The sequence below is a fragment of the Vicugna pacos genome, chromosome 22 (assembly GCF_048564905.1).
Source record: "Vicugna pacos chromosome 22, VicPac4, whole genome shotgun sequence".
NCBI classification, from domain to species: Eukaryota; Metazoa; Chordata; class Mammalia; order Artiodactyla; family Camelidae; genus Vicugna; species Vicugna pacos.
In genome coordinates this window covers 19,684,094-19,944,297 of record NC_133008.1, presented here as the reverse complement: position 1 = coordinate 19,944,297, position 260,204 = coordinate 19,684,094, and the positions used below count along the sequence as shown (strand labels likewise).

Sequence of the window (260,204 nt, the reverse complement as noted above, 5' to 3'; positions counted from 1 at the left end):
GGATAAGTCCTCTTCCATTCTTTGGGTATAAAGATTCTCTATTAAGTGGTCCCTCCTCCAAGAACTAAGAATAAAATGAAAATAACATAATGTATATAAAGACAGCACCAGCAGGAAAGAAGGCACATAAACATCCTAGCTTACTTTTCCCTCCCTACCTCCCCAAGTGCACAAACGCCCCGTTTGTACCAGAAATGAAACCCTGCTTATTCAACACAGGAAACAACTTAACTAGGAGCAAATGGACTAGAACCAAGTCTTCTAAACTCTTAGTCTATGACTTTTTATGGAGGCCTCATTCCCTAAATGATATTCTCAAGTAGAATTTGAATCAACTTTTTTTTTTCTAACTGAAACACAGTCAACACCCAATTTCCTGCACTGATGGAGAGAATAATTTATAGTTGATGTTGGAATACACTGTATAATGGGTGTCAGTTTTCTAAAGATATACTTTCCTAATTACATCCAGCAGAAGGCAGCTTCGTGGGATGGAACGGGTCGGAGCTTAGGCATCAGGGTGTCTGAGTTCCTGTTTTCACACACCGTCTACAGCACCTACCATTTGACCCTGAGATGACAACTCGTCTCCAGAACCCTCAGCATTTTCCCCTTTGAGCGTACTCATGAATATTTAGGGAAACGTGCCATACTGAAAAGAGGTCACACTGCACATATTAATCCGAGTGTCCCCAGCATCTACCACAGAGACTGACACACAGATGCTCAGTGGATGATCACGGAATGCAAGTCTTTTGTCTCTGCCAGTGACCAGTTGTATCATTTGAGGCAAGGCACCTCCCCGCTGGATTTAAGTTTCTTCCTCTGCTCAATGGGGATTAGAAATCTTCTCTAATTAACAACAGTAAAAACAGCTAAAATTTCTGGTGCACATACTTTACGTCAGGCATAAGTCTATGAACTTTTTTGGTTTCATCTCCTTTGTTCCCTACAACAGGTTCCTGCACTGGGCATTATCTCTGCTTCATTTTACAGATGAGAAAACGGAAGCCCGAAGGATTTAAATCAGTTGCTCCCTCTGAAGAACCACTGTACCAAGGAGTTCTGATTGTGTCCTTAGATTTTCAGATTTCAGATCTACTAATGAGGCGTCTCATTCTCCGAGCTCATCACCACTGATGAGGGATGGAAGACGATCAGACGCCCGCTGAGTGTCACCCAGAAGCCCTTTGGAGGGAAAACACCAGCAGGACAAAGCTCAGATGTGAATAAGCTGCCCTGCTTCAGCCACTCAAGGAAGGCAGAGACCTTAAAAAAAAACAACAAAAAAACCAGAGTCACCTGAGATGAGTAAAGCACGTGCAAGCAATTAAGAGAAAGAGCTGATTCTAGACGAGGAGACAGAAAGCGTGGGGGCATGGTACTTAGCAGCACAGGCTGGGCTCGGATCCCCATTTTTCTACTATATTATTTGGGACCTTGAACAAGTTTCAGAATCTCTCTAAACCTTAATTTTCTTTTTTAAAATATGGATAACTGTAGCATTGTCCTTCCTCAGTGGCTGTAAGTGGGATGAGATGGTGCACGTAGCCTAAGGCTGGGTCCTTAGGAGTGCTCGGTACCTACTAGCTAATTATTAGACGGTGGAGTGACAGAGTTAAGACCATGTGGCCGTGCGTGAATAGTGACTGAACTCAGACAGGTAAAGTGAAGGTACATCTCCCCATATCCATCTCTGTGTGTCCTCTGTCCGAAAGTGACATGACTCTTTGGAGTGACGTTTTGAGTTAGTCCCCACTGGTTTGTGAATAATGATGCAGCCCAACATAAAGGTTCTCTCTCAGGATCACATCAGTGTCACGCGATAGTTGGTTACAGTGGATTAAACTAGATGGTGGTGATGGCTTGTCTTAACGCCAGAGATGCTGAGAAAATCAGTGCTGCCTGGCTGGCCTAAGCAGTACTCCAACCTACTACTTTCCTCCACCTCCCCACACTCCATCTCTCCCCACCTTTATTTTCCTTTACTTTCTTCCACTCCTCCTCCTCCTTTTCACCTTTGACCTTCTCCTTGAGGGACTCAAAGGACCGGATCTTGAATCCAAACATGTATTATGGGAACCCAGACAGAAACAGGTAAACATTCTGTTAGAGGTGAGACTGCGAAGAAAGGAAAGCAGAGATGCAGGATCATCAGGCGAGCCAAGGAGGAGGAGTAATGTATCTCCACCCACCAGGTCCCTGAGGGGAGACCAGCGGAATGGAATCCACCGCCTTACGAGTCAGACTGTGTGAGTACCACCTACAAGTCCTCATACCTCCAGCATCAAGTGCATTTTTAAAGAGGTGACTCAGTCCAAGCCGTCATTCTACTCAGCTGCAGAAAAATCTATCAGTTTCTTGCCATCATTCCTTGCAAGTAGCTCTACAAATCCACTGGGAGTGACAACATGTAGTTAAAATCCATTCTGTCTCTTGGTGGCCCCCTGAGGACAGCCTTTCTCTGCACTGTGGACCCCCCACCTCCGAGCCTGCTTCACTTCGCCCAAGAACCTGACATCGCTTCCCCATGAGCAAGGCTGAAACTAGGTTATGGTGATTATCTGAACTTTGATAAAGACTTAGGTATGACGTGTAGGAATTTACATGCAGAAATGGAAAACTTCAACCTTCCCAACTGGATCTCAGTTATCACTGTTCCTGGGGTCCAGTGACCAGCTATTCTCAGGGGGGCACAGCTGTACCTCCTTCTCTTCTCCCTTGACCTGCCCCCCTTTTTCTCTTGGCCCTGCCCACGGGGGCCTGGAGGCAGAGGGGATGAACCTAAAAACCAAAATAATTTATGTTCTACTCTGTCACCAGAGAAGACAAACTTTCAGCTCCTCATATCCCCAACCTCTTCATTCCAGGACAGGCTCTCCACTTGACTTTGAAAAAACAAGATGTTTTCAATGGCATGATTTTCCCCCCAAACAAAGAGAACTATGACCTTTAACATCAAGTTTAAGAGCCTACAGAGTCACACAAAGACTTAATAAAATTGGACATTTAATTTCTTTTTTTTTTTTTCTTAAGGCATCTGTGACTCATTTCCCAGCTTGGGCTACAGTCATTGTAACTGGTATTTCTTCCCAGTGCAAACTCAACCAGTTGGAAGCTTTTTTCAAGTCCATCATGTTGGTGAGAGGTGGCATTGCGAACAGAGCTGAACAGATCTTTCTATTCCTTCAATAACAAACTCTGGAAGTCTCAAATTTATTTTCCTCCCAAAGTACTATGACACGACAGCTCTACTTTTCTCTTCTTGGGAAGGGATAAGGTGGCCCTAATAAGAAATCAAGAGAACACATGACATAGAGGACCACAATGAGCTTTTCCTGATGTTCACCGGTTCCTTAATAAGGATTTGGGGAAATAAACAAGAGACCTGGAGCGACTGAGCGCTTTCCCACATACACACCCTTCCACGGAACAATGCTGTGCCCTTCATGGAGATGCCATTCAACTTATTTTTAGCTAATGTTTTTGCAAGAAGTATTTCAAATATTTTGCAGTGAGAGAAGAAATAAAACAAAGGTGGTTGACAAACTGGGGGTAGTTACTGCTGGGAAAACAGAACAAAAATGGCAAAGCAATTTACAGAGAGGAAGAGGAAAAAAAAGAGTGTAAATAGTGGGCAGGTTTGGAAAGCTCTCCTGGTCTAAGTTTGCTCATATAATATTTAGGGGATATAAAAGGGAAAACGTCTAAAGATATCAGACAAATACCTATGATACCTGTGTGGTCTGGGTGGGGTTGAAAGTGATCAGAATATGACTTCACAAAATAAAATAAAGAGTAGAAGGTGCTATGAGGAAGATAATAGTTGAGTAGGAATTAGAAATTCCTTGGTCCTTCTGGATAAAAATCTATCTGGGAGAGAGGGTCCGACCAAAGTCAGGTCATGTGCAACAAGCAGAAACTAGGAACTTCTCTCACGTACCAGCTAGGACTCAAGAAAAGGAGGATCTATGAAAAGAAACATGGCTAAGATAAGGTCTCAAAGGTGAGGCAAACAATTTCCGAGTTTGGGAGACATAAAACCCACTCACTAGGCAGAGCTGCAGCTCTTTCTGAAGAATGTTAAGCACTTACCTGCTCTCCTGGAAAATCTGCTACTTCAAGGCATTTAAGGGTTGAAGAGAAGGATGCACCTCCCCCTTGCTTCATTTACCAGGAAAAAACAGTTCTATGCTGTAATGGGAGTAAAACTTTTTGTGCTGGGTCCTTTTCACCAATCTCTCACCTTCACCGCCATCTTGCCTGCATTTCACAAATGAGGGCTGAAACAGAGAGGGAGCAAGTAAACACCGGAATCCGCATGGGCCAGTGATGGGTTCAGCTGCGAACAATTAGGATAACTGTAATTGGTGAACAGTTACAGCTGATAAGACACCAGGAACTCCTTTTGCCCAACTGGAGCTGAGTCATCGGATTTCTCTTTACCTGGAGATAATGTGCCATGGAAAGTGCGGGAGGGAGGAAGTCAGAAGACTTGGGTCTGGGTGTGTTTCTGCCACATGTGATTCGTGCAGTTCTGGAGAGCTTTATTCACCTTTCCGAGCTCCTTTTTTCTTATCTGCAAAATGTGTTTTGCTTATGTAGAGTGGCACGGAGGTTACATTTTGCAGCGTCAGTGAAAACCCTTTGGCTCTGATCACCAGTCCTGTGTGCTGTTGTTTTAAATGATAGGGCTTGATTTGGCCAGTAATACATCTCTGTTCTCCTTTTGTTCTAATGCATCTCTAGTTAATATAAAACGCGTCTCAACCAAGATGCAGAAGTAGGAAATGCTCAAGCTAACAACAGCAGGAACCAGAAGCTGACTCGAGCTAACTTAATACAGGGATTTATTTAAGAAATTAAAGGGAAACTAAAAGAATAAAGAGAATGAAAATGTGAACTTTCCAAACGATTAAAATAGAAAGGAAAACAGACCACGGTAAAAGACTATATATACTCTAACTTACTACAGTGAGGCATAGTGTCAGGGTCCTGGGTATCTCAGAACACTTAGTACGTAGAGCCATGCCTCATGAGGACAGCCACCAAGGACCCAGGAATTCTCTCTCCCTTTTTCCTTTTTCCCTCAATACTTGTATCTTCTAGGCATCTGCTTTAATTATTTTCTCTAAAAAAACAACTTTTCTGTCCAGTCATCGTTATCCACGTGCACATATCTGTCCTCTGAGGCACCTGAATCCCCTGACGTCTACGTGACTTTCTGTGTTGGCTGTCCTGGATGAAGGGCACCCGTCTCTGTGTTGCTATTTCCAACTCCCAAGAGCGAGCATGTGATGGACTCAAGTTAGTTCAGGTGTTCAGTCAGCTGTAGATAGAGGCTCTGAGTCAGAGGTGTCTGAAGGCTGGCTTTTCTAGGCTGCGATGAGACACTTTTTACCAGAAGGAAGTACAGGGTGAGGAACAGAGGACTTCCATCTCTACTCTGGGTGACTCAAGAGCATTTCTTGAAAGAAACTCAACATTTTTTCCATTTAGTACCTCTCTAGGGTCAAATGTCCTTTGAGAGTCAAGAATAAAGAGTAAGGAAAGGTTAGTGACTTTTCCCAATATTACTCAGGTATAATTGGATCTAATTAGTCCATTGGGAAGAGATCTAATGTCATTATGGGGCATAATAAGATATTTAGGATAACAAATATTACTGTACAGCATATGCTTCCTCCATGCCTCACATATCCCCCCCAGGTAATGTCCACGGCTGTGATCTTCTAGTATGCTGAAAATGTTCCCTTTGGGTTATTGGAACCAGTAAGCTCAGAAGGCAAAAATGTAGTTTCACTATTTCTTCTGACAATAGAGAAATCCCTGCCCTGGCTTTGATTTAATCAACCCAGAGCATTAAATCCTTAACATTTAAAATAGATAAGTGAATGATTCTTGAAGGGTCATAAAATTCCTTTGTCTTCATTGGCAAATCCATTATTTAAAATAAGACAATCCTTACAGTGTTCAAAAGTTGAGTTCTGCTCCAAGACATGGGCTTCTTGCCAGGACTGAGCAAAGTGCAGTAACTTAGGAAAGCCTCATAACTGTGAAATGGTATCACATTATTTGGACACTGCTCTGAGTGTGGCTTTTTTGTGAACTGCCAGGCTACAGGAGCGGATGGAACTGGATTTCTGTCCATCAGTTTAACTCCACGGGCTAGGAGACCTCTTTCAACTACCCTGTGCATGAACCTCATCACCATTCGAAGACTCTTGGAATGATCCCCCCACAAAGTTGCTGGGGGCTCCTTCCCATCCCACTGCTTTCTTTCGCAGAATCTCTGACTCCTTTTGTCCTTGCAGGGATTGGGACTGAGAGGGCTGAGTCTTTGAAATTGTTTAGAGAAAAAAAAGAAAGTTTGGGCTACCATTCTGAAAAAGAAAGGTAAGAAGGAGAAACCATCATGGGGCGTGAACTGCTGGGTGAACAACTTGACCCCATTCTCTCTGACAGCTGCTGACAGTGGTCCTCTGACCAAATCTGTCTGGGCCAGCGGAGGAAACCGGACCAAGCTGGGCTACCATTTTCTCTCCCTTGATGGCGTTTGGAGTTAGAATTCGAAGATACTAGTTAGATTCTTTTAGTATTTGAACTCAGAGGATATTTAGACTTGGCAGCTATGGGGAGCGGGCAGTCCTTTAAAATTACGTTCATGGAGCAGCAGATAGTGAGAGGAAAAGAGACAGAAGAATGAGGCAGAACCAGAGAAAGAGAAGCAGAAAAGTGAGTTTATAAAGGTCCAGAGAAGGAGACTGAGGGTGGCTGTGCTGCTTCCCGGCCGCTTCCCCCGTTCTAGCTCGTTATGAAGCATATCCTGCCTTTGGGTTCGGAGAGAGAACCCTGAACTCTTACAACAAGAACAAACCCTAAGCTATTTACTTGTGATTTAGTTTAAATGAGTTTCTCTTACTTGCCATCAAAGAAACTTGGGATAAGACAGTGGAGAGCGAGTTTATAAATCAGTGAGAATGGAGGGGAAAAAATGAAACAATTGGAGAACTGGTTGAAAAGACCTTTTACAAAGTTTCAAGATTTCAGTACTTACTGAAGTAAGTCAGACGGAGAAAGACAAATATCATAGGATAACACGTCTATGTGGAATCTTAAAAAAATGATACAAATTATATTTACAAACCCAAAACAGACTCATGGAGATAGAAAACGAACTATGGTTAGCAAAGGGGAAAGGGTGAGGAGGGAAAAATTAGGGGTCGAGGATTAACAGACACACATTACTATATATAAAATAGATAAACAACAAGGACCTACTGTACAACACAGGGAACTATATTCAATTTCTTGTAATAACATACAATGAAAAGGAATCTAAAAGAAAAAAAATGTACACGTGTAACTGAATTACTTTGCTGTACACCTGAAACTAACATTGTAAATCAACTACAATTCATATAGAAAATTTTTTTTAAAAAGTTTTCAGTACTTACATTTAGTTTGTCTGTTTCAAAAGACTAAGCTTAAAAATTCCTCTTTTAGGAAACAGAAAGTTGAATAAGACCATTCTTTGAGTTTCCCTTCACTAGCATGATCCTCGTCAAGATATTAATTTGGGGGGATAACATTCTTAAACTGACTTAAAAATTTCTTTTAAAATCAGTACTTGAGAAGAGCAGACGTCATCCTTGGCGCTGGCAACCACTGCAAGTCAGAACGTGAGAAACTACCTCAAAACAGAGCCTAAGCATTTAACTCCAGCAACCATGGCCCCAGGAAAGCATTCATTTCACACAGTGTGGCTGCCTTTGCTGGATTATGGCTCTAATGCTCATTTTCTTGAATCAGGATAAAGAGATAGAGTGTTAAAGCCACTGCTTACTAAGAGAATACACAGTCTCACCAGTGTGCACTGGAACAGACACATTCAGGTGGAGCCATAGTTCCTAAAACATAAAGAGAAGAAACATCAATGGTGGTTGTGGTTTCTCATGCAAAATCAGACAATTCTCAGATGGGGTGGTAAAGAGTCCAAAGATTCTCAGCACCAAAATGGAGGAATGGTATGAAGGGGGGAGGCTATTGTTTCTGGATTTTTTTTTTTTTAAGGAGGGAATTGATAAAAATGTTTTAAAATCAGATAGCGGCGATGGTTGTTGAACAACTCTGGGAATTTGCAAAAGTCTACTATACTGTATACTTCAAACGGGTGAATTTCATTGTATTAAATTATATCTCAAAAAAAGCTTTTTAAAAAAACATGCAACAGTTTCACAAAATAGCACAAACAGTTGAAAACATCACTGATGGTGACACAATTAAAATGGATTAAAATGTTAAAATGAGATCAAATTTTTCAGGCTTTTGACAAGAATTTTTATTGACAGCTTATCCTTAATCTGACCTGGAACTTGTCCCAGGCTTCTCTAGGCTTTTGAGACAGTTTTCTGAGGTCTGAGGGAGTGAACAGACCAGCCTGTTCCTTCATGAAATAACTTCATGACATCTGCAACCTTCCTGAAGTCAATGCCAATGTGCGATGAAGTTAACTGGGTACCACAGATGACCAGAGGAGCAATGCCTCATAGCTCAAGTAGCATGGGGAAAAGAAACTTGATTCCTCTATGCCCTCCTGTAAAAATATTTCTGAGGGACTGGAAGAAGACATTAGTATGGTGGTTTCATTTCCGCAGTGATTATGTCCATCCTAAACTGGAGAAGGATATGTTTTTACCAAAACAAACTTGAGAAAGAAGAACAAAACTGAAGGCATCACATGTCCTGATTTCAAACTATATTACAAAGTGCTAGTAATCAAAACAGTCATGAAAGGTAGGCATTTTACAATCCATATGACAGATGAGGAAACTGAGGCCAAGCAGGGGAAATGACTTGGCCCCAGCGAGAAGCTATTTAAGGTGTTTACTCATTAAACGTTCCTCTGTATTTCAAGAAAGCATAGACTTGTTTTTCATTCATCCCTGCATTTCTGGTATTTAATGCAGTGTCTGACGTGTAATGCATACTCCTTAAATGATGAAGGAAGGAAAAGAGAGATTGAAAGCCAGGTTTGTCTGATTTCAGATGTTGTTCTCTCTGTTGTCACCCTGTCTTGCAATCCAAGGCCCCCTGAAGATTACTGGCTAGATTCCAGTGACCTCGGAGGTCACTTCTGATCGGAAGAGAGTCAGGAATGAAGGAGGTGGAGCAGGAGGGAAGAAGGAATCTGGAAGCCCTCCTCTTGGCCTGGCGGCCAAGAAGATTGCACAGCCTGTTCAATGGAGGAGGTCCAACTACAGAGCAAATCGTCATCTGAGTTGAGAATAAGACAATTTCCATTCAAATTACAGAGGAGTTTTACAGCAAATCCCTGACTCCATCCCACTGGATGAATGGGTTGAGGCTTCTCTCTTGAGGATCTCATCCTAAAGGCAGTGGGGATACATGTTCAGGCTATGCCTTTGGGACCCCCATCATCCCAAACTGTTGCTTGTTTCTCCGTAATTTTTTTTTTTTTTTGGGTAGATTCTCACTGCTGCTGAGGCCAGCTGCTCACACAATATGCTTGTAGCAGCATTCCTGGCAGGCTCCTTCTCAGAAAGCCAGCCTTGTTGACGGCCCTTCCAGCTGACTGCATGCGCTAAAGCTCACCCAGGCTGCAGAGTCAGGAGGATACACACACCTGTAGGTATGCATCTTCCAGGGTCAGGTCGGAATTAGTGAGATAAAAAGCAGAGTTATGACATGCATTGTTTCATATCAACACAAGAACACTAACAATAGCAGCAGCAGAAACCACATCTTGGAGCATTTACTTAAACTGCTTAAAAACAGCAAACCACTGCTGAAGACCACTGAGTGAGCTGGCAGAATCAAGGGATGTGGATGGACACAGCGGACCGCTCAGCCGGGCCAGCCTGCCAGCCTGACCCTCTCAGATCAACGCATTTAGACGCCGAATGGACCAAGTCAAGTCAGCTCAAACCCAGGAGAGGAATTGATTGCCTCATGTAACTGAAAAGTCCTGGGCTTTTAACAGCTAGTTATGTACGCAGACACTAAACAATGTCACCAGGAATTTCTACCTCTTTCTCTCCCTCTCTCTCAGATCTCTCTTCAAATTACACAGAAGTCTTTCCAAAAGGACTCCACGTGGCCTGTGGGAGACATGCCAAACCCGGTACAAATCACCAAGTGTGGGAGGACTGGCTGATTGCTTCACAGAGCCCCCTCTGGGGGGTATGGGGACCTTGCCTGGTAGTCCCACCTGGACACATGGAATGGGGCTCCCGTTGGGCCCATTCAGGTGCTTCTTCTAAGGCACAAAGTCAAGGACTTGAGTTGGCTTCCATCCAGAACCAGGCCTCAATCTTCGGCGAGTATTTTCTTCCACTCCTGTCATGTACAGTGAGGTATTTCCCTGCCCTCTCCTGCACCTGTTACAGCAGAGACAGAGGCTTATCTCTTACTGGTTTATCCCCTCCTTGGGCCCATTCATTAGAAACAGTGGCTTCCTTTTTATTGGATTAACTGATTTATTTTCCCCGGGGAAAAGGAGTTTTAGTAACACACAAAATTAAAACGACTGGAGGCTAAAAGTTTGCATTTTCTGTTTCTTATCAGATTATCTGAGACGAGGAAAAAGAATTGAGGTCTATTCTTGTTTCTCAGTCTTTCAGGTCAATGAAACCATAAACAGACCATTCAGATAGTCCTATATTAAGTAAGTAAAAGCCATAAAAAAAAAAAAGCCATACCAGTTGTAAGACTCCACGTTCTGACACGCTCTTTGGCACTGGTCACAGTCTACATTTTTGATTAATCATCTCCTATCCTGGGTCTTACTGAGTATCTACTAAATGCTAGGAACTTTAAAAAATTCTTACAAATTTATAAAGATGAATAAGTATTAGCTTCAATTTGTAGATAATGAAACCGAATATGAGAACGTTTAAACTGTTCAAGCAAGTTCACAAGCTAATAAGGACAGGAGCTGGGGTTCATACCCAGACCTGTCTGGCTTCAAGCCCATCCATCCGTCTCTCTGGACACCGCATTGTTTATGCATGAGACACCGTGTTCTTTATCATTGGTTCAAAGCTGTCTTTCAGTTGACTAGCTCTTACCAAGTGAAGGCCCTCGTAAATAAGGAATGCTCTGGTTTTTTGGGTGAGACTGGGGAATACTTTTCATTCCAAACCTCCTGGATCATCAATAGTTAATTTGTGTCTGCATCCTGAGTCTCTCAGATCATTTTTCTCCTTTCTCTAACTCTCCTCAGACTAACAAACGAGTTTAAATGATCATTGCATTAATACCACAACAAAATCTATGAGACGCTGAAATCAAAGTATGAGTCCATCCTAATGCCCTCCCCGAAAAGGAAGAGAGTCAATAATTAAGCACGTTAGGGAACAGCGTGCAGCAGCATAGCTTCCGGGAGCTTGTTAACATTGGGGCTGCTTTGGGGCCCGATCACAGAAACCATGCTTTGGTAGATCTGGAGCGGGGCCATCCTCGTGATTTAGAGACCAGTGACCTCACCATCAGGCAAACAATTTGGAAAACCTTGGCCTAACAACCCAAGAATTAACTTGATTCTTGTTAGATATGGTCCCATCCCCCACGCCCACGGCTCGATGAAAGTTTGGTGATTATAACCTGTAACTGTTAGATTATATTGGAAAGGACACACTCTGATGACGGCAGACTGGATTAAGTGCCAGGGGAACTGGGTTCTGTGAGAGCATTTGCAAAAGTTCAAATACTCTACAAATGCAGAGGTTTTCTTGAGGGGTATCAGAGATACAGCTTCTAAAACAGTACTACTGACAAAGGAGATCTGAACCTAACTTTTATTCTATAGGGTGGCAACCTCTGTAAACCTTGCAACTTTTTTTCCCTCAAGGATCAAAAGAGTTCCTGGGCTTATATGAGTTTCTTCTGAAAGAATTCTCAGTAGCCTGAGTGTATTTCCCCAGCTTCCTCTATTATTCAGGAACCCTAGAGGGGAATTTCCATGTCCTAAATTTGTACGCCTATAATAGGTACATAATAATCATTGGTAGCAAAACAATAAAGGCTGCTTGCTTCTTAACAAAGACAGGCCTGCTGCATTCTGGTCATTTGCTAGTAAGAGAAGAAAAGCAAAAAAAAAAAAAAAATGTATCCAGCAGTAATTAGAAATAATACAAATTTTCTTACATCCTTCAGGAAAGATTATTTGTGAGCACTGGCTGCATTGTAAGCTGCTGGTCATTTCCATCTATCGGGGGCAGGTTTGAAGACTTGTTCACCTCCACATTTTCTAATACTATTTGGCGTTTGGTGGGTGGTAGAGCAGTTGGTTCAATTCATTGCATTTGAGGAAAAAATGGCTTAGTGGTTTCTCTGGTGCAGGATCTGCTATGCTCAGCTGCAGTCACAGAATTTTGCTCTCTGCCCTAATGTGCAGGAAACCATGCCCTTCTCTAGGAAAACAGGTGAAAGGGAGATGGCACTGAAATAAAGAGGTCCTATTTAGAATTCTAATAAATGATGCTGTTAGCTATGATTTTCTGCAGATATCTCTAATTGGAGTCGTGCCTTATTGAGAAGTGATTAAAGGTGTCATTTAGACAAAAGAAAAATCAAAGTTCTCTTTTAGATTACATCTGTAATTATAATGCATTAACATAATAACTGTAAATACAGAAGCTTCATGTGCTTTTGACATCAAAATGTAGTTGCAAAAGCAAAAAGAAAAAGACCCAGCTGCCATGGAAGCCAAAGTCATGTTAATTACCTTAGGTTTTTCCATAGCATCAATCCAGTGTCTTAATGCGTTACAGGAAGAGTGTTTTAGGTGGTTAATTTGTGTTTTGGCAGGTGCTTCAAAGTCCTTCTGGTTTCAAATCTGGAACCAGTTTCCAAAATTTCCATCACATACGAGGGCATATATCTGCGCCATGCCTAGAAACTCGTGGAGTTAGGAGAGTCTGAATCATCTAGCCATCATCTCCTGTGCTTTCCTCTTTCTCATTTTGTAGGTGGTCAACTGAGGCTCCTTCATTGCCTGGGTGACACCTCACGCTTTATAAACCAGCAGGGGACTTTCTGATTCTATAAAGTGCAGCTACAGGTGTCTCCACACGATCTAATGACACCATCTAGACATGATCTTGGTTGTCTCATTTCTTGTCTCTGCTTTCACTTGTGTTGGCTCAATTTCCAGGAAGACCCTTCTTGAGCTGGCAGAGTTAGCTGTCAGAAGTTGCCACACTTATGTCCTGTCCCATTCTCAAGTCTTGCAGAAATAAAGAGGTGTCCTACCCACCGCCCACGGAAGTCCCCGGGTTGTGTGCCATTGACTGGACTGACTTAGTCACTTATTTATCTTCCCGCAGATCACTGTGGCCAGGATGGACAGAATAGAATAACTGGTCAGGTCTGGGTCCTGCATCCACTCTGGAGTCGGCAGGGTCACGAATCCTAGTAGATCACAAGGATTATGTGTGGCAGAGGAGGGAGCCCAAGGTGGAGGTGGGGCCGTGGAAGGAGTCTGACCCGGCGGAGGCGGGGGCAGCATTTCATCTCTGACTTTTGTTTAGCTTTGTGGGCTTATGGAGATGATAAAAAACAGACTAAATTTCAGTCAGTTTTATCATTGTTTTAAAATTCTTTTCAGACAATGCATTCCCTTATTGCCTGCACCTACAGAGAACTATTCTTGTGTCTAATCCTCCCTGTATTGGGGAAGCCACCATCCCTAAGAAAATATGGACAGGAAAATATATCAAATGTCCATTATTAATGTGGATACAGAAACTGAAGAGGACTATCAATACTATTAATAGTACCTTAGCACACACAGTGCTTTATACCTAACAGAGTGCTTTCCCATTCATACCAAAAGAGTATTCCAGAGTACTACTTCTGTTCATGGATGAGGAAACTGAGCTTCAGAGAGCAGTTCCTGAGATCACATGGCAAATCAAGGGCTGTATCCACTTTCCTAAATTCTGGGCTTTTCTATTTATACCCTAGATCAGACATCACAGTCTCATTTTCATCATCAGCCCTTTTCTTCTAATAGGTCAAGAGAAGAGAAAATCATGAGTTAGAAATAAATGTGATGCATGGAAAGGTGAGGCATGGGGTCGATAAGTATCAGTATAAAAGGCCTCATAGTGGGAGAATCTCCAGTTTCAGAGAGAAGTTAGGAATGTCTCTATTCTAGCAAATGCACACTTATTTTTCTCATTAAGCTCTGCACATTTCCCAAGTATAGCTTTTATTGTTATTCTTCAGGAGGACAATGGGTCAAAAACCTTTCTTTCCCCTCTCTGCCCAGAATTCTCTTTGGATCAGCTGATGATTTATAGATAAAATAAAATCTTTAGCCAGAGCCCTATGGGGAAACTGGGAAACTTTAAAAGCACACTGACACTCTCAGGGTCAAATCATGACCCTCCGAATTTCTCAGCAGTGTTCAAAAACTCTGATAGCCGTGACAAGACCTAGATTGCTTATGAAAAGTATAGGTTTCTTGGTCCCGCCCTCAAACTCACTAAATTAGACTCTTTGGCTGTGGTCAAGGTAACTCTTCTTTTAATAGGCTCCCCAACACTGGGCTTCATGGCTTGGAAAGGTATTTGGTTGTTAAAGTTGTTCATTTATTCATTCAATAAATATTTACAAAAGACTATTATGTATACTCTTCTACACTGGGAGACACCAGTGGAAAAAAAAGGGGGCACCAGACTGTGTACTCTTAAAGCAGGAGAGACAGACAGCAAAGAGCATAATAAGTAAGTCAACAGTATGACTTTATGGATGGAGACGTAAACAGCAGAGCATGTGTGGGGCCAGGAGATTGCTCTCCACATTGTGGGTGGGTCTCACTCCATCAGCTGAAGGACTGAATAGGAAAAAAAAGACTGACTTCCCAGAGCAAGAGGAAATTCTGCCAGCAGATGGCCTTTGGGCTTGAACCACAACATCAGTTCTTTCCTAATGTCCAGCCTGAGGTCCTTTGCATTTGAATTGCAACTTCAGCTCTTCCCTGAGTCTCCAGCCTGCTGGCCTACCCTGCAAATTTTGGATGTGCCAGCCTTCTTAATTATAAGAGCAAATTTCTTAAAATAAATTTCTCTGTCTCTCTCCATACATCCTATTGGGGCGGTCTTTCTGGAAAACCCCGACGAACATCTCTGAGAAGGGGAGACTGAAGGAAGGAGGGCTCACCAGGCCCTGTGTATGCCGTGTGGGCCTGGGAAGCCCCCTGAGCATCTGCTTTTCCCGGCCCACTCCAAACCAGGGGTCTCGGGGAGGCTACCCCGAGTGCTCCAATACTGCTCCTGGAATGAGAGCCAGAGCCAGCAGCCAGCATCCTTATTACCTGCCAAAGCTGGAGCAGGAGATGCTCACTTCAAACTGGCAAGATCCTCTCCTGTAATTTAATTTTAGATAAAGATTCTAAAACATTTAAAAGTTTTTATTTATTAATCTTCTTTGTATTTTGTATGCATCAATAGTTCTGTCTTACAGAGATTCTTTAAATGTTCAAACGAATTCCTGGCAAGTGGAATGAGAAATAAGAGTGAATAAATACAGAGTTGGCAAGCCCCTCCTGAATCGTTGCCAACCTCAAATGGATCTTTGATCCATCCAAGGGTGTTTTTAAGCACGGAGAGAAAACTAGTGTCAAAACAACCCTTCCATTTTGGGTCAGGCTTGGTCCACTCAGAGAACGAGAAATGTCAACTCTACCCTTGGCCATTCTTACATCACTGTTCCAAGAACCCTGATATTTCCCTGCCAGGAATCTGACACAACTTCAGGGGCATTTATGAGCTGGCACGCTCAGAAATTCCCTTGATCTCTTGGGAAACTTCAGGCTACTTGCCAGGTTCCTGGTGTCCAGCTGCCCAGTTGGTAAGAGAGGTGTGCTTTCTCTCCCAATATTGTCTTAGCTAGAGTGAAAGGTCAACCTTTACTTCTGAGACTTAAAAAACAACATAATTTTCTACGTTGAGAAGTATGGCTTTTACAATTCACAATCATTTTAAATGAAGACCGAGAAAAGACAATGATATTTAAAGAGAAAGTAGATTTTCAAAATCCTTTGAAAGATGTGTTTCAGTTACTCATTTGATTTGTTTAAACAGCTCTCTGCTCTTATCCAGATAAATTCAGGGAAACATCGAAATATCTAGGACTTGGCAATTCTCGTCTTTTAAGAACAACATTTTAGGGGGAAGGTATAGCTCAGTGGTAGAGCACGTGCTTAGCATGCACAAGGGCCTGGGTTCAATCCCCAGTACCTCCTTAAAAATAAATACATAAACCTCATTACCCACTCCACGAAAAAAAATAAAATAAAATAAATAACATTAAAAAAATCTAAAACTATAAACATAAAATGGAAACTTAAGAGTTAACACTTCTAACACTTCTCTCTTTTTAATCCCCATGTTTCCAGTTTTACTCTTAAAGATGCTCTGTCTCCAAAAGCTAACCTGAGGCAGCAGCAAAGGAATGGGGTTGAGGGCACGGCATTTGGAGCTGGCCAGCTCTGGGTGCAACACCACTCTGCCATTTCATGACCTCTGCAACACGGCAAGAGTTCACACCCCACACAGTTTGTGTAGAGAATGAAATTCGTGTCACATTCTGGGAGGCGGGGGCGTGTCAGGTGCTGACAGCATTTCTAAAGTTCTTCTTCCCTTCTTCCCTTTGTTTGTCCTGTACCCTTCCTTCCCTTTCTTCCTCCTTCTCTCCTTTCCCAAGACACCAATGGTAGGACCAGTTTCCTCTGCTTAATACTATGGATTGGTGGTTTCTGAGCTTCTGTTCATCAACCATATACATTTTTATTATTGAGACTAGGAAAATCCACTTTCCTAATTCACTTACAGTTCCCCTCTCCTACCATTGCTGCTTCACCTCAGAAATTTCTTGATAAGGTTTAATTTTAATATTAATTAATTTATTTTTAAATAGAGGTACTGGGGATTGAACCCAGGACCTTGTGCATGCTAAACACATGCTCAACCACTGAGCTATACCGTCCCCTGCCCTCGGATAACTTTTTATTAGTTCTTCGCTTTCAGATTCATTCACTAAACTCCAGGCTGCATAGGGGCTTTGGGGAGGTGGGAATCTGTGGGTGGAAATCTGTGGGTCGCTTTCATCGCCCAGCCTACCTGTGCCCACGCTTCGTCTCTGGATACAGCTGAGAATCCTTGAGTCCATGACCCCCTCCCCTCCATCAGTGATACAGTGCCCTGGAGCTTCCGCCCCTGCCTTCCCTTTTCTTCTCTTCGTTGCTCTCTCAACAGTTTTTTACCCCTTCATAATTCTTTGCTTGTCTCCAAAATCCCTGCTCAGGTGACTTTTTCTTACTCTCCAGTCAGGTCCGCTTGCCTGCTGGGTGGGCCCAGGAAGTGTCGAGGCGGGGGGCAATGAGTGGCTTTGAGCCCAAGGGTAGGGGAGAGAGACAGAGGTCCTCCCAGGGAGTGATCTAAGAGTCCCCAGACGGTTCACATTGTGAAGACTTCTGCTGGCAATTTTCTGGGCCTGTTTATGCCAAAAGAGTTTCTCTACTTTCTGTTTTGAAAGAAGTACCATTTTCCTTTCTTATAATTTATCCAGTGTCAGCCTCCAGGAAAGGGAAGAACACTGATTTTGCCACAGTTCTGATGGCCTAGAAGCCTGTTCAGTCTACATGCAGCCTCATGTTGCTTATCCCATGCTCCTTCCTCAACCTCAGCTTGAGGCTGACAGCTATGGAACGTCAGGGTGGGCTTTTTGGCACAAGAAACATGGAAGTTTCTGTGTCTCTCTGCCCTACTGTACTTACCCAGAAAGCAAAAGGGGCAGTGCTTTGGGGGTTTCTTGAATTCTCAGATTCATCTGGCAACACTGCGCTTGCAATTCCTCAAGACAACAAGTGGATGGGGCTCAGTAGTGGCTGCCTCTTTAGATAGAGTTTGTCCTCCCCAGTTGCCCACAGTCCCCACCACTCCCTATTGTATTACACCAAGCCCATGTTACTTGTTACATGATTCCATTAAGCCCTGTGTACACATTTGAGTTTCCAAGATGTAAGATTTACCATATGTCAATTCTCTAACCAAATTTCATATCTCTTGTTAGCCTTCTAACTTTCAGAACTGGAGCCAACGATCACGCCCCCTGCCCTGCTCCCCACCCGCCCCCTTTCTGGATACCTATTACTAGAAACAGTGTATTACTGATCTAATACCAAATTCATTCTATTGCTTCTCACAGCACTTTCTGGGGTGGAGGGACCAAGGACCCACTGGGTCCCAGGTGGGAGCTCAGGGATGAATCTAATATCTTACATGCAGCTGTAGAGGAAAACCCACATTTCTTTTCCCCTGCAATGCGCCAGTCTGTTTGAGTCTTTCACTGTGATCAAAGACTCTGTCACTTCAGAGGCACGCATTGGGTAATGCCAAGGGCTGGCCCCCTAAGCTCCCGGGTGCCATCTGCTTTGAGGTCTGCCGCTTCCCCAGGTCACCGCTAAAGAGTATGCACGTCTCTCCTTCCATGGAACCTGCTGTTCTTCTCCCTCCCCGTCTAGGAGACAACATTCCCCGCCTCTCTGCTTACCCGGAAAGGCACCCACTCTCTTCAGTACTTGTGGGACACTAAGCATTATCTCTGAGCATCTTCCAGCAGCATTTCCTTTTTGGCCAATAAAAACCTCTGAAACGAAAAGATAAATATACAAATAAATACCAATGACCTAGCCAGCTACCTGAAACAGAAGAAGAGATCAGAACAGGCACCAATCAAGACACTGATCAGAAGATCCGCCAAAGGAGCCTAACTGTCTGGGGCTTGTCTGGAACTTGTCCTTCCACGATCATTCCTTGGTTCTAGTCCACATGGTGGGGGTGATGCTGTGCTGGGAAAGGCGGGAGAGGGCTGCACGTTGGCCGATGCTCAGACAGAGATTTTAGGAGACAAAGGTGTATTTATTTTGATGCTGTCTGCTTTAGGAAATCAAGGATTATGGACTGACTGTGCCTACTGTCATCCCTGAGAATTATTCTCATTCAACTGGTTTTATTCTGGGAGGTGGGTTAGAGAAATATTTAGAGAAATATTCTGTATGTATAATGTCATGTGATATATCGTAATTAGAGCACATTTCAGAAGAGAGTAAGGATCTCTAAAGGGTACACTTTAGGAAATTGTAGTAGTTGGAATATGACTGGGAGTGCTTTTCCATTACCAGTTGATCAGTTCTTTTGGGTGGAAGTATCGGAGAATGTTCTCTAGTAACAGACTATGAACGCCACCTACGGTAGCATTTCCTGTTGGGTCTCGCCATCCCTCCACCCACACATGCACGTGCACACACACAGACACCACCAGTTATGTGAACGTGTTCATGGGTCCGAGCATAGATGTGTTCTTTCTGCTGGACAGAAGTGTTGAAACTTACCATGAAGGATGTCAAGTGCAAACATAAGAGTTGTACGTTTCTAGATTATATGATTTCCCATTGGTAGTGCGTGCTGACAAGAGCTGAGTCTTTACCATAGGTGAGTCTTTTTCAGTGGTGTGACTCCTTGTAGCCATAGCTCCTTTTAATCATGATGTTATTGGACAATTTTGTCCCAACAGGCTGCCTTGCTGGGGTTGCCAGTCTGTGGAGTGCTGTTTGGACATTCTAAAGTCGTTAAGAGTGAAAGACACTAGGCTGATCACCAACTAACTCGCTGGCCTCAGGAGAGTTCCTGTGCGTGGGAGAGCTGCCCTATGATCCAAGAGGGCGGGGGTCTCGTGAGCCTAAACTCTGTTATCCCAGCACCAGCACAAGGACTGGCAGATGGCAGGCTCTCAGCAAATGTTTCTTAGGAAATGGCCAAAATGAATGAGAATTGAACACATCTGGTCATGTGCTTCTGATGATGATGTGGAAAGAACTTGCAAGGATTTTGGGGGCATGAGTCCAGCCTGGGTAAGAATCCAAGTTCTTCCACTCTGATGGATGAGGCACTTACTCTTTCTGATCTTGAGTTTCCTCTACTTTTAGGAATATGGTAAGGACTAAATAAGTATTCAATCTGTCAAGTACTTAGGGTAATGTCTTCAGCAGATACATGGTGAATGTTATATGACTGAGTACATTATGTTCATCGTGTTTTCCCGATTGAAGCCAAGTTCTTCATTAATTAGTCTTAATGTAAAATACCTAAGAACATTCAATAATTACTATGAACTTTTAGATTCACAATAGAATTTGTGTTACACTTCCTGACTAGTCTTGCAGTGCTTATAATTAACAACAGCAACAATAGTGCGTACTGTTGACATCACTTAATGTGTATCTTGGACCACGCTAAGGATTTCTTATGGATTATTTCATTTCATCTGTGTAACACCCTACGAAGGAGGTACAATGGTATCTTTACTTCAGATAAGAAAACCGAGAGTCAGATGTTTTAAGTAGATGCACAATCATACACCTGACAGGTGACAAGTCACGGCTCAAACTCAAGTTGGTCCCACCACAGATCCCGAGCTCCTAAATTTTTCATTGCTTGATGCAAAAGCTACATTCTACAAACTCATATTAATAGATCAAAAAATTTCTGAGCCCAATGAAATCACACATACACACATCTTTTAAAGTTTTATTTATACTTCTTAGTTCAAGAATTACACACTAGCCAACATTATTATATATTTACATGCTGAAACTGGTTGTAGTAAGTTTAAATTCAAGAAAATAATTCTTATGTGCTACTCATTGATAATCCTCATTTGATACTACCTCACGTATCCCAGAGATTTTTGTAGTCCTGTTTTTAGAAAGACATGAAGGTAGATGCAATGATACCCACTGGTGTTTTGCATTTTCTAGCCACTGGAAAATGTGCATTATGTGCATATTAACAAAGGCTACAAGGTAATTAGTAAGGCTGATAATCACTACATTGTGAAGAAACTAGAATGTCACTTTTATAAAAGGACAGTTCAGAACTGTGCAGGGACAGTCATGGTAACAGAACTATTTAAACACCCATGCAAATAAAAATTTTAAAAAAATATTATGGAATTTAAATTATTTTCAACTTTGTTTGAATTCATGTGTTTAAAATGACCATAGGTGAAGTCAGATTACTGAACTAAAGAGAGAAAGATACAAGCTGGTGGAACTGTCAACTTGCTTCAGAATGTGCCAGGACACACACGTGGGCGTCCGATTACTGGACATGTGACAGGAGAGAGCCATTTGGCTTTAAAGTTAAAAAACACAAAAGTTTCACTTTTCTTCACTTTTGGATCATATTTATCTTTATTGCAAAACAAATTTTTGAAGCAAGTTAAAATCTGATGTCAGCATTTTGTATCTATATCTATATATCTACAGAGATGTTTTACTTCAATTTCCAAATAGCTAATAGATATTGTAGAGTGCTTTTTTTTTTTCTTAAATGATTTCTTTAGGGCAGTATCTTAATTAGCATTCTGTTGGCTCCTTACCATTTTTTGTTTTTACAATGTTCCTAGTGTATTTGAAAAATGTTTTTTAAACCTTTGGTGTGAAGCAGTGTCTCCCCCCCACCCCCATTTCCCCTCCTTTTTCCTTTTTTTTTTTGTTTTTTAATTCTGGAGTCTTTGGTTGAAAGGAATAATACTATCTAAGGACAAAAAGGCTACTATTAAAAAGAAAGAGTTTTCCCTATGGATTGTGTGGAACACATTTCTGGAGTAGGTATGAATAATAAGCATTTTTAGTTCCTGTAGTGTCATCAGTATCAACTTCCATTCTTTGAACACTGAGATTTATGACCTTTGGTTTCTTGAATACTTACGCATAAAAAACTCTATCAAGCGAGCAATGCTCATTCCTGCTTTTCCCAGTTGCTATTTCTAAGGCTCTCTCTTGGGTGTCACTTTGACAACATGAACACTACAGTATTTCCCACGGAGGGGGCAAGAGTGGGAGACTGAGCAGCCAAGTGGAAGTCTCTGAGTGTGTGTCTGTGTGTCAGTGTGTGTGTGATAGCAAATAGAAACCCTTCTATCTGGGATCGCAAACCATGTATGCAAAAGGGTGTTTAAATGACTCTGCTGGGGCACGGCAGTAACCGTACTTAGTAAAAAATAAATACAAATCAAGGGAAAAAAAAAACTAAAATCATTATTTGTTATCTATGGACTATTCATTTACAGCATGTTTAGTTATTTACATAATAACACATCAACTTAAACCATAAACAGAATGAGCACGTTGCCTTACCATAAAATACAAATTAGGAGTTAAAAATATTTAAGAAATCTGTTTCAATATTTACACACGCCCAGTGAAAGTTACGGTTGCGCACATTACACGTACTCTGTACACTTAGCAAAATGGCATGATTGCTACAGCTGAGAGTATTTGCCCTAACCAACATGGTGGGGTTTCATAATTTTTTTTTTCCCTCCTCCGAGGAGGAATTTTTTTTTTTGTTATCATTTTTGTTTTCTTAAGACATTTCTGTTTTTCAATCACCAACAGACAATGCTATTTGTTTCCTTGAAAAAGAGAACAGGTAGACAAGCAATGAGAGAACTAGTTGGTTTCATGTTCTGAGGTACAGTACTATTAGTGTCCGACTGCGCAGTGGTTCCCAAGAATGGTAGGCATCGATTTACTGATAGAGAAGTGCTCAGTACCCTGTATCACTTGTTTCAGTATGTTGATCTGTTGGTTGCCAAATTAAAAATATTTATCTACTGGTTTAAGGAAGGAAAGGAAATAAAACATATTAGCTTATTCCTTTTGTTTCCCAACATATGAATGCATATATATGTATGTTTATACGGATCTATATATACACATATATACATGTAGATATGTTGTAAGACCTATTGTTTGTTGGCTGTTTTTGTGGTTGAGTAAGAATTTAATCATAAAACGGGAACGCAGTTACCTATTGAAAATGGAAATTGTCTTCATTGCCAATTTAATGCAGGTCTTGCTTAAAAGGAACATAATTCATCTCCCCATGCTGCATTCCGCTGAACTTTCTCTATGTGTTGTGCTTTTGTAAGCTGACAGGTTTGTGTGTGTGTGTGTTCCTAATGCTAGAATGTAAAGTCTTTTGGTTTCTACACCATTTTTATTATTATTGTTATTTTCACTTAGCACTGCTTTTGAAGAAATGAGAAAAGGTCTAGATGGCACTGCTTAAGTCTTTTCCCCTGTTATTAAATTGCAGTAGAAAGAATTGTAACATTCCTTATGCAAACACTTGAGTATGTTGCATGAGTTTTCGATTCTGCAAGTGCATTTCGTACCTACTAGCAGTCATGTACAATATATATATACAGATTGAGATCAAGGATTTCATTTAGACTGTGCATTTTAGAGTCAGAATTTGCCTATGAATTTCACAAAGATGAAAAAACACCTTAATTGCTGGCTATCTGGCTGTTTTATAATGAAAAGAAAAACTATACATCTGTGTATAAACTGATAGTTACACCATCTCAGAACGGCCAAGACACACTTTTGTGGTCCTTAAATGTAACCACTGGGTATCGAGCTGACTGGTCTTTTTGAAGACTTAAAAGATCTAGCACCCCTCCCTGGCCCGCCCCCAATTTGATGACTACAAGCCAATTCAACTACAATAAAAATAGAGTTTAAGAATAAGTTCTATGTCTACCATCATCTCTGGGCAGGATGAGTCAGTTTTTTCTACCTATGTGGTTATTGAATGCCAATATGTGGATTTCGCTCAAGGACATTTGTTCCAAGGTCCTATTTTTCTCCTTCTCCCTAGAATCTTCTTATCACTACGAGCAGAAATGAATCGCCGGTCATATGCTTTTGAGGCTCATGCTGCGAAGCTGCTCCTCTCCACTTTGATCTAGATTTCTCCGTTGCCTTCCTTGGACATCAACTTTGTGTGGTTAACCATAAATGACGACATCAAGTATTTGTATGGCTTTTATGATAATTGCAAATCAGAGCCCACTTCTAGACTTGAGCTCTGGGTTATCTCTAGAAAAACCTTTCCAGAATGGCATTTTGGAGTTGTGCACCTGAGTTATCCATTTGCTCCTTCCTGATATATGCTACTCAAACTTTAACCCCTGGCAACAAGGGGCAGGCACTTTTATAGTGTGATGTTCCAAAATGATTGCCCAAGGAAAAGTGTGTCCCTGGAGAAACTTGAGGAATCTCTGCTCTGAGCCCAGGGGCAGAATGTCAGTTGGATTCTGCCCAAAGATCATATTCAGAGGTGTTCAAGTGTATAATCAAAGAATAAGGGCCAGAGTTTCCTATGCTGGTGAAAAAAAAATATATTCCCATCCTGGGGGCAAATTCAGAAAGCTGGATGCTAAATCCTTTTTTTTTTTAACTCTGATAGTGGGAGTAGAAAGGCAGCAGGACTTTATCATATTCCAAACTGCTGAATCACCAGGGGAAGAAAACATACATTTTATCCACAGGCAGATACTGGCCTTGGCTACTATGCACAGTTAGGGGTGTTACTCTGAAAAGAAGCGTTTTTTTTTTGTTTGTTTTGTAAATAGAAATAGCAAAGTCACCCTCCAAGAAAAAGTGCAATCAAATCAAACTTCCAGGAAAAATGAGCAATTCACTATTTTCTCCAAGAAAGGCAAATATGAACCTCACATTGACAGAAATAAAATATACTAGCTTATTCTCTTTCCTGTCCAACATACGAATGCCTATGTCCAATCAGTATAGAAAGACGCACAATGACATAATTGAAAAGTTGAGTCAAAACACCACCTCGTGCCTGCCTGATCATCAGCTATGTATTTTTCTGCAGTATCAACTGAGGCTCAGAACATTCATCGCGCTAATGTGGCTTTGCTGTTATCCTATTTTCCGTGACTTTTCCTTTTTTTTTTTTTGATTAGGCAGATTGCAACACACACAATGAAAGCACTCTTAAAAAATCAGACCTGACAAACTCACAAACTAACTCCATTTGTGCACATAATCTCTGCAGTCCTGTTTGCTATGGAAGATAATATAGGTGAACGTCACTGCCTATGAGGAAAGATGGTTCTCTCAGTCTCTCCAAAGCCTTACTTTACCTGGCTCCTAAGAATATAATCAGAATTTCAGACGCATGAAAAACTGGAAAAGACCAGGAATCCTCTAAAGAAACGAACAAATCCTTCTGTAGAAATATCCTATTAAATTCGGAAATAAACTGTAGGAAAATGTTGCAGAGAGAGCTCAGACTGAGACGCCTCCTGCTTGCTAGCTTTGTCTGTGCTGTGTATTCACATATTTGAACGACTCCCAGTGTAACCTAAGATACTTCTAATTCCGCTAACTTTTCTATTTTAGGGCTGTCTTTTGATGAGATAAACTAGAAAAGCCTCTTTAGGTATGCTGTCAGAAGCTTGTGCATTTGGAGGAAAAAGCCCTCTCTCTCGCTCCCTTCTGCCACTGAACGCACTAGCGCAGACCACATGCTGCAAGGGGTTGGTAAGGGTCGTGTTGCTCCCTTGCTTTAATTTTGTCACAACAGTCGCGTCTGGAATTCCGCTCTGCACTGGGTTATTAACTCTCATTTTAACCGCCTAGGAAATAGCCTTTTAGAAAAATGTCTTTGGCTACCACGTGTGACAATGCTCAGGAGTCTCCCCGTCTCTAAATGTCAAAATGGAAGACGTTGTAGTTGAGTCTCATTCTCAAGCAAATAAGAGACTGGCCAAACAGGTTTCCTGAGTCTCTGTCTTGACTCTCCCTATCCTGTTTGAATTACACAAGAACCTTCTAGAGTCCGGTGGGAATTAACTTCCCATGGCACCATGGTCATCTTAGTAAGACAGACACAGACCATCTTCAGTAAGCATGTCTGCATGGCACCGCAGACCATGCTCCACACGCACAGAGCCATCTCAAGAGCATGCCAACCTTGGGGGATGAAGATGGGGAGTCCCTGGGTACGACCACTTCTCAGCAAAATGACTGAGGATGCTACTAAGCCTTCTAGAATATCTTCTCAGTGATTCCCCTCGGTACAGGCTGTGGACTAAGCAGATAAAGTGGAACACTCAGACTCAGTCTTGCCAGCACGTGTACAAATCGCTCGCATTTTTTAACTGGAAAACCACAAGGACCTTAGTGTCTCCATGACTTAGCAGAAGCAACCCAAATGGTATGAAATGGACCACAGGATAGGCCAGCAACTAAGGTATTTTAGCATCACTTTTGTCCTGGATTGATGTGTTTTCCACGTTCTACGTCAGGCTGGACAACTGGTTTAAGGAGGAGTCTAGTCCTTGCTTCCCACGGGAGGCCATGTTTTAGTTCACATAATAAAGCCAATAGACGATGTTGAAGAAGGAGAAAACCACTGGGAAGAAGATGCGGGACCACCGGTCTATGGCGTTCACATCAGTCAAGTCGGGGATGGTGATTTTCAGCTGGGAGGCGCGTCTCCGCAGGCGGCTCTTCTTCTGGGCCACGTGCCGCTCCAGGGCATTGCGGCCAAAACTATGCCTGGGCAACCCGGCTTTCCGATACTGAATGCTGGAGGCATCGTAGGCCAGCATGGTGCTCCTGGGGTCTCCGAGTCCTATCACGGCCTCGGAGGTGGCCATTTCATTCTTTATCTCGAGAGTGCTCAGTAAGATGTTCTCATGGGGGTCCATCTGCAGGGGAGAAGAATTGAACAAGACATTCAGAAACAAGCCTTTATTGGTGATGGTTACACAGGGCACTGTGACGGGTAGTTTAGATATTTATCGCGGTGGTTGAGAGAACTGGCTTTGAGATGACAGCATCTGAATTTGAATCTGCCTCTCGAAACAGTGTGAGTTTCACTTGCTTCCTCTTTTTAATGGTATGACAATCCAGTCCTAGAGGAAAGCTGTCATGATGTAACAGCTTAATATACTGTTGCTGGGACCATTTTCATGGTTTCTACTTAGGGCATGCAGAGAAATGGAAGGCACGACCCCCTCCAAAGCAGTTACAGTCTTGATGCAAATACATACAAAATTAAACTGTACTAGGTATGCAAGAGTGTTAGGAGATAAATTGCTGAATTGTGCATACAACAGTAGCCTAATTGTAGATGAATTCCCGATCAAACTTGAAGTAAAAACAGTAGGAAACATTTATTAAATAAGCACTTGATAAAAATGCCAGAAACAGCTTTTTTTTTTTATAACTTCACTCAGTTGATGCTTCATGCCCACAGTTACAAGATGTCACTTTGCGTTTGCAGTGTCAATATAAACAGGGTAAAGGAAGAGTTCTGGACAATAAAAATGCAGGCAACACGCAGCTTGCCAAAATGCAGCAGAATTTAGGACAAGGAACTTGAAAATAACAGGTGAACAGACTGTGGGTGGTGGAGGGAGAAACTGACTTGCAAAGGAGGGGAAGCAGGCGGGATTTAAGACTTAGCCCAGCATTGTCTGTGTTGAGTTGCATTCTGGGCCCAGGGAGTAGAATTAGGTGACCGTGCAGATAGAGTGACCCTTTTTTTCCTCCTGGATGATTTCTTCTCAGCAAAGTTAAAAGTAAAGAATGAATACTGACATTATGATCCCCCAAATGAACTGATTACAGAATGTTTTTTGTTTTGATTATGGATGAGAAGATCTGTGTGTCTTATTTTTTAAGAGGCCTCAAATGCTTCAATCAATGAAAACTAACTGCAACAAACTCTTACTAATAACAGAGTATATTTATTTTTGTGAAGACTCAGAATATATTGATTATCAATCCTTTTTAATAGCTTATCAATTTTTCTATCTTTTGATGGTTTCCAGTTTTACTGAGAAATAATTGACATATTATCACTTTACAATTTTAAGCCTCATGGCATGATGGTCTGATTTACATTTATCATGAAATGACTGCCACAAAAGGTTCAGCTAACACCCACTTTTTCATATAGATACAACAACAACAACAAAAAAAAGGGAAAAATTGTAATGAGAACTCCTAGGATTTACTCTGTTAACTTTCCTATTATATCCTTGAGCTCTGCTAGCTGCAGTCATCACGTTGTAGACTGCATTCCTAGTAATTATTTATCTTATAACTAAATGTTTGTACTTTTTGACAGCCTTCCTTCAGTTTCCCCTTCTTACACCCTCCAATTCTGATAACCACAAGTCTGATCTCTTTTGGTCTCTTTTTCTATGAGTTTTTCTTTTCTTTTTTTTTTTTTTTTAAAGATGCCACATGTAAGTAAGATCATACAGTATTTATCTTTCTCTATCTAATTTATTTCACTTAGCATCATGCCTTCAAGGTCCATCCATACTGTCACAAATGGCAGGATTTCCTCATTTTTTATGACTGAATAATATTCCATTGTATGTATGTATATGTGTGTGTATGTGTGTATATACACATATACATACATACATACCACGGCTTCTTTACCTATTCATCTGTAGGTGGATACTTAGGTAGTTTCCATGTCTTGGCTATTGTAAATAATACTGCTATGAACACAGGGGTGCAGATATCTCTGAGTTAGTATTTTGTTTCCTTTGGATATATTCTCAGAAGCGGGACTGCAGGATCAGATGGTAATTCTATTTTTAATTTTCTGAAGAGCTGCCATACTGTTTTCCACAGCGGCTGTACCATTTAACTGAAAATGGATGAAAGACCACAAGACTCGAAACCATGAAACTTCTAGAAGAAAACACAGGAATACAGCTCCCTGACGTGAGTCTTGGTCCCAGGCTGAGGTGGGAGAGCGGTGGGTGGGTGAGGAGTACTGAACGTCTGTATCAGTTTATGAATGGCCACTGCTCACTGGCACATTAGTATACTTCAGCCTCAAAACACGACTGCGTGTACAGTCTCAATTAAGGTTAATAATTAACTTGATCGAAAAAAAAATTTTTTTCCAGAAAATTCTTACCCATAATCATGAAGCTGTGGAGAAGGGTAAAGTATAACCATCTTCATTTCTAAATTCATTTCCCAGTTACCAAAGACATGGAGGAGTTCAGGCAGATAGGAGTTTCACTAGGCTGCACATTGGCATGAAGCCCTGAGATCCTGCTCCAAGGACCCCATCTAGTCCTTCCCTGAAGGACTGGTTTTCTGCACAAGGTTTGTCTTATTTTTGGATCCCCAAGCACTTGGCATGGTGCCTGGTACACAGCAGGTGCTCCAGAAATAAATGCCGATGGTATGAAATTAATTCTGTGACACTTAGCACCTCACTTAACCTTTTTGTGAGTCGTCAATGCGATACATTTGATTTGGCGACACCATTCTGCAAACTGGAACCGCGTGGGACTGCTTCTTGAGTCTCCTTCCCTGCTCCAAGGCTTCCACTTTTATTTACGCAGGTCTCTTGCTGGAGCAGCAGGCTCAGGTGCCTGAGATCCGGAAACTGCATTTTCCATGGTGCGCTGGACTACGCACATGACAGACGCCCTGCTTTTATCCCACAGACGGGATCTCAGTGAGTAGTAACTAGCAGCCAGGACTAAGCATTCTATGCATTGACCTTTCAGTTTCCCTGTAGTTCTTGGGATACCCAGTGATCGCACGCTCAGGAAATAAGGCACAGAAAGATGAAGAGACTTAGCGCAAGCCACACAGTGAAGAGGTGGCAGAGCAGGAACTGGAGTCAGGTCTCTCACTCGGCCGTGCTAAGGCGGAGCCGTGGCCCCGAGCCCCCACAGCACTCTACAGCTCACAAAGGAAGACCCTCTCCGCGGATGGTAGGCCTGCAAAATTCTCCTTAATGACGGGTAGAGGAGAGTGTCTGGACTTAAACACTAAAGATGAGAGCTAATGTAAAGTCCTGTTAATGCCAACGCTTCCAAGTAAACAGAGTGAACGTCGGTGGCTTCAATGTTCATCAGCCCCACTAGCAACAATTCTATTTAAGGAACCACCACTTCCCCACTCAGTTTCTGTGCTGCTGGTGTCGCCGAGAGCCAGTCAGAGCAATCCTGACATGGTGGTGGTTTCAGTGATGGGCACGTGACCAGTGAGCCTTCAGATGGGCACACCAGAGGAAAGACTCTCAAACTCTTCCACTGGATTTGTACTTAGAAGTATGTGGCCTGGAATCTACTGAATCGTTTTAAGATGCTTCAACTGCAAGAGCGGATTCTAACTGGAAAAAGAGCCACCCTTGGGAGAAATGGAGAATCCATGACCTGATGACGCCGTGTCTGTATCTAGACACAACTAACTTGCTGATGTTAAGCAAGAGAATACATCTCTCTCTCTCTCTCTCTTTATGCTTAAGCATGAGTTGAATTTTCTATTACTTGAGACTCCAAGAATCTGAACTGAGATATAATTCATCTCATTTACGTATCTCAACAACCCTATAACATAGGCAGGGCAGGAAAGAAATTGAGATGTTCCATCTGTAGTAAGAAGTTTTCGCAACTCAAATTGAAAGTAGGGAAATATGTTAAGAGATATATAATCTTCAGTATGCAGAACAGTGTTGGGTTTCAATCCTTCTGGCTGGGACCAAAAGCACCTAGCAGCTCCGAGGTTCATGGCTGGCTGGTCAACCGGCTGCACTTTCCTGTTTTCCCCTTGTCCTCTTTCCTACTCTTTTCCCATCAAAGGATGTGAACTGTGTTGGGAGCAAGGGTCAAAGGTAAAGGCTTTCTATATGTGTTTCAACAGGCTCTTTTACACATATTTCAAATGATAAAAAGGGAAAATCTCACTTTATTATGGTTAGCTTATAATAGTTAACTATCTGTAGAGTTTATTTTTAATCACTTTTATTGTTTAAATTAAAGAAAAATAACTTTTTAATTATGAATGTGGAATTGAACAGCAGTTATCTTTCCTTATTTTCTCCTTTGAATTTTTTTTTGGGGGGGACAATGATTTTGGATGCGAGTTTTTTTTTTGTTTTGTTTTTTTGAGGGATGTACCTACTGCATTATTGCAGAAGAGGCTATATTTCCATTTTTACAAGGACAGGAAACTGAAGTTCAGAAAAAATGACATGAGTTAATTAAATTCTTACTACTAATAAGTAATAAAATTGTACAGTCATTCCTGTCTGTTGATGATTATCTCAATGCAATAATATTCCACATGGCCTCCAGAATCTCCTAAAATCAGCCAAGGAAACTTGACTCAGATGGTGGTTTGGTGGGTAGAGTAACAGTAGGCAGGTATAATATATATATGGTAGGCATGATAATTTTTGTGGCTCCCAAACTTTAATATGCATCAGAATTCCCTGGAAGCCTTATTAAAACACAGACCTCTGTGCCCGACTTCCAGAATTCCTGAGTCAGGAGGTCTGGGACGAGGCTCGATAATCTGCGTTTCTAACGAGTTCCCAAGTGATGCTGGGCTGCTGGGCTGAGACCCACATTTGGAGAACGACTGGTCTGCTGGGCTAGGACTACATAAAACAGCAGCCGAGGCCTCGAGAAACACTGAGAAAGCTGAAGCTCTAATCACAGTCCGCACCACCCAGTTGAAAAGCAGCGATCACGGCCAGAGAACACCTGTGACGCCCATTCATTATGTACTGGAGGCAGGCACTGGGTAAAGCCCTTATACAATTGTAATGTTTAATCTTGACAATAATGTATAAGGAAGTCATTGTTACTATTAATACTCTCATTTTAACAATGAGAACATTGAGAATTAGGGATAGCAGTTAACAAGCAGTACTTCATCTTGCTCCTATGATGAAACCGCGCAATTGGCCATCAGGACACTTTCTCCAATTCTAAGTCCTGACTCGGAATGCCTTCTCCGTACCGGGCTGTCCCTAGCTGATGAGATTCCAGGAAGTGGAAGGAACAGACACTGTCACACGAATTTAGCTAAACTTTACAATTGTGTCTCCACCCCAAGCTTTCCAGACTTGCCCAGATGTCCTTCCTAATTGCCCTTCTCATCATCTGAGCCGTGGAGACACAGGAGAAACCACTAAACCGTGTCTTCTTTGGTTAGGACGTGAACGGGACACAGTTCCTCTTTAACTCATCTGAGAGACCACGTAGCAGTCTCTGCTGCTCTGGAAAGCATAACAATATTCCGATCAACCTTTTTGTCTTGGCATTTTCACCGATTTAAACAGCCACGAGAATGTTATTGATGGTCATTAAAACAAGAGAGAGAGGGAAACCAAAAATGAATGAAGGGAGATTGATGAAAGAGAGAGATTAATGAATAAATTGTCATTTGCTGGAGATGAATTGTGTTTGCTAGGAGCTTGCTATAGGCCTTGATTTAGTCCAAAGGTCTACACTACTTGCTTTCCAGAGTCGACTTTGAACTCACAAGTATCCATTTTTGATAACAAGGGTTTTTGGACAGGCCCTATTGGCTAATGCCAATAGAAATGTCTCCTATTCTCCATTCAACAATCTACTATTGAAATTATGCTTTGCCTAGAATTACTGTGATTATTATCAACCGAGAATGAAATGCTGAAATTTGGGGAGACAGACTGATTTATTTGCACCAGCACTTCGGAGCCTCCTATGAATGATCCTCTGTGAACAAGGGCAGTTTTCGCAACGCTGTTGCGGCTGTTCTGTTAGGCAGGGGGATGGACTTCTCTGGGACCTTCTTCCAGACCGTCCCATGCGCTGACTGTTCTCACAATGGCAAACTCGTGTCAAACATGTGGATTAAGAGGTCTTATTTTCTTTCTTCCCGTTCCCCACCCAAAATTTTTCCCCAAAGAAGAGAAACACATTTGGTTAACCCAGTTCCATTTTGTTTGAAAGATTAAACATGACACAATGAAGACTGGACCTTCTTTTTATAAGACAAATAACTAATTCCAGGACTGGTTTCAGGTTTGTGGCTTCCTGTCCTGGACCTTTTTCAGTGACAAGCGTATGTTCTAGAGAGATGTCCTTGTCTGATTGTCTTTTATAGAGAAACAAATTGCACCCCTCAGTGACCCGGCAGCATCACATGCTCATCTTGAAAAGGAGCAACGGGGCTATTTTAAATTCCGGTTCACCACTCATAACCATCAAAAGAGGAGCAAGAAATTGTAAAAAGTCCAAGAAGTCCTAACTCTGCAATTTTCAACTACTATGACTGGTGTGTGGGTAGGAGACCTTGTTTTGTCTTCCATGAATTGACACTGTGACCTGAGTACCTTTAAATGCTAAGGCAATGAACTGTTAACCACCCGGGACTATCCAGAGCGCTCTTTCCAAAGGGAAAAGCACTCTGAACTTACCTAGCATGCACTCAGCATTCTAAGAGGTGAAAGAAAGTTTACCCAACTAGAGTGTGTCACATGGGGGTTCTAGGAAGGCAAGAGAAGGTCAAAATCTTTGACTTTTGGAATCCCTCTGCTGAACTGAATGGAGAAATAGTAACCAGAGCGGAGTTTAGAACTGGAATATAAATAAGAAGAGAATCCTGCTGAAATACCAGGTAGTTGCAGAAGGATGGTCATCTTTAATAAAAGCCAGTAGAAAAATAAAAGGGCTGATACTGTTTTTACCCTGCCTGTTTTGCTTCTATGAAGCTATTGTAAGTGTCTGAAATCTCACCACCTTGTTATGAGGAGTGGGTACTATCAGCATGCTGTAAACAGCTCTTCCCACCCAAATCCAGAAGTTCACGGGCAGTTAAATGGCAAAACAATCATTTAAATTTCCGTTTGCAGACTCAAACCGTGTACACATCTACTAAATATTTTCACTCTGGGGTAAAACACTTATGAAGTGGCTTTAGGATATGAACAACTTAGTTGTCGTTTTGATTTTCAATTTTTCCATGCTCGTGAGGAGACCGTGTGAGCACACATCTCAAGGTTTCCCTAGTAAATGGACTCTGTGTTAAGGGATCATTTCGATGCATTTGTGCTTTATGGCTGGGTCCCCTGACTCTACGGTCATCACAAGATGCTGCCTCAGGCATCTACCAAAAAAATCCAATGTATCACATTTATTCCTAAGTATTTCATTTTATTTTTTGGATGCAACTTTAAAAGGGATTGTTTCTTTACTTTCCTTTTCTGATATTTCGTTGTTAGTGTAAAGAAATGCCACTGATATCTGTATGTTTATCCTGCACCTTGCTGAGTTTGTTTAATCGGCTCTAATAGCCTCTGTGTGGAGCCTTCAGGGTTTTCTATACATAGTATCATGTCAAGATTTGCAGATACTAATCTATATAAAAATAGATAAACAACAAGTTTATACTGGACAGCACAGGAAACTATACTCAACATTTCATAGTAACCTACGGTGAAAAAATATGAAAACAAATATATGTATGTTCGTGTATGACTGAAGCACTGTGCTATACACTAGAAACTGACACAGCATTGTAAACTGACTCTAATTCAATAAAAATATGTATTTAAAAAATCCACCTGGACGCATGGATAAATCAAGCGAGCTTGCAGAGGGTTTACGTTCTTGTTTCACGTGACAGTGAAGCTCGCAGAGGACGTAAGAGGCAGATCTCAGGAGCAGAAGGGGAAGGGTATGATTCCTTTCTCCAAAGGGCCCCGGAGGATATGGCTTTAATAACAGCGTTGACCAACACACGACCAGCTGGATGCAGACATTCAACAAGCGTGGGCTGTGCAGTGGTCTGATGCTCTGGCTCTTTTTGGTCCCTCACCTACGGGTCCCTGTCCCATCTGACACAAGCAGAGTAGAAAGAACGCTGACTTCAGAAATGAGAGCCAGATGTAGACCTGGCTCACTCTGGGCCTCGGTGTTTTTTTCCTAGAAAATCTAGGTGGATTTAGGGAAGTCTTTGCTAACTCCTTCCACCAGGGTCAACCCTCTTGCTACCATCCCACTCAACCTTCATCTCCCTCATGCTGGCAAACACGTGGGTGCGGCCTGTGTCCTGTTGTGCACACGTCCCTACTACCACGTCCGGCCCCTACTGTACACCACAGTTGGTACAGAATATTCAAAATAAAACTTGCTAAATTGAATTACCGAGAAGGTAAGACCAAGTCCAGGATCATACATTCAAGTCTGGCTCAGGAAATCATATGAAAGCATGAAGCAGGCGTCATGGAGACGAGGAAGCGGCTGGCCCTGTAGTGAATCAAACTAAAAAATACAGGCCTGGCAGGGAGGGTGTAGCTCAGTGGTAGAGCACATGTCTAGCATGCACGAGGTCCTGGGTTCAATCCCCAGTACCTACATATAAATAAACAAAACTAATTACCTCCCTGCTGCCAAGAAAAAAAAAAAAAAAGACAGATCTGCCTGAAGGACATTTACATTCAAAAATTTAAACAGCATTTTGGTGGTCTAAATCACATCTAAGGGTTCAGTCCACAGGCTGATGCATCCAATTCCTTTCAAATTTAATTTAAAAGTCTGACTTCCAGTTCTATTTAATCTATAATTACCAACTGATTTAACAGATTAAAAAAAAAATGTATGGCATAACATAGGAATAATGAATACGGAAAATGCACCGAGCCAGAAAGCCTGAGTGTGGGAGCTCCCTCGCAAACTGTGATCCTGATCTGGGGCTGGGATTTGTCCTTCTAACCGTGGGAGGCCTTGCTGCGCCAATTTCTGCAGGATTTCTGTGCTTGAATTTAAGGAGCTGTCCTAATTTTGGGGCCTTAATCTCTTCCCTGCCTCTTATTCTCACAGAATCAAATTCATTTCTCTTGAACAATTACTACTTTCTATTTTTGTGTTAATTTGTGTGCAATTTGTTGAGAATGATATGTAAATCACAGACAACCGACTTTTAAATAATATTTGGATTGAGATGGAAGGATGAATGCTAAATTTGGGGGAAAGAAGAGGACATTTGAACTGCTATATACTGAACCATAATAAAGCACAATTAATAAAATATATGATGAATTGAATACTTTCAGAAGGTTGGTAAAACTTTTTTTTGGTTCTGCTTCTTAATTGAGTCAAGTACAAGCCACTACTTTCAGCTAAAGTTGGGAAAAAAAATTAAGATCATATTGAAATCCCTGGAAGGAGGAAAGAATAAAGGGAACTACATTAATAATCAATAATTTTAATGGACATTTCTTTCCTCCGAAGGAAGGACTCACTTTAAATTATTACACATCCTCAGGATGTGTGGAACGGAGCCAGGTTTTACAAGGATCCTACCTAGGCCTAAAGACCAATTCTGACACATTTCAGAGGTAGATGTGAGAATCTGTGTACTGAATCCCGGTGACTCAAAAAGACGTTTAGCACCCGGGAGCTTATATCCCGAGAGGTAAAGGTTTGTTCTGGTTCAATTTTCATCTGAATTATTGACTCAAGTCTCAAGCTGGAGAGAGACGGCTGACCTAATCTTTTCATTAGCTGGTTCATCTCAACTCCAAGCATATGGGTGATGACTTGCTAGAGATTTTTATACACACCATGTAACTAGGAACTCACAATTCTCTAATCCATTTGAAAATAACACCATTGAGGACATTTGTTTTGGTTTCTTTCTGCACGGCTGGAGACATTCCAGTCAAATGGTGCCGGTGCACAGGGGTAGGGGTAGAGGGAGGGGAATTAAGGGTAAACTTCAGCAGAAGAGGAGCTACATTTTCCCCTGGGATTTACACAGAGTGCCAAGGGTGATGCCTGTGCACATCGCTAAGAGCAAAAAGGCATGGCTTTTCCCACCACACACCCCTCTTCTTCATAATCTTCCAAAACCCAGGGGAGTGAGTAATAAATGTAGTGGTTGATCAGGTCAAATTTCAGGACTTAACGGCAGGTCACGATTGACTTAAGGCTGTGATCCAATCATCCCAGGTCATCGGGAGACTCACAGCTTCCTCTTGGCTCTGGGTTTTGAAAACTGACCGCAGCCTTGTCCCATGAGCTAACTGAGGAGAGGTATGCACGTCCCAGACCTCCCGCCACCTTAGGTCTGGGTCAGAGGGAGCTTACAATCTGTTTTTAGCTTTCAGCTAGGAAGCAAAGAAGTCAAAGTTCGGTTTCGGTCCCCCTTAGACAAGGGACCAATGTTTTAATGCATCTGTAAGTTTTAATGCATCTCCTTCTGCAGAACCTTCCCACTGCCTCCTGTGGTTTTTTTTACTTAGTTTGGCTACGAACAGAGCTGACCTAATGCAGACCATGTGGGCAGGACTCCCGTGAACATGTAACAAAAGGTAGCAGAAAGAAGCACCACATTCAACTCCATAGAGATGCAGGGCACACAGCCAGGGACCCTTGCTTCTGCGGATTTAGAGTTTCATTTCATTCTTGGATGGCAGGGGGCGTGAGGGTGGCGCTAACTAAAACGAATCTCTTGAACAGAGGCAGGCTGATGGGGAGGGCACATGGCTCCACACTGATTACTCAGTCCTGCGAGTGGGAGTTTCGACATGTCTTTACTAGTAACTAGCTCTGGACCTAGCAGCTGTGCTTAAAAAAATGCACAGCAGTAATTTAAAAAGACATCATTATGATAAAGTGTGTACTGTATACAATAAGGGCAAAATAAATAATGCCAAGAGCAGTGTGATTACAGAACAAATGTCTATATGAACAGCAGACATCTAATTACAACAAAAGTATGTCTGAGCATCAATTTCTTAATTGAACATGACTGATACTGAATACTATACAGCTGTTTGAACAGGATCAAGGAATTTCTAACATTTGCTTCATCAGGTAATTGGGACTAGGAGGATCCCTATTTATCCTTCCTTACTCGTATGCATCTTGCCTCTTTCAGACCTCATTCAAACGTCCCTTCCTTCAGGAAGTCTTCCTTGATCTCACCTCAGTCCATCAGGTCCTCTGACGTATGCTCTCACAGCAATGCAGACACTTCCCTCATTGCCTTTAATGCATTGATAATTATATATTATTCCTACAGGTATTTGTTTAAGGTGCAATTTCCCTTTAAGATATGGTCTCTCTGAGGGTAAGGAGCATGTTTGGTAGGGACTCAAGAAGTACCTGTTGAATTAGCAGATAATACCATCAGTCAGCACTAGGTGGGCCTGTATGTTACACCTCGGGCACAGTTACAAGTGCGCCGCGTGGATTATGGCATCTTTCCCTCACCACAGTCTTTTGAGCTGGGTACTCTGATGAACTCCCACTTCATAGAGGAGCAAGCTGAGGCTCTGAAAAACCTATGTCGCTTGCTGAAATTGACACGATGAAAAAATAAGGGTTTGAGATATGAACGCGGACAGTCTGATTTCAGAGTCATCACACTTAAGACGGATGGAACACCAGCACCTATCACGTGTTCCCTTGAAAGAGTGCAATTCCCTATTGTTTTGAGAGGACATTTAGGAGATCTGAGCGTGCACCATAGGGGTGAAGGGGCAGTGGAAGATCGGGGGCAGGCGCAGGGACAGGTCAGAGGTCGGGGCTGAGCACAGAGAGGGAGAATGAGGGGAGCCCTGGCCTACATACGGGTGGGGCCAGAGGGAACACAGCCCTCTCGGGCCCGAGGAAAGGAAGTGGAAAGCAGAGGGAGCCGCTAGGTCTCCACAGCACCCTGGTCAGTAGGTACCAAGTCAAACAACTTGAAGTACCATATCTTCTCCCTCTGGACGGTTCCTTCTAACCTTGGCTTGACTGCATTTTAGGGAGAGCCACTTTGTGAAACGAGAGGTCAGACTTTAAAATTAGCTGCCACAAATATCTAAACTCTTCACCTTGAGGCTGCAGGAACTCCCAGGGTAAACCTGTAAGCATTCACCTTTATTTGGGCTGAGGGGTCAGCGGGTTCTGAAGCCTGGCTGCTTGGGTTCAAAGAGGGCTGGGGTGAAAGGTAAGGTCATGGAGCTTTGTCATCTTGGGCAACTTAACCTTTCTGAGCTTCAGTTTTTCTCAACTGTAAGAAAGGTGTAAGGGTATCTGCCTTATTGGGCAGTTGTGAGGATTAAATGAGATAATTCACATAAAGCACCTAAAACAGTGCCCTATTTGATTAACTCATGGAATAGTAACTTTAATTATTATAGAAGTAAGCAGGGGAAGGAACTGAACTTGAGCAATGTCACGATCGGGAGGAGTGTGGGAAGGTAAACCTTTCACAACTTAAACGGCCTTGGCAGTGGTGACGGAGGATGACACACAGCAAGCGTTTGATCACTTTTCACAAAAGGAATGAGTGAAGACGGGCTTCTCTTTGCTACGGGGTGTTGACAGGGAGCTGCCTGCATGAATCCTCCAGTTTCAGTCTCCCAGGAAACTAGGTAAAGGTGAGACCTCACTATTCAAAGGCCTGAGAAAAGAAACTGTGAATAACATTTCTTCCTAATGCATAATTTGGGGGCCCTTGTTTGGTTCTTTATCCTTATGGTGGGCAGAGGCGAGAGGTAACTCAAAATACTTCATTTGTTTTTTGCCAACAGGATTGGCAAAAACTGGTGAAGGAAGAGCTTGCACCTAACAGCAACAACTAAGTTTCCAGTTTTATTTCCAGCTTCATGTATTTATCGGGAGTAAGTCCCTCTTTCCCCAAATTAAATGCGTCTATAAAGAGAGCTTCATTATGATGATGGTGATAATAGGAATTTACACTGCGAAGATCATCTCTGTGCACAGCACTTTCAATTTCAGTGTAGATAAGAACATCTATATGCTTAATTAAGTCTTGAAAACAGGAGTTTTCCACTCAGCTTTGAATTCTAGCTTCTTTACTGCTTAGCTACGTGACCTGGGGCAAGTTCTGTGGCCCAGCTGAGCCTCAGTTCCCTGGTCTTTAAAATGAAGTTTCATCACCTCATCTTTAAAGTGAACCATCATAGAAAGGTTTCTACATCACAGAAAGGTTTGTTTAAAGATTGAGATAAGATATTTAAGGAGCCAGACACCATGTCTGGCCCACAATCAGGTGTGTAACACAACGTAACCACTGCTAGGACACTTACAACTTTAAAATTCCACAAGTGGGAGGGCAGATATAAATTCACCGATTTGTACAGGCAGGTAAAGCTGACGTTTATCTTTCCCCATTAGCTCCCTGCAGTGGGTGTGACAGCTGAATCCACTCCACCCCTTTGCAGCAAGAATGGAGACTGATCCCCGGTCCAGCTGCGGGCCTGACAGCTCTCAGCCAGTCTTGCTACTTCCTCTCCTCTGGCCAGGGTTTGGTTTAGGGATGGAAGGCCTAAATCAACTGAGCCCACTGAAAAAAAGGAAAGGTTTGTTGGGGGCTTTTGGAATAAACAAATACAATCCTCATCTCCCCTTCTGGATCTGAATGAGGAATTAGGGAGCCTTGCTGCTCCTGGCAGCCCAGAACAAGAAGGCATCACTGACAAGATTTTGGCTGGCTTGCTAGAGGGCATTCTCTCTCTCTCCCCACCTCCCCCCTCCTTGCCTCTATGCTTACTCTGCACAAGCCAGATATATAAAAGGTGGGCAGAAAATCAAAAAGGCCTCATTAATAAAATTCAAAGGACTAATCTTTAATCACTTCAAAGAACATTCAGCCTAGAACAATGGTAAATGCATGGAAATATATTTATTTTTCCAAAATTAATAAATCTACCGGAAAAGTTTAATATTATCCTACAGCAATTTTAATAAAAAAAATGCCCTCAATTTATTTAAGTCACTTATGTTTTGCCAAATGGCTTTTGTATCTTTTCTCTCATTGCTCTCCACAACATCAGAATAAATTTGAAAGACCAGGCAAGGACTTCTCCATCTCATGGATAACAAAACTAAGGCCCAGAGAAATTCTTTTCCCAAAGTTGCAAAACTTTTCAGACACTAAGCTAGGCTGAGTGTCCTGGCTTCTTGAATCCAAATTGGACTCTGTGGCTGGGTTTGCCAATGATGGAACTGGGGGAAAATATTTTAAAATAGCTTCACATGCAATCTGTGATTAAAAGGTGCAGCTCAGAGAGAGAAATTTAGGTTTACTTTCTGGCTTAAGTCAGTCCCGGCTCTACCATTAACTGTTTATATGACCCTGAGCAAGTCACTAACATTGCTGTGTTTCAGTTTCTGCATATAAAAATGAGACATTACAATAAAAAATGTAACTATGTGTGATGGATGTTAACCAGACCTATTGCAGTGATCATTTTGCAATACATATAAATATTGAGTCATTATGTTGCACACATGAAACTAATACAATGTTATGTCAATTACACCTTAATAAAGAATAAAAAACAAGCAAAACCTCAGGAACTAAACAATGTTGTAAAAATGCAACTAAAAGTAAAAGGGGTCAAGGCAACAGAGAAATTAAATACTACAATAGAAAAACTAGATTTGGTGGATATTTTCAGAGCATTACACCCCCCAAAAATAGAATATACATTCTTTTCAAGTGCACATGGAACATTTTCCAGGATCGATCATGTACTTGGACACAAAAGAAACCTCAACAAATTTAAGAAGATAGAAATTATCTCAAGCATCTTTACTGACCACAATGCCATGAAACTGGAAATCAGCAACAGAGAAACAAAGGAGAAAAAAAGAAAAGCATGGAGATTAAATAATATGTTATTGAAAAAACAATGGATCAATGAGGAAATCAAAGCTGAAATTAAAAAATACCTTGAGACAAATCATAATGAAAGCACAACCACTCAAAACCTATGGGACACAGCAAAGGCAGTGCTAAGAGGGAAGTTGATAGCGATACAGGCCTTCCTCAAAAAAGAAGAACAATCTCAAATAAACAAGTTAACCCACCACCTGAATCAATTAGAAAAAGAACAACAAAAAGCCCCAAAAAGCAGCAGAAGGAAGGAAATAATAAAGATCACAGAGGAATTAAATACAATAGAGATTAACAAGACCATAGAAAAAATCAACCAAACCAAAAGCTGGTTTTTTGAAAAAGTAAATAAAATCGACAAACATCTGGCCAAACTCACAAAGAAGAAAAAAGAGAGAGCACAAATTAGCAAAATAAGAAAGGAAAATGGAGAAATTACAACAAACAAAATAGAAATACAGAATATCATACGAGAATATTATGAAAAACTATATGGAACCAAACTGGATAACCTAGAGGAGATGGACAAGTTTCTGGAAACATACTGTCCACCAAAACTGAATCAAGAAGAAACTGAACACTTGAACAATCCGATCACTAGAAAGGAAATAGAAATAGCAATTAAAAACCTCCCTACAAATAAAAGTCCAGGACCGGACGGCTTCACCGGGGAATTCTACCAAACATACAAAGAAGAACTCATACCAGTCCTTCTCAAACTCTTCCAGACGATTGAAAAGGAGGGAATACTCCCAAACTCATTCTATGAAGCCACCATCACCCTGATACCAAAACCAGGTGAAGACACTACAAAAAAAGAGAATTATAGGCCAATATCACTGATGAACATAGACGCCAAAATCCTCACCAAAATTTTAGCAAATAGAATCCAACAACACATAAAAAAGATTATACATCATGACCAAGTGGGGTTCATCCCAGGGACACAAGGCTGGTTCAACATACGCAAATCAATCAATGTAATACATCACATCAACAAGAGAAAGGACAAAAACCACATGATCATCTCAATCGATGCAGAAAAAGCATTTGATAAAATTCAACACCCATTTATGATAAAAACTCTCGCCAAAGTGGGTATAGAGGGAACATATCTCAACATAATAAAAACTATATATGACAAACCTACAGCCAGCATAGTTCTCAACGGTGAAAAACTCAAAAGCTTCCCACTAAAATCTGGGACAAGACAAGGATGCCCACTATCACCACTCCTATTCAACATAGTCCTGGAAGTCCTAGCCACAGCAATCAGGCAAGAGAAAGAAATAAAAGGGATCCAAATTGGAAAAGAAGAGGTAAAAGTGTCATTATATGCTGATGACATGTTACTATATATAGAAAACCCTAAAAGGTCCACACAAAAGCTACTAGAGCTGATTGAAGAATTCAGCAAGGTAGCAGGTTACAAAATTAATGTTCAAAAATCAGTTGCCTTTCTTTACACTAACGATAAATCAACAGAAAAAGAAAGTAAAGAAACAATCCCCTTTAAAATAGCACCCAAAGTAATAAAATATCTGGGAATAAATCTAACCAAGGAGGTGAAAGAATTATACACAGGAAACTATAAACCATTGGTGAAGGAAATTAAAGAAGACTTTAAAAAATGGAAAGATATTCCATGCTCTTGGATTGGAAGAATCAATATTGTTAAAATGGTCACACTGCCCAAGGCAATCTACAGATTTAATGCAATCCCTATCCAATTACCCAGGACATATTTCACAGAACTAGAACAAATCATAATAAAATTTATATGGAACCATCAAAGACCTAGAATTGCTAAAGCATTACTGAAGAGAAAGAAAGAGGCTGGAGGAATAACTCTCCCAGACTTCAGACAATACTATAGAGCTACAGTCATCAAGACAGCATGGTATTGGTACCAAAACAGACATATGGACCAATGGAACAGAATAGAGAGCCCAGAAATGAACCCACAAACCTTTGGTCAACTCATCTTCGACAAAGGAGGCAAGAATATACAATGGAATAAAGACAGTCTCTTCAGCAAATGGTGTTGGGAAAACTGGACAGCAGCATGTAAAACAATGAAGCTAGAACACACCCTTACACCATATACAAAAATCAACTCAAAATGGAGTAAAGACTTAAACATAAGACAAGATACAATAAACCTCCTAGAGGAAAACATAGGCAAAACATTATCTGACATACATTTCAAAAATTTTCTCCTAGAAGAAATAAAAGCAAGAATAAACAAATGGGACCTAATGAAACTTACAAGCTTCTGCAGAGCAAAGGAAACCAGAAATAAAACAAGAAGAAAACCTACGGAATGGGAGAAAATTTTTGCAAGTGAAACCGACAAAAGCTTGATCTCCAGAATATATAAGCAGCTCATACGACTCAATAAGAAAAAAATAAACAACCCAATCCAAAAATGGGCAGAAGACCTAAACAAGCAATTCTCCAAGGAAGACATACAAATGATCAAAAAGCACATGAAAAAATGCTCCATATCACTAATTATCAGAGAAATGCAAATCAAAACTACGATGAGGTATCACCTCACACCAGTCAGAAATGGCCATCATTCCAAAGTCCACAAATGACAAATGCTGGAGAGGCTGTGGAGAAAGGGGAACCCTCCTACACTGCTGATGGGAATGCAGTTTGGTGCAGCCACTATGGAAAACAGCGTGGAGATTCCTCAAAAGACTAGGAATAGACTTACCATATGACCCAGGAATCCCACTCCTGGGCTTGTATCCAGAAGGAAATCTACTTCAGGATGACACCTGCACCCCAATGTTCATAGCAGCACTATTTACAATAGCCAAAACATGGAAACAACCTAAATGTCCATCAACAGGTGACTGGATAAAGAAGATGTGGTATATTTATACAATGGAATACTACTCAGCCATAAAAACCGACAACATAATGCCATTTGCAGCAACATGGATGATCCTAGAGAATGTCATTCTAAGTGAAGTAAGCCAGAAAGAGAAAGAAAAATACCATATGAGATCGCTCATATGTGGAATCTAAAAAACAAAAACAAACAAAAATAAAGCATAAATACAGGACAGAAATAGACTCATGGACAGAGAATACAGACTTGTGGTTACCGGGGGGGAGGATAGAGGGTGGGAAGGGATAGAATGGGATTTCAAAATTGTAGAATAGATAAACAAGATTACACTGTATAGCACAGGGAAATATACACAAAATGTTATGATAAATCACAGAGAAAAAAATGTGACAATGAGTGTGTATATGTCCATGAATGAGTGAAAAATTGTGCTGAACACTGGAATTTGACACAACACTGTAAAATGATTATGAATGAATAAAAAATGTAAAAAAAAAATAAAAATAAAAGGTGAATCTTTGCCTTAAAATTGAACACTAGTGCACTTTGCTCTTGAAAGACTGTAAATAACTCACTGCAAAGTGGGTTAGATTCCCAGTATTGACACAACAACATGTAACATACGTGAGTGGCGTAATATTTCACGTTCTAGAAGGGGATCCGAACCAGAGACAAAGTATTACGCATGCTTTGAAAAACCACAATGTATCACATAGGAACTTTTTATGCTGTTTGTTAAGTTTTATTTAGTGTACATAGTGACCTGTGTATACTGACAGAATAAGTATATTTTCAAAATTTAATTCCTTGCCTGTGATCCCCATTCTAGGCAAATGCCTAATTGAAGAGAAATGAGTCATAGTAAGTTTTCGCCTCCTTACAGGACAGGAGGTGACCAAGTTCACTGTTACCAGAAGAGCTTCCCAGAGAAACTGACCGGGCAGCAGAAAAGAACATGGTGGGAAGATTCAAGGGGCTTTAGTCCTGGGGAATTTTATCCCTGATGACTTCCTAGGTGTCTGCTACATTTTCTCATCTATAAAATGGGGATTACATCTGCCCGCTATACTTGTGGTGGTTTTTGAGATAATTAAATGAGGTCTCATAAGACTGAAAAAGTATAAATACTACAGCAGGGCACAATATTATTATAATCTAATGGACTGGCCTGCTTGGTTATTTACCACTTACTTTGCAGCTTATTTAATTTACATCCTCATTTATTTAATATAAGAAATAGATCTTTTCAGATGAGTCAGTTTTAGAATAAAAGTTGGATCTAAAGTACTTTTAGTTGTTCCTAAACCAGGAAATTATTTTACAGTATTTTTCTTTATAAACATTTTCCACAGTTTTTTCAAATGGGAAGTTGTTAAAGAAAATGGTTTTTAACCAGAGCATGATACATACTCTGTGCAAGTGTCTGTAAATTTTAAATTAGTAAGTCATTTTTGTAGAAATAAATGATAATAGGTTTAATTGAAAGTAGGCTATGGAACGCATGCATTTCAGGCCAGAATGCTCAGTAGACATTCTAGAACCAAATGATTTTTAAGGTAAGATTTTTATTTTACAAGGCAAGTTGACTTTTCTGATATTACAAATAGGGCTTAGCTATCAGCACTGAAACTTCAGAGAATTAAGTTTTTTTTTTTTTATGAGGAACCATATCTGTAGGAAATTGAGCAGTGTTGCTACAGGTACGTCCAAGGTTTGTAAAAATATTAGAGGTCTCTGTCTAACTGTCATTGGAATCTTGAATCGCTGGTGACAACATCTACAAGAAAGCTGGACAGCATGGGCTTGGCAGCAGTTACTGCTCACACCATTCTCTCCCTTTCTTTCTTCTTCCCTCCCTTTTTTCCTTTCCGACAGTAATTACTATTAGAATATAATAAAAGCAGTCATTATCAGAAATGAGCATGTGCTATTTACATGTAATTACTTTGGGTTATTCTGGTTAAGTAATACATGAAGCATTGGGAAAAGTAGGAATTGTGCCATGTGTGGTTTGTGTGTGTGGGTGTGGAAGGGATAGGGGGTGTGTGTATGGGTGTGTGTGTGTGTGTGTGTGAGAATGTAACAGAAGGATCATAGGATCACAGCGGCAAATCAGATGGGAGTATGTATACACACACACACATATGCGCGTTCTTAAATTCTAAAAGTAACATACACTCATTGTTAACAGTTCAAATACTACAGAAAGATATAAAGTGAAAAAAGAGAATTATTCCTACCATCCCATCCTCCAAATGTAACCAAGGGGAGAACAGATTAAAAAAACAAAATAATATAATAACACTTGCACTGTTGATTTTGTGCCTGGGAAAAATATAAAGCTGACCATTATCTTGTATTGCTATTAATATATTATTCAGGATGGATTAAAAGAAAAACATGAAACAAGGAATTAAGTATAAAAAGAAAAAAACTTTCAGAAAAATTCAGAAGACCATATGCCCAACCTAGAGATTCCACAGGAATTTTTATCCATTCTAGAAAACCCAGAAATCACAAAAGTACAAATAAGTAGATGATAGAAAAATAAAAACTTGGTATGGCATGCATGAGAGCTTAGGCTAAATATCTGAAATGCACACATACTAATAAATGGTAAAAATTATGTCTTATCCTTCGAGCTCTAGAAAAATGGGTAAGAATAACCACAATCAATTTGCAGGGAAGCCAATTCAAATAGCAAATAAACATAGGAAAAGTTACTCAGTTGTTTAAAAAATGTGAGGAATACAAGTTAAAATGAGATACACCCATAATAAATTACAAAGAGCAATCAATAATCAATATTGCTGAAGGGAGAGTGAGGAAAAGGATCTGTGCATATAGAAACACAAAGATGTAATAGATATATGAGAATTATAATATATTGTTGTGAGTTTCAGATGGTTTTCACTTTTTACTTCTTTAAACTTTTATGTAAGTGAAAATAATCATGTGCTTTACAAATGTAATTGGGAAGAATTTGTTTTTTTAAAGTTCACTTTTTTAAAAGGAAAGGTTTGCCTGGTAAGAATGGTAAGAGGGAAAGAAAAACATAAACAATGAACACTTTTACAAGGTCAAATATATTAACCTCCTTTTCTGGATTCTAGATTTTCTGCCTTGCTTTACCTTATCCATGTTTATTAAATGGTTATATATGAGTTTTCTGCCCTTTCATCTTAAAAGAAAAATTAGATTCTTGATGCCTCTAGAATTTAATCCGGAAGAAGAATTGGGTTAGATACATGGTACTACATGTAAATATTCCCAAATGGTCATCTGGTGGTCACTGCTGTTTTAAATAATTCACATGTTCCCCATGATATGGAATGATACTTCTATTAAGAACTTAATTTTATTGTATTTCTAAGTCAGCTTCTACTCTCTTTAGATTTAAAGAGCACTGACGCAGCGCTCTACAACATTAATCTCTGGGGTTTTATGATTTATTCAAACTTCCAGTAGAGCTATTCTTTTCTTATTATTTTTCATTTTTCTGATTCTCCCTACATATTTTTTTTCTTTCAAACAAACCGTAGAATTACTGCTTCAGATTTCTAAAATAAACCACTAAAAAACACCCCAACTCCAAATGAAGCCAGTTGGTCAACCAATGAGATTACACTAAACTCATAGAATATTTTATGAAGAACCAATTCCTTTAAAATGTGATCTTTCTTAAAAAAAAAGTTTTTCTTTTTTTAAAAAAAGTTTTCTTTCATTAAATGCTTATTATTGGTAAAAAGGGCGCTTTTCTTCCCTTTCGTTATATTTTTTATTGTTGTCTATACACTATTCACATAGAAAAGCTATGGAACGTCCCCAACTTCTATGATTTTTAAGTTTTGCCCAGTTAATTCTCTCAGATTTTGGATAAGACAATTTTTTTTTTTTTTTGCTAAGAGTGAAAATTTTTTCCCAGCATTTCTTACTTGCTCTCATGTAATTTCAAGGGCTAATAATGTTGAAGAAGTTAAATAATTGCAGTGACAGTGAGCATCGATTTCTTGTTCCTGCCTTTGCTGTCTCACGCTTGGACAAGAGGTACGAGACAGTCTTTGGTTAGAGAGAAAAATAGAGAAACCATAGCAGGGAAACAGCCATCGCTTCCCAATTTCCTAAGGGATTTTAAATTTTTAACTGAGAATGAACACTGAATTCAACAGATACCCCTGAAAACCTTTCGGTATCTATTAAAAGGATGTAAAACTTTTCACTTGGTCAACGTACTATAATATCACAATTTTATTTTGAAATGATACTCTGTGGTTATGTTGTATGCAATTGCTTGTACTATTCTCTGGATTCAATGTGACAAGGTAATTTAAGGATTATTCTTTCCTCCACTGATACTCATTAGTGACGTGAATCCAGTTTCCTTTATATGCTTTTTTTTTTTTTCCAGATACGGTTTTAGCACGTTATTTACGTTATACTACTTTCTAAATCATTTAGAAGTTTTCTCTTTTTCCTGCTGGGATTGCCTGAAGTTTAAATACCAATGGAAGGGACCTGCTTTTTACTGTTTGACAGCATTTATGGTTGTAACTTTCCAGACCAGCGGACCCTTTGGAGTGGGAGTTAATTTCTCTGTCAATTTTCTTAGTTTCATCTTTGGTAATTAATCTACTTTTGTCTTCTCAGTCTCCTAGGGGCAGGTTTGCTAACTTATATTTTCTAAGGATGGCATGTATTTTAACTACATTTTCTAACATAGTTGTGTAGTTTTCCTTTAATTTCATCTTTCTATGTAATTGTTATGATTTAAATACATTTCTATTTTGGTGTATCCGTACTGGCTCCCTCTTTGCTTCTTTAATAGTCTTTTCCTTGGTCAATTATTTCCCTATTTTACTCAATTTTTTTTTAAAAAAAGAACTGACTTTTTTTGTAAAATACTTTGTTTTGATGTTCTAATTTGCTAACTTATAATTTATCTTAATGACTTCCTTCTACTCCTTTTAGATATTTTGTCGCTCTTTTGTTAACTTCTTGAGCTGTACATTATATTTCCTTTTTAAAATTCCTTTCTAAAGATGTGTTTGAGACTAAAACTTTCTATTAACTATTTTAACCACATCCTTTAGAATTAATCCTGTAGTATTTTAAGTTGCTATTATTTTCCAAATGTTCTTCAAATTAATTTTTATCATATCTACATGATAAAAATTACATGAACTGTACATAAGTCATATAAAAATGAGTTTACACAATAAACTTTATTAAATATACTATTTAGGTAATGTTTCTGTCATTTTCTTTTTTTATTTCCAATCATTTAGATTTATTTGGATACTATTTCAATTTTAATTTGATGAATCATATATGAATTACTGACCAATGATTATATCTTTGTTCTGGATTGTAATAATAAAATACTTCTCAGTCAATATTTTTTTAACTTCAATTCATTCTTATATAGTAATAATATTCAATCTTCAGTTTTCCTTGGATTTGTGTTTACCTCGTTCGTTTTTGCCTGTGACTTTATGTAGAATATTTTCCCATACCTTTACTTTAGACGTATTTCTAATAAATAACATTTTATTGGGTTAGTTCTTGATTTAATCTGTGAATCTTACTCTTTTGATAGTGGACTGATACATGCTCTACTTACAACAGTTAAGACAAGCTTGGTCTTAATTCTGGCACCTTAATTTCTGCTCTACATGTCCTTATCCTTATTCTGACGTCTAGCTACACCTACATTATCCACACCTTTTTGTACTGAAATATAGTTGACATACAATATTATGTTAGTTTCAGGTGTGCTACATAATGATTTGACATCTGTATACATTTTGAAATAATCATAAGTCTACTAAACATCTGTCCCTGAACAAAGTTATACAGTATCACTGACTATGTTCCTTATGCTGTCTATATCCCCATGACTATAACTGGAAGTTTGTATCTCTTAATCCACTTCACCTTCACCTGTGTTGCCTACTCCCCCACCCCTCTTCTTCTGGCAACCACCAATTTGTTCTCTGCATCTATGGGTCTATTTTCATACTGTTTTCTTTGTTTGTTTTGTTTTTAGATTCCACAAGTGAGATCATGTGGTACTTGTGTTTCTCTGACTTATTTCACTTTGTATAATGCCCTCTAGGTCCATCCATGTTGTTGCTAATGGCAGTATTTCATTTTTATGGCTGAGTAATATTCCATTGTATACATATACCACATCTTCTTTACCCATTTGTCTACTGATGGGTGTTGAGGTTGCTTTCATATCTTAGCTATTGTAAATAATGCTGCTCTCATCTCTCTCTATTTCTATCTTATTACCTAAAGTTTTTATAAGATGAAGTGTCAGTTTTTGATTCTTCTATCATAATGGTCCTCAGACTTTCATGCTTTAGTGTAAAACCATAAAGATCTGTGAAATAAAAATGTCAGTTCCTCAGCTTTCCCACTAAAGATTTTGATTTATATCTCAGGTAGAATCTACTTTCTAACCAAGCATCCCAGGTGACCGTAAGGTAGGCAGTCTATGGTAGACCCTTTGAAAAACACAGTCATAGAAGTTATCTATGTTAATTTTAAACACATCCTTGATCTTCAAATTCTTGATTCATAAACTCTCAAAATAAAAGGTAAATACTGAGTCACTGCTATGAATTAGGAAACAAATACTTTCTCCCACATCAGCCATACCTATTCTGATTTATTCTTTTTACTTATCTTCAATATCTAGTTTTTGAAAATGTTTCAATTATCTTTTATTCTGTAACTTTAATTTCTAGGGTTGGATAATTTTAGTTCTACAAGCTACCTCTAGTTCTAAATGCTGCCATACTGGCTTTTCCTATTTTAACATCCCTTACTTTGACTACCTTTTGTTGGGAGCTGGATTTTATTTTTTCACCAAGCTATAATATATATATTTTTTGAATAAGGACTTATGGACGCTATGTTTCCTTAGATTCCACATACTGAGGATAGATTATCTTTCTTTTGCCTGTATATATCAATAATATTCCTAGGTTATATTTTCCCCCCTCAGAACCCTGTAACATTGACTTTCCATTTGACTTTTCCATTGACTTATAAAAATGTTTGAAATATATCTTTTTTTTCCTTCCTTGTCATTCATTCACTTTTTCTGGCTGGAAGTTTAGTCATTTGAGAAGAATAATAATAAGGTGGCAATGGTATTGCATACTTTTTATCTTGGAACCCAGTATATCTTCTGGCCTACTTATTACTTTCATTACAGATGTGTATACATAATGTACAGAGGAGTAGTTAAGAGAGCATCTTCCAGTCATATTTTCTCAGCTGTCGAATCTTAAGAAAATTAATTATACTCTCTGAGTCTCCATTCATCATCTGTAAAATTACAATGATTACAACATACGGTCATAATAAGGAATAGATCATGAAATCATGTGTATAGAGTGTCTAACCACATACAAGACATTCAAGAAGTATTGATTATTATCATTATTAGAATTACTGATATCAGATTTAAATATTTTTTCTACTCCATTTTTTTCCATTCTATACTTCACTAACATCAAGGTTTTGCATTTTTAATCTGCTGTACTTGTCCTGTATTATATTTTCTCTAAGTGGCTTTCATCTCGACATCTCTTTATTTGCCTTCAGTGAGATTTTCAACAGCCTGAACTTTGTGTTACTCTTTTAATTTTTTGCCATACTGGTTTTCTTCCTTACTATTTTAGATTCAGTTATTAGTGTCTATGAAAATTTCTTCCCCATCATATTTACCTTTTTATAGTCTCTTGCTTACCTTGATCTTTTGTTTCATATCTCTGTCAATTTTCTAGCAGGAAAAAAACTTGTTATGAAAAATTTTAATACATCCTGACTTTTTTTTTTTTTTGCAGTGAAGGGTCATTATCTGTCTTTTGCATGCTGAGTTCCTCTCTCTTTTCCTACCAAATGAGAGAGACAGAGATAGAATGTCATTTGGTAGTTTCTGTGTACAGCTGCCACACTGTTTGTTTAGATGCTTCATTTTGATGTAGACCTTTCTATAGGGTTCTTCTACTTGCTCAAATGTAGCTTGGGTAGATTCTCCTGGATTTTGCATGCACCAACATTGAACCTCCTCATGCCTTTCTGACCCTCTGCACAGCTTCAGTGTAAGTTGAGTGTTGACTGTTTGTCTTTTGTCTTTCTCTTGCCATTTTATTCTCTGTGGCTTTGGACAGAGAAGAGAAAAACTGCACATGGGTTTTTGGATTCTTCTGTCTCTATTTCTGTAAAACTTTTCACAATGGAAAACAGTTAGACATCAGTTTTCTGTTTCTTCATTATTTTAGGGGTGGGTGATGTGTGTGTGTGTGTGTGTGTGTAGGGTGTGTGTGTGTGTATGTGTGTGTGTACACAGCTACACTCTCATAGATATGGAAACTACAGTAGAACTTTTCCAGGGAACAATCTGGCAACATGTATCACCAATTTAAAGGCGCATGCTTTTGGACTTGCAAATTTTACTTTAAGAAATATATTAGGAATCAATGGTGTGCAAACATGTCAGCATGGGATGCTTATTTCAGACTTGTTTATAATTGAAACCCACCTAGATACCCTGCAAATATCTAAAAAGAGGTGCTCATTATATAAATTATAGTACACACATTCAACACAATGTTTTGTAGTTGTTAGAAATGATGCAGACTGATACTTAAAGATCAAAAAAGTTACGTCGAAAATAGCAGTATATACAATAGCAGAGCATAGTTATTTATATAAAAATATGTCACTAAGTGTAAATAAAGGGCAGTGTGAAGAATGACTATATCTGGGTGTAGAGTGCAGGTGGTTTTCACTGCCTTTTGCACATTTTCTTTAAAGAACAATTACAAATTAGCTTTATAATCAGAAAAATAGTAATAGAGCTAAAACAAGAAAACCTGAGAAAGATACACACTGCTCCCTTCTCCAGAATAATAGCAACTATGTATTGAGTGCTCTTTGTCTAGTCCTGGGTAATGTCCTTAACAAATTCTCTCATTTAATCCTCTCAGCACCTCCATGAGGCAAAAATCAGTGTTTCAGTTTTCATCTGAGGAACATGAAGGTTAAACACTTGTAATGTTACACAGCTAATAAATAACCACGCTTGAACGTGAACCCAGTTCAGTCTGACTCTAACAGCCACCATCTTCCCAGTGCACTCTACTGCCTCTGAGGGTTGTCAACATAATTTTGATGCTTTTACAGGTTACAGATTTAACAGCTCATCATTCAAACTTTTGAATACTAGTCCTTAATTCATACTCTGCTTATGAACTTAAAGGAGAATTCAAAAGACAGAATAAAGACATATCCAACAAAGAACAGTATAAAGGCAGAAGACATTAAGATTCATATTTCAATGTAAATCATTCTTTTTTTTTAGCATAATGTTTTATGAAATAGAGAGAAAGAGTTCTTGACAAATTAGAGTCCAAATCATGGCATCAGGAAGTGTCATGAACTCTTTCAAGCCAGCAGCTGAAAACAGCACCAAAGAGGCAAATTTTCTTTCAAGTAACATCTGAGGATTTTCCTGAATTTTCATGTAACTTTTACCCAGTCATAGACCAATCATGCAGTATACTTTCATTCTGGTTTTGAAAAACACAACATTGTTCAACCGTTTTCATCATGAACCCTAACTCCAACTGTCAGACATATCTTCTTCCACCCAGAACGCTGCCCAATCAGATCACCCACTTCAATTTCAACAACAGAGATTTCAGTTGAAAACAAGAAAAGCAGCAACCCCACAAATGAGACAGGCTGAGAAGACAGACTTAGTAGGGGCTGGGTGTTTCAGGGGATCAAGACTACAACAGTGAGTAACAGAGTTTCAAACATCTCTTCTCCTGGAATCTACCTAATACCATTTATCAGACTCTGCGGCTATGTATAACACAAGTAACAAAGTTAAAAAAGCAACTAAAATACCAAAACAAGCTAGCAGTTTAATAGGTTAACCACACCTATCTCTCAGCCCAAAGGCATTAACAATGAGGAATTGAAGAATCTGATACTTAAAGATACAATAACTGCAGCTCATCTGACATCAAGTCCTCATAGGAAAGATTCGCAAGCATTCAGCATCATTCATTCACTGCTTCACCAAGAAAGAGAACTACAGATAAACGAGAGACAAGTCGCGGATGATAACGTGGAATGGAGACAACCATCATCTTCATCACCACCGTCCTCATTCTCCACTTTGGAGGGCACTAAGAATGACAATTTGCCAATTACAAAATGCAAACACATGAAGATTCAGAAACTACACTGTTACGTTTTCGCCCCCAGTGGGCTTTCTTTGGCGTTCATTTAAGTCAAGAGTGTTGACAAGAACCAATCTCAATTATTGCCTCTTACCTATCGTTATAATAGCACTGGGCCAGCCAAGATAATACTTATTTGTAAAATATAAACCACAATAAAGGAACAAGGACTTGATGCAAACGTAACATTCTCAGACACGAATTAATAACCTTGGACAGAAAATACAGGTTTCTGAATTCTGAACCAGCTTACAGGAGGACTATATATGTCTCCACGTATTCGACTCACCAAAAGAAACACAACAATAAAACTAAGAAATACCAGAGTATTTAATGACACTCTATCCTCTCAATACAAATGAAAAGGAGTCTCAAAATATGATCCACTTGGTTTCTTTCTCTGGCACAATGACCGAGGGGAACACTGAAGCTTGTGCTCATCACATCCACATTAAAAAAAAAAAAAAAAAAAACCAACAGAAAAAAACCCCGTTAGGGTCTCATGAAAACATTTAACTTATCCCCACGGCTCTGTGGACACAAGTCTACAGGTTATCTGCAAAACAAACCATACATTATTTTAAAGGGAACAGCTAAACAAATTGGCTCCAACAGAAATAACAAATAAATGGATTAAAAACTGGCTATCTAACCGTATACAGAGAGAAATCGTAATTGGTAGTCCGTCTAGTTGGGGAGAGGTTTCCAGTTGGGTCCCACAAGGATCGATATTGGGTCCCATTTTGTTTAATATCTTTATAAAAAATCTGGAAGACAAAGTAGAGAACGTGCTAATTAAGTCGACTGCTGCCACTAGATTAGGATCAGTGGTTAAAGTAAACTGGAAATAGATAAATGCTACTGGCCTTTAGATAAAGACCGATGCTAACAGAGATAAGGATTTCTAAACTTACATCTTTTTTAATGTATCATTACAAAAATCTAATTCCAAGCACTAGAAATAATTAAATTTAAAAGAACTTACTCGCTTTGCATAACACACAAAAAAATTAAGCACAATGGATAAAGACAACACAGAGACTGGCAACACCCCTGGATGCAGGATAAAGAATGGCTCCCAACAGAGAGCTTTTTTTTTGGAAAACTGGTGATTGTGGGTTTCTCAATACAATAAGGATATTGGCGGCATTTCAGATATACAAGAATCAAAGCAGTGAAAAGACAGAAGTTAACTAAATTCTCAAATATATATATATGTGTATATAAGCCTAGTTATTGTTAGGAAAATAACAAAGCTTAAAAGAATAAAAGGAGAGCTGGCAACTTGAAGGTATGAGCTAGAAATGTGGGTGCAATTAATTAAGAGCAAATTCTATAAACACACACACATAAATAGAAGAATGCAAAAGATAACAGGAGGACTCTCCTAACCCTAGAATAGAGATCTTATTTTTTTTTTAACTACTCCTGAAGACACTTGGAGAAAATATTCAGTAAAACTCTTGCTGGTTTGAGGTTTATTTTTAAAAATTGTAGTATTTTATAATTTAATGTGTCACCATGGAGACAACTGTGAAAGTAACACTGCCTGTCAGCCATGCTCTTGTTTTTAGACAGAAGGGATTTTTAGGAGAAGTTAACTGAACTGAATACTATGGACTGAATATGTGGAATCAGCCTTTTAATTTTATATTCTTTTTTCAGTTGCTTGCACAGAGGATTGTCTCAGAAATTTTGTTTACCTTGCTATGCAACCTTGGATATTTCACTTTTCTTACGAGCCTTAGTTTTTGCATCAGTCAAATGACAGGTTAAGAACTGTTTTAAGAGCTGCAGATACTCTTGCTAAATACAGGAAGGTTAACACAGAGAAGAGATTAGAAAAAGGTGGAAGTATGCCTTTGAAGCAAGAGTGGGTTCCCACCTGGCTAGGCTTCCCATTTTCATCCCTCTCTGACCTGAGGACAGAGAGCAGTTTAAAAGCCACTTTAGATGATCTGACATGCTGCTTCTGTCTCTAGGAAACCATCAATGGAAACTGAAAAAGTCAACCTGTCTCCTAGTGACTGATTTCTCCAGATCATCCAACAATACTTAGTTGATTATATGTGCCTGATCTTTAAAAAGAAAAAAACCCAAAAAACCGTAGAACTCCAGTTGAAAAGAAGGGACATTCTTGATAAGAGATATGGGGGCATTATTCATGATGCTGACACAAAAGAAAGCGTTGTACAATCAGAGTCCTAAGTGGAGCTCCTGTAACTCTTCATGCTGGGTTTAAAAAAAAAAAAAGTGGGAGTCTGGAATGTCAGACGGTCACCTTTCAAAAATCTAATCAAGTATTCTAGCCTAAGAAATAACTAACAAAGTTTGAAGTTGGTGGACTACAGATTTTACAGTTAATGCCTGTTGAAAAATGATTTCCCTGCTTTGACTTTAAAACTTCCAACGTGAAACATGCCTCTGCAGACAAGGCTCTTTTTTAGGGATGGGATTACATCCCACATTTTACATTGCATGCACAACACACAAGCAAGTGTCGCCAATAGGTCTGAAGACTGTAAATTTAATTTTTAAAATGTAGTAATGCCTATTATTTATGATATGTTATCCATATTTATCACTTACTGAGTACTCATCATGTACTGGAGACTGAGTTATCCTCTCTACACACTAGCTTGTCTCCGTAATAGCCTACGAGAGAGGAATTAACCCCATTTTACAGATGAGGAAACTGAAGGGCCAGAGAGACTTTTTTTTCCTTTTTTCTTTTTTTTTTTGTGCCTATTGTCATACTATTAAATGGGGGGTAAATGCTAAACCTGACTCCAAAATATTTGTTGAGAACCATTGTACTAAATTAGAACTCCTGATACTTTGATGTTATGCGAGCCAATCAGAGAAAGTGGAGAAGCCACCTCTGGGTAAAGTTTCAAGAACAAGACAAGCCCCTTATATTTCTCTCGTGTTTGAAACCAGAGGATTGGACCAGAGAAGGGCTTTTTACCCTCAGCAATATTGACATCTGGGGCTGGATGACTGTCACGGGCTGGCTGCTGAGTACTCGACAGGGTATTAGCAGCACGCCTGGCTCTGCCCACTGGATACCAACCCTGGTGTTGACACTCCAAACCATCTACAGGCATTGTCAGTGGTCCTCTGGTGGGGAGGGGGGCAAAAATCACCTATGATTTGAGAAACCCACTGGACTAGAACTCTACTGTCTCTTTTGTTCTCTTATATTCTAAGCTCTGAATTGTGGCTCCAACTTCAGGCAAGAGGATGGGTTTTTCATCACTAAAGGGGCACCTGCCCAGTGAACCATTCCCCACCTCCATCTCAGTACGCTGAATCTAAAACTAGTTGAAACTCCCCGGGTTCAGTTTGCTGTAAAACTGCCACTCTCTGGTACTTAAATTTATCATTTAAATGCAAATTGGTATAAAAAAACAAGGTACATGAAAGTGGAAGGAGATCAGATGTTCTCTTAAGTCAGCTCTGCATTAGGCAATTGATTTAATCAATGCATTTCAAACTGCCGTCCTATGAGATAGTTTTATTTATTTATTCAATTTCTTTTCTTTACTAAAGCCTCTCTATCAGGAAAATCATAAAACAGGTTTAAAAAGCATTCTCTCATTTGACAGCCCGAGAAAGTCATAATGCTAGCTTGGAATCTATTAACAGATTCCAATAAGTGAAAACTGGAACACTGAAGAGAAGTCGACAACTTCCTAGGCCCCATGGTTCATTGGCTTTCAAGGGCTATATTTAAAATTTGCATGATAACAAATGTTATCTCCTGGCAAAGGGTGTCTTTGATTAGCAAATAGTCCAAAATCAAATATCAGACCTATGGATATGGGGAAAATATTAGTGACTCAGAGACATCCAGTGGGTTTGCTCCAAATAAAACCCAGTGGCAGAAATTATTTATGGTGTGCTGTCCTTGGAGTTAAATTGAAGTTAGAGATATTAAAATGCCAATTAAATAATTATTGGATGATTAATAATTCCAGATGGCTTAAAAGTATTACTGTTGTCCCAGTTCCCTCATTATGAACTATTTATCAAATCCAAAATTATGTACTACTTTATAAATGCTATTTATGGTAGATATTAAAATAAGACCTTGTTTTTCTTGTCTATTTTGAAGGTTCTAAGTTTCGACTGTGGGAAAATACGAATGTAGATATTCTGTTTAGTTTAGAAAGTTATGTAATGGGAAGCCAGGTAAAGTCACATTTTGGGAATAAAGAGCTGTCAAAATCTATTGGAAATGCTGTCAAAAGCCCTCAGAATTGAGATTCTAAATCTTGGCTGCAAATTAGAATAGTATTTGGAGAACTTTTTAGGATTATGATGGCCAGGCATTCCCCAGGACAATCAAATCAGAATTTCTGGGGAAGGAACCCAGGCTTCAGTTTGTTTAATGCGTTTCCAATTATTCAATTGGGCACCCCAGGTTGAGAACCAGTGGTTTGAAGAATAGCTGCGTGTACGACTGGGTGGGAACTGTTCTTTGACTATCTGACTTAGGCAAGACAGTGGCCTCTGGTACCAAATGCTCCAACGATTTTAAGTGGTACATGTGCAAGGCGTTAAGTAATTATCTGTCACTTAAAAAGAAAGTTACTCTTTTTTCCCCTTTCACTTCTTTTTTCTATCCATCTGATGACTTCAAGGAGAAAATCTCGGTTGGTTGTGGATGGGTCTTTAATACATGTCTGCACTTGTTTTATCTCCCTTTTAAATGAAAGAGAATGCAGAGATCAGGCCCAGAGCCTTAATTTAGCATATCCTAGAATTTAATCACATAGTTTCATTTTTATTTATTTATACTCAAAATTACCTTCCAGAAAGTAATGCTGATTTAAGTGATATGAAATTTCCTTTTGAAAGAAATTTAAATAAAGTGAGAAAATGTAAACAAACATAAAGTGAATCATAGCACACATTATACTCATACATGGAAAAGCTCGCAAAGGGGGTTCTCCGATGACTCTGGTTTGGACCATCCTAGTGTTAAGGTAAAGGGCGTCTAAATGTTGTGTCCTAAGTTTGGGCCCTAACTGTGCCTCCATCACTAATTATCTTTGTGATGTGGGGGAAATTACCCTTGTCTTCCCTGGGCCTTGGTTTTCTCCTTTGTTGAACAAGGCCATGAGCCTACATTGCTAGCATTCTTCTTTGAGTTTAAGAAGCAAGGAGGGCTTGCCCTCGGAACCTACCTTGTTGACATCCAGGCGCATCTTCTCATTGTTGGCACTAGCAGCCTTTTCAGCTGCTTTCTTTTGGCGTTGAGGCCCCCTCCCGAAGAAGATGTAGTTGACCAAAGCGTATTCCAGAAGGGCCATGAAGACAAAGACAAAGCACCCCATCAGGTACATGTCAATGGCCTTCACGTAGGGGATCTTGGGGAGTGTCTCCCGGAGGTGTGTATTGATCGTGGTCATTGTTAGCACAGTTGTAATTCCTGGAAAAAATGAGAGTCATAATGTTCCTATCTCCTTGCTGCTTTCATTACTCTTTTACTTATTCACATATGCTGCAAAATACGTACTGGGCACATGTTATACACAGTAGCCCTGTGTTAGAGCCTGGAGATATGCATAAATTAATTTATAGTAAATATTAATCATTTTGGGGCATTTCATTTAATTCTATTTTCAGATTTATAGTTATGTCTGTAGTGGGGGACTCAAGATATAAATTAAATGCTATGATAGACAGTTGAGAATATAGAGAAAATCCTGGCTTAGCCTGTGACATGGTGGGGAAGAGATCAGGCAACGGGCAACGTGGACTTTGGAGCTAAGTCCTGGAAAATGAGTAAGGGTTACCCAGCAACCAAGGACTGGAGGTCTAAAGTGACAGCAGGCCTAAGGGCCTTGGTGGTGGAGTTTTTTAAATGGGTGCTCTGTGGAGGTGGAAGTACACAGTCCATCAAAAGATAAACCTTTTGCAAGAAATCCAATGTGGGTAACTGACAGGATATGATAGGAAGCATGTTGAGGAAAGTGAGGATTAAGTAAGGGCTGCATGATAGAAAGCCACATACACAGAGCCTAACGCGGAGTTTGAAATGAAAACTGAAGGCCACATGGGGTCACTGCCCAGTCACGAGGAGGGAGGCGTCAGGGACAAATTAAGTGTTAAGGGGAAATAAATAACTGTAAAAGTACTGAAATCAACAAATGCATGATACAGATGATACGAACAAGGGATTCCAAAAAGATGGAAAGTAGAGGTGGAGAGTAACAGAGAAGCGGGTGTCTAGCCTCATGTTTTTGGGTTGGGCATATAGGCACGTAATGCACAGAGAAATAATACAGAAGAATGATGAGACTCTTTATGGGAAATGCCACGCTGGGTCAGGTAGTGACTGTCTGTGCAGCCGAGGGAGCATCCCCAACAGTGGGGAGCTTATTCTCTCAAAGCTGTAATGAGAGGGACAGACAGAGATACTCTGGCTAAAGCACTGGGAGCCCAGAGTCTCAAGTTTGATAAGGTCCAGATTTGTAGCAAAAAAGTGATGTGAAAATTGACCTCAAAGGTCAAGTTCGCAGAGATGGTCAATTGTAAAGTCAGCATTTGAACTGGGATCTCTCTGACTCAGAAACCTGTGTCCTTAAACACTATACAATTACATAGCCCAAAAGTTAAGTTTCTTTTCTATGATTTTTTTTGGGAACATAAATTTTCTGATTTAATTTTATCTCTCTAATAAGATCCTAATTTTTGCCTTGTTTTTCTATATGTTTATAAAGCAGATACAAAAAATTAAAAAATTTGATCATCTGATTCTCAGCATGTCAGGAAAACCCATGGTCATACTTCAGATGTAGGCGTGCTATAGTTCTCATATCTTTTCCGTATTAGTCATTTTGACACTTTTTCCAATTTCACTTTTCTCTTCATTATGTGAACGAGAGATTATCCTGTATGACGTGAGTATCACATGCATATTATAAAACTGACAATGCTGATTTTACTATTTATCTAAATCTCATTTTAAGGTCTTTCTGACCTAGTAATAAACTGCTCACATAAAAAGACATTTAAAAAATTTCTCTTAAAAAGTAAATAACTTATTATTCCTGTAGTAGACATAAAACTGATAATAGAGTTTCACTTTGGAGTAACAGGATATTTATAAATTCCTTTATTCAGCACATAGTTACTGAACACCACTCACTGTGTGAGAACTGCAGATGTAACAGAAGCAAAATTAGATATAGATGCTTCTCCAAGGTATCCTCAGTACCATGAGGAAAAAGGACACCACGAACCAAGTAAAGAGAAATAACAGCTGTTGGTCTCCAAGGGGTGTTCTACAGTATTTTAGGAGACTGTATCATAGGGGATGTGACTCAGTCCAGGGGTCCTAACTTCTTCCTTCCATGAACTACCATAATCTAATCTCAACACACAAAAAGTCTGTATTTGAAATCATGTCACTTCTTTGCTCAGTGACTCTATTTTCACTCTGAACAAAAGTAAAAGCCTTTGTTATGGCCCCTGGACCACTTCCTCATCTCTCAGTCCCCTCTCCTTGATGTTATCTATCCTCCTGAACTCACTCTGTGTCCACCGCTCTGGCCCCCCTGCTGAACTCCTTGGCACGTTTCTGCTCAGAGCCTTTTCCTTACACTGGAATATTCCCATCCAGGTATTCACCTGGCTCTTGGTCTTCTTCAGGTCTTTGTTCCACTGGCAATCGCTGAGTCTACCCTGATTATTCTAAACTGCATCCCCAGGAATACCCGTTCCCTTACCTTGCTTATTTCCCCTCTATGGACTTATTACATTATATAGTTTCCATGTTACATGCAAAATGAATTTATCGTTTATCTTTCATTGCTAGAACATAACTTCTCGAAGGGCACTGGCTTTAGCTCCAGTGCCTAGTATGTTTGACACATGGTAAGTGTTCAACAAACATTTGTTGAATGAATAAATGAGTGACTTCGCTAAGGAAGTAATGATTGAACTGAGATACATCGGTGGAGCAGTTAATAGCTCAAAATTTTACAGAGATTAGTCAGAACTCAAAATAATGAAGTTGTACAAAAGATCATAAGTTTACTATACCTGGCGTTAGTAACATAAAAATACCCATGAAGTATGATTTATTCTCTTCCTCTGGTGTAATAATGGAAAACATCAAGCAAAGTGATGCTATGAATGATTTCCCAATATTCTTACTTGGTTGAGTCCTTCCCTCTGCCATGCTACTCCAAAATCTTAATAAGACTTTAGAATTCTTTCTGCTCATTGATTAGTTACATATTGTGGTATTTCTTTGTTTCTTGCTCAGGCGGGAAAAAAAAAGATGGAAGAGAGCTCATCCCAGGTAAGGAACACAGATAAAAACGGAACAATTATCAAGCAATATTACACGAATTATGCTTCAATAAAAATATCAAGCTGATGGGACTAATTTCATTATCGACAGCTATACAGCTATCTAATTTTGACACGAAAGAGTTTTAACTCGTATTTAATTGATTTAACGCTGAATCAGATCACCCCAAGCCTCACAGCCCATCTCCCGTAATGAGTTCACTGTGGTCTCGACACGCAACACATATTCGAAGGTAAGGAATGGGCATGCAAGCGCATGCGCACACACAGGCAAACGCCGCCAAGCGGTCAGGTAACGCCTACCTAATGCCACTCTCGCAGCTGAAGCATCGTAATTAATCCAGAAGGAGACCCAGGAGAGGATAGTGATCAAGATAGACGGCATGTACGTTTGCAGGATGAAGTAACCAATGTTTCTCTTAAGCTTAAAGCTGAGCGATAACCTAGGATAGGAACCTAGAACGACAATTTTAAAACATCGTTATCAACCAACATTTATAGGATACTTTCATTTAAAGGCTTATAAACTTTGTATATCTTTCCTAAATTCCATTTTAGCTTCTGGTGAAGGGTACTTTCTTCTGCAAAAGTAGTCTGAGAAAGCAGGGCTTTTAATTAGCAGGATTTAGTGTTTGATATATCCCACACTCATCAGTTATTGAAAGAATTCCAGCTCTTCCCTGCTCAGTTTCCTACACGGAATGAAGGATTCTCATCCTCTCCAACTGTGATGACAAGACAATTGGTGACAGTCCCTTTGTTCCCCCTTTAACTGTTCCTCAGCAAGTCCAATCTATAAGGTTTTTTTCCCTAGTTATATAAGAATAAGGCTGCACACTCTGATTATAGTGAAAGAAATCTCTTCATAAGCCCGAGGATGCATTTTAAGTCGAGGATCAGCAGCATGGCTTCAGCCCGTGCAGCGACTCCTTGAAATTCTGTGAAGGTTTTCATGTGCATGCAGTATTTTTTTCTAATTTCCTTGCTTCCATCGAAGTTCTAAAGAGGTTCCTGGCCCACCAAAAGGTGGAGAGTCACTTTTCCTGAGCAATATTTGTGGGAGATATAACTACAGGATCAGATTCTTGAAGCTGGATCCTTTGAGGGCGGTGGATCTAGGGAATTACACTTTAAACGAGATACATAACAGAACACAGTCTGAGAACATGAAAGAGTCACAGTGAAAAACAGTGTGTGTGGGTGGGTGCATATTCTTACTAATTGAAAGAAATCCTTGTCTAGCCCTCTTGGGCTAAAGCAAGTGTATTAATACTGAAGTAAAAATATTTTAAGTAGGAACTCATTTCCATAATGTCTCAGGGGTTCAGAGGTCCGCAAACACAGGCAAAGTTGCTGTTGTTCTTTTCGTAAAGCTTGAGGCTACTTTGTATTCTTGCTTGAAATAGTTTTCAGGGACAGAAAGTGCCTGAGTCCTTAGCAGAAGGACAATTCAGTATCTATGGTTAAAAGTGGGGAGGGTATAGCTCAGTGGTAGAGCGCATGCATGCATGAGGTCCTGGGTTCAATCCGCAGTACCTCCATTAAAAAAAATTAATAAACCTAATTACTTCCCTCCCCTCAAAATCTATAGTTATAGTATTGGCTTTTTCTGTGCTTCAGGAATTAATTTCAATAATAAAAATATAAAGAGGGGCATTCCTATGGGCTTATTATTTTTTCTTTTAATAACTATGTAGCAAATTATCACATTCCTGGGCTTTTTTTGTTAAAAATTTGTGCTGATGAAACCAAATTTGAAGTCAATATTGGACTGTAAGGATGGTGAAGGCATCAGAATATCCTCTACATCTAGAAAAGTTTTTAGCTTCGAAACAGTAGGTAGGACTACATAATGAAATTCCACCCTTTGAGAAAAATGTGGAGTTCTCCTCCCCTGCTGTCTTTAGAGGATTTCACTGTGGTCAGACTTGAGTGAACTGTGACTTGGCTGTCCCCCGTATGTTTCAAAGAATTACGATCAATTCTGTGGGACACATGAAGCTATAGGAAAAACTCAGACCCACGTCTTCATTTCTCTTCATGCATTCCATCTCCAACAATCAGCCCCTTCTCTAGTAAGTGAGAGACATTCGCTTTGCTGGAGAGTGCCTCCTGGAAAATAACTGGACGGGTTCCAAACGGGCTTGATAGGGAACTGAGGGTTTGCATCTGGAGTCACTGTCCTTCCCTAGGACCCAATCCTGAAAGAGGTGAACACTTCTGACAAAAATATGATGACGCCTCTTTTCTCTTAACCATTTCCCACGATACAAACCTGTGGAAAAAACAACCTTCTTGGTGATGAGTTTGTAATCTACGATGGAGAACTGTGGAAGTTCAATCTTTGTCACTCCTGTCACTGCATTATCATCCCCACGCCAGTAAAACTCAATGTCATCAGTTGTATATCCATCTGTAAAAGGAAACATATACACACATATGCAGACACACGAAAGACAAACAAAACAGGAAAAAGAGACTGTTTAGAAGACAAACTGTGTCAATGGTTAACGGCTACCACTCAAGGCTATTATGTGCTAGATACCATGCCAAGCACCTTGAGTCGATTACCACCTTTAACCTTCCCAGCATCCCAGTGGGGAAGTGTAATCAGGCCCATACGAGGCAACAAAGGCTTAGAGAGAAATTAACAGCTTGTATTAAGCCTTGCAACTAGGAAATGATACGTTTGGGACTTGGAGCTAAGTTTATCTGATTATGAATCTCATTCTCTCAAACATTATCACATAACCTTGAATGATACTCTGAGACAACAGAAGAAAAAATCATTTGAAAGTTATCCGTACAGCATTAAATGGTACCAAACCCTTTCCTGCCAATACGAAATATTTGAATTACAAAATATTTGGATTTCAAGCCACAAGAGAAGGGATTATGAAGAAATGAGTCATTAATTTTCTAATACTCGTAGACATGAACTCCAAATTTGATTTTGCAGCATACGTAAATTAGAAAAGCGAAAAAACAAACTGCCCTACAAAACAAAACTCAAAACAACACCAGTTCTGAGAGTTTTAAGGTGTAAGCACAAGTGTATCGTGTACATCGTAAATGCACAGAGCATTTGAGGTGGGGGTGGTGCTTCCATTCATCCGACAACTCCTTGTTGGGCACCTACGATGCTCGTCAGTGCAGCGTTGCTGGGGCTCGGACTCCGGATCATAAAAACATGTCCTCTGTTAATGATCTTTTCAATCCATGGGGCAGAGTGGGGTAAACACACATATCCTAATGAGCAGGCACACATAACTGCAGTGAATAAACACATATTCCATTGCAAACAGTTCTGTACAGGGAAGCAGGCAATGGAATTCAGTGAATATCAGTATTTTTATAAACACATCTATCCCCCACAAATCGCCCACCAAAGCATACACTGTATTTGTATATCGCATTTATCTCTTCAGACAACATTTGCATCCAGATAGTTGAATTTTAACATGTCTAGGAGGTAGGCAGGACAGATACTGCTCTCCTAGTTTCAAAAGCAACAGACAAATGAAAGGCTGCTGAAGTTCTTTGCCTTTTGACACGTGACTAGTTAGTCTAACACTGAACATCAAGTCTTTGACTCTGAGCTCTTGGGATTTTTCAATAAACCACATTTTTTTCTGAAGAAAGAAAGTCAAATCTCCAAAAAAAGCAGAAACAAATTATTTTTCAAAGAATGACAATACTGTCAATTTGAGAAACTACATCAACCATAGCACAGCTCCAGCAATGTCTTCACTTTTCTAGAAATCTGAAGTCCTTTTTATCCAAAAGAGGAGCCATCTTTATCTGATATAGAAATACAGTTTTTTGGAAGAGTTATTAAGAACTTGAACTTGTAGTTCCATAGTGATAGGTTTTTGGATAATAACTAATGATTTTAAAAAGGGTTATTTACTTGCAAACATCGTAAATTGCATTGTAATAAAAAAAATTGTGGAGTTTAAATAGACTACATACCACCAATATTTTTATTAGCATGGTCTGATTTAGAGCCCTTCATTTTGTTAGAGAATGTCTTTGATGTAAAAGTAAATTATTCATGATTTTAAAGTCAAGTCCAGGTAGTAAGTGAACGGCACAGCAGGCTGATTCTCAGAAAAGAGCTCTCACTCCCCATTAACCTGCCCTATTACTACTCTCTACCTAAACCTAAGAACTCAGGTGTCTGTCCCAAAGGATGACCACTCTTGGCCTGACTGCGACTTTCCTAACGTGGCTGTGGGGACCCTCATGTTCCAGGACTTCGTCTCAACTTTAATCCTGTTTCTCATTGGTTATTGGCACACATCTCTCAGTTACGAAATCGTTTAGTGCTAAAGACAAGCCCACCTTTGATAAGCTAGATAGCTAGAAATGTCAAACTGAATTTGTGTATAAACATGAAAAACAGTAGTTAGGGAATGAGAAGGCAACAGTTTTCTAGAATGCTGCCATCTTTGTAAGAAGAGACCGAGAGAAAAGTCAACTCACAATTTCCAAACCAGTGAAGAGTGTGTTTGTGGTCAGTATTTAGTTTCTTTTGTTCATCATTACGAATCTTATAACAGATGCTCTCTGTAGGCAGAAGCATGGCAATACCAATGGCATTTCAATAAAGCTGGATAGGAGATGCCTAACGGTTGTTTTAAAGGTAGAATCATTATAATAAAATACAGACTTCTGTCAAAATGTCAGACATTTGACAAGGCTCTTGCTAGACAATACCCGGCAGAGAATAGGTACTTGGGATAACCTATTGAATTAATAAAATAACTATTTAATACACACGTGGATTTGGGGAATGGTTGTTTATCCGGATGCTTGGCATCGGAAAGGTACTCATCACATTTTTTTTCTCTTTCTCTTGCTCCGAGCACAGTACCTGGTACATAACTGGCATTAAATAAATATCTTTTAAGCGAATTTTAAAAAGTCATCCAATGATAATATAGCCCTTGAGAATAATCTAAAAATTCTTCATTACATATCTCTCCTTATGTAATAGTCGGTCAAGTTACCTAACCTCTCTCTGTCATCCATTTTCTCATCTGTAAGTTGGGATAATAATATTAATAATAATAGTTATTTCACAGAGTTGTGATTTAGGAAAAACAAGCTGTTTCTTGAAAATGCTTTGGAACAGTACCTGGTAGTGCTCTAAAAGGCTAGCTCATACTTTCTTTTTAGGTAAGAATTATTTAAAATAATAAAAACTTGTATTTCATTACATGCCACTTGGCTGCTATTTCACGGACACATATAAGCACTTGCACAGTGAGAAATTCAGCTGTTTAATACCACTTAAGGAACTCTCCAAAGTATCTGGGATTGAAAGTAAAACATCTGAAGGCTATTTTGATGGCTAAGATTTTGGAATCCGACACAGTGAAGCAGCTTATTCTATACGCTCCTTGGCTACTGCTGGGCTTAAAACCCCAACCTTCTTGACCTCATTTTGGGTTAACCAAGTATAGAAGGCTGCAGATGGAAAGCAAATAGATGCTCTTGCATCATCGATTTCTGGAGATGAGAGACCAACAATCCAGGACAGTGCCAGGGTGGCCAAGTTCAGAAACCAGCTCAATATACTGTGTAGGATTAGCTGAGAGCAGACCTAGTTTTCTTCTTTTCTTTGAATTTTCTCTGAAGGAATATTCAGCAGTCTCTCAGTATGATTAAAAAATAAAAGAAAACATATGCAAATACATGTGACCTGACTTTCACAGCTTTCATAACAATAATGAGTGAAAAAATAATTAGATATCTTTTAAAAGTTCTCAGAAGGATGAGATGTACTGAAGCTCCTCATTAATGTCTTGCAAATTAAATTCGCCTTTTATATTTTATTCATGGGATTCCAGAAATGGAGTGATTAAATTATATTGTATTGTTATCATTAAAAACGTAACCCACATAAATTCAGATGGCCTATGGGTAAACCAAAATACTAATTTATTGGAATTTACCTGGAGGAATTGAAACTGCATGAAATGTTACACATTTCTGATCAGGACGGATAAATATGTAAATTTATAAATCTATATAAGATGTAAATGAGACATATAGGTAAATACGTACACTATATGAGATCTAAGGAGCAAACATTTTAAAAATATATGTAATAACTGAACATGTTGCCACAATTGTCACATAGCTCATTACATAACCTTGCATTTAAAAAAGTTTTTTCTCACTTTACTGACAGTCTACATGTTTATTTTGTTATCTACTAAGTAAATACTACATTTTAGGAGGATTTTACTATGCAAAAAATATGAACTCGTACCAAGATATTAAACAGTGGAGGTCGATGAGAACATTCAGAAGAATTAACTGAATTATCAATGCTACCATCTTTTTTCCTACTGGAAAGTCACAGTGACTTACTATTCTCTTGTTATTTATTTAAACTTTGCTCCTCAACTGGATTGTTAAATGTTCTAGGGTAGTTATCTATTTCTTGTCTTGCATCGTATTCAATATAGCAATGGTAACATAGTACAGCTGGCCTTTCAAGAACATGGTTTGAACTGTGTGGGGCCACTTACACAAGGATTTTTTTTAATAGTAAATACTACAGTACTTCACGATCCACAGTTGCTTGAATCCAGGGATGTAAAACTGTGGCTGCAGAAGAACTGTGGGTGTGGAGACCCCACTATAACTTATATGGGGATTTTCAACTGCTCCAATGGTCATGCCCCTAACAGCCGCGTTGTTCACAGGTCAACTGGACTGCCATTTACAGTACTGACAAGAATGCAAGCACTCTCCTCATGACTAACTCAGTGACCACAATTAGAGGTCTATCAGTCCACAATCAGAATGGACTCCACTCCACGAAAAGGCCTGTAGGAAATACAGAGGTCAAGACTGAGCACAGTCAACGCCAATTAAAGTTACAGGGATTTTTTTTTCAAGAAGGAGAGAAAGACACACACTTGTCGGCCACATTTCTTCAAATTCAGCACTGAAAGTGTTCCAAAGACACTCTGACTGATTGCTCGGACTCCTTAATTGCATCTTATTCTTCACCCTGCTCTTTAGCTGAACTGCCAGACACACGTGCTCTGCTGTCAAATCATTCCTAGACCTCGAGCGGCCCAAAATAATTGGCCTGGGGTAGGTCAGACTTGATTACTTAGTGGAATCTTAGTAAGGACACCATCCACACGACCCAGCATTCATCCCACATCAAAGGTAACGTATTTTTTGTGTTACTATCGTTTTCAAATTCAAATCGTATGATGTAAGAGAACAGGAAACTGATCATAGTCAAGCAGAATGTCAGACAGTGATTTAAAGATCATTTCTGTCTTTGAATTTCAAGGCAAAACTCAGTATTTACCGTCTCTGTATGGGAGCAGGGTGATCTAGTGGCTGTTCCTGCCACTTTAGTTCCATGAAACGTTTCTTAAGCCTTCTTGTGATTGGAGAGCTGAAGCAATCAAACTATTGGTCCAGGTAAGAGAAATTAACTGAAAATAACAATCATGGGCAAAAAATAGCCACAACAACAATAAAAGCAGCTCTGATTTACAAAGCCCTTGCGTGCCTGGCGCTGCCTTACACTCTATATGGTTCGGGGTTGAAAGGAGAACTAGAAGGGGTTATGGTTACCAGCATTCCTCTCCGCCACCCAACCTCGCTTTTCCCACGTGCATGAGCCCTCGTGCCCAAAGAAATATAGAAAAGCACGAGAACTTCTACCTAAAAACAAATAGGCTGTTGCTTCTCAAATTTAATATGCACAGAAATCACCTGGAAATCTTGTTAAAACGCAAACACTGATTAAGCAGATGGAGCCTGGATTCTATGGCTCTCATAAACTCCCAGGCAGTGAGGATGCTGCTTGTCCGTGGACCATCCTGCGTACAGCGAGGGATTGGGAGTTTTTATGGAGTGAGAAAGTCTTCGCCTTGTCACGGGAGTCAGGAAAGGAATGTCTGATGTCTAGCCTGACCCAGAGAAGAAGAATGTTTCTTCTGAACCAAGGTGTCATAAGCTCCAAAATTAAAACCTCTTCTCCCAGTTCTGCTTCTCTTATAAGGGACCAGAGGGGATGCTTCTGATGGTGTCGCTTTCCAGGGGTCTGGTTTTCTTGAATAATCTGTGACCTACGCTCACCAATAAGGCGGTAATAGAAGAGAATAGGGAGACGGGGCCAGGTCTAAAGGTTTTCTGTAAATCTGTACTCATTCAAGTTTTATTTGAATATTTAGCCTCACGAGGACTAAGTATATTCCACTCTACCATCAGCGCTCTGCGTCTTCTATCTGTATTCCTCAATAGACAAGTCAACAACCTTTGAGATCTTCCCCCTTCCTCTAAAATCCAGGCTACACATGTGGCTATTATTATTTTGTTCTCAACAAATTGATGATGCTATTTCTCTACCTTAAAAAAACAAAACAAAATGAAAAAACAAAAATGCAGAGAACTTCTTGATGGCCTTCTCAGGAGGTTCAGGATTAAATGCAAATTCTTCAGTCAGGCATCCAAAACTCTACCTTGCAGCCCCATCTTCTGTTACACGTCTTCCTCTTCGAAAGCTTCCACCTTCTGCCCACATTCTTTGGTGATCCTTTGGCCTCTGGGCTTTGGTTCAAATTACTTCAGTTCCTTGAAATGGTTTTCCCTCTCACACCGAATTTCTGTACATTTCTGGGGCCCATCTCAAAGTCCACCCTTCCCAAGACTCTGTTTCTCCTCCCTCAGCGGGGATCGCTTCCCTGAGGTTTCTGTAGCTCTGTGCTTGAATCTCTGCTCACACAGATCTCACAGCCAGTTCTGCAACAGGGGACTTGTGGAGGTGTGGGTTTCAGCCACTAGACTATCCTGGGTGCTGAAGAACTGTGTCTGAAGAACTGTGGTGCTTCTCCTCCTTAACATGGGTCTTACTAAGGGTGGCGCTCACACAAGCTTGCTGAGCTGAATGGTCAACATGCTGCCTGTTAGATGTGATTCTCCAGGTCCCTGCCTTCATGAGAGTGCAGTGATGAGCAGATGCCGTGTACTGAGCTGCAAGGCGATAGGACTGCAAACCTGAGCATCATTCATGTCTTGGGATATGCGGTTCCTGTGCACCAGCCTCAGAATCATTAAAAAGAGGCAATGCTTATTTTCAATAGCCAAGACATGGAAACAACCAAAATGTCCATCAACACATGAGTGGATAAAGAAAATTTGGGGGGTGTGTGTGTGTGTGTACATATATGATATATATGATTATATATATATATAATGGAATACTATTCAGCCATGAAAAAGAATAAAACAATGCCATTTGCAGCAACATGGATGGACCTAGAGATCGTCATTCTAAGTGAAGTAAGCCAGAAAGAGAAAGAAAAATACCACAAGATATCACTTATATGTAGAATCTAAAAAAAGGACACAAATGAACTTATTTATAAAATAGAAACAGACTCACAGACACAGAGAACAAACTTACGGTTACTAGGAGGAAAGGGGTTGGGAAGGGATAAATTGGGAGTTTGAGATTGGCAGATACTAACTACTATATATAAAATAGATAAACAACAAGTTTATAACGTATAGCACAGGCAACACATTGAATATCTTGTAGTAACCTATAATGAAAAAGAATATGACAAGAACTATATGTACATATACATATGACCGAAACACCATGCTGTACACCAGAAAGTGATACAACATTGTCAACTGATTACACTTCAATTTGAAAAAATGCAAAAAAATTTTAAATTAAAAAAAGGCAGTGCTGCTGGTACCAGCCCATAAAAGGGAGCTACCAAGTTGAAGCAAAGGCTCTGTGTTGAAAGAAACTTCCTGATGTTGCTGACTTTAAATATATATGGTCATTCTTAGGTGAAAAAAAAAAGCATCCTTGGAGGGGCCATGATGCTCTGGTTATGACTTATTCTGTGCTGACAGATTTGGGAAACCAAGTTGCCACAAGAGCCTCCAGAAGCAGTGAGTACCTACAGCTCAGGAGGAATGATGCTCCCTGGTGACAAGGAGATGTGGCAACACTGACGAGTCTGTTAGCTCACGAGTGATAATGGAAGATGTTCAAATTAACAAGGCCAACTGAATGGCCTAGTAGGTGTGCACAGCTGTGTAATAAGATGCCATCCACTGCTACACCAGCCCATCTGCCTTCTAACAAGGGGTGGCAGAGGAAGTCAGGCCGATGCTGGAAGTGGTCCCCGCCTCTCCATCTTAACCCAGCCTTTTTCACGCATCTTGCCATTTGTGATAACACGGATGGACCTGAAGGGCATTATGCTTAGTAAGGTAAGTCAGAGAAAGACAAACACTGTATGTTATCACTTATATGTGGAATCTAAAAAATGAAACAAACAAATGAATATAACAAAATAGAAACAGATTCATAGATACGGAAAACAAACTTGTGGTTACCAGTGGGGAAAGGGTGGGAGGAGCGGCAAGATAGAGGAAAAGGGTTAAGTGGTACAAACTACTCGGTATAAAATAAATCACTTAAGAAGAATATTTTGTATGGCACAGGGAATATAGCCAGTATTTTGTAATAACTTTAGGAGTATAATTTATAAAAATATCAAATCACTATGATATACACCTAAAACAAATGTAACATTGTAAATCAGCTATACTTCAATTAAAAATAAAGCTAAGTTTTGTTTTTATATTTTAATTTTACATAATCAAAAAAGCAAGCTTCCAAATGTTACATGAAGGTTCAATTCAAGTTTGAAAACAGTTGTTCATTCCCCATGCAAAGCTACTAAATACTCACTCTGGAGGAGGCAGAAGTGGGCAAATCACCTAATGTCTATTTTCAATAAATAATAGGCACAACCTTTAATACATGATAGAGTAATATTTCTTCTCTTGGAGGGTCTGAACAGAGCAGCAAAGGAAGGAAACTGATTTAATGTTTTTTTTTTTGTCACATACTATCTGTACCTGGCTTAAAACATTTGGTAGTCAAGCAAGGACTGAGATTTTCAAATGCTTTAGGGGTCAAGCAAACTGGGTATGTATGCCCTGAGGACAATGCCGAACTGGAGAATGTGTTCCCATATCTGGAACAGTTCAAATTCAAGAACTAACACCAGGAATAATGACATTGTGATGGCTTAAAAAAAAAGTGTATTTTGGATGAATCTATCACCCAAATCCACGAATTTTTATCTTATAAATCACAGAGGCAGATTTCCATACTTGTAGAGTGATCTGATGGTCACTGGGGGTGCCATTACTTTGCTTTTCAATTTGGGTAAAGCCAATTTGGTTAGAAACTTGCAGAAGTCCCTTTTTTCCACTACTGCTTATTAACAGACACAGGAGCTTTGCATTCATCCTAACCTAATGGGAACTGGGCCAGTGATTTCAAACCAATAAAGGCCAAAAGCAAACATAATTTTTCAAGATGGTGCGGATATTTAGGTGATCTGTGCAAGCTATGGCCAGCCTCCCAAATTGCGGCTCTAGCATTCGCACTTGGAATATTTGCAATTCAGCTTGTCCCAGACAAGTTGCCTGAATGTCAAAAAAATAGCTAAGGCTATACCTTTGACTTGGCCATACTATTGATCTGATTTGGTTAGTACCTTGTACTAATCCTACCAGTCTAAATCACAACTTTTTTTTTGTATATATAGTTTTTTATTGAAGTATAGTCATTTTACAATATTGTGTCAATTTCTGGTGTACAGCATAATGCTTGAGTCATATGTGAACATACATATATTTGTTTCCATATTCTTTTTCACCATAAGCTACTACAAGATACTGAATATAGTTCCCTGTGCTATACAGCATGAACTTGTTGTTTATTGGGTTTTGTGAGAATCCTCCTGTATTTCAAAGTGAGAGACACTCTGCAGAGTTCAGCAGGTGTTCTGTGCGATTCAGTGGGTTTGTAGATGTAATTCTTGGTGTATTTGTGGGAGAGGGCGAGCTGTGAGTCTCTCTTCTCTGCCATCTCGGCACCTCCCCTAAATCAACTTTTTAATTACAGTTTTCCTACATAGAACTTAGATAGTCTTCAGTATCCAACACGGAGGCAAACTTTCCACAAAGATTTAAGAGAGCAAAACAAACAAAAAAACCCCAAATTACTAATACTTACTTAGTCCTCAAGGATTATGCGATTGTAGATAATAGGGCAATTTTCTGACTGGAGCAAAATGATTTTCAGATTCAAGGGGACGTTTTCTCCAAACCGTTACATATTATCTTTATAGCACTATGTTTTTTATAGTACAAATGGTTTCTATGATGAGAGGGAAAAATAAAGGACTATTATTACCAACAGAGCAAATACGTATTTAAAACAATAACTCTAGGACGTAAAGAGTGATTCACCTCAGCAGTGTCCTCAAATGTTAGCGAGCCAACTCATCCCCTCCAGGAACTGTTAAATACGCCTATTGTGGATCCTTCTTACAGAGAGCCTAACTGTGTAGGCACATTAGTAAATGCACCATCTGATTCTGATGCACGGACTACACTTTCACGCACAGAGGGAAACTCTGCTCTAGAGCTTGAAACATCCCATAAAAAATTGAAGAATGTCCTAGGACATACATATCTTTATACATTCTTAGATGTGGGAGAGCCTGGGGCCTATGGGACTTCATACTCTTGGGAGTTGATGGATATTTGAAATAATGGACCCCTCCTCTGGCTTAAGGCATCTGTATCTGCAAATATGTCACTTCCATATCTCTAAAATCAAACTCGAGCTTGTCCTGTGGGCCCTACCTTCAAAATGGACACATCTGATTCTTTCCATTTCTCACTACTAATATCATGGGCCATGCCGACGTCATTTCCTGCCTGCAGACCTGCTCTAGCTGCCCACCTGGTCTCCTAGCGTCCGCTGTCCCTCCCCTACCGTCTAGGGTGGGCAGTGAGCTTTAAGAGAGCAACTCTGGCCATGTCACTCTGCTCAAAATCTCCCAGTGGCTTCTCATTTTATCTTATACATAAAACCAACCAACCTCCTTATGTGATCAAACTCTGGTCCTGACCACCTCTCTGAAGTCATCTTCCAGTACTTCTCCCTTGCTCTTTTGGCCAGACTCCACTGGCCTTCTCTCTGCTCTGTGAACACCTCTGTGTCTTAGCAGTTGCCTTGCTCTGCCCCTGTGCGGGAGTCCCTTGGATGTCCTGTCCACATTCAGGTTTCAGCTTCCATGACCTCCTCACAAACCTGGCCTCCCCGTCTTCTGCCAAGCTGTCACCCTGCCTCCCCACAACACCGGCTCACCACATTTTGACCTTGTTTAACTTTCTTTGTAAACGATCGTTCACGAATGAGCTTCTCGATTTATTTATTCCATTGTCTGTCTCTACACTACAGTGTCCATTCCTATAGGGCAGGAATGTAGGAATGGGCCTGCTTTGTTCACTGTGACATATAAAGCACCCAGGATGCTGCGTGGTGCACAGGAGGTGCTAAATAAATGTTTTTGAATGGATCAGTAAACTCTGTTGATTAACATCTAAATAATAGATAACATTGGTGTCATCATCTGCTTGTGTTAAAAGATAAGCCAGAAACATCTTCAGTAGGTATGAAGTTTAAAATCTGTCAGATTAATAACTGGCTTTTAAAAAGTACTGGACTCAAACCACACCAAACATGTATAAAAACACAGATAGGAAGACATCCTGATGGGTTTTCATTTAGATAGGTTCTTTGCCATTTTGTAACATGCAAACAAAGTGTACAGAGGATAATTTATTTAGTATTCATACTACAGAGAAACGAGTCCTTTTGGTTCATGCTTTCCACAGTGGTCACACTTTTATAAAGTGTCTTATTTATCTCACAAAAAATGTTTTACTCAAAAACAGATTTCTGTTATTATTTTGTGGACATATGACTTTAGTTCTCCTTCCTTATTTTGTTGTCAACCCTGTTTCTTCGCCAACATAACAAGGCACGGTGGTAGATATATGGTTTTAACCATTAAAAAAAAAAAAAAGCAAGGACGAGGTGAATAAAATTTAATACCAGAGTTTAGAGCCACATACTCACAAATACACTCAGATGAAGGCAAAGGAAGACTTATGTTTTGCTTCATTTTTACAGTTTGCAAACCTACTCCTACTCAAACTTAAGGAAACAGATCACTGAATAGGCTAACTGGGCACCGTATTTTAAGATTTATTGTAACAAAAACCTACCAGAATAATTTAATTTTTTAAAGTAACAACATGATCTAGGAGACCCTATATGAGCTAAATCTGTCTTTTATCTCTCTCGACATCTTATGCTAGAGATACGGCGTATTAAAGAGGATGACTCTAGTGGATACATATAGGGTTCTCTGCCCACCCAAAAGCCTACCTCAGTGGGAACTGCTGCCCTCCGCAGCCCCCACTGAACATGAACTGTACCCCCGTCTCAGCCACGGCCAGCAATACTTGGATGGATGTCTTTGTTGGATCAATCATATTCCTTTGCTAAGAATCTGAAATCCAAATATTGAGTGGCTGAGTCAGTATATTTACCAGTGGGATATGAAAAGGTCATGCTTTGGAAAGGGATGGGAGAACAGAAACAAAGAGACCGTAACTGGCTATAAGAAAACAGAAGGAGTCAATATGCAGAGACAGAACAATGGTGTACAGATACTATGGGAGAAGGTACATGGGACACCTGAGAAAATGAAAGCAAGGCAGAGAGAGACGTGGACAGACAGGTACTTTGGTCCCAGTTCCCAAAGAATCCCGGCCATCCTTGGAATCCTGGATATTCTGAAATAATCTTAGACATCCTTCTTGGGGATGTCTCTGGGACTGCTTGTTGTGCCCTCATTCAATGTATATGTAGTGAATGCTTCCTCTGTGCAGGAATGGTTCTCAGCATTTATGGCACGTTGGTTTAAAAAAAAAAGATAAAAAAAATACACCTGCCCTCAATGAGAATAAATTCTAGCAGGGGAGATAGACAGTAAACAGTAGGCAAAACAAACGACGAATTCTGTACTTGGTTAGAAAGTAACACGATTTATATGTGCCGTGGACAAATAAAGAAAGCAGAGGAAGGTGAGAAGTACGTGGAGTCTTGGAAAGGCACTGAGGATGCAGTTTTAAATAGGGTGGTTAGTGTCGGCCTCACTGGAAAGCTGGCATATGAACAAAGACTCGGCTCTGATGCAGGGCTTAGCCATGAGCCGCTCTGTGGAAGCGCATTTCGAGTAGAGAGAGCAGATGGCACAAAGGCCCAACGCTGGGATGACGCCCGGCGCATTGGAAGGACAATGAGAAACCCAGCGTGGCTGGAACAGAATGAGGAAGGTGCGTGAAGAAAAGATGCGGTGAGAAAGGAGCCGGGGAAGGGGGGCCTATCATATGGAATCATGGAGGCTGTTGTTTAGAATTTGGTTTCTACTTTAAGTGAGGCTTTGAGCAAAGAAATGACAAGATCTGGCACGTGTATTAAGAGATTATTCGAACTTTTATGTTGAGAATGATCTATATGGGGGTTGGAAAGTTTAAAGAAGGGAAACCAGTTAGACAAGTCTTGGGCAAGCCAAGTAAGCGGTAACGTTACCTTACAGCACAGTGGACACAAAAGAGGTGGTGAGAAATGATGGAATTTTAGAAATATTTTGACATCTCAGCCATAAAAAGGATTCCATGTAGGATGTGAAAGAAAGAACGTTGACAATTACACCCAAGCTTCTACCCTAAGCAAATGGAAGGATGGCGTTGGCATTAAAAGGTGGGAAAGGCCGCACACAGTACAGATTTTGAAGAGAAGATAAGGAATTCACTTTTGGACATACAATTGTATGCATACAGTCTGATGTTTTGGAGAGAAGACGGGGTTGGAGATAAATATTTGGGAGCAATCAGCATATTGATGACATGTAAAGCCATGAAACTTTATGAGACAGCCTAGAGAGGTGAATGCAGATTGGGAAGAAACCCCAGAACTGAGCCCTCGTGTGTTCTTGCATGAAGAATTCAGGCTGAAGAGAAAGACGCTGCAAAGGAGCCTGAGAAAGAATTAGCAGTAAGGTAAGAAGGAAATCTAGGGGGAGTCAGTGAAGTCAAGGAGGGAGAATGTATTGAGAAGGGGGTAATCAGTCGTGTCAAGTGATCCTGCCGTATGTCACAGGCTGCGCCCAACGAGAAGTGAGAACAGCCCATTTGAGTTATCCGCGGTCACTGTCAACCATGGCAAATGCAGTTTGGGTGGCGTGGCGCAAGGAAAAGGCAGACTGGAATGGTTTTATGATACAGTGAGAGAACAGGTGACTAAAGGAATTTTGCCACAAAAGGGGAAAAAAAAGAAGTGGCATGGTAGACAGCAGGGTTCATTGATTGTGCAGAAAAAAGGTTTTTTTTTGTTGTTGTTGTTAGTTGGAAGAAATAATAATGGCATGCTTGTCACATTGACGGGAGTAATCAGCAGAGAACTCAAAATGGATGATGGAGGAGAGAGAGCACACATTGCTGGAGTCATCCCCTTGAGTGGGCAAGAAGAAGGGATTATATTTAGAGGGAAGCATGCTAACAGCAGGGGTGCGGCAGGTGTGTGGGTGGGGAGGCGGGTGGCTGGGGAGGTGTGCGGGTAGGCGTGCGTATTCTAAGTTCTCCCATGATGATTCAGCTGTCCTAGAGAAGTGGGATGTCAGGTCTTCAGATGAGAGTGGTAATGAGGGAGGAGGTGTTAAGAATGTAACAAGAGGTGGAGAAGGGAAGAAGGAGAAAGGGGAGATGAATGGACCAGGCAGATACAATCCAGGAGCATTAGTCTTATTTGAAGTTTATGGTCATGAATTTAAAGGTAGACCAGTCAGTATCCCTTATCTGAGACAGTTTAAGTGAGCTTTTTAAATTTGTAGCCAAAAAGCCTTGAACAGAATATAGAATTATACGGAAAGAGTTTGGCCTCCTGGGAAATCTGTGGGTGGCAATTTTTTATTTTGATGTTTTAATAATAAAAATCTAGGGCGCCATTGTGTTGCTGGCCTTTTTTTGCATTGGAAGGGGGGAAAACCCACTAATTCATCTTAGCCCATCTAAGAAGACAATCCAAGACTGCTAAGGATTCACCAGTTAGATGTACTAGAAAACCGCCTATGTATTCAAAGCTCAAAAAAGACGATTTTTGAAATATTTATTTTGCTTGACCTTTGTCATCTTCCCGGTCCTCCACTATTACGCAGTGCTGAAAATATAATGTACAGTTTTAGGACCTCTGCATAACAACACTGATAAACTTCTGTAAGCCTGAGATTTGCTTCATTATTTTTAAAAGCACTGTAGCTAAGTTTGAAATGAAATACCTTTTCAAGAGCACAAGGTGCATGGATGTTTGAGCCTCCCCAAATTCGTATGCCGAGACTCAGTCCCTAGTGTGACGGGATTGGGAGATGGGGCCTTTGGGAGCTGATCAGGTCATGAAGGTGAAGCCCTTATGAATGGATGAGTGCCTTTATAAGAGAACCCAGAGAGCTCTCTCACCCCTTCTACCATGGGGGACATAGCGAGAAGACGGCCATCTCTGAGCCAGGAAGTGGGTTCTCACCAGACACTGAAACTGAGGGCGCCCCCAACTTGGATGCCCAGTCTCCAGAACCACAAGAAATAAATGTGTGTTGTTTACAAGCCACACTGTGTATAGTACCCTGTTACAGCAGCTGAAAGGACTCAGGCACATCTTACACATACACACGCACACGCACACACATGCACACACAGTTTCTGAAGACACAGGGTTTCTCATAGGGCATGATGGTGGTAAGAAAATAGATCTTTACTAGAATATTAAAGATGATGATGATAATGATAAATGATAACAACAGTCTGTTTACAGAAACTTTGCTACATGTCAAATGCCATGAATGCTTTAAATTACTTCTTAATATTCAAAATAATCGTATGAATGAGTTATTTCTATCCCCAGTTTGGTTTATAAACTATTAGAAACATTGACAGCAGGGCTTTTCATTATGGCAGAAAGGAGCTACACAGCAAAGAACAACAGGATAAGTAAATTTGTAAGAATTCGTGACGTATTTTATTTTTAAAAATATTTTAAAAAGAATATGCATGTTCTGGATCTGGGCCCTGGAAAGGCCTCAGAGGTGACCCACCCTGTAGCAATGAGCACCTGTGTTGCCTAGATTGTAGTCTCTAATTATAATTCCCCATGAAAAACAACTACGGCTATTCAGGGAAATGGCTGATTCCCCGTCTGGAGAAGGAAATGTACAAGATGAACCTAGACTGTCTTATATTAGAAAGGAAGGAAGGAAGCCAGGGTATATCAAAAAGGCTCAGGTTTCAACTTCAACAGGTTCCTACTGGCAAAAATAAGGAGATGATCTGAACATCAGCAAAGACAGCTTCTGCAATGGATCGAAATACCTCTGATATGTCTAAATCCACGAGTTGTTAACATGCACACACATTCACACAGAGGCCGTTCAATGGGCATCACTGGAGGAAGCCGACTCACTATTTTGAAAACTGGTAAAAAAAGAGGAAGAATCAGGCATTTATTCTGCTTTTCCTATTCTCGAGATAATCAAATAGTTGATAGAAGAGGACTGTTTTTCTCTAGGAATACTCCAGCTACTTAATTAAGATAGAACAATGGAATAAAAATATGACCATTCTGCAAGTTTTAAAAATCTAGGTGGCTATCAAAAAAAGAGTCAATCAAATGTTATATATTTCCTGATGCAAAGGCAATTCTCACTATCAAGTATTCTGCCAAAACAAACAAACAAACAAACAAAACCAATCAATTGGATCTAATTAAGCCTTTAGATCTAATTTAAAAGACAACTACAGGAAACAGAAAGAATAAGAGATAAGAACATGTTAAAAGATAACACAATAATGAAATCAGAAATCTTTCAGATTGTGCAACGCTCTAAAGGAGGATGTGACTCAGTTTTTTCAACATAAAAATTATCAGAAAAAAGGGAGGCAATAAATTATAGATTAAAAATCAGTTAAGGGACAGAATTGATTACCATTGTATGGATAACATTTGGATCTTGGTTTGAACAAATTGTTGAAAAAAGAGATGAATATATTTGAACGCTGAATTTTTGATGATACTAAGAAATTACTGTAAACTGTTGAGTGTAATAATGATACTTATTTATGTTTAGAAAATAGTCCTTATCTTTTGGTGTTACAACAGGAACACTCATTGATACAATTATGCGATCTCTGAGATTTGGTCCAGGATAAGCATAGAGATTAAATAACACTGTTGAAAGCTGGGGAGTGAGTACATGAGAGTTCATTATACTACCATCTCTGGTTCTATATATGTTTGAAATTTTCCACTGTAAAAAATAAGAGAAAAGCAACACAAACAGAATTATTTTTCTTTTTCTTGGAAGGAAAGGAGGTAATTATGTCTACTTAGCTACTTATTTTTAGAGGAGGTACTGGGAACTGAACCCAGGACCTCATGCCTGCTAAGCATGTACTCTACCACCTAAGCTACACCCTCCCAGCCTAACATGAGCAGAATTTGGCTTTCTTATCCTTGGACATAGCACTAGTAGAGAACAAAGCTGGAATTTAAGCTCCAGTCCACGGCTTGTTTGCTGACTTGTTCGTTTTCATTTTATTTATTTTGTAGTTACCTCGTGGTGTTTCTGCAGCATATGAAGCATTTAAGTCATAATGGAACCCTTCTTTCTTTATATAGGAAGCATACAGATAAGACACAGTGGAATATTAGGAAATGTTAGGTTCCTAGAAACAGAGACAGCTGCTGGGTTTTCTGAATAACTGAAGAGGCTAGTTCTGCTACTGCCATTAGGCAATTCCAACCAAAGAAGATTCTAAAACAAGTGGAATCGAAGGATAACTTTCGATTACAACTTTATGACTTTGTTTATAACTTTAATAAGTCGAAGGAGGAAAATCTACTGCTTGAGTAAAACTCACTTTTCTCAGCTTCACAGTTTACTCAGATTACTCAAGCGATAAAAATAACGTTTAGAAATATATATAACGCGTTAAACATTTATTTTGTATGTGTGTAGTCTTGGAATAACATTTATCTTGTTATATTATTTGTTCTACCATCCATACTACCTTAATTTACATGTATGTATACTGAGTGGGAAATCTACAAAAACATGATTTTTAATGATTATATACATATATATAAATCTACATAGGAAAATACTGTGTGTATATACATAGTTGAATTATTTAGTAATTGTATTTTTAATTATCTGTAAGGCTTTCCTCAAAGTTTATGTGTTAAATAATCTAAACACAGGTAAATAAATAGGAAAACTAAGTTCACATAGATTTTGGTTTACCTCCCTCTCTGTTTTGTTCACCATATTATCCCAATTGCCTGGAAGAATGCGTGGTACCTAATAGGTACTTGATAAAACAGAATGTATGGTTCTGAATTCTCTTTGCTGAATTTCAAAATGGTGACAATCCAGAATGTGTACAACTAGAATGATCATATAAATATAACATTTGACTATAAGGGGATCTTAAAATGTATTCTATCTACCCATTTCACAATTTATACTTCACAATATGTATATGTATACATACCCCCCACACACACACTTGCAGAATGCCTTAAGAGAGAAATAGAAAAATAATTCTTAACACAGCTTTGCCTCAAATATGTAAGTTAGATCCCGCTAGCTGACTGATAATAAAGCCCTTATCTTCTTACCCTAAAGAAAAAAAATTCTAATAATTTAGTTTTTAAAGCATTTCTTCTTTTAATACAGTTCTCAAGATTGATAGTAAATGTGTAGTAAATCTATAAGAAGCACTATTGTAGTCACTAAAATTATTACATACAATAAGGCAGATTTCTTACCAATTCATTTGAAACTATTGTATCTATATTTATTTCTATAATTTATATTTACATTTATATTTATATTATACTACAGGATAAAGTGACTTGCTCCAAAGATCCATTCAGTAATTTTTTTTTTTAAATGCCTTGATCAAGAAAGCTTTTCTGGGCTTTATTAGAAGATGCTTTCACAATCTAATGGTACTCCCATAGATTTTTTTCAGGTCTGTAGTCATTCTCACAAATGTATACTTTTTCAGATGAAGAAGGGTTTAGACATATTAAACCACTGATACTAAGAGAGGCTCAGAGCAATAGCTGAAAGGAAACTCCCTGGTAAGCAGAGTCAGTAGGAAGTACAAACGTGTGCTCTGGAGCGCAGACGTAGCACCAGACAGCCTCGGTTCATGTCCTCGCTCTGCCTGGCTCTGAAATGTATTCCACTCATATGGAAAAAAGTGTCAGAGTCAACAAACGTTTGTTCTCGCATATCAAGTTTCTGAGGCTCAGATTACATACATTCGTACAGGAAGACTTGACGTCTCTAGCCCAAGCCTCCTCTCCTAAATAACTTGAAAATAAAATTTGGCATTTTTATAAAGTACTTCAATTGGTTCGATAATTACTTCATGCCCGTGTGCCTTATTTTCTGACGTACTTTTTAATACACTAGTGTTGTATGTCTGACTCACGCATAATACACATCATATGACCTCATTAGGTACACTCCACCTCTGCTACCACCACCACCACCACCACCATGTCTTAGTAACCTAGAGGCACTTTTAAATAATCAGGCATTTTTACATACATTAAATAACCTATTGGAAAAATAATATTATCACAGTTTTACAGATGAAGAATTAGAAGTACAGAGAGGTTAAGATATTTGCTCCAATCAACAGAGCCAGGATTCTATCCTTTGCCAGGCTATCTCTAAAGCATTTTTTGTTTGTTTGTTTGTTTGTTTGTTTTTAAATTCACCATGCTTTGGAGCTTTTCCTATGAACTGCCTGTTCAAGTCGGATGCACATGAGCCTCTGAGATCACAGTGTCATGAAGACATTGAGAATTAATGATGTCATTTCATCTTTATTCTTGTTGCAAAGTGGGATTTGTGAATGCCTCTTCTTTCTGTCTCTGGAATCTGACACTCGGGACATTTCTTAGGGCTGGAGTCAGGCTTCGGTGGGCTTTTTGCCCGCACCTGGCAAGTATGAGGCACATCAGGTGTCCAGTGGGCTGGCGTTAAAAGTTCTCAAGCCATCCAGGATGAGTTCTGTAAAGTTAGCTAAGTTGGCACTTTTATGTCAGCGAGCATTTTGTTCTGCCCAATTCCCCAGAGATTCAATGTTATAAAAAGTAACCTAGATTCTAAAGAATACAAAAAACCATTTCGAAAGGAAATGACAGTCATAGAAAGGGAATCTCTTTCAAAACTGCATCTAAAATGAAAAGCATGGCTGGCACCGCTAGCTCCAAGGCAGAACGCTGCTGATGAAGCAGTGACCAAAGAATATCTATTATCTCTCCATCATCTGAGGGTTTCTATGTTGCCACTGCTCCTAGCTATGAAAGAGGCAAGTGATTGTTCTCCACATTTAGATACTTGAATCTCATTCAAGTCAATGTGCACAAAGGACTATAAATTTAGAACCAATCATTTGACATTATCTGCACAGAATCAGCAGAGATCTAATTTAAGCAAAGAAAAAATCTCTCTCCAAATGCCAGTCATCTGGGTACCTTGAGAGCAGAATAACATTCACCATTGTCCCACTGAGCACACGTTAAGTGCTCAATTAGTCCTGAACTGAAAGGATGTATGCGTGCATACATGAATGAATGAACGGCGCTCCATTTTTAATAGAAAAATCAGGGCACGGTGACTAGGATGAACTGGTCGTTAACCACTCTGTTGTTGGTAAAGATTAGCAAAATACTGTTTGAAGAGAAATTACCCTTTTAGAAATTCAGATATTACTCTAAGACATATTCTACCCATAAGGAAAAAAAAATCTGTGAGAAATAAGAAACACATTTTCTACTTTATTAATCTTTCAAGTTCCTAAATAGGAAACTCTTGATATCAATATTCCATACTCGGTTCTCCATTCTTAGAATTTCTTTACCTCATAATTTAGCATTTTTATAAATTCTTTCATATTGTAAACATGAGAGAAATTTTCTGTATACAATTTTAGAAATACGTTAAAATGCTATTGAATTCAGACACATGGGATTGCTGGGAAGACCTAATGAGATAACCCATATGAAAATGCCGAGTATGAGGCCAGGCACAGATTAAAAGCTCAATCGTTGTTAGACATTATTATTTTTGTTGTTATTGAAAATCCAAATAAAATGGTAAAGATAACCAATCACATATTTTGTGATTGCCAAAATATTATGAGTTAGCAATTTTTTTCTCCAAAAGCAATGACTTCTTTCCCAGTCCACTCCAACTTGTGTCTTGCAATTTGTTTGTTACATTTAACTCAACCCCCCCACCAATTTCCTACTAACAGCACAATTAATATGCACATAGGCATTTATTATAGATTGTGTCTTTCTCAGTTGCATTATTTAAAGCCTAATTTTCCTTATCTTCAAAACATCCCAGGAAATGTCACTTTGAGTACCAGAAAATGTTACAACTTGTTTCAAAGTTCAGTGGGAACCACATATATATCCTAAGACCAAGTTTAGCTTCACAACATTAACACCAAGAAATAGGGAACAGAATGTCACAGCATTAAATGTCTCTTTCAAAGATAAGGAAGCATTTTAATGAGAAATTTTCGAGATTCATCTGGAATGAAACTTCATAGTCTGTCTTTAGTAAGGCCACTCAGCAGAGATGCAGTTCATGGTACACAGATACCTAACGTAGAAATCCCAAATCTATTGTCTGTTATGCACAAGTCTCAGTTCCCCCACCCTCAAAACTGTGCTTTAACTTTATGACCTCACTTCACACAAATATCCTGTTTATGATCCAATTCTCACACGCACAGCACTCCCCCCCAACTCATTTCCATCTCCTAAAATATATAAAAGATAAAGTACAGAGGAAAAAATATTTGGAAAGAGGAAAATTAGAGCTCTCTCAATTAAAGACAAATATTTACTACTCAGCCACAAAAAAAAGAATAAAATAATGCCATTTGCAGCAACATGGATGGACCTGGAGATTGGCATACTAAGTGAAGTACGCCAGAAAGAGAAAGAAAAATACCACATGATATCACTTACTGTGGAATCTAAAAAAAAAAAAAAAAAAAAAAGACACAAATGAACTTATTTACAAAACAGAAACAGACTCACAGAATAGAAAACAAATTTATGGTTACCACAGAGGGAAACTGGGTAGGAAGGGATAAATTGGGAGTTCAGAATTTGCAGATACGAACTACTATATATAAAATAGATAAACAACAAGGTCCTGTTGTATAGCACAGGGAATTGTATTCAATATCCTGTAATGGCCTATAATGAAAAAGAATATGAAAAGGAATATAGAAAACAGACAAAGAATGACAAATGTGGCAAATATGTACGGTGCCCATAGTATCTGCCTTTGCAGAACTGGTGAAGTAAAATTTTTACTAGACGAGGATTTGGGGAACAACTGTATTCCTTCAGATTCAAGTACTGCTCAAGCCTGTGGCTTTAGACAAGACACAGCCTCTCTTAGACACCCCTTTCCCACAGAGCTTGTCCCAACTCACAACGCTACTGCAAATACTCAATGAGAAAATGCACGTGAAGCAGAAAAGCATTGATGTCACAATGTCTTACACACAGGAAGTAAAATGAGCTGTCTTTTAAATGAATCCATCGCCAGATCGCAGAGGAAGCAGTTGGCGCCATCGTGTCCCAAGCCCTTTCCCATTACTGAGACTTCTGCCACCTGAACTGCTCTTGTTTCCTAAATTTCATTGATCCTTTTCTAATGATTACAGACTTCCTACTCATCCTGAACTTCCCAACCCATCAGTTCAGTTTTTTTCTTTCCTAAACTGGGACTAACTATAAAGTTAGTTCTCAATCCTGTATCATAACCTGTTTCCAAAAGCCAGCCCCGACAGCTCATACGTGAGTTACCTAAATGCAATAATGACCGTATCACCTTCCTGTCTGACAGCCTTCAATGAGTTCTCCGTCACTCATTGGAAACATTTTTTAAAATCAAAATTGTATACTTAGATCTTGAGTTCTGGAACAGCAGTTCTGATTTGATATCGGAAGCCATGAAATCCATCTTAAGTTCTTGAACAGCAAAGTATAATGGAAGGCATGATTGTAGAAAGATTTATATTGTCAAGTTTCAGAGATTACAATGGAAGATAGAAAAACCTCAAAGCAGGGAGCTGTGGGGTCACCAGATGCCAACCATGAACCTCAGGTCGGGCTTGCCTTGCAGACATTGCTTACTGCTAACACATAAATACTAAGAGACTTCTAACTTCTCTTGGGAAAAAATCTATCTGATAATAATCTGGAGTGGAGTTGAGGCTGCCTGTATGCCTGCTGTGTACTCTTCCAACATGGTCTGACTGACTTACTCAAATATCCTACCTGGTTTGTGGTGGGCAGGAGGTGGTGGGCACTTCATTTTTCAGTGCCAGGGTAAGAAGCTACTGTGGTCCAAAGAAGACATGACAAAGGCATTAGACTGGAGAAGTATCTGTGGGGTTGAACAAGAGAAGAAGCTAAGAGATATCCTGATGGAGGACTTGCAGAACCTATTAGGGATCAAGTGGAAAGAGTGAGGTTTATTTTAATTCATTCTGCCCTTCAATTTTCCACGTCAATAGGCTACTGTTTGTCTCATCTCTGCCTGAGGTACACTTTTCACATTTAGAAATGTGTTTGTAAGTATAATGTAGTATTGTGTATACCAATTTTTATATTTATGACAGAATCAGGGTCCACAGACCTTGTTTTTCTTAAAAAAGAGAAGCTAGAGATCGACCCGATTAAAAGGGTTGTAAATTAAGCAATGCCCATAGGTCCCAACAGACCTGCAGGTCTACATTTGGCAACGTCTAACTATGGGGATGCCTGCCTTCACAGTTCTTTAGGTTTTATTGTTCGAACGACTTGCCTCAGACATTCTGATAAAGTTCCCGGTTTCTCTTATGTGACTGGAACAGATCCGCATGCCCAAAGCTATGCTGCAAAATAGGTTTCCCGCAGAGGAAATGGCAGGTCCTGCTGACATACCACTGGATTGTTCTCAATTAAGGAGTTTTAAGAGCAATGCTTTTCTCTAAAAATAATATTTAAATAGATTTCTAGTTTTAGACCACATAGCTAAGAATATACATTAAAGTATGCATATATACTGCAGATTTCTCATACACGCATTTTGTAAAGATAAAATTTATACAAGACAGAATTGAACTTTTCCTTTAAACTGGAAAGAACGAATGACTTAGTCTGATCATTTAAATATCATATCATATAATAAAAACAGAATTTATGACGGGGGAAAATGAGATTCTCTTTGTCTCTTTCTCTGTCTGTCTCTGAAAGACAGAAATAGAGAGAGAAGAGGAGAGTGGAAGCTGCAGTCTTTGACATTCAGGAATTAAATTTATCTAGAAGTCATTAGAAATTAGATAGCAAAAAAAAATAAATAAATAGGTGGGATAACATCCAACTATAAAGAAAAAAACACTCTGTGTAGCAAAGGAAACCATCAACAAAATGAAAAGACAATCACGGAGTGGGAGAAAATATTTGCAAATCATGTATCTGGTAAGAAGTTAATATCCAACATACATAAAGAACTCACACAACTCAATAACAAAGAAACAACGTGATTAAATATGACAGAGAATACAGACTTGTGGTTACCGGGGTGGGGGGCGGGGTAGAGGGTGGGAAGGGATAGACTGGGGTTTCAAAATTGTAGAATAGATAAACGAGATTACACTGTATAGCACAGGGAAATATACACAAAATGTTATAAATCACAGAGAAAAAAATGTGACAATGAGTGTGTATATGTCCATGAATGACTGAAAAATTGTGCTGAACACTGGAATTTGACACAACACTGTAAAATGATTATGAATCAATAAAAAATGTTAAAAAAAATGACAGAGGACCTGAATAGACATTTTTCCAAAGAAGACATGCAAATGGCCAGGAGGTACATGGAAAGACACCCAACATCACTGATTATGAGGAAAATACAAATCAAAACCGTGAGTTAGAATGGCTGTCATCAAAAAGGCAAGAGATAGTAAGTGTTGGTAAGGACGTGGTGAAAACGGAACCTTTGTGCACTGTTTGTAGGAATGTAAATGACTGCAGCCACAATGGAAAACAGCATGGAGGGCCCTCAAAAAATTAAAGATAGAACTACCATATGACCCAGAAATTCCACTTCTGGATGGAGATACCTATATATCTATATCTATATCCAGGAAATGACATTATTATTTTGAAGAGATAGCCACACCCCTATGTATATAGCAGCATTATTTACAATAGACAAGATAGGAAAGTTGCCTACATGCTCACTGATTAATGAATGGATACAGAAAATGTAGTATATATACACAATGGAATATTATTCAGCCATAAAAAGGAAACCATGCCATTTGTGACACCATAGATGGACCTTGAGGACATTATACTAAATGAAATGAGTCAGATAGAAAAAGACCAACACTGCATTATCTCACATATATGAAGAATCTAAAAAAAACTGAACTCACAGAAACAGAGAACAGACTGGTTGTTGCTAGAAATGAGAAGTAGGTGGTGGGGGAAAATGGGTTAAGGGGACCAAAAGGCACAAACTTCCAGTTATAAGATGAGTAAGTTCTGGCGAGGTACCGTACAGCATGGTGACTACAGTTAACAATATTGTATTGTATACTTGATAGTTGCTAAGAGAGTAGATCTTAAAAGTTCTCATTACACAAAATATTTGTAACTATGAGGGGTGATGGATGTTAATTAAATTTATTACGGAACTTGTTTTGTAACATATCCATATACCAAATCATTGTTTTATACCTTAAACTAATACAATGCTATATGTCAGTTAGATCTCTACAAAGCTGCAGAAAAAGAAACTGGGCAGCGATATACTTGGGAGGGGGGAATGTTTCTTTTTGCCCTTGGAAATGGATTTGGCAAGATACATACAGCATTTTCATTACAAGATTGCTGTCTTCTCCAATAATTAACATTTAACCATGTTAGTATTGATCTGAAAACTCAAAAACAATATTCTTTAGTACATTTGCTTATCTTCCCATTTGTCTTTCTTCAGAGTTTAATATTAAGTGGTGGCTTTCTTACAGTGCGTTTAATTTGGGAAGGTAATTAGTGATGTCAAAGAAGTTTCTTTGGTCTCTTCAGATCTTTTCCTTTGCAATCAATGAAGCTGTTTCTGCTTGCCAGTCTCCTCCTTCCAATCTGCTGCAGACCAGCTTATGTCTAGAATCTTCTGGTAAGTTTTTATCTACCACCTCAGTGATAGCTAAGCTCACTGTAATGAAGTCCCCAGGAGGGCTAACAATCATAAGGCTAGTTACAAAGAAAAAACAAAAATGAAACTTAGTTCAGTAGCACATGATAACTGGAATATATTATTTTCAAGAAGATGTTTCTTTTTCAAAAAGGAAAAGGGAGGGAAAAAAGCCAGATTGCAATCAGGAAAACAACGGAATGATTTTACAAAGGAGAAATACAGTGAGTTAGACCAAGCATCATCTGGTCTCTCATCCTTTTCTGAAAGGTAGGCTTAGCTCAATTTGTCAATCACCACGCTGATAAATCTGAACTTACCACTAGTTTTGAGAAATCTGCCTTGTGTGGAAGCAGAGTTGAAAATAGTTTTAGGAGAATATGTGACTTGGGATGGCCTATCTAGAAAGAGAAATGTGAACAGATCTACCACCTCCATTTGTCAAAATGTGCCAGGGACTTTGCAGCCAACCTCTGTAAATCTGTCACTGTGCCTAGAGGAAACTGTGTTCTACAACTTCCCATCAGCTGTGGATCATCCCAGAAAACCTGCGCTCCTTTCTTCCCCAGCATTCAATTTGGCATTTTGGCAAGACTGGGCACTGAGTATCTTGTAGCCAGGGAATTAAATCTTCTGCTACTTGTAAATAAAGTAGTAATTTAGCAGTCCACACACTTTAAGAATCCTCCTCCCAGGGAGGTGGCAATGAGACTGAAGTCACTAGGCAGCAGCCTCCTTTACTACTCACTGGAGAATCTAACTTGGAAGAGCTTGCCATGCGGCCATTAAAGATGCCCCCTTGATGGCCAGGTTGCTGGAAGAGCCACTGATGGGAACAAGAAACACCAGCCTTCAGTTGTAAGAAATGCTTTGCTATGGATTTCCTTGAAGGCATGGGATAATATTCCTAGGCTGTGCTCAGAAAAATCATGCAGCAGTATGTTATTATTTAAGAGTTCTGAGGTTGTTTTTCCTACACTTTTCTCACCTCTTCCTTTTTTAAGCTCTGACAGCTGGTCAGACTGGGGACCCAGGGTGTGTTAAGCTATATTCTTGTCTCCATCCTTCTCTCTGACAAAAAATCAATTTCCAGAATATGAAAGAGTGGATATTGTTATTATTAGACAGTTTCTTTGCTTCTTAGCCACAATCTGGGCAGAAACCTTCTTGGCAGTACACTTGTAGAATGAACTTAATGTTAAAAGACAAGGTGAAAATAATGATCATTTATTTAAATGTACATTTAAATCACAGACAACTGTCTTGTAATAACAGTATCTCTACAACTATAACTATCCATCCATTTATCATATCTATGTATCTAGCCTTGTATCTATGTATCTAATTATCATCTATCTTTTCTATTTTGGGCTATTTCTAAGTTTCTAAACTATGTATCTAAAGAGAAGACAAGGCAAATCTTATCTCTTTTAATAGCCACTAATGCATCCTGGGCACTAGAATTTTTTAAAACCCACTGGTTTGAATTTCTTTGAAAAGAAAGCATTGATGAGATGAAGCAAAACAGAACCATAATCAGCCTACCCAGCAGAACCTTATTCCAGAGCTGGTTGTCAGAGACAAGAGTAAGAAGAGGAGTTTTTAAATAGGATATTGAGTGAGAGAGCTTTATGTGTCAGGGCTAAGAGTTAAGGAGGGGAGCAGGTTCCCCAAGCCGTCCTGTTTGACTTAAAGGAGAGCCATACAAATGTTTTCTACTGAGATGAATTTAACGATTAGCTCTCTAATCCAATTCTTTCCTGTCTGGTGAATTTTTGTTATTACTATTTTACCCAGAGGTGACAGAGAGATCAAATTAGACCTGGAGTATGTTGTTTGGAACCACCCTCACTACTTAAAAAAAAAGTTTTTTTTTAAATTTTGTATCTTAATTTCACATTTTGAGTCTTAATTTCACATAACTGAATTTGCAAGTTCTCTTTGGAAAATTAGAGAATGTGGCCCCAGTGGCATTACATTCCTGCACAGGATGGCGCTACATGGCCACAGCCATCTGTAGCTGATGTTGCCTGCCCCCTTTTGGAGGGAGGAAATGCACTCTCCCCAGTTCTCCACAGTCCCCATCCCCCTCCTCCACCCTTCTGCTGTATGCATGGTCAGCTTTATTTATTTTCTTTACCTCTCTAAATTCCACAGGTATTTGAAATTGTGGCCCTTATTTTGGGTCATTTCTAAAATACGTTCTTAAGTCTAGGAAACACATTCACAGAATAACTTAACATCCACTAAGGTATGGTGATCTTCATGGCTCCCTCTTTCCATATATTTCTCTTCATTGTAAGGAAAGCATTCACGCACCTGGCCTTCCTTCTACTGACATCATTTAGATAAAATTCATCATAGTGAAAGTATTTAATATTTATAGAATGCTTACTCAGTTCCAGATACCGAAGCTTTTGTAAGATTCATTCATTCATTTAAAGTTCACAGCAGTTCTAGTTGGGTGTCATAGTCTCTGTTTTACAGATGAGGCAATTAAAGGACCAGTTCCGGAAGCAGTGATGGGGGCCAGGTTGGTACCCGGGCAGCGTGACCCGAGCCTGGTCCCCCCTACCACTCTGCCGCGTGCACCAAGCTCTCCTGCACTAACGGCATCGGAACAGGGCTCCTCCACTAGGGAAATGAGCAGTTCCAGGCATGGTTAGGAAGAGAGCGCTAACGCAGAACCCTTGTTTATGGGGAAAGTCAAGGCCATGAAGTGCTGGGGCATCTGTATTCCAGACTCACGCACCTGCTGTTGTATAGGTGGCTGCCTGTGTTCTTCCTCCTTCTCGGAAATTCCAATACAAACCGGAATTCCATATGTAAATGTGTGTTAACAGAAGGACACGGGCATCCAAGTGCAATAACTATGGGTAAATAATCTTAAAAAAAAGACCCAAGGAATGGTCCCTTCTCAACCCATACACAAGAGAGGTGTCAGTCCCAGACACACATGGTCTGCCTTTCTGGGCTAAATGTCCCCCACAGATTCCCACCGAGTCTGTGACTTATGGAAGCATCTCAAACAGACCACACATTTCGGCACACTCATAAAACTAAGAAAAAAAAATAAAACAACAAATAATACACTTGACAGCACTGGTACCTGCATTAACTCTGGAACTGTGCTCCTCTGGGGTTCGTGCCCAAGGACACCCTCATTTGAAAAATCCACCTTTCAACCACTGTTCCACTGAGAGAACACATTTTATCAGCATTGTTTATTAACTCTTTCTACTTTCATGCTGCAGCATTCCTCTGTCTCTCTCCATCTCTCTTGAAGGAAAACCATCTTTGGAATTGATTCCTGTGAGTTAGAAATATCCAGCTGTGTCCTGAACAATGGGAGACTCCAGTCTTCTGATTCTTTCTCACCTATTTATTCTCACCTGCATCTTCCATGCCCATCAGGGCATGGCTGCCTCCAACTGTGTTTTTTCGACAGTTCCTCCTCCAAATTTCTCAGACCCTCAGCATGCCTTCATTCTCTGAACACCCATGGTTCATGTTGCCATCTCTAGCTAAGTCTTCTCCTCTGAGCTCTAACCTCATTTCCAACTACCTCCTTGATATTTCACCCAGACTTGAATGTCTAGAGGCACCTCCAATGTAACGTCTTCAAAATGGAAATCCTGACTTCTACAGCAAACCTGCTCCTCACAGAGTAGTCCCCAACTCAATCAATTAGACCTCCATTCTTTCAATCGCTAAGTCATCCCTGACTCCTCATTTCTCTGAAGCTACCCATCAAACCCAGCAGCATATGCTACTGATAACTTCTTTCTAAATATACTTACGATCCAATCATTTTCCACAAACTCCACTCTGTCCAAGCTGTCAAATCTCTTCTCATCACCACCAACAGCCTTCAAACTGGTTTCCCCAGGGCCTTTGCATGCACTTTACTTTCTTTCTGGAGACGGTATTTTCTCAGTATATACATGGTTCAATCTCTAACTTCCTTCAGGTCTCTGTTCAAGTATCACTTTATTGGAATGGCCTTCCATGATAACCATACATACATTAGCAACCTTTTCTCTATTCTATTCCCCTACCTTGTGTTAAGATCTTCATGGTGTGTGTTACCACCTCCCATGTCATATGTTTATCTCCAGTAGAACTTAATCTCTTTAAGGGCAAGACTTCTTTTGTAACTGTTTCTCTCCAGTGCTGAGGATAGTGCTTGGCACATAGTAAACACTTAAAGATTTGTTAATTTAATAAATGAATGAATACTCCCGGTAGACCAGAAAAATCATGTTTTATATGTTTTATTATTCCTTATGGTATCTAGCTCCATCTGAAACACAAAAAGGAGATTTAGAAACTGCTTTTATTTGCTTCTCACATCCTTCATTATGCAGGAAGCTATCTGAGTGCAGGAGCTGAGCTAGTTCTCAGACACGAGCATAAATCATAGCCCACAGTAAGTATTCAATAGCTATTTATCAAACAAATGACTTCAAAACACAAAGCAGGAAGAGATCATGTTTAAATCTTTAGGGGAGAGGTTACAAATTGTTGGCGAGGGGACTAAATATTGTTTTAGACAAATGTTGCTCTAAAATAATCTCATATAAATTTTTAGGTATCCTCATCTCCAGCAACATGGATAGACCAAGAGATGATCATACTAAGTGAAGTAAGTCAGACAGACAGAGACAACTAGTTAATGTCACTTATATGTGGAATCTTAAAAAATGATGCGAATGAACATATTTACAAAACAGAAACAGACTCACAGGCAGAGAACAAACTTATGGTTACCAAACGGGAGAAGATGAGGAGGGATAAATTAGGAGTTTGAGATTAACATATACACACTACTATATATAAAACAGATAAACAACAAAGTCCTATTATATAGCACAGAGAACTATATTCAATTATCTTGCAATGACCTATAATGAAAAAGAATACATACATATACATGTGTGTGTATATATGTGTAACAACATTGCTATGCTATATACCAGAAACTAACACAACATTATAAATCAACTATATTTCAATTTAAAAAAGCAGCTGTCTAGTTTCCCTTGAAAAGTCAGAAGATCTAGCAATAGAGGCTTGGTGTCTCCTCCTGGAAGCCATCACCTGGAGCTGAAGAGTCGCTCCCTCCTTTAGAAAGAGAATGCGATTGAGTCCTCACACTTCCTGCTTCCTTCGATGATGTTTTCTATCTGCTCCCCACAGCAATTTGTCTTTGTGATTCTGCCTTTGCACAAATAAAAATCCCCATTATACCATTCTTTGACTCAAAAAAAAAAGGGCTTCTTATATTCTAGCAAAGGTCAAAGTGAAGGTTTTTGAGTCCAACAAACTTGGTTTCCAGTTATCAGCCCCATCACGTCTGTGGGGCTGGGGAAACTTTGAACTGAATTCTCTAGATCTCAGGTTCCTAATATGGAAAACAGGGGCAATGCAAGTCCATTGTATGGTTTAAATAAGATAGTGCCCTTAAATATCCTGGCATTTAAAAATACTCAATGAATGTTAGCTATCATATCAACGATAATGTTTAGAAGAATGATTCTTAACCAACCAGAAAAAAAATCCTACTATTTTTTTTTGTCTTATAATTAGAAAACACTGTCATTGTTTCAGGTTGTATCATTGACCATATCATTGGGTACCTTACCTTCTGTTGCTGCTTTTACTTAAAAAATAATTGAGATGATCTATCACCTTGGATAAAAGATAGAAGTATGCATCTTGATTTTTTTTTTCTATTTTCTCCACCAAAACCACAGGATTTAATCATTTAGGCAGGTCTACATTCATCATTAAAAATTAAACACATTTAAAAAATGTGAAATCATTTATCAAGTATCCCAAAGACACAGCTTCAAACACCTTAAAAGCAGAAATGAAAAATAAAAGTGAGGGGGAAGCCGCTGGGATACAAGTGATGATTTGGTAGATAGAGCATTAATTAACTTTAGTTTAGGCTAATAATAGAGATGATGGTAGTGGATCCAACGTTCCATATATGCAAATGATTGAACTAGGATCAGTCATGGTGGCAAGAGAACTCTAGGAGAGAGATGGATTTAAACGTCAGAAGTACCTGACATGGCTAATAAGGTCCAACATAGGTAAATGTGGGAAATCAAGCGCAAATGTGAAAAGATGAGAAAGAACGCCTCTTTCCTAAGTTGTAAGTCGTTTGAAATCAGAATAAAAGAAGATATTCAGGTTACTCAGGGGGGAGAAGTTGCAGAAATCCCTAAATTTTTGGTCTCATCTGCTACTTATGTAATGATATTTACAGTACTGTTGGACTTAACAAAGAATCAGCCAATAGGTTAACTGGATATAAATTTATAACTAAATGTAACTTCTCTGTGGTAAAAACAATACTTCCTGCCTTAACATTAACCAATATCAAAGATATTATCAACATTATGAATGTTCATAAAAAGCAATATAAACTCCCACACTCCCCATTTCCCACAATGCATTTTAATTACTGCTATAATCACGGTCAATTCCACTGCAGGGTCATGTGATAAAAGTGGAGGGGATACATTTTATTTACTGACACATTAAAATGTTTTAAAAAGTAGGCTTGTAATACATAGCAAGGAATTTTTATATAACATAAGGAAACTGTAAATAAAGAGGCAAGGAAAGAAGAAAAAAATAGAGAAAAAGGAATAAAAAGTAGGAGCAGAATCTAGGGCAGCTAAGTCAAGTTTTTAAAATATAACTTGTCCCAGTGATAATACTGAAAGCTTTACCTAAAATAAGGGACATTTTAATTATTCTGCCCCACATCTGAAATACAGCATTTTTTTTCATTGTAAATCATAACTGTCCAGCTTTGAAGTTTAGGTAAATAATCTTTAAAAAAATGAATATGGACAAAGGGGTATAATTGATAAAAATTTTGAATCACCATGTTGTATACCTGAAATTAATATAATTGTAAATCAACCATACCTCAACCAGAAGAAGAAAAAAATTGAATATGGACATGACTACCCTTTTTTGAGTTTTGAGGGTCTAAACAGTGTGCATGCAGGTTGATACTTAAATGCAATAAGTATTAGTAGCCCGCCAGCATTACAGAAAACCCCAGCAGAGGAACAGGGACTCTGTATCTCAGATTTGCTCTCTAAGGGTATTAATCACGGCTCATCTTCAGGAATTAGTCCTAAGTCTCTGAAGTAAGCTTTGCACTTTTACAGAGAATGTTTATTGTGGGAGAAATGGAACATACGATACCATTCCTAAGAGATTAAAATCCACATCACTGAGAAAAGTGTACTTTCAGCAATAAATGCAGCTGAAATCATCCTACCTGAGAAGAATTTTTCTGCTATTTAGCTATTTGAAGCCTTTACAAAAAACACAAAGCAAAGTTGCCCTTGCCTCCTATAGAGAAAGGAACAAGAATTGTTTCAGGCTGCAAGTTCTTTGATGTCAAGGGCTACTTTAAGCTGGAAAGCAATTTGCACAAAGTATCAAGATACAAACGCTTAAGGTGTTATTAAACGATTAATTTTGGCTGTTACATGTGGTCTAGAAGCCCAGAGAGCACAATACTTATTTTTCTTATTACAGAAAGAAAGCTCTTAATACATTTATAAACCAGTTATTTGGCAGGTAAAACTTACTTTGTTATAACAAATACAGAGAATGGCTACATTTGCAGGTCAGCTCACAAAATCCTTTTTGACTCATAATTTGTCTGAATATAGTATTAAACTTACTGCTAAGTCTTTAACCACCATGTATAATGTTATTTATACTGGAAATCCAGTTTGAATTTTCCTCTTGGGATTCTGGTTTCAAACTTTCTACTCTCTATTTCTTTGAGATTAAGAACTTTGGGACCTTTGAAGCTAAATATTGAAGAGAACAGGCTCACTAGTTTTATGCCTTTGCAAAATTTATTTAACCTTTCAGAAGCTGTGTTTCATCATGTGTGTATTGGACAAATAATCATATCTAATAGGTGGTCATTGTGTGGCTTAAGTAAAGCTAAATTATGTAACTGGGTAGCACACAGTAAATACTCAGTGACAGTTGTTAGTATTAATCATGAAAGCAAAAATATTCAGTCTTAAGCATCCTGAATTATGAACTTCCTGAGGGAAGAAGCCATTATTTCCGCATCAACCTTTATTTCCTACAATACCTATTAATTAAACCAATTCCCAATGAACCTACTCTAGTCCTTAAAACAAGCTAATAGCGAGACGTATTTGGATTAAGGCCACACAATTTTTTTAAATATAATTCTGAGGGCAAACATATGTTTTCACCAACTGTACCATTTACGGCTTTATGTTAACAGCAATCAAGTGATGTTTTTCACCATGCTGCACAAGTGCAAAAGCAGTCATGAGAATTTCTGAGACTGCGTAAAAGGCATTTCCCTAAACTGGTCCTATTTTGCTAAAAATAAAACTTGATATAAGTAGATTACAATTGCCCTGGTTTGAAAAGTATAGCCGTTAGAGGTAAAATACCACAAGCCCCTCAGTCTTAATGACAAAACACGCAGGACATTTGAAAAGCACCGAGTCAAAATTTTGAAGCAAAATCGGGAGCTATTACAACAGAATCAGTTGTAGCTTAATTGAAGTCAGAGTACCTGATGGAGTTTTGAACATGAGACCCCCCTCTGCAGGGGTCCACCCACACAGCTCACAGGAGAGCAAGCTAAACGTCTCTTTTTAAAGATAACGTCCTCTAGAGAAGTGACCTTCGAATCATGCAACTAGACTAGAAATTTGACCTCATTCTTACCACTCTTCACTAAATCACCCTCTCTTACGTTCTGATTTAAAGCACTTAGAAATGACATTAATTATTATTTTAAAGGACACAGACACATATAAAATACACTTTCAGCCTTTCACGTAACGGTTACCCGGCCCTCTATGCGCAGACGCTGGGCACGTCGAGAACCACTAAAACGGCAAGGCGAGGACGGCATCTAAGTAAGATAAACACATGTGGAGGCTAAACACCCACAAAACCCAAACGGCCAGCCACAAAAGTCTCGATCCTCATTTTCACACTGTGGAAGTTATAAGGAGTTTCAAACACACCTCCTAAATATTTTGAGAATAATCACTACTGCAGGGTTGTGTATGTGTGTTTGGATTTCCTGAGTTTTAAGGGTTTTGCTTTTTCTTTTCTCCAAGATGTGTGATCCTATTTGTAGACATTTCAAGTCTTTAAAAACAATCACATGGCCATCACAAAGAAATATACCTACAAGATGATCCCTCTTGAAATGTTTTAAATAACATTTTCATATTTCATTCCACTCCATCACAATGGTTCTACCCTTCCAGGTGCTGAAGTTTTTTTGGATGATGAATCAATACTCTCTAGAGAAGGCTTCCATACATTATTCCTAGTATCCATTGGAATAAGATTTCACTGCCCACAACCTCCAATTATTTCCTCTCCCTGACTTAAATTGTACCATTAGTGCTTCATTCCTTTGGCTGAAATGAAGATTAGGGTTTAACACATGTTAAATTGTAAGTGCAGCTCCTGGGAGGGGTAACCTGTGAAACCACTGTGTGTGTGTGTATGTATGTGTGTGTGTGTGCCAAAGTGTGAAAGTGTTGAATGCATTCTTTCTACAGAGCAAATGTGAAACAATACTGAGAAAAAAGCCTGAAGGAGGAAAGTGGCAGAATACAAAAAGAGAGGCAAAGGACACAATTTCAGTAATGCATAAGAAATACTGAGAGCTCAATCCTTGCCAATTTTATACAGTTCACCTCATTTAATTACCTTGTAAGTGATTTTTCTGTCTTTTTCTTTTCTTTTTTTTTTTTTGGCTTGAGGTCTGATTCATTAAGTTTGAGTCCAGAAGTCTACATTTTAAGCAAATATCCTAGGTCAGTTTGATACAAGTGGTCCAAGGACCACACAAAACACATCCTCTGAAACACAGTCTAATATTAATGGAATCAGGTCTGCATTATTCTACTGCTCTATTATGTAAAAACATCCTTCTGCAAAAGTTTACCTCTTCAGGAACTTAATTTACTATTGAGAGTATGAACTATCACCCGGGCAATGGAAAGCAACTTTTATCATTTCATGAAAAACCAGATAACCTTCGCTGTAGCTTATCAAAATTCTAGACCGTATACATTCCTTTCTCTTTCGTTTTCTTAATGACATGCTCCAATGTTCTATATCCCTCTGTTTAGAACCCAAGTGTACCAGCTTTTTACCAACTGCATTCACAAGTACCAGCTTCTAATCTGGGGAGTTAGAACTGAGCTGCATTGCGACTGCTGGGGGGAAATTTCAGGAGCAATGCTGAGTCACTAACCTTTCTGTTCAGGACATGCAATGCTCTTGACAAAAAGGAACCTGACTTTTGAAAATTAGGAAATAAAGAGTGTCTAGAGGTGAGTTCAATCAAGCTGTAAGTAACGCGGAAACTTTTGACAACATGGTGCTATATAAGCGTGAGGGTGAACACACACTTATCACACGGGACCAGAACGCGAGACTGGGTAATGTGGCGGAAATAAACTGGCTGTGTGGGTGTAACACGATGTGACAAGAGATCAACTGTTCTCAAGATTGTACAAGGGGAAAAAGAAATGGGCTTTATTGAATGTGAGGGTGAATTACGACGGGGTTCAAAGGAAAGATATGAAAATGTCATTGGCTCAGAAATAAATAGATCTTTACCCGACTTCACAAACCCTCAGAACAAGAGAAGATGCTGAAAGACACATGCTTGTACCCAAACGGCAGATTGAGGGGGACTCTCAACCTCTCCTGTATATAGTCTTAGTCTTTTCCAGTAGAAGAAACGTGACCTTTGATACGAGGCAGGGCTGGGTTCAAATCCCAGGATTAGCATTTGCCAGGCTGAGTGACCTTAGGCAAATCATTTCATTTTTCAGATCTTCTGTTTCTACAACTGCAAAATGGAGACCACAATGTCTGCTGTGAGGATGACTGTCACTGTGTCAAGCACTGAGTGTAGTGCTTTGGATGCATGAGGTACCCAATAAGTGGGAGCCATCACTACCCGCCGTACCATCACAACAGGACAGGCATCGTAAGGACTCAGGATGAAGCAAAGAATATGCAGGGAACTTGTGCCCTCCTACACAGATAAGGCAAGAGAGGCACCCAGGTCAGGGGGCTAGGGGTGAGCGGGACAGTCTACAGGTGGCTTGGCTGCACAGTGCATTTACTTTGCACAGAGATGTATTTCAACATGGTTGACCGGTTGTGTTCTTAGGATGAGGCCATGTCTCTGTGGGAGGGGATGGACTTTATTTTTAAAGGGAGCGAGTCAACATTCAGCGTACTCTTTACAAAAGGAAAAATGTCCTTTGACACTTGGTGACAGGTCAGGGGGCAGGTAGAGTGATACCCTCTAGGAGTCTCTAAGCTAAAGATGAAATAAAAAAGCATACCGAAGTGCTTCAGGGCGTGAGCTTTGGAGAAGCCGAATATTCAAGCTCAGTCTGTCTTATTATATTTAGGTTTGTACTTTAGATCAAAACCTCTTTTTTCTCTTCCATTAAATTAGAATAGTTTTTATTTCATAAATCTGGCATGCAGATCAACTAAGACAATATATATACAAACACACAGTAGAGTATGTGCATTTTCAAGGCACATTAATCCATTAATATTATTAACGAGATATATTATCTGGCTGCATGAGGTTTCCATTTCATTTCCTTTTTCATATTGTCACACCTACAGTGAAGAGCTGTTCAGTCAATCTAATCTCAGCCTTCCTGAGCAAATTTTAAAAAATACTTCATTTGTATATACTTGATCTAAGACACTGAAGAGAAAGAAAGGGACAAAGAAGGAGAGAAGGAGGAGGGAGTGGAGCCTGCAAGTGACCGACGAGGACAAATATCAGGGCCACGTGGCTCAGCTCCCCTTCCCTGCCAGGAAGAGCTCTAGCCTCTAGGGCCAACCTGAAAAGCTTGGCCAGTACGTTGTTATGGCACAAGGACATATTTCATCAGAGACTTTCTCAAAGTTATTTACACACGCATCAGATCCGAGGGGGTGCAAAATCAAAGCCCCTCCATCTCCTAGTCCAGCACACACCCATTTATCCTCCATTGATTCTACTGGCTATAGCCTGAGCTTTTACAATCCTCTATTTGGGTCACAGTCGTTAATCCTGTAAGTGAACGATTCCATATCAATAATACTTCTGCTTATTCTGAACCATGCTCTTTCCTCGCCGGGTAAATAACCACTTAATATCACTCTGATTCCACGTGTCCTCCATCACCTTTCAGCCCAGGTCGTGCTCCTTCCCAGCCCTGTTCACTGTCACGTGACTTGTAAGGATCTAATCCTATTCATGGCTTTTACAGCGTTATGTTTCTGTCTCTTCTACAAAGTAGGAGTGGCAACCCCAGGGCTCGGTTCTAAATCCCAGTTCCACACTCACTCTGCACACTGGTCACACAGGCCTTCTCTGCACTTTGACAGACCAAGCTTCCATTTTCCACTCAAGCAACTCCGTGGAGACCCCGAGCCAACCAGCCCTGCCGTGCACCCCTTTGCTTCAGTCTCCTGGCAACCTCTTCTGAGGACAGGCCGCCAAGAATCCAACCAACCTCTCCTCATCCTTCAGAGGGAGCTCTGTGTGTGTGAACATCAAAAGAAATCAGGTTTAAAGACTTAATTTTTTCCCTCTCCTTTTGTCTATTCAAGGGGGATTACCCTCAATATTCTTAGTAGTTTTTCAATTTTAGAAAACTATTATTATTTTTATTGTTGTAAGAACATTTAATACGAGATATACCCTTTTAATATATTTTTAAGTGTACAATACAGTTTTGTTAACTATAGGCCCAATGTTGTAGAGCACAGTTTTAGAATTTACTCATCTTGTATAACTGAAACTTTTTAAACTGTTAAATGTGAATTCCCCATTTCCCCAACCCTCAGCCCCTGGCAACTACCATCCAACTTTGTTTCTACGACTTTGACTATCTTAGAGACCTCGTCCATGTAAAATCTTAACAGTGTTTGTCCTTCTGTTACTGGCTTATTGTGGACTATTCCAAACCCATCATCAAGACAACAGTTTAAGTGACAGTCATATTCCCATCACCCAGCTTTAAGCATCATCACTGCGTGGCCAGCTGCATTTATCTGCTTCTGTGCTGTTCAGTGTAGCAGCTACTTGCCACTTGTTAATTGATTAAAGTTAAATAACATCACAAAGTTCCGTTCCTCAGGTACACTAGTCACATTTCAAGGGCTCAACAGCTGCATGTGGCTGGTGAGGACCATACAGGACAGTGCGGCTCTGCAAAACAGCTGAACATTTCTACCATTGAAACTTTTTATTGAGCAGTGCTAACCTTCATCCAGCCTTCTTCCTCACCTCAGAATATTTTGAGGCAACCATCATGTCATCTAAACAAAACACCAATAAATTAGCCTCACGTTATGATATTATGATATATAAAAAATAATTATATATAATAACATCAAATACGCAGTGTTAAAATTTTCTCATCTATAATAAAGCTCCTTAACATTGGGGGAGTCTTCAAGGGCTCAGCAAAAGCTCTGAGGTTTTCTGCAAAAATTTGTTACAGAATATAGATGTATTATGGTGGTTCTCAAATTCTGATAAAGTTCAGTTTCTCCAAATTCAAGAATCATTTCCTTAGAAAGATGTGCAGTCAACTAGATAATTAAAGAGATGGAACGGTTTAATTGCAGAGGCAACTGTAAAATTAACCTCTTATAAGAGTGGAATAAAGAATGCATTCTTAAAGGGATCTTCTTCCTACACATCTTAGTATCTTTAACTTATTAGAATGTAGCTGGGTGTCTGGAGTTTTCATCTGTTATGTGATGGTGTTAATTGGTAGAGGGTATGGAGTGGACTGGAACATACTTCTCAGTTTGTCTTTCATATAATTAAGTTAAGATCTCATAGGAAAGTGAAGAGTTTGTCCAGGGCTCCTTGAGTGGTAAGTATAAGTGATCAATTTCACTTATTTATCCATTGATTCATCCATCGCCTTTTTACTGACAGCACGGGCCATGTGCCAGGAATGTAAGTCCACGTATTGCTACGGATAGGAGACGATCTCAGCTCTTAATGAGCTCTCTCTTGGAAGGCAACTCTGGCTCTTGAGACAGTTTGCATTATGGAGGGTAACTGTGCCAAAGCCCAGGGACAAAGTGAGAGAAGAGTTTTCTTAAGCCAACAACGAATATGTATCCAATGATTCCTCCAAGGCAGGCCCTGTACTAGGGGAGCCACACAGATGCGGTCTTTCCTCACGGAGTTTATGTTTTCCCTCCCATCCCGCCCAACATCCCAATCCTGAGAGCTGGGAAGAGAACCGTCTCTTGTACAGCACTGAGGGTGCAGGAAAGAGAAGGTGGGCTTCGTTTGACTTTGGCTAGGATTTTTTTTTCTTTCATCCTCCAGGCTGTTCCCTTGATCTTCTACTCTCAAAATGGTAGTACACCTGCTGCCCCTTCACATACCGCAGCCCAGACACCCGTGAAGTCAACTGGAGAATGAGCAAAACCCAACTGGAGCTGCTAGGCATTTCTAACCTTTTCCAGAAAGCTACAGGTCTCTTATTTCCTCTTTTTTTTTTTTTAAATATAAGCTAAGAGCCCCCATCACAAAAGCTGGGATGGGTATTTCCAAATATCTGCCAGGTGTATCTGTATCTCTACACACTCTGCACATACTTCTAACTGAATTCTAGCACATCGATCATTTTTGAAATCTTTACTGCAAAGTCTCTTATGAACAGTTCTCTGTGAACACTTTTCTCCAGAAAACTTTTCTCTCCTCATTTATTTCTCAGTAGGGGCGATACACAGAAAGAGGTCTTCTCATTTGAAAAATTCTTTACGAAGCAAACAAACAGTCTTAGTTACTGATGTTTGAAATAGTCACTTTACATTTTCCTTAGTGTTTGAGGGTTGGTTATTTTATTTTATTTTTTTAGAGGTGGGAGAAAAGGTTCTGAGTGGCAACATGGAAAACAGAAACATTGATCTTAGCTTGTCAGCAGCATTCAGTAGTTTAGGAACCCCCACACTCACAAAATCTGAAAGCAAAGTTCTTTTACTAAGTCAACAAGTATTAACTGAATGTTTATACTGTGCCGTGCTGAAATGGGAAGAAGTCTGCGAAATTTAACTCAGACAAACCTGAAGTGCTACGCAAATGCTCCCTGTCAGTTTTTCAGATTGGAGTTGTTCGGAGGGGGCTGGTGGTCTGCGCTGTGGCTGTGCACCTGGGCTCTGGAATCAAAGTGCCAGTGTCCAAACCGCCTCCCTCACTCCACCTGTGCCAGCCTAGGTGAGTGAAGTACCTTGTTAAACTTCCACCTCCTTACCCACAAAATGAGAAAAATAGCAGTCTTGTTGATTCGCTTATCATGAGGATCAAGTAAGATTAAGTCAAGTAAAGCGTATACAGCAGTGCTTGTCGTATCATTAGCTTTTAATAATGGTTACCTATTGCACCTGTGTGTGTGTGTGTGTGTGTGTGTGTGTGTGTGTGCGCGCGTGCGCGCGCGCGCGCGCGCGCGCGTCTGTCTGTCTGTGTGGTGGGATGTAACTTACACATTCAAAAGCTGCATAAATCCCTGGATTTCATTGGATATTTCTTGAACATTCCCAACTGAAACTGCTTCCTTTCTGCTGCTCTCCCTTCATGATCAAATTATTCTGCCAAAATAGACCACCAGACAGCTTCTACCAACCTGTGGTTTGATGCAGTGGGGCCCCAAACAATCATTTTCACCATCTGAAATTTGCACTTAACCTAAGCGGCCCTTATGGATTTATTTAACTCTGGAATTTCTGCCAACATTTTAAACAGTGACGTGGTCTTCCACACAGACTCTCCCAGCCTGAAGGAGCTTACTGTGATGTAGTGCCACATCAACAGCTTAAAGACATTTTTAATATTATTCAGCTGTCTCTAGATTAAAGACGGTCCAGAAAGTAAATATTAGTTCGGCACCCCAAAACACTATACGTACTTGCTAACATTAGACTGTCAACTCCCTCTGCTCCTGTGATTGGACTATTTCTGATACATCCTGGGAGGCTGACCTCCATTTAAAATTCTGCCAAAAGACATAAAAAACTGAACTTGTTACGGAAATACTGGGTTATACCAACATTTTAGAAAATATGTGATCATACAGAAAATATTTTTATTACCTTGGGGTAGCAAAATACCATGAGAAAAACACAACACTTAAAAGTAAGGAAGCCAAAGACTAGCTCAATAGACCACATAAAAAAGGCAGCTTCTCTGTAATGAAATTCACCATAAGCCAAATGAAAAGACAAATGACGAACTTAAGAGAGTCTTTGTGAATATGGGACAAAAGGTTATGAACCTTCCCTGAATAAAAAGAAGGAAGCATTTTAAAAAGACGAAACACTAGCATGATATTGGTCAAAACTTGACAGAAGAATAAATGTCAATATCTGATCAGCACTTGAAGAGATATTTAAATTCACTAGTGGTCAGGGCAAAATGCAAGTTAATTAGAGAAAACAGTCTCTACCCATCAGACTGGCAAAAAACACTTAATACTGATCAAATATGCTGTAAGTTTACGATCTACACAGTTCTTTAGAGAGCAATATGGTGGTCTCTATGAATATCTTAAGTGGAGATATACCATTCAGCCAGAAAATTCAGTTCCATTCATCTAATATCCTAAAGACTGCAAAAGAGTAACAAGACAGGTGGACAGTGCTTTTCGTTGATGCCACTGCATACAACAGTAAACACTTGGAGGGAACCTAAAGGTTCATCAGCAGGATAAAGACTGAACAGTTTATGCACGTCCATATCACGCAATATTAGGTAAGTATTGAAAAAACTGAGTGAGATCTATTAGTAATGACACTGAAGGATTCCATGACATATATAACACCAAAAGCGTGGTTAACGGAGCAGTGTGCACAGAAAAAAGTTGTATAGTTGTCTATTAACTCTGGTTATCTCTGGAGGGCAGGAGAAAAGGCTGAAAATTTTTATATTTTACTTTTTATCTTTATATATGACAGACAAATACAAATGTGATCTTTTGTAATTAAAATAAAATAAAAGGTCCATTTTCTAATCCTGTGGCAGGCAGTGGCTGCTAGGCTCCCTCTGTCCTTGGCCTTGTGAATTTCTCACTGTGAATATTTGCAGAGTGTCTTCCTGACAATGTACATTGTGTTGAGGTTGCTGGTATAAGAGGTTTGTTCACCCCCACTTGGTGTCTCCTGTGTCCTGGCAGTTTCTCAACCAAGACAGGCAAAGGACCAACAGTATCAGATCTCTCCTGGGGAACCAAGAGGCCGGACTCACTCAAGCCTCTCCCAGCCTGATGTTTCCTAGTTCATTCTGTTGAGAATGTATTTTTTGAGGCTGTCAAAGCAACCTAAAACTTTTCTAAGATTTACGTTGTCAAAATTTTATTTTTTTGTCAAACGCAGTCCTATGATGGATTTTACAGACTCATAAAGCATGCATATTAAAACCACTGGTGTATATTAGCTGTGTGGAGGGTACAGAGTATCTATAGCACACAGAATCCATCTTCCTAATGCTCCCTCTTTCATGTCAACCGTTTTCCTTTAGGAAAGAACTGTACAGCTTAAACTTAACACTGGAACCTAGGAAGTCCGAAGTCAAATGTAATATTACATAAGAAATGCTTAGTTTAAATAAATAAACTACTAAAATGTAGCATATCTAGAGATTTTTAAATGTCACACTTTTAAAAAATGAACCAGATGTGATTAAACTGACATATCAATAGACAAATCCTACAGCTTTAAGGATTTAATCTAAATAAAATCTTATAAAACTGGTACATAAAGCCAATAGCATATCTGGAAAGACAAAGTCCAAAATGTAGTTTGGTTAGCACAAAGACAATAGAGCTATGATTTAAGCTCTCAAACTAAAACACGTATCTTTCCATTTAAAGTCGGTCTTGGTCCACTAGGAGCAAACTTGTTGGCCATAATTCTAAGAAACCATGGGAGGATTTGAGATAGTGGGAAACTGTGTTTCAACACATATTCTTCTAAAGTCATTTTATTACGTGCACAGCGTATCTATATATGACACATAGATTAGTTGCCTTCCCTTGGTTTCAACTTGTAAAAAGTATTTCAGGAAGATTCAGCAGAAAAGATTTTCAAAACAACATTCATCAGTATGTCAACAGTAAAGGACTTTAAAAATTAGTCTGCTAACATGTTAAAAATAACCATTCAAAGATGAATTTCCCCACAAGTTTATTATTTATAGCCTATCCATATTTTTCAAACTGAGATACATAATTTGCTTGTGATTCTGACTTTGTATTATACAAATCACATTTTTGTTGGCCCAAAGCTGTCTTATAGAAATAAGCAATATTCTTGATTATTTTAACTCTAGAAGACAGATAACATGAGACACATTGGCCATTATGCACTTAATCAGTCTTATGCCATGTAACATCCTCCACAAAATCAGATGATGTCTTAGATTTTCAAAAATATTTTCAGTGCCAATCAAAAACCATAAATTTCAATGTATCACCAAATCTTTGGCCATCCTTAAATTCTTATTTGTCTTCAATGGCGATGTGTTTATTAACTATGCTAATAAAAATATACTAATTTTGCTGTACTTTTGGTAAAAATGGAAATAAAATAATATATAATACCTATGTGGTGTACTATTGGCCTTGGATAATTCCTCCCTTAAAATCACATGTGCAGAATAAATAGAAAGTTTTTTTTTTTTACCAATATCTAACTTTTTTTTCAGAATCATACAATATCAAGGAGGGGATTTATAACACAATGTTCCAGCCCTGATTCTGTCATTAACCAGCTCAATGACTCTGAAAATATTAATTACTTATCTGTAAAACTGAATTCTTGAACTAGACAATATGGAGCTCTCAATTCAGTGCACTGGTTCTAACAATAGACCAAGGGAACAGCACGAGATTTGATGCATCCAAGTTAATGCTTAAAACTATTAGAGGTTACAGTTTTACTAATGCGTTGTCATCCAGATCATCCAATTTAGTAGGATGCACCATGTCAACACTGTAGATAAATAAACTTCTAAGGTATTAAGTCCTTTCTTCTACTGACTCATATTAAAAGTGTGCAAAAAATCTGGACTTCAATATCGTCTTGGTGCTGATGCAAGGAAATTTCACTAATTAATGAGATTTGTTTTGAAAACATGATTCTTCATAGATCTCATATTCAGTATTATATTCTTAGGTAACTATGTAGATAGTAGATAGATTATAGGTAGATGGATATAAATACACACATGATGCATATGTGTGCGTACAGAGAGAGAGGAAGAGATGGGAGGGGGAGGGAGGGGAGGAAGGCAGAAGGAGGAGGAGAATAAGAAGGAGACAAAGGAGGAGAAGGGAAACTGGAGGAGGAAGAAGAGGATGACTAGGGCTGGGAGATAAAGGAAGTGTTTTAGAGTATGTTTTTTCAATATTGATGAAAGGAAGCTTTCCATAGAAGTTTTCAACAATACAATATCAGTATTTGGGATAACTCAATTAAAAATCTCTGGAATTGATCTTGATTACAATATTTTATATGGGCTCCTCTCAGAGAAGGAGGAACAAATTACAGAGGATCTCAATTTTTATGGCTAAATGAATAAATAGCATGGATTTTAGAGTCAAAAAGACATAGGTTTAAGGATGCATTTCACAGGCGTTACAAGTCGTGCCACTGGGAACTTCTTGAAAGTTTTCTTGGGCTTAAATTTCCTCTACTCCAAGATAAGGAAGGCAATAATAATAATAATAATAATAATAATAATAATAATAATAATGCCTAATTCATAGAGTCACTTTGATAATAAAATTAGACAACATACATAAAGCATGGTGCCTGGCACATATTACTCGGTATTATTCTCCTTTGAAGAAAGTTTGCTGTGAAATAAAATTTCCATATAATAAACAGAAACCAATGTGCAAACTAATAGACGATTAGTCCTGTTACATCATATTGGCCTTTACCTGTTCAAATGGAAATACCTCAGTACAGCCTGGCTCTTCCCCTCCTTGGAGTCCACTTTACTGGATTTTGTGTACTTTCTTAAGGAAGTAAATTAAATGTTTCAGTGGACCAGTCTAATCATGAGAAAATATGAGACAAACCCAAGTTGAAGGACTTTCTAAATACGCTTGACCAGTACTCTTCCCAAGTGCCAAGGTCATGAAACCAAAAGAAAGACAGAGAAACTGTCATGTTGAAAGAGAACAAGGTGTGATGGCCAAATGCAACGTGTGGATTGAAGCCTCAGAGAAAAAGCCATTTGTGGAAAGACCGGTGGAATCTGAATAAAAACTAGTTTAGCCAATCGGATTTTAACCATGCTAATTTCTTAGTTTTGATAAATGCATCGTGGTTTTGAAAAAATGTTAACATTAGGGGGAGCTGGGTAAAAAACCTGAGGGAACTCTATGTGCTATCTCTGTAGATTTTCTGTGAATCTAAAGTTACTTCAAAAAAAAAATCCAAAAATAATTTGGGGTGGAATCTGAGAGCTAATACATTAATCTCTATTTCTTTTCTCCAACCCTTTACATACAGGCTTCTCCCATGTGTAACAGAAGGCTCTCAGCACTGTCCTGAACTTACTGATGTCCCTGCATCCACACCAGGCCTCCGAGGAAAATGTTTTAAGAATATTATACCCACACTTAACCACGTGCATCTTCTCAGGTTTCAAACAGGTGTCAAAAACAGAAAATTTGTGGTTCAGGGCCCATCAGTCTTGTTAGCCAGAATTCATTCCAGCTAAGTTCTAAGAGCACAACATATTTTTATTACTCTAATAAATTAACCAGCAATGACAGTTTTGTGGCAATTAGGTTATGTAAACTTCTTACCATAAAGACACATCATTAGGTTATATTTTTAAACTTCCATATGTCACCTCAAGTTAAGCAGAAAGAAACATGCAATGCAATCTTTAGGACAGATTTTCTTAAATTCACCAGTTTCCCCATCTCTCCTGACATTTTGTTGAAATTTAATACCCTCCACTTTGGCATTTGACAGGTTTGATTCAACTAACTTTGTTAAGCAGGAGCATATGCTATAAAATGGCAAACCATGCCCTCTTTTTTTTTTTGGTAAGAAGAGTGGGTCAATTTAACAAGACAGGTTTTTAAAACTCTGTGATTTCAGAGATGCATTAGCAGGGTAGACTTTTTGCAAAGCAGCTTTCACTTAGTTTCTTTAATCACTGATACACATTCCTGGGGTGGAGCGGTGGGAGTAAGGGTAGGTAGAATGTGGAATATTTTCACAGGATAGAAAAAGACCTTGTTCTAATTAAAATGTAAATTCTGAATTCTTACATGGCAAAGAGAACTTAAGCTCATAGCCAATAAAGACTATGTAATATTAGCATTAGGAATCATGCCCAGAGGGAAAACTGGGACACCACATCAAGAAGAGTCCCCTTCTCTCCTTTTATATAGGCAAGATCTAAGTAAACATGTCTGGATTATTTCTCCAATTAGAAGGAAAACGGGTACTGACCCACAGAACTTGGCTGCAGACATCAATAAGATGTAACGGAAAATCCTGCTCTTCCAGGGTTAAAAGGTAAGAAAGAAGAGAGATCAGACCACCGAACCAAGAGACTCGGCATTCACGGATGGTTCATTAGTCGTCTCAAAGAGCGGGCTGAGTCCCAGGTCATGTTCCCATGCTAGGAAGCATCTCCTGGCCCCAACTCCAGTGCCCAGCCTTCTGCTATCAGTGCAGCATGTCTACTGCAGAGGGATTGAGAGCAGAACTGGGGACTTAATTTGTGGGATGCAAAATTAGAATGAGGGGCCCCTTGCTCACAAATTATTAAGAACTTCAGGACAGTGAGTCCCTTATGATTGGATTACTGCATTCTGTTGATTTTTATTTTGTGGTTGGCTTTATTCCTTCGATAACTACGTAAGCTTAAAAAGCTAAAGCTCTAAACTGTTCTTACAAACAATGAACAGTGCATATATGTACATTTTAAAACAGAAAAAAAAAAGAATTTCAGGACAGTGACAGCAGATCAAATATAGGGTTCCGATATGGGGCAGGCAAAGAAAATAACAAATGTCCACTGAGAGCACATCAACTAGTAGGTAGGATTTATTAAGGATAGAATTACTGCAAATAAATTATTTATAATACGAAGAGAAACACACTCACTTTGTTACGGTTATAAACAAGGAAATGATACGTGGAACGGTTAGAGACATGGGCTGCTCTGCCCAGTCCTGGAGACTGACTTAACTGCATTGCCCAGTATCACGTCTGTCTACAGCTCTGTGTGTCATCCAGGTTCTGCCAATCAGATGCACCGGCTGGAGACCTGAATTCAGAACCGAACTGAGTGGAGAGAGAGGGACGAAACATCTCTGTTATCAGCACAGCCTACCTGAGAGGCAGCGTGGTTTCGGTCTAGCAGCTAGAACATGAACCCGTTTATTCAGCAGGCAGTCACAATACTCCTCTGGGAGCAGTACACACCTTGCCAGTGCAGGGCTGGGCTGTGATTCTGGCAAGCATATCTAAAAGCTCAGCCTACGGTCTGTTCTTCAGTCCTCCCAAGAATTCTGCAAGCCAAATAAGTCTCTTTCTCTTTAAACTAGCTACACTGGATTTTATTTTTTTCTTTAGACATTGGCCAGCTAACCTGTGGGGCCTTTGTAAGTTACACAACTTCTCCAAGGCACAGTGCCCTCATTTGTCAAGAGGAAATAATATTGGTGGCTGCAAGGTGAATAGATTCAGGTGAGCACGTCTGCAGATACACAACACCATGTCTGGAACAAAGTAAGCATTTAATAAATAAATGGCAGTGACTATCATGGATGACGGTGGTGATGATCTTGGCAACAATAAATACAAAATCACGGCACCAGCTGCAGTCAGGTGGGAGCAGGGAGAGATGGGAGGCTCTGGAGGCTATCCTAAAGACAGAGGTATTGGATTTGCAGGACTGAAAGGAACTTATCTTCAAGTGGTACTACAGGGAGCCAGGTTCAGGATCTGAGCTGTAATACATTGGGCTGCAACAATCAAACAAGAACAGGAGTCTTCTGGAAATGCTCAGGAAGGTCTGTGGGTGGATTTCTGCCCCTGGCTTCTGATGTTCACATCAGGTTTCACGAAGTGCTCTCCAGCCTTCAATAAAAATGCTAAGAAGGCCACAAACGTGGCATTTTCACTTAATGAGGATCGAGCACAAAGTGAAGTCCAGCCGAGAAGAGAGTTTTTGTGGGATGGCAGCATTGTTGGCACCTTTCTTGAGCCTAAAGGAAAACCAAGTAAACAAGCTTGTACCCCAACTACCCTCCCTCCAGGAGATTTGCCACCGAAAAATTTGTAACACACAGCTGGCACTGAAACTGCATTCTTAGCTCTAATGGGCAATTTCCAAGCAGGAAATAAATGAGCATTGGAAACCTCAAAGAAGGCGGCTGTGACCCTAGGAAGGGAAATGTTATTCGATGTGAGTTTTTGAGCAGAGCCTCAACCAACACACGGGGTCCTGAGGGACTTAGGCGCTCACTTAGTTCTTAAGAAAATGCTTCATCTTTAGGAACCCACCAAGAGAATCAGTTTTCTGGTAACTGCTCCTTGCTGTTACTTTGAGTTGCAAGCTGAGTGTGGGCCAACCTCTTCCCAAACTTCACAGCTGTGCCTGCCTGCCTCGTGGTCAAAGGGGTGAGCGGCTTCTGGGCTCTGGGCTCATTTAATTACCAAGTCAGCTCAATACAGGTGAGGGATGGAAGCCAGTGTGTTCAATTTACCAGGCTCTTGCGTATTATTTCTTCCGACGTCCTTTCAATGCTACAGAGCAAAAATCTAATTAGGGGTCGCATTTACTGCTAAAATATTTCCCCCCAAATTCTCTGTATCTAAAACTCTAGATTCCAAAGGTACCTGTTGATTCACATGGAAATCTTGGTCACGGCCAGGATAATGCAGATACGTGTTCCCACTCTCTACCTTTTGGGCCAGAGGTTATGCATACACACACATACACACACACTTCACAAACAGCTTCACTGTGTACACCACGTCAGAAACACCCTAACGGCTGGGTTCAGGAAGATGAACCAAGCAGGTAGGTCTTCACCTGTAAGACTGGGGGCTACTAATCTGATAACGCTGAATTTTGCTTCTTTTTGATTTGCTCACTTAGGAACAATAAAATCATGGATGCCTTTGTAATTAAGAAAATAACTAAAAAAAAAAAAAACCCAAAACTGTATTTCTTCCATTCTAACGCACTTGGTGTTCCTTTCATGTTTTTAGCATTTCTGAAATCAGGATCTATCTACCAAGAGGTGACTACATTCCTTGTAGAATTTTACTATTCTTATTAATGCAATGGTGAATCTCACAAGGGATGGTATTTAAGAGAAGAAAAATAGTCACATCTTATAAAAGAGCCATCCTGCATCGCTGTCTTATTGGCTCAAAGGCTGGCCTATAGTGAATACAATGATTCTAATGCTCTTTACATAGTAAGTTCTTTTTGCTTTTAATCCATTCATTTTACATTAGAAAAAAAATGTCCAAAGGTCCATATAACCTCTGAATTGCACAGGATGTCACCACGATTGTAAGCCAAGTGTGAAGAGAACCCTCATCCTGCAAGTTTAAATAGGCACCTCTCCTATAAAACCATTTCAAAAGGTTTAATATTTCTACTTTGTAGCTACTCACAACTTCTGTGGGTTTTTTAATGGATTCATGGTATCAGACTTTTCTGAGATGATGAAAATGTGCTGTATACTTGCAGTGTCTAGTGTGGCAGAAACCCACGGCTCCTGAGCACATGGTACATGCCTGGAGCAACCGAGAGACTGAAAATTAAACTTTTCAGTTTCACTTAATTTTAATTAATTGGCACTTAACATTATATATTATACTGGACAGAAGAGCCATATATCTATTTCCACACATACATAATCATACCTGCATTAAACGATGCAGCTTTGATCATATACAAATTATAACATTATTAAGAAGAGCAACTAGTAGAATTAACTTATGTTCCACAATGGAGAACTGGTGTAATAAATTATAGTTCAGCCACATGCACAATACTAGATACTACAAATTATAAGAAAGAATTTCAGAAAACAAGGTATTCATGATGTGCTTTTAAATTTTAAAGATGAGGTTGAAAATCATATAGGCAGTTAAAAACTGAGGATCTGTAAACGAAGAGCTCCAGTTTAAGGTGGCACATTTACCCTTCCTGCCTTACTTGACTCTCATATAAGTAACTATAAAAGGAAGGAACAGTCAAAATCTCTAATGGCACTGCAAATAGGAAAGCATGCTGCCAGTGTGCCAGGAATTTTGGAAAATGTACAGAAGTTAGGAGGTAGGTGAGGGTCTGCACATCCAGAAAACCAAATGGAGAAACAAGTTTTCCATGTGGGCGTGCAGAGGAGAGAGCCCATCTCCTCACGTATGTCCTGGAGCTGTGACGTCACGGGGTGGTCCTCACCCCTGCAGCATCAGCGTGACCAAGGTACCTGTGAGAACTGCAAATCCTCAGGACCCACTAAGAAACTCCAGGGATGGGACCCAATGATCTGTTTTAACAAGCCCTCCAGAAGGCGCTCATGCCCAGTCAGGCCAGGCCCTGGAGTACTCTCTCTCAGCTTTGGCTGTTCACTGCCATCACATTGAGGAGCTTTCAAGATGACTGACTCAGTAGGTCTGTGGTGTGGCCCCTTTATTTGGACGTTTAGAAACTCTCAGGTAATCTAATGTGCGGCGAGGCTGAGGACCTACACACTGGAGAATCTGCAGGCTCAGTCGGGAAGCTGACTGGTCTGCTGGTCCCAGGAGGGTCCTACTGGGACCAGCAGACCAGCCTTCACCCGTCTACCACGGGTCTGGTGACTGCATGCAAGACAGTGCTGGACGAAGGCTCCCTGGACACCTCGGGGCTGCCTGGATGCCGAGTTTAGACACTGGGCTGAAGAAAAAACCAGAACAGAACCCCAGACAGCCATAGGCACCTCTGCAAATGGAGGAAAAAAGGAAAAAAGCTAAGTCGTGGTTCTATCATCTCCTTCCAGGAGTGAAATAATCTAAAGTGCTTATGCCTCAGATGAGCCTTGGCGACCTGTGAAAGGTCACAGCCCACTGTCCTAAAGAGCGGGGCTGTCTGATCAGCACGTCCAGTTGTCTGCCCACCTCGCGCTATTCAGGGAGGAAGCGGGCTGTGGAGACAATCTCAGAGCAGTGCTGGGGAAACCCACAACAGGTCAGACTCCTCGATCAATGACTTGACCTGATCAAACCAGCCATTTATTTATAAATACAAATTGACTACAAAGATCAGCAGGTGTATAAAGTAAACCATCCACGAGAAGAAGACCAAGGCAGACATACCTCCTCGTAAAAGGAAACAGATGAGAACAGAAGAGGACTTGTGAAATAAACTGACATACTTTCAACGGAAAAGGACGTTCCAAAAGAGGACACATGACTAAGGAAAACGAGGAGTCGAAGCATCAGGAAGAGCTCCTAGAAACTGAAAATACGATTGCCAAAATATAATGCTAATAAAACTTTCTTTAGAGTAAAAGAAATACTACTAATTTGAAAGAAAAAAAATCTGTGAGTTTTAATTCAGAGTCATGCATGGCAGGTAGATGTGGGCGATCCGAGATCTACCTACTGGGAATCTCAGAAGGAGAAAACAGAGACTACAGAAAGAGAAAATGAAAAATGTAAAAAAAAAAAAAAAGTATTTCTCTTTACTATGGGGGAAAAAACTGTAGAGTTCACTATTTTCATTTCTCTTACTCAATATCAAGATGCACCCTTCATATCTAAGTCACTACTTTCTAAGGATGGAAGTCTTAAGGTCCAGATATATATGTGAAGGTCACGAATAATATTTGCACGAAGTCCCAGGGGTTCTACACACACTTGCTGGTGCTTGTCTGTGGTCACGTGGGACTAACGAATGTTAAATGAAGATCATATCCAACAGTGTATTTCCACACTGGAAGACCAACCCCCGCTTCCACAGCACTAGGTGAAACTCAAGAAAATACCAAAAAAGGACGGTGGTTTGAATTAAATTTGTATACAGTGACACCACGGTGCCTTTGTAATGCTCTTTGCTTTTCCCTCGATAAACAGTAATGACTAAACCTTACTAGAATGTCACAAGAATATTTTCCTAATTTGAAACCCTGTGAGAATCACCTAAAATATTTCAGAGCTTCACCATTTACCGCCACCACCACCCACAGGCACAGACACATGCACACATATGTTTTCTTCTGTTGTGATGCTTCTGAAAGCATTAAGGAGGCTCCAGAAGCCTCTGGGAGGTTCCAGATTCTTTAGATAGATGAGAAGATGTGGCAGACACAACTGTAAACTGTATTTCTGGGAGGAAAATCTGAGACAAGAAAGATGGCTACCAGCAGGGCAACAGGCTATCAGCAAAACACACACATCATTCTACTTAAAATCTTAGCAGGGATGTGATTTCCACCTTTTCTTAAACAGCATTGTTCTCAGAGGTATATGCATATGGGATCTTCGTCCTCATATAAACCAGTGAATTCCTAACTGTCCTTTAACTAAGGTCCTACATATTTTCTGCCGGTGCTGAGTAACCATCAACCCAGAGCTCCTTAGAAATTGTAACATCCCACCCCAGCCCAGTGCAGGAATTCCTTCTTTCCTGGAAAATGTTTTACAGCATACAGCAACCGACCGGCCTTGTTACCAGCTGTAATTGCTATGAACTTTTCTTTTCCTTTTTTTTTTTTTTTTAAATTTCAGTCCAAAATTGCCTTTTGGCATCTTTGACCTTTAGTCTAGTTTTGCCCCTAGGGCAGCACAGTCTGCTCTCTCAAGAGGAAATTCGGTAGTGATGTGAAAATAGCTACCCTGTTCAACACATATCACCACCCCACCTCTCCGAGCCTCCCTTCCTCAGGGAGGTGTGCCCCTCCTCCCTCCATGTCTTCCTTCCACTGGTCCTTCACACTCCATGGTGCACGTGTCACTCACGTTTTGGTTGTCTGGCGGCTAAATGTCCGTCTTAAAAAAGGGTGTGCCTCTAACTGACCACAATATTCCAGGTGTACTTTGCAAATGATGATAACGGTGCTATGACGAGAACAGCTGCTAGGGGGATGCCAGTACAAGCCCTGCACGGAGATCTCTGTCCTCACTCATCAGGTGTCCCAGCATGGTACAGATGAGAAACCACAGCGTGACGCAGCTATGTGGCCTGTTCCGTGAGCTTGAGGAACCTGCGCCAGACATCCCCACTATCCACCACGAGCTCAGACCCCCATCTCATCACCACATCCTCTGTGAACGGCATTTTTAACCTACCAACGTACTCTGAAGTGTCATCAATTTTCACTTTAGGAGCGGAGAAAACACAATGCTTTTTCCTTCTAAGCTCTTAAAAACACCATATGGACACCTACTGAAATACTGGCCAGCACACAGCATAACCTGGATCTGTGACACGGTACATTTTGATTCAACATCTCAGGCTGCTGAAATGCATCAATCTATACTGACCTCTTTAATAAGACTCAAGAATGAAATTGTTGGCAAGGAAGTAGAGGTTTTATTCCATCAGCATCCTAACAGGAAGATGTTTTTATTTGATCTTCAATTGGAATTCAATAAGATGACAACAATCACACGTACATTTTCTCCTTCCTAAAGCATGCTGACCACGTCTAAGAAGAGATGCCGGCTCCCACACACCCACAGGGACCTTTCTCCTACGCTGACCACAGAGGCCTTAGATGGTCAGCAGGTGACGGCTGTCCTGTCTGGACCTGCATAAATGTTAACAAGACCATAAATGGATTACATTTTAAAATGAATTATCCCTTTACTTCATTCAAGCACAGTTGCCCAAAAACTTTTAAATCTCCCTCTTCGGATTTCGAAGCTCGCTATTCATTCTTTTCCTGTTTGGCAGAAGTAAAAGAAATTAATTTGTACTTTATATCTGTACAAGCACAGCTGGCTCAGACATTCTATGAGGAAGGAGACACCCCTACAGATAACAAAACTTACTTGGAAAATAAAAGCAAGGGTCAGAGTAAGATGTGCCAAGGTTGACAAGGGCAGTGCTGTGCTTTTGGGCTCTCCTTGGCTGCATTTACTCGAACTCAAGATGAGTGTGGAACTTGTTATATACAATAATCAGAGTCAGTATGATCATAATAATTATGAATTACTGAAGGGACTGTTTATGCAGATGTCCACCATGTACCAAGCAAAGTGCTGGATTCTTTATCTACGTGAGTTTTGTAATCCTCACAAGAGCTTCACGATGGTAGGTATTAACATCTCCATGTGACCTACGTGGAAACTGAAGCTTAGCTAAGTAGGGTGACTTGCTCAGTGTCACACAGGTGGTCGGGGACTGTGAGAGGCCAGCAAGAACTGGTTTCTGATGCTGCCACAAAGAGCAGTAGTAGGGTTTTTTTTTTTTTCTCCAAGATCCTGAAAAGGAGATGCCTGGTGGCTGCCTCAGTCAACACTTGGCATAGCCCTGTGAAGCTGTCTGTGACAGAGAACGTCACACAGCCTCTAATCCACTGTAGGTGGCACTGAGGCTGAGACTGACTGCAAAACCAACACCACTGAGAATGAGACACGGAGGCTGTTCAGTCCAAATCACCCAGAGACAGGCTGAAATAAAAACACACAAATACATGAGGGGGAAAAAAGGAAACTTTGGGGTTTTGGTAAAGTGAGTGGCCTGTCAATGGATTTCAGTTGAGAGAATTCCATAGTTCCTTTCAGGTAAGGAGCTCCCATGTCCCAAGTGGACACCTGGAGATGGGGATGAAGACTATACATGACAGCCTGACCCTGCTGAGCAGGGGAGAGGGACCACGTAGGTGACGTTGGTACTGAGAAGCTGAACTGGCTTAGCACACAGTGTAGCCCCCTAACCGTTCCCATTTCAAAGACACACAATAACACCGCCACCCGCTTTGCACTACTTTTCATTTCTGAATGGACCACACTAAGTGGCCTTGCAGTATAATAGAAAGTTGTGTCCTTGTACCGTGACATGAACCGCATACATTTTTAAAAAAAAGAGATAAATCTCTGTCTTCTCCTAATACTCTTCAATTATACTTGGCAGCATCATGTATTTCAAAGCATCAGTACACCTGTTTCTTTATGAGAATTCATCTTAGTCCCAAACAGCAAAGTTCCAAAGAGCTTTGTTTAAACGGGCTAGCTTGTAACTTCGTTGTCATCTGGTGCTTTCAGGGTGACATTTCCCTAGAAATACAGGTGAGTATTCCATTATCCCTCTTCCAGTCTGAATGAGAGACTCAGAAACATAACAGACATGTACATACATTATGTGGACAGGTATGATGTAGCTGACAACACAGATAAAAGAAGCATGTAGGAAAAGAATATGAAAACGAATATATGCATGTGTATGTATGACTGAAGCACTGTGCTGTAGGGAAACTGACACAACACCATAACCTGACTAGACTTCAATAAAAACACATATATAACAACAACAACAAAAAAGAAACGTGCAGGTATAAAGTAAGGAAGGCTGGCTCTACTTGAAAAGACTGGAAACATCTGGGAATGGAGTTCTCCTTTTTATACTGGCAGTTAAGTTTCATTGCCTGCTTAGTGATAAATATTGTCAGGGCCCATTTAGTTCAGCAAATCCCATTAATCCACAACAGGACTTCTCCACCCTTCCACCTGGAAGAGAGAAGAGGAGTCCATGCTGACTTTCTAGATTCCCCAGCACTTGATTTCAAGATTTCCTCTAATCTGTAAGATCTTACAGAATTAAATGTTTTATTTTGAGAGTGCTTTTCACTAATCCGATTTTACACTCATACATATATTTATTAAAATAATTTTTATCTTCCTTATCGTAATAAAGGAGGGCAGAAACACTGTCTTCTTTTGTCCACCATTATGTCTCTAGAGCTTACTGCAATACCTGGTAAATAATTAGTGCCCAACAAATATTTAGTGAACGAATAAATTCTTGAATGAATGCAATCATGAATGAATAGCAATAAACTCAATCCTAATATTCTCCTACTCCAAGCTTCCCAGAATCAAGTTTATTACCCTATCTGGATACCAATATAGTCACTGTTGATACGGAGATAAGGTGATAATGATTTAGTAATGCCATTATTTGGCGCATTTGCACTTGAGAGAGGGAGGAAGAGAAGTAAGGAGGGGAAGTAGGAAGGGGAAGAAGGGAGAGAAGGGAAGCGGGGACAAATGGGGAGGAGAGAGGGGGCAGAAGAGAGAAATGAAAGAATGCCTAGAGTCTGCTAAACAGAAAGAAGTGATAAATAAGGTAAAATGTCAGGCACAATCTTCAGAGCTTAAGGGATAGGATCCTAAACTTATTTCAACATGATGAGTTAACTACCGACTGATAGTAATAAGCCTAGATATCATGCACGTTATTAATATAACACCATACTTTATTCTCTATAACAATGATTCCTTGTCTGGCTAAATATGAATATGTCCCAATTATTCATAAGGATAGGCTATTTGCTCAATTTTTAGAACGTGGATCTTCCTGTTCATCTGGTCCCTACAAAATCAGGGGCTTTACTAAAGTAAGTCACTTAATCAATGACCACATCAGTGCAGAGCCATTGTGCCAATCAGCAGCCGCATAATCTTGGGCAAACCACTTCACCTTCTTGAGTTTGTTTCTCTAGTCGTAAAAACAAATATTAAAATCTACCTTGTAGACTTTAAACTTAAATGCTCACAAGAGACAAAGCAGGTCATTTTATGGCGATAAAGAGGTCAATTTATCAAGAAGATAAAACAATTGTAAATATTCATGCAACATCAGAGCACCTTAATATATAAAGCAAATACGTAACAGAACTAACAGGAGAAATAAACAGGAATACACTAATAGGTGAAGACTTTAATATCTGACTCTTAACAACGGATAGATCATCCAGACCAAGAATCAATTAGGGAACAGTCGATTTGAACGATACTATAGACGAAATGAGCCCCACGGACGTACAACATTTCACCCAACAGTAATGGAATACACGCTCCTCTCATGTGTACACAGAACATTTTCTAGTATAGATTATATGTTAGGTCACAAAACAAGTTTCAAAAAAATTCAAGAAGACCGAAATTATATCAAGTATCTTTTCTGACCAGCATGGTATGAAACTGGAAATCAACAATGAGAGGAAATCTGGAAAATTCACATGTACATGAAAATAAGACAATACAATCCTGAACAGCCAGTGGGTCAGAGAACAAATCACAAGAGAAATTTTAAAAGATATCTTGAGATACATGAAGTAGAAACACAGCATATCAAATCTTATGAGATGCAGCAAAAACAGTTCCAAGAGGAAAGCTTACAGCTATAAACACATACATCAGCAAAAAAAGGAAGTTCTCTAAACAGCCTAATATTATACCTCAAGGAACCAGGGAAAGAAGAAAAACGTAAGCCCAAAGTTGACATAAAGAGGAAATTATAAAGATTAAATCAGAAATAAATAAAATAGAGAACAGGAAAACAATGAGAAGAAAAAGATTATAAAAGAAGAGATTAACAAAATTAAGAGTTGGTTATTTGAAAAGATAAAAAATTGATCAATCTTTAGCTAGACAAAGAAAAAAAGAGAAAGGGCTCAAATAAATAAAATTATTAATGAAAGAGCAGACATTTCAGCTGCTGCCACAGAAATGCAAAGGGTCATGAGACTACTATGAACAATTATATGCCAATAAATAAAACAACCGAGAAGAAATGGATAAATTACTAGAAACATACAATCGACTAAGACTGAATCACGAAGAAATAGAAAACCTGAACAAACCAATTACTATAACGTAGACTGAATCCGTGATGAGAAACTTTCCAACCAAGAAAAGCCCAGAACCAGATGTTTTCACTGGTGAATTTTACCAACCATTTAAAGAAGAATCAATGCCAATGATTTTCAAACTCTGCCAGAAAGTTAGAGAGAAAGGGCTGCTCCCATCCCACTGTTCACGGCCAGAACTACCCTGACCCCAAAGCCAGATACGGATACCTCAAGAAAAGAAAACTGCAGGCTAATATCATTGATACCCAGAGATCAGAAATCCTCAACAAAATACCAGCAAATCAAATTCAACAAAAAAAATCACACACCACGAGCTAGTGGGGCTGATCTCGGGGGCGCAAGGGATAGTTCAGCACATGCAAATCATCAAGTGGGATGCATCACATTAACAGGGTGAAAGATTAAAGTCATACGATTAACTCAACAGATGCAGGAAAATGCATTTGAAAAAATTCAGCGTGTTTTCTTGATAAAAACTCTTAACAAATTGGTTCGGAGGAATGTACTTCAACGTCACAAAGGCCATTAAATAACAAGCCTACAGCTAACGTCATACTCAATAATGAAAGGTGGGAAGTGTTTCCTTCAAGATCAGAAGACAAGGGGGCCCACTCTCCTTTTCAACATAGTACTAAAAGTCCTAGCCAGAACAATCAGGCAAGAGAAAAAAAAAAAAGACATCCAAATTAGAAAGAAAAAAGTAAAACTGTCTCTGCAGGTGGCACGATCTTATATATAGAAAACCCTAAATACTCTAACACAAAAAAATGCTGTTACCACAAAACTTCATTAGTAGCAGAGCAACACACTTTTTTCAAAATGTCCTTACATCAACAATTTGAAACCACCAAAGAATTTGAGCTCTGAAGAACATTATGCTCTAAATTGTATCGTAAGTTAGGAAAAGGCAGAGTTATCCGAAGATATCTACATAAAAATAACAACCAAATCCCAAAGACCAATTTGATTAAATAGTTTTTTTTTTAACTGAAGTATAGTCAGATTAAAATGTTGTGTCAGTTTCCGGTGTGCAGCATAACGTTTCAGTCATACATACACATACATATGTTCGTTTTCATATTCTTTTCCATTGTAGGTTACTACAAGATATCGAATATAGTTCCCTGTGCTATACAGAAGAAATCTGTGGTTTATCTATTTTATATATAGTTGTTAGTATCTGCAAATCTCGGACTCGCAACTTTCCCTTCCCCACCCCCTTAAACAGTTCATTATGGCAGAGATTTAATGTGAAAATAATGATAGCTTAGAAATACAAGCATGAAATCAGGTTCTTCAAAAAGAGCATGTACATGTAATTATTCCTCAAAGCTAATTTTTGAAATGAGCCAAAGTACCAGCCATGTGTCAGAAATGCTGTATTTCTGCTCTGAGCAGTGACTTAGAATTGCACAGCTTGCCACGGCTAGAGTTCCTCCCAAAGGCTGAGGATATCCACACAGCAGTCAAGCTACTCACTATCTAGGATGTTGCACAGAAAGTCACCAGCTTCCAGTTGCTTGGTGGTGGGTTGAGGTATGAAAACATCGCAAAGAAATGACAGAGAAAAAAAAGATTCAAAATCCTTCCCCACCTCAAACAACCTCCCTGTGCGACTTCTGAAATGGAGATGGGTTACGAAATCAACGCTTTAGCCCACCCAGCAGGGTAGGCGACTGAATCATCAAAAAAAGCATGTGGAAACCGTGACCTAGAAAAGCACGAAGGCTGCAAAACAGGTCAGCACAGGAAAAGAGAATAAACACACATGCACCGGTCACATGCTCATCATATGGCCTTTCGCAAGAATATAAAATAAATCTGAGACACTGAAAATAGTCCCTCGGGGGGAAAAAAAACCAAAGACTCCACCAATCCACACCCTGTGAATGTGTTAGCTAATCCAGAGGACATGGTTATTTTGCGATTACAGCGATAACGTTTGTGAGAGACGAGATCAGCGAGGACATCTCATGTCATCCTGCCGTCTCCACCTATTTTCCCAAGCCTGTGGCAGCTGCTGACACCAATTCTATATAATAAATGCCCAAAATAGCCCTCGGTCTCTTTCCAGACTCTTAGCATCTTCTTTTCATGGCGAGATTACTGCTTCTCTACACATCTCTCCCAGGGATTTAAAGATGAGACTGAGAGAGTGGAAGCATCACAGAGGGAAGACACTGTGTGTGCCCCCCTCCACCAAACTGAGCGTGCCAGCACAACCTTTGCAGGACCTGTGGTCCAGACATGAACCTAGGACGGAGGCCCACGCCGAAGGAGAACCTTAAAGCCGAGTGCATCAAGCTGGATTCTCCGAAAAACTTACAGCTTTCAATTTCCAAGGTGCAGTTTTGTTCATCCAGTGGGTACCGCCTTAAGTCCATCATGCAGGCAGCTGTGGTTGTGATTCTAGAAGAGAAATATCAAGGGTACGTGCTGTTAGCTTGTCTGTGACTGGAGTCGGAAAAATTAAATCTAAGTATCAAAGAAGACAGAACTGGACCTCTAGGAGACTGATTTAGTCTAAGCTCTAACCGAAAAAAAAAAAAAAGTGCTACAACTTTGGATAACCATTTTCCTTTAGGAGCCTCATAATGATTTGTAAATTAAAGAGAGTGGATTAAATCAGTATTTTCCCATGATGGGGTCCATTACCTACTTGGTACCAAAATCACCCGGGAATGTTTGTTAAAAAGGCAGCTCCCATTCTCCAGAATGTCCTGGGGATACGGCAGGGGCGTCCCGGGACTCTGTTTTACAGCCATCACAGGTCACTGAGAACACCAACATGGATGTTACTCTTACACCCACTTTGTTTTCCTTTCCCTTTCTCAAGACCCTAAAATCTATCTAATTGTCGATCACTCTTGGCTTTGATCTATCATTTTTGACCTTTCTATACATAAGGTAGTATTCTGCAAGTGCGTTAGCAGAACACACGATATTCGCCATTCATCTGTCACCTGACTGGCTCTGTCCTGAATAATCTGATATTCTCATGGCCTATTAGAGAGCTTCCTCCTGTTGGTTGGCAGAGTTGTTCATCTAGAACACAAGGTACCTTTATTAATTTTTCAGGGAGAAATGAATGTGTCTCTTTAATGTCTTTATATTTCTCTGTCATCATTTTTCACTAATCTCACTTTTCACTAATTAAAGAAGGCCTACAAGAAAGAGCCAAAAAACACACAGCCCTAAATGATTTATCACTATGTTTTCTGATCAACAAGGCAGCACAATGTTATGAAAAAGCACAACTTTTAAAACACAACAGACATAGGTATGAATTCTAATCCTGCCTCGCTAACTGATACACATCAAGATGGCTAATATCTCCTAACCAAGCTTAGTTTCTTCATCTATGAAAGGAGACATTATCAACAATAATTACCTAATACAGCTTCTGTATGAATTAATATAATATTTTATGTAAAGAATATAAAAGAAAACCTACACATAATAGACCCTTTATGTCTGTTGGAAAAAAAAAAACTAAGAGTAGAAATTAGTGTTAAATTTGACCAACTGTGGCTTAACTCAAATCTAAGAGACACTGTATTACATGTTGGAAACAGAAATAAGATGCAGCCCCAGCTTGGGAGAAAGAGCTCACAGCTCAGCCTTCCTCGTTAAAGGGTCTTAGACAGAGCTCAGGCGAGCAGTCCAGGTAGACTGACTCTAGGAAATTCCTTAGGTGTGAGAGTCCCACTCCCCCATGGTAGGATGGAGACAAACAATTGACTTACTGTACAGAGTTCATGCCTCTCTACCTGTAGTTTGATGACTGCTTTATTAAGTTCTGGGCTCTGTTAATTTTTGTTCTTTTTAGTGATGAGCAAGTATCCTAGGGCTAGTGTTCATCCTAGGTTTCTTCCTCTCCTTTACCAGGAGTCAGCTACTCTGCCCTGGCCCTTTTTCATCTTCACTGCCTCCTTCTGAATCTATGGGGCCATTGCTTCGTCTCCATGTTACTACAGTATCTTGGTCTCCCAGCCTCCCCACCTGCCTCCCTGCTACCCATGATCCACACAGCAGTCAGATGTTTGAAAAGCACAGATCAGATCTTATCTCTTCTCTTTAAAAATGTTAGCGGCTCTTCCAAAAAAATCCCAGTCTTGGCTACTGCCTACTGTGCCCTGAATCCACTGACCCTTCCTTCCCTTCTGACGCTCAAGTCCTCACTCACTATTTCCAGCCTTCACCTTTGTTCTCTCTGCCTAGAACATGTGTTCTCTGACCTCACAGCTGGTCCTCCAGCTCAAAACTCACCTCCTTCGAAAGACCTTTTCTAAGCAGCCCACCCGAAGCAGCTGCCTTTACTAATGCTCCGTCTAAGCTGTTCATTTCCCCCCAGCAGTGATTACAATATGAAATTATCTTGCTCATTTCTCTTTTGTAAAAACTATTTCTCCCAGTAAAATTTAAGCCATTGAAAGACACAGGCTTTTTCTACTTAGCATAAGGGAATCAGCAAATATCTACTAAATGGATAACATATGAATTAACAAGAGTCAAGCCGTTGGTTTTGCTTTCATTTGGAGGGTGACTTTATTGCATCATTTCTCTTCTCTTTAAACTAAAATGTGGCTTAGGTTTTAGGGATTCTTTTCATATTTTCAACAGTAAGTAAACTATAATCCATTTAATTAGCATTATATTAACTAGTACCAGAATTTTTCTTGTTATCAACCTGATTGTTTCTGCTTTCAATGGGACTGATCAATTACCTATATATTATAAATTCTAAAAATTATACAAAAATTAACAGTCACATTCTTTACTCAGAGTTTTAAAAAGGACAATTTATTTTGGCTATGTGATACTTGGCTAAATTTTTGATGAGTCCACTGATTTTTTTTTACCATGTAGATACAATCTGAATTGCCACTAACATACAGGAATCTGTATGGTGTAAAACAGAAATGTTCAAAGGAAATAAAATTAGGCACATGGTGGGCATATGGAATTCTCATGCTATTTACGTAAGACAGCAGATACAATCTCCATCTTGAGACTCTAGAGAAAATTCACTTCATTTGATGGAATGAACCCAAAAGACATGAAAGGTACAAGGGAACACATAAGATAAAAGAGGAGAGCCATAAATAGATGCCCGACTGTGTAAGTGAGGTGGAATTTGCAATTGCCCCTAAGGTTGTGGTTCCCACATTCTGCTGATGCATATTCATGGCAACTAACATCTGTGAACTAGTGTTGTGAACCAGAAAATAAATTGACTAATGCTAACGCAGAAGCAATGGGTTTCTACTCATGTTTTAAAGATGAAGTATGAAGAAAGTGTTTTTCTCACATCAACAACATTCACAATTACACTGATGTTTCACTTTTTTTAATGCTATAATATACTTCGCAAAACTAAAAAAAAATTATAAATGTGTGCTAGTTGATGTTTATAAGCATTTGTGTCTCCTGTTGGATTAAAGCAGAAACTCTGTAGCCAAAACAATACATTTGGATCCTGATTGTATAGACCAGGATGAATGACATGGGATAAGACATTACATTCTCCAAGACTCAGTTGCCCCTGAAAAGTTGAATTAAAAACTTGCCTTCCTGCTTGGTTGTGAGATGATAAAAAGTAGGAAGAAAGCTGTAACTCAAAATATTCTGCATCTTCTGTTATTGCTCATTGCTAACTAGGAAATACAGTGATAACTCAGTTAACCAGTGGTTACTTGGTAGTACTCACATGTATGTTTGTACACATGGAGAAACATAGACTATTTACACACTTCTAAGCAAAGCAGAGCCATAAAATATTATGTAAATCGTGTGCCAGCGCGATTGCACATAGATGTGCAAAGAGAATCATTATGCCATGTGTTTATGAAACTGTTTTCAACAAATTTTAAGACAATGTACCAACATGTGTAATAAACCTGCATGTTTTCTAGGTGCTCAGTGAGATCAGGAACCACATCTATTTTCGTCTTATTTGTATCTCAAGCATTTTGCCAGGTGCTGGCATGTGTCACTAACCCAAGATAAAAAAAAATATTAATAACAACAATAACACAGAACAAAGACAACCACGGTCCTAAGTAGTCGCAAACTGAGGATTCTGAAGCAATTCTCAGTATTAAGTGCCTAATTTATGTACAAAAATTCTCAAATAAATTTAGAAGTCAAAATCATCCTTATAGAAGAAGCTACCCTGGAATGAATCTTTTTCAGAAAAGGTCAATGATCAGCATCAAAATCTATCCTCTGGGACATTCTCATTTATAACAGGGCTAAGCTTCTCTAGGAATAAGTCAATACAACAAATATACTTAACGGGCTTTTCATGAACATGCCTTTCTGAATCCTGATAAGTGTCCTTAATGGGCCTTAAATTACTCAAAACCACTACCAGGAGTCTTTGAAGGGAAGCCAGCGACTCATTAGGCAGGGATCCTGATTCAGTTTCAAGACCATTGTGACATATATGAAGACAGCTCCGTTTTTCAATCTGAGGAAACAGTCAATGATGCCTCCAGAATGTACCTGAGAGCAAGTCCTCTGTAGTTAAAAGAAGACATGTGTCTTCTTCAGGGCTGAATACCATTGCACCTTTGGGGAATGCTAACATCCCCACTGGGATAAGAGATCTCTAGATAAATTTTTAATCCTTAGCCATTGGGCACTGTCATCCAAAAAATGATGTATGTCATAAAATACTGACACAGTGCAAGAAAACTAAGTAGGTAACATGGCTCTAAGAGTCGCTAAAGGCGTCTACAAAATCAAGACATACAATAGTTATGCCAGTATTTTGCATTAAAGCCATAACTGATATGTTCTACTGTCATTACCTAAGATTTCATGATGCTACTGTATCAGCCTAAGTTTGAATACGACCAAAGATAGTTATTAAGCAGTAATAGAGGTCTTTGCCCCTCCCCCACCCCCAGCAAATCGGAAGTAAGTCTGAATCATCAACGGGACACACTGGGGTCTTCCAGCAGACCCTGCAAGGGCGCCTTCAGGAGCTAGGGCGCCTTCAGGAGCTAGTTAACATGGTCAAACATGGGCCTGAACACATGACATACTGACCAGGATTTCAACCAAGGATCATAAAGATGTGACTTTGGACTTTTACTCTCTTTGATTTCTTTATCTTGACAACCACCCAGTTATCCCAGACCCCTATCCCCATACTGTTTTTTCAACATCTTTGTATATTTCTTAAGAAAATCAGATGCCTTATCCCCAACTGTATTTAAAACATATTGTGCTAATTCACAGCATGCTTTTACTTTGTTCAAAATGTACATTTCCTTAAACACACAACTTCCTCTAATCACAGAGAACAAAGGAAATCTTTAGTATCAGTAGGCATCACTAACAGAGAAAAATTAGGATGTTAAAAAAAGGTCTATTATCAAAAAATGTATTGATACACATTTTGCTAGCTGTAAGACAAACAGTAAAGACTTCAGCTAGGGGGGAACTTCCAATGGCTAGATTTTAAGCATGAGAGTATTAACAGAAATTTTGAAAAGTGCTCATATGTCCATCTGCATCACTTCCTCCAAAAGTACTTAAATTTTTTTTGTTTTAATATCTCCAAGAAGACTTGACATTTTCCTCCAAAAGTACTTAAATTTTTTTTGTTTTAATATCTCCAAGAAGACTTGACATTATTTTGTATCTTACAACTATTTTAGTTGGGAAACTGATTTCTCACACATACCCCTCTTGGGATATGTTCTTGTTTTTTTGTGGAGTAGACAGAACATTGCTGTAGGAGTTAGGTGACCCCAGCTCTGGTATTCTTGATAATAAAAAAACACACCACCAGTTAACTGACTGCTCACTATGTTCCAGACACCTAGTATTACTGAAATGTATCATCTCATTTAACACGAGGGGTGTCCCATTTTACAGGTAAGACAACTGAGGCTCAGAATGGTAGGAGTAATTTTCTCCAAAAGTCGCAGAGTGAGTGGTGGAGTTGAGACTTAAATCTAGGCTGTCTCCACACACTTAACGACCAGGCGGTAACTAACTAGCTAGTTGACCTTGATAAAGTCACTGGCATCTCTGGAGGACGGGCCGATTTCTTAGATCCCAAATGAGCCTGAAAATTCTATAATGCTATGAAAATACATCTCACGTTCTGTGACCCTGTATATTTTGTAATTTTGTTTTACCCACACATTCAAACTCTGTATTTCACAGCTGCTCAGTCTTTTTTAGCCAATTATGTAGATCGGCCCACCCTAGACAAGCAAACACAGGCCTCTCCCCTAGAGGCCCCATGTAACAGTCTCTCCTGATTGAAGGTTTCCCCCAGCCCTTTCCTTCCAGCCTGTGCTCTTGATTTACCTCCACAGAGGCCTTCAGCTTAAATGAAAATCCCCGACACTCAGGCATAATTGTTTTTAAAAGCCCTTCACAAGTCCTCATATAGCGTCACACGTGCCCCTCTGCTCAACTTTGTAATCACCAAAAAAAAAAAAAGTAAGATTGTTAGCAATCATGTTCCCATTTGATAAACCGTGCCTCTCAGATGAGAGCCATTTCTACTCTGCTGCAGCTGCGTGGCTTTCTGTGACTCTCTGCTTTTCTGGAATTTTATTCTCTGCAAAGATACCCCTGCCCATTAAAGGCGACGCTTCTCTGCTACAAATTCAGGTATTATTATAAAAGGCATTTCCTTAAATAACATGCCGATGGAATCCAAACAGCAGCATCGAACAAGATCTCATTCTGTGAGCATGTACATCCTACTCAATCAGAGTATTAGTAGACAGGGACACACCGATCCACAGTCAGTCCTTTGTTTACCGTCAGTCTCCATATTACTGATGGTCTCATCCACAAACCCCGTGCTTATCTCAGCAATGAGACTGCCCTCTCGTCTTTCTAGGTTATTTCTTAAAGGGAGCCTGGGTCCCTGAGAAAAAGCGATTTTTTTTTTTTGACTCACAACCTAACAACTGCAATCTGGCTTCAGATCACTTTAAGAGATTTCATTGAACCAGGACCACTCACCAACTGGAAAGACACAGAGCTGGGACTCTAATGATTTCAACAGTGATTTTTTTGTTTTGTTTTGTTTTCACAATTTAAAACCACGTTTAGCTAGGCCAGATACTTTTCGCTGCATTCATTAAAACATTTAAAATATTTTATTTTGATTTGCAACAGACACATCAGAGATATACACTTCAGAATAAGTTCTCCAATTTTATTTCAGCCTTCTAACTTTTTTTTTTTTTAATTTATAGCTAGTCGGGGACAGACTGAGGTTGGAACCTCAGCTGGGTCTGCGGTCACTTCTTCCACATCCACTCCAGTGTTAGGTTAAAACCTCAACTACACGTCCATGCTGGGTGTCTTCCTTAGCCTCTCCAGATCCACCCTCCACCCTTAACCGCCAAGCTTTGTGGCCTTGGACACTAGATGGTGTCTTCAAACCTGCCTCCCTGGTTCTCTGGCCTCAGGCTGGATTTGGCCAACAGGGAGCAGACCAGGAGTCTGGGGGAGGGGAGACAGTGAGACCAGGGGAACGAGGTCCCAGGTCCCTGACTATTCCCTCCTCTTTCCCTCCAAGCCTGGGATGCTGGGGAGTGAACGGCTATGGCTATGGCTGGTCCTAACTCTGTGAGGGAGGGGGTGCTGTTCCTTCTCTTTGTACATTACCCTTTTATTCCATTCTTCTCAAATTAGCCCATTTTCACTATGCCATCTGTTTCCTGTTGGGCCCCTGACTGATAGAATATATTACAGAAATGTATTTAAAATCGCAAGTGTCTCTAGGGAGGCTGTCAAAAAAAATTGAAAGCATTCCGTTCCTGGGTCCTTTGTCTTGGGATTTTAGGGATGAGGGAGAGGATGAATGAACTTAAATGAACTGCTGCCTTCCGATGACTCCAGTCTCCGTTCATCACAGCCCATCTAAAAAGGTTCCTCCCCCCACCTGGCCAAAGCAGTCCTTCCTCCCTGACCGCTGCTGACTGTCCCACCTCCTTCTATTCCCTTCATAACACTGGTCACTATTGGAAATTAGTCTGTGTATGTATTTGCTTATTCATTATTTTCTGCCTCCCTAGGAGACTCAGGGCATCTATGCGAAATTGGGTTTTCCAGAAGCAGACCCTGAAGGATGCTCATCAGGGATCACCACCTGCAGAAGAAAGGGAGAGGAAGCAGGACTGGACAAGGGAAGAGGCTGGTGCTGGATGCTGGCCCAACAACACGGAAGTTCTGGCGGGAGTATGGCCATCAGAGAAACCCACGTGGGACTGAAATGACCTTTAAACCACCTCCCTCCTCTACCATCACCCCCTCCACACACACACACCTTCCTTGAGCAGCTGACATATGATGTCTAAGAAAAAGATACACTCTATTAAAAGGTCAGCGGGGAAACATGTTCTGTGGTGGATTCAGCCTCCAACATGCCCTCAGACGCATTTCCCCTGCAGTACATGGTTGCAATTGTCATAACCTCAACCAGTAAAGCAAAATGGGTTTTACTGTTTGTTACTGCCGCTGTTATTTTTTCAAACACGAAAAATAAATTACTCAGAGCTGCCTCCTGTCACATACTGGCAACTCAGCTTGTGCTTCAGACTCCAATAAAAGCCACCGACACTGCCATCTCAGACCTTTCAGTCACTCCGATCTCGACAGCCAGATTCTCATCTCAGTGGCATTTTTACTACTTAAGAATTAAGTCTTTCACCTACCATAGGTACCAAATTTGTGGGAAAGATGTTTCATACCATGAGAAACCACAAGTTTATATTAAAAACTTCTACGGTGCTGCGTGTCAATCATATATCTCAATAAAACCGGAAGAACCAAATTTAAAAATAAAAACCATCATGTAAGAAAAAAAGATAAAAAAAAGTTACACCATGAGGATTATTGCCTATCTGATCAGCGAAAACTGAAAGTCATGATAATATTCAGTACTACAGATTCTGCAGGGAAACAGCCCCTCTCAGGCACGCACGCTGCCAGGAGAATTATGAATCCGTACAGACTTTCTGGATGGTGATGTGACAGCGAGGAGGGGTGAGCGCAGTGCTTGCTTGTCTCACAGAAGACTCGCAGACGTAGGGGTACAGAGGGCAAGGACAGACACCTGGGAGTGGTCCTGAGCGCACGTCTGTCTTGATTTTGCCTCTTGCTGTGTGACCTTGAGCCAACACACGAAGAGGAGCTGCTGTAATACAAAAAGGTCCTTTTGACCTCTGAACAATTACTTACTCAAAATACTATGGAAGCATGACCCTGAGAGTCTCATCCAAACGCAGTAAGACTAACTTCCCTCTGCCTTGTGAAAATCACTTCATTTCTTCAGAAGCGTTTAACGGAAATTCAGAGAACCCCTTACAGCTGAAGACTGATTAACACAAACAATTTAGAAGCTACGTTGGAAAAAAAAAAAAAGCACTTAAAAAGCTCTCCCCAAAACACATCTCTCATGCTGGGCAGTTTGAAAAACAGAAGGAAAGAAAACAAAAATTCCCATGCACCCAAATGATGGCATACTGAGTAAGAAGTTGAATTGACTAAATAAAGAATTAAAGCAAAATAAAGTGAACCGTTAAAAAAAAAGAAACCTGGGGCTCATTTTAAAGAAAGATTTCAGAGAAACAGAAAAGGCCCACAAGAAAAGAACATAAACACTTCTGCTGGAAATGATAGACAATTTACAATACAGGTCACTGACATATTATTACAGCACATCGCAAAAAGATAAGGCTGAAGACAAGCACATCCAACTCCTGGGTGAAAAATGAAAATCGATAATAGAAGGTATCAGGAGGAAAAGCTGTGTAATGCCTTTTTTCATATGGATAATTTCATTTCCTCCAAGCTGGGAGATGGGAACAGGATTGGAAGAATGAGAAGACGGACAGCCAGGTTACAGAGTGGCCATGCTTGGAATATTTTCCCCAGCCCACCATCCTGCTTTCTCTGTCTCTCTGTTTGTTTCTCTCTCTAAAAAAATACGGCAAAATGGCTTCATAATTCAGTAAAATGTTACAGAGTATTAAACCCTGGAAAATTAATTGTTTAACAAATGGCTGAATAAGCTCGGCTGTTCTGGCTGGAGAACAGAACTGACTGATGGATGAAAGAGCAGCCTCTATGTACATGGAGGGCTCCCGGGAGTGATGGTCCACTGTTCCCGTGGTCCAAGCAGGAGGCTGTGGCCATGAATTATAACACGAAGGACACAGAGGATTTAGGTTAAAGAGAAAGATGACGTGGCTGATAGTGAAGGCTATAAAATAATCAAACAGCTCCCCAGGGTGGATGGTAGACTTCCGTTTCGGGAAATGATGTGTAAAGAAGAGGCTCGTCTGTCAGGGTGATGGGGAGGAGACCCCTGAGCACGGCCCCAGGACGGTCCCAGTGACGGTCTGTACTTTCTGGTGCACTAAAGCAGCCTCTGTCTTTAATTTCCAGCAACTGAAGCCACTGCCTAAATCCCCTTGCAGCCTGAGCACACCTTTGCTAATTTGGCTTGAAATGGATGTTAGCTTAATAAAACAGGCAACTTGAGGAGTTGCTAAAGGTAATTAAACAACTGAAGAGGTGTCATACAGCCTATAAACATTAAAGTATTTCCGCGCAGGCTTAATGACAACCAGGGCTAGGTAAAGATATACTTCTGTCGGGTAATTACTAACAGGATTGTTGAGGACCGTTCTCAGAGCACTGGGATGCAACATCCAATGTTGTCACGCTCAGCGTTCACATTACTTAAGGCATCTGCAGTGGTGTAACACCATAATGCCGCTAATGAGTAATTATTTCTAGAGCAATTATTTTTAAGTGATTAAGACACACTGTATCGCGGTGACACAACCGACCGTATTTGTTCTCTCAATAGCGTCCTGGTCTTCCCTAACACCCACCCCACCCTCCAAAGCATATGAGACTGTCTTTTCCTCGCAGGAAAAGAAGAGACTAATAATTGCCAAATACATACCATTCCTGAGAGGAATGCAATGTCTCACGTCTCCCACCGATAGGGAGTGGGAGAGAACATAAGGATTTTGAGTTGGATAATCTATACATTTAAAAACCTAGAGTTTGCAAGTTTATCATCACTTGGTCAATGAGTGTGAGAAAGGTATTCAGCCTCTGAATTGTAATGCACCTGAATGACAATAAAGGAATTGATTAATATTAATTTGTCCATAGAGAGCTTATATTCTGCATGGTGCTTCCTAAGACTTGAAGAAGGTATTTAATACAATTACTAAGATGTAGTCTTTGGCATGGTAAACAATCTTATGGTTACCAGGGGAATGCGAGTAGGAAGGTAAATTTGGGAGTTTGAGATTTGTAAATGTTAGCCACTGTTTATAAAAATAGATTTAAAAAAAGTTTCTTCTGTAGAGCACAGGGAACTATATTCAATATCTGATAATAACCTTTAATGAAAAAGAATATAAAAACAAATATATGTATATATATATATGCATGACTGGGACCTTGTGCTGTACACTAGAAATGGACACATTGTAACTGACTGTACTTCAATAAAAAAAAATAAGAAAAAAGATGTAGTCTTTGGCCTTGAGAGCCTTCAGATCAAAGCACAGATATGAGATGCACTGATGTGGGAAGATATTAGCTATGTCACCTTGGATCAAAACTCCAGCAACTAAAGCAAAGCCCTAACTCTCTGAGCCCCCATAAGACTAACAGCACAACCACCACTACCACTTAGCATGGATGCGAGGACTTGAAACAACGCACAGACATCGCTTAGCATGGAGCAAGCATTCTTACAAACTTTACCTCTATTATCATTACAGTTCTATGTGTTGAGTATGAATAACTTGGGTTATAAGAGCTCCACTAAGGGAGATAATTGGAAGGTGAAGTAGTTATTGCGGGGAAGATGAGCTATCATTTCCTCCAAGCTGGGAGATGGGAACAAGGCTGGAATATCAAGATGAGCCATCACTATCAGGTGATGAAGGATGTGCAAGATTCTGCGAGACAGACTGTGGCTCGGAGGGCTTTCCACTCAGCAGAGAACAGTGTGAGCATGTGCTCAGAGCCAGGACACTTGGGTAAAGTGGCTCCAGCAACACGAGTGCTAAGAAAACTTGTTGAGACTCATCCCTGGCGAAAGGCTGGGTGAAGGCCAACAGCAGTGGACCTTCAGTTCCAGGCCAGCTAGTTGACTTTTTATCCACTGGAAACTGCAGAGCACAGTATGACATGTGAAACAAAGCACTAATATCACATGACACTTAAATCTGATGGATGTGTCACAAAGCCAGATCCCAGAGAGAGGGTCAGGCTTAAGGGTTCTGCAGCAGGAGGAGTCAGCTCTACGTAAGGCAACAGGGAATGGTGGGAACTGTGCGGAAATGAGCAAAACACACCCTGTTGGAACAGGGTATCCCCGTCTCGGCTTCAGCTGACAGTTGTCATGTGGGAAGTCAGGCCCAGTGTTTCTAACATTTAGATTTTTCTAAATGGTAACTAGGAAATATACATTTAAAAATAAAACATCCTTAATTTAGAAAACTACTATATTAGTCCAAGAAAATTCTTCTACGGATGGGGCGTGTCCTCAGGGCTGACGGTAGGCAGCCCCTGTGATTGTATAAATGAGGAAAGCACGTGTCCGAGACGTGAAGTGATTCACTCCAACTGACACAGAGAGTGAGTGACAGGCCCCACCCGGGTCTGAACCAATGGTAACTTTGTCCAAGGTTCAACTAAAACTCTCTGGAGGTTAGGGCTTTATTCCGCTCAGTCTGGAACAGTGAGCACACGTGCCCGGTGCCAGGACAGCTGCGGGGGTTTCAGTGCAACCTTCATCTCACTAATGCATGTCTTCACATTTTAGATTATTTTTCATTACAGCCTCAAGGGAAACAATGTGGCTAATGAACACAGGTCAAAATAAAATTTAAAAATTAAAAAAAAAAACAAAAAAAACCAAGTGTGAACATGAGTTCTCTTGGTTTCAGGGCAGCAGAGAGGAAAGAACATGTCCGGGGAGTCACTCAGCCATTCGGACGTGGGTGCAAACCCCAGCGCTCACCGTTTGCTAATTATGCCCCTTGAGAAGGCCGGTCTGCTGGTCTTTGAAATGGGAATAACTGCATCTAGCATAGAGAGTTGCTGAAGGATAATATGGAACTGGATAGCTGGATAACATGCCATCACACACAAGCATGAGTGATGATGTCAGGAAACTTGGTTTTAAACATTGATTCAAGAAAGTCACAAAAGAATGGTTTAACGATTAGAAACAGATGTTCTGATGTGCGCATGTGAGGCCAATTTCCCTTGGAAGCATAATTTAAAACTCAGCAATGGTAACAGCCAATTAAATGACTAATACACCCCTCTACCATTCCTATAATATAGGTCAGTGAAACGTTCAGACTATGGTAAAGCTTAGACGTGGTGTTGTCATTAAGATTGACTGCCTTTAAAATGCAGTCAATTACAGGATAGTAGAATTGTGAGTTAAAGTCAGTTCGCAGTTAGAGGAAACGCTCTGAGATACTGTAAATTTTCAAGAAGATTAATGAGTTGGGGAAATAAGAAAGATTTGTAACAGAACAGGAGCGGTCTCCTGGATTTACAACTGCGACTCTGAAAGACACAAAAGTAACATTTTTAGAAAAGAGGTGGGATAATATTTGGAAGCAGTCTTGGATTTACATCGAGACCTGGCATTTCTAGCTCTCCGACACTGTGGACGTTATTCAGCCCTCTCTCAGTCTCCTTTTCTGTAACAGGTAGATGAAAATGTCTATTTTATAGCAGTGCCAATAAGAAATCAAACTAAATGATGTCTGTGAAGCAATTAGAGCAATGGCTTGCAATCCTGAGTGTTAAATACATGGTAAGTGCACTTACCATCACTCTTACGATCTATTTTAAGACTGAATGAGGTCAAGAGGAAAATGGTGAAGTATTTTGTAATGAGAAAAAAGGGAGCAATTAAAAATACTATTGCAAAAAATACTGCAAGTCATGCTTTGGATATACAAATAGTAGGAGGGCTTTTTATTTAAAAGTAATACAAATTTATGTCAAGTCTAGAACAGCAAATTCATGTAACACCTTTGTTTTACACAACTGGCAGGGATGTTCCATCAAACAGCAAACTCCATGACAACAGGGAACACGTTAAGTATACCTCTTGTGTTTCTTGTAATAATTAGTAAAATATCCTACAAAAACTATGTAGGCAAACCACTTAACAACAAAGAGCACTTTCTAGATTCCCTCTGTACAATCTTTATACTGCTTTCTCTAATAATGGGCTTTTCAAAGAAGAGACGCCAAGTCATGAGAAATGTAGAATGTCCATCTCAGACTCATTTGAAAATAAATACCTAAGATTAGTCATTTCCTAAGGCGAATTTTCTCAATTCTGGAAAACACTATTGGATATTTAAAGAATGATTAGTGTAATATTTGATATATGTTGCTACTGAACTCATACCATTTTTAAGACTGGTGTTCATTAATTATGAAATGTTTAATAAAATTTTGGGGTGTTTTACCTGTCTGAAGAGCTGGTCCGTGCTACATACAGAGCAAGTTATACACAGACTAATATTTTTAGGGGCCAAACTATCGGACCAGAGGCTGAATTTGAACGACCACTCCTTTCAGTTGGTCAGCACATGGCTTGAAAAATATGAGTCTGAATGTCTCTAAGGAGAATGCGCGTTTTCCAGATTTTCTAAGTGCCCACTCTTCCCTATGGCACGTTTGCAGATTGTCTTTATCCAGTAATCCACCAGCCCCAGGGGAGATCCGAGTTTGTGACCCTGGCTCAGATACATGATCTGCCCCAAAGCAGATACCAGTAGGCTAAAAGAATCATCATAGGCTTCAAAATATATTGGTCCAATCATCATTCTTTCTCATATGAACGTAAGACTGCACGGGCACTAGATAAACACAATTTATACCGAAGGACTTATTCCATCTTTGAGAGAAATGACTCTTTTGAAAGCCAAATTGATAGGCTGATGAGTGATTGGTGCAATGAACCAATCAAATAAGGTAAACAGCAGTGCCTTCAAGAGATCTCACAAAGACGGTATACAGACACTCCTCCATTCTGAGAGTCCTACACCTACTCTCCAGAGGCCCATTTGGACATATGTCAGCAAATCTATAAAAGGGTGCCAACTTTTTAATTCTTAATGGAAACAGAACCTTTTAAAATGTTTTATTGAAATATTTGTCCAGAGGAGTGCTCTGTTTATAAGTGTATAGCTTGATGAATTTCGGGAGGGGCGGTGATGGCCATCCTTGAGTAACGTACCCAGAAGGTGTGGATTATTTCCGGTGTCCAGAAGCTGTCCTCACGTCCTTTCCAGTAACTACCCTTCCCCACGGTAACCACCTTCCTTCCTTCTCTCACCTTAGGTTAGTTTTCTTGCCACTGAACTTGATATAAAAGGAGTACTCCTAGTGTGCTCCATTTCGTGTTTGGCTTTTGGGGTTCAACACTACTTCTGGGATTTATGCTTACACTTTAGGGGGATGACGTTATGTGTGGAGGGCTCTGGCAAGATGTGCTCACAGGGACTCCCTGCACGCTTTTCTATGCCCGTGGGGCGATCTAAAAGGAAAACACACAGCAGAAGCTGGAAAGTAAGAAATACACACACATATGCTATAGCAGGTACCACATGTTAAGAGCTTGTTCAGGGAAAAACTATCAAATGTTTCTCCATCCATGGGTATGTAAGCATGTAAAAGAGAAACGTATAGCACCCAAGGTGTTGAAGCAAAAATCACTTCTACTAATTTATATGGAGTTTCTAGTAATTCTCTGACAAATGTCACCTCTGGTCACAAAGAAACAGTAATAATTTTTCTCATTATTATTTTTCCTAATTGCCCACTTCACATCAATTTCTGATTATTTATCAACTAAACGTTTCTTGACTTTGTTAAAATTGTTCCTAGAAATACTTCATGGGTATATTTATAGATTATTGAAAAAATGTTTATAAAGCAGTATTTATCTTCCTATATGCTTAAATAAAATTATCATTAATCTATCCGTGAGTCCGTTATGAAAAAAGGAGAAAAAGTTATAGATTTCCTTAAAATACACATCAAATCTTTTCAAATGCTTGATATTTATTTTGATGAAAATAGTACTGAACTGTTTCAATCAACTCTTCCTGTACGACATGTGAAATTTCACAGGAAAGAGCCCCATTGCAAGAATTTACTAAATATTAGGGAAAAGTATTACGGACTTAAGCAGGAAGTACACCCAGATTTCCTTTTGAACTGAGAAAAATTTAATATTATACTGTAAAATATTTATGTACATTATTTTATCTACTGCTGCTTTGTAATAAATATTTCAGATTTTCAGTGCCATGATAAAGGCTCTTTACAGTCAACTTCTAAAAATTCAAAGATTTTAAATTGTTCCTTGAGTCATAAAAAGGAGTTAATGTACATTTGATCTGCACTCCCCTGATTAAAATTCTGAGTTACTTCCTTTGCTCTAAAGATAAAGTCCAAATTCCCAAATGTTACCAACAAAAGACCCTTCTTCCCTCTCCAGCTTATAGTTCACTTTTGACAGCTCACTACCTCACCATCCCTGCTCTACCTATTCAGAAATTCTTGTCTTTCTTCCTTTACCTTTTCCTTGCACATGCTGTTCCCTCTACCTGGAATCCCCTTCCCTGTTCTTCTCCCTAATCTTCACCTGGTGAACTCTAAGTTTTCCCTCAGGTCTCAATTTACATATGACTGCTCCCCTCTCCCCCACATCCAACACACACACACACACACACACACACACACACACAAACACACCTCGATCTAATTACTTGGAAAGCATTTTTTTTTTACACTTCTTCATCTGATAAGAACTAGGGGCCCCAGGCAACTATGCATCCTGAAGGTAGATAAAATATTACAACCACTTGACAAAGAAGGCAACAGTGCCCCAGTGAAATCAGATGACTTCGGAGAAGTGAAGGCGTCAGAGTTCTCTCCATGTTGCCTTTCCAGTTGATCATCAACCGTGTCCCCCACTCCCTACCTGGGTCAGAGTCAATTTACTATTACTATTAACATGCACAGCTGCAGAGATACTGTGCATTAAGGGCCTCAAAATGTTCATACGCTTTAACCCACTATAGCAAGTCTAGTGACTCTTAACAGAATTTTTCTCTCTTCTTGAAAATAGCACTTTACTTTCCTTATGAAAATTATACAAAATTATTTTGGAAAATCTACAAATCAGGAGAGAATTTTAATTAGGGGAGTGCATGATCAAATCTAAATACAGAAAATTATAATTCAAAGATGGAAAATCAACATAAAAGATGTTAATGAGAGCATTAAAATAGTAAAAAGTTGAAACCCACCTAAAATATCCCAAAGTAGAGGTTGGCAACATACAGCCTTACCCATAAATATGACAGATTATGTAGCCTTAAAAATCATACTGCAGAAAATTGAAAGAATATTCATCCCATAATAATAAGTGAATAAAGCAAGTTATAAAATGGACATATACTCACAATTTTCTCTGAAAAAAAATTCAAATAATACAGAAGGGAACTCTACCTAATCTATTAATGAGGGATGTCTATGCAAGTATTTTTTCTTCTAATATTTGATGCTTCTTTAATTCTTTATTTCCCAAGTTTTCTGTGACTAACATGTATGATTTAGGCATCCAGAAAACAAACTCTTACTCTTATTAAAAGAAAGGAAGGGAGGGAGGGAAGAGAAAGTCAAAAATGACATTTCTTGAATAAGTCCATGGAAGATGGTGGGCAGAATGACTCACCAGCTAAAAGAATTAGAAAAAGAAGATCAAAAACACCCAAAAGTCAGCAGACTCCAACATTTTTTAAACCTCCAGTGTCTCATCATTTTACAAAAACACGACTTCGCAACAGTAATAATCATGTTGTCAAACCTGGCAGCCTGTGTGGCTTATAGATCCAGCAGATATGGGACAGTGATGTTCTAAATAGAATAATTAAGAGCACAATTTCTTATTTATGAGATATGTGGATTAAATGGAAACTTATGGGATTTTATTTTTCTGTAATGTAGGAACTATAGGTAAGAAGTCATTCACACTTACGTAGCATCAAATATGAGGACAGATATTCTGTCAATTAAAATGTCATGTGTCTATAGAAAAGTTAAAAAAAGGACAATACAGAGTAATTTCAGGAGTCAAGTAGACTTGGATCAATATTCAGCCTTGCAATTACCAGCTGTTTGATTTTAGGGACATTACTCAACTTTTCTGAGGTCCACTTTTCTCTTGTGTAAAAATACATACTTCTTGGAGTTAAAGCATGAAAAGCATTTAGAATAGTGTGCCTGGCACTGCTAGACTTACTTAATAAATATATTTTATACTACTATAACTAAATAATATAAAAATATATTTTATAGTTATAGTCATGCTACTTTACTATAAATGTGAATTAAAACGAATGATTGAGCGAGGAAATGGGTGAAAGGAAAAAATAAAGAAATGTGCAAATAAATAAAATACCATGAGCAAAAGTATGTGCTGTGCATTTACAATGACGCATCCAGTCTTGTGTAGAATCTTCTACTACAAGAACACATGATGCAGCCATATTTGGCAGTCAACGACCACATGGAAAGCTGAATGGAAAGGAAACCATGCTATCCCCCACGGGGAATTTTAACTAATCCCAGAAGTCTCTCCCTATCAGAACAGACAGAGAGAAGGAGGTGTGTGCCCACTCCCAGGGCTGAGCAATCTGCCCACACCACACGCAGGGCATCACTGTTCTGGGCATCTCTGGATTCCACCACAGGTGGCAGCCACTCAGTGACCACTACCTGAGTCAGATCACGAAGAATCCCCAGCCACTGACACGCATCTTTTCTACCCTGCCGTTGCCTTCCCTTTTCATCTCTCTCTCTCTCTCATTTTTCTCTTGGATCTTGGAGTCCCCCTCTAGCCCCGTGACATGTTTCACCATCTGTTCACGCAGATGGTGCCATCCAGAGAAGTCAGAAAGTTTGGTGTCCCCAAATCCCTCCTGATTCAGTCAGCTCTCTTGATCACAGGGCAGTGGGGAAAATAAACGAGAAATTGGAAACCACATTTCAAAGCACGGAAAGGTCACGGCTCATATCAGGAATAGGTTCATGTTCGGTATCTGGTCTGCTGTGAATGCTATCTATGTGGGTAAGCCCTTACCCTGACATTCTCCTGAACAAAACTGTGTCTGCAGCAGCTGACGGCACCTGGAATAGAGAATCAAACCCTCCCCTGCCCTTCCTCCCACGGTCCACCCAAACCTAGGGGTCAGCAGCCACAGTCATGACCTATTGTAGACGAGGCTCAACAGATTGCTTTCCTCTCTCCTGTCCATGCCTACAGATGCTGAACACTTGCAAGGACAAAACAGCTCTTTGAAATTAAAGAAGAGTGTCCCTGAATGATAGTAATTTGGTTTTACACAACTTAAAAATACTACAAAAGATGAAATGGAGCCAAGCATTCCACTCATGATAGAAAACAACAACAAAAACCCCAGAGGATCAATAGAAAAGAACAAAAATCACAAAAAAAGGAAAAGTTACACAGGAATACAGACTCTTCCTTCTCTAAGATGTCTGAGATTTTTTTTTTGCAATCAAACAAACACTAAAGCTAAAACCTATCCAGTGACACAGAGTAAACTCAGCCTCTTAGGTGATTTCAGAATCTTAAGTTTCTCCAAATTGGAACGTCTGATAATCCATATGACTTGGAACTAGGTCTCTGAGAGGAGAACACTGTTTATATAATGCCTGGGGTTTAGGAGAGGTTCATTTTCACTCCTGTGTTGATTTCCCCCTCTGTTCTTTCTTTCTTTCTCTTTTTTAACATTTTTTATTGATTTATAATCATTTCACAATGTTGTGTCAAATTCCAGTGTAGAGCACAATTTTTCAGTTATATATGAACATATATATATTCATTGTCACATTCCTTTCTCTGTGAGCTACCATAAGATCTTGTATATATTTCCCTGTGCTATGCAGTATAATCTTGTTTATCTGTTCTGCATATGCCTGTCAGAATCTACAAATTTTGAAATCTCAGTCTGTCCCTTCCCTCTCCCCCTTGGCAACCACAAGTTTGTATTCTATGTCTGTGAGTCTATTTCTGTTCTGTATTTATGCTTTGTTTGTTTGTTTGTTTGTTTAGATTCCACATATGAGCGATCTCATATGGTATTTTTCTTTCTCTTTTTGGCTTACTTCACTTAGAATGACATTCTCCAGGAGCATCCATGTTGCTGCAAATGCTGTTATGTTGTCAGTTTTTATGGCTGAGTAGTATTCCATTGTATAAATATACCACATGTTCTTTATCCAGTCACCTGTTGATGAACATTTAGGCTGTTTCCATGTCTTGGCTATTGTAAACAGTGCTGCTATGAACATTGGGGTACAGGTGTCATCCTGAAGTAGGGTTCCTTCTGGATATAAGCCCAGGAGCCGGATTCCTGGATCATATGGTAAGTCTATGCCTAGTCTTTTGAGGAATTTCCATACTGTTTTCCACAGTGGCTGTACCAAACTGCATTCCCACCAGCAGTGGAGGAGGGTTCCCCTTTCTCCCACTCTGTTCTTTCAATGCATATCCCTGCCGGGCCCCTGGCCACCCAAGCAGTGAACACAGATGTTTCCTCCTTGAGAGTAACTCCACTAACCATCAGACAAGGACCAGATCTATGGTTTGTCTCATCTCCTTATCAGGGGGTGATGATGGACTGTGTAGAGTTTGAGTAACTTAACAAAGCTTCATGAATTAATCCTTATTGAGTAACATTAGTGTAGCAGTGAAATACACAATTCAAATGAATACTAAATGAGCTAAGCAAGAGCCAGTGGGGGGGCGGGGCAGTGTTCCTCACTATCACTCTATGAGCATACTTTACACGGATGTAAGATTCATCACTGTGTTTCTCATATCTCACTTCCCAAAAGAAAAATCAACCCATGACTCCAGGCAAATGGGCTAGAATATTTATGATTCGGGATAAAAATATTGTTTTGAGCAAACGTAAGTGCTTCTTTTCCCCATGCAGTAATCAAACTTCCCACTGCTGGCCCTGCCTTCTATCACACAAACACAGAAAACACATGTGCACGCCTATGTGCATACACGCACACACTCACACACACACATTTTGAAGGACAGATGAGACAGTCCAAATAACATAGAGACATTCTCTCTGCTAAGCAAAGAATATGATTATCTCTGCTCTACAATCAATGAGAATCTATAAACATTTCTAGTCGTACGGTATTTGGTTACCATGGATAGAACGCCCCTCTTGAACTCAACGGTAATGAATTTTCTGAGCCGTGTGTCTAAAAAGAGCTAGCTCTCATTAGTAAGTGTTTTCTCATTGATTCATCCTGTGATAGAAGGTTAATATGGGTCACCTAAATTCCACCTTGATACAATTCTCTCTACCGTCCCATCTCCGTGTATCTTTTAAAATACTACACTGATTGAAAATGGCGAGGGAACAGAAGAAAACACCATGTGCCAATGGAAACGTCTACACTGCCAACTCATAGTTGTATGTAAGTCACAACCTGGGAAACTGAATTCATGACAATTGTTGATTCTGTTTTTGTTTTCAAAACGCCTTCTTCTTATCAGCTGTTGAGACTGGCACCAGCCCACGCGGGTCTCACTGCTGAGGTAGGTCCCCTCACTAAAACAGAACTGCACACAGTATGTAGGTAGGACAATCAGATTTTTTTCTCACCTCATCAACACATAATCATCTTTGATAGCTGGGCTTAAATGCTACTGATTTGATCTTGTGCTTCTCTTTCAAACTTTTAATGTCCCTCCACATGCAAATTCAATGTCTAATAACGTGAGATATGATTTTGCATGAGAGCCTGCATTGAGACGGAGTGTTAAGTCAGTCTGAGGGGATAAACCCTGACGAGACCTGAGATCCCATTCAGCTGATAAAAGTCAGGCAGTTGGACTGATCAAATAGGAGATACTGCGGAGAAAGCACAGTTACTAATTCATTTACACACACATTCTATTCAACAAATATTTTCTTCATTCATCCTTTAGACGAGCACATCGAGATGCCGGGATACAGCGAGGAATTAAACAGAGGCCGCTTCGTGCAGCTGATCCATGAGTGGAGTGAGGCCGACAAGAATGGTAAACAAGTGAAAAATGCATTTAGTTTTAAAGAACATGAAGTGTAGTAACGTAAAACAGGGGAAACAGAAAGTTTTGGATAAAGCGGTGTAAAGTTTCTTCCTGTGAGTACGTGAGTTTGTTCTGCCCTTAGGACCATTTTGCGTCTGTACTTTCCAACTGGAATGCTCAGCTGCTATCAGCCGTCACAAATAGCATCTCAGCTCAGATGTCACCGCCTAAAACAGGACCCCATCTCTCTCTCTTCTAGCTCCTTGTCATCAGACCCTTCCTTCTGCTTAATTTTCTTCATAGAATTCATCACAATTTGCAGCCCTCATATTGATCCTTAAATATCTTTTTTGATGGTAGCTCTACTTTTAACAATGTTAGTCTGAAGTCAGGCATGATGGAGTATTCACACTATGGAAATCATCAAAGTGTTTCCTTCACTAAGCACAAGCTGGTCTGGCTTACTCCCTCCTGCACCTCCACCCTCCACCTGGAGCAAACAGAGGTGCCCGCTCAGTAGTGGGCTGGATGGAGAGAAGGAGTAAATGAAACAAATGTTTCAGCAGTTCACTTCACTACAATGGCTTTGTTTCATTAAACATAAGTTAGAGCTACTCATGTTTTCCCAAGCTTCCTTTTGGAACATGACACAGACATTCTAACATCAGGGAGTCAAAATGAATAACCGCATTCAGCTATTAGTCCAATGAAGACTGAGTGTGTCCACGTCTGCTCTGCCACCTCCCAGCCCAAGCACTGGGTCATTTCACTGCATTAAACCCATTAAAACACTAAGGGCGTGGGCTTTGGAGTTCAACGTCTGAATTCCATTCCCAGCTTTGACACTTAACAGCTGTTTCACTTTGAATAGGTTACTAAATTTGTCCAAGCCTCAGGTTCCTCTTCTTAAAAAACGGAAGGATATCAGTATCTACCAGATTGTATAATTTGAGGATTAAAAGAAACCACGTGTGCACAGTGCACAGCACGTACCCAGTTAATTCTGACTATTATGAGTATCTCGGTAACTACGGTAGTGACTGCAACAAGAATTATTGGGCACTTACTGTGTGCCAGCTACTTTACAAGCACTATATTATTTAATTTTGACCATATTCCTGTAAGCTAAATGATATTTGTATTATCAGTTTAGAGGTATTGGATAACTTTTGGGGGGAGGTAATTAGGTTTATTTATTTATTTGTAGAGGAGTCACTGGGAATTGCACCCAGGACCTTGTGCACACTAAGCATGCACTCTACCACTTGAGCTATACCCTCCTCCCTTAGTTAACTTTTTAAAAAGCCACAAAACCTATAAAAACAAACTCCAGAACTTGGCTCTTACCCACCATCCTATCCTACATCTTTCATCTACTATATATCTTCTTCTCCCACAAACCCCGAAGTTTTGAGTCTCAAGTTTTGAATGTCTCATTTGTCTTTGTGTATCCCCAGCACCTGGCACAGTGTCAGTTCGTAATGAGGATTGACTACCAATATTTCCTCTTGCCAAGTATCACCTCACACTGATTACGATGGGGAACAGCAGAAGAGGCGGAAGTGAGATACATGTATCAATGTTAATAACAGCAGCTCATCCTTGCAAACAATGCAACATGTACCAAGCACTTTACGAAATGCTTGACAAGTGTTTGTCCACTTAATCCCCCCAGTTAATTCTGTAAGGTGGGCACTATAAAGCCCTATCCTCCTGATGAGGGAATCGAAGCTCAGAAAGACAGAGTAAAGAGAGTTAGCAACAGAGGAAGGCCTTGCAACAAGGCAGTCAGGTCCCAAACCCAGGCTCCAAACAAGCCAGAAGAAGCTGAGGTCTTTATTCTGGTCTTTTCAGTGGCTTCCCTTAGCCTGCTACAGCTGTTAAAATATAAAGTCCTAATTACTTCCTCTATCACGGCTAGGGGAGACAATGCAACACAGAATTAGAACCTTCCTCCAAGGATTTATGTCCATTCGGCATTTTGTTGCCTTTTATTCCACCCATAAGAGCGCAGATAATGAGCTACTTCTCAGAAGTAAAATAGCTTGAGCATTTCATAATGTGGTGACTGTGATTTGGCTCATTAACCTATGACAGTGGTTTGGCTTGCTTTATTTGTGACCTCCAGGATAGAGAGGTAAGAATGAGCTAGAAATCCTACCTTACCAGCCATTTAGCAAATCAAGGAATTAAACTTTGACAAAAGTCTTTCACCAAACATAACTTGGAGGTGATTTCCAGAGGCTGTGTAATTTTTTTTTTGCTTTTTTTTTTCTGCCCATGGAAAATAAGACTGAGATAAATCCCTATGAAATAAATATTTTTCTCTTGTTCCAGAATATAAATACAGATTTTCTTCAGTGTACTCTGGGATCTTCTGTGATAGTCTGGCAGACAAAGGTACTTTCCCAGTGGTCTGAGAGTCAGGCGTGGCCAACGGCTCAGTGTGCTCTCTGTTTCCCCTTCCAGGGTGAGCATATTGATGCTAGAGTTAGAGTCAAAAAGCTCAATGAGAAAATATTTATAAATCCTGGACATCAAACTGAACAGGTTACTTGGGGAACCACTCCCTGGATTATCAAGGAGGAACTGACCTTCTTCGATGCCGCAGGATAGCCTGCGGGCAGAGAGACTTAGCACGTGACCTTCAGAGTCTCTGGGCGCCTCAGTGGCCTCCCTCACTCAGGTCTTACATCTCTGCCTAACTAAATCGAGACTTCATCTAATCCTACAGTGGTTGCTTTCCCCTAGTCTGTAACCCTTGTGAAACTCCACAATATGCTACGTACAACTGTGAGACAGAAGAGAATTCCAAAGTCCCCTTACTGCAAATCACACACTTTGTGCATACTGCTTTTCCTTGAACGCCGGTGTTCAGAAAAGCGGAACAAAAAATAACTTTCTGCATCTAAACAGCTGCAAAGCAGAAACCCATTCAAGAATAAAAGACGGAAGGAGGAGGGACGATGGTAAATCAGATCTGAGGAACACACGCTCGGTCCTGTACGCATGGGAACAGCTACTAGCTGGCCGAGAACAGCGCCCGGCTCCCTTCTGCGGAGTCCTGCTCAGGACCGAGAGAGAGCAGTTCTCGTCTGTTTAGGAGTGATGCCTCTGAGAATCTCTCCAGGAGGGAGATGAATGACTCTTGGAGGTTTCTCTCAAGAGCCTTGGAAATTCAGACTCTCCGTTCTCCTCCTTCCATCAATATTTTCAGGGTCTTTTGAGTCCATCTACCTGGACAAAGACTGAGTTCTCTTAATCTCTGGGAAGGTGACCGAGATCTTGGGGCTTTGAATTCAATACCGAGCCTGGAAACTCATTTGAAAGTTACCTACTTTCCCAGAGCCTGAGTTTCCTCATAAAATGCAGTAATAATGGCCTGCTTCACAGGACTGCTTAATATAAATAATTCAGGGCTTGACATACAGAAAGTACCCAATAAATTTTACTCCTGTTACTAAGACCACTAGTACAACAGTCTCAATTAAACAAGTGTTCATTTATATTTGCTTTGAACACATCTCATTGTAAATAAAACTCTACCACAAGTGAACTCATTACAAAGACTATCTGGTCTAGCTCTCTATTTCGCTTATTTGCTAATAAACAAGTTGCCAGCAAAAGCTGCCAAGAAAATTCACTAATTCCATGAAATCAGGGTGGTGCAAACGACACACCAAATGCGATTAGAGAAAACTTTATCTTTAAACTCATGCTGAGGACAACTGGTATTGTTTCAAGTTTGATTTAATGGGGTCCCTTCTGCTTTCTTCATTTTTTAATATTCAACAAACAGAAAAAATATTGCCTCTATTCATATATAAAACATGTATCCACATATAAATACATATCTATAAATGGATATATGTGCATATTTATACCTATGAATGGGACTATATACCCAGACACAGAAGCAAATATATGATACCATCAGTTTTCATCATCCACTAGGAAAAATTTTTCTTAAAAATAAAACAAAATAAAAGATCTGCCTCTTTCCACGCTGCCAGTATTCTTACGACCCTGAGAGTTCACTGCTAGTGAAATCAGGAGTGTGCAACTGTTACTTCTGAACATGCTGTGCACAGAGACACTGACAAACCAACGAACAGTGTGTCCTCAGCGGGTTTCAACGCTACTTCTCTTGGCAGACAAGACCCACTTCGATGGCACCACTGTACTCATTCTTCGAGCCTGCAATACAAAATCTGCATCTTGAATGGGAGTGTGGGTGGTGTCCTCTCTGCCCGGAAGCCCTGCAGTCTCTGACCACTCATCTTTTCCACCGCAGCCCCTTCACATCCTCGGTTTCAGTTCTGCCACCTTGAGCTCTCATTAGACTGAAATCAACGGACGTGGGGACAACTAGGGATCTATCAAACTGGTAGCAAAGGAGACCCACTGATTACAGGAATGTGATGAGTCAGAGATACTGAAGAAAAAGAAGTCGAGCGGATTTTCTTTTCCTCTTTAGATTATTTTTCCCCCTAAAAATCCAGCAAAAATGTGGCAACAAAAAGAGCCCTGGATTATTTCTCAGGACCACTAAATACACACTGCCTCCATTTCTAAGGTCTGAAGAATCGTGTAATTCTAATTCTGTTACTTTCGATTTTTATTTGGATTTGACTTATTGGCTGAGGTCAGTCAGACGACAATGACTCCAGGACACCAAAGAACTCCGGCAGCAGCAGGAACGGTAACAAGCCCCAGGTCAGGCGACAGGAGTTTGAGATTCTGCTCTGTGCTTTGCCATCAATTGTCTGTGTGATGTTAGGCACAGTCACTTCCCTCTCTGAGGCTCTCTCTTCTTTCTATAATAATCAAGAAGGTGAACTTGAAGATGACTTAAATTATTTCTAAATAAAGTTAACTTTAATCTAAATTATTTTAATTTTATAGGGAAAAATGATGGCCAAGAAATTCCTTTTAAAAATTAATTACAGCTCTTTAAGGAGGACGAATGTGTCTTTTCCCACAGAGATGGAGGTAGAGGAAAGTGCTTTTTCCTGCTTGGAAGCCCGAGAAACCTAGAGCCCAGGGGCTCACAGTCCAGCCAGGAATGACATTCTTAATACAATCTCTGTCGTTCTGCTTGACAAAGTGCATTCACTCAGTCTCTCTATGAAAATGAATTACACCAATTAGGAAATCCAAGTAAAAAAATGATATATGAATGTTTAATAGACTTCATTTCAGTGTGAGATGGCTACTCAGTTACTCGCTTGCCTGATATCCTGTGGTCAAGCTTTAGGAGCAGAGGAAGAAGATAAAATTTAATAAACCCTGCCTGTCTAAATTCATTACAGGCTAACATTATCCTTTGCCATTTTCCCAATGACAGAACATACATAGCAGGAGGTGGCTGAATTGCCTTCTGCTTCCTGTGGAATCTTTCTTTAAGAATGTGAACCTTTAATCAGAAGTGACATGTTTCTCACCTAATGTTACACATGGGAGGTGTACAGACATATCAAGGCAGAGGCTCCCCCAACCCCAACAACGAAAGACAAACAGCTATTTTTAGATGGGGCAGCTATTATTGAAAGGATAAGAAAGTCACTCCCTTCCATAAGAACTGTCCTAATGAAATCAGCATCAGAATATTTCCTGAGCCACTGATCTAACCAATGACACCACAAATTAACAACCGCAAATATAAGGTTATAAATGGTGTCACCAACAGATTTGGCTGTTTGTCACTAAAATATTAAGAACATTTTTAAAGAGTAGTTCTGCATTTTATAATGACAACTACATACTTCACCTTCTATCAAAACCATAAACCATACCCTATATTGGATAAGGGAATATATCTCAAATATGACCTATAACGGTTAAAGAATGACAAAGAGAGTTTTTATTGACATGGAAAACATGATTATGGTACATTCATTGTTAAAGAAAAAAATAAGATCACAAAATAGTATATAATGTGAATTTGTTTTTATGACAAACCACCTATAGCCTTTTTTACTAGAAAAATATCTGGAATCGTATAAAGCAAGGTGCAGGAAAGATTAAATCCGGGTGGTAGGATTAAGGGTAATTTTATTTCCATAACTTAACGGCATTTTCTGAATGTTCAGTAGTTAATTAACATCTCATAACAGGAAATGCGTTTTAAGTGTGTTCGTTGAAGAGTTTTCATAACGCGATAAAATGCATTTATGATATAATGTTAACGACTTAGCATAAATAATGTGCTGTCCATTTGGATTCAGACTCTAAATCTTAATAAAAATATGCGTCTTTATATTCACAAGAAGATGCCATTAGTTGAGAATTCAGGTTTTCTTGTATACTTGAAGGCAATGATTTTGTTTTTGCTTTCTTAATCAGAAGATTTTTTTTTTCCAAGAGAATAACTACAATTGCTAAAGCACTGAAACACCATGTTAGATACTGCTGCACACATACCGAGAGGGCAGTCCTACAGGTCTACATGCCATATGCTAGCAAAATCAAAGGAGTATCCAATTTTTGGAGCTAGAAGAAAATTTGTAAATCATTTAAATGAATGATTATAAGAATCAATTATAAGAATCTAATGCAATATTAGAAGGTGCATCTCTTGATCCTCTGATCAGTGTAATTATTCATTTGCTTTCTGAAATCTAATAAATATCTCCTATCTCAAGTAAATAACAGTCTAAGTTATACCTATATTAACACACATTATGACGTCGTATCAACACCAGATTAAACCTGACTTTAACCTGCTGGCGCTTGAGTTGAATTCATCAGCAAAAATCTTATATTTGCTATGTCACTCTTCCTTTAAGTGCTTTTCTGAAAATAATTTGATTGGGCCAATTTTACTTTGGAATAAAATACAGTTAATCTGTTCAAAATGTTTCCCTTATAAATTACTAAGAATTCTTCCGCCAAGTTAATGAAAAGTCCATGGTCACCACTTCTACAGCTGGGTTACTCCCTAGAAAATGTCCTTCTCCACTTCCAGCCATACCTCCTACAGAAGTATCTAAGTAAGACTGTAAAAAAAAAAAAGGTATTTGATTTTATGATCAAATTGGTATAACTGAGCTATCGATTAGCCAAGAGTGAAGGTGAGAATCTGTATTTAAGAATTTTTTATTCTTTAGCCACAAACTACATATTTAAACTTGAAAAAGAGCATTATTCATCACCTTTTTAATTATTCCTATAGATCTTGTTAAAGATTTTTTTTATTGAAGAATAGTCAGTTTACAATATTGTGTCAATTTCTGGTGTACTGCATAATAGTTCAGCCATGCATATACATATGTATGTTTGTTTTCATATTCTCTTTCATTATAGGTTACTATAAGATATTGAATGTAGTTCCCTGTGCTAGACAGTATAAACTTGTTGTTTATTTTATACATAGTAATTAGTATCTGCAAAACTCGAACTCCCAATTTATCCCTTGCCCTCTGGTAACCATAAGTTTGTTTTCTATGTAGAATATTCTATGTCTGTGAGTCGGTTTCTGTTTTGTAAAAAAGTTCACTTGTCTTTTTCTTTTTTAGATTCCACCTATAAGTGAAATCATATGGTATTTTTCTCTTTCTGGCTTACTTCACTGAGAATGACAAACTCCAGGTCCATTCATTTGGCTGCAAATGGCATTATTTTATTCTTTTTCATGGCTGAGTGGTGTTCCACTGCATAAATATTCCACAACTTCTTCATCCACTCATTTCTCAACAGATATAGATCTTTAAACAAAGTTGAGAAAACAGATGTATGATGAGACATGATGAGAACAGAAGGAAAAGTCCTGGCTTAAGAGAAACCATACAGCTCTCGAGGAAATGAGAGTTACTAAGGGCATGCTACAAATGAGGCACTGGGCTTGGGGCTGCCTGGAAGCTTTTAAAGGCTGCCGTGGCCACTGGGGTCTCAAGGCAGGCATCCAGTTTCCTTACTCTTCATCTCATGCTGCCAGATGCAACGGCTGGAGATAACCGGTTCCATGATAAGTCTGTGTCCTCAAAACTGCTTGACAATCCTCTTAGGTTTTTAGTCATTTCCCTCCTTGTTTTAGGCATGCTTGACCTAGACTTTCCCCATTCTCTTCAACCAAACAGGCTCACTCCTGCTCTTTTTCTTTTTGTTGTAGATAAAGAAGTGTCTTCACAGAATCCCGAAAAGATACACAGAGTAAAATTCTACAGTGTAAAACTTCTGCCTTGATATCTAAAGCCTTCCGTGCCCCAGCCTTCTGCTCATGTATCAAATATCCCCAGTATTCATTTATTTATTAAATAGTAAAACAGAGCACTTAACTATCTACCAATGACTGCTACTCCAAATACATATTTCATTTTCCAGTCTGATTTCGATTATAATTTTTTTTTACATTCATTGATCTCAATAATTGATTCAGAGGAGAACTGGGTTGTTAAAAATGACATTATCCAATTCATCCCCCCTTTTATATGTCTGAGGAAATTAAAACCTGAAGAAGATATTTAACATTCAACAAGAAGTCAGTGACAAAAGTCCAAACTAAAACACTAGTCCCATTATCATAATGCTTTGTTAAGGAAGTTGGCTGCATTGCCCAATTGTGTCCATTGATCTCTTCGCACAGCATCAGAACTCTGCTTTTAAAATGACTATCAACCTGAAGAGCAATGGAGTAACTGCGAGCAAGCTGCCAACCCATATTCTGTTTTAACAGTGGGGAAACAGAAATCCAATCAGAATGAAAACCGTTAAAGCCTAGCCTACAGCAATAATGCCTAAAATATTTTCCACATTTCTAAACATCAATCTCCATCTTCTGAACTTCCCAAAGCCACCATACCTTAATGCAAGCTTCTTGATTAGCTGGGTACCGTCCTTAAAGCTCATGCTATCTAAACACACTATTTCAACATGAGTAGACCCAGAGTTCCTACTGCACACAGTCAGAAGCAACGGGCACACCTGTGCAGAAGGATGATTTCACATGGAGGTCACTGAAGCTTTGAGTGCAGAGCTGTGACCACTCCTCCCTGGGTGATGGCTTAGCCTGCTCGTCTGGGTCGTGGATCCCACCCACTGAGTCATGCACCCTCTGAGATGAGATGACCTCCTTTTCAGACACAACGACTAAAAATAGATGTCACTTACAGAGAATTCTCTACCTCCAAGAGATCAGAAATATCATTCTTTGGCTGTAGACTTTTAAATCTTGAGTTTTCTTTCCTAGATAATTAGAACCAGAGATTCCTAGGCCATTTTTTTTTCCTTTTCCAAATTTTATCATGGAAATTTTCAAACACACAGACAAGTTGAAAGAATAGCATGACAAACAGCTATCTTCTGACCATGGAATTCAACAAGGATTAATATTTTGCATACTATTCTATTTTGTAATATGCTTTAATACCTGAAAATTTCACTAGGGAAACTCTACAAAAGAGGCTTATTCAGATCCTCTGAATTACCTGCCCTACTCCTCTGTCAATCTTTGTGCATCTCAGTGGGACAGGCACTTAAGTCCTTTGCTTTTGCCTTGAACATGCATGACACTTAGCCCAGAGGTCACTGCCTTGGTGTTTAAAGCCTTCCCTGTCCCAGCTTTCCATGCCAAGGGCTTCATGGGTGCCCTCCAATTCCCCGTACTCTAACTGATGAACCTTGCCACTGCCAGCTTCTTTGCAGTGATTTTGTCTGTGTCCCAGGACTGGACAGAGCAAAAGTCACTCCTCGGTAAATGGGGACTGGAGGGAACCTCAGAACCTGAAGATGCACCGTCCGTAGAAGACGCAGGCCTGCCGTTCTCCGGGGACTTTCTCTAGAACAAAGCCTGTATCCGTGGATTTAGTGAAAGTTGCTTCCATCTAACTTTTCTTTATCATTTTTTTCCCCCTGCTTGCTCTCAGGTGCTTTCTACCATTCTTTATTCCCACTTGCCAGCACCTAAGGAGCTGAGCAGAATGGCAACAAAGAGCAACATCTTTGCATTCAAACTACTATGCTCCACTGTGCAGCAGAGCTGTGTAACTTTGTACATGAGTTCTATTGTTTCCGCATGTAAGATGGGGGAAAAAAAACATTAGGGCCCACGTTGTAGGAATGAAGTCAGTATTCAGTGAGATACTATAAGCAACGTTCTGGTACAGTGACAACTGCAGGCTGAGTCCTTTAATGAGTTCTACCTACTAGTATTAACACTATTACAATTTTAAATGCAGCCACTACTCAACATAGACACAAGATAAATGTCTTACTAGACTGTCAGCAGTAGGGAATGACTGAGGTTGGGGCTGGGTAAGTAGGAGGAGGAACTAAGTAGAACGGAATCAACCCAGCAGTAGTCACTGTAATTGAATTCCTTTTACTTATGTATTGCCAATGGAATTGCTGTTGTAGAGAAGGGATCTCTGGCCTGTGTTAAATTTCAGCCACGAAATAAATTGTTTTATTTATTCATTAAAAAATTGGAATGGAGCATTTATAAATTTCCCAAAAGACCTCTTTATCAATTTCAAATTCCAGGATTAACTATCCAACTGCTAGAACAATCACAATCCATGAGCCTTCTCAGTCCAGAGTGTTGATTTTATGCATGGCAGATGCGTGCAGCAACCTGCGTGTTTTGTCAAGCCCCTGTTGGAAGTGGGGCTGAGAGGGATGACCTACAGCAATGGTGTCCAGTTGGCTTTAATGATAAGAAGGAAAAGCTATCACCTTTTTTTTTTTTGGTCTAATTATTGGCTTAATGATCTAAAGAAGCCACATTTATCATCAGTATTGGTCCTCTCTTCTCCCTCTCAATTTCAAAAACATTCTGACGGTTGTTGATTTTTCCCAGCTCTCCAACTTTGCATACATTCAATCAGAATTCATTGACAGTCTTTACTCAGTTCATTCACAGTGTAGGTGGTTTGTCAGTGCTGGGTATAACAAAGAGAACTCAGCTGGTTCTCTGCTCTAAATGTGGGTGTCCTCAAAAGAAAGGAAGGGCACAAGGTAATTTCTGCATGACTGCTGTGAAGATCTGATGGGCAAAACGCATCCAACACTGGGTCTGACGCTTACCCCAAACTTGCCACTTTCCAGTCCTCTCCTCCCACATCCCCTGCTGAATGGGTAGCATTACTTCTATGCCTCTCTCTGCCTTCTTCAGGGTTCTGATCTCTCTCTGTGCTTAAGTCTTTAAACACGTGAACTACAATCTCCCTGAACCCTTCCACTGCCCATGTGGTCACCACCTCATCAAGGTCTTTGTGATACCATGTTTTGTGGTCGATTCTAAGCAAGAAGTTTAGCACAAGGTATCTGCTAAGACAATCCTTCCTATTAGTACTTTCAAATTCCGCCACTTTGGTGGAGTCTTTGTAGACACTGCCCGGTAACTTATTTTATCTTTCCACTGCTTCTCTATTTCCTAAGGCCGGGATGTGAGCCGTGCCTGTAGCCAATCCATCTCTTTACCTCCAGCAGCTGACACCGAGCACAAACGTGCTCTCTCTGTGCCTCCCTCCCTCCCTTGATAACCAAATTCCATTTTCTCTACAAATTCGATAAACAAAGAAAGAAGCTGGTTCACAGGGAGCTAAGACAATGCACCAGTCAGGAAGGCTGAATACAGCAGATAATAAAAATGTGATATAATAGATAAGAAAAAATACGGGAGGGAGACCCATCCCAGTGCAATGGCTAGGCGCTCTGGCTCTGAACTTGGAACAGGATTCACATCCCACCTTCACCGCTTACTTTCTCTGTGATCGTGGACCAGCTGCACCGGCCTCAGGTTCTTCATTTGAGATCAAGATCCTAACAGTTTTAACTTAGGATACTGTTGTAAGGATTAACTATCATAATGCATGGAATGAACTCGCTTGATGTCAGATCGCTATGAGTGCTCAGTGAATGAGTAACACTACTATCATTCTCATCATTATTATGATAAAGTCACCAGATGTTGATGTAAAACAGAATAAATGAGAGGCAACTGCACATTTCAGAAGACAGTTTCTTCCCCAATAACGTACAGGATTTCTTTACATGGCAGTGTTTTCAGAGTAAGACAGACATCTTTTTTCTTCATTTTTTCCCCAGGGAACCATCTATTGTTTCTTTCTTTTTCATTTTTTCTCTTTTTTCTTTTTTTTTTTTTCTTTTTTTGCGCAGGGGGAGGTAACTATGTCCATTTATTTATTCATTTAAAGTGGTGGTACTGGAGATTGAACCCAGGACCTTGTCCATACTTAGCATGCACTCTACCACTGAGCCATACTCTCCCCCCCCATCTATTGCTTCTAATACAAAACAAACTTTAGAAGCAGAAACTGTCATATCTTACAATCCATCTTCACCCAAAGAGCAGAACATCACAATTCTTTGCTGATATAAAGGTACATTTAAGAGTGTAAATTCATTTCTAATAAACATGAGATGATGGCTTTATTTATTTGCAAGTCTAATTGCTCCTCGGAGGGTGAGAAGGCACAAAAAGCCTTCCTGTCCTCAGAGGACCAGACCCAGTTCACAGGGCTCAGGAACAATTTATGAAACAGAGCATCTGCCGCCTTCAAACACGTATTTGGCATTCGTATTTTTTTCCACTTTAAAGGAACCCCATCTAAGCTATTTTGATATTATCCCTATTCCTTAAAGAAAGCAGCTTTAGGATCAGCAGCTGATATTGGAAGATAATTCAGAAAAACTTAGGCTTAGCTGGGGATAAGTCCCTTTGTAAACATGCTAGCCTAAGCTCTCAGATGTGTATTGAATAGGAGGTTTAACTGCTTATCGGAAGAATTAAAGGAGCAGTAAGGAAAACAGCACAATAGATTTCCCTCCAATAAAAAGCAGTGACTATTTTGTTCAGGGAAAGTTCAATTTTGAAACGGATGCTACAGACCTGAGGCCATAAAGGACCGTCCCATCTGGATGCAGGCGGATCATGCGGTTCTTGACGGTCACCCCGTGCACAAACGACTTCTTATCATTCAGGAAGTACGTATCGGGCACCCAGAGCTGGTCTGCCACTCTATTGTCCAGAGTCAAGTTTAAAGGTATTACATTATAGGACAGCCTCTTATCTCTCCAAGCTTGCTGGAAGTACATTGTCAAGGTATAATCCTGTGAAAGTAAGAAGAAAAAAAATTGTTATTTTGTACCTAAATGGACTTGGGACAGACACACACTTTAGCAGTCACAAGAAAAGAAAATACACAAACCCAACACTATGAATATATACTATTCACATACAGGCAAATAGCAATTTACTAAACCCATTTTTACTGAGCATGTACTATGTGTCAGGTACCACGGTAAATTCACAAGTGAAAAGACCATATCCTTATGATATTTATTAAATACTACCCAGGAAGAAAGATGGCAAGGAATAATGACTTAATAATTAATTTGCCTTTCTCAAAGTGGGGTGTACAAGATTGTTTTGAGGGGAGGATATAAATATAACTGTAAGAGACTCACAGACATAGAATACAAACTTGTGGTTGCCAAGGGGGCGGGGGGTGGGAAGGAACAGACTGGGATTTCAAAATGTAGAACAGATAAACAAGATTATACTGTATAGCACAGGGAAATATATACAAGATCTTATGGTAGCTCACAGAGAAAAAAATGTGACAATGAATATATATATGTTCATGTATAATTGAAAAATTGTGCTCTACACTGGAATTTGACACAACATTGTAAAATGATTATAAATCAATAAAAAATGTTAAAAAATATAACTGTAAAAAGTAGTCAGTGAATTACAACAGTAATTTGTCAGAGTTTATAAATGAGAATCTTAATCTGTCTAGTCAAGTGTGTTTCCTAGAGGAGGTGACAATTACACTGAGACTGACGCAGCTTCTCAGCCATCTGAAGAGTGTTAGCTCAGTTAGTACTGCATGAGAATTTTAGCACCAGGATCAGCAGGCGAGGCTCTTCCCTGGTGAAAAATAGTGGGTTGTCATAAAGTGAGCACTGGTCTTGCGGTCCCAGGCTCCAGCTTTCCCCAGCTATTTCTAGGATGCGAATTTCCATAACTTCTTTTTGCTTAGGTTCCATGAACTATAAATGGAGCTTTTAAAACATCCCTAATCCAACCAGAGGGTTACTGTGACAATTAAATGTATAACTCACATGGAATTTACAAACTACAAAAAGCTATATATTATGAGTAAAGCATTTGCATATATAGTGTGACATGTTTTATCCATTTTTATCCATTATCCAGAGGCCTATGGGTACAAAGTAACTGCTCTCTCACCCTCATCTGAATGACTAAATGAAGAACCAAATATTCATCTGAAAAGGATAATTACCATTCTGTTTCAAAATCAGTTCACAATGCTCCACTTGAGGGCTTTAAAAAATAAAACTAGCATCATGTATTAATCATGTCTGCAACCTAAAAGCTAGCAAAGTCCTAGGGCACAAATAATGAATGAATGAATGGGCAATAAGGTATGCTACTGGATTTTGGCACATACCTGCATACTTCTGTGGACAAAACACATAGTTCAATTTCCATGAAGTCCCTGAGTTTTTCCAACCCTTGCTGAGATTTAAACATCTTAATTTGGTTATACAGTTTTACAATATAACTTGCAAGATACTACCTGCTAAACACATCAAACAGCTTCACAGGAAAAGTATCATCCTCTTGCAAAAAAATTTCAATATTTTCCCTGGTTTCACGAATAGACAAATTTTGATCTCATTCAAAAGTCAGTGTAGAGATGATTTCTGAATGAGAAGTACAGAATCAAACTGCTAATGAAATAATATTAATATCCTGAAGGTACATCAGATAATTGTCGGGGAAATTTACTTCAGTGGATCCCTTTAGTCCGTGCTCTGGAACGGCTCTGCCTCACTCTGCTTTAGTTCAGTATTAGTCTGAGGTTCTCTAGCATAACATTTTGATTTATAATGAAAGCAAACTTGAGGGCTTATGAATTATAGAATTTTTCTATAACTAGAAGAAAGAAATTGGACCAGATACATTTTTCACTGTCTTTTTATCACAGGTAGCCTAAAAAGTGGACCATAAGTAAAACAGGCAATTTACCTTGTGCTTGAGAGAACACACTTACTTAGTGATTTCTAATTCTTGGAGAGAAAATGGAAACTTTGATTATTAACTCTATTAGCAGATAAAGCTTCTTAAGACCTCTTAATAAAGCCCTATTAAGATTTAGGAGAAATAATACAGTTTGGAAGGTGCTGGAGCCTATCAGTCAGTTGACGCTGAGATGTGTCTGGACACAGGAGACTGTTGGGCTAAATAAATGGCAATATTGTGAGATCCTGGATCGTATGCTAACTCCTGTTATTTGTCAGCAAGGCAGTGCCTGGTAAGAAATGCTCCCAGACAGACCCTGGTGACTCTGCTAACTGTCACATCAATTTACATTCCTTTTATTTCTAAATGACACATCATGACACTGTCAAGAAAGGAAGGAGTACCTGAATTGAAATAAATGTTACCAGACATAAAAGGAAAGAATGGTTCTGTGTTCCACCCTCTCTCCTAGGCCCTCATGCCCCCAAGATAAATCCTTTGAACTTCCACATGGAAAACATATCCTTGACATCCGTCTAACAACCCTACCTCCAGGAAGATGTCTCACAGCTGGTTTATTCAAACTTAAAAAAACCCCAAAACAACAAGTAAATCACTTTGGGGTGCTCTGTATTCCATGGCATCACCACGCAAGACGGACTTAGATAATCACAACTAAAACCAACTGACCTCCAGTGTCAAAGAAGATGGAGTAAACCTAACATAGGCTCTCTTTCTCACTAATTACAACTAACCATCCTGGAAAGAATAAAAAGGCCACTACCTAAGCACCACGCAAAGTAAAAACTAATAAGCAGATAAGTCAGATAATCAAAATATGAAGAAAACCATTACAATAGTGAGTTACTTGTTTTTTTAAATCTCTCTTTTATCTTCTTAAGGTAACACACACATACACACACACACACACACACCCAAAAGTGTAAACAAATGGAAAGATATACCATGTTCATGGATTTGAAAAGTGAGTATTGTTAAGATGTCAATTCTCCCCAAACTGACCTACAGATAAAATTCAATCCCAATCAGTATCTCAGCAAGATTTTTGTAGATATGAACAAGCTGACTCTAAAATTCATATGGCTAGAGAGGGAATGAGAATAAACGAAATGATTTTGAAAGGTAAGAACAAAGTTGGAGGATTCTGAAATCACACTGATTTCAAGACTGACTAGGAAGCTACACTAAGAGAGTATGATCGTACAGTGTTGATAGAAACATTGATCAATGAAACAGTAGAACCTAAAAATCAACTCTTACAAATGTGCTCAAAGATTTCTGACAAAGGTGTAAAGGCAGTAGATTGGAGAAACCATAACAGTTTCAACAAATAGACAGGATCAAAAAAACAAAACAAAACAAAACAGGATCACCTGGAACATGCAAATGTAAATAAATAATAAATAAATAGATAAACAAGCAAGCAAGTTAGATCCCTAAGTTAGATCTCTCTTCTGAGTGTGAGACCCACATATTCATTACTATATATGTGACATTTGGAGCTAGGACATTCCCACATCCCATAGGTAAGTGGTCTCCAAACTTTTAAGTTTTATGTAAGTAAATATGTTGAGTGCAGCCCTCAAAATAAAACAAAACCAAACCAAAAACCCAGCTGACGATTTCAAGTGCCACTGATGGTGCAGAGCAACTAAAACTCATACCTGCAGGTGGGAGGAAAAGCATCAGCCACTTGGAAAACAGCTGGACAGTTTCTTATATAGTTTACACATATTTGACATAACAACCTAGTGATCCCATACCTGTGAGCAAATGTTTAGGGCATTTCTTGATATATTCAACACCATCACTGGTTTCCAAATAAAACAATGTTCAGTCGAAGAAGCCAGATTCAAAAGAACACATACTACATGACCATTTATATGACATTTTTGAAACACATAAAACTATAGGGACAAAGAACCGATTACTGCTTCTCTGGAGTTTGAGGTGGAGGGGAGGTGGACCACGACGGGTCAGCACGAAGAGATGATTCTGGGTAATAGGAGTGCTCTGCAGTTTAACCATAGTGGTGGTGAACAACTTCAGGAAATTTGTTAAAACGCACAGGACAATACACCAAAATGAGTGCATTTATTTCTGCATGTAAATTTTTAAAAAGTTTTAAAACTGCTTAAACAAAAAAACCCCATGGTCGTTAGGATCAAACACACCCAGGTCCTCACTCTAATACTTCCCTGTCCCTCTGCTATAACCTTGGTTGAGATGAACGAAGAGAAAGAGAAATTTCTCTCTCTGGTCTCTGTTTCCAACTCAAAAGAACTAAAGCTAATTAACTTAGGAACTGGGGTAAATGAGAGGTGCTTGGACACTCGTGGGGGGTGCAGTAGAGCGAAGCACAAAATAAGCCACCTCCATGCAAATCAAGGAGACACATGGGCCCATCAGTTTGGGCTGAGAGGACAACAATTGAAGGTTACAGGTTCACAATTCCCCTTTTGTCCAAAGAAGCAACTGGACTAGGAAGTTTCCAAGGCCACCCCTAGGGATAAAATAATTCCATTCTAAGAAATGCCTTGTTGCCTTTGTCTGCAAACGCATCTTGCCATTTCAAAATCTTCTAAATGTCTAAAATACTTTTTGTGATTGTTTCTTGCTGTCTTTGAATTCATTGTCTAATAGCAAGATTCACACTCTTCCTGTTTCTTTGGCTTAGTGTTCCACAAAGTACATGGTACGAAATAATTTGTGTTACGTGTTTCTTACCTTCTCTACCTTTAACGTTTGGTGAACTGCCTATTCTCGCTCTATAAACATTTTTCTGCTGAAAATGTTACCTCCTGCTACTGGATATTTCATAGATATCTATCCATATAAAACATTTTCTTATTTTGCTGCTTTCTTTTAAATTTCTTTCTACAATTAGTTTAACTTTAAAACAAACAAAAAGTAAGTACAGAGGGTTTCTGTATAGTTTTCACACAGCTTCCTCTAAGATTAACATTTTACATAACCATAGAACAATATCAAACCAGGAATGTTGACATTAACATAATACTATTTACTAAACTGCAGACCTTATTAGAATATCATCCATTTATTCACTAATGTCCTTTTTCTGTTCCAGGATCCAGTCCAAGACCCCACCTCGTACTCAGTTCTTCTGTTTCTCAGCCTCCTTCCGTCTCTGAGAGCTCCTCCATCTTTCCCTGTCTTTGATGATACTCAGACACTGGAAGGTGCTGGTCAGCTGTCTTGTTGAATGTCTCTTGCTTTGTGGTTGTCTGATGTGTGCTCATGGTTAAACTGAGCTTATACGGTTTGGCCAGAATATCACCACAGAAACATTGTACCCATCATATAAGGAGTACATAATGTCAACATGTCTTCTCACTGGGGATGATATTAATCTCGGAACAGTTGGTTTAGGTTGTATCTGCCACGTTTCTCCACCGTCAAGTTCCTACTCTCCTTTGTAATCAACAGATATCTTGGGGTAGATACTTTAGGACTATGAAAGCAATACAATTACTAGGTTGACTTTTAATAACCATTGGGTTTTTATTTTTTGCATTCTTTCCAAATTTCTGTTTCTTTTCATTCACCTCAACATGAATTGACATATTCAGTCACTTGACAATGCTTAACCGTTAATAAGATAAACCAAAAGAAGAAAATACCAGCATAAGCCATTTAAGGTATTTTATCACTAAATAATGAGAAACAACTTCCTGAGGCTCAGTCTGTCTACCTACTCCTTTCACAGTCTAGTGACACTGGTCTGGCCACAGGCAGGTCCCTGCTTCTGGTAGAGACTTCCACTCTGGACAGCTCAGCATCTTACCTGGTCTCCAGCCTGCCTGGTGCACTGGGGTGGCCTGTACTTGATGGCTGCTCCACTACAAAGCTTCAGCACTCTCCCTACCTTCATTTATCGCCACGGTTGTCCATGTGCTTTTTCTTGCCTGGAGATCTCACCACTTCGAATCTACAGAGACTCCCCTTTCTTTTTTCAAAGCATGTTTATGTATATGGGGAAACTTACAAGTGTAATTATGTCATTTTCCCCTATCTTTGTGCTTTCTCCCTATTTCTGTTTGGGGAGAAGATGGTGGTGTACGTACGGGTCAGTTCACAAGTGTTTGGTCTGCCATCTGAGGACATAACACCACCTAACAGTTACCTTCTGTTACTGATCAGGGCTTAAGATTTATTTCCATCCCTGATAGTATGTGAGTCGTTTAATTTGCTTTACCTGTTTGATGCAACTACCTTCTCCAAGCTTTGAAAATTGCTGCAATTGTGCTAAAATCTTGAGCTTTGGTGATTAATCTTGTTTCTTGGCCTTCCTGTAAAGCCTAGTTCTTTAAAATGCTGTCTTCTACAGCTGAGCCCACAAATTGCTGATCCAATTATAGGTCATGGTAATATTTCCACGTTCTCAACCTCCTAAACTAGAACGTTAATGGAGTAAAACTCAGCTTCCACTTAGCAGAAGCCATCACACCAGATGTTCAATTGCAACGTTTTGGAAGAAGCACATGGTAGCAGCTTTGACTAATTGCTAGAGACACATTCGGGACATGAGAGCTGCACCTCAGATCACCCATAAGGGAAATCCAAGTTCAGAAGTGACAATTTTCTTGTACGTGAAACTAAAATGCATGTGGTCAAGGCAATGAGCTTCCTGACTATTTTCGCTTAGTTCATTTTGCTATGGATTTACCTTCTCAGTGATAACAGGACTCAATCTAAGGATGGCTAAAAAAAAAAAATCAAGTCAGTATAACTGGTCATCTCTGTCCCTTACCTTAATACACAATACCCTCACCAGGGGATTCAGTTCACCCTGAGATAATCCACATTAAAAATACACTTCGTATGTATGATTTGCTCCCTCTTATTTTGTGCTTTTTAATTATTTTACAAGTTTATTTCAACTTATCTAATTAGTCTGTCCCTTATATATGCCTACGGCCCTAGTCTAACCCTTTTTACTATCTCATTTATCATCACAACAGCCCTATAAATTTATGCACTAGATGTACCAGGTACTAGCTGCTGTTCTCACATGCTACTCCACCTCCCTGAGACATCCTACTCTGTAAAACAAAGGAAATAATAGTTCCTGGTAGTAAATAAGTTCACCCAAGGAAATTGATTGAGTAGAATGTCTGGCTCAGATTAAGTCTTCTGCAAACATTTGCTATTATCATGATCCTTATTCTTATTACTGCCATTTTCCAGGTGACACATATGAAACACAGAGAGGTGATCGACGTCCCTGATCTCATTTAGTCAATGATTTTCTAAGTTTTCATTTGGCCCAGGGGCTTTCTGGTGATGGAGCCCATGTTCTTAGTACTATACTGAGCTGCCTCTGCAACCCTCATCTCACTGCCAGTTTTGATTTTGACTCATCATTTCCCAACATTGTTTCTGTCCTCCTCTCTCTCCACCCTCTCCAAAAAGTGAGGTAGAAGCGATGTTGGAAAAAAGTGGAGATCCACATGCAAAAGAATGAAATTGGACCTTACCTTACCAATGTACAGAAAGCAACTCAAAATGTATTTAAGAGAAAATGTGAGATCTAAAGTTGAAGAAAACATAGAGGAAAAGCTTCAGGACATGAGTTTGCAAATGGCTTCTTAGACACGACATCAAAAGCATTAGCAACAAATGGGACTACAGAAAATCTAAAATATTCTGTGGATCAAAGGACACAGCTCAAGAGAGTGAAAAGACAACCTATGGAATGGGAGAAAACATTTGCAAATCACATATCTGACAAGGGATTAATATCCAGAATGTATAAAGAATTCCTACACCTCAATAATAAATAAATAAGGCTGACTGAAAAATGAGCAAAGGGACTTGAATAGCCATTTCTCCAAAGTGACATATAAATGGCCAATAAGTAAATAAAAAGACGCTAAACATTACAAGTCATTTGAGAATGCTAATCAAAACCACAATGAGATATCACCTCATATCTATTGAATGGCTATTATAACTGGGGAAGGAAGGAAGAAAGGAAAGAAAGAAAGAAAGGAAAGAAAGAAAAGAAAAGAAAAGAAAAGAAAAGAAAAGAAAAGAAAAGAAAAGAAAAGAAAAGGAAAGGAAAGGAAAGGAAAGGAAAGGAAAGGAAAGGAAAGGAAAGGAAGAAAATAATAGGTGTTGATGAAGATGTAGAGAAATTAGAACTCTTGTACACTGTTGGTGAGAATGCAAAATAATGCAACTGCTATGGAAAACAGTATGGTAGTTCTTTAAAAAATTACAGATAGAACTACTATATGATCCAGAAATCCCACTTCTCAGTATATATCCGAAAGAATGGAAAGCAGGATCTTGAAGAGATATATGCACACCCGTGTTTACAACAACATTGTTCACAATAGTCAAGGGGTGGGAGCAACCCAAATGCCCATTAGCAAGGGAATGGTTAAGACAAATGTGGCACATACAATGGATTCTCTGTCAGTCTTAAAAAGGAAGGAAATTCTGGCACGTGCTACAACATGGATAATCCTTGAGAACATTACGCTTGGTGAAATAAGCTAGTCACAAAGAGATTTTGCTCATATAAAGTAGCTGAAGTTGTCAAATCCACAGAGACAGAAAATAAGACGGCATTTTCTAGGCACTGGGAGGAGAAGGAAAGGTGGAGTTGTTTACGGGTACAGAGTTTCAGTTCTGCAAGATGCAAAGTGTTCTGGAGATTGGAAGCACAATCATGTGAATAGACTTAATGCTACTGAAATGTACAATAAAAAAAACTATCTTAGGGACACTTAATTAGCTAAGGTATTGTGTGTGGGAAAATGAAGAATCATTTGCAAAGAAAACAATCACTTGCTTTATAATTTTGGATTTCTACACAGTTATTTAGCAAACCTTCCAATTTATTTTTCATGAGATGCTGTAAAACTGTAAGAAAGCTAGAACTATTCTTTTTCTCTCCTTGTGCACAAAGGCACTAAGTAAAAAACTCACTATCACAAAGTCTCTGCTGCTGTCAGGTAATGAGAGATTGGTTTGATCAAGTTAATCAGGAAAACTACATATACACATAAAATCACCGAGGAAAATCACATAAATGCCTCATTAGCATGACACCAATAAGTTATTTTTTTAAGTCTCCTTAAATATCAGAAGTTGCTTACATATCACCATTGTGTTTTCAAACCAAGTTCACTGAGTGATCATTGATGTAAATTTTTACTTTTGCCCGATGTGGGACATCTGACGGCCATCTTGAAAATGATCTTTGAAATCTATGCCATCCAAGTTTTAAGAATCCATTTTCTGCCTAGGGCACCTTGGCCAGTGGTGCACATTGTTATTAAGCACATCAAAATGAAATTGTTTACAAGAAGCTTCTTGTGTTTTTTGATCCCCCAGGAAGTTTCCACCTATGGTTCATTAATCAGCTGCTTACAAAAGAACAACTTTGCAACAGACACTGGGGAGCTGGGAATAGACAGACAAACATCTCACAAAGGTTCCCACAAGCATCTGTCAGGGCTGACTATAATGCAGACTCCATCACATTCTTCTTCCAACCAAATTTATCTGACTTACGCCTACTTGCAAGGGGTAGAGCCCATCCTAACTTATTTGACTTTTTTTTTTTTTACTTTCCATCTAAGCAGAGATTTTTATAGGAAAAGTGAAAAGTATAAGACAGAGAGACACACGAGGTGTTAAGCAGACCCTTTTCAATATTTTAGATGCTTATTTTTGTTCTGCTCAGCATGGGACAGGCTCAATCTCTCTGAAGCAGCAGCCTCTGGAAGAGATCTGATGGTATTAACAAGAAAGGACATTTTAAAATAAGTACATATCACTGCTTTCATACTTTTGACAAGCTTGCAGAAAGCTGAGAAGGAGGCCAATTTGCAGACCCAGGCAGAGCAAAGAGAATGTGCTTGGTCAAGGCTTCCAAGAGAATATCTGATGTGCTGAGATGAAACAGAAATGCATATGATCACTTTTGGAGGCAAAGCCAATTTTTTTTTTCATTTGAGATGAAAGTGACATTGGGTACAGAGCTTTACCACTGCCTCTCTCTGCATCACATCTTCTTAACATCCACTGAATGCACCAACAGTCCAGCCCCGTTTTGTGAGCATAATCACCCACCGCATCGCTGCCTTCTGCAAGTGTAGAGTCAGGACTTGACAACCCTTCTCCAGTTGCAGACCCTGACACCCCACGCTAGTCCTGGCCCTGCACAGTTATGTAAGAATGCCCTCAGTCACCTTGAAAATGTGCTCACTGGGTTTTATTATCATAAAACTGATTATAGAAAATTTGGACACTATGTAAAGATATGAAGAAATTTTAAATAGCTCAAAACATCACTGTCCAAAGTAACCAGGAACACACTAGACCTCTCCTTTAGGTGTATTTTTCAATGCCGTGTTCTCAGCATTATAAATGAGGACCCCATCCTACCTGGGACACATGTGCACACACACATCCACATACACATAATCCTTGTGTTTTATAAAGCCACGCTTGGGACTGTTCTTCGCAGCCCTCCCCACCCCCTTGCTCATTATCTTTTTGAGCCCATCAAATGCAAGCCTGTACAATGTGTCACTCTCAGACCACGGAGGCCCTCTCTCTTCTCTTTCACAACCCTGGGGAATGACAGAGCTCTGGAAGGAAAGAACCCAAGTCCCTGCATCACAGCAGAAAGGAAAGCAGCCTGTTCAAACAGGAAGGTCTTCACTGGTCTGCTCAATCAACGAGTGAGAAATAAACTTCTATTGTGTCGTCATTGAAACCTGGGGGTTGATCACAGAAGCTGGCCTTAGCCTAACGCTGCAGACATTATTAAATTCATGGATCATGACAGAACTGGAGATGCAGAGGCCAGATTACTAACTCCCTGGGCAGCCTCCAGCCAGAGGGGTCCGGCAATCTCCTCTGCAAGTTGGAAAAATGATGCCTGTCTTGCAAGATGCTTCCAAGAATGAAAGTGTGCATGTGACAGCTTCTACATCTGGTACAGTAAGTGTTCAGTGTGGGCAGTCACTATTTAAACAAGCAAATAAAACAAACGGTAAAAAGATAGCTATTTTTCTCTTGTATCAAACTAAAAATATATATATTTTCTCATTTTCTGACTACTTAGTACATTGTGCTGCACCTACTTCTCAAGAGGATTTGAGCTGACCGAGCCAAAAACACGCTGGCCAGGAACCAGTGCTGAAGCAAACGAGATGCTCTCACAGGGGAAACTCGGTCAACTCCGGGCCATCAGTACACTTCGTAAAACTTATAAAGTGCTACTTGTATCCATTAAGAAGGGCATAAAGGTTTATAGTCTGATGGTGAATATAATAACGCTTCTCATTTTAGCACACTCAAAACGATGACAAAACAGCCCCACTAGCAGCGAGCTAAAAGGCTATCCATTCGGGTTTTTAAACCAACAGTAAATTTACATTTCCACTCCATGTACATCTGTAACGACATAAATACGCATCTGCTTAGGCAACAAACGCACGTAACCCAACATGTGGTTACCTATCCTGTACTTAGTGCCATGCCAAGTATAACGTGCAGGCCCAGGTTTCAAGTATAGTATTTCATGTGCTAAATCGAGTCCTCCCTGAAAACAGAGATCAAAGGTAATGAGGTGAACAGAATCACCTATTAAATACGGCCAGACAAGTGAAAAAGCCTCCTGGCAGACCCACAGTGAGGGTTAGAGTTCATATTTATATTTATATGTATATATATACATACATATACACTCACACACATGCACATATACATATATGTATACAGGCTTTGGCACAGAACAGGGACTCAGTGCATGAAAATTACTGTCATTTTCAGCACCTTCTCTTCTATAAGTCTCCTTCTAATGATCACACATGCTTATTTTGGAAGAGGAAAGAAACTGCCAGAGATATACCAGGGCCTGATGATAACCTAACTGACCTGTTCTGCCGCAAAATGAATGTCTGACTTCCCCAAAGTCAACATATAAATGGCAATTAAAAATACATTATGCACTTCTATGCGTGGCACTGGTACCAGTTAGAATAGGACTGGTTTTGGAATCATTCCTTCTGTGAAAAGAAATGTTCCTTACTTCACCGAAAGCAGAAACCTGCTAGTGATGAACAGTTCATTCCATCCCCACATCTGGTACTGACCATGGTTAGCTTTAATAACAATGTGGTAAGAGTCTTGTACGCACATTCTGATCCCAGGGCCTTTGAAGGCAGAGCTGTCCATGTGCTTTTAATGCTTAACATCAAACTGAAAAGTCACAGTCGGAAATTGGAATGACACAGCCATTCATCTTCCTCAGACTCCAAGGTGAATGATCTAAGAGGCAGCAGTGGTCCTGAATCCCCAAGTCATTACGGACAGGCTAATTCTTGGAGCTGGGAGGCTCTTAACTCGGAGTCGAGTCCTCTAAACTTATAGAAGACGGAACTGAAACCCTGAAACCGGTCCTTCCTCCCACGACTGTGCAGCCACTTAAGGACTGGGAGGAGACAGACCCCTGGGTGTCACCCCCACATCCTCTTGCACTCTCTCCCCCTTCTCAGCTTCATCATGAACAGTAAGCTTTGCCGCTTCCAAACCTTCTCATTCAGCATTAAAAATGCCTTCCCAAAAACGTGGGTGGGAAGGTGGCAAGGGAAACGTGCCCTTCACAATGTGTGCACGTGTGCCTGGGCTTCGGAGATTTAGAAAATCGAACTATAAGCTTTCTGAAAAAAGGAGATCTGCCAAAACTATTCTGCTGCGTCTATCCAGCTAGCGTTCTTGTCGTCTTCTGGTTCCATGCGGGAGGACTGGTTCCTGACCGAAAGACAGAATTTGCATGAATTTGTAGCAAGACAGTCACTGCGACAAGCCTTCAAAGCCAACATCATTCCTTCTCACTTTAATTCTTCTTTCTCAAGCTGTCTCAGAGGCATAAAGAAGCATCTTTAACATACATTAATCCTGAAGCTGCCTTCTCTGTACAAGTTAAGTCGATCTTTGGGCCCCTGTCAAATCTCTTTAGAGCGTAGTAACCTTCCCCTACATATGGTTGAACCTAACATTCTAGCCTTAAAAAGGGTGGTGCCTCAGAGACATAGGTATGATCATATTAATTCTTTAATTTAAAGAATTTTTTTCTGTCCATTCTAAAATTTTTATTTATTTATTTATCTATTTATTTATTATTGAAGTATTGTCGGTTACAATGTGTCAATTTCTGGTGCACAGCACCATGTCCCAGTCATGCATATACATAATATTCATTTTCACATTCTTTTTCATTAAATGTTATTACAAGATATTGAATACAGTTCCCTGTGCTTTAAGAAGAAATTTGGGGGGGGGGTTTGGGTCTATTTTTATATATAGCGGCTAACATATGCAAATCTCAAACTCCCAAATTTATCCCTTCCCACCCCCTTTCAAAACACATACCTTGAAGTATGTAGGTGATGCACGTTCAGAGGTACTCCCTGTGGCCACATTCCCATACTTCACACAAGTGATGAACTATGCCCTACTGAACTTAGAAACTTGAGAAGACTATTTTGAGTTGGGGTTTTGTTCCATGTTTAACTGCCATTTGCAAAGGCTGAAAAAGTAGACAGCAAGCATTCTGCTGAAATTCAGAATCTCCCGACTTCTGTACAGTATTTCCTCCTTGACTGTGCTAGGAATTTGCACAGACATCACCAGCCCAGACCCAATGAGCTCCACTAAGATGTTTCTCAAGAGAAGTGTGCCACGGTCAGACGTATTAGGGAAACACTACCGATATTCTTTGTTTTCTTTTTTCCTTAGAGATTTACTACCCATATTAGTTTATTACTAGCTCTGAGAAATCCAACAGTGAAGAAATTGACTAATCTTGTTAACCCAGAATTTCTCAAACTCACTGGCCACTTAATACATAGGAACAAACTCACTGAGAAATGCTCGCCCATTACAGTAAGCACCATTCCCAACTCTCTCCCCATTTACATGTACCGTTCTTGTGGTATTTAGAAAAGACCTCTTGATTTTTTTATTTCCTTCTTAGACAAGACTTCTCTGTCTTGCTTACTGCTGTATTCCCAGGGCTGAGCAGATGACCTAATACATGATTATGTCTCAAAAATAATTCTGAATGAAAAAAATGGGAAGGATTTCATGATTAAAAATTAAGATACAGCCAAGAAAACAAAAATTTTAAAAACACAACAGTAGGTTAAATATTCTACAAAAATCCTGTCTCATCTCTTTATTGAGTCAGTATTTAAAAAAAAAATGGGGGGGGATTGGGGTGGATTAAAATAGATTTAAGATGAGTAACTCTCAGATGCATGGTGTAATCCTGGATTCAGAACTCAGCTTTAGAAAAGCCCATTGTTCAAAAAACTTGGGGAAATTTTTAATATGGTATGTTATAGGAGCTAACACATTGAAATAGAAAGGTGGCAATTGTTGCTAGTTTAAATGTGGCATAACACACATACATGTATGAGTTAGCCTAAAAATATCTGGATGAGAATACAATAAGTTGTTAAAAGTGGTAGGATTATTATGATTTTATTTTCTTATTCCAACCTTCTTTTTTAATGAAAGGATCCTTTCTCCCAAATCCCTGACAGATGGTAACCCAAATTTTGCTTGGATATGTCCAGTAACAAAAATCTCTACCTGGCAAGGCTGGTACTGCACTTTTGGATGGTGACAATTATAAAAGACATGCTTTCCTATTATTTTCACACACAGAGACACTAAAAACTGATTTCACCTTTAAAAATGTAGCTGATACGTGCTTGAGAAATTTGTCACCAACTATGACTTAATAACAAAGGGAAAGATTAAAAACAGGCAGAGCTTTATTTCACTGAAGCATGCTCCACGCCCACTTGGTGATCACTATGTCCATCTTATTTGATCCAATCCTCAAATTTTTACCCAGATAGTTTCCTTACAACTGTTCCTGGATTAAAAAAAATTAACCCAAAATATATCTAGAGAGAGAGAGATTTATTTCCTGAAGACATCTACATGTATTTACCATTTGTTCTTGAATTTAAAAGGAGTCATCAACTATGTTTATTTCCTCTCTCTTAGGAAATCTCTTACTAAATCTCCCTCCTCTGGCCTGCATTAGATCCCCCATCATGTGGCTAACTGTGTGTAAGTGGACACTTCTCCACGAAGGAATGGTCCACCTTTTCAAAGTACAAGAGAGAAGCAGAGACGGGTCACCGAGGAAAAGGTATCTGCCTGGGAGAAGGAAAAAAAATCAGCTCCTGGTCCATGAAATCCTTCCACTTCTTTTCTACAAGGAAACTTTTCAAAAATAATGCTCATTGTTTTCACCATTCATTTTATAGAAACACTAGGCTATGCAAAAAATGAAATATCTAAAAGAACATGCAAATTTCATGGTAAGAAGTTTCCTTTATGTAAATACCATGCACATGATGCATTTGCTTATCTCTGTCCCACGACTCCAGACTGAACACAGGTCACCACTGTGTCTCCCCTGTATTATTAAAACTGGTCTCTCTGCCATCAGTCTTGTTCCCTCTCTCTTATTTTCCACATTTGGCCAGGGACCACGTCTCAAGATGCAATTCTGATCACGCCGCTACCCCGTTTATAATGCTTGCCATAGTGATCTATGCTCCTCAGTCTAGCATCAAACTGCTTAGTGTGCGTGTCAGGATCTGCATATTTTTCCAGTTCCATCTGCAGAAATGTCCAAGCTCAGGGGTTATTCTTCAAACACTGGATTTAGTTAATGTCCGTGATCTGCTAGGTTTCCCAACAGCTGCACCTCTGCACAAGCTGTTTCTCCTGCCTGTATGACTCTTCCCTTCCCCTCCTACCTAGTTGTCTCCCCGTCGTTTGCGCACCTCCTACGAGCTCTTGAGGCCCTGAAGTGTACACCACGTCTTCAATAAAGCCTTTTCTAACGATTGATTCTCCTCCTCTACTACAATCGTCTCCCCTTGCCTGCGCAGAACCCTGACCTTGTCCCTGTCCTGGTCATTGGACCTGCTGTAATAAATATCCTTGGCAGCACTGATGACTAGCAGGAAGCAGTAATCCAAAAATATCGACTGAACGCACGGATGGATGGATGGATGGATAAAGCACTTTTGAATACAACAGCAAAAGGAAATACAACCCCAAGTCCTGCAATGGGAGGAGCAGTTCCAGGAGATTGTGTGAACACATCCAGGGGAAGAGGAGTAATGCTCATGCAGGTTCACTTGGCCATATATTGACAAAGCCATTACCTGGAAGAGGAAAAGATTACCATCTCTGTGTAACTCCGAAGTGAGAAACCAAGGCTAATAGGTAGAAATTTAAGGGGCAACATTTGACTTATAGAAGACATAATTATCTAAATATTTTCTCTGTCAAAATATAGATGTCTGCTTTAAAATAAAAGGAATAGCCTGCCATGCAGTATAATGCAGACGTAGGATTAAAAAAAAAAAAGAAATCCCTTGTCAGAGAGTCAATGTAGATGTCAATGATGTAGAGAAGACACAAATACCCGATGAAGATTTTAAGCAGATCCTCACTGTAATGAGAGCTGAAGTGAGAAATAAGTGCCACGAGGATCACCACCATGACCGCTGCTCCTGCCACCATCACCCGATACTAAGCGTCTAATGCGTGCAAAACACAGCATTTCATGTTTCATATAAATCACTTATAACCTCCATGATAACTTCAAAGTGTAACAGTATCCTTATGGCTTGAAAATTAGGAAATTGAGAATTTAGTTACTCATTCAAGGGGTGCAGTTAAATGACAGAGCAGGGTTCAAGCTCAGGGCTGTCTGTTTCCAAAGCCACCATAACGTGTGCAAAGGTCCGGCAACACACAATTGTTGTCCGGAACGCACAATCCTAGAGCTCAGAAGACACAGGAGCTGTCACTGTCGCCTCTGCCTGTCCAGATTCCACCTCTTCAGTTTCTGGTTATAGCAACTTCAACCCCTCCTTTGAGGAACAAACTCTCTTTTTCACTGTGACCGCATCGTTCACATGGCATTGAAGAGGACAGCGCACACCCGCCCCCATTTAAATGCATATGTATGTTTTCCACTTACCTTCATGCACAAGAATAAATGACCAGTTTTGTAAAAAATGAACAAATGAGTCACTGTCCCTCCTCCAGGGCTTTTTCTGTTCACGGAACTAATGCTGCAAGGGTCAGGATGGTCTGGATGCAAAGTGGAGAACCCGAGAGCGAGTGGGACAGAAGAGCCAGCCTGGCACAGCAGTTTGGGATTTTTCTTTCCAGTTTTAGTTTCTCACTTTCTTCTAAGGACCTTAAGACACCAGTAGCTTCAGGAGCCTCTTCAAGGCAGGCGCCGAGGCAGGCACTGAGGTCCTGTCCCCGGACAAGGTTTGAGACCCAGGAAGCTCCCCTCCCCAGCCCCTCTCCTGCTTCTCTCATTGTGGTCTTCTTTCTTTTTCACCTATAGCTCATCATCTCACTTCAGCTGTGCAGTTTTGGTGAGAAATGAAGGTATAAATATAGTTTTATGGCTGAAGAGATACCGGTAAAACCCTTAGAGTGGGAAAAAAGTTATTGCCTCTTAACTATTTTATGATTATTGGCTTTTGATTACAGACTGTTTTAAGGTAATCTCTCAGTTGTTAAAACGGCTGATTTTTTTCCCCCACATTACAGTTATCTTTTTTATTATCCTCAAGCGATAAAATTAATTTCTCTTCTCATTTCTTGTCTAATCCATTCAGTAGGCACAGCACCAAAAAAAGCTCTTTTCCAGCCTAAAGCGAAACGTGTTTATCTGTTGCTTTGTTACTAATTTTGTGTAGTATCTCCTCAGAACAAAATGTTTACAAAAGGTATAAACTGATGTCATGGCTGTAGAGTGAGCAACAGACATTACTCCCAGCCAGGAAACGGCACTTAGCAAACTCATGGATCAGAAACCTGAATCTAGTTTCTTGTGGTGGTGCAAAGGATAACTGTTTTTTACATTATGTTAAGCGCCTATCCTTCGATAATGCGTCAAGAGGCCAATATATTACTAGAGACCAGAAATGCCTTCTAAAGAGATGTAAGACACACTGTAATTCAAGTGGATCATCATCTGATGGTTGGAACCGTGGACGCTAATGAAGAGCCAACACCCGTCAAAAGAACAGAAGATCTGTTGGCTGAGTAACAAAGTTGTAAGCAATAGGCTTTCTAATCACAATTTCTCCCCTGCAGAGATGATCAGCCTGGTTTTGCAGGCAATTATTTATCTTGCAATAATCCTAATACACATGAGGACAGAATAATCCTTAACATTACGTATTAAGATTTTTTTACAACCTGTGAAAAAGAACATAAATGAGGAAGATAATAATAAGGAATATTTATGCAGCACATATTCTGGGCCAGGCAACTTCCATAGTTATCTCAACTAATTTAATCATCACAACAACCTTACGAGGTCAGTATTATTATCACCGCCTTCCATTCTTACGTATGATGAAACCAAAGGACAGACAGGGAAAATAAATGGGTCAAGGTCACATAGGTAGGAAATGAGGGAACCTGAACTCAAATCCAGGCAATTTGTCTAAAACATCTGATATTCTCACTGGTACAGCATCCAAGTGAAATTACTGACTCAGGCTATACTGAGAAAACAACGTGTCAGGTCACAGGCTTGGGCAATGCTTGAAGTTGTCTTACAAGTTTTTTTTCTCCAAACCAAGTTAAACAAACTGCATTGAAGGATTTATGTCGTCAAGGAATGACCCTTTGAGATGCAAAACAAACAAAAAGCCACCCCCAAATGCTTAGCGGTGAGCTTATTGAAAAGCTCTCCATTTGATGACTAAAAGATTACAAGCTTCTCTTTGTGAGACGTAACTGTTTTCATAGACGTGAGTTCTAAGATCAGTCAAATGTTGCCCCTAAAGTGTACCAGGGGTCTGACATTATGGATTACAGGGCAAGAGATAGGAAAATGCTTTTTGCAGTAGGTCAGAAAACCCAATGTCTGTGCTTTAAGCATGGAAGGTGATTCCTAGACTTTAGAAAAAATGAAATTTGCCCCACAGATCAATACTTTCAGTAGTTTGGGGGTGTACAATGATCTCCGCTGCAAATGTGTTCAGTTGTGTAGCCATTTAAGTCATCTACCTGCACTCCCTCTGGCTAAAAGTCTTCATCAATTTCGCAAATAAATTATCTAAGATTGTCTTGGATTCTACATGCCATGTTCAAAGGCAGCTTTTAAAAACATAAACTGTATGTATGTCCAGCACTAGGCTAGGCATTTTGGGAGATAGAACAAACACAGATCTTCAAATTAAAACATTGAAAGAAATCTTCTCTGGAAACACTTATAGAGAGTTCAGGTAGAGAGCTCATGTTTAGAGCCCGAGAAACTTGGTTCACAAAGATGGTTTACAGTTCATTATCAGTGTGAGCTTGGGTAAGTTACATAGGTATCTCCTAAACCCTTCCAAAGAATTATAAAATGAGGATGAGCAATTCTACTTGGCAGAACCAGCGTGAGGCTCTCCTGACATACTATTCATTAAGCATTCAGGATACCGCACAGCACAGGGTAAGTGCTAGGTAAGTTTGCAGAATTACTACGATCCGCCCAAACTCCATACTTGAGGCTGTAAAAAAAGTATCTCAATTTTATTAAAGAGGCAACATGAATCTAAAATTAATGAGTAACCTAACAGAGTTCCCATGGCCTTATATTAAGTTTCTCACATACCAGGTTCACACTAAATTTTGATAAAGAGATGACAGAACATAAAACATATATTTGCCTCCTGGTGAATTACTTTTTCTCTAAAATATTCTCAAGGCAAGAGGTTTCTTGCTTTCTCACATGTATATTGATCCTAAGTTACTTCTAATAAGTTACTTCTTCTAGGTCTATCTCCAAATAGCAGTCAGAGTAACACCTATTTATAACTTCTCCTCAAACTAAAATTTCATTGCGGTTCTTAATGGTATCACACGACATCAAACCATCCCCCATTTGTAAACCTTTTTTTGTTTCATTAAAGGGAAATGCTTTCTGAGGGTAGATAAAGCCAGCACTGCAAAATAAAAGCAATATTTACCAAATTTACCCATGACAAGAAAATAGGTTTTTAAAAAGATGTAACTGTTGGCCCCATAATTTAAAGAAAGAAGTCAAGAAAAGAAGTGGGGAAGGAGGCGTGGGGGAGAAAGCAGGGAAAGAAGAGGGGGAGGTCAAGAAGGAGGGACGTTCCTTCATTGCTACCCAAATGAGCACATGTAAATTCACCTTACTTTTTTTTATTTCTACCTAATCTTTTCTTGTGTTGGTTTACAGAAATTTATACATTCATTCCCCCACTGAGTACTTTTACACTGGTTTTAATATTGTTTGTATTAAAAATAATGTTGAAAAATATGTCATTGCAAACATGTATTTTTGCATCAATGCTAATATTCCTAAATTGTAGATTCCTAAATCAAAGACAGCTGCATCACGTAATATATATATTCCCAGTAAATGCTGCATCAAGTTGCAGATTTAATTTTGATAGATACAGTCAAATAGCCAGCAGCAACAGTGTTTTGAATTGTTTAGAGTACTAATGATTTTTTAATACCTCCCCAAAATAAGGTGGTATCTCTTTATTACTTTAATTTATCATTCCTTTAAATATCGCTGAGACTGAGACACTTTTCACATATTAATTTGTCATTAATGTCTCTCCTTCTCATTTTAATATTCTGTCCTAATTGTTACAAATGAGGTGCTACAGATCATAGATAATAACATTGTGTGCTAAGTGGATTTCCCTCCCCTGATTCTAGAAGAGTAAGAAAAAAAATCTTCTACTTTACCAATTTCATGTTTTATCATATTGCCATTAATCATTTTAGATATTTCATCCTTTTCCCATTGATCCAAAATGCCATCTTTTCATAGACTAAGCTTCATTGATCTACTTAATTCAGAAATTTACTATTTGAGAAGAACGCCTCACTCTCACCCCACTGAGATTTTGATGTAAATTCTATTGTATTTTCAGATCAATGTGTCTTTATAACATTGGTTCCAACAACAAGAAAATGTGTGTTTATAAAATTATTCAGATCCAGTTTTGTTTTTCTTTTCATAAATAGCTATGCATATTTCAAGGCATATTTCTATCACATTTTAATGGATGATGTTAAAATAAAGGAAAACTGCCAATTTTTGTATAACTCTGTTATGTATATGGGTAGAGAAAATTTAGAAAACTAGTTTATACAAAGTCCTTTGCATTGATTCTAGCTTCCTCACTCTCTTCTCTATAGTTTGGCATTTAACATTTTAATAGGCTTACAAAATATTCGAAGTTTAAAGTGTTTGCTGTTGTTACTGTTGCTTTTTTAGCTGAAGCGCCAAATCACATGATATTAAACCACAAATTAACATCCAGCTACTTCTAAAATTATAATCCTCATTTTCTGAATACTTTGAGATTCACTTTCCAAGTATTACTCTATTATGTGTGATTAAATAAATGTTAGATCAACTGACACATTATAGGGACACTTTCTGAAATAAGCCCTACTTTACAGGCTGATGAGAAGTTCCTATTATTTACAGTATTCGCAGTTGTTTGAATCCTATGAGTTTGATCAAAAATAAAAATAATACGAAAAGAAATATCAAGTATTATTCCATAATAAAAGACTATAGAAGAAAGGGCAAGTTGATTTATAAAGAATACTATGAAAACAAATGAATGGTTTAATGCCATTAGAGCTTTTTTTTAAGTTTCTTTCCCACTCATTTTAAAGACTGTTTCTACTGTTTATTCTTCTACAGACAAATGTAAAGATGGTTGTCCTGAATCACCCTGAATCGCCCTGAATTTCTGCTCTATCAGAGTCCCCTTGAGAAATTAAATGTCAACATCACAAAATAGTGGTCCCTCATACTCCAGAGGCTGAACAGTATTCAAAGCTCAATGATTAAAGCTGTGGCCACAAATGGAAGACTCCTCTGCTTGTGTTAGTTCAACCACATTATTAGCTGAACCAGAAATAAAGTCAGGGGCACACTCTACAAGGAAACATGCCATTCTAAAACAGAGTGAGACCCCCTCATGAGCTGGCAGCACACAGCCAAGGCATTTCACAGTTTCCTGCCCTTATGCCGTCCTTCCCTAGTGCACTGGGAAGATTCAAGTACGCTGAAGCAAATAAGCTGCATATGCTTCCTCCGCTCCACTGCTGTAAACCTTCACGTTGCACTTCCTGTAATCAAGGAAGACTTCACATTTCCATCCCTAACGAGACGTCTAGAACGATGCTACCTATGGCCCATGCAGGAAAGCAGAGCTAACAGTTAGGGCTGTTATCCGTGATGACAACCACCCACCACTCTCCCATTTCCAAGGCTGATAGGCCACTGACAAGAGGACACAAAATTGCCTTCAGGGAGGCAATGTGGGCACAGCTGAATGATTCAGAGAAAACAGTAGTAACCCCTGATTCTGCTCCTTCCCAGCTACGTGATTTGACTTTGGACAAGTTATATAAACCTCTCTGATTCTTTTTTTTTCCCCTACTAATAAAATAGTGAGCATAGTACCTACCTGAAAGGATTTATGGGAGAGTCAAATAAGTTAACCATTCAAAATACCCAACAAGCATAAGGTACAAAGTAGCTGTTCATATATATACATTAATATTTCAATTTATTTTGTCTCTAGATAAGATTATTTTTCTCAAAATGAAAACAGATTTGTTTTTCTATTAAAAATAATCCACAGTAATTACAGAAAAACTAGAGACCACAGAAAATAATAATGGAGAAAATAATAAACCATAACACACCACCTAGAAATAGCCACTGTTGAAAAACGGACACATAACCTTCCAAGAAACAAATGCAGGCATTTAAATAACCATGTTATTTAAAAATGCAATAGCACTGGTGCTACTCTAAGTCTGACTAGAAGAAATAAAATATAGTATATAAAATATTTTATATAATTTATAAAAAGTATTTGTTTTTCCATTATGTTATGGAAACCTAAATGTAACTTCCACTACGGTTGATGGAGAAATCATGAGCCAAATCAAAATATAAAATAAGGTGAAAAATAAAGTTGTCTTTTTGGTACAATGAACTTCACTATGGTAATGATTTACATATATCCCAGTGCAAATGACGATAAACAAGTGTATACAGATTGTTTAAGGTATCAGTACTTTCATTATTTAATAAATAGTCACCAAAAAAAAGAGACAAGTTGTTTATCACAATACATATGGAAGGCATACATGTATGTGCAAATGAATGAACTGAATGATCTACAAGCTGAAAGTTACCTTGAACATGAGCAACATGAGATTAAAATCGATTCTAACTTCTGCTTCTGGCTAAGGATGAATGGGGATTAGACTTAAGTTGCCATACCTCGTGTTCCTCTTCCCTTTACCACCTGCTCTAAACAACTATAAAACCAGATAAAGCATGAGGCAACTCTGTCCATGTACTGCACACCAGACAGCACAGGGCTGCCTTCCTTGGAAGAAAGGAAACACAGGAAGTGAGGTTCATCAGCACCAAGACAGCCTGCCTGGAAGCACTGTTCAAAGCACGCAGCAGATGGGAGCACATGTGAAGCAGGGAGCGACTGTCGGGGAAGAAGGAGAAAGCGCCCAGGGTCTGTGAGCTAAGCGGGAATCCCCCAGGGCAGGATTTACAGACATTGGGTTTTCGATGAGCCAGAGAATAAAGACTTCCAGAGGAAAACTCTAGCTATTCAGCTGAGAGTCAAAGAAGTAATTTTCTTAGGAGTCAGGCTACTCCAGCACCCCCACCAAAAAACAAAACAGCTAAAAACCTGCCAACATCAAACTGACCCGCTAGTGAAGTAACTACCTATCTGAACACAACAAATTTTAAATGAAGAAAACAAAATCTAAACTATTGGTAATGTAGCATTTTAAAAAAGTTTAATATGCATTAAAAATTACTAGACTGGGGGGGAATAGGAAAATGACTGATAAACAGGAGAGAAAATATTCAGTAAATGAAGATCAAGCATTCTTTTTTGAGATGGCATGAAGTATGGTGGCATTTAGTATTCTTCAATGAGGACGTTAAAACAGCTTTTATAATTATTATCATTGATTCAAAAGAAAAGATGGATATAATAATAAAAAAAAACCTCAGGAGAGATATAGAAATTATTATTTAACAAAAAAATCAATTAGATGTCCTGGAATTGAAAAAGAGAAGAAAGGATGTAACTGAAAAAAAACCTTCCATAAATTTAAAATGTGGCCGGAAGAATTTTTTAAAAAGGAACAAAAAAGCAAATGGGATAAATGGAACTGAAATAGCAAAATGGTTGATTTATGCCCCCAAATAGTTCAATAATTATATTGAATGTAGATGTAAATAGACCAGACACTCCATTTATACAGAGATTGTTCAACTAGATAAGAAAGAAGGACTCAATTATATGCTGTCCATACATATTTTTGAATATAAAGAGACATATTTTGAATATAAAGCTATAGAGAGATGTAAAATAATGAGAAAAAATATACATATACACATACAATTCTAATACTACCAAAAGGAAAACTAGAGTGGCTAATTAAAAACTGACAAATTAGACTTATAGACAAGGAATGTAACTAAATGTAAAGAGAGAATGTCACACTGGTAAAAGCATCAATTCATCAAAAAGACAGCATGAGCTGTGTATGCATTTGATTGCAGAACTCTGAAATATATGAAGCAAAACTGACAGGTTTCTCCCTTTAGGGAGAGAGAGACTAATCCATAACTATGGTTGGAAATTTTAACAGCCCTCTCTCAGCAGCTGATAGATAAAGGAGAACAAAAAATCAAGAAGGATGCTGAAGATGTGAATGAATAAACAAGACAACCTAATTAATATTTATAGAACACTATATCCAGAGAGAATATATACTTTTGTGGTGCACATGGTATATTCACCAAGATAAACTATGTCAGGGCATTCAAAAATATACATATATGTACATATATATAATATATTACATTCTCTGACAACAGAATCAAATTAGATTTCAATAAGAGCAACCATTTAAAGAAAACCTTGAAAAATAACAAAATATTAAGAAATTAAAATACTTTTAAATAACTCATGGACTACATAAGCAAACACAATAGATACTAAAATAGTTTGAATTGAATGATAACCAAAACCAGAACATTTCAAAATCTGTAGGATGCATACCAAGTGGTTTTTATAGGGAAATTCATAGCTTTTATATGCTTATATTTGGAAAAAAAAGATTTAAAGTGAATGATCTAAGATTTACCTTAAGGGATTATCAAAAGAAGAGTAAATCAAGCACAAACTGTAAAGAACAAAATAATAAGTGTAAGAGAAGAAATCCATAAGATGGAAAATAGTTAAAAATTCATTAGATGGATTCTTTGAAAATGTTAAGGAAATTGATAAACTCTTAGCCATACTGATGAGGGGGAAGAAGAGAGAAAAAAAGAAAGAGAATGCAAACTACCAATTTCTGGAATGCAAAAGGAAATATTACTATAAAGCCTCAAGGCATTAAAAGAAAAATAAGGAACTATTAAGGACAACTTGATGTAAATACATTCCCCAAATTAGTTGAAGGGAAGCAAATTCACTTACAAGGACAACTCACAAAAATGACACAATATAAATCACTCAGTAACTATAAAAGAAAAATAATTCATAGTGAAAATTTTTACACATAACGAGGCCCTACAACACTTGATGGTTTCACTAGTGATTTCTATCAGATTTAAAGAAGTGTCATTAATTTCAAGCAAACAACTTCAGAAAAGTAGGTGAAGACTCAATACTCACAAGTCTTATCTGGAAGCTAGCATAACTCTGATACCAAGATACCAGTAAAGGATATTACAAGAAAATAAAAGTATATACCTATAGTCCACATGAACATAGACACAAAAATCTTTACCAAAATATTAGCAAATAAATTCTAGTAGTATATTAAAAGGGTAATACAGCATGATCGAATGGAGTTTATCCTGAGCATGTCAACATTCTTTAATATTTTAAAATTAATCCATATATTTCTTCCATTCATTAACAAAATAGACAAGAAAAATGATTATATCAATAGGTTTAGAAAAAGCATGCTGCAAAACTCAGTACCAATTTATGATTAAAAAAACCCCACAGCAATTAAAAACAGAAGGGGACTTTCTTCCTCCAATAAAAGATGTCTCTGAAAAATCTGCAGATAATATCATATTTAATATTCAAAAACCTACTTATTTTTTCCTAAGATCAGAAAATAAAGCTAGGGTCTCTGCTATCATCACATCTACTCATATCAAATATTATATTGGAAATGGAAGCCACTGTAATGACTAAGTTAAATGTATATAAAATCATAAAGATTAAAAAGGAAGGCATAAAACTGTCCTTATTCACAGATGACATGATTATGTGCATAGGAAATCCTAAAGAACCCACAAAAAAAGTACTAAGTTTGATAAGGGAATTTAGGAAACTCACAGAAGGCAAAGTTAGCAATGGTATAACTGGCAGAAGACCCAAATAGACATTTCTCCAAAGAAGACATACAGATGGCCAACAGGCACATGAAAAGATGGTCAACATCGTTAATTATTAGAGAACTGCAAATCAAAACCACAATGAGGCATCATCTTACACCAGTCAGAATGGCTGTCATCAAAAAGTCTACAAATAATAAATGCTGGAGAGGCTGTGGAGAAAAGGGAGCCCTCCTACATTGTTGGTGAGGGGTGTAAATTGATGCAGCCACTATGAAGGACAGTATGGAGGTTCCTTAAAAAACTAAAAATAGATTTACCATATAATCTGGCAATCCCACTTCTGGGCATATATCCAGAGAAAACTCGAACTCAAAAAGATAATGCACCCCAATGTTTGTAGTAGCACTGCTTACAATAGCCAGACATGGAAGCAACCTAAATGTCCATCAACAGATGAATGGGTAAAGAAAATGGAATATTACTCAGCTATACAAAAGAATGAAATACCATTTGCAGCAACATGGATGAACCTAGAGATTATCATACTAAGTGAAGTAAGTCAGACAGAAAAAGACAAATTATCACATGATATCACTCTATGTGGAATCTAAAAAGTGATACAAATGAACTTATTTACAAAACAGAAAGAGACTCATAGACATAGAAAACAAACTTTTGATATGAAGGGGGAAGGGAGGGAAAAGACAAATTTGGAATTTGGAATTAACAGATACACACTACTATATATAAACTAGATAAACAAGAAGTACCTACTGTATAGCACAGGGAACTATATTCAATATCTTGTAAAATCTATAATGGAAAAGAATCTGAAAAATTATATATATATATATATATATATATATATACACACACACACGTATATACACACATACATACACGTGTATAACTGAAACACTTTGCCATATACCTGAAACATTATAAATCAACCATACTTCAATTAAAAAATTAAAACTGAAAAAACAACGACACAACTGGAAAATAGTTATATCATCTATAAAAATATCAGAAACACAAAATGTTTAGTGACCATTTTAACAAACCACGTGTAATACCTCTACACAACCCTTCATGAGATAAATCAGAGAAGACCAAAATAAATGAAGAATTAAGTCATGCTCATGGATTGGAAAACAATATTATCAATTTTCCCCAAATTGATATATAAATTCAATGCAATCAAAATAAATCTTTCAGCAGGTTTTTTTTTTCCAGAAGTTAGTAACCTTATTCCACAATTTATATGAACTTGCAGAGGACCTAGAAAAAACCAAAACAATTAAGAAAAAGAAGAACCAAGTCAGAGGACTTGCATGATCTGATTTCAAGCCCTACTCTAAAGCAAGGATGGAAAAAACTATTGCCCACAGGCTGGCTGCTTGTTTTTGTAAATAAAGTTTCAGTGGAACTCAGCAACAGCCTCGCACTTAAATATTTATCCATGGCTACCGTCCCTCTACAACAGACGTAAATAATTTTAAGAAAGACCTGGACTGCAAACCCAAAATACTATTTGCCTCATTTAGAAAAAGTTGATCAACCCCTGATCTAAAGCCACAACAATCACAGTGGTGATACCCACATGAGACAAACAGAGCAATGGAACAAACCGGAATCCAGGAAGAGACCCACATTTATGTATTTTAGTTTTTGACAAAGGCACCAAAGCAATACAATGGAAAAGGGTCAATTCAATTTTTTTCAACAAATAATGTTGGAAAACTTGTTATCCATTAAAAAAGAACCTTGATTTCCTGCTTCAATTCATAGAGAAAAATTAACTCAACATAAAAGCAACAACTATAAAGCTCCTTGTAGAAAACTAAGGAGAATATTTTTGCAACCACTGGATACTCAAAGACCGTTTCAACAGGACACAGGAAGCATTGATTGGACAAGAAAACGTCAATAAGGTGAACTCCAAAAATTTACAATTTCTGCTCATCGAAAAGTTGTTAAGTCCAAGCTGAGGCGTATTCATAAAAATAAATAACCAGACTTTAAAAAACTTCCGAGGTCCTGAAAGACAAAGAAAGCCCCGGAAACGATCACAGATTGTAGAAAACTAAGTAGACATGAAAATGAAATGTAACGGGGTGCCCTGAACTGCATTCTGGACCAGAAAAAAAGACATTAGTGGAAAAATTGGGGAAATCTGAATAAAGTCTGCAGATTATTTAACAGTACTGTACCAATGTTAATTTCTTAGTTTTGAGAAATGTTATGTAAGATGTTAACATTACAGGAAGCTAGAGGAAGAGTATTTGGGAACTCTCCGTACTATCTTTGAAACTCCTCTGTAAATCTAAAATTATTTTGAAATAAAACTACTGAGAGGAAAAATAAAAGGTTGCTATGAAAATGAACAGGCAAGTCACAGACTAGGAGAAAAAAAAATACATACACATTCACATATGGATGTATGTGTAACTTGGTAGAGGCTGTAACCAGAATGTGTACGTAACTGCCGCAACTCAATAAAATGACAAACAACCCAATTAACAATGAACAAAAGACTAAAACAGACACTTCACAAAGGAAGATATGCAAACTAGTCAATAAGCATATGAAAAAAATTGCTCCACAGCATTAGTCACCAGAGAAAATGCAAATTCAAACCACAGTGAGATACCACAACACCCCCACCAGAGTGGCTAAATTTATAAAGAATGACACCAGCGGTTGGCAAGGATGTAGAGCAAACCAAGTCTTCATCCGCTGCTGGTGGGAGTGTAAAATGAAATGACCACTTTGGAGCATAGTTTGGCAGGTTCTTGTAAAGTTAACCACGCAGCCACACCAAGACCCACTTAACCCCACTTAGGAATGCACATTTATCCAAGAGCAATGGAAACATACCTGCACAAAAAGGCTTGAACAAAAATATTCAAAGGCTGTTTTAAGATTAAAAATTGTTTTAATACTGGCTATTAAATAAAAACAGATTCTTTTTTTCCTATTACTAAATGCCTACTCCGTCAGAGGCACTGTGCTGAGAGCTTTAGAGATATATAAACCTATTTAACCCTCACAAAACACTACACGGCTATGTAGGTTGCCTATTAATTCATTTATTCCACAAATAGTTAAGAACCTGTAGTGTGCCAAGCAAAGCTGTAGGCATGTAACAAACATTGCCAATGTCCCTGTTCTCCTAAAGCTTGCACTGTGGATGGGGAGAGGGGTGATAAGTAAATTAAGTTAACATTGACGTGGGTAGCAATGTTGTCCCCATTTTATAGATGAGGCTTGAGAGATGGAGGCTGGGCTTTGGATCCAGTTTCTCTGACCCAAAACGTAGAATCCTTGACGACTGCACTATTGTGCCCCAAAGAATACCAGACTTCCTACCTCCCAAGGCAACATCTCTCCCTTCAAGTTGTCACTTTAGCCAGTAGACAGGCATTAAAACAAATTTAAATAAGTAGTTTTTAATTAACTTTACAGCAGGGGAGATAAATTGTCCAGGTTTCTAAATAAAAAATAGGACCAAGTTTGTGGTTTCCGTGCAGAACACAGAGACCTGAAGGATGCAGTTAGTAGAGAAAGAGCTAAGCACCCTTTATCTGGCCCTGACACCAATTCAGAATAAATAGCATGAGCCAAATTATCCCCCTCTCCATTCTTCATTGGTTTCACATATCATATTTTTGGTCATCTTCGTACGTGGCCCTGGAATCATCAAGCTTTCTAATAATATAATCAACAGAAGGCATGCAAATCTGTACACTACCATTGTATAAGTAAGGTAGAGTTAATTTGTCAGAGCAACCTAATTTTCTCTAGGCTATTCTCTCTTTGGAGAGGTTCTGTGGCTCCTTTTTAACCCAGCAATGCTTAACTCCATTACAGAAAGCTATATAAAGAAATGAGGCAACACTCCATAAATGGAGTGCCAGATCGCTCTTGTTTCATTCACTTTGCATTAAGCCTCAAAATAACAGACACGAAACATGCCATGGACAATTCACTCTTTGTGAAAGCAGCTCAGCAACCAGTACATATCAGACACAAAATGCATTAAATATAATTAGCAGAGTGAGCGTCAATGACTTTCATCTACCCCAATGTTGCACAAGATAAAACAGCTCTCCAGTGACATCTCTACCATGCCTTCTTCTTGAGTACAGTACGGTTTAGCAGAGCCCACAGACGTGCACGTCTCTGAGTATCACACTCAGTCTTGTTACTCTGCAGAGAGGGTACCTGCTGTTTCTTTTCCCTGAAGAGCCTTCATCTCATTTTTCACATAAGGAAAACGGGCTCAGACACCACACTCTCTGGAAAGTCTTCTTTGTAACACCCTCAGAAAGAGTTAATGACTCTTTCCTTAGGATCAGCTGTGCCTTGCACATACCCAGGTTGGTGACTGCGCTTATAGCATCATCATTTGGCTCTTCCTCCTAAATATTTCTCCATCCTCTCTTCACATCACCTCCTCCCAAGAATCATGCTAAAGTTGTTATACTCAGTATGATATGCAAACTGGCCAATTAGAACAAGCACTGGCCTTCAACAGCTAGTGCCCACTGGATAAATACCCCATTGCCACTGTCCTAGGAAAGGCCACCACCATCTCTACTTAGCCATTTGCATTACTTCCTAAAGCCTCCCTGTCTCTAATATTTAATTCCCTCTTCGTGTTGTGCCTGGCATCGTCTTTCTATGGCGCTAATTTATGATTACTCTTCTGAGATTTGGCTTGGCTTTTACTTTCTCAGAAAATCATTTTATTTTTTACTACGAATCAAAAATATAAGGTTCTTCCAGTAAACTCTTTAAAAACTTTTCCTACACAGTATTTGTGAATTTTAATTATTTAAAGCCTAGATTTCCACTATCGCCTCCAGGATATTAGTTGGGGTTTTTTTTAATTTGCAACTTTATACTATACCTGGCACTTCAGCTTTGCCAAAAAATAATCATTATGGAAAGAAGTCAAGAAGGAAGAAAAGTTTATTTTTTATGATGACCTGAATATGCCCAAATGTTTGCATCTTCTAACGTGTTTCTTTGATCTTTTAAGGGTATAGTAACAATTACTAGAGGCTCAGAAACACATCCCTTACACCGCACAATTGTTAAGATAATGATTAGAAGGTTATGGTAACAACCATCCTGCTATTGGGACTTTGTGTGTACTCATACCACGCCATAGCTAGTTTCACGGTAAAACAAAAGGGCTTGTCCACAATGACTGAGAAAGTAGCAACCTCACACATGCACTAAACACATCATGATAGGGGTATTTCTCACGAGTAGATTTCGTCTGATGGCAGAGGTTCCTGCACTACTATATATCAAAACCAAAGAAATAGGAAGGTTAAAAAGACAGATCAACACATCTGAATAATCTTGCTCTTATATAGATTGTATGACTTTTATTTTGCATTCAAAAGTATATCTTTTTCAGGCTGTAAAATACAAAGTCTTTGGGAAAAAATTTCAAAAGTATAGAGAAGTGCACAAAGTTTAAACACTGATAATTCCCACCATCCAGTTATGTAATACATAAGCTATTCTTACTAAGCTATGAATCAAAAAATGTCATCACTTAAATTGAAAAGGAAAGCATTAGATTCAAACAAAGCCAACAAATGCAAAATAATACTCCAGAATAGGAAGTACTCCCAAACACTATTCTTAGCATACGTTCATTACATATTTCTTATTTTCAAAAATTAATGATTAGTATCACCAAACCAAACACATTAAATTTCCAACAGGATTTTATAGCAACCTACTAGGGTTTAGATAGATCTCCATCACTCTCATCTTTAACAGGTAGCCGTAGATCTCAACAAAAACCAACCATCAATGGAAAGAAATTGCAACCAAAAAAGCACACCTACTGGAAATGCCTACTATGCTGAGGCTCAAGATGACCTATAACATTACTGAAATTTGGGTTTCTCGTCGTTTGTTTTTCCAAAGACAAATTCAGTTCAAAGTCAGGCATTCTGAGCTATATTTCACTTAAAATAAAAAGGCAAATGTTTTTCATATAATTATATTCCTTCAACGCCAAAAATGTTAGCCAAGTGTGGTTTTGTTCCAGAACGTCATGATGGCAGCTCCAGAGAACACAATGATGTGCTCATCACCTGACACTGCTGCTTACACAGTTGCAGATGTGTTTGCTAATTATTTGACCACAGTTTTGGACACTCTTCCTTCAACTCTTCCCAGTGGTGGCATCCTCCCAACCCTGCATCACAAGCTTAAACGTAACCTCTTGGAAAGGCTCACCCTCCTTATTCCAAAACAGTCCCTCCACCCTAAATTACTCTCTCATCATCCACCTGTTTATTTCCTGCACAGAATAATGTATAACATTCTTATTTGCATGTTGACTTGATTATTGCTTGTCTCCTGTACTAGAAGAAATATCATAATATAGACAATCTGGTCTGTTGTGTTCATCTTTTCACCTCCTAAATATAAAACACATGTAGAAGAGTTTCTGCCCTAGAGCAAATGCTTAAGAGTATTTGTTGAAAAAATAAATAAAAATAAAAATGAGAAAGTAAATTTCCTTTCCTTATTTCTATCATTAAATTATATAAATATACACACTTAAATGGAGTCATTCTTACAAAATGACTGTCTGAAAATAGTCCTCAGTGTGCATGCAAGATACTGTGCACTAATTATGAAACTTACGTACAGAGGAGTCACGGTTGAATTTTGACCTTTTAGACAACTCTATAGTGCTCTGACGTCTCCCAGGTTCCTCACCCAAAGTTAACATCCACCCACCATTCCATACTCCATTCATCTCAAACTTTGGCTTAGATTTTGAGCCAAACTGGCCCCCTCTATTTACGTGATGTGTGAGCGTAGGAGATGGCTTACTCTTTCTGGCTTCTAGTTTCTTCACATTAAAAACACCTTAGTCTCAGAATTATTAATGATTTTTAAATAAGGCAATGTATGTTAACCCAAGGCCTTAGCAGAGCAAATGTTCATTAAGGGGTAGATGTTATACTTGCGTTAGTTAGGATCAAGGTGACACATGAAATTAACCATCACAATATCGTTAATCCATATTTGTTGATGCTGCCATATGCAATAATACTGTATCCATTTAGACCAGTTAATTTCCACTGCTACTGAGTTCACTTGAAATATGGCTTGGAAAGATAACTCAGTCTCTTAAGTCAACCTCTTCTTTAAGTGACATTTTTTAAGAACTAAAAGTACCCTCCTAATCACTTCTACATTAAAATCTTCAAGACTTCCCTAAGCCATATTTAAACTTCTACTAACTGTGAGCGCAAAAACAAAAATTAAAATGCAAAAAGAAAATCAAAGTTAAAATAAAACTTTTGTTTTCAGCAATATGAGTCTATCATTGAAAGATATGTTCCATTCTACCCAGGAGACAATTTGCAAAACAGAGCTTTGTACTTTGGGAAATAAATAAGTATATGATTACATACAAGTGTAGCTGTGAGGAACTCAATTTTACTACAGATTTCTCTGTTCTTATTTTTCCTAAGCACTTTAATTAGCTAAACAAAATATTTAAGTTCTGGCATGCTTCACATAGCCTATTAATTCCACACTGGATTTAAGTTTCTTTAAACGTCACTGATTTTTAATTACCATGCAAATGTATTAACTAAGCTTCTTAGAGCTAAAGGTTAGAAGCACATGCAGAAGAGCTGATAAAGGAATTTGCCTCTTCTCTGTTAATAACAAAAATAATTTATGAATTCCTACTCTGTGGCTGGAACTCTTAAAGATTATTTTCAATATACTAAACGTGTAATTCTCAAATAGCTTCAGGAGAAACCCATTAACATATTTGCTTTATAGGTAAGAAAACACGTTTATGAAATAATCAACAGGTATCCAAAACAGACGTCGTAATTTCAGAAGAATGAAAGAGCAAACAGCACACTGGAAAGGAAGGTGAGGAAGTCAGGGCAGGGCTAACCCGGTGTGCAAATGTTGGCCTGATTCCTGGGTAACTCGTCTGCCTGCTACTTCACGGAGTTTGTCAAGTGGCAGCTGCTTTAGTAAATGAGCACGGAGTATTGCTTGCAAGACTGAGTCTTGAACCTAGCACTTCCTAGTGGAGTGGCTATATGCATTGCACGTTATCTCTGTCTCACTTTCCTCATCTGCAAAATAATACTCACCAGCATAACCTGCATATAAAAGTACTTAAGTTGAAGAACTTTTACTTTTGATGACTAATCCTACCTGCTCTGCCATATATTTTGCTTGATATTTTAGCTAATGTGTACTGAATGTTTAATAGTTACTAAGTGTAAAGTACTCAGGGCTTTATATAGATTCTTTTATTTAATCGTCACAACCATCCCATGAGGTAGATATTATCATTACCCCAGCTTTGCAGCTGAGGAAACTATGTGAATCAGCTGTGGCTTCACAGCTGGTAAGGGACTGCCGGACTTCCAAACTCCTCTTGCGTGGAAACATACTGTGGTTTCTGCAGAAGACACGTACAATTTCATCACAGTGACCAAAGGTAATCACTTCTGTGCCCAAATTATGGAGTAGAAAAGTGGAGATAAGAAAGGCAATGAAAACTCCCCAAACATACATAAACATACGTAATTAATAGAAGACTGAACTTGAACTTGAGCTCAGCTATTTTATGACTTCAAGAGCAATGCTGTTTCTAATACATCACACTCTTCTGATATAAGTGCTGTGGAGCTTACAAAGAAAGAGAAGACCTAGTTCTTGTCTTTGAGGAAGATTTCAACACAACGGATTTTATTTTTGCAAGCATCACTGTCCAGCACACTCCACCAAATACTCTTACTAAGGAATTGCAATTGACTTTGTCCTATAACATGTTTTGCTTCATCCATGTTCAAATAATCCAAACAAAAAGGCACAACAGACTGCTATCGATAGCCCAGGACACAGAGACAAAGACAGAAATGAAGCTCTGACTCAAGGGACTGAAAAGCACCATCACTCACATCCATTAGTTCCTAGTCCTTGAGATGTCTCTACTTTCGTCCCCAGCCACAATCCATACCTAGGAGAACATCTCACCTCCTCTCACTTAGTCAATAGCTCACCTTTTCTATGTCTGTAAGGTAGAATCAGTTTTTCAGATAACTTGCTAGACCCTATTCTGCCCTAGGAGTGAATGTTGATGGGTCAGGCAGTTACTATGGGATGACATATGAATTGACAGAGCAGAAACTGGCAAGATGAGGAGCATTCTATGAAGCATGCATTAGATGCCTGTGCCCAAATTTTTCACAAAGACAGCTGTGATGGAGGAAGAACTGGGACAAGATGAATAATATCGGGTAGATGTGGTCACCATGATAGTGCCTATAAGGTATATGTGGTCACCATGACAGTGTCCTTGAGAGGAAGAAAAACTTCCCTCTTATATCTCTCAAGGAGTTAGGTCAGTGACCCTGAGAAAAAAGTCTTCCCACATCATTCTGCAAGAATTAATAAGGTCATGTCTGCCAAAGGCAACATAAAAGACTCTAGATCTCATAAGATATATAACACTGGGTCCTTAGGGCTGGGATTCACTCAAATTTGAGTTTCTCTCTGACAATAAATTTGTGTAGCAAAGGATGAGGTCACAACAAAAAAATATGAGTTATATTTCAAAGAGTTAATTTACTTTGATCCTGACTTACAAGTATGGAGGGTAACTACAGCTCTCCCCTGTGACTTTGGTTGAACTCACGTAGGGTAATAGAAGGTAGCACACATGCATTTTTATGTCTGTGCCGCTCATCCTCCTTGTAGCCTGGAAGAAAACCTGGAGGGGAAACAGATGTAAAATCCCTCTCCAGATGCTCAGTGTAATCTGGCTGAGCATTGCTGCACTTAAAGGGACCCACCGACCGCATCGCTCTTTACACCCAGGCTGCCAAATGGGTCAGATTAAGTCACAGAATCGTGCCTTAACGCCACAGGGGTCTGTTTAAAGGGCCGAGTCTAGAACATAACCTATCCAAACTTTGGCGAGAAGGAAGGGTGACTGAAATAACTCAGAGATGACAAAATAAAACTGCAAATGTGTGATCTGTTCATGAGAGAACACTGAGGTAGATCTGAAGAGAAGAGCTGTCGCCAAGCTTTCTGGACCGCATGGGGAAAGCTTATCATTGTCTCAATATTTTACACAAAATATAAAACATGCATGAAAAGAATCCCTTTGCGAATGGGAGTTCCTGATCTAGAAAAATTCCAGTGATCTCAACAATAAATTATAAGGAAAATAAAGACCAAGGTGTAGTCTGTCTAAAAAGGAGGCCTCACCCAGATCTGCAGCTGGGGACATCACCACCCCTGGGGACTATAACTTAACTGAAAAACAGGTAGTCGAGATTAATGTTTTTAATGATGAATTAAAACCCTCTGTGTTTCCCTGCCTTTCGTAATACAGTAAAGAGTACATTTGTTTGTGAAAGTTGGAAATGTATCTATTATATTTACGAGCCCAACATAAAGCAATCTTTTACAGGTGATGTTACTTGACCGTAAAGTTATTGTTGATTATTGATAGCAGACCATTCATAAACACTGCATCCTGCAGAAGCCAAAGATTTCTGGAAGTTGCTATAAATATACCCACATAACAGAGACATGTTCTGATTCATGCAGGGTAATAAAAAAACGGGGAGACACTGATAAAGTCCCTGGGTATTTTGAGAAGGTATGTAATAAAAGACATATTACAAACTACTACTTATAAACTAAACCAGAATTCTTTGTGTCATACCTGTAACGCAAGCTATTGATCTAAGTTCCAATATCAAAACCTAATTCCAAGTGGAATTTATTAACTCTTGAAACAAATCACTGTGGACAACAGTCGTGGTGGTTTTCTTAGACACCAACCCAGAAACAACGAACTCTGAGTTTTATAAAGGTTAACAAAGAACCATATGCAGCTTCAGGGCAGAACCTGTGAAGTGGTAAGGAACATGCTCAGACGGCCATTTCAGAGTCTGCAAAGAAAGGTGAAGTTCAGATGTCACTATTCTGAAAGCCGCTGTGACCTTTCAGCACATACTAGAAAACAGGCGAATAGGCAGGTCAGAGGTTTCCTTCTGGAGACCACGAGCCACAGCTGAACTGGTAACATTTTAAAAAGAGACTACAAATCGATCCGTGCGCACATACAGACCACCAGAGTGCACTCACCATACCTTTATTTCAATTACCTTCCAATTTCCAAATTGCTTTCCTTGAAGAACAGTGATTATATTTGGTCTACACTAAGACACCACCCTTTTTTGAACAGGTACACTTTTTTTTTTTTTAGAAACACACCCATGAATTTACACAGAAGGCTTTATGATATCTCTTCTGGGTACCCACCCTTCTGAGAATCATTCTACAACTAAGAGTGGACACCCCATCTCTACTGATGAAGGGGGGAAAAAAATCAATGAAGCCTCATGCTGAAACCTTGGAGATGCAACAAAAGTAGCTAAAAAATAATTTTGTTAGCTGTAAGTACTGTCAAAGATTGAGGCATCAATAAAATAAAGCACAAAGACAATCAATCAATGGGTCATCATTACTAAAGGAAATGCAGATTAAAAGAACAGGGTTAAATTCAGAAAAGTCCCAGTAACATTTTTATGGGAAACTAAAATTTAAAAAAATAATAACTCAATTGAAGACGACAAATGATTTGGAAGTGCACAAAGGTGAGGAAAGATAAAATTTTGCAAGTCATTCTGCACTTCGTTTGTTCTCTAAATCTGCAAATCTTGTGATACAAAAGTTAAGTCAAAGAAATCTTTCCAACAAGCAAAAGCAAGGTCAAAGTGGAACAGAAAATACATTTGATTTTTTAAATGGCATCTAACACCATAATCATATTTCCTTTTTATAGTTCTTTTTTCCAATGTTGTTTTTTTCCCTCTTTAGCCAGTGTTGATGTTAGCTTTTGCATTAAAATGGAGCAGAAAATAGGCCTTAGCGACTTGCTTTTAGGATAATTTACCATCGAGTGCAATATAAGGACATTAAGGGTAAGAGAAAAAAGTTCCCCGCAACTTAAAAAAAATAACGAAGCCTCCCACCTGGCCACGAGATTTTGTGAGCTGTATAATTAGGAAGTATTTCTGCAGCTGTTTCTCAGAGTATGCAGGGAGGAGAATCTTACGAAAGCTGGATGTCAGATTACTTGTCTGGCGTCACCTATGACCTTGAACACTTACCTAACTGATACTCAGCTCTTTCATCATAAAATCGGGAGACTGGGACATAGTGAACTTGTAAGATGCCTTTTTGCTTTGCTAATTTTTATTTGCATGCTTTAATTTAACAAAGAACAAGTCTTTATGTAACTCTGGAGTTACAAAATGAAAAGACTCCTTTCCTTATTTTACTCTGTTCAAATTCTTAATATTCAGTTACCAGCTGCACACTATTGCATCTCTTTTTACCATAGCTGCTTTGGGAAGAGTGTCCCTCTTTTTTTGACATACTGTGATCGCCAACATTCGTATGTATTAAAGCTGATTTTTAATGAATGCTGAATGCTTTCTTCACCCGGGAAGTATCCCAAGAAAGTTGAAGACCATCATATCTAATTGGCAGTAACTCTAGGAGGACACTTACTTTACTGTACAGATGAGGAAACTGAGGCTCAGGAACTAGTAACTTGCCTAAGTTTATGCCTGCTTGAGATGTTAATGCAGTCCATCCGTGTCCAGACCATGGACTATGAAACCACTCACAGGAATGCATACATCCTATCATAGTTGGTACCCTGGGTAGTGCCAGGGCAGAAGCTCTGTTGTTTTCGTATGGGCTCTAGGACCATGGATAAAGCATATTTGCCTCTGAGAAATGAACAAAAAAGGGAGCATGGCTAAACTCATCACAGCTTGCCACATTAGACCTCAATGATCAATAAAATTTGCCAAACAATAACCAATGCAATACACTGCCTCAGAAAACAGGTATGACAAATCATATTTACTGATTTTGGGGGGTTGTCTGCAAGAGATCGGCTCTGTTGGTTGTAACTAGAAACAGCTATGATTTATGATGCTTGATTAAGTGTGCCAATCCTTCAAAGCTAGGCAAATCTCATGGGGACAGAAAAGCTGGAGGACCATTGGTTTTAGCGGTTTCCCGAGATTACTCAAGGCATTAAAATCAAACGATGCTTAGCAAATTCAAGCTGCTCCTTTTGGATTAACTATTAGGTTTATCGGCTTTTTAAAGGAATGTATTTGGTGCCTGCTCCAAGTACCTTAACCCTGGTCATCAAACCCTCCATCACTCTTTCTTAATACCTTAACAAATCTTTTCCTTGATTCTACTTCCACTAACCTGCTTCTTTTTTTTAATCATTATTATCATTATTTTTTTTGAAGTACCCTCAGTTACAATGTGTCAATTTCTGGTACACAGCACCACGTCCCCGTCATGCATATACATACATACATTCATACTAACTTGCTTCCTGAATTAGTATGTAGAACGCTGGATTTGAGTCTATAAAATCAAGATTCTACCTCAAACTCTGCTATTTAGTTAACCATATGAGTAAGTTTTACTAAGTCACTTAGCAACTCTGGATTTTTTTCAAAAAGAGAAAGAAAGAGAGAGGGAGGGAAGGAAAGATACACAAACACATGTTATGTCCACCCCACAGAAATGATGGGAGGATCAAATGAGGTAGGGTACATGCAAGTGCTTCTAAAAATCCTCAAATGCGGAATGTTAGTATTGGTATTATCATTGTTCTAACTACTTATACTCAACCAGGAAAGAGCCTTGGTAGCACACATTAAATTAAAAATAAAATCAAATCTAAATCAAACTATGGGTGTTGAGATCTGAGCAACTCTGTGATGTCAAAGTCATAGATTTCTGCCTTGGCAAAGCAAGTAAATCAACCTTTGAAGGTAGGAAGGGACGTGCATTCCAAACATATGTGTTTTATTTCTTATTTTTCACACTCTGAGAATGACCCTGGCAACGACTTCCAAATGTATCGGAGAAGACTGAGTTGTCTTTCCAGCACTACTAAGCATACAATTTGTTCTTTTCTTGTCCTCTGTCACAGAAGGCAAAGGGAAGCTACAAAGTCATGCTGTAAGGGCACTGGCATTTCCCAAGGTGAAATCCCATGCTATTTCCAAAAAGAAGGGTGTCACTTTCTATATACGAGCCTCTGATCTTTGTCTTTGGAAGACGAAGCTCTTGTTGACTTGGATGTACATTTAGCAGCCTCCGAGGTGTTATCACACGTCTAAGGTTAGACACATTGGATTCAGAAAGAAAACTACTCCTGTAAAGAACTGAGAGTAGAGCTGGCGTTTTGCTTCACATTTTAGCTCCTCCATAAAATTCTTCTCAGAAGAGGGAACAGATAAAGCATACAGAAACACTAGCTTCTAACAACCTCACAGCCTCCTCCTGCAGACAGAACACCTTGGGAGGGTTCTGCCCACAAAGGTCTACAGACTTAGCAAAGTGCTTATCCTGCAAAACAACTGCAAAACATTCAGTGGGAAAGAAGCACACTTTCTGAGAAACAATACAACTACTATTTGTCGGCTCTTTTCTGGCCTAACAAGCAATTCCTTCTTTTTTTTTTTTTTAATAGTTCTTTCCAACTTTGGTTGCAAATTTAACAATTAAAATTAATTTTTTTTAAATTTTTTAGACTCAGAATTTTCAGGATTTCAGAGCTAGAAGGATATAGTAACCCAATCCTTCCCCACTCTCCCAAGAGACATGTAACTCTGGTCCAGAGAGGAGGAAAAAATTACTTACTTGAGATCACACACCAGAGGGTAGGTGATCAGCTTTAGAATACAGCCTAGTGCCCTGGAATTCTTTTCTACCACACAGCTTCTTTGACAACTGAATTATCATGGTCAAAGAATTATCTTAAAGATAGCATTACCCTTGGTTTGCTGTCTATTCTGTACAAATTGAAATCACAAATATGTCAGAGGTCTTGTGGCATCAGACAAAATTAAATTTATGTGTGTGTAACATTAATAGATATTATTTATCAAGATTTATTATGTGCAAAGAACTTTACTAAGCCTTCAGTGTATATTAAATAATTTAATTTTTAAAATAATTTAATTAATATTTTAAGGCTAATATTATTACTACTCCTACTCTATAGATGAGAAAACGGACAGCTTAACGAATTAAGTTAATTTGGACCATGTTACACAGCTCATTATTAGAAGACCAAAATTCTAAATCCTGGATTTTCAACTATTACAAAATGCCACCAGGGTTTATAAAAACATAGAAGTGAAACAGAACCCCATCAATTTTCACGAGTAAACCTGCTTTCGTCAGTTTTAAGAAAGAAAACTACATTGCTACCAGTTGGAGAAGTAACAACCAAATGCATTTAGTTCCAATCAAGCAATAAAAACCAGATTGTGTTTCATTCTGTTCTTTAAATACATTTCAACCGACTTCAAAGACAGTATTAATAATGATGTTCCAGGAATGAGGTTAAAACTTGGCTTTATTTGTCTGATAGGAGAAATTAATTCATTGTTACTTTTCCTGCTCACCTTACATGTAATATTATCGTATATTTATTAAGTGTTAATTCGCAACGTTCATACCTCACTTTATGTACAATCTGGTACTCCTGCTTGTCTCTGCTCTTTGGTTTTTAATCCTAGCTATGATTCCAGTATACAAACTGCAGGAGTGAATGCCTTCTGCCTTGAAGATGCCAAGTTGGGGAGCACTCTTTGAAGAATTCTGTGTGTCTTCAATGACATGCAGACCCTTACGTAACTGTGGGACTACTGTGACCATGCTGTACAACCACCTCCAAGAGCAAATTCTGAAAAATCAGTGAAAATACCCTTGAATAAAAATTGCAGGTTGAATGTAAGCAAAGATAAAGACTTCTGAACAAAACAATGATTTTGTTGCACTGCAACTTCTTAAGGGCAAAAAGAATTAACAGAAGGAATTTTTGGTTATTCTAACATGAGTTGAATTCATTTCTTATGTAACTTCCATGAGTCAGAACCTTCTTGAGCTAGACCTGGCTGTCACTGGAATAATCAAGAAACCTATGCCATAAACCGGAAACTAACACAACACTGCAAATCGACTATACTTCAATTTTAAAAAAAAGAAGAAAAAAAAGGAAAAAGAGAACAGACAAAGCTCTGACCTCATGAAGCATCACTATGATATTATTTCTCAAATTTTTCAAAGACCAGAGTCAAAAAGATTTTCTTGATTCGAATTCTTCTATCAATCTCAAAAGCATCCGTATGTTACTAGTTCATAAAACTTCATAATTTGCTACAAAACAAACCTGAACATAGTTGCTATAGCTCTTTTTAAAAACTATCTTTGACAGTTGAAAAGCAAATCTGAGATAATTAATACGAGACAAAGAGCCTCACAGTATTTTCCATAATTATTTCAGTCTTAATACTCAAGATGTTTTCCTTATTATGCTTTAGTAAAATGTATTTCTCCATGAACTCACACCTTTAACACATTCTTTTTTTTTTTTGAACCATTCCTCTTTCAAGTAAAGTCCTAACAGATATACAAGCAGGAAAACCAAGTAGTGAGATGCAATTTCATAGGTTACCTCTTCCACTGGTTTACATCCATAGCATTTGGAACTTATTGTTCCAAAACGAACAGCAGAAAAAAAATTTTTTTTTCTGTACTGACCCCACGGTAAACATTTTGGCCTCTGCAGGCCACACGGTTTCCATTGTAACTACTCACTGTCTTTAGAGTGCAAAGGTAGACAGGGGTAATACGTAACCAGATGGGCATGTCTATGTTCCAATAAAAGCTTATTCTTAAACATAGGCCCTCAGCCATATGTGGTTTACTTCTGCTCTAAAATATCAATATTTTTTGCCAACACTAGCCAAAAAAAAAAATAAGCACCATCGTCAAAGGCATGTCTTACTAAAATCCAGTTTAAAAATATTCTGAAGTGTTTCTTTAAAGATAAAATGTCATAATTTTCTTTTAAGAAGGGAAATAAATCTGTATTCCCTTTCAATTGTGCTGTAAGAAATATTCTTTTTATGATAGTACTATGTATTTTTTATTAAAATATACAGAACCAAGGGACAGTTGTCAAAAGATCTAATACAGCAATCTCTTGATACATCAATCAAGTCTTAATTTATTGAAGTGTAGCACAGCAATACTTTAATACAAAAAGATTCACCTAATACAGACATTTCACTTTGCATAGGAAAATATATATTCAGTAAACTCATGCAAAATAGCATGGAATTCCAGCTTTATTTTAGATTGCCTACACTGAGTCACAGGAAGCACATCTTCCTGCCCAAGGATGTACGGTCTTTTCAAGCTGATGTAGGTGGCACTGTTAGTTCATATTTTATCCCAGTCTATTCATTGCATCGAACTTAAGTTTACCAGTATTAAAAAGTTCAACCTGATAAGTGGATACTTGGTGATAAGTAATAAATAATTACTTAGAAAAAAATAGCCATTTCATCCTCAGTTTTATATTTCATGTGTATGCATATATGTGCGTATGTCTGTGTGTGACAGCCAAACACTACATACTACTGACAATGTGAGGCTAGTTGATAAGAGTTCTCTTCTCCTACAACTTCTGAGCTTTTGCTTTTTCTCAAATGGCACACCTGACTTAACCAACACAAAAGTTACAATTCAACTAAGGAGTCACTAAATCTAGCAAAATGTATATGGTATGTTTTCTCTAAACTTGTAACAGACATTGAGATATTTTCTAGAAATCTCAATTTCATGCACAACTGAACTATTCTAGCTGAAGAGTGATCATTACAATTGTACATATTGACAAGACAGTGTATTTAAAACAGTCAAACCAATCATAATTTAGAATTTGCCGTAATGCAAATGCTTTTATAGTTCTCAAATTTTGCTCATCGAGTCTGTGGATAAGCCATCATCAGATGTAGTGTTAAACCTAGCAAACTCTTCACTCTGGAACAGATATTTCTGGCAATAGTCATGTACACTGTATCAGCTATGCTGTATTATTTTCTGGTGTTAAAACTGTTCTCAACATGGAATAGCCCCTCTTCAATTATCTGTAATTAAGTCATCCACACTTCATGTAATATACACCAGAATTTAGATGTTAATTTGGCTTACTACTTCCCCCCAAAATTCTTATTTTCATAAAGTTATTATGTTCAAAATAAAAACGGAATATATTAAGCAGAGTCTATTGCTTTAAATCTAAACTTTACTCAATAAGGTTAAAGGAAGAAAAGGAATCTTTAAGATTATGCCCTCCGCGGTAATTTGTGTTGCTTCTACGGATCAAAGTAAATGAATCCTATATAGAAGACTGAAGCCGAAATAAAACCATTTTTTAAATGTTTACATTAATTGGACATATAACAAACTGCCAAAAATGCACAATGTTTCTGCATATACATTTTGACTATGTTAGGAACATCCAAGGCACCTCAAGCACAAATTGAAATGGAAATGGTACTCTTGAGTTATAAAATTAAAAGACACCCCTGCGAGGATGGTTATATGCGTTTGTTCTTTTGGCCAGGAATCAAAAATAATCATTGGATATAAAAATCCCATTCACAATAACCATAAAAATTATGAAGTACTGAATTTAACAAGAATTATGTAGGGCCTATGGGAATAAATTGAACAAGAAATCTGCAAGACTTACACAAAGAAAACTGTAAAATTTTACAGAAAGACATAAAAGAATCTGTATAAGAGATGAGACATAGTATGCTCTTCGACGGGAAGAAACAATACTTCAAGAAGTAAATTTCCTTCCAAATTCCTCAGTAAATTTCAGTCCCGTTACAACCACAACACTATTATTTTGGCATTATTTTTAACTTGTCAAATTAGTAGTTTTTCAGAGGAAGTATAGCTTTGTAATAAGTATCAATAGATAAAATGGACCAGCTCTGGGTTCCAGTAATCCCACTTCGAAGAATTTAGGGGAAAAACTTAATAATTGCATCAAATATGAATATACAGGATGGCTTAATAGAGTTTCATTCATAATATTAAAACCTTCCCCCAAATAATCATAATGTCCATCAAGAGAGGACTGATTTAATAAACATGGTGCAGCCATACAATGAAATTCTATGCAACCATTAGACACTATGTCATAGAAACATGTTAGACGGCATCAAAAGATGTTCGCAAAATGTGCAGAAATCATATTATAAAACTTAATGTATGATACTATCTATTTCATGTACATGCATGTGAATTCCCAAGGAAACTGAAGGTTTAGTGATCATTTTGCTGACAGTGTGTATATCCAGGTGATGATATTAATAGAGACCTTTGCTTTTTATTACAGTTTATTATCTACTTTCCTATAATGGATAGAAATAAGTAATAAAAGCAATTCAGATTTAAAAATTGTAGACGCTTGAGAAAATTACGTGACAAATTTACCTGCTTTTACAAAGCAAATATAACAAACAGCTGGCAGTTACCTCCTCTCTCCTTTAATTGCCTTAATTTTCAAATGTAGAAACTCTGGACTGGAAGTTAAGAAATTTTTACAAAGTCTTATCATTAGTGACAAGTTCAGGACAAATCCAGAACTTCCCAGTCCCTGCTTCTGATGTAAATACTGACCTTTCACAATAACTGTAGAAATAATCTCTAAAAACAAAATGCAATGGCATATTTTAGTCCAAGGATTGCTTGCATTCAAAAGAAATACAGAACTGAGTAATTATTTTTAAATTATATTTGTTTGTAAGGTCATAGTCATGCATATTGTTTTTAGACATATATGATATAGCTGGCCTAATTTGATTCATAATTTTTATCAATTCAATTGTATGCTTGATTAAATAGAAAAAAAGAGAAACATTTTCATTAAGCCACATATATTTCCCAACCTTGAGGATCACAAATGTATTCAAACTCAAGCCTTTTGAATTGACCTTGAAATGCATCACAATTTTTATTTCAAACAAATACTAATCATCATTTTGCTGAGTATTCTGAAATATGTTCCACCTCATTAAAAGAACAAGTAAGATATGAAGGGCTGATATTTCCTTGGTTCTCAAAATCTCTCATAAAATCTAATTGTGCTCTTAATTCTCAGGATTACTATATACATTTTATTCAGAGCAGATTTTTGTTCTGAGCCAGAATTGAATTCATTCCCTAGTGGCGAAAGATGATTTATAACCAAGAAAAAGTAAATCATAATCTTCAGTTTATCCACAAGCCCTAATGATGCCGAAACACTGATAATTACTAATTGATTTCTAAATGATGTAGGCTGTTTTTCATATTATAGATTTTCCTGTATGTTCTATTTGTTTGACTTTTGTAAGTTTCCCAAAAGTCATCTGGGAAACTAGAGCGTGGACCATTAACAATTACTCTGTGAGATTACAAAGGAGGCAGGTCCATTCAAATTTTTAAACTTCTTCCTTTAACTCGAGAAAAACACAAAATAAATGGGATAGGAGACAGACTGGACTCTAATTCCAGTTCCAGCACTTCCTTGCTATAAAATAAAGGAGGGCTGTATTGTCTCAGTTCTAACATAAATCTTCTAACCCTCAGTTTACCCATCTGTAAAATGTGGTAATACACCTTATTTCATCAAGGCTTTAGAGAAGTAAATGGTAAGTCATTGAAAAATTCCATTTCATTTCATAAAAATATCTCAATAAATGGTAGTGATTCTTAGCAGTGTCATTAATCATAATAAAGTACACCCCAGTTACATGTCAAAGGTGCAATGCAATTTTTCAAATCCTGTTTTCCACTGACCTTTTTAAAAGTATTTGTTTACAAACTATCAAATGCTTAAAAGAACAAAGAGAATCCACATGCGCTTTGATATTGTTGATTCCATTCATATAAATTCAAAAGGACAGTCCCTGACTATATACACAGTCTCATACAGCAAATCCTTTTTGCATATTTTATATGATATTCATTTATACTAAACAAAAACCAAAAAACCCAGATACTTTATTAAAAAAAAAAAAGGCTTTCTGCTATTTCCCAACTACTGAAGACACACATTACAACCTCCTCAAGGGCAGGAACCTCCTATGTCTTATCTCTCTTTCCATCTCCCTCTCTGGGTCTCACTTTGTTTTTCTTTCTCTCTTTAAAGCCCAGCAGCGCAAGCAGCATTTAATTTCACCGGGTTGTGCTCCTGCCATGGTGGCACTATGCACTGAAACAACAGAACGGGAAACCCAGAGCTCTAGAATTGTGGGTTTTTTTTTTTTTAATGAGAACATAAACACTTAGGAGGTATTTTATCCAAATCTGGGGATTTTACAACCAGAGCACATTTATAACCTTTGCCACTTCGACTAAAGCATCCTAAGTAAAGAAAGTTCCATTACAACAAATTTCCACCTAAATGGTCTCCGTGATGATGATGATCACAGTCAGTTTGGAAAAATAACAAGATAAAGCCATTTTAAAATGCGGTTCTCAAAACTGGCTCATTAAATAGATAGAAAATTGGCCTCCAAAACCTAAAGTCTAAAATAAAGCAACTAATAAGTCCAAAGGAAATAATTTTTTTGTTTTCTATGTTGTTTGTAATTCTACAGATCTTTTCATCTGTAAACTTGGCAAGTACTTAAAATATCAGGACTTTCAGAATAACAAAGGTATCATTCTCTAATGAATTCTGTTAGAAAAATCGTTTGCCACAGAGGCATACTGCTGTGATTCAAGTAAACACTTATGAGCATTCTTCCAACACAGAAGCCAGATGCAAATTTACACAGCCTAGCAGATCAGCCCCATCAATGTCGAAAGAAAGTGTTGGCTTAACAGTGCTTGCCAGAGAAACGGTTCACACAGCTGACTGATCAGAGAACACTTCAAGAGTGTTCAGTCTATTAACTCAAACACTCATTTGGAAAAAATAAAAACCAGAAATTAGTATTTACAAAATAAGTCTTGAAATTTCTTTGTCCGTAGGTCAAAGAAAACAAACAGAAAAGGTACCTAAATTTCATTTTTTAGAGCACCCTGGCTTCAATAACAGCCTAAAACACAGAATGGTAATTTGATTTTGCAAGGCCCCTACTCACTTATATCTAAAACTTTTTTAACTTTTCTGCTTATTTTATGATATTCTTTAAAATGGTCTATAAATCATTTAAGATGAATATTTAAAATTTTTTTGAAAGATTTATAGTCAGTAAGATGTCAACACTCTCACAAAAATGAACAATATTTAAAGATGATCTTTGTATACATATTTTTTTAAAGCCAGCTGTTTATAGAGTCCTTGGTCAATTCAGTTAATTTGTAGCCCTAGGAAGCGGGAAGATTCAGTAATTATTTTAAAACAAATGCTCCCTCCTGGAAGGGATGAGTGGCACACTCCAGAAAAAGTTATTTTTCCCATGTTGATGCTTTAGACGTTCCAAGGTAGGAATAAACGGGGCAACAGTTACCTTTGAATTATCTATATTACAAGCCCTACCATCCAATATTTCCCATTAACAAAATAAAATGCAGAACAGAACAGGCTTTAATTTTCCATTATTATTCACTATATTCTCATGTTCACGGGATCAAGGTTTAAGTATGAGATAAAAAATTATAACTTTATATATATTTTTATCAAATATTCTTTAAATCTCTAATTTGGGGTATGTTTTATAACAAATATTACATATTGGACCATAAATAAACAGATACTCATTTACTGAGCAAGTCAAGTAGTGTGAGGTTCAACTCTCATGGTGCAACCATCATTTCAACCTAAAATAGTAAAATAGCAGAGTAAAAAGTGACTTTTAGATATGACTTATTTAATCAAAAGAGAGACATGTGAAAGTCAGCAGATAAACATTTTTTTTTAAATTCTGATTCAATGGTCTTGAACCAATTAGGCACTAAGTTACTGATCCATATGTAGAAGAGCAACATCAAGACGTTTAATCACTGAGACCTTAAATTTAAGCATATACTTCAAGAATTATAATTAGGCAGCCGTAAATAATTTGTAGGAAGCTATTTCAGTGGCATTCTTCCTACACGTTAAGTGTACCTTACTACTAGAACCACGAAACAAATAGCTATCTTCCTAAACAAGAAGGAATACTCATATCATATTTATCCTAAAATATATATATTAAAATATCAGTATTTCTGATCTCTTCAGGTATCTTAAAACTAAATAACCAATGCAAGTATTACTTATTCTTAGCATCAAACACTGCCCTAGGTGCTCATCCCTCCCCCCATTTCACAACCTTTTTAATACAGATTTATGATTATTTTCATCATTTGTGTCAAAAAAAAAAATCAGTGTGGAGGATCCAAAGGGTATTTTATCAACATAAAAATCCAACCTGGATGGTTGTTTTTCAACTCTCTCACACTTACCCTTAGTAAGCGCCCCCTGCCTTGGTTTTTTGTGAAGGTGCTTAAGACTCTCTCATCACGTCATAGCTCCTACTCAAGACACTGCAGCATCTCCTCTGCCCAGCTGTCAAGGTCTTATGCAACTCAGCTCCACCAGACACAGTCCTGCCCTACTAGGCACCCTGCCGTGCCTACCCAGTTATATGAGCCATGCACTCTTAGAAATCATACAATCCCTCTCGTCCTTCTTTCTACATTTTAAAACAGGATAAAAAAATATGGTGACCTAGGTCACTGGATTTTGGTGAACATTAAAGTGAAATATTGTCTGCCGGTCTGAATTTTGATTTTTGCAGTATTATTGTCGCCAATATGCAATGCCTTTCTCCATACTGTCTCCACCCCCACTGACTCTCCCACAGGACTGTTCTTATCTTCCATCCATTCGTGTAGCACGGATCCTTCTTGCTTAATCCAACTCTCCCTCTTCCGTGAGGTCTTCTCCAAATCCCACCTACTCTGACCACTTGGATCTTTATTGTCCCCAAAACCCATATTAATACTAGAGGACAGTCTGTGGTCAGATTCCTTGATTAGTGATTGTATTAGCTTCCACTTTCACGATAAAACCAATATTCCTCAAACAGTGGCCCCCAGATAGTACCTGTATCAGTCAAATAGACAGCTTTTATTTATTTTAATTTTTTAATGGAGGTCCTGGAGATTGAACACAGGATCTCCTCCCTGCTAATAAGCATGTGCTTTACCACTGAGCTATATTATCCTCCCCTTTCCCCCTTTTTTTAAAAAATGGAATACAGAGCTTTTAAACAAGCAGATTTCTGAACTCCATCCCAGACTTACTGAATCAGACTCTGGTCATAGGTCCTTCAAATACTAACATGAATATAAGACCCTGAGGATTCTGCTGCACAGTAAAGTCTGAGGACCACTGTAAAAACTTAGATCTCCACCTTTTATTTTGATTCTTCCACCACAAAGATACACCAGCCTCTCCTCACACCATCTGGGACACTCTTCTCACCCTCAGCCCTCACCTCCCCCTTCAGGCAATTAAGATTAATCTTGCTCGACTTGAGAGTGAGTCTTAGGTCCAGTGGAAGAACCATTTCATGCCCTTCCACAAAACAGCCTTGCTGGCGTGGTGCCGGTGAAGCAGCCTGGAATAAATTCTTCCTGGGAGCCTGACGCAGGGCAGTCCTTCCACTGCCCCTCCGACAACTCCATTCGCCCCGTATCTGTGGAGCTCCTACTAACTGTCGGGCGTGTGCGAGGCACTGGGGACGCAGACGGACACTGTCCCTGCGTTCACACACCTCAAAATCTCTGATATTTTTCCACAGATTATTCGTGGATCCCTTTTCTAAGATACATGCAGATTTCACCTTAAAAACTTCATTAATTGTTGCTCTGGTGTAAGGAAAAAAGTTATTTCATCTTCAATTGACTGAACAATTACTTCTAAGTTAAGACCTCTTGGCAGGTAAGCGGGCAGTAGGTGCCAAACGACAGAGCAAGGAAAATGAGACTTGGCAATAAAAATGCCACTAGAATGTTTACAAAATGAGCACCAGCAAGGATCAGTGGATTAAAGACACGTCCATATTTCTCCACATAAATAGGGACAGAATAATATAAGCCCACATCTCTCCTTGTTTAATAAAATATGTATTTTGTAAATAAAATGCACAACTGGAAGCAACACATAGAATTTGTGTTTGTACCTTTTAAAAACTCATAACTTTCTACTTTTTTATTCCTCTTTTAACTGTCCATTTCGAAGTATTTTTATGTCATCCAAAAATGTAAGTTGATTTTGGAAAAACTGAGTAATATCAAGATAGAAACAGAGTGAAAAGCAGCTGTGTAAATATGAGTCAAATTGATATGCAAAGTTTTAATAGTTTCCATTTATATGCTATTGAAACCCAGTTATCTACCTTATATATGACTTCTACTGTTAATAGTGCATAAGTAAAAATAAATGTTTATTTTCAAACAGTCTAAAGCTAAAATTATGACTAATAATCTCTAAAATATATTTTAAAATTCCCTTTTGAAAAAAAATGAGTAAACCAAAGTGCCAGCATACTCATGTTTATAAGATCACCAACAGGCATAGAAAAACACGCACCAGTTTACCCTGGTAGCAGAAGAGGTGTGTATTCTTTTTAAGAAAGCATTAAACTATAAAAATACTGACGGTCTGTTGAGTGAAAATGCAGACTACAACATTCTCTCTGCAAAATGACAAAGTACAATGGGTGAAGAATAGGTAAGCAGATAAGAACTAGGAGGCAACATAGGCAAACTAAAACACAGTTGTAATGATGTGATGGGGATGTGGATAACTTTTGCCTCTGATGTTTGTTGGTATTTTTAAATTGGTTTTGTCACCATGCACCACCAAACATAAATGAAAATGGTGATTAAGCACAAAATCCATTACTCCATGAGAAAATCTTCTTTTCTCAAGTTGCCTGGAGACAAAAGCACATCACCATTCTCTGCATCATCAAGGGTTCTCAGCTGGGGACACGTTCAACCCCCAGGGCTTTTTTGCCAATTTCTGGAGGCAGTTTTGGGTTTCACAACTGCGGGGGTACCTCTGGCATACAGTAGGTGGAGGCCAGGGATGCTGCTAAACGTCCTGCAATGCACATGACAGCAAAGAATTCTCTGGCCCCAAATGCCAAGAGCACTGATCACCAATGCACGATCACAGAACAAGCCAGTGCCCCACCCAGAAATGAGTCAGTACTCCCCACCACAACGTTAAGAAAAACACTTTCTCTGATTTACATTCTTATAGAAATTCCCAAGGGCATTCAACCATGAGGTGGGAGTGAAAACGCTAAAGCACACTTTCAGGTACTTCTAAAATATGAAACTTGAGTGATCTCACTCCCTTTCCTTCTCTTGCAGGGGAAGTGCACAGTCAGACCTTTATTTCACGCCACAGTCAAGCTTGCATTGTTCAGAGTCCTACAAAGCAACAGCAAAGGATCTGCCCTAAGAGTTAACCAAGAGAAACAGATTCATACACTGCCCATATCATGTGGCGCCACTGTTTAGACACAGATGAATAAGTAATTATTGAGATGTAATCTTTATAACGAACCACATTTATACTGTGCGGAGTAGAGGGAGTGAAGATCTGGGAAGAGAAGAAACAACACTCAACCACCTTTAAAAGAATTCTTTGCAGGAGTGGTTTATCAGAAATCACAAAAGTGCATTCTCAATTGGAAAAAAAAATTCAATTGAAAATGAGGTCTTAAAAATAAAAGACAGAAAAAGGGAAAGGGTCGTTTCACAAAGTGTCCACCCATAGCCCAAAACCATTGACACGGTTTACAGCTCCTGAACTTCATCAGCCCACGTTTTGTGACAATTATTGGCCTTAATGGTTCTATGACATTCTGCTAGAGCAACAGAAAAATTTTTAGACAACGTAACAACACCATTCATAATGAAAGAAATTATGATACAAGGAACATCCTCAACTCTTCAAGATCTTAAATAAGTCTTCCTTTATTGCTAGGTTTAAACTGTGCTCAACAGATGTAATATAAAGTATAAATTTCTCAAGGATAGAAACCACATCTTACATTCTACACACATTAAATAAAGCACTTATTTGAAAAAAAAAACCATGTTCCTGAAATTAGAATATTTTTTCAAGGTAGAGTGAGGAGTAACAGTAACATCTTTTAGAGAATGAGTTGATCTGATCCACCGTTTCCAAAAATAAAAATAAAAACAAATAACAGAGCAGAATCCTAAGGAATAAAAATGATTTTTTAAAAACGAGGACTTGCTACATCTAAAAGGGCAGTATAACCAGATGGCTGAGACCGAGGGATGTGAAGTCAGTCATTTGCTAGCTGTGTGACTTTAAATAAGTCACTTAAACTCTCTGGGCCTCAGTTTCTGTTTTGTAAACAGGTGGGTAGCAGCCATATCACTGTTTTAACAGGAGGATTGGATGAGACAATGTACATCAGTACAGTACCTACCCAAGTCAAGGGCTCAAGGAGCAGTAACTGGGATTACGTTTTAGATTAGTGTTACGATTGTGGAAAATGTTGGGCACTGTACAAGAGGAGGACAGGGGGAGGAGACAGGGAAGGAGACAACATAACCGCTTGCTAAAAGCGGGTAGGACAGCTTCCAGGCATAGTTTATTGGGAACTAAGCCTGGGTCAGTGAGTGTTCACACCCGCTTCACCATCCTCCCCATCCCACCCCACCCCACCCCACCTTACCTCCGGCTTTGTATCTGCAACCTGCTCCCTTCTAAGGGAAACTTCTCTAAATGCTATATGACCGCTTGGAGCCACTGCCCTCTCCCCACTTCACTCCAGATCCACACTTTTCAAAAGAGCTGTCTTCAACCACTGAAACTCGTCTTGCTGCGTTTACCAATGCGCCCCTGTTACCACACGTGGGAGACAGGTTCCAGAACGTACTTCAGTGGATCGCTGTGGCATGTGAGGCAGCTGACCACTTCCTTCCTTTTTAAACTCTCCTGTGCCTCAGCTTCAAAGACATTATCTGCAGGCTCTCCTCTGCACTCCCTGACTGCCGCTCAGCTGCTTAATTAATCTCCTTTGCGGGCTCCTGTTCCACGTTCCACCACTTAAATTACAGTGCTCACCAGGTCTCCGTTCTCAGCTGCCGTCTCACTTTCCCTTTTTAATTGTATCCATTCTGGGGGAGGGTATAGCTCAAGTGGCAGAGTGCATGCTTAGCATGCACGAGGCCCTGAGTTCAATCCCCAGTACCTCCTCTAAAAATAAGTGAATAAACCTAATTACTATCCCCCCCAAATCTACATAATTAATTGTATCCACTCATACAGTTGTAAGTACCACGTACATGCTGACAGTGTCCAAGTTCATCTCTCTAGTCATGACTTCTTACCTGGCTCTAGACCTATATTTTCCAGTCTCCATCCAGAGAGTCCATGTGTGGAGAAAAGTCAATGTTCTCCAAAGTGAACTATTTGCTCACACACCTCACTCCCCGCCCCACTCCCAACCTGGCTGCCCTTTCAGTGTTCTCCATCCGTATCAATAAAGGGTACCATCAGAAACTTAGGATTCATCAAGTTCTGTCGCTTCTGCCTTGTACATGCCCTGATTTTGCATCCTCTCCTTTACATCCCTGCCTCTGTTCGTAGTTCTTTCTGGACTTTTACAGTGGATTTCCATCTCATCTCTCAACCTGAGGTCTCGCTAACCCTCCATACTTGAAAAGCATCTTCCAGAAGTGGAATCTGTTCAAGCAATTCCTCTGTGGACATCCTTCCATGGGACCCCACAGCCCTTGGAGCAAAATTTAAACTTCAGCAGGCTACAAAAATGGTCTCTGTCATCTGATCGCCACCTGTGATCTCAATATCAATTCTTAACCACCTCCTCACGCTCACTCCCAAAGCCAGCCGTTTAAAGTCACATTGCAAATCCCTAATCCCACGTAATTCTGTTTTTTTTTCCCCCTGCTTGGAATATTTATCCACAGACCTCTAACCCCCATCTCCACCTAGTAACTTCTACATAATATCTCAGGACTCTGTATTCCCAATGCGCCCTGTGTATTTCTGATTTCAAAGGACTTAATATCCCTACACTGTGATTCTTTCTACATTGGTTGATCCAAATAGTAACCTAAAGAGTTCCTATGCTCTGTTTTTCCACATAGATGGTACCATGATTCGTGAATAATAATAAATGACTGCTCTGAAAATGAAGAGTTCACCCAGTATCTGTGGCATTCACCAGGAGTCAAACATCCCACCAACCACTGTGTACAGAGCAAAACCACACAGAGAGAGAGAGAGAGAGACTATAACCTTGTCTGCATGTATTTTGTACACATGAATTAGGAAGACAGAATATGGAACATATCAGGCAATGTGAAATATCAAACCACAAATGAATGGTGAAGCCAACAAGCGACAAAAGAGATACAGATCACTAAGTACTCAACCGGCTGCTCAGAAAAAGTTTTAGAGTAAATAGTTATGTTAAACATAAAAACAATGTAAGTGGGGGGGGTGTAGCTCAGTGGTAGAGCGCATGCTTAGCATGCACGAGGTCCTGGGTTCAATCCCAGCACCTCCATTAAAATAGATAGACAGATAGACCTGACTACCTCCTCTCCCCCACAAAACAATGTTTAAAAATAGAAAAAGAATCTCAGTGTGAAACAAAATTCATATTAAAAAATAAGTATACTAGGGCCCTAGTAGTTAACTCTAACTAAAGTAGAGTTAACAACAGCAAACACCTAGGTATTAAGTTTCCCAAGGTCAGGAGACAAATCAGTCTTGCTCACTGCTCTGTCCCTAAGGCCTAACACATGGCTGGATCATAGTAGCTGCTAAACAATATTTGTGTCGAATTGAATTTTCAACTGTGCAGCTGGTGATGCAAGAAAACATCTGGTTAAAAAAAAAAAAAGGCAGCCCTTTTCTCCCTTCGCCATTCCATAAGAAGGTAATTTGTGTATGTGTTTACTAGAACTCTTTCCTCCAAAGTGAAATATTGCTTCACTCGTTGGTTGGCAAATGTGTTGTTTCAAGAAGAAACAACTTTAAATGAAGAGAAATCTTTAAACGAAGAGAAAGTTATTTCAGTCCATAATCCTCAAGAGCCAATTTTGGATCTTAAAATGCACTTTTCATCAAAGAATCTTAACAAAAAGATTCCTGCCAATTTAACCAAGACATCTAAAAATGCTTCGCTCTACAGCCAAGCTTTCTGCTCAGGAACATTCTAATTGAGATCATGTTCTTCCAAAGATCTTCCATGAGGCCAGCAGTCACCTGAGTCACATGGCTCAGTTAGAGACCATCACCACCTTCCTAAGATCATGTAACTGCATGCCATTGAGGAATTCCGCATTTTTCTTACACTTATGTTGAATTTCCAAGTTTTCCTGGAATTTCTTTGGACCCAATAGAGCTATCATCACAAACCAAACCAGAGACATGTGTAACTTTGAGATGGAAGTGAATTTGGCATGTCCCTCCCATTTCAAACATAAGGAAACTGAGGTCATGTAATGGAAGCTACTGACCCCAGAATGCTCAGGGCAGCGGCTTAGAATGGACACTGGGTCTCCTTAGTGACAGCCAGTCCTTTACATACGCTGCATTGATGGAACACCAATACTTCCACCTGCATCACTTTATTAATTCTGGTAGCCACCTGAGATACACGAAATGGGATTACGACTCCCTCTTAACAGGCAAGGACATCAAGCCCCCTCAGACTGTGAATTCCCTCAGGTTGACTGAGCAGCAGAAGCAGAACTAGGATTCAATTCTATTATTGTCATTTACCAGGAGCACAGCATTGACATGGGCCTTTCTTCCTTTCGGTACCAATGACTCAATGACAACCTAAATGGCCTAATGCCTACCGTTCATCAAAGGAAGACTGGCTACTATAAAAGCAAGCAAGCTACAACTGCCAGAGGCTGCAGGCCACAAAGGATACGAAGGCAGAAGCATGTGTGTTAATCAATTTTGAGGTTTCACTTAAATAATCAATCAACGATTGTTTCACAACTGAATCTAATAGAAAGACCCCAACCAATTTAGACCTGTCGACAGTGGGCAAAATGCCACAGACATCTTCTTTCATTAGCACACCAGTGATGGAACTTCCCATCTGTTGCTTCACACCAAATAAATACACTTTAAAAATGGCGTATATCACAAAATTTTTCTTTGAAGGATTAATTTAAAAGCACTATGGTTGTTAATCATAAAAGTGCTAAATTTTTCAACAAGTAAAGCTGTGTCTGGACAAATCCACGTGTGTTAGCAGCAGGCTAAGAAGGGGACCTAGCATGGAATTTTAACACTTGGTTCTAATCATTAATGCTGCAGTCCTGGCCTATTTACAACCTGACATTTGTTTTTTGCACTTTCAACATCCCATGATTTTTCTGCAACAGTAAATAGCCTTAAGAGATAACACCTTGCCTTAGCTGGGTCTATATTTTGACTAGCAAGTCTTGGCATTGTGTCCAGCTCTGATACCTCTCCAAAATGCTGCATGCCAGTGAAAAATGAACAAAACTTAAGAAGAAGAAGAAAAAAAAAGCACTGCTACTCTAAGCCATTTTGGGATATAATAGGTCTAAGTTCTAAGCTAACCTACACATCTAAGTTCTATTGCAGCAACTTCTAATCATCTCATTGTCTCCTTAGATTCTAAATATTTCTTAATTTTGCCATAAAATCCCATTTTCATGACACTCTGAAGAGGAAGGCGACAAAATAAAATGTAGCAGAAGAAAAAGCATAAATAAATCAAAATTCAAATGAGAGGCCACACAGAACCACACCTGATTTCCATATCACTGTTTTTAGCAAAACAATTTACTCAACTACCTGGGACTTAGCAGGTACCCACATTAGGACATTTTGCATTTTTATGATAAAATTCAAACTATAAACTGACCAAAAAAAAAAAAAAACCTCCAAAATCCCACAGAAGTGAATATTTGCATATCTGAGAAGTTAAATAGTTTCCCAGGAGAGAAATATTCTGTATCTACACAGGAGTCTCAAAATGTGTGGGAAATCCGTGGTTCTGAGTCATCCAATAGTGTCTTGAGGCTGTTTATAGCCTATATCACAAAAAACTTTCCCAATAATTAAAACATAAGATAGATGTCATTTATAAACATAACTGAAATAGATGAACGTCCTCTGGAGTAGCTATAAGATGTTTCATAAGCTCGTGGTACCTCGAGATGATCACCTATCTTTGGACATTTTATAACAGGCTGGGCTGGTTATTTGAGCTTCCTCTGTATTTGAATTCTGGGATGATGAAAGTTTGTGAAGTGCTGAGAGCATGTCCACAACCCAGTATTTGGCTCTCTTGAGTGAATTAATAAATGTCCTAACTTTCAAGTCCTGATGGCAGGCTAACAACTGCTTTGCATAAAACTTTACACACGACACCTTCTTCTTTAATAGTGCATTCCATTTCTAGGCAGGACCGTACCATAATACAATCCTCTAAAATGTGCTGTGTGCTGTCAGGATTGAAAGTAATATTGGCATCTTACATTCAAGTGTGGCCTTTCTAGAGAGACTTTTCCCAAGGTGAAAACTTCAAAAACACAGAGGAGAAAAGTCACTGGAGAAATGGACCCAGTAAGCAGGGGTATCTGGGACACTTGTCATCGTCTTATGTGTCTACAGTGCCCCAACATGGGCAGCAGGGGGCGCTCCTGCATGAGGCAAACCCCCCACAAGTGTTCCCTGGAGGGGAACACGGAGGATTTTTCTCTTAACACTTGCCCCAGGTCCAAAGAGGTAGCCACTAACGAGTGCTGCTGTCCATAAATTGCACAAGCTTAGGACATGCGGTGAATAACATTGCAGAAGTGACCAGAGATGACACATGGGTCTGAGCCTGCTTTTTGAAAACAGGGTGGCCAATTTTTATTTTATGCATTTTGGCAGGCAGGAGGGGTTAAAGGAGCAGGTCTGAGGGTGGGGGATGGAGGTGCGGGGAGGGAGGTGGTTCGCCATCAGCTATAAAGAGGCCATCTCCAAAAGCAACAAGTGGACCTCAGAATCCTAGGATCGTTTATTTGGCCTCTTTGCTACAGTTTAGCTTGCAGGTTATAGCCTCCGTGAAATGTCGAATCAAAACCCTCCCCTCGCCCCTCCTCCGCGACGCCACCCCAAACCCAGAAAATCACTTGATGAAGCGGGTTTCCCACTGAACCTTAGGAAATGTGACTTCTGCAGGGGTTCTCCTGCATGTGGCTGCGCTTTGCAAGTGAACGTGTAATGCATTTTATTCCCTCTATGCCAAGTCCCAAGATTTTAAACCAGGCTGGAAAAAGCCTTAGGGACCAGAAAGAGCCAGCTCTGTAACCTCAAAGACAGTGGGTTCCAAAGCAAAATCCCCTGCTCTCACTGCCACTTCACACACATACTCACGCGCACCCCACCCCCACCGACTGGATTCTTTCTCCTTCCTGTCCCCAAATGAAGGTCTGCGGAGACACAGCCATAAACCTCAATACTCACCATATTGACTTCAGAAACCATATCAATGCTGGCAATGTCAATATTCATTCCCACGGCCACCGGGGGACCTGCAAACCAAAATGGCCAGCCACGTGATTTCTCAGAACTTCAGTCTTTCTTAGCAAAAGTAGTCCCGGGCACGGGAGACACTGTCCCAAATCCCTCCCCACGGCTCACCCTCAAATTCTTCACTCTGCTTTTTTTTTTTTTTTTTTTTTAAGGGTGACAGGTACTCCTCTGGGAAATGTTCTATTGAACCGACAAGCACGTGTCCGGATGGGTGAGGGATTCCAGCTTAGTCTACATATGTAGATGTCTCAGCGTGAGAATACACACAACTCACAAAAGCTCCGGGTATCAGGAGAGCCCCAGGGAATTTTATAGATGGTACTGAAACCCCCTCCTCATTCTTCCCACCCCCACTCTGTTCAGGTTTTAACCCTCTGAGCTTTGTTAGAGTCTAAAGCAAAATTAAATGGGTATTTTATCGGTGTATCTAAGGCTGCACCAAGAGAGGTCCCTGCCCCCCCACCTCCCCCGAACCCCCGCACCCTCCCCTACCCTCCACTGCCCCCTGCACTGAGGCTTCCCAGGACTGGATAATATCCAGACACCAGCCACGTTAAATCACGGCCAGAACTCTTCCAAAGTAGGCGGGCACAGGGGGTTAATGCCACTTCTCAACCAAACAGTCTGCACATCTTGTCCTCAAAAATGTTCACGATGGCCTTCAGTAAGCCAGGTTCACTGGGCACATCATTAAGTAAACTTAGGAGGTTTGTATCTCAACAAGGCAAAGACAGTGAAGCAAAGGATTTAAGCAGTGAAGCTGAAGGACAGCAGTCACCAATACAAGCTGGGGGGGTGGGGTGGGGGGTGTCCTCTCTGAAAGACCATCTAAGTGCTGGATAGGGACAAACCGCCTTAAGTTTGGGTCCGTTTCTCAATATGGTAACACAGAGACACGTTCAGAACACCACATGCAACCCACAATGAGGGAAAGAGAAGACAGCGCACAAAGCTCAAAAGACATTTGGGCTGTAGCTTATTTCCAAGGGAACTCCATTACCTCCAAAATCTGGTCTCAGCCGAATATCATAGCCTTTCAGGAGTCTATCCACCGTCTCTTTAACCAGCGACATATTACTAGGGTCATTGACACTAAAGAGAGAAAAGACAATAAACAGGCATCAATAAGACAGCAGGCACAGCGTCTTCAGCATCTATCTCATCCTCACTACAGATCCCTGCTCACAGAGGTATGCAGGCAGAGCCCTTCAAAGTGAGAAACGGAAAAGAAACGAAAGACACACTTACCTCTGCGCACAGACAGCGGCGATTATTAAGGGGAATGACCAAATCCCAAAGTAGCCCTTTTTCCGGACTCTCCACATCCCTTTAGTTTTGGATGGGATTGAGGGTTTCACTGAAGAGAGGAGATCCAACTTAGTCTGCCCAGTGCAGTAATTCTAATGTGAGGCGCATGCGCACGGCGTACCAAAACATCAAAGGGGCAGCAGCGGTTGCCTGGGACCGAGATTTTCTTGTTAAAGGAAAAAAAAATTAAAGGGGAAAAAAGAAAAAACATATATATCCATAATATATACGTATTTGAATAATATAGTAAAGTCACCCCACAGGAGGAAGCCAGAGTAAAATCTTTGTTGTTCTTTCTTTAAGGCAAAAACAACGAAAGCGTCTGGTAAGTTTCGGTAGTTGCAGGAGGCAGCTTTGCACCTCGCGGGTTGTGGGGTTTGGGGGTGCGTGTGTGTGTGTCTTCTCTTAAATATGCAAAACCAGATTAGGAATGTAAGGTCTAGCAGGTGTGTAGTGCTAGGGGAAGATGGGTGCCCAGGAGCCCACTTCTGGTCTCGGCAAGCGGCAAAGAGAGGAGTCTGAACTTTATTTCCATGGCATCCCCTGCCTCGGGCGAGATGGGTGCTGGAGGTGGGGGTTGTGCGGCTGGGGGAGGGTAGGGGACAGTGGGAGCAGGAGTCGAAGGCGGGGGGAGGGAAGAAACCAATGGGAGGAGTGCTAAGCAATGCGTTGGATTTGGGGCCGGGAGTGGAGTGGGGAGGTAGCGTGGAGAATAAGAAGGACACGGAAAAATAAGGAAAAGAAAGAAAAGAATAAAATGAAGCTTGGTCTTTCATAGGAGGCAAGGAGCAAGCTTTTCTTCACTACTCACGGGCGATTTCTTTCTCCTCCTCCTCCTCACCCTATGCCCCCTATTCCCAGAGAAGAAAACCTCGGGGTCCCGGTTTCTCGCCGTGTGACGTGCCTGACCCGCGAGTCCGGATTATTTATAGCAGGAGGTGGTGGGGGCGGGCGAGGGGAGCAGAAAGGCAGCGCTGTCTCTCCAGGTTTAGGTCTGCTGCTGCACTGGGAAATTATGAGTAGGAAGGGTGGGGTTTGGATGCGGGGTGATGGGACGCAGGGGCCTGGGGGTGCTCGGGGCGAGAGGGAGGCTCCCGCGGCGACCGCGTGCAGGAAGGGCGGGCGGCCGGGCGGGACGCGCCCGGCCGGCCCCCACGCCCCCTCAGCGCACGCGCACAGGCGCGCGCACGTGCGGCCCCCTCCGCGCCCGCCCGCCGCGCGCCCCTCCTTACCTCGCAGGCCTGAGCTCGCCGCCCCCTCCCGCCGCGCGGCGCTGGCGTCCCCGGCCCCTCGGCCCCTCGGCCGCGGCCGCGGTGGGCGGGCGGCGAGGACGGACACCTGGCGGTGCCTCGGCGCGCACAAAGCCCTAGCAGTCCCTAGAAGGCGGGCAAAACGAGGGGGAGCCCGGCGGCCGCTCCCGCCCGCAGTCTCCGCGCCACCTCGTCCTCGCTCCTCTGCCCGGAGCCGGGAAGCACTCGCACACCCCGGGGCTGCCTCTTCCCTCCCGCCGGAGGCTCGACTCGGCTTGCCGCGGCCGCCGGGACCCAGCGGCAGCAGCGAGCGAGTGAGCCCCGGGGTTGGAGAGGGAGGGAGTTACTCAGCTCACGGAAGAAATTTTCCCTCAGCTCGAGGGAAAGAGACGTGCCGCGGGCGCCAGGAGATGCCACAGGGCTCCGGCGGCGGGGCCGTCTGAAGGCGCCCCGGCCCGGGACGAAGGAGTCTCCCGGTTCTCCTGAGTTTATCCGGCAACGAGGGCGCAGGGGAGGGGAGGGCAGGTGCTCCCGCCCCCCTCCCCCTATCCTTGGTGAATAACTGGAAAACTCAGAGCTCAAACCTACGTCCGGACCCCAAAGCATAACTTGTGACTCCTCCTATCATTGTCAGTATAATCTGAGTACCTACTACGTGCCAGGACTGCTTCATGAGTTCATTCTTGCAAGCCCAGGTTAGGCAGCATAGCATCTCACTTTCCCTGTACTATGGATTTAGAAACTGGCGCGCTAAAGCTACGAAACTTGCCCAAGGTCACTCAGGTGACTAGAGGTAAAACCGACACTGCACTCCAAAGCCACCGTCCCTATTAGACCATCTTGACTCCCTCTTCCCGACCTTGCCGACCGCAGGCACCAAGCGCAGAGCGGCTCCCCGGCCCGCGGAGCCCCCGGCAGCCGCGAGAGGCGCGGGCGCGCGCACCGCCCCCGGCGCGCCGGGCCGCGAGTCTGCGGAGGGGAGGGGGCGCCCGCCGCTGCTCCCGGGACTCCTCAGGGGCCGGGTCCGATTGGCGCTCGACTTATTGACCTCTTGACAACCTCCCTCCTCCTCCTCCGCCAAGGTCAGAGGTCATTCTGAGGCCGCTGGGGGAATGACTCCAGGGGAAGTGCGGAGGCGGGAGGGCTGGGAGGCGGGAATCTGAGTAGGCTGGAAGGCGAGCAGGAAGGCAGAGTGTGTGCCTTCACCGACAAAGGGAGTTTCTGGATTAGAGACAGGTAAAACAGCCCCCTGGACTGTGCACACGCACAGCGTGGCGAGCTACCCGACCGCGAGTCCTAGGAGTCCATCCAAGATACGTGCACACGCGACAGAGAGCCAGGGAGGGATGGAGGTAGGGAGAGAGGGAAGGGAGAATGGAAATCTGTAACTCTCCTGTCCGTACTAACTTGGTTTGAGACTCAAGGAATCAAAATACAGACCTATGGCCCAAGAAAATTGCCCATTTCCCTCTTTCTCTTGACTCACACACAATGGGAATCTTTTACACAAACTTACCATATTGAAGGGGGTAAAGTTTAGATTATTAACATTATGCCAGAAGATTCCCAGCGCAGTTTGAACTTCACCACCTGGTGAAGCCCTAGAAAGCTTTTCTTCCTCCGGACCTCAAAACAGGGTTTTCCTTCTGACCGTTAGCTGTCCACGTTGCACTTGCTGCATCACCAGCCTTTCTTATTTAGGCCCAGTTCAGCTTGAGTTGAAAGGACAAAACTCCATAAACAGAACAAAACCATGAATACCATCATTTGTCACCCGCTATTAATAATAGCCCAGTGAAAGGTTAAACATTTATTGAAGACCTCATCTATACAGAAAATTCAAGAAAAGAAAGGCAAAGAGTTAAAGTAAAAGTAACTTGCATCTCAGCAAGTAAGACAATAGCACAGTGCACACTGAAAGTTTCAAATAAACTGGAGGCAGACCTTTGGGCTCAAATCCCAGTTCAAACACTTAGTATCTGTGACTTGAGCAGGCTCTCTAAGCCTCAGTTTCCTCTTCTGCAAAAATTAAAATAATAATACTGTCTTCTCCTTTGGCTGTTGTAGAATGATATAAATATATGTGTAGTGGTTGGCATGTGATTAATAAATATTAGTACTTTTTAATGAATAAGGGATAATGAGTGAACAAGAAAGCAAACAAGCCGTAATAGACTTTATAAAGGACATAAAGAGTGGACATAAATCTGGTGCAATTATCCTGAGAAGGCATATAGATTAGCCTGAGAAGAGAGGAGCAGATATTTCAAGGGAATTAAGGTAAGGTTAAGAAGGAAATGTATTAAAGGCCCTAGCAGCAATCAAAAGGAGAAAAGACAAAATCATATTTATTTTCTTTATGTGTTAACATCTCAGTGTTATTTCTTAATAATAACTGTAGCTAATATAATGAGAGAGATATCCCTACTGGTTACAAAATCTGAGATCAATTTATGTCTAAAGTGGGTCTCTATTTTACAGCAGAATCAACTCTAGGGCATCCCTCTGGAAGACTTGGCTGACAGTGCTGCCTAGGAATGTGAAAATTGGAACAATAATGTGCAAAGGAAGGCACTGCTGGATTCTGGAAATGTGTCAGCTGCTGGAGAGCATCCCCCGTGATCCCAGATGTACAAGGAGAAGGCAATATATGAGTACTCTTAGGAGATCATGATTCAAAATCATCCCTGAGTATGAAGCATGCAAATGCCAAGTAACAACAATCACTAATCATCTGCTATTTGTCTTCGCTATAACATTTATTCATTTGTTCTGTAAATATAGATTGGGTACCAACTCTGCATCAAACATTATTTAACAAGCATTGGGGATGATGTGTTGAAAAGGCAGACATACATGGTCATTATCTTTTTGAAGCTTACATGCCAATGCGGTAAAAAGCAATATAGAAGTCGTAACAGATGTAGCATGTATTGTGAGGAAAAATAGGATATTATGGAATCCATCATTAATGCAAATAACTCGGAAGATTTGGGTAAAACTTGCCTGATGGCGTGATGTTTTAATTGAGATTTGAGAGGTGGGTTAACCTGATGAAAAGTTGGGGGAAGAATAATCCAGGAAGAAGAAATAGTATGTGCAAGTATCTTTGGCAAGACCCAAGAGAGGATGGCATAAATGAAGAATGAAGGAAGAACAGGAAGACTAGGGGACAAGGGTAAGAGTGAGTCCAAGAGTGAAGTGGTGGGGGAGCTGGGGAGGAGCAATTTGGTGCCATTGACCTATTGAAGCAGAGGAGTGACAAGATGAGTTTTACTCACAGTGGAGGAAGGTGGCAATGGCTGTAGGGGATCTCTGATTGCAGGAATCCAGGTGAGAGTTGATGTTGGTCTGAATTAGGCTAGTGACAGTGCAGACAGAAAGAAGTATCTAGAGCTATGTGGGAGAACTGGCTAACTCTGTGACACATGGGATATGGGGAGTAGGGGAGTTGAAGGATTCAAGGATGGCTCATGCATTCTGGTTTGAGCAACTCAGTGGTCATGGTAGAAGAAAGGTGATGGGGATAGCACATTCAGTTCGGGGCATCGTAAGTTTAAGGTGCCAGCCGTCTCAGGTGCACTGAATGCTTGGATATACGCATCTAAGCTCAGAACTGAGGGCTGACTTGGGGCCAAAACCAAATGTCCATATTCCACCCTGACACGTTACTTCCCTTTCTGTCTGATTTTTTCTCTTTAGAACATATTACAATCTAACACATTTAACGTTGTCCATGGTAATTCTATCTTCCCGCATGGAATTAAAGTTCAGAAAAACCAAGAATTTTGTCTGTTTTGCTAGATGCTGTATTCTAGTTCCTAGTCCCTAGAGTAGAAACCTAATACATATATTTTATTGAATACGTCTATATTTGATGATCTTGCACATGCAAACAACTTAAATCATGGGAATATAAGAGACTTCTGTAGGGAGGATGAACAGAATAAGACCAGAGGATCTAGAAGAGAATCTTCTGGAAAAGGACGATTACAGCCAATCAGAAGAGTGAAATTAGAAACGGTCCAAAGGGGAAGAGGAAAACCACCGTGGTGTGACTTAAGCCAAGGAAAGACAATATTCTGATGGAGAAGGATTACACAACTGTATTAAATCATCAAAAACGTTTTAAAATTTTTTGAATAGATATTATATGCTGATAGTATAAAATTCAAAAGGTGAGCCACTGTGTGCCTCTGCCACTTGATTCCCTCCCTGGAACCTCACACAGTTCAGCTGGGAGGCGGGTAAGGGGGTATTCAATGCCGTAGCCTTTCTCCTGTTGAAGAACAAGTGGGGGATATGCCCGCAGGTGGCAGGTCGTCCTCCCTGACCTCCTGCTGCTGGTGCAGCATCAGAGGTGATGATGACGGAGGAGGAACATGGGCTAAGTTTTGCCAAATGGACTAAACCTTTGTATTTATTATCCTTTTTTAAAATGAATAATGAATCTCTCAGCTTTAACTATTGATTGGGGTCTTTGTAAATAGTGTGCAGAAATTTCAGTAATATTGAAAAGTAGGGAGAAAGTCAGAAATAATATATGGAAAGAATATATACATTAATTGCTTTCAGTAGAAATTTACTAATTACTAATAAAGTGTTGTCCAGTATGTGGCTTCTTGGACCAACTGTAATACACAAACAAGGAACATTTAAAATAACCTCTCTATATATCTTATATATGAATGCACCTTTCATTATTTTTTGTGTGCTGAAGAATATTCATATGGTAGTTAAATTTTATCAATTTTTTTTCCCTTATGCTAGTCAAAAATACCCTTAATTTATTTGTCTGGTAAACTTTGCGTTCCCAGGCACTGGAAATTGAAATTTCTCATAAATTACCATAAATTCCAAATTATGGGCTTATAAGTTAATGAGGTTCTACTCTGCAGAATTAGAAATGTGAATTCTATGCCCACTGAGTCCTGCCTGTTTCTCCTTCAGTAGGTAGCACTGACGTTTGACTTGAGTCACTGTAAAATTCTTGACCACAGTAAATCCGATGACATAGAAATCAATTTAAACTATTTAACTAAAATATAACATGTAGTAATAATAATAAAATAATAATATCAGTGTGTAGGATGCTATTCCAAATGCTTTATATATGGTAACATATTTAATTCTCACAACGTGGCTGTGAAATGTTCATTATTATTATCCCCATTTTATGTGTGAGGAAACAGAAGCAGAGATTAAGTAGCTATAAGATTATACAGGTTTTAAGAAAAAAATTAATGGGATCAGGCTCTTCCTGATAACAGTGTGACCTTGTATATAAAACTCCTGCAGATTTGTCCACGCCACAGTTCTCAGATTGTCTCACCCACTAAGTTAACATAACAGAAATAAAACTTTAGCCCAGACAAAAGGATCTCTGTATGCAAGAACGATTTGATTTAGCAATCAAACAACCAATAGGAAATTTTAAAAGCTGGGGTTACTGGACACCTTTTGAACGAAAATACCTTTTAGCACCACCTCAAATTAATCGATCTTCAGGGGTACAGGAGAGTGGGCCTCAAAGCACAAAATGAAATTACCGATGCCCCAGATGGAGGTAAAATGATTAGAGGAGGAAATTACCTGAGCTCTGACACCATGGGGGTACTAATTAGAGTCAGGCATAGTCTGAGCAGCAAGGAAACGCCACATCCCTTATGCCGGGAAGGGAGAGAAGTCCTTTTTACCAACTGCTTCTCCAGACCCGCGGGGAAGGAGAGGTGTGCTTCTCAATATAAATAAATGAGCAAAACTGATGTATACGCCATGACACTGGGGGTCCTAAGAAATAATTTCTCAAAATCTCTCTCAGGCTGGTTCCTTAGGGATGGCCAGTGAGAGACGGCCAGAGATAGGTAATCCAATGTGCAGAACGGAGCTTTCCAGAATATGGCTCACACTACCTGAGGCCTTTCCTCTTGCTTCTCTACCAGGATTGGTTTTTCTAATTGATGCCTCAGTTAGAAAGCCGAGGCTTTACAAGCCTTTTGAGTGAGGGCCCATAAAAAAATGTTTGAATTCTGAAAAATGTACCTATTGGATCCAAATTTAGAAAAGCAAACTGCAGTGTTGAAATTAATGAATGTTTAATTAAATGTCTATAAAAATGTAATCCTATGTCTGTAATTATACAAATTTAAATTTCATATGGGAAAGGTAGATTTTAGTATGCTTTATATTATATGTCAAGGATCCTCCAGAAGTTCAAGGACTTGGCATGTGAAGGTCTTAAAGCTCCAGCTGTCTCCAGCCTCAGGCAGAGTTACTTTCCCTGCTTCTGCGCACTTCTTGCCAACTGTGGTGTCTTGCTTTATTGTTTCTGTATTATTTTTGTTTGCTTTAAACCCCCTTTGGAAACATCTCCATTGGCTAATTCTACAAGAACTTCTACTCTTGTTCTTTTTATTATTCCCCAAGCACACTGCGTTTACCTAACTTGTACGAGGCACTCAGTAATTGATACATTGTAATTTCAGTTATTATTGATAGCTCATACCTAGTGAGTCCTTGCTTACGAGCTGGCCCACTTTGTGATAAACACCAACAGTTATTCATTTAATTCTTTGAAGTGTATTATTCAGTGCTCTGGGGGTTGAGAGTGACAGGAACCAAACTCAAACTAGCTAAAGTAAGTGATTATTTTAAGGTCATGTGAACAGAAAAAGTTAACGTTGTTCAGCTTTGGGTACAGGTGGATTCAGAGGATTAAACTACTTCACCTCCTAATTCTGTTTTATGAAAGTTGGCTTTATTCTCAGACAGGCTCTCATCCAAAGATGACCATCAATTGCTCTGGTTTAGCAACCCTGAGAGGATTAGCAACTCAGTAACTCCAGTAAAATTACAGGAGAGGACACTGTGGAAGCTTGGGCGACAGGTCTACCCTCAGCCTGTCACTTGCTCTCATTGATGGGCTTATGTTCGCCCTTGGTCCTGAGCCATATCCAAGCCTTGTGGGCTGGGAATGGCTGAGGAACAATTATCCAAAGAAAGATGATTAATGCGCCAGGAAGAGGAGGAATGAATGCTGAATAGAGAAGAGCCACCAATGTCTACTGCAGGTAGAATAGGTGTATTACTAACCATATCTTTTTGATTAAGAAATTGTGACATAGAGCCTTGGATATGACTAGAACAGGGACCCAAATGCACCGTATCTATCTTACATGAGTGTCCTTGCAACTGGTCAACAAGGGCTGAATGGATGTAGCAAGGTCTCTCAGATTCATGTCAAGGGTAGATAACTGCTACTCACATTCCAGCAACTCGCATAGCCATGTGTGAAACAATCACCCTGAAAACTTTAAAAATAGTCCTAAAGAAATACATGCAAGAATCAATAGGAAAACTCATTATGAAAAGAATTATGAACAAGAATGACTGGGAGAAGAACAAGGGGTAAAAGTTCCTCAATAATTGAATATTTGGGTAACTGAGACCTATTATTAGTAAAAAAAAAAAATACTGCAACATCAATGTCAAATAATTGCAATTAGCTCCACTTATGCATGATAAGACCTAACTGTATTTGTTGAACCAATGAACTTTTGAAGGAATGAATTCCACAACAAACTTCTTTGCCTTCTAAGCATTTATATAAAATAATTCCCATAATTTCTTAATTAGCAATAGATAATAAAAAATACACCTTAATAATAAAAATACACCTTGGTTTACTATTTAATTAACATCTAAGCCACAGCTGTTATTAAATGACCTTTCCTGGTACGTATATGCTAACATTTCTATACCTCATTTAATTTTCACAAAATACTATGAGGTAAGTTCTAATATTATCCTCACTTCACAATATCCTAAAAGTGTCACATTGTGATTAAGAAAAGCTTCTCTTCAGGAAAAGAAATGGAGAAAAACTAGTCAAACTCTGTCAGAATGAAGATTTTCTTTTAATTGGAAACCTAAAGAGGAGGTGATAGTAACCACTCTCTCCTTGCATTTGTTTTAGCATAATCCTCCCATAATAGAAACTACGTGAAGACGTGTTTTGCCCCTAGCTCCTGAGAAGACAAATTTGGGTTTTAGGTTCAAATAAATGATGAAGACCTGTGAGTGGAAGTGTCCCTACTGAGGGCTATGGTACGTGGTGACGTGGAGCATAGCCCTTGCTCTATAAAATGAAGTCCCTTGCAGGCCAGAAAGTCCAACCACCAATAGCTATCAATATCCACTTTTTAAAACATAATTTATCTTAACAGTTTAGAATGGAAAGATTTAGCTGTCGGAGCCAATGATGTATCAACCAGGATCAATGAGTGCTTTGGGAATTTGGTATGCTCCAGCCATGCACTTCATCTAGAAGTTGGCATGTAGACCCTGGACAGTCTAAGAGATGATTCTGGATATTCATAGATAAGAAAGTCTTAGTTTGATGCCAAGATGCCATCAACCTTCCTCCCCAAGTTGTTACTTGCCCGTTTTGACTGAGAGGAGTTAAGTCTTTAGATGCAGATCATTGGTTTTTATCATCATGACTGTATTTCGTTTATGGCCAACAATGCTAGGATTCCATAAAACGTACTGATATCACCTTTCTTTTAAATACTTCAAGTTAAAGGTGATCAAATAAAAGGAAATATTGATAAAACAGCAGAGCAGGTGGTATGTGAATTTGACAAAAATAACGTAGGCAGTGTGCAAACATTTGGCAATCTTTGACTAAACAACTCGGGCAGGAACAATCTGCCAAAGTTCTGTGAGACAAATTGTCATAGTTGAGGCTGAAGTGAGGGCCTCCTAACTCTTAGGAATCTGTGGTCATCAGAAGTCACTAGTGTGAGTGAACAGTATCCAGGAGATGTATCCGGGACATCTTTAGACAACAGGGTCATCTGTATGACACAGGATGTCAGAATCTAATTTAGCCATTCAGTGAATATACTCAGTATCAATTCACGTGGAAATGTGCTCAGTTCTGCAGGGGACAGAAAGGTGAATTAACAACATTCCTCCCTGCAAGGAGCTAAATTGTGGCAGGTGAGGGTGAGGAGGCTAGCAAAAATGATTAAGCCGCAGAATATTAATATCACAAGAAAAGCATAAATTTAGAAGAGCATAATCCAAGGAGATTGCAGGGAAAAGAGATCACAGCTGGCTGGAATTAAAGGGAAAGCCTTTACTGGAAAGATGCTATTAGAAATGAACCTTGAAGGATGGGTAAAATATTATTGCAGTTATTAGCAGGCGATGGGGAAGCTTGAGGTAAGTTTCTTAATCAGGAAATCCATGTCTGGCTAAAATAGAGAGATGGAATGGCTGGCAACGTCAGCCAAGATGTGGAGAACCTCGGTATTAGGATGAAGATTTCAAATTATGTAGATAGAGGTAGAGCACGCCAGAGCCCAGTCGCCTTTTAATCACTTGTCAGTGATGTAATTGTTGCCACATCATTTTAATCAGAAATCAGCAAACTTTTCCTGATAGTAAATATTTTAGACTTTACAGGCTACTCACCTCTGCAACAGGAGCATGAAAGCAGCCACAGACAGACTGAAACAATAAAGAGGAATCATGGATTACGGAGCCATAGAGAAGGAGAAAAAAAAAAAATCCCCTACTGGGAAAATATAGTTAGAGCTTTACCAGGAGAGAAAACAAACCAGCAAACAAACAAAATACTTCGCCTATCTTGTAAATGGCACTGTTGATCCAAGAGGGTCTTTTATGTCATCTCCGTATTGGAAGGGGCACAAGAATATTTAGAAGGAACAGCATGGCATCACAGACCATTTTAATCTTAGAGGGAAGTTGAACTGACTTGGGAAAGAAACCCTATATCCCAGATTCTTTTAAAATTAGATTGGAAAAGCACTTACGATTTTACTGTAAGAAACCTGAATACCAAAATAAATGCTCATCTACTGTTTTTTCCCTCTTGAAGCTAAGGGTTGGTGGTACTTAGGCGCTGGTTGTCCCCTTTCATCCATCCATTTGCAGAGGGAAGTATAAATGGAACATTAGGAAAGATAAGCAATAGACATAGCCTGTGATCCAGCAATCCCACTCTTGGGCATGGATCTGGAGGGAAACTCTAATACAAAAAGATACACACACCCCAATTTTTATAGCAGCACTATTTAGAGTAGCCAAGACGTGGAACCAACCTAAATATCCATTGACAGATGACTGGCTGAAGAAGTTGTGGTGTATATATATATATATATGAATACTCAGCCATAAAAAAGAATAAAATTATGCCATTTGCAGCAACATGGGTGGACCTGGAGATCGTCATAATAAGCGAAGTAAGCCAGAAAGAGAGAGAAAACCACCATATGATATCACTCATATGTGGAATCTAAAAAAATTAAAAAGACATAAATGAACTCACTTAGAAAACTGAGACAGGCTCACAGGCAGAGAAAACAAACTTACAGACGTGGAAAGACCTTCCAGTAATCCCTGAGATGTTAAGGTAAAATACAAAATTCATATACATTTTTAGAGATAAAGCAAGAAGCTTTAACTAAATATCTAGCTTGCGGGAAGGATCTCTGGTCTATAACTTCAAACAGGTTAATGTATTTATTTTCCTGCTCTTAAGGTCATGCAGGAGACAATGGAAGTTCTCTGCCCAAATTCCTTTAGATCATTTTTGTATTCCATCCGCACCCACCCTCTACCCAGCCCAACACACATACAGAACACATTTTTTGGAGTGAATTCTAGGGTCAGTCCTGCATGCAGCCTCTTTAATGTATTACCCTCTGGCTGCTGTGGCATCTCTGGCCCACTGGGAGATACCTGGAAAGCTTGCAGCCTGCAGGATGCCCATTAACCAATGACTTCACGGCGGGAAATAAAGCAATTCTTAAAACAACTTAGACTCCGGAGGTCCCTTGTGGAGTTAGGCTCAAACTTACCCTCTGAATGGCTTTTGCTTGACACCTCACCCTTGTTGAGTTTACCCTCCCTCCGCTGTCTTATCTCCCCTACCTGTTTGTTACTTGCTGGTGAATCCTCTCTTGGTCTGCTTCTGGGCCATAAGACCAGGGGAAACTCTGAGATGCATACTAGGGGAAATCTTTACTTCTGGAAAAGAAAACATCATTATTGGAACTCTGAAGATGAGAATGATATCCTAAGTTGTAACACAACAATAGTAGGGTTTTTTTTTGTTTATTTTGTTTTGTTTTTAACACTAGCTCTGTGATTTTGGAGAGGTGTGAGGAGGAAGTCAGTAAGTTACAGCCTCTTCCTGTCTCTTTGTTGTCTCATACATAAAATGAAGGTGTCAAACTAGGTAACCGCTAAAGTTCCTCCCAGACCTTACATTCTGTGAGCTCAACCAGGGGTTGGCAGACTGTGAATCACTCGCCAAATCCAGCCCTGCCTCCTGTTTTATAAATAAAGTTTAATTAGAACACAGCCATGCTCATTAGTTCAGATACTGTCCAGGCTTGCTTTCTCGCTACAACTACAGAATTGAGTAGCCTATGAAGTAGGTCTATGATCATCCTCCACACTTTTTGAGTCCGATGAGGAAACTGAGACAAAGTAAGGTCAAGTAACTTGCCCCAGTTTCCAGGACAAGTAATGACAGGGCTGAGATTCACATTCAGCCAGTCTGTGTCCGGCATTAGCACTTTTAAGCACAGTGATTTGGGGAGGGCATAATGAAAACGAATGTCACATTTTTCTGACTCCTAGTAACTATGCTGTGTTTATTTTGTCGTTAGTAGCAGGCTTAACATTAACAGGAACACATGTGGAAGTATGTGGCGGGGGCGTCTGCAGGTTCAACGAAGTTGTTAAGACAATAACACCAAGTTAAAAAAAAATGCAGCCTGCTTATTTTTTCACCCTCACAGGCAGTCCTAAAATGTGGTTACATGTTCTTTTCATTTTTCTTTTCCTCATGGTGTAAATCACAGACATGTTCACAAACAAATTTACAACTAAGATGCTTGACTTGGTCCTCACATGCCAGCGTTCTGCGTCTGTGGAGCGGAACTAATCATTTTATGTCACTTCTCACTTCTCATCCCCTTCCCACTTCCTCTGAGATTGCAGTTCTGCTTAGGCAACGTGATGAATGACGATGCCAAGAGTAGGCAATTTTACTTTTGACAATCCACAGTGTTACAGTGCATCAGCAGCAGAACCTATTTTTTGTTTGTTTTTTTTTTTGTTGTTTCTTTTCTTTTCTTTTCTTTTTTTTTTTTTTTTTTGGTTTTAGAACCCATTGACATAAATTCCCTCAAAATACATTTGTGTATCCTTTTCCATTGAAGTGAACACTCATTTGGATGGAAAAAGTGCATATACTGATGTAAGCTGAGGAAGAAGGGAACATCCCAAAAAGGAGAGGATGGAGAGACACTTTTCAATTTATCTTTTTTAAATAATTAGTAGGATTTAGATCATGGAGGAGTAGGGGTCGCTGATCTGAATTCCTGTTCCTTTATTCTTTTTTCTTTTCTGGTAAATATTTTGCACCTCACAATGCTTTGACAATCATATCAAATGAACTTGACTCAAATCCCTGGTTCTGGCCATTAGAGCTGTAATTTAACTCCCTTCTTCCTGTAGGTAAAGTGGGTGATAACATTCCTTATTCTGCCCAGGTCAGATTTCCTAACATTACCATTGGTAATAGCGTTTGGGTCTGAAATATGATTAAACCACTTCCTCTGTCTCCCTTTGTCTGTGTGTGAGTGAGTATGTGAGTGTGTGAGTGTGTGTGTGTGTGTGTGTGTGTGTGTGTGTTACATTGCCATTGTTAACTAACTGCCTGAGAACATAATTGTGGTAGCCACTGCTCTAAGTGCTTAATATGCTTTACTTCATTTAATTTTCACATTTGTCTCTGGGGTTGGGTTTACCGCCTACAATTTTCAGAAAAGAATACGAGGGTTGGAAAAAGTTAAGGGACTTGCCCAAGGCCACTTGACCAGTTAATCATATTATAAAGATTCCAACTCAGGTCAGCCTGTTTCTTGTTTTAATCCTACACAAGAACCCAAACGGTGAAGGCAATTGAAAAAAATCTCAAATATTAATTGTGATTCAAGGAAGAGGTAGATTGCCAAGTGGAAATGAATCTTCGTGATGAATCTAGATCAACAGGGTGAAGATACAGGAATTTTGTCCACAAGGCCCAGAATAAATTGGTGATATCAGTCATCAAGGTAGAGAAATAAACATTTATCCTGCTCAGAAGCTTGATAGAGTTCAGGGATTTGGGGACAAGTTTGTGATGTCCAAAACAATACCTGGACTAAGACAGGGTAGAAAGATCTATTAACGCCAGCATCTTTCATTAGTATATAAGATGTAAGGCAACCTAACTCAAGCAGAAAATTTCTGGACTATGGAAAAGGAATCCTCATTTATTGAGCACCTACTCTGTGTTGAGCACTGTGCCTAGCCTAACATACATTAGCTCATTTCTTTTCACATGCATATCGGAAACAGAGATCCAGGAGATCAGTTATCTTTTCTATGACTTTGTGGGTGGAAGACTGAGTATAATGTGGGTAAGCAGTGGGAAGCTTGTTGGCAATCCACTATAAACTTTAAAAAAAAGGTGCATTATAAAATGGTGCTGTTATAATCTGATAAAAGAAAAAGTTCTGATAATTTAGGGAAGTTCCAAAATTTTATTTTTTCTAGCAAATTGATTTAAAGAAAGCGAAGGGACAGGATATCAGGAAAATATCTATTATTTAAATAATAACCACTCGCTTAGAAAGAGGCATATAATACTCCTCACCACGTTTTAATACTATGCATGTGGATTCCAGATATGTAAACCACTGAAGCTGCCTCTGAAATTGGAAAAGTGTAAGGAAAAAAAGAGGAAAAAACTAAAAGGTCTCTTGATGAATAATATAAAAAGTTCGAAGCAGACAGGCTGTTTAAATATATAAATTCTGCCTCCCTAATGCTTTATTTTTAGGAGGGTTCTCCATGTAGAATATAATGCATTTGGAGTAAGAACTTGATTTTTCACAATTGTCTGACTAAGATTTGATTAGGAAGAAAACTGAATCCAAAGAGAAGAAACAAGCCCTGGAAGGCATTAGGATTGGTGATGAACTTCTGTTGACAGTCCATAGGTACCTTTTAAATAAAACTAGTAACCATGGCATTGAATTTCCTTTGCTTAATTGAAAAACTTAGACAAATGATGACTTTATATTTTCAGCCATGCTCATTTTTCCTTGTCTCATTGCTTGGGATTCAGTTTTCCCCTTCGGTGGTAATTTACTGGCAAAACTTGAAGCAATGCAACAGGTCCATCTAATCAAATCCTCTTGCTCCATGGTCTTCCAGGAGCTCACTGTTAAAAGCCCAGAATTACTTCTGGAACCTCACCTCAATGACTTTCTCTCCTCCATGCCTTCCATTTACGCTGGCCATCCACACCAAGCAGGATCCTGCCTCTGAGCTTTGCCCTTTCCGTCCCTCTGCCTGAAATATGCTTCCTCCAGATCCTCCTGTGGTGAGCTGCATGTCCAGGTCTCATCTCACACATGACCTGCTCAGAGTGTCTGCCCCTGTGCTTCTCCAACTCCAGCCAAGTCTCTTTCTATCACATTACAGCCTTCCATGGTCTTTTCTTCTGAACTATATCCTTTAATTTGCTTATTGTCTGTTTTCCCCTATTAAAACCTAGAATTCAAGAAATCATGTCTATTTTCTTCAACACAGTATCCAAAGGATCTGACACATAATAGGGCTAAAATAAAATGTATACTGAATGGATGACTCAGTTTCAAACCTCTCCTTCTCCATGAATCTTTGTTAATTTAATACTGCTCTTTTCTTACACTAATCAGAGATAACAGTTGTACATTTTTGAGAAGTGTTATATGAGACACGTTGCATCTTTTAATCCTTAAAACTACTCATCAAGGTAACTACTGATGTGCCTGTGGAAACTGACAAAGTTAATAAATATCAACCAGAATTTAAACAAAGTTCAGTTGATTTCCAAGCTGGTTGTCATTTAAGTAAGCTATGTGGGTGCCTTTTATTTCTTTTTCTTGCCCAATTGCTCTGGCTAGGACTTCTAGTGCTATGTTGCATAGTACTATAGCAGTGGTCAAAGTGGGCGCCCTTATTTTGTTTCTGATCTTGACGGGGAAGCTTTCAACCTTTCACCATTGAATACGATGTTAGCTGTGGGCTTGTCACATGCGGCAATACTAAAGTGAGGTCCTTGTATGCTCGAATCTCACTTTATTACCGTCTCCTATGCTTTTCCACTTCGATCTCTCCCCTACTCCAAATCATGGGTTTTATCCTCTAATCTTGATATGGTTAGTTCTTTGAATACTTTGTAAGAGGTTTCTTTTGCATTCCAATAGCAAGGAGCACTGGTAAGGCGCGTTGTAGGCATGTTAACAGAGCTCGTTGAAGTAAACTGACTAAATGAATAGACAGATTATAAAAATCAGGAAAAAAAAACCCATAGAAAGTTGTGGGGAGTACACACTGGTTCTGCACTGAATGGAATCTGCTATGCAAACAAATACGGAGTCTGAGTCATCACTGTACATCTCTTAAGGTGAATTACTGGAAGAGAGTAGTGTAATTATATGTGAAAATTAACCAGTTCTTTAAAAACTTCTTGAAAAATTCCAGGAAGTTGACAGAAGTAAAATATTCTTTCCTTAGATTAACAGGACATGTCACAAAATTCCTATCTCAAAATGGACTCACCCCCTGATTTCTTTATCCCTCTGGGCAATATTCTTGCATTTACATGGACTCTCACTGACTTCCTACAATTCAATGGGTTTCAAAAAAAAATAAAAACTAGTAGGCTACAGAATGGAAATACTGCATATTGAGTTGACTGTTTATTTTTAAGCAACACTTGAAAACACTAAAGTGAGAAAACACAATTATAGTGGTACCCCCTTATCCTCAGGTGATACGTTCCAAGACCCCAGTGAATGCCTGACACCAAAGATAGTGCCAAATCCTATATATACTGTTTTTTCCTATACGTACACACCAATGATAAACTTTAATTTATAAATTAGGCACAGTAAGAAATTAACAACAGTAACTAATAATAAAATATGATAATTATAACAATGTACTATAATAAAAGTTATGTGAATGTGGTCTCTCTCAGAATACCTTATCATATAAATTGAATGCCTCTTCCATTGTAACTAAGTACTTATCAGGTACCAGTGGTCATAACGTTTACAGTTTAGACTGTGATTGTTTAGAATTAGCATGAATTTATTTTTTTATTCACAATTTCATAGATAGAAGGTCTATTTTTAACCATAGATTTTACCAACATCACCTACAACTTTTTTTCTTGTCTTAAGTTGAGAACCTTCACCTTTTCAACTAAAGGAAGCACTTCACAGCTTCTCTTTGGCAGATCTGAATCGCCTGCACCACTACTCTTGTGCTTTAGGGCCATTATTAAGTAAAATAATCGCGAATACTGTGATAGTCGATCTGGTAACCCAGATGGCTGCTAAGTGACTAATGGACGGGATGTGCTGGACAAAGGGACAATACACCTCCAGGGCGGGACACAACGGGATGGCATGAGATTTCATCACACTATTCAAAATAGTGCATGATTTAAAATTTATGAATGATTTACTTCTAGAATTTTTCATTCAGTATTTTTGGACCGCCGTTGACCAAGGGTAACTAAACCTGCTGAAAGGGAAACCATGGATAAGTGGGGGCTGCTGTATATATAACGAGCTCCCTTATAAGAATGGGAATTAAGAAAAACACAGTGTTATTTTTAGAAATGAAACTGCCTACTTAAAAACACTTAATATTCAGTGCTTACAATGAGCACCTATTGTGTGCCAGGTACTTTTAGGTGCTGGAAATACAGTGCAAAGCAAGACATTACCCTTTGCTCAAGGAAGACACATTTTAGTGGGGAACCAGTCGATCTATAAATAAACCTACAAGTAGATACATAAAAGCAAGTTGTGATAATGTGTTTTAAGAAAGGAAGGGGAATAGTGCAGGGAAATAATGGGAAGAGGGGGTGTTGAGAAATCATTATATGCTGTTAAAAAATCACATTTAAATTGGAATCTGAAGGTGTTACCCAGGCACTGAGTGGCAGTGATGGTGTCAGGGTGGAAAGAGGGGAGAGGAGGAGCTGAGTCCAGTGGAGAGAACAGCAAATGTGGCATCTCCCCTGTTTGGATATAAGGAAAACACTGACGAGGCTGAGGAACTCCAGTGTGGCTGAGTCAAGTCAGCAGGTCAGAAGGAAAATACAGAGACTTGTCCATATTTAGTAGGTGAACCAAATAAGGTGGAGCTACTGACAATGGCTGTTAAAAAGATATAGCCACGCTGATTGGCGTGATAGGATTGATTTAATCAGATGCCTCTGTATTCTTTTACAAAGTCCCACGAATTCCCGTATTCATCACTTAAGACAAAGCAGGTATCGAATGCCTGCAACACCCAAGGCACCACACTATATACTGATGGCATTTAGAAATGACCCATCATGCCAAACCATATCTGAGCATATACAAACTGAATCACAGAATACATTATTTTCAGAATATTAAAAAAATACTTTGTATTCAGGAGCCTTGGTTCAGGGTAGGAAGGATGAATGAATTCACAAAGAATTCTCAGAATCTGTGATTTGGACCAAGGATCAGGCTCCAAGTCTTTCTCCCTTAAGCTGAATCCCGGCTGGACTGCTTCCTGAGTATAAGCAAGTGCACTCTTTTCTTTGAGCCTCTGATAATGCATGTGAAACACAGATCTCAGTGTTTGTCATCTATCATGGACTTAACAAAAGGCAACCATTATATTTCACCCCACGCACTGAACCGGAAGAGTATTTGCTCTTTTACTGTAATGTCCAGTTGGAAGGCATTTACTTGACTCTAGCTACACCTGGACGATTGTTAGAAGTACCGGGAATAATTGTTCGATCGGTCTGGGGATATGGCTGGGCGGCGGGAAGCGTTGAAGCTCCCCAGGTGATTCTAATGTGCAGTGATGGCAGCCAACCACTGACCTAGAGGCTGTTTCAGGAGGATGACAGCATCGAGCTCCACGGCGCATCTTGAACTACCTCAGGTGAGAATTCAAATAAGTGGTGAAACCGCCAAAGGGCAGGTGAAGGAAGGTGCAGGCTGCAGCGTTCAGGAACCTGAAAGATGCGTCTACTGTGTTCCCAGGACCCTGTTTGCCCTACATTTTCTGTCCACTTGGTGTTAGTTTCTAAGTGGCCATGAACATCCAACCTCTCTTATCCCTGGGATTACAGCTCCCGCTGCCTCTTTGCAGAACCCAGTGACACCAAAAGCTAAAATCACTCTTTCAAGTTATTAAAAGGAACATCTTTGCATGGTGAGTGTTAGTACATGTAATAGCCTCCCAGCAGCCTGAAAAAGCCCGTGTCTGCTTGAAAGTGTCTGATGGACATGAAGGGGGGATCTTAACAGAGACAATTTGAGACTACAGATCCTCCTTCTTCCAATATTGCTGGAAAAATCTCCCTAAGCCATCCTTCCAATGTGTTGTTCTTCAGTGCAAAAAATTCTGGTGGATCCCTATGACTACAGGGAAATACCTCATTCCTTAAACGTGGCTGTCAAGTCTCTGTGCTGGCTGGCTCAGCCACCATTTCTAGCCACCATGTCACACTTTTTCTCTCGCACAAACCCTCGGTTTTAGCCACATGATCTATTGACTGTACTTAAACATACACTGTGCTTTTTGCCTTCTATGCTGGTGCTTCTCAAACTGTAATATGCATACATAGCCCCCAGAAACCTTGTTAAAATATATACTTAGCAGCATTTATTAGTGAACACGTTTATTAGTGTTCATTAGTCTGGGGTTGGATCACGGTGAGGTTCTACATTTCTGACAAACTCAAACAGTTGTCGCTGGTGGTAGAGCCACGCGTGGGCAACAAGGCTCTAAGCGCAGGCTTGTAAAATCTCAGGCGAACTAGAATGCCCTGTCTAGCCCTCTTGGCCTGTCACTTGCCTACTTGTCTGTGATGCTTATGGGATAGAGTGATTCCATGAGATACCCATTTGCTTTCTTTCCTCATGGTCCCTTCCCATTCTCCATGCATTTCACAAGGATAGGATGACCCTGTATGTCTCCTTGTCTCAGGAGCAATTTCTGCTTCTGGGCTAAAAAAAAAAAAGGTGACTTGCAAGACACATCCTAGTCTGATTTTTGCTTTCTTGAGGCGTAAGCCATTGAGAAGAATTGTGCTGGGTTTCTTGGGGTGGGGGAGGCAGGAGACAGTCTGGCTCTTTGAGAAGCAGCAGCAGCTGGAGAACCCCCTGCCTGGAAACGGGATGGAGGTCGGAGAGGGCCACAGGCCGGAGGGGATAGTTGCGAGTTGTCCCTCGGGCGCTGGAACCCTAGCACCAGAGCTCCCAACCTTGCCAGAGATGCCAGCACCCCAAGGTCGGCCTGTAAACTGGAAAATCTTACTCATTGAAAGAGGGGAGACTGCTTCCTGCCCATTTTTTTTTTTTTTTACAAACTCACAACCTCTGTACAAATGACCAGAGGGGGAATAAAAATAACCGATGTGAGGTCCCACTTGCTGGAGAACTGTGAACAAAGGTTTTAGGTTGATTTACAGAAAATAAATGCATACTGCCTTTAGGGCTCGGTGATTTAATCAGGTTCCACACGTGCCAAACTTTTTTTTGATCCAGTCTCCTCCCTAAAGCCTACCTGGATGTGTTTCAGGGCATCATGGCGAGGGCAAGGAAGTCCCGACTGGTGATTCTGGTTGAATTCCTAATTTGGGATGTCTGAGAGCCTGAGAGTTCTCCTCTGTAAAAACGTGGTTCATAGCACTTCCTTCCTAGGATGGCTGAGAGCGCCAGGAGTAATCGGTGTAAATAAGCATGTGGCATGTACTGTCTGATCAGTAAATGTTTGCTCCTATACCTACCTGCTCGCCTACAACTATTAAGACTCCCGTGAACAGTTCCACTTTAATCAATGCAGCATTGCATTCTCGCAGTTGGACATCAGCAAAATCCCTAAAACAACGTGGTGCTCATCGCTTATCTGAATATTATTCAGAAGCCTTCTGCACAGCAGCCAGGCTCTAAATACAAGACACTTGATCACGGCAATGCCTGTGAATTTATTAGCTACTCGAGATAGTTACTCTTCCACATAGCTCAGGGCTGCATCTGTAGCATAAACTCTGAAGACAGAAATCGTGTTTTATATTTCTTTGTAATCCGTTAGTCTTTAGTATCTTACAAACAGTACTCAGCAAATACGTGGCAGCTGGTTGTTGGACAACAATAACTTTTGATGATGTAGGAGACAGAAATTGTAGATCTAATGTTAGCAATCTGGGGATCAGAGCAGGTACTGCATTTTGGTCTATGTTACCTTCCTATTGTGTCAAGCTTAATTGTCTCTAAAAGCAGCTTATGTCTTGTTGCTTGCCTAGTGGGCTAGATGTTAGGGGTACCTGCAACTATGGAAACCAGAGCAGGGACAAGCAGACCACTGAAGAGAGTCACTTTTGCTTCATCTGCTGTATAAAATACTTTTGCAGTGCTTTTGAAGCTAGGGTATCAAGGAAGAAATCATTATGCTCTTAATCCAATTCTAAATAGCTCATATTTTTAAAGTCATATCCTCATGTGTGTGTCAGCAAAAATATAAATTCAGTTAGTTGGATTCAGTTAGTTGGGGGTTAAATTCCTAGCAACAGAAACTTTACAGCTGCTGTCAGAAATAGAGTAATTACTTTGGTCAACATTCTCCAAGAAACTCCAGCTGTCTTATCAAGCTTGCTTTGTCAGAAAGGCTCCTTTCCTGTTAAGGGGCATGAGCTGTAGAATAACTATGATGGTGCCAGTGAAAGAGCTGGAATAAAAAATGTTTCAGAAGCCATATTGTGACTTTTTTTTTTTTCGCTTGAATTGGAGATTCTGTTCCTATCTACTGTGCTTTTAGACAGCCTTCCACTGAATTTGAGGGACTGAAGCAAATGAGAATCTGTAGCTTTTTTCTTTGAAATTAAACCCATATGAAATCAAAGCTAACAATGGCCATCAATTCAAATTTCCATCCCACTCAATGTAAATAAAAGCGAAGATAGCAGGAACACATCCTGGATGCTCTAAGATTTTACCGCCTTAAAGGGATTATCCTCTGATTAGAAGTCTAATTCTAGACCTAGTTAGAGGTCAAGATTGGTTCATTTTATCTGTGTAAATATTCAGGGAAATTTTCATCATTCATGGAGTTAGGGTCCTTCAGAGATGACTTTTAGTTTATACAGTTACTCATCAGGTCGTTACTTTTTTTTTTCTTTCTCCCTGGAGGGGAAGACTTAGCTTGGAAGAACCAGGGACCAATAAAATTATAGGCAGGTGAGAAGGAAGGGCTATGTGAAGAAAGAGAAGTAAAGAGGTGGTAAAAATGGAACCGATTACAATACAGAGTCCAAACGCCACACTGTAGCACTGAACAGTGAAACGTTCCCGAAGACCAGCACTGATGCTCGTTACTCCCCTTTTCACCTAGAACAAAATCCCACCTCCTCACTCTGACCCTCTATCATCAGGTGCCTGAGTACTTCGTCAGCTTCATCTCGCACCATTCTCTACTTGGCATACTATGCTTTAGACACTCAGACCTTTTTGATTCTCAGACTTAACCAAGCTCCCTACTTCGAGATTTTGCACTGGTTGTCCTCTCAGCCTGCATCACCACCCTTGATCTGTATAAGGCTGGCTCAGGCTAGCTCCTGTTTGTCATTTTAATTTCAGCCTAAATGCCTCATCCTCCCAGAGATCTCCTCTCCTCATCAGACATAAGGTAGTTGCTCACTAGCTATCTGTTTTAATAATCCTAACACTTACCATTCCCTGAGCTTTTTCTTACCCTTCATTATCATTTTCCTCCATGTGAAGATCAACTTCTCAGATGCAAGGTTCTGGTTGGTTTTGTTCACTCCAGTGCTGTCAGGAATGACAAGGATGACAGGTATAGAGCAGACTCTTTTGAAGGAATGAATGAATTTAAGAACAAGAAGTTACTTTAGATTCTTAAATTGAGATCTATGGATTAAGTAAATAACATTGCATGAATAAGAGAATACTTTTTTTCTTTTCTGAAGAGAAGCCATGGTTTTTAGCAAAATTCCAAAGGCGTCTCTGATCCGCTGTCTCAAGTCTCAAACTGGGTTTCCCAGAAGCAGTTCTGAGATGAGGCTTCATGTGAAAGCGGTGCACTAGGAAACGTTTAGAAGAAAAACAAGTTGTCAAGTGAGGAAGTGAGACTGGAAGTGGAAGAAGGCCAAGCAGGGGTGAGATATCAGAGTCCTACCGAGGGTTCCTTTGGTCCACGGTATAGGGGAGCTCTGGAGATTGGGCAACCGTCACTCAGGGCTGTGGGTATCAGAAGCCTAAAAAGCTGGAGTGTTTATACCATGAATCCTTAGTCACTGGCCCATGGCTTCCTGGGGGTGGGGATGGGGATGGGGGTTATAATTCTGATTTTCTCAGTTTGCAGAAAGTTTTCTCAGGAAGCCTGAAGGCAGTGCTCTAATGAAGGGAGGAAAGTTCCAGCTGCTGGGAGTAAAAGCTCACTAGGATCTGATGTTCATGGAAGTGGTAAAGAGTTCCCAGGGAAAACAGGTGGAGCACTGACAGTGTGCCTCCTTCAAAAGAAAAAAAAAAAATTAAGACTTACCAATCTAATCCTCTCTTCCCTTCTTATCATTGACATAAGAGGAGGAATCCCTTCTATTTCAGACCAGTTTCTCCATATGTTGTCCAGATTCTGTTTCCTCAAAAAATACTGCTTGTCTTGGGGAAGGGATAAATTATGGGTTTGAAATTGCAGATACTAACTACTATATATAAAATAGATCAACAACAAGGTCCTATTGTATAGCCCAGGGAACTCTAATCAGTATCTTGTAATAACCTATAATGAAAAAGAATATGAAAAATAATACATATGTGTAACTGAATTACTATGCTGTACACCAGAAACTAACACAACATTAAAAAAAAAAAAAGAATTACCAGTCCAGCCTAATTCTCTCAATGTAAAATAAGACCTACTGAAGTGAGATGGTTTTCAATAGTTATGTGATTAGTTGGTGAAATCTATATGGACTAGATCCAAGATCGTCTAGTTACCAGCCCATTTGCTTTCTATCTATTAATTTTTAGAAATTCAAATTAAGATACTCTTTTAAAAGATATGAAGAATGCAAAGATGAATAAATTACTGCCCCTGTTCTCAGTGATTTTTGTAGCACAGTAGGAGACAAAAGATGCATATAAACAAGCAGAACTATAAATTATTGCATAAGAAGGAATACTTTCTTAGGGAAACAGAGCAGAGTGTAATCACTTCCAGTTTAGGGACACAAGGAAGATTCCACTGAAATGGAGGCATTTGATCTTGGTGCGTCTTTCTTATTAAAAGAAAATGCAATCATTCATTGAAAGAGGTTCACATGGGCATCTCCTATACTTTCAACATGGTAACAAGGACTGAGGATACGGTAGTGAGTAAAGAAGGCAAAATCTTTACTCTCATCTAGCATATGTTCCATTTGGGTAAAGACCAATAATAAGCAGGAAGAATAACAAATAAACAAGATAATGCCAAATAGTAATAAGTACTATAAAGGGTTTGAAAGATAAGTGAAGAGGAGTGACGGAAGGAAAGTTGAGTCTGTTTTAGATGGAGTGGTTAGGGAAGCCCACTCTGACATGTAAAATCTGAATTGAGACCTGGATGAAAGGAGCCAGAACCAAACAGAAAACCACTTAAAAGAAGACAAAACCAGGCAAAATGAAGGGCAAGCCCAAAAGCCCTAAGGCATGAAAAAGCTGGAAATGAAATCTTAAAAGACAGTGAGTTTGAGCTTTAAGCATCAAAGGGTAACCTGGTTTGAGATTAGTTTAGAGAGATTGGCTGGGTCTTATAGGCCAGAGTAAGGAATTTGCATTTTAAGGGCAGTGGTTCAACGTGACATTGCTTAGTGTTTCAAAACTTAACTCTTTGTACCAGCTATAAAAAAATTGGAATTTGAAATTTAAAAAAAAATCCTATTTAAGAAAATTCTATTAGCCCCTCAAAAAAGTAAGTAGCTGGGTATAAATATAAGAAAATATGCATAAGATCTGTAGGAAGAAAACTGAAAAAATACTGGGTGAAAGAAGATCTATATAAGTGGAAATGTATTGTACGTTCATAGACTGGAAGACCCAGTCTTGTTAAGATGTCAGTTCTCTCCAACTTGATCTATAGATTCAACCCTTTCCCAGTCAAGATTGTAGCAAGCTATTTTATAGATATTGACAAACTGATTCTAAAATTTATATGCAGATGCGAAGGACACAGAATAGCCAACACAATACTGAAGAAGCAAAATAAAATTGGATGACTGAACTACCATACCTCAAGACTGACTATAAAGCTACAGTAATCACAGAACCCTGTTTTGGGGAAAGAATGGACACATAGATCAATGTGAAAATAGAGAGAGCTCAGAAACAGACACACACAAATTTAGTTAACTTAACAAAGGCACAAGGCAATTCCATGGAGAAAAGATAGTCTTTTCAACCAGTGGTGCTTGAAAGGGTAATTTTTTCAACTGACGATGCTGAAAAAAAATTTGGACATCCATATAGAAATATGAGCCTAACCACAGATATTTTACCTCACACAAAAATTAATTTAAAACAGATTATATACATAGATGTAAAATGAAGAACTATAAACATTATAGAAGAAAACATAGGTGAAAAATCTATATGACCTTGGGTTTGGTGATCACCTTTTAGGCACCACACCAAAACACATCCAGGAAATTAAAAAAAAAAGATGATAAATTACATGTTATTACAATTAAAATATTTTAATCTGTGAATGGCACAGATGAGCTTTATGGAAGCTCTTGGTTTTTAATACTATTCTTCCCATAGAAGGAGCAAAGACTCTCTGAAGAAAAGCATGATTCTAGAACTGGAGAAGGTATATGCAAGATGAGCCTGGAGCATGTTGTAATGCCAGAAAGCAAAGAAGAACTGAAAACAAACAAACAAACAAAAAGACAGAACAAAATGGAATACCATACACAACGGTGGAAGTATGCCAAAGGGCACAGAAGCAAGCTGAAAGGCTTCTGGATGGACAAAGCTGGAACAGTTTGAAGAGAAAAGTGAATAACGTAGTATTAGATTGTAACATAAAGTATAAAATAAATATCCATGAGTCCATGCTTATGTATTAATAAATGATTAAATAAATAAATGGGGAAGAGCCACGTTTCCTCTGCAGAAGAATTCCAAATAATTTACGTAGAAACTGCCCCCTGAAGGTGGGGGAGGAAGTAGGCATTAACTCTCCAGCCCTTAAGTATGAGCTGTGCACCATGACTTCCTTCCAAAGAGGACATTTTGGAAAGGAGGAAAAGAAGAAGTTACAGTGGAGAAACCCGACAGACACTCAGCCCAGGGATCACATTTCATATCCGCAGTGATGTCATACGGGTAGCGTGAACTCTTGCTACAATACAGTAAAAAACGGCATCTTACTTCTGTGGCCATTTCCCCCCAAAACCCACAACTCTAGTTTAATCATAAGAAAAAAAAAAAACCCAATTCAGAGATATTCTAAAAAATGCCTCTCTACTAATCTTCAAAACTCTCGAAGTCATCAAAAACAGGGACAGTCTGAGAAACTGTCACAGCCTAGAGAAGCCTAAGGAAACATGTGAACTGAGTATAATGTGGTATTCCGGCATCTTGGATTCCAGATGGAATCTTGGAATAGAGAAATAGCATTAGGGAAAATCTAAGGAAATCCGAATAAAGTATGAACTATAGGTAATAATAATGTGTCAACACTGGCTTATTATTGGACAAATATATGACACTAATGTAAGGTTTTAAAATAGGGTAAACTAGGTGTGGGGTATACAGGAACTCTTTGCTATCTTCACAATTTTTCTGTAAGTCGGAAACTTTTCTAAAATAAGATTTTACCTAAAAAATTACTGTGGCATAATAATAAAAAATAGGAAATAACTCAAGAATCCATCAACAGTCAAATAGATAAACAAATTTAGATCAGTGCTTCCAAAGGACTACTGAACCGCCGTAAAAATAACAAACTCCTCACACATGCAACAACGTGGATGCATTTCAAAAGTACTTTGTTGAGGAAAGAAGCCAGAATCAGAAGAGTACATGATGCATGATTTCATTTACATGTTTCCATATGAAAGAAATCAAAATAGTGGTTTCCTCTGAGGGATGGGGATGGGAAGAGGGCATGAGAGAAATTTCTGGAATTTTGAAAATGTTCTGTATCCCAATTTGGGTAGTAGTTACATGAGGTATATATTTACCAAAACTCACTGGATTGTATTTTTACAATCTGTGCCTTTCGTGGCATGTAAATTTTACTTCAAATACACCTACATTAAAATTTTAAAAATACTTGACTGCTGTGGGGAGAATGAATTTTAGGAAGTTAGAGTTGTATCAAGGAAACCATTTAAGAGTCTACTGTGGAGGTCTGGAAGGAAAAAAAAAAAGTGAGATAGCAGAGAATCAGAGAACCAGATGGATTTCAGATGTATTTTGGAGCTGAAGGTACCAAAGACTTGCTGTTTGGTTAGATATGGACACTTTGAAAATCTTATAGAGAGAGCCAACCTCTATATGAGTTCAGCTCTGCTACTTCTCCATTGGGTGATCACACACGAACAGCTTCATGTGTTTGGGTCTTTAATATCTCATCTTTCAAGTGAGCTAATTAAAAGTATTCTACCTAGGTTATAGGCTCCAGAAACAGTTTATAAATTGTAGTGTATTGTGGAGAGGATATAGCTCAGCAGTAGAGCACATGCTTAGCAAGCAGGAGGTCCTGGGTTCAATCCCCAGCACCTCCATTAAATTAAATAAACTAATTACCCCCCCAAATAAAAATAGTAATAAATTGTAGTGTATTACTCATATTAAAATTATTATTAAATACATTATGTCATGAGTGTGACAGTACTGGAAAATATATCATAGGTAATTTAATCCTCAACCACAAGCAGGTAAAATACCCTGGCTTAATAAACAGCTCTACTTCTCTGGCTAAATATTACAATTAAGAATCTCAAGGGGGGAGGGTATAGCTCAGTGGTAGCGTGCATGCTTAGCATGTACAAGGTCCTGGATTCATTCCCCAGTACCTCCATTAAAAATAAATAAAAGCCTAATTACCACCCCTCCCCCCCGCCAAATCTCAAATTTGGACCTTAAATTACGAATCCCAGACTACAGGTTAGAAAACAAATCTTGGCTACCTGGTAAGAGATCAAGTTTGCAGTACTGAGAAAATTGTGCTATATAGTATCTGTTATGAGAGTCTTTAAAATTCCATGCACAGTTCTTCCTGCAACATTATGTCACCTCCAACTCAGTATAGTTTGCATCTGCTTGCAAATAAGCACAGAGATGCATTGTTATATCTTTGGAACAACTTATCCGGGGCTATGATACTCTCACTCTACGTTCAGAATGCTCATGATAAGTCCAAGATGACAGCCAATCAAATGGTACCCTACTAAGGTTTCCTAGGCAACTGACGCAGCTAAAGAAACGAATTATGCACGGTTGAGAAGAAAAATACTGCAGCAATTTCACCTTATGAGATGTTTTCTTCCTAATATGTATATATTAGGACCTAATACGTATATCAAGGACCAGTTCTGGAAAAACAGAGAGCTAAGAGCAAGCATAGCAATGAATAAAGGACCCCGTTATCGGAATCTATGAATACTATTGTCTTCTGATACATAATTGCAGATGATAATATTGAAAATAGTGATGTGATTTCAAACATTTATTTAAGACTTTTGGGATAACACTCTTATCCTATTCTCATTCTAAACTGAGCTTTGTTTGGATTATTTTTGTATAAAGATCTTATTGGGTGGGATTGAAAAACATATATTTGCTTCTTAATTTGCAGAATATAGAACATAATTAAGACATAGTAGGTGCTCAATAAAGATGATTGCATCAATTAAAAAAAAACAGCACCAAACTTTGATTCTATAGAGCCTTTGTTCTATCCTCAACTCGAGGAACACTCAGGGTCAGTACAGTGGAGGATGTACAGGCACCAGATTTAGAAGGCAAACAGTAATCTTTGCCCATTTTTCCTTTTCTAATTTGCCTCCACTTTCTGCATATCATATGTTCTAGCTAAGATCTAAGTAGATCAAATGAATCCCTGCCTCTCACCTTTGTGTTCCAGTGTGTGGAGTGAGCACTTTAAGAAGAGATGAACCTGAGTAATTAATTCATTGAACAAACATACTATTAATTCCTAACAAAGTGCCAAGTGCTGGAAATGCTGACTGGTATTGTAGCTGATTTTAAATAAATACTTAACAACCGAAGGAAATCTACTTCAGGATGACACTTGCACCCCAATGTTCATAGCAGCACTATTTACAATAGCCAAAACATGGAAACAACCTAAATGTCCATCAACAGGTGACTGGATAAAGAAGATGTGGTATATTTATACAATGGAATACTACTCAGCCATAAAAACCGACAACATAATGCCATTTGCAGCAACATGGATGCTCCTAGAGAATGTCATTCTAAGTGAAGTAAGCCAGAAAGAGAAAGAAAAATACCATATGAGATCGCGCATATGTGGAATCTAAAAAACAAAAACAAACAAACAAACAAAAACAAAGCATAAATACAGGACAGAAATAGACTCATGGACAGAGAATACAGACTTGTGGTTACCGGGGGGGGGGGGTAGAGGGTGGGAAGGGATAGACTGGGATTTCAAAATTGTAGAATAGATAAACAAGATTACACTGTATAGCACAGGGAAATATACACAAAATGTTATGATAAATCACAGAGAAAAAAATGTGACAATGAGTGTGTATATGTCCATGAATGACTGAAAAATTGTGCTGAACACTGGAATTTGACACAACACTGTAAAATGATTATGAATCAATAAAAAATGTAAAAAAAAATACTTAACAACCAAAAATTTCATTATATATTAAAGCTAGCTGGATATGACAGACTTTTAGAGCTGCAAAGAACAAAAGTGGCATGTGACCAGATTCAGGATCTCTAAAACCTTGAATGCTATCTCATCAGCAACCATGACAATAGATTAGAAACTGAGTGATACACAGAAAACAAGCCAGACCAACGGCTTTTCTTTACTATTAATTAGCTGGGTTTTATCTCTTAGTCCTACCTATTTGATCCTCTTGCCCTGATATTGAAAATATGAGCCTCCAGAATTTCAGAATGACCTTCAAATCTAGACTAGAGGAAAGTTTAAGTATCCAGAATATACAATTTGTTAGACAGAGAATCGTAGCTGCTTGTTTACTCCTATATCTTGAGTACTTAGCACAGAAGCTGAGCTTAGTGAAGTTCTGTTGAGTGAAAGAATGGAAGTGGGTTCCTTTGTGCCTCTTTGTCCCAGGACCCATCTCAGCAGACCAAGGGGTAGGTTGTGAGTATGTGAGAGGAAGCCTTGACCTCCCTGGAGAGATTAGATGAAGTCACTAAGATTCAAGAGTCATTTATTCTCATTCCCTCATTGAATAGATACACATAATGAATTCCAGGGAAGGGTAATGTTTGCTGAAGGTCGTATGTCTAGTTAGCGGGAGAATTTCTAAGCTTCTTCCATCTTCCTGCTGTACCGCAGAGGGAACTAATGAACTGTTGGATGATGAACTTCAGGGCAGTTCCTTTCAAAGGAAACACCTGTGTACTTGAGCTTTCGGAGGGCAGAATCTGGACCACAAAGAGTAAACATCTGCATAGTCATGATAATTAACAAAAGTAATACAACTGAGAAAAAAATCCATACTTAGGCTCTTTAAACCATACTACATTTCCAAATGGTCTGTAGATCCCATTTTCAAAATTTTTCTCTCTATATATACATATGTAGACAGAAATATCTGGAGTGAACTACAGTGAAATGCTCTCAGAGTTCGCTGGATGGTAGAATTTTATGTCATCTCCTAATTATTGAACAGTCAGGTTCATTCTATGACCATTTTAGCCAACTCATTCATCATTAGATTTAAGATAAATATATGAATATACAAGGTAATACATAAAGTCATTGGAGTTTGTGTATAAATATAATATAATGCTTAGCATAGACCAAGTGTTCAATACATTTTGTCTGCTTTATTTATAATTTATGTGTGTATACAAATATACCTGCAGTAGAACCCTTTAGACTACTTAATAAATTATTACATACTTTAGATGATTTGAAATGGACCAAGTCAGATTTTTGTCTATATAATGAAAGCATTACTTGTAAATTTTCAGTCCTGATTGGGTTACATACTTCATAATGAAATAGATTATGCTATGTAGAATTAATTACATTCCCTCCAGAGTTTGGATTTTATGAAAATCTCAAATCTTTTCTATGGCTTTATGCATACATCTGAAGCTATCCCAAGCAGAATTATTTGAAAAGGAAAACAAGACTGCAAATGAAAAGAAAGGCATCTCTTGGAGAGAGAACAGTTCACCAAAGCAAAAATCCCTAAAGACATTCCAGCCTTGATTATTGCTTTGGAACTATCAAAATGTTCGCTTCCAAATACCCTCTGTCTTCTCCTGTTTGTGGATAGCCAAAGATAGAGGGCGAAAAAAGATAGGGGGAAAAAAATACTGCCCAATACAGCTATTCTTAGATGATTCTCTCAGGTGGTTAATCACCAGGATTAATTAGCAAGCAGCTACTGTGAGAGCTTGATCTTTTTCCTTGATTCTTAGTCTTACATCACGAGGTATTTTCTAAAACCAGGCTGAGCTCATCCATAAATTAAGTATCGAAGCTTGCCCCTGAGGGAAGAATGCTCACAGGTATCCATCCCGACAGTAGGAGTCGTGCTCCGAGTGCAGAGTGAGGCAGTGACTCGAAAAATACATTTGTTCCCACCCACACCTTCTCCCACTGACAAATGCTGTGGCTCTCCAGGCCAGAATTCTATTCAACAAATAGATTTACAAAAATAAAAAGAAAAGAAGGTGGGGGGGTGTGAGAAAAGAAAAGCCTGTCGGAGATGGAACACCTGCATAAAACTGAATATCTAATTGTGCCCACGCCCCCAAAATAGTCCTTTCCAAAGCATCTCAAAACCAGTGCATGTGTCTGAAGGGGCTCATAGTTAAACACATCTGGTCACGGGGCAGGGAGGCTGGGAAATATGAAGATGCTTGCTGGAACTGAATATAATAACCATTCTTTTATAATTGCTCATTCCAAGCTGATTAAGAATACTATTTGCTGCCACCCCAATCTGAGCACCATATTCAAGAAGCTTGTCTTGCATTTCATAACCACCCAGATACCTGAGTTGGCATTAAGTATCATCTTTCATTTTTCAGTGAACATTTTTAGCCTGTGCTGGAGCTGTGCAGGAGGGGAGCGGGCGATGATGGCTGGAATAGCCGCTGGTAAATAAGTACAACCCATTTCTCCTTTAATGGGCCTTATGGTTCCAAAAATTCATTACTTTTATTTAATAGTATTAATTTATATATTTGTGATTTTGTATGGGAGACTTTTACATTGGACAGAAAAAAAAACCTACAGAGCTTGGATATTTATTCTTATGTAATTCTTCTATTTATTCTTATATAACCAGAATAATTGGCACCAGGTTTCAGAAAGAATGGACAACTGTAAGACTAAATGTTAACTAAAGAGGTGGTACGCAGACTATCTAGAGTACACAGCAATGGCCGGTGAGTGTAGAATGTGCCAAGGAACTACGCTGGTCACTCCATCAGTGCCTTTGTTTTTCATTTTTCCTCCCTCTGACGTGCTTATCTGTAATTGTCATCAGGATTAGAAGCTAGGATATTTTGGGGATCACAGAGCGTCAGCCTGAATCACGGTCTCCATGCAGAATGGAAGAACAGTCAGAGGGCTTCCAGGGGACGGACCGCAAAGTCATTTTAAAAGCAGGATCTATTTGCAAGTGTTATCCCTTCTTTGAAGCATCAGGAATGATAGCTCTGGGCCATCTCTCAATAAAAAATAGATTCACTGCGTATCACACAGGTACTTCTTAAAAGCTCAAATTGCTTTGCAATATCATATAATATTTTCACAGTCACAGTACTTCTCTTTGCGACTATTTTTTAGGGGAGAAAAACATATATTGAAGGGGGAGAGAAATTATTATCCCTTATTACAGAATAACCTAGATACCAAGTTTCTGTTTGAGTCTCTGATTTTCTGCTTCATTGGCCAGGGCGTTGCAAGTGTAGATTATGGAAATCTCAAAATTATCTCTGTGTGTAAAACATACATGAACTGAGGTAATAGTAAATACACCATTAAAAAAAATTGAATTCTTGATATCTGTCCAGGCATTGGGATAAGCATTTCATATTTTATCATTTTAAAACAACTTGTTTGCAGCAATATTTCGGGTGGGCCTTCAGATATTTCCAATTCTCCTCCAAGGTCTGTGATAGGATTACACTTCTCTGACCCCTCGAAGTGGGATGGCAAACAAACCTTTCGTTGTAGAGGCAGCTAAAATGTTGGAGTTGTTTATTATCTCAGCATAATCTGACCTAGCCTATCCTAATTAATAGGTTATTAAGTCAATACTATCTGCACTTTATCCATAAGATGAAGGCTCAAGTAGATTTTCTAATTTGTTCAAGGTCAAAGAGTCAATAGAAGACAGAACTGTGACTTAAACAGTTCTTTCTGACTTTAGAGCCTAACTCTTTACCGCTAAACTTACTTCATGGACTTGAATTAGTGCCTGCAATACATTTACTTTTATGTGAACTTCCTTAGAGTTAGTGGTTCCATAAAAGACCCGTTTGTGATCCTGTTTCTTTGGAATATCTTTTTAAAGCTAAACCAAGATCATAAAATACCTTCTATAGCTCTTTATGACTTAAAAAACATGTTCACAAATAGTAACTCATTCTATCTTCACAATAAACCTGTGACTTAGGCAAGGCAGGTGTTATCTCATTGTTACAGGTGAAGAAAATCAAGGCACAGAAAAGCTAATAGTTAGTTGACATGCCCAAGGTCACGCAGCTAGGCAATGACAAATTCTGGAAGAAGAGTCATGAATTCTTCAGCCACAGCAGCAGGAGGGAGGGTTGACAAGGTAGTAGGGATCATTCTGGGCACAGTAGAGAGAAGCCTGTTGTTAAACTCAGCTCTGCAAACAATTTGCAATTTTATTTTGCAATCAGGATCATTGATAACATTTTCAAATCATTCTTCATTGCAATCAATTCTAAAAATAGAACTGAGTAGTCTTGCCATTAAAAACAGAACAATTCAGGCTTAGATTCAGAGATGATCACAGTTAAGAAAGTTAATCCAGACTAAGTCCTAGATGAAAGGAAATACTTTAAGAGAGTTTGTTTGTTTGTTTTTGGGGGGGAGAGATAATTAAGTTTTGTTTGTTTTTAGTGGAGGTACTGGGGATTGAAGCCAGGACCTCGTGCACACTAAGCACAGTCTCTACCACTGAGCTGTATGCTCTCCCCCCAATTCCTGATCCTTAAGCATCACTTTGAAATTTCCAAGAGAGAGAGCTGATCAAAAAGAAACAAATTAAAATTGTCAAGAAAAATTACTGGATCTATGTGTAAAAGCAAACACAATGTATATTTGAGAAACTGCATTTTTGACAGTATACAAACGCTACTATGTAAACCAGTTTAGATTTCTTTCAACGTCAAAACAGCAATTTTCTCCTAGCTGTTAATTACAATTATAAGTTCTGTTTTAATGGACTTATCGATCACTAACTGAAAATAGATTTAATTTTTCTTTTAGTAGTTACACATTATTTTTTTAATTATGTGGTTAAAAGTAATTTTTTAGCCTTCAGTTACTAAATGTGATATAATTTAGGAAAAAAAATTCCAAAAGCACCACATGATCATTGTTACCTATTGCAGCCTGATAGTACATACCTATTCTTTTTGTAGACTGTTCACAAATTCATTTTGGTAAATATTATTTAGAAGGCAAATGAGAGTGCCCCCTGTCTGCTCCCAATTTTAACCAGAAGGGAATGAACAAGAGATCCTTTTTCAGTTAGGTAGGTTTGCACCGCAAGTAGCTGAGCCAACACTAGAACTCGGAACTCCAAAATAGTAGTTCCCTGTCATCAGCTCTCACTGCCTTAAAATGGTCAGCAATCTCTTACATCAGTGTACCAGGGTTTCCCAGACCATCAAGAACACTGTCAAGGTGTAATCTGTTATGACAGAGGACGAAGAGCTACATATTTCATATAAACCATTCTATTTGCAACACCAGTGGGATTTCGAACATCATCTGAAGCCACAATCAGATTAGCTCCAGACATAGCAAAAGCTCAGCTCTGCAGCACACATTTTGTCATTCTTTTGAACAAGGAAGTTTGTATCCAGATTTCAAGTGTCAGACACAATGCTAATTCTGATTTTAGCTCATCTCTGACGGAGGGAGTGTAATAATTCTGGAAAGTGCTTTGAACCCAAACATTTCGTGACTTTCCTCATCATCTTTAGCTTTGCAAGTGTCTTAGTATTCAGGACTTTTGACTTTGTCCTTGACTTATTTTTTAAATAACATTTTGATACTTTGTTTATTCTTAAACGCGTATGTGTGTCTGATTCTGTATTTTCATAGACACATCTAATCTATATCCATGACTGCATGTATATCTACAGCTCTATATATACATACTTGCATATGTACATATATCTATGTGTATACTGTCTTTATACCTATAGAACTATATGTATATATAGCAAGATATAGAGATACCTAGATATTCATACCTATAGGTACATCTATAGGAAATATAGATATAAATACATACATATGCATACATATATACCTACAGAGATGAACAAGTACACAATACAGAAATTTGAAAAACTAGAAGTAGATATTTTGAATTAAATAATTTCCATCCCTCAAGGCCTACCTCAAATACCAAATAACTCCAAAAAGTCTCCCCTCCAAATGAAAATTGCTGCTGCCTCCTCTGAACCCCTCCACAGTACACTCTTCTCATGAAACGTTTCTTGATCAACGTAGGAATAATAATTAGAGTCCTCACACGCTGATGTGCCAAACACTATCTAGTTAACTCAATTTCTAACTCAAGCTTGAGAAGCAGCTTTTATTCTCTTCCTTTGTAGGTGGAGAACCCAAGATAGACATATCAAGTAACAACAACAACAAAAATACAGAAAAAGAGTTTGAACTAAGGTCTGCCTGACTCCACTGCCTCATGTGTGGTTTAGTCTCATTAATTTATTAATTTCAAAACATCTGTTGAGCCTTACTATGTGCTATATGCCATATAAACTCCAACCATCTAGCTAACCATGAACTATACTTAGATGGGAGGAACTCCAAGCTTACTAGCTAGGCTAAAATAATTGAATAGAGACTTCAGAGACTGGGGACAGTGTGTGGAGTCTGAATCCAGCAAATTAGCAACCAGATAAAACAAAACAAAGTAATCACTGTTGATAAGAACATAGTACAATCCAGAGTCTCTACAATAAATTATTGACAATATTTGGGATATAATCCAAAGTACAATATATAAAGAAACTGGGAAACATGGCTCATATTCAAGAGAAAATACAATCAATGGAGCTTGACCCAAGATGACCCAGAATGTGGAATTAGCAAACATTTTAAAGTAGCTATTACAACTATAGATGTAAGGGAATGTAAGGTCATAAAGAATGAAAAGATAGCAAATATCAGCAGAAAACTATGAACTATAAAAAGAATCAAATAGAAATTCGAGGTCTAAAAATTACAATGTCTAAAGCAAAAAATTTATTGGATACATTTAATAGCATATTTAAGATGACAGAAGAAAGAGCTGGTGAAAATAAATCAATAGACATTTTCCAAGCTGCAAAACAGGGGAAAAAAATTGAAGAACGATGTGCAAGGACCCAGAGATCTGTGGAGTAATATGGAAAGGTCTAACATATGTGTAAATTGGAACCTTGAGGTTACCAAAGAGAGAGAATGGGGCAGAAAAAATGTTTTCAAAATGTGATTAAAGGCAGAAATTAAATGCTTCAAAAAGCTCATTAGCAAATCTTAAGAATGACAAATACAAAGCAAACCTCACTGATACATCACTGTCAAATTACTGAAAAACAAAGATGAAGA

General features: G+C 39.3%; 1 protein-coding gene across 2 annotated transcripts; it reads right to left on the bottom strand.

Moving 5' to 3' along the window:
• Nucleotides 1-26,045: 26,045 nt before the first annotated feature.
• Nucleotides 26,046-223,650, bottom strand: GABRB2 (gamma-aminobutyric acid type A receptor subunit beta2). Of its 2 annotated transcripts, XM_072947274.1 has the most exons (11): nt 223,517-223,650; nt 222,646-222,855; nt 222,398-222,489; nt 221,329-221,396; nt 161,150-161,370; nt 126,430-126,512; nt 65,112-65,249; nt 63,140-63,292; nt 59,701-59,945; nt 55,162-55,275; nt 26,046-26,625 (listed from the first exon to the last, which is right to left on the bottom strand). In XM_072947274.1, the coding sequence occupies exons 2-11, from the start codon at nt 222,720-222,722 to the stop codon at nt 26,278-26,280; spliced, it is 1,539 nt and encodes a 512-aa protein (XP_072803375.1). In that variant the 5' UTR covers nt 222,723-222,855; nt 223,517-223,650; the 3' UTR covers nt 26,046-26,277. The 2 variants fall into 2 exon arrangements, with proteins under 2 accessions (XP_072803375.1, XP_072803376.1); XM_072947275.1 differs by lacking the exon at nt 55,162-55,275.
• Nucleotides 223,651-260,204: the final 36,554 nt, after the last annotated feature.

Excerpts from the sequence above, each read along its gene's own strand:
- GABRB2 (XM_072947274.1), bottom strand. The coding sequence starts at position 222,722 with ATGTGGAGAGTCCGGAAAAAGGGCTACTTTGGGATTTGGTCATTCCCC. Across the intron at positions 222,490-222,645 it reads GCCGCTGTCTGTGCGCAGAG|TGTCAATGACCCTAGTAATA; the intron begins GTAAGTGTGTCT and ends TTCTCTCTTTAG. Across the intron at positions 126,513-161,149 it reads ACGGTCCTTTATGGCCTCAG|AATCACAACCACAGCTGCCT; the intron begins GTCTGTAGCATC and ends TTTCTCTTCTAG.